General features: G+C 42.8%; 3 protein-coding genes and 3 long non-coding RNA genes across 37 annotated transcripts in view; 2 read left to right on the top strand and 4 right to left on the bottom strand.

The window, feature by feature from the left end:
* Nucleotides 1–47,118, top strand: part of CRIM1 (cysteine rich transmembrane BMP regulator 1) — a 204,024-nt gene extending 156,906 nt beyond the window's left edge. For all 6 annotated transcript variants that reach the window (XM_085019582.1, XM_021087637.2, XM_021087640.2 and 3 more), the window contains 9 exons: nucleotide 1; nucleotides 2,944–3,065; nucleotides 4,137–4,346; nucleotides 8,112–8,327; nucleotides 14,394–14,615; nucleotides 31,935–32,129; nucleotides 39,306–39,428; nucleotides 43,085–43,275; nucleotides 44,641–47,118. The exon at nucleotide 1 is cut by the window's left edge and continues 156 nt beyond it. In XM_085019582.1, coding sequence (XP_084875708.1) covers nucleotide 1; nucleotides 2,944–3,065; nucleotides 4,137–4,346; nucleotides 8,112–8,327; nucleotides 14,394–14,615; nucleotides 31,935–32,129; nucleotides 39,306–39,428; nucleotides 43,085–43,275; nucleotides 44,641–44,817 — 1,457 coding nt within the window. In that variant the 3' untranslated portion in view covers nucleotides 44,818–47,118. The remainder of the gene's footprint in view (nucleotides 2–2,943; nucleotides 3,066–4,136; nucleotides 4,347–8,111; nucleotides 8,328–14,393; nucleotides 14,616–31,934; nucleotides 32,130–39,305; nucleotides 39,429–43,084; nucleotides 43,276–44,640) is intronic.
* On the bottom strand, nucleotides 26,270–31,957 carry LOC146404880 (uncharacterized). The gene is made up of 3 exons (XR_014842276.1): nucleotides 30,610–31,957; nucleotides 26,682–30,452; nucleotides 26,270–26,647 (listed from the first exon to the last, which is right to left on the bottom strand). It is a non-coding gene; the product is annotated as an uncharacterized LOC146404880 (long non-coding RNA).
* Nucleotides 43,985–93,964, bottom strand: FEZ2 (fasciculation and elongation protein zeta 2). 13 transcript variants are annotated; one of them, XR_014842268.1, is made up of 15 exons: nucleotides 93,687–93,964; nucleotides 89,595–89,703; nucleotides 81,694–81,810; nucleotides 77,220–77,361; nucleotides 75,577–75,845; nucleotides 72,762–72,862; nucleotides 71,812–71,870; nucleotides 71,493–71,608; nucleotides 69,042–69,183; nucleotides 58,450–58,565; nucleotides 57,657–58,283; nucleotides 57,219–57,299; nucleotides 54,897–54,972; nucleotides 51,165–51,230; nucleotides 47,538–48,463 (listed from the first exon to the last, which is right to left on the bottom strand). XR_014842268.1 is itself a non-coding variant. In XM_003125247.7 (9 exons), the coding sequence occupies exons 1-9, from the start codon at nucleotides 93,938–93,940 to the stop codon at nucleotides 48,447–48,449; spliced, it is 1,131 nt and encodes a 376-aa protein (XP_003125295.5). In that variant the 5' UTR covers nucleotides 93,941–93,964; the 3' UTR covers nucleotides 47,538–48,446. The 13 variants fall into 13 exon arrangements, 3 of the variants coding, with proteins under 3 accessions (XP_003125295.5, XP_003481295.3, XP_020943302.1); XR_014842271.1 differs by lacking the exon at nucleotides 72,762–72,862 and having other exon boundaries at nucleotides 58,094–58,283; XR_014842272.1 differs by lacking the exons at nucleotides 71,493–71,608; nucleotides 72,762–72,862 and having other exon boundaries at nucleotides 58,094–58,283; nucleotides 69,085–69,183.
* Nucleotides 93,965–94,089: 125 nt separating this feature from the next.
* On the bottom strand, nucleotides 94,090–96,711 carry LOC110260145 (uncharacterized). The gene is made up of 3 exons (XR_002342996.2): nucleotides 96,396–96,711; nucleotides 94,353–94,431; nucleotides 94,090–94,226 (listed from the first exon to the last, which is right to left on the bottom strand). It is a non-coding gene; the product is annotated as an uncharacterized LOC110260145 (long non-coding RNA).
* A 31,955-nt stretch (nucleotides 96,712–128,666) lies between these two features.
* Nucleotides 128,667–277,961, bottom strand: LOC110260034 (uncharacterized). 4 transcript variants are annotated; one of them, XR_014842259.1, is made up of 6 exons: nucleotides 277,744–277,961; nucleotides 271,272–271,433; nucleotides 151,121–151,243; nucleotides 132,655–132,758; nucleotides 130,859–131,711; nucleotides 128,667–130,614 (listed from the first exon to the last, which is right to left on the bottom strand). It is a non-coding gene; the product is annotated as an uncharacterized LOC110260034 (long non-coding RNA). The 4 variants fall into 4 exon arrangements; XR_014842258.1 differs by lacking the exons at nucleotides 128,667–130,614; nucleotides 130,859–131,711; nucleotides 132,655–132,758 and adding an exon at nucleotides 213,849–214,104 and having other exon boundaries at nucleotides 148,904–151,243; XR_014842260.1 differs by lacking the exons at nucleotides 128,667–130,614; nucleotides 130,859–131,711; nucleotides 132,655–132,758; nucleotides 151,121–151,243 and adding exons at nucleotides 204,600–211,609; nucleotides 213,849–214,104.
* On the top strand, nucleotides 164,934–279,483 carry VIT (vitrin). Of its 12 annotated transcripts, none has more exons than XM_021087634.2 (15): nucleotides 164,961–165,217; nucleotides 170,886–170,944; nucleotides 189,082–189,151; nucleotides 195,888–195,953; nucleotides 211,383–211,539; nucleotides 218,268–218,401; nucleotides 223,648–223,725; nucleotides 232,001–232,192; nucleotides 244,297–244,344; nucleotides 245,837–245,899; nucleotides 251,375–251,522; nucleotides 265,517–265,620; nucleotides 271,335–271,561; nucleotides 274,010–274,523; nucleotides 278,888–279,483. In XM_021087634.2, the coding sequence occupies exons 3-15, from the start codon at nucleotides 189,100–189,102 to the stop codon at nucleotides 279,064–279,066; spliced, it is 1,962 nt and encodes a 653-aa protein (XP_020943293.2). In that variant the 5' UTR covers nucleotides 164,961–165,217; nucleotides 170,886–170,944; nucleotides 189,082–189,099; the 3' UTR covers nucleotides 279,067–279,483. The 12 variants fall into 12 exon arrangements, 10 of the variants coding, with proteins under 10 accessions (XP_013851673.3, XP_020943294.2, XP_013851674.2 ...); XM_085019569.1 differs by lacking the exon at nucleotides 164,961–165,217 and adding an exon at nucleotides 169,579–169,676; XM_013996219.3 differs by lacking the exon at nucleotides 170,886–170,944 and having other exon boundaries at nucleotides 164,934–165,217.
* Nucleotides 279,484–284,222: the final 4,739 nt, after the last annotated feature.

Below are 284,222 nucleotides of genomic sequence, written 5' to 3'. Positions count from 1 at the left end.
TGTACGTATTTCTTGAATTCACAAGATCTATTTGTAATTATCTGTGACTTGGCAAAACATCTGTTACCCATTTTGGGTGGCTGTTCTGTGTGTTTGTGAATGAATCCATGACATACTGAGTCCAGAATACCTACGTTTTGTTTAGAGGAATCAGGAAGCAGGGAAGAGAGGTATCTCCAAAGATAAGAATCAGGTTTTACTCTTTCTTGAAGATGGACCAGAGCCTTGTGGTAACAGTGCCCTTTGTGCTTGTTAGGTAAAGCTTCCCTTTAGGTGGGGCCTCTGGACAACCCCCATGGGAGGAGGTGGGGGACCATCATGAGGTCCCCGTGTTGTGCTTCAACTCTGCACAACTGTCCCAGTGTCTATTTTGTGATAACTTATTTAATCCATACTTTTAAGTTCAATCAGCAGCCACCGATTTGCAACCTGGAACGTCCTTACCTACCATGCCTCCCTGTCTTACCTTGATGCTTGTCTATAGTTTATACTGTTCTTTAACAGTAGATTTTATTAGTTTCCTTGGAGATAAGAACCGTGACTGTATTTTCAAATATTCTTTATTGAATCAAACCCATGAAAATCTGAAATATTCTAAGAGGAAAATAGACATTTCACATGTGTTACTCTAGTGTCTGTATTAGCATCTACTTCTGTCTTCAAGTTGATCCCTTAAAAATAACCTTTCAGAATCTTGCTTTATCATTCCTGCCTTGAGTCCTCTCCATTTTAGTCTCTCTGCCTTTCCAATGTGATATGTTTATATAATAGTGCTAGTTATTGTAAGGGACTTAAATCCATCCTCTCTGGCCCATCTTCTTAAAGTCATTGTTTTTATTCTTTCTCTTGGAAATTCTAGTTTAGCAGGGAGCACAGAAGTCTTTTTTTTTTTTTTTTTTTTGCTATTTCTTGGGCCACTCCCGTGGCATACGGAGGTTCCCAGGCTAGAGGCTGAATCGGAGCTGCAGCCACCGGCCTACGCCAGAGCCACAGCAACGCGGGATCCGAGCCGCGTCTGCAACCTACACCACAGCTCACGGCAATGCCGGATCGCTAACCCACTGAGCAAGGGCAGGGACCGAACCCGCAACCTCATGGTTCCTAGTTGGATTCGTTAACCACTGCGCCACGACGGGAACTCCAGGAGTCTTATTTCTAATTTTAATTGGATAATTAAGTTGGGAACATTATTTCTAAAGATTCTTCAGGTAAACATCATTGTTCCTAGGCCTAAAATATGAATATGATACTAGTAAATGTATAGTTATTTCTTAGCTTACCTACTAATGTGGAATAAAGTATTACTGTCATAATAGTACCTGCAACCATTTGCCACAGTGTTATGACACTTCAGAGCCAAGGCTGCATTTAAGTCCAACCTTTATCCTGAAGAGAAATCTCTTAGAGGATTGTAGACTCCACTTTGTATTCCTTTCAGAAAGCACACACAGGGAGGACCGAGTTGACCGTCCTAGGCAAATGAATACTGCTTTGGCTAGAACATGTGTTTCAAGGACAGCCTCTGAAGGAGAAATCTTAGCCAGATACCACACAGGAGTATCAGGATAACACTAGTATACACCCACTGAGTGGATCATTGCTGAATTTGCACATCAGATGTTTACAGAAGGGCAGGGGGAGTGGGTGGGTGAATACATGAATGAACAAGAGAATCTTTGAAAGCCTTGTTAGATCTTGAAAATGGCACAATATGTGACATGAGTACGAGCCATCCATTTAATTCATTGTTCTCATTATAGTGGCATAAATGCATAGAACCTGGTGTTCAGTTCTCATCTCACTCAGTAGATTGTAGTTAGTCACGTGAGCAGATATGTCCAGCCACTTCACTTGAGCAAGCACATCGTTCCCACGTCTAGAGCCTCGTAATTTGTCCAGCGTGAGAAAGAACAGGGTGTATTTTTTTGTGAACACCACTGTGTTGCCAGTTAGGGCTACGTGGGATGAGACCTAAGTCCTCCTTCTCTGCGGCCCAGGAAGCCCACCCAGAGCAAAGCTTGTGGAGGAGCAGCTGAGCCTAAGAGAAGACCCAGAATTGCGGAGAGTGGACAGAAGGCAGAGGCGGGTGGGCGAGCTCCTTTTGTAATAGACGGTGTCATTCTTCTTTTCAAGAATATAAGGAGTTGTTGCTAAGAATTTTTTGGTCCACTTAAACTAGGGAGATGGTTTAAGAAACATATTTATTTAATATCATCTTTCTGATCAACACTAAATTTAGGCATTCTGGCTTATTAAAGGGGAGAAGAAAGGCCATCCAGCCCTTTTCCTTTATCCTCCGGGCTTTGGTCATGGCCCATGGGTGAAGCATTTTTCAGTTGGTATTCTTTTCTGACTAAGGAAGTAATTATTGGATGTTGCCTGCAGGGCTTCTCACATGTTTATTCTTCATCAGCATTTGTGTAGTATTCCCAGGTCTGTGGGTCCTTGAGTTCTCCTTCTGTCTGCCATAAGGTTCCATGGGTATCTTAGTAGAAATTGTAATGTCTGAAAATTCTCAGGAGAACGTGGTCGTGTGAGGAAGCCCGTGGCCCTGAGAAATGAAGGACACTTGCCACTAGGGCCGGCCTCCAACATTGACCAGCAATATATATCCTTCACCTTCCTGTTCACAGAGCTGCATGTTCATCTTTTTGTGCCATAGAACCATTTATTTCTAGTTAAATCAGCAGTCACGTCCTTGGGATTCTGATAGTCACAGCCCAGAAGGACCTACGTGCTTGGACAATTCTAAACCTTGGCATGGGGTGGGTGGTGGTCATGGCCACAGGGAGCTAATTACACTTCACTCTGGGGGCCTTTGAGAGCAGAAAGTCAAGTCCTCTGCTTAATGACAGTATCACTTTGGTGACCCTTGTTCTGAGCACTGGGCATCATTTGAAACTCTTGGATTTTCTGACCTCTGACAAAATTTTAATTACCCAGGAAGAATAAGCATGGCTGTGACATCTGTCGCTGTAAGAAGTGCCCAGAGCTCCCATGCAGTAAGATCTGCCCCTTGGGTTTCCAGCAGGACAGTCATGGCTGTCTTATCTGCAAGTGCAGAGGTGAGTGCCAGCGCGTGACCCTTCCCCACTCAGAGCAACCAGAGGCGCAGAAACAAAGAACAGAAGGGCGTCCTCTCAATGAAACCATTTCAGTGATGGCTCTGTATTCTGACACCACTGTCACTCTCTGGGGGACCTTTCCTTTCCTTTCATCTCAATGGAGTAAGAGCTCAGAAATAGAATTTAAAGTTAACCGGCAAAACCTTGACCAAATTAATCACTTCTTTGTTCTTCAGTTTTACTTGTCTCTGGAACGTTAGCCTTAAAGCTCCTTTATCTTGACCTCCTTAGAGTCTCCCTCTGTCTAACATAGGATTGAGATGATTGATATAGCAAAGATCCTTTTCAAAGCCCTTGAGGGTGGGTGAAATTTCTTGATAACACGGTTTTCCATAAGAACTTAAGACTTGTGCTGCATCGGCATGTCCAAGCTGATGGTTATGTATGGGCCTGAGTCTTGGACAGACCTTTTGCCTGGAATTCCTGCTCCGGGGGTGTTCCTGAAGCTGCGCGAGCACAGCCATGACCACATCTGCCCTTAGCCCAGCTCCAGCCCACTGCCCACCCTGTATGAGCCACAGTGAAAAGTCCTGTGTGTTTTCAGAGTTGATGAGTTACCATCTTAACAGTGCTTTTAAGGGGTCAGAGTAAACAGAGATCAAGTCACTGTTTCACTGGTTCTGTTGAACAAAACTCTGCTAGTTGCTAGGATTTCCCTGTTGGGTGACTTCTAGAGTGACTATTCTACATATATTAAACGTTTAATATTTATAGTGAAATCACTCAGTGCTTATTTATTGTAAATATGAGAACATAGAGTGAAAGGAGTAAAATCCTACCACAAGGAGAGAAAAATATTTGCAGGGTTTTTTTTTTCCTATCTATTTTTTTCTATATTTGAAATTTGGGACATGTTAACTTAAATTCTCTTCATCATCCTCTCCCATGTCACAAACTGTGCTGTGTAGATGGGGGTTTTGGTGGCTGCATAGCATCACCTGTAAGGATACTAAAGGTTGTTTCTCCTGTGTAGTAGCTGCTTCTTTACCAGGCTGCCTTCTGTCTATCCAGAGGTCCCTGCTTCAGCTGGGCCACCCATCCTGTCAGGCACATGTCTGTCCATGGATGGCCATCATCATAAAAATGAGGAAAGCTGGCATGACGGGTGCCGGGAATGCTACTGTCACAATGGACGGGAAATGTGTGCTCTGATCACCTGCCCAGTGCCTACCTGTGGCAACCCCACCATTCATCCGGGACAGTGCTGCCCATCATGTTCAGGTAACAGCTGGCTGCCATCTCGTGTGCCCCCTAAGCAAACGACTTCTGCCTTGGAGGGTCTCATCCATCTGTAACTCTGAGGGGATGCAGGGGACGAGCCCTGAAACACATCTCCACTCTCTGGTTTTTGTCAGCAATAGCCGCGGTGTCCATCATGCACCATAAATGATTAGCCAGAGACCAGAGAGTATTCTAAAGCTCCGAAACCGCCTTCCTTAGTTTTGCATGGTTTACTCAATGATATTGGTCTTTGAACAACATTTGTGTAAAGGTTTATGGACCTACATACTTAAAATTCCTAGTCTCCATTTTACGGATAGTGTGTTAAGGCTGAATGTCTTAGTTAATTGGAGGGGCTTGGTGCTACTTTTATTCCGTGAAAACTTATTATTTATAAAGTAATATTCAAGAGGGAGAGAATTACCAAAGTCTGTGGCTATTGCTTTTTTTGTAAATTAATGGATATGTGGCAGTCTTGCCAGATGGAGAAATTTAAGAGTGACCACACATCCAAAACGTTTAAACTCCTAATAATGGTAATCAGGATAAGTTGGTAGAAAAACAGAACAGATTTATAATTCATAGGGGTTCAAATTATGGTTGTCAGTAACAGTAATTATTAGCATAATACCTCATCTAGTGCCTTTTATCCAAAGAGCTCAGAGCATTTTTATGTTTATTATTTCTTCCACTGAGTAGAGGCCACTGAATTAGGGGAAAACACACTTAGGCAGTTTTTCATTTGGAAAACAGATGCAGAGAGATTAATGCTCTTACCCAAAGTAAAATAGTGCTTCAGCTGGAAGGCCAGGGAGGCGAGAAATTCCTGAAACTTGCATCAGGTTTATTTTGAAGTTGAAATCTACCATCCAAGTTTGGAGTAGTGATTGTATTTCCCATCAGTCCTGGTTCTGTGTCACCACCTGTGCTGGGGGTGTAGCCAGAAATCTGAGGCTTGGGCCTTTGCCATAAGTCAGTCCCGGCCTGGGCAGGAAGGTGTACCACATGCTGGTACCTCAGTCTGCACCTGCTTTGCCTCCAGAGTAGGGGTGAGCAGAGGGCCGCTTGAAGTCCTTTTCGGACCTAAGCTTCTGTGCACCTCAGTAACTGAAGTATCAGAGTAACAGGCAGCCCCATGCCCCTGTGGAGGAGCAGATGACAGGGTTTGTTTTGTTTTTTCCCCCATAGTTAAGCCAGACGTGCTCTGCTCTGTACCAAAACCATTTCCTTTTTCAGGTTTTGCTCATTAAATATAAAAAAACACTAGTGTCCACTGAAACGGAAGATAAATGAACAATTTAATGAGACAGAAGAACCCTGTGTTGACCCTTTGGTGAAGGAAAAGTCGTTTGTTCCAATGAAGACCTCATGCTTTAATTCTCAGCATCAGTGTATAGAGCGTGGCCTGCACCTGGGTCTTTGCTAAACCCTGTACTCAGGAAAGAACTCTGCGTCAGACTAGTGGAAGTGCAGAGGTATTACTAAGAACAGATGATTGGGAGTTCCCATCTTGGCACAGCAGAAAAGAATCCAGCTCCTATCCATGACGTTGTGGGTTCCATCCCTGGCCTCCCTCGGTGGGTTAAGAATCTGACGTTGCCGTGAGCTGTGCTGTAGGTCACAGACCTGGCTCAGATCTGGCGTTGCTGTGACTGTGGTGTAGGTGGCAGCTGCAGCTCTGATTAGACCCCTAGCCTGGGAACTTCCATATACTGCAGGTGTGGCCCTGGAAAAAAAAAAAAAAGAACATGATTGACTTCAGCACTGAAAGTCAGTGAAACCAAGTCTAGCTTGCTCTGTTACAGAGATACGGGAAGTTCTTACACAAACACACAGGATTATTGATGTATTATGGATGTGTGTGAATATCTAGATAGACACATACAAACACATGCATGTATTTTTGATATATATGGATGTGTAGGTATATTTTTTCCAAAAATCTTCAGTGAGTCACCACATATGGATCCTTCTGAACAGAGGGCCACCTCCCCTCCCCCAAGCACTCTTGCCTTCATGGACTCCTACTTTAAAGAATATTTTCTTCCACCTTCCATTCAAGGATCAGCTGTTTTTCTTTCTGGGATAAGTGAGCAGCTCCTGAAATCCTCTGATGGAAGATTCACCAAATGATACCGTTTCTCAGATTTTTTTCCCTTATCTTTCTCACCCTTTACCTTTCAGTTTTTCTATCGCCTCTATCTTTCTAGTCACTTTCATGTTTTGCCTTGAGGCACATAGTATACATAGCAAAGGAATTCACAGGGTGAGACACCTGCAAATACACATCGTTTTTCCTCTGACCACTTCCCTACATGTCAGAGTTTTAAAGAGTAGCAGCTGTCCATCCTTTCCAGGACCTTTCAAAAGGGAGCCTTTCTCCAGCATTAGAGTGCCCATGCCCTTTGCAACATTTTTTTCTTTTTCTGTAAATCATAAGAAATGCACTTTTGTCTCTCCCCAGCTCAGTTTGCACTCTAGTTATCGTCCTCTCTACTTTCCTCATAATCTGGAAAGTATGGCCCATTTGCATGTGAATTTAAGCGTTGGCTAAAGTCAGTTTTCTGTAATGTGTCCACTTGGTCAAAGTTCCAGTCTTTAATAGCTCCCTTGAGATAAAGCTATATTTAAAGTTAGCCTCTTTGCTAGAATGGGGCCGCCACTGTGCTATCTCATCATTGCTATTGACCACCACTCTGAAACCCACATCCTCTGAGCTCTTAGGGGGTTTCAGCTCTGAGACGGGGTGGTTCTTCTGGGGACCCACTTCCCACTGAGCTCCAAGCATGAACAAGCCAGCTTCTCAGCAGGGTTCCATGCTTGTCATATTTGGATGACACGAATGTGGTTGATACCGTCATACTTTTCATTTCCCCAGCACAACTTAAGGGCAACGCCCAGGACCTCTCCAGACATTTTCAACATTAAATTCTATCTCTATCATTATCATCTCACCAAGAGCCCCGAATTGCCTCCCCTCTGGGAAAAGAGCTCAGAGTTGTCATCAGCCCCTGAGCATTTGCCTCTCTTGATCACATCGCCAAACAAATGTTTAGTCTCAGGTGAGGGTTCAGACTGTTGATTCTGAAGGCGCATTCCTGCTCAGTGTGCTAGCAGCTGGTCTGGATTGGGGTGTGTTCTGCTCAACAGCAGGACTTATTTCTAAGAAGTGCTCACAGTCCCAGAGATAATGAAGTGGATAGGATCCAAACCAGTTGGAAGTTGTGTTTTGTCTGAAGGTGTATGCATAGACCTGGGTTCAGATCTCTTGTCTGCCCTTAATACTCAGTTCCTGCATATGTAAAATAGGATAATAGTACCTATTCACAAGGTTGGTGTAAGGAATAAATGAAGTAATACATGTAAAACACTTAGTATGGAAATCGGACCATAGCGAGCATTCAGTCAATGAGAAATCTTTATATTCTAGACAATCCTACACGTTCCCAGACATCCCCTAAGAGGCCCCTGTTGTCTTCGATGGTAGGAATCCCTGTAATTTAATTCTCTCATTGGATTCTCTTATTACTATTGACAAACTCAAAGCACATGAACCTCACTTCCCAGAGCTGGCTCTTCCACTCTTGCCTTATGTTTCTAGGCATGGAATGTGTTCTTCCCTATTCTCTTGGTAGGAACGGAGACAGCTGCCCTAGAGCCAGTTCATCTTCTCTGTCCCTTCAAGCCTACGGCACCAGGTTCTTCAAGAGCTGCTAAGACTGCAGATGCATAACTCTTGTGTTTGGATTTTGTGTCGTTCCCCAGATGACTTTGTGGTGCAGAAGCCAGAACTCAGCACCCCCTCCATTTGCCACGCCCCTGGGGGAGAGTACTTTGTAGAAGGAGAAACGTGGCACATCGACAGCTGTACTCAGTGTACCTGCCACAGTGGGCGGGTGCTGTGTGAAACAGAGGTGTGCCCACCACTGCTCTGCCAGAACCCCACGCGCACCCAGGACTCCTGCTGCCCACAGTGTCCAGGTAACCAGCGCTGCGCCTCGGGATGCGCTGGGCGGGGTGGGGCTGCAGCCCAGGCACTGTCATTCTGCAGAACGAGAAGCCTTGGCTGAGCCCTGCATGGGAGTGCGCCAAACCCAGTCACCGGTAGCCCAGGCAGGAACCCCTGGCAACCTGCTTCCTAGATTCATTCCTTTTTGTGGAAGGCACTGTTTATGCAGTCAGTATGCCTTGCAGCTGAGGTGACTTTGAATCAAAAAGAAAAAAAGGAGATTGCTTCTTTCTACCCTTTTTTCCTTAACCCTACATCTCAGACTAAAGAGACAGTCCTGCTGCACCAGAGTACTCCCAATGTGAAAAATTCCCCTTGTCTTCATGAAACGTAAAGAACAGTTATTGATAAATAATGTAAATAAAATTCTTTGAAATCGGTAAGAGTGGTGAAGATACTTTATAGAGACTGTAAAACAGAGGAATTGCTAAAATATACACACAGCCCACCTTCTCTAATCTATGATGATTAAGAAGTGTTAAGTGACTAGCAGTGCATGTGTACAAAGAGTATTATTATTTTCTTTTTTTAGTCCTCATAATCCGGCCCTAGGTAAATATATGGTCATGAAACAAATATAACGAAATTTTGTCAGACTTTCAAACATAAGGTGCTGATTTTGCAACTTTAAGAAGTAGCACTTCTAATTAATGCTAGAATATATGCCTTTTTTCCAAAAGATACTAATTTGAGTGTGTATGTGTGTGTGTGTGTGTATGTATACATATATGTGTGTGTATATATATATATGAAATTACCAAGTTGACAGCCCACTAGTTTTGTCTTGTTGCTCAGTCTTTTTTCAACTTAATACTCATTTACCTTCAAAATACATATTCCGGGAGTTCCCGTCGTGGCGCAGTGGTTAACGAATCCGACTAGGAACCATGAGGTCGCGGGTTCGGTCCCTGCCCTTGCTCAGTGGGTTAACGATCCGGCGTTGCCGTGAGCTGTGGTGTAGGTTGCAGACGCGGCTCGGATCCCGCGTTGCTGTGGCTCTGGCGTAGGCCGGTGGCTACAGCTCCGATTGGACCCCTAGCCTGGGAACCTCCATATGCCGCGGGGAGCGGCCCAAGAGATAGCAACAACAACAACAACAACAAAAGACAAAAAAAAAAAAAAATACATATTCTTAGGAAATACTTATTTACCTTCAAAATATATATTCTTAGGACATTTCTTCTTAGTAAAACATAAACCATTGTATTTTATTATTTTTTACATTGGATTATCTAGTCAGCTGACCAGAATCTATTGTTCTGTCCTTATATAATATTATGCAGTATTCTGATATTGTTATGTCATTATACATAGTCGGTGTCCAAAATTCTTCACGGGCTCACATTGACCCTATTTTTTAATTGCATCAGATGAAATTGTAGGGATAGCCACATTATTTGCTGTTGTCATCATGCCCTACTGCTCAGGTATCATCATCTTCATTCAGAATCTTTGATGTAATTTGCAGCCATGATAATCTGAAAAGCTTCATTAACGCACCATCTTTTCTAGTAGAAGAAATAGTTCAAACATATTATGTCGTTAGGATATAATCTAGTCTCTCCTGTATTTTTATCATCACTCTTTAACTTAGATGCAAACCCTGCTAATGTTTCTCTGTTAATATGTAACCAGGACTATTCCCATCCTCCTGGTGGAAACTACTTTGAGTAGTCACGTCATTGCTGTTCATGAATTTATGCTCATTTAGTATTCCTTTTACAAGCTCTTATGAAACGCCTGTACTGAGCCTTAGGGACCTGGGGTTAGTGAGAACAGACACAACTCCTGTCCCAGGGAGCAGTAGAGCAATAATCCAAAGAGCTGAATAATCCAATACTCCTCCTTTAAGTAAATCGTAACAACCAGGTGAGAGGAGTACCTGGGAAGGAAAGAATCAAGAGCACATATAACCCAGGACGCTTTACCTAAAGTAACAAGTACCTCTGGTGCCACTTGTCCTCGAATCTGAGGACTAGTACAGGGACTGGTTTAGGGGAAGGGACTTCTCCACGATCAGTGCCCGAATTCATTGGCAGGACACCTGACTGGACCCAGAGGTTCAGCCCAGGCAAAGAACAAGATCTCCCTGAAAATGGGACTCCTGCATGTGCCAAGGAGTGGTTTCTTAGAGCTGGATTGCAAGGCAGGTATGCATCAGCAGAGCAGGGCAGAGTCCTCCCCTCTCAAAATGGAACAAGCCCATTTGTGCCTGGCTTTGCCTTGTCCTTTATAAACTTATCCTGGGTGACTCTTCCGTTCTTTCTTTCTTTCTTTCTTTTTATTTATGTTTTTTTTTTTTTTTGTCTTTACTTGGCAGCATATGGAGGTTCCCAGGCTAGGGGTCGAATCAGAGCTGTGGCCGCCGGCCTACGTCAGAGCCACAGCAACGGGGGATCCGAGTCGCATCTGCAACCTATACCACAGCTCACAGCAACTCTGGATCCTTGACACACTGAGTGAAGTCAGGGATCGAACCTTTGTCCTTATGGATACTAGTCGGGTTCATTAACCGCTGAGCCGTAACAGGAACTCTGACTCTTCCTTTCTTTATAGTTGCTTAAGAGATACTTCAATTATAGCCTTCATCTTAAACGTTGGGACTCTGTTTTCTAGATCAGTATTCCAAAGGTTACACTTATATCTATGAATAAGCATGTATCTGAAATTCACTTATATTTTAAAATCAGTCACCTACCCCATCATTGATTTTTCTGAACTTTACATTTATGGCTGTGTTGCAGTGATAGAAAGATAAAAAGTCTTAAAATTCAGAACATTGATTTCTTCACATCACAGTGTATTTCAACAGCAGTATTGATAACATTGTGTCCTTCACATCTAGAAAAATCCCATCTCTAATCTTAGGATGCTTGTATCCTAAAGTTGGCCTCAGATGATACAGATGTACAACTAGAAGGGTTGCATCCCTTGTGGTGATTGAAGCTCCTAGGATGCCTTGTCATTCCCTCTGTCCTTAACTTTCCCTCTCCCCTGGCCTGATTTACAGTGAGGTCTCAAAATAGAAATGGGCTCAAAAAGAAAGATTGACCACGTCACCCAGGGGAAAAGGGGAGAGAGAATAGAATAACACTTCCTTCCTTTTTCCACACTTGAAAAATTCTCTTTTGGGAGTTCATGGAAGAGTTTACGTGCAGCAGAAATGAATCCGACTAGTATCCGTGGGGATTCGGGTTCGACTCCTGGCCTCGCTCATTGGGTCGGGGTTCTGGCATTGCCGTGAGCTGTGGTTACCGACATGGCTTAGATCCTGTGTTGCTGTGGCCGTGGTGTAGGCCGGCAGCTGTAGCTCTGATTCGACCCCTAGGCGGGGAACTTCCATATGCTGAGGCCCTAAAAAGAAAAAAAAAAAAAAAATTCCCTTTCATTCTTGATTTTTTTAAAGTTGGAAAGAAGCATAACACAGAAGAGAAAAAAGGAACCTGAATAGAAGTAAAAAGAAGAGTTCCCATTGTGGCTCCATGGGTTCAGAACCCAGCTAGTATCCATGAGGATTCGGGTTTGATCCCCGGCTTCATTCAGTGGGTTAAGGATCTTTTGTTGCCGAGAGCTGTGGTTTTGGCCATCAGCTACAGCTCTGATTCTACCCCTGTCCTGGGAACTTCTATATGCCACAGGTGTGGCCCTAAAAAGAAAAAAAGGAGTAAAAGGAATGAACACCAATGACAGAACTGGTGAAAACAAAATAAATGAGTTAATAGTTGGAATCAAAATTAAAGAAGGGTCTCTGTGACAGGAAAGAATGGAAAAAGACACACAAGGAAAGAAGGCACTGTGGCAAGATTCCCAAGTGACATCTTCAGTCAGGGTTCAGGTAGGAGGCTCCTGCCACAGAGGCTGAAGACCTTTGGACACTGCATCTCAGCTGTACCTCTCACCCAGGCACGTTCCTGGGTCCCCTGGGGTCTCTGCCACCCCTCATTCAGAGGCCTCCAGGCTCTAGGATGCTCATTTCAGCTGCTGTTTCATGGTTTCGTTGGTGCTGTCCCTGCTTCCTCCTCTAAATTTTCAGACACCAGATTGGGTGTTACTTGCAAGAGCTAAGCTATCATAACCCTCAGAAACCTTATGGCAATTTGCAGAGCCCGTGTAGACGAGAATCAGGTGCCCTGATTTCCAGCCAAATCAAAAGTTAACATCAGGTAATTTAAAAATAAATTATCCCTAGACATGAGTATCCCAGAAGAGGTCCCTGAGAAAAGGAGGTTTTTCCCATCTTACCACTTTTAACCCATGAGCACATGATCTAGGGAACTTTACCTAAAACTTGACCTGTACCACACTTGGAGCTGGGCATTCACTTGCCGCTGCCTTCAGGACGACTCACAGGAGATACGGTCATGTGCCTCAGGCTCCAAGGGCCCAAAATAAAGCAATGGCCCTGCATCTCAAAGAGACTCCTCGTATCAGATCTGGTCGATCTTGTTAGCTGTAGGGTATAGTCATGAGGTAGATGGAGGGGAAATGTCACACTTAGAGCTGTGTCACTGTCGTAACCATGTGTTTATGAAAGAGCAGAACTCGTGATGTTGATTCTGAAGAACAGGAGATAATTCTTCTGACCCAGTATCCATTGAGAAGATGAGATCCGCTTACAGGTTTGCTGGGTGGGACCATCATGACTATTCAAGGTTAGAAGTGCTCTCTTATCGGTGAAGTTGTTTCTAAACTAGGAAGCTCACTAATTTGCACTTGCCTTTGTTATGTCCCAGTCAGCTCTCTGCTTGAGCTTAACAGTTTTCAACTCGTTTCGGCAAATGCCAAGACCCAAAGAGAGATCTAGGTTTTTTTCTGGTGACATCCTTTTCAGTTTCAAGTTGTAACTGGATCAGGAGACCCTTTAATCCTCAGATAGAGGTAGTGAAAACACGGAAGACCTGCCGATGATTTCTCTCTAGCTGTGTCCTCAGGAATGACTTACGCCCCCCTGTCATTTTTCAGCCGTAACATGAATGCCTGAACCATGGGGTGTTCCATGTTCTGGGAGAGGTACAGTGAAACTGTTTGGGTGTTGATTGGTTAGGACTACACGTGGTTTTCTTCTGCTGCAAGGGGGAGAAACCCCAGCTACAGTTTTTAAACAGCTAGAGGTTTCTTTTATATACATTCTGAGAAGCTTGGAGACAGATGTTGATCACTTTGATTTAGTGCCTTAGTGATGTCAGGCCCTCTCTTACAGGTGTGATGAGGCTATTACAGCAGCAGGCTGACCCTGTCATGGTGGAAGCAGGGAGAACATGGAAAAATGGGAGTAGCTTCACATCTGCCCTTCTTTTAAGAAAGTTCAAGTTTTCCCAGAAGCCCCCTTATCAGCCAGTGCATCCCATTAGCCCCAGCGAGGTGACCCAGCCATCGCTAGTTGTGCAGGTGACTACAAAGGGAGGAAGCAGGATTGTCCTGATCAACACGTTCCTCTTGGGTTTGTTTTCTTTTTATAGCTGCATGTGTGGCATATGGAAGTTCCCAGGCTAGAGGTCGAATCAGAGCTGCAGCTGCCAGCTAATGCCACAGCCACAGCAACACCAGATCTGAGCCACATCTGTGTCGTACACCACAGCTCACGGCAGTGCCGGATCCTTAACCCACTGAGCAAGGCCAGGGATCAAACCCACAACCTCATGCAGACTAGTCAGGTTCATAACCTTCTGAGTCACAACAGGAGCTCCAACATATTCCTCTTGTGATCCAAGTCCTCAACAACCCCACTCCCCACCCACCCACCCCCACATCAGGACTTTATTGGACTAAGGAAGAGAGTAGAGTGGATGTTGTGCATGCAACTGACAGACTCTCTGCAGCAGATCTTTTGTAGCCTTTGTTGTTTTGCCTTCAGACTGCAGACCCTGCCCCAGTCAGACGTGCTGTTTCGTTCCTGGGTCAGTTTTTAGGAGGCACATACACAAAGCCGTGGGGATTGAGGGCACTTTTTCTGAGATGGAGAGGAACTTGCTTTGTTGTGCAGTGGGTGGCCTGCAGCATCTTCTTTTCCCTGCTGACCTTCTATTCCTTTTTTCCAGATGAACCTCCCCAGCCTTCCTCATCCCATAATGACAGCGTGCCTAGTTACTGCAAAAATGACGAAGGGGATATATTCCTGGCCGCTGAGTCCTGGAAGCCTGACGTGTGTACCAGCTGCGTGTGCCTGGATAGTGTGATTAGCTGTTTCTCTGAGTCTTGCCCTTCTGTATCCTGCGAAAGACCTGTTTTGAGAAAAGGCCAGTGTTGTCCCTACTGCATAGGTAAGACCAAGAAAAAAAGCCCTTCCTCTCTCCCATTGCCACGAAATCTGTGTTGACAGCCATTTGCCTAGATCAGTTAATAGTTTTAAAGTCTGTCTTTCTGGTTGACATGCCACACAGACCCAGTGTTGTCACGTCAGGCGGAGGAAAGATGTTGGAAGATGTGTTTCTGAGGTCAAACATGTTACGAGTGCAGAAATGCTCTCTCAGGATGCCGTGATGTTAGAGCACTGTCAGGCTCTATCATGCTCCTCTGCTGTTTCAGGGTTTTCAATGTCGTAACTCTCTCCCTTCACTTTATTAGCAGAAGTGGTCTTTTTGTCCACATGGAAACACCATGTCCCATATTCACACTACACATAGAGCCTAAAGCTGGCCACTGCCTCAAGATCAGCTAAATACCAGATAGTAATTGAATCTCCCAGTTATTCCTCTGTCTGCTAACACTTAATTGATTCTATTTAAACATGCAGTTGTCCAAGTTGGGGACTTAGGGACAGAGTGAGGCCTGAGTAATTGACAGAGCCTTCTCCTTCGAGTGACCACAGGGGTACATCTCGTAAGCTAAGGACGTGTATATTAACCACTGCCATCTATACAAAAACCAGTCCTATGGACACAGGCCAGATGTTGTTCTGGAGTCCAGAAGGCAAGGCTTAGACAGCTGGCAACTCTAACACAGTCCCTGCTCCCGAGGCTCTCACTGTGATTGCTTTTGTCTCAAGTAAAGCTCATAAAGTCAAGTGCAAGACAATGACATATCTCAGTCCAGGAGTGAACCTGTCATCAGAGTTAGCAGGTGCAGAATTAGGCGAGCTGTATTAGTGGCAGGCACCATGCATTTACTGTTGAAGATTTTTGCATGCTTTCTAGATGCAAATCAGTGCCTGTATTTGGGGTGCTGCCTCAGGAGGAGGAGAGATCCTCTGGCCACAGGGCTTTGTAGCAGATCTCATAAGTGAGTCTCTCAATGGCACCCGGGTGCATGTTGGCCACGACTCAAGCTTATCAGGGCAGCTCCCTGTCCTTGACAGTGACCTCCAACCACTGGACTTTGCCACTTCCTCTGAACCCTTATTCCACACATCGGTATACAAGAAATGAGAAGATATTTTTAAAACACAATTTCTGGTCTCAGGAGATTTACAGAGCTTGGTTTTCTCAGTGTAACAGTCAGAGAACGTTAGAAATTATGTGTGAAAGATGGATAGGATGACCTTCTTTTCATAAGATGACCATCCATCCAATTTATTCTTTGAACCACACATTTGTGAGTGAAATGGGGGCTGTTAATAATTATGGAGGGACCATGGCTCTAGACCAGGAGTGTCCCAAGCAAATTGAGACACATGGTTGCCCCGTGTTTTAGTAACTGGGATGTTGGGTGGGTGTGCTGTCATACCTATAAGCTTTGTAGCTCCGAAATGGAGCCAAAACTGTATCAAGGTCTACATCCAGTTCGCTGCTGCATATCTTCTCAAAGAGCTGACAACATTTCTTTGGAAAATGGCACAGCTTTTGGTGAAATCTAAATGAAAGATGTGACCAGGTCACTGTTTCAGGCCGGAGGTTGGTGGCTAGAGGGGGAGATATACAGCCAGGACCACCATATTGAAATATCAAAACTTCAATCCTAAATGATTACATTTGGAAACCAGGGCCCGGGAGGCAGAAAATTCTGTTACCTTCAGAGGAGAAACCCAGCAGCGAATTTCTCGTGCGTTGAAAATTCGTATTTTTTTTTTTTTTTTAGATAAAAAGAAGTTCCTGTCATGTTTTTGCTACTTAATTGGTAAATGTGTGCTTATTAGTACATTACCAACTAGTACGTTTGTTGCCATGTGATAATATAATAGTAAATCATGTCTCTTTCTCACAAGGCCAATTTAACAAATTCAAACTTATAGAAAGAAATTTGCATATCACAGTATTCTGTGATCTTTGTCTTCCCTTTTTTATCTTTTGCCTTCATATTTTCCTATTCCAGTTCTTGCATAATTTGGATATACTTCTTTAGTCGGGGGGAGAGCGGGGAATACCCATTTGACCACAGTTTATGGTTCGGGCTTCAAGTTAGATTGTAAGCACTTTAACTAAAATGTGGTTCATATACCCTCATAATGATAGAGTGGAATTTTTGTCTCTATTGCATCTCCTTCCACAACAGCCTCCCCCCAAGCAATGCAGGTATAAGTGTATCATAGAAACCTGTGATGTATCTTCTGGGGAACATATTGGGGAATCTTCATCTTGGATGAGCCATACTGTGCGCTGTTGTTCTCTTACTCATCTTAATGCTTCATGCGTGTTTTGTTACTGAAATTGTCTTTAGGATCCTCTTTATGCATCATTCTTCTTTGCAAGTAGCCTTGTCAGATTAGCCTCTATCCTTTCTCCCAGCTTAAGTCAAGCATATGAAGTCAGGTTCAGTTCATGACTGTGATGTGGGGATTTACGAACCCTCCAGTTTGCTCTCTTGGTCTCTCCAGACCTTCTCTTGTCACCTTCCGTCAGTGTGGTCCCTCTGTAAGGGCAGCGAGCCTGGGCAGCGTTAGGACGCCTGCAGATGATGACTAGCTGTGCCTCAGTGGCAGAGCCTGCATCCACATCCAGATCCCCCAGCAAAGGGAAAAGGTGGGGAGGCCATCATTCTAGTAGAAAAGCTCCCGATGGCATCTCAGCAGCCACTGAGGACCAGTGGTTTCATCGTCTCAGTTTGAACCCAGCTCCTCGTTAACCCAGATGAACTGCTCCTGGGGTCACGTGAGTCTCCCACAGGCTATGGCACTGACCTCCCCATGGCTACAGGTCTCCTGCCTGGGTGGATGTTTTCCCTAATCAGCCAAATATAGATATCTAAATACCTCAGACCTGCCTTGAACCTGACTTCTTATTTAGTATAAAACCCTTAAATAGGAGTTCCCGTCGTGGCGCAGTGGTGAACGAATCCGACTAGGAACCATGAGGTTGCGGGTTCGGTCCCTGCCCTTGCTCAGTGGGTTAACGATCCGGCGTTGCCGTGAGCTGTGGTGTAGGTTGCAGACGCAGCTCGGATCCCGTGTTGCTATGTGGCTCTGGCGTAGGCCGGTGGCTACAGCTCCGATTCGACCCCTAGCCTGAGAACCTCCACATGCTGTGGGAGCGGCCCAAGAAATAGCAAAAAGACAAAAAACAAAAAACAAAAAAAACCCTTAAATAAAAGCATGCTTGCTTTTACCTTGTAAAATAGATGTTTTTCTTACTGCAAGAGAATTGAAAAGGCTGATCCTACTAAAAGTAGCATAATTATGAGTATTTGTGTTCCTTTCAGATAAATTATCAAGTCACTAAAGTGCAGTGATAATGCTTCTCTTCTGATGTATGAAGGCCTTATATTATGTGTGCTAATTTAATAGAATGTGATACAGACATAATTAATAGGATTGATGATTAATTTTGAAAAGTGAACAGCTTTGTCTAATTACTTATAATACCCATCATTAGGGAATTCATCCTTGTATGAGAAAGAAACTAGGTAGTAATTACCCAATCATTTTAATGGAATATCTTCTGATTCCCTAATTTTTTTTAATATTCCGCTTCCTACACAAATACATACAAACTCAGATTTTATTTTCATAGGCTTTTTAACTGTAATGATGGCTTACAGAATGGGGAACAAGACTCAAAAGATGACTTGAGTATGAATCAGGAGGAGATAAAAGGCCTGGTGGGAATTCTGATGTGATGTCAGATTTGATATGAGGTTCCTTATAAACAGCAGATGCCTTTGCCATGACAAACCTCACCATCAAGATAGCATCTGTAGCCTTAGCACTGACTACATGATACATGCCTTTCTGGAACAAAAATTATTTCAGTCCCTCAAGGAGATCTTTATTCTATCACTCCTAAAGGACAGCAAACAGTGAAGCCTGCAAGCCTTATTCCCCAGGTACTTCCTGTGCCCTGAACCACATCACCCTTGCTCTGATGTTTGTGTGGGTGATGCTTCTGTCAAGGGCCAGTCTCTGGCAGCATCTGTCAGCATCCCAGCAGAATGTCACCAAGTCCAGGGGTTCAGTCTACTACCTGGGAAATTTATATACCTGGGGGTCCCGCCAATACAGTCAGTCTCATTGAATAGGGCTGTTCTGTGTTTTGTTTTGTTTTTAGCAGTAGTAGTTAATAACATTATAATTTTTCCTCCTTTTTAAAAATTGTAGTTGATTTACAATGTCGTGCCAATTTCTGCTGTACAGCAGAGTGACCCAGTTTATATTTACATTATACATTCTTTTTCTTATGTTGTCTTCCATCATGTTATATCCCAAGAGATCAGATATAGTTCCCTGTATATACAACAGGACCCCATTGCTTATCCATTCTGAATGGAATAGTTCACATCTACTAATCCCAAACTCCCAGCCCAATCCCTTTCCCTGCCCCCTTGGCAATCACATGTCTTGAACAGGGCTGTTCTTGAGTAAGCGACTCTGTTTTGGCCAAGTCCTGAGGCTGACTCAGTACATAGAATATTGTTTTGAAACTTTTCATTTGGCAAGTATTTTTATTTATTTGTAATCATATGTTATTTTAAAAAATATTTGAGGTCAGATATTTAGAGTCATATTTGTTGGCTGGAAATCCCTGAGTCAGTGCATCTTTCTTCTCATTGAAGTTTTTGTCAAAGGTTAGTTATTTTTGGATGATGGTTCATGTTTTATGTGTGTATGTATATACACACACGCACATCTATTTATTTCATAATGAGGTGAACAAAGTTATACTCTGATTACATATCTTCAAGTCTTTTAAGTGTCTTTGAGTATCTTATATCTTTAAACATCTGTGAAATGATGTTTAAATGATCTTTAAACATCTGTGATGATTAAAAAAAATGGTTTTCTTGTAGGTCTGATTAGAGGTTAGCTATTTTTATGTATTTATATATATCCTTTATTAATATTTGAGGTGGAGCTTTCACATGGAGCCCAGCTGGCTTGGCACTCAGTTGTAATGATGTAATTATATTTCCTTTCCATCATGATCTTCAACTAGCAAATGATTAATAATATTTCTCTTTAGGAGGGGCAGTGCCTACACTTTATATCAAGTCAGTCTCTCCTGTAGCATTCATTTTTGCTTAGATTTATGTTTATTTGTTTAGCTATCTTCTCTTAGAGATAGATACAAATAGTATCTCTTTGGAACATCTGTGGATTATTGTGTATTCAATTCAGCTGAGGAATCAAACAGTAAATATTTAATTCAGCATCTCTAAAATATACCACTCACAGAACTAAATGTACATTTTTAAGCCATAATGTTATGATACTGGCATCTTCATTGGAACATTTTTCACAGCTGTTTCTCCAGTGTGTTTTCTTAACATTAAAATCTTCTGTGTATTGGAAAGAGAATGTACTTTGGAGCCAAGGCATGATGATCCCATCTCTGGCACGTTCTAGCTCTATGTCTTGGTATAGGATATAACTCTAGCTCAGTTTCCTCATCTGTAAGATGGGAATGATAATATTGTCCTGTGCTTCACTAAAGGGCCATGAAAATTAAGTGACAGGATATGCCTATGTGAAAGCACTTTATAAACATGGAAAAGGATAGGAATACATATTGGCTCATCCAGTTACAGGTCTCCTAACACGAGGTGCGCATGAGCTGAGGAGAAGGCATCAAATGGAATCTGGTGCCTCATTTTACATGCAGAACCTGCCTTTTTGCAAGAGAAGGGCCTGGATGTCACATCCCAGTGACAGGATTTTAAAGGATGAGAATATTTGAGAAAAGGCTTCAGTGGTGCACACTCTTGGCTTCTGGAACCCGTGACCACTTCAGTCACCTCAGTGTGACCCAGGTGAAAGCAGTGTGCAGTCTAAGGCTTTGTAGTGCTGCGGTGTTGGGGCAGTGCCTGGCCCCAGACCTCAGAGCTTCACTGTCCTCTCCTGCCTCTGGACAACGTTGCCATGGGAGAGAGAAGGCACGCTTTTATTTTTCTGTTTGCCGGAAGAGACGAGTCCCATCTGAGGAGTCTGTGTCTGCAGGATTCACCGTGATTCCTGGAAGCAGAGCATGTGGCGTGTGTAGTCAGATTGCCCCCGTCTGGAGGAGACAGCCTGTGCCTCCTGATCTTCAGAGCTCCCCGTTCCTGTGGCCCCTGCACTGCACTCCTGGGGCTCCCACTTCCTGCTGAGCGATTTCAGCGAAAGGGAAGGGAAGCAGGGAAGCGGGGTGCTTTTCTGTGTATTGTTTGGAGGGTGTAAGACGGAAAACATTCTGGTTGTCAGGCCCTGTGCTAACTTGGGAACTGGTCTAAAGTTGTTGCAACAAAAATAAACAGGGTTTGATTTCAGTTTGTTTAGGTCTTGCCCTCCACCCTAGGAAGCATCTCATCTTGCTTATCCCATAAGCAGCTTTCTCTTCTCACTTCAGTATCCTCCCCAGGCCCCCGGCTGTGTAAACAGACATTCAAGTTGTTCTAGTTAAGTTGGGGGAAACCTCTGAATGGCATCGTCTTATCTAGGCTCCAGCCCCATGTTCTTAATTCACAGACGTCTGCTGCACAGAAGGGAGGCCAGCACCCGTGTTTCCAGAGAGATTAGTAGCAGGTGCCTCTCGCCTCTTATTTCTGTCCAGGAAGCCAACTCTGACTGTGTACCATCTCATGAGGGAGAGGAGGACACCCCTCTAGGAGGATTACACTTTGTCCAGGAGATGCAATCAGACTAAAGTCAGTCCGCAGAGCCTGCAGGAGGCTGCTGGTGGAGTCTTCCTGGCAGCACTCGGGCTGCAACAGGGTGAACCACCTCTAGTAGGTGCAGAAACTCCTCTGGTGCAGAAACCAGCCACTCTGGGAAGCCCAGTGACTTCTACCTCACAGTTTTCTTAACAAGACTTTATATTCTGATTCTCACGTACATAGTTTCCTTTAAGTTCTGAAGGAAACTTTGTTTTCCTTCTTAGTCAGCCCTCCTTGACTGTCATGGTTCCTGCCTGCCTTTTAGACTACATTATCTATTTTCAGAATGATTTCTGTGTGTATCATCTCCATGTGCCTGTATGTGCATCTTGGATTGTAAAGCCATACGAGACGAGACCTTTTTTAAAGTTGACAGTAATATGTTTCCTTGAACTTCTATATGTGAAGTGCTTAATCAGCCCATAACAGATGCTTAATACAAGGATTAGCAAGTTCTGTTATTGAGAAACTCTGTCTCCTGGCATGCAGTAGGAGTCAGCCAGAAGTCACCATGTTTACTAGTTCAGTGAGAATTCAGGAACGTTTATACTTTCTCTGTTCACTAGGAACCCTGTGCCATCCATCACCTCTTCTTTCCAGTATGTTGAAGAAACCTGAAAGGCTCTCTTGGCCTTTATAAAGAGACCTCGACTCCCATCCCAAGAAACAGATAGAATAAAATAAAGCAAGAAGGGGACGTCCAAGAAAAGTCTTAAAACTGGGGTCAGATCTGCCTTTGGTTAAATTAAGGCATTATGTGGAGGTAGGAGTCAGCCTACCTGGCAATATTTGCCTCAGGTTTTTCTTTTTATATAAGTGAATTAAGAGCATGTGCTTTATGTATTAGAAGCTAGATGTTACAAGATAAAGTACTCAAGGTTTGAGGTAAATCAATAAATACGTTTTGCATTTTTAGCCAAAAACCTTTCATCGTTTGCTGATGGAATTACTGTGTATTAGAACTCTGCCTCACCAAAAGCGTCTAGGCCACCTGTGTCTGTTTTTCATAAGACTTCAGTTGAGTTCCACTCTTATATTCTTTTAGTCTAGGAAGGTCCAGCAAGCCAGCATATTCAAAATCAGGGAGTTCCCTTCACGGCTCAGGGGGTTAAGGACCCGATGTTGTCTCTGTGAGGATATCAGCTTTGCTGTGACTGTGGTGTAGGCTGGCAGCTGCAGCTCTGACTCAACCCTTAGCTAAGGAAGGTCCATGGCTGTAAAAAGAAAAAAAAAAAAAAAATCCGTCATCGTCTTCTTTGTCCGCAGATCTCTATCCATTTCTTAGTGACCTGCTCATTTATTTGCTCAGAGTTCTTCTTCGTTGTGATTTCTCTTTGTCTCCACTTTATGTTTTAAAAAAATTTGTAAAGTAGAGCTGGTTTCTCAAACAGGAGGCACTCACATTCCATTGATTCTCTAGATGGGGCATTTGTGCCCAACATGTGCCCTGCTTGGGATCTAAAAATTCAAGGATCTCACAGGCCAGCGATTGCAATGTCTTGTCAGTTAAGAGAGAGTAAAATACGAGGTAATAGTAGTATCTCATTCCTTTGTTGGAGTTAGAGAAAGAGTATTTGTAATTCATTGTTATAGTCATAAGCCAGAATTTTAAAAAGTACTTCCTCTATACTTACCTGAGTCAGCTGTGTCAGTGGAAACACTTGGCTGCCTTTTCCACTCAGCGTTTTAAATTCTGCATGACCCATGGTGTACCTGGTACCTTTACCCACCTGCCTAAGCAATTGCACTGAAGTTTTCTTTAAATCCCTCGAGCCTCTAACGTAAGAAACCAATTTGAAGTGTAATGTTATTAGCAGGGCCTGCAGTTGGCACAGTTTTTTCACATCGTTTGGCACATCTTCTTGGACCTAGAATCACACAAAGCTGATGAGACCCTCTTCGAAGGCTGAGACCTCCCGTTGTTGCGCACTGCTGCACCCACAGCGTTTAGAATGTGCTCTCCATAGCGATGTGCAGGGGGAACGGGCACCCACTGCACGGCTCGTTGGTTTCTTTTGCAGTGGGACTTACTCTGAGAGTAAGAGCTGCGTTTAGTTTCCTGGCTGCTAGGATCCCAGAGTAAATTACTTTTCAGGTCTCGAAATAGTACGTTGGAGATTTGCAAGAACTGATGCAGTTTCTAAAGCTGCCTAACTTCCTCCCAGGAAGTTACTCCCACACCAGGACTCTAACTTCATGACCACCACAACCAGATTTAGAACCCGAACGATCTATACAGGGAAGTTGGCTCCTGGCAGAAATATAGGTTCTAGTGGATTTTAATTTTTATAAACTTTCACAGAGGAAAAGGGGGTGGGGAGTCTAGTCTGGCAATGCTTTCTTTTTTTTTTTTTTTTTTTTTTTGCTATTTCTTGGGCCGCTCCTGTGGCATATGGAGGTTCCCAGGCTAGGGGTCTAATTGGAGCTGTGGCCGCCAGCCTACGCCAGAGCCACAGCAACGCAGGATCCGAGCCGCGTCTGCAACCTACACCACAGCTCACGGCAACGCCGGATCGTTAACCCACTGAGCAAGGGCAGGGACCGAACCTGCAACCTCATGGTTCCTAGTCGGATTCGTTAACCACTGCGCCACGACGGGAACTCCATGGCAATGCTTTCTTTTCATCATGGTTAGAGTCAGAGCCAGCTCTGAGCTGCTACCTCAGTGACTCCTGAAATATTGAATTGGATCTTTATAGAGGAAGAAAATGACACAATTCTAGGCCCTAGGTTTTCCCCCAGCTGTTAATTAGCTTTATGGAAGTATTAGTAAAACAGCTCCAGAGCACAAGCAAAGTCCAACTTTAACAGTCTGTTAAGCTTTTTCTTATCTTAAAAAGAAGTAAGATAGTGAGGTTCAGACAGTTGGAGAGGTTACCCTGAAAGGGGTTAACATTTCAAGGCCCTGCCACATCTCCCTCCACCCTTTCATATATCCAGAATCGAAGGAAAGGGGGAAAAGAAAAAGAAAAATCGAGCTGAATTTTCCAAACTCCATCGCTGAAAGAGATCCCATATTTTTATTGTAGCCAAACATGATGCAAGATAATATTGCATCTATTTGAGTCCAAAAAGATAAGACGTAGGTCTGAGAGCTCCCTGAGTTAGGTGGCTGGCAGCTGCAAGCACCAGTACTCCATGCTCCTGACACATGAGGCTGAAGATGCCACAGCCAATCTCCATCCTTCAGCAGGGAGGGACGGAGGCCAAAAGTCACTTCAGGCTGATCTGAAGGATAAGATAGAGGCCAGAGCTGAGGAAACCAAATACCAAAGCTTGATCTAAACCGAGGAGTGGCCATAAAAGAGTAACCGTCTTCCTTGCATGTTTCAAAATCTGGCTCTGGATATCATTCATTGCAAAAGGAAAATTCCAGAGCCAGATGAAGCAAGGGCAGTATCACTGGAGTATGTTTATAGCCCTCAACAGTGCCTACTTTGAAGGGGGGATCACATTAGTTTGGGTATAAAACTCCCGATGCATTTGTTGTTAAAATAAACCTTATTATATTAGTGTCATACCTCATGCTTTCCCTGGCACCTTCTTCTCTAGTCTTCCGAGAGGGAGAGAGAGAGAGGGGGGCAGGGAGAGAGGCGTGGTAAAGAGAAGTTTGCCTGGGAAGAACCCCGAGTCCTCCATAACCGCTTCGTTAATCTCCATTCCCTGATGGGATCGTCTCATGCAATCAATCGGCAAAAGGATAATCTGCCTTTGAAGGCAGAGACTGGAGCCACAAAAAATGTAAAGCGTAGGAAGTCCAAGTGTCCATTCTCCAGAGTCGGTGAGCTGTGACCCCTTCTGTTGGGGCGGCCCAGACACCTGCTCAGGAAGGTGACCCTCACTGAGGTTACCCCACTGGGGACCCAGCAGGCAGAGGGGGCGCAGAGACTGTGCAGGTGCGTGTGGTTCTCCACCTGGCCCTGCCCCTGGCTAGCCACGCATTTGGGACAAGTTGCCTTTGTCCCTGTGCCTTGGTTCTCTGTGAAATTGAAATAACACTCTGTCCCATTGGGCTGTGGAGAACTCGTGGAACTGGCCCATGAAAAATGCTTGACGAGCACCTCACCTGGTACGTAGCAGGCAGTCCGCAAGTGGAAGTTGTGATTAGTGTGAGGGATCGAAGAATAAGACCCATGGCATTGTGAGCAGAAGCAACCAGGTGGAGTGATAAGTACAGCCGTCGAAATGAAATGGCACAGCCCGCTCCATAACCAGGCATCAGCCTCTTGGATTACTTTGAGTTGGAGAGTTCTCGTGTCTCTGTCTGCTTTCCTCTTCGGCTGAAAGCTGAAAGTGCTTTTATGTAGCCTCTCATCAGACTGTGCCATCCCCACCCAAAACTACAGTGACTTTATTATTCATAACTTCAAATTAAGTAGATTAACTGCCATGTCTCTCTGTAAACCAAGTTGTCTCTAGAACTTTCTGACAGAGCTTTCTCAGGTTGACTCAGGTTGGCCCTGGTGGGAAGTGGTACATCTGGGAAAAGAAATGAGCATGTAAGAAATACACGGGGCACCCGGATGCATCAGTCAGCCGAAATTCATCACGTATCTTCAGGCCTCGATTTAGATCTTTGACTTTTCCGTTGAAACTTAGTCAAAAGAAGTTTCCATAAAGCCTCATTAACTAAAATCTAATTAACTAAAATCTATTCTAACCCAGATCACATAGCAGCCACCCCAGAAAGAATTGGTCAAGGCTTTTTCAAAAACAGGAGTCCTCCGTTTATTTCATGTGGTGCCCAACCCATGTCCTAAATATGGCTTTGTTTTGTTTTTTTGTTTTGTTTTGTTTTTTGTGTGTGTGCGTTTTTTTTTTTTTTTTGGTTTTTTGTTTGGTTTTTTTTTTTTTTTTTGGTTTGGTTTGGTTTTGTCTTTTTGCCTTTTTCTGGGGCAGCTCCCGCAGCACATGGAGGTTCCCAGGCTAGGGGTTGCTGCTGGCCTACACCAGAACCACAGCAACTCGGGATTCGAGCTGCATCTGCGACCTACACCACAGCTCACGGCAACACCGGATCCCCAACCCACTGAGTAAGGCCAGGGACCGAACCCGCAACCTCATGGTTCCTAGCAGATTTGTTAACCACTGAGCCACAACGGGAACTCCATGGCTTTGTTTTAAAACCTGTTTGAATAAACCAACTTCACTGTTATGAGGTATTTTGATATCATGGCTCAAACAGATCAGATGTGGAGATATCGTGGAAAGCAGCAGCAGGGGGACGCGTTCCTCTGTTGCCATCCCTGAAATGGGCTTGTCATGGATCGAAGTCCCTGTCCTCAAGCTGATGGCCCTGACATAGAACGTCCACTGCAACCATGGCTCACCCCAGTCAGTGCATACTGGACCTAGCTCGGCCTCCACCTGAAAATGTTAGGTAGCCAAGACATTGTCCACTCTGCCAGAGAGGCCCAGGCACAGTTGAGCCCACGTGAGGAGGGCTCTGTGTGTTCCTAGGAGGGTAAGAAAGGGGGATGTTGGGCAGAACTCAGGGCAAAGAATGAGGGCTTTCCAGTCCGATGGAACCAGGAGTAGATCCCAGCTCCACTGCCTCTTGACTTGGTTACATCAGGTTACTTCCTCTTGCTGAACCTGAGTTTCCCCAAGAGTAAGATAGACAGCCCTACCTCAGAGAGGTGCCTAAGGCTGAGCTGGGCAGGGCTCTTGAGCACAGTGCCTGGGTACCAGGGATGTTCAGCAGATGCTAGTTCTCTGTAGTGCCTGGAACCTTGCTGCTTCGTTCAGAACCATCTCTCTTGTATCTGCCACCTGCCTTCTCTGACCTGCAGATATGAGAGTGTTGGTCCTGAAGGTCGTAGCTCTTGCCCAGCTGAGCTCTGCACACGAGTCTAAAACTGGTTTTAAACTTCTATACAGACCCTGAGGGTCCTCATTCCTGCAGGCAGGTTCCTTTATAAGATCTTTGGAGGCCACTGGTCCCTTTTTCACTCTCCGCCATCTCCAAGGAGAGCCTCACTCTTTCAGCCCATGGCTTCAACCAGCGATCAATCGGCATCTACCTCTGTGCTCTATCCACCCCTCCCCTATCCCCTTGTTTACAGCTAATAAGATAGTGTCCTGGTCCCAAGTCAGAGTTAAGTCCATTGAAAATGACCTGAAGAAGGTGAGATGTTTCCATGGTAATCTGATGAGCAGAGTTTGACTGGAATAGAGATAAATGAGTGGAAGCATAGAAATTAGGTCTGTGGTAGTCAGCCCCCTCCCTGAAGGGGGGGGGAGCTTCACAACGGCCCCCAGAACTTGTGCGGGTTCTCCTGATCAGTCACTGCCTCTGAGCAACTGTGCACAGAGCCTGCTGCAGCACCTCTGGGGGTTGGGGTGGGGGGCCTTCCAGTTTAATGGCTCTCATTCTGCTCCTTGTCATCATATTGCTACTTTGAATTCTTAATCTTCATTGAATTGAGAGAAAGATTTGTTTTTGTAACAAAATCAAATGAGAAACTTTGGTTTCATCTAATATGTAACAGAAAGTTCTTGATTCAACTCCTTGCCTCGAAGGCATCCAGAGTAGTTGCTCTCCTTACATGGTTTTATAAATACTCTTGTAGACAGTGATCTCATGCAGTTACTGAATGAGTAGTTACAGAAACACCGTGTTATGCTGTAGCTCAGCATTCAGCCTTTTGGCATGGCTTCCTCCATGGTTTAATTTTCTCGCAGTCTGTTGAAATTCTTCGAAGTGGGTCAGTGGCATTCACAAAGCACCACACCTTGCAACCAAGTTCTTTAGAGCCCAGCTCAGACCACCCTCTTCCCTTCAGTGTGTGTGTGTGTGTGTCTGTCTGTCTCTCTGTCTGATGGGGATGAGTTGGGGGAGGTTGGTAATGTCTGCCCACATCTGTTTGAGAGAATCATTTTCATATCTCTGCCTCATTATCAAGAGTAACTCATGTTTGAGTTAAGTCGTGGCACAGTGGAAACAAATTTGACTAGGAACCATGATGTTGCAGGTTCGATCCTTGGCCTCGCTCAGTGGATTAAGGATCTGGCGTTGTCGTGAGCTGTGGTGTAGATCACAGACAGGCTCAGATCCTGCGTTGCTGTGGCTGTGGTGTAGGTTGGCAGCTGTAGCTCCAATTCAGCCCCTAACCTGGGAACCTCCACATGCCGAGGGTGCGGCGCTAAAAAGCAAAAAAAAGAAAAAGAGTAACTCATGGTGACTACAAAAAAAAATGTTAAAGATTCACCCTTGATTCTAACAGGTACTGTTAACACTCTCATTTCTTTCTAGACAGTTTTTAAATATTCCCCAAATCAGTTCTATCCCAGAGGCAGCTTTGTTTACATGGAAAGGCTAAGAGTTTGAAGGTCAATCACTGTGGCTCTGATCGACCCACTGGAGTATCTGGTTTGATAAGGCTTGACTAGATCCTTGACAAGATCACCAGCTGTTTCTTAGAAGAGGAAAATGACTCACACTGGAATTACCTATGCCTTGCCTCCCATTACAAGAAGCGGGGTCATCCTTCATGCTGTAGCTCCTTTAATAGCCATATCCTGACAGCTGTTTCTCAAACCTAGCCTTGCCTTCCCATCTTCCTCACCACTGCATTAGTCCAGGCCCATATCACATCCCAGTGACAGTATCCCCATCTTCCTAACCCATTTAGTCCTCCACATTGTCATATTGTCATAGTCCAGAGCTGATAGGGCTGGTCCTTTCCACTGCAGGAATGAATCTAAATCTGTCATCATTGTTCAAGGCCCTTTACAATCTGATCCCAACTTCATCTCCAGCCATCAGACAAGCAGCCCTGACACCTCTCACTGTCCTTCCAACATGACAAGCTGATGGACATAGTCCCTGGTGAAGCCTCTCCCAGTCCTCCCAGCAGACTGAGCGGCTTCAACCCTTGGTGTTGTGTTGTCCAGCTCCACGTTGAATGCACAGTGCGGTGGTTGCTGCAGGGCACCTGGCAAGGAGTTCCAGTCGGCAGCCCGTCTCCTCCAGTTCTGCTCAGTCCTCTGAGTCAAGGTTCAGGTAGTGCCCCTTTTTCCATCGAGGATAAAAGCTTGCAGAGCAAAAGAATCAATGTGTTTATGACATTTAACATATACTTACTATTTTTAGTATCTTAATTTTATAGAGAACTTTAACCTCACAGACATTAGTATCAATTAAATATCTTAAGATATAATGAGTATTTTTGCCTCAATCTGAAGAAAATATAGACCAGTGCTTGGCTTGATCCAAATTTGTTATATTATGAAGTCCTCATCTTTTCTGGGCCTCTCCCTCATCCCCTTCTTCCCTTTGTCTAAGAAGAGAACTGGCAACATGCCTGTAGGAGGAAAAGCACAAGAGAAAGTGCTGGACGAGATGGGATGAGAAGTGTAACTTGCACGGAAATACTTCACTCAGGCTTTATGCAGTGGTACTGGTCCGTCGTGGGAACTGTGACAAGATTTATGTAATGTGTAATCAGTACTGCTGCTTTGTGAGGAAATGATTCCCTTCACAGAGAATCCTCTGCGTAATAGATTCTAGATTTGATGGCAGATCTAATGTCCTCAATGAAACGTTGGCCGGGGGTCAGTATATGACTTGAGTTTAAGTTCATTCAGTGATTCTGCTCAGCATTTGACTTGTACATTTTGGATATCTTAATTAAGTCTCTTCCTCTAAGGGTTTCAGATTAGCAGAATCGTCTGCCGTGCATTTGGTGTGAATGTCTCCAAATGAGTTTTTCATCTAAACAGTCAACACACCAGAACCCTTTCTCTGGAACCCTCACCAATACAGTGACCTACATTTTTAAATTGATATTGAAAAAGAATTCTGCTTACAACTAAAACTGTCTTGTGATTGCTCGATGTCCCTTGCTGAACCTCAGGCCACAGTCATGGGAGAAATAATGAAAAAACATTGGGAGACAGATTGTAGATTTTAACACTGGGCAGAGATTCCTTTCCATGCCTGCTTATAACTCCCCAGTGGGCCAAGACTTAACATCTTTGCAAACACAAAATGTCATAGGACGTTATTAGTGCCATTTAATGAGGGGCATATGCTTGAGTGGTTGGTAAGAAGAGAATGTGGATTCCAAAGACTTCTGCCTGTGACCCTCCTGAAAGCGCTCAATGGGAAGCTCCACACTAGGTCTTCACAGAGACACCCTGCATGTGAGTGCTTCTCGTTGCCCCACAGGCATTGTGGGTTCTGCCCTTTGTGCCTGGACAGTGAACACCACCCCTGCCAGAGCTTCCCACATGCCTTCCAGGGAGAACCTGTGCTCCAGACACCGCTTCTTTCTGAAGGAACGTTCCATCCAGATTCTTTTATAGTTATTCATTTATAGTGACCAGTGGTTAATGGAGCTTCCTATAGAATCTGAGCATAGAATTTCCCCAGATTAGGAGGACTCATCCAGGTATCGGCCCGTCCATTGCCCCACCCCCACCTCACTCCATTGATTGGCCCCATCTCTGCTTTGCTAATCACTCCCTCTGAGCCACCCTTCCTGAGCTCTAATGGGAATGAGATCGCTGGTAAGTTCAGATAAACCAGGAGAAGGTGTTGCATCAAACATAAAGGAATTTTCAAGGAAAGGGCTGAGGAAGGGAGGCTGTGAGGATGGAGGGAGAGTGGAGAGAAAAGGAGAACAATGTATTAAGCTGTAAGTTCTTAAACATACAAATAGTTCTTAAAAATATGTCATTCTTGCCATGGAGTTCCTGCCGTGGTGCAGTGAATTAAGAATCCACCTGCAGTGGCTCGGGTCTCAGGGTGGTGCAGGTTCAATCCCGGGCCCAGCTCAGTGTGGGAAAGGGCCTGGCATTGCTGCAGCTGTGGCTGGGATTCAGTCCCTGACCCAGGAACTTCCATGTGCGGTGGTTGCAGCCATTAAAGAAAAAAAAAAAAAAAAGTTCTCAAAAACCATAGTTTGCTGGGAAAAAATGGATTGAAATGAAATCATTGTTTCTGAGGTAGGACTGTCCCAGTTGATGACATCTAGCATCACTGAAAAATGAAGGGAATGATTATTTCAGTGCTAATTCCCCTCTGGGAGAGCCCAGGACACCTGCCAGTTCCTTGTGATAGCCCATTACCATTCCTTACCTTCCATGCTTCGTTTACATACGGATTAACTAGAGATAGGAATTCCTGGAATTGTTTCCACAGGTCTCCTCAGCGGGACTTTTTATCTCTTCCCATGGAAATGAAACCCCTGAGTGTGTCTCTCTGCCCATTTGTGTTTGAGTTGTGGTTCTTTCGTGTAGTGTGTTCAGCAGCCCTATGATGATTACCCTTGTCTCTTGCGATGAGCGTCTAATGACTCTTAACCAGCGGGTACCCTTCCCAGCTGGTTGTCACGGATACTGCCCTGCGTCAGCCTCAGTGGCCCTTGATCAGGTTCAGGCCACAAGATGAGAGTTCCAAAGCATCCTCTGAGCAGAGGAAAATAACAGTCGAGGATTGGGGAAGCAGAAGTGTCACCTAGTAGAATCCTAGAGCATGTCATGATTGTGCGAAGCTGGTGCCCTCCATGTCTCGGGCATAGGAAAAAATGGTGTCTGTCCCGTCGAGTGACTCCACCATGTACTGTTCTTTTCACTAGAAGACACAATCCCAAAGAAGGTGCTGTGCCACTTCAGTGGGAAGGCCTACGCCGATGAGGAGCGCTGGGACATTGACAGCTGCACACACTGCTACTGCCTGCAGGGCCAGACCCTCTGCTCAACCGTCAGCTGCCCCCCGCTGCCCTGCGTCGAGCCCATCAACGTGGAAGGAAGTTGCTGCCCGATGTGTCCAGGTATCTAAGCCACTGCCTTAGGTGCCATTTTTCTTTATTTTATTTTTATTAGAATATAGTTGATTGATAGTGTTGTGTCTATTTCGGCTATATGGCATAGGGACCCAGTTATACATATATGTATACATTCCTTCTCTCACTAGTGTCCATCATGTTCTTACCTCAAGAGAATGGATGTAGGGAGTTCCCATCATGGCTCAGCAGAAATGAATCTGACTAGTATCCATGAGGACTCAGGTTCCACCCCTGGCTTTGCTCAGTGGGTTAAGGATCCTGCATTGCTGTGAGCTGTAGTATAGGTCACAGACATGGCTCGTATCTGGCATTGCTGTGGCTGTGGCATAGACCGGTGGCTACAGCTCCAATTTGACCCCTAGCCTGGGAACCTCCATATGCCACATGTGCGGCCCTAAAAAGACAAAAATAGAGAGATTGGATATATTTCCCTATGCTGTACAGTTGTAGCTCATTGCTTTCAAGCTATAATATTGATTTAAGAGAAAACTAGAGCAGACTCAGAACCTCCTCCACCAATCTCTGCCCAAAGACATGGCAGATCACTTGAAAGACTGTGACCATCCAGGTGAGTGCCTGATAGTGGTTGCATGCCAGAATTGCTCTGGTTCTTCTGATTCATATCCTCTGAATATTAGTGACAGGCCTTATGGGTATAACAGACCTGGGATGACACCTGCCATATGTGAGTAGCAGTTTTAGGGTAATGTTGGATGAGCCCAGTGGAAAAGGTTCACAGTCAGACACAGCAGGGAATACATTCAACAGTTGTTATAAGGTGGCCGTATATCAGAACCAAGATAGAAGAGCTGCATTCAAAGAATGTGATCTTGGTTGGGTCTTTCTTCAGGCCGTCAGTTCCAGCAGGCCAGCCCATGCAGCCTTCTCCCCAGCCCTCCCATGAACTTTCCCTCTCTTCCCACCTAGACCAGAACCACGGAGGGCACCCCCAGCTGGCTGTTTGCAGAACCACATTCCTGCATATGTCGCCACATCATGTCAGCTCAGGAACCCACCTCCTTGTTTCAACCCTAAGGGCCCCCCCAGATCCTCCACAGGCTTTCTTCTGGTTTCCATGTCTGTGCCTCCTGCCAAAACAGCTCCTTTATCTTCTGCCTCTAGTCCCAACAGTGCAGACCTGAGCCCTCAGCAGGACAGCCTCTGGGCAGTGTTCCAGATCGAAGGCCCTAAACACACAGACAGAACAGACCATGCAGACTGAAGGGAGGGCTCACTGAGAGCCTGCAGAAGCTCTGAGCCAGTCGGGAGCCTCTCCATCTTCACCTCGATTCTGTGTTTTCTTGCAGCATTGTATTAGCTAATAGACTCTTGCTCCGTGCAGTACAGTTACACCAACTTAGAAGTGGTGTAAAAATGGAACCATTAAACCCAAAGAGTTTCAATGAACTCTGCACACCTTTGCCTTTTGTTGAGGAATTATGCAAACTAGTCCTAACTGGGCACTTCTAAAAATGGTCCTGAAAAAGGAGGAGCTGTTCTGCCAGGTCAGAAGGCGAGCCCTTTTCAGATCCCTTGGTTGGGTGCTTTTTGTAGTTTAGTCTCCTTGGCCTTGTTTAAGGTATAGATTGAGAATCAGAAGTTCACTTCCATGATGTTGAATCACATGGGGAAAAATGAAATCCTTAAATGTTTTCCATGAGATGAGGAAGAGCATACATTTTCTCACTGCATTGGGATTGCTTTATCTAGTACATACATGGTGTCAGGGGTTTCATACCAGTTTTCCCGGTAATTTGCTTTTAATAATATAAATGGTGAAACTTGACCATATTTAGTCACCCAAGGTTGATTTTGTGCCTGCTCTGTGCAAGTACCGTTTGAGGCTCTGGGGAGGTAGCAGTGAATCCAGCCAGGTCCCTGTCCATGCAGAGCTGCTGTTTTCTTAGGGAGAAATAGGCAGCAAGCAAGTCAACAGTAATAGCATACAAGGTGAGGACAGCAGCCACAAAGAAATGCACAGTGAGACCAGGGAAGATGGAGGAGACTGGGCAGGAGAGGGAACAGGGTGTTTTCATGATCCAGGACAACCTCACTAATCAGATGACATTTATACAGGAACCCAGAAGAATGGTAGGAATCAAGAGGTAGAGGCAGAATGTTGGGTAGAAGCAGGACAAAATCCTGGGTTGGGAACACTCCATGAACATTCCATGAGGCGGGGAGGTGCTGTGTGGATGGGACCCCATGAGCAGAAAGAGTAACGAGAGGCAAGCAGAGAAGTAGTCATGGGCCTAAACATGAGATCTCCTAGCGATTGTAGGATTTTATTGGGTGAGATAGAAACTCCGGAGGGTTTTGAGCAGAGGAGCGATGAGATGTGACTTGCAAGAGTGGAAGCAGGGAGACCAGTGATCCAAGTGGGAGCCGAGCACAGCTTGGACCAGGGCAGAAGCTATGGAGGTGAGAGAAGTGGCTGGGTTCCCATTTTAGGGAAAGGGAAGAATCCATAGGATGTGGACGCAATGTGAGGAGTGAGTGGAAGAGAGACCCCAAGGATGACGACTAATGCTTTTGACTAAAACATGGGGTTGTGGCTCTGGGGCAGAATCAGTTTGGCCTGGGTCATTTTTAGTTTGACATCTCCATTGGACATCTAAGTGGAGATACTGAATAGGCAGTGAATATCTCTCTGGAGTTCAGGAGAAAGATTGGAAAAGGATTGATAAACTTGAACTTTGTCAGCCCTAGGTGGTTTTTACGCCTTGAGACGGGATGAGGTCACCCAAGGAGTGAGTGGAGATAGAGTAGAAAAGGGAGCCAGGGACTGAGCCCAGTGATCACCCACCTGTGGGAATCCAGGCCGGTGAGGAGGGACCAGCACAGGAAACAGAAGAGGGGGCCCCCTCCACACAGGATGAAACTGCAAGAGCTGTGCCCTGGGAGCCACATGGAGAAAGAAATGCCGATGGGTGATGTCAGATCTGCGCTTAGCATTGTCCTAGTCATCTTGACACGAGTTGTTTCCGTACAGCGACGGCAGCCAAGTCTTCTTGGTGTGGCTTCCGGAGAGAAGGGGAAGAAGTGAATTGGAGATAGTGGTTACAGAACTCAGCCACAGACCATGAATGCTGAGTTCACAAATAGGATTTGCCTGTGGAATGAGAGGTCTTAGAGGCTTTGAAGGACAGATGGGCTCTCTTCATTGGAGAGAAGAGGGTAATCTGATCAAAGACCCAGAGACGGAAAGGTCAAGGCCAGGTGCCCCTGGACTAGAGAGTTCTAGGAGCAAGAGGTCAGGACAGAAAAGAATGGCTTTGTCCAAGAGTTTTAGGGCCTTAAATGTCAGATGAAAAGGTGGACTTTATCCTTTGTGAGGAGGCGCATTTGTGAGCAGATGAAACACATCGTGGAGGTGCTTCAGGGAGACTAATGGTGATCTGCAGGAGGGCCTGAAGCAGGCAGAGACCTGAGGCCGGGATACCTGTGACTTGCATTATAGGTGTCCCAGGTGTGTGATGATAAGGACCCTGATGAGGTGGTGGTGGTAGGAATGGAACTAAAGAGTCACTGTTCTCGGTTATGAGTTTAATAAGGGAAAGGGGGAGGAAAAAAAAAAAAAAAAGAAATTCCCGTTGTGGCGCAGTGGAAACCAATCCGACTAGGAACCATGAGGTTGCGGGTTCAATCCCTGACCTCGCTCAGTGGGTTAAGGATCTGGTGTTGCCGTGAGCTGTGGTGTAGGTCACAGACGCAGCTCAGATCTGGGGTTGCTGTGGCTCTGGCGCAGGCCGGCAGCTGTAGCTCCAATTCGACCCCTGGCCTGGAAACCTCCACATGCTGTGGGTGTGGCCCTAAAAAGACAAAAGCAAAAAAAAAAAAAAAGATTTATCCAGTGACTTCTCAGTCAGCCCTTACTGTTGCATTGAAGTTAATTTCTATTAACTCCTTTCTGTATCTGAGGTATTGTTGATGAATCATGTCTCCATCTTATTTCAGCAAATTTTGCAGTCAGTCGACCTCTGTCACCTTACATTTGACTAAGCACAGCCTATTGAGAAGCCTGGATCCCTGTCCCAGGATCTCTGTGTGATGTTGGTCAAGGCCCTTCACTGAAGCTTCACATTTCCACGTCTCATCTTGATGGCTCAGGCTGCTTGGCTTAGTCCTCTACACACGTCAGCTAACATTCTGAATAGCCTCACCCCTGCAAAGCACTTCCCCCTCTGACATCTTTGGATATGTACACCTGACCTGTGAGCTGATTCGCTGGTTTGTGCTTGTCCCATTTTATAGAAAACTGAGTGTCAGAAAAGTTAATTATCCAAAGCCATGCAGCTAATTAGCAGAAGACTGGGAGTCCCAGTCCTAAGTTGGCGTATGGTTCCAACTCCCCAAAGATGGTGCTGTCACCTTGTAAGCATCCTGCCCCATATTCCAGAAAGGACATTTTAAAGAGAGTGGCTCTTACAATGTGCCAGGTGCCTCTGAATGTGAAACACATTCTCGGCAAGTTGTCTTAGGTTGCTCTGAAGTTCAGATTGAGTCTGACCCCAGGCGTAATTCTTAATTGTGACCAAATGGCCTTGATCTAGGCAGCCTGGCCAGATGAAGTTCTGCGTTACTCCCCTGGCCCTGTCATCCACAGTGTCAGCAGCTGTCAAGGCTCTGGCGGTAAATGCCAGAAGCGTTCTATTTTAGAGTTGGGGTGAATGCAGTGTCTGGCCATGGGAGGCATGGAAATGCAGCAGCACCCACACTTCTTTTTGTTTCTCTAAGCAGTTCTTTGCTGAAAGATTTATCCTTTTTTGGAAAAACTGCTCAAAGGTAGCTTCCCTCTCAAGTTCACATTAAAGGGAAAAAGACCCTCTCCCCTTAGACTTGCGGGCCCTGAACTAGAGCTTTTGAGTATTTGGTGATAAAGGAGGCAGCATTGGGTGGATTTTAATCAGAGCTGAACTGAATTGAGTGGCACAAACTGACCCAGAGGACAGGCTGTGAGCTGGCAGACAGTGAGAAGTTAACTCCTCCTGAGAGGCCCACGAGGGCAGGACTGGTCTTGCTCACAGCTCTATCCCCAGAACTCAGGCCAGTGCTTGCCATGTAGGAAGTACTTGGGAAATACTTACTGAACAATGGTGATTATCACGCAGGAAGATGTCCTCCTCTGTCCTGGGCAGATCCTTCCAACTTTTCCGCTGTTGCCCAGTAGAACCTTGCTACACATCTGTGGGAAGAGGACTCACACTGTCCAGTTTCTGTTGTCTGCGGGCTTTCGCGCTGCAAGCTGCCTGTAGGCTGGTTCGAGGCACAAAAATTTCACAGCCGCTTCTCCTCAATTCTCACCCAGGAAAGACCCTGAGCTGAACTGAATTGATCCCAGCCTCAGGGGCCTCCTCGGAGGTCTTTGCTACTTAGCTGCTGACATTTACAGGTTTTTGGCACAGATCTCACATTCGCCTTTTCTCTCGAGGCCCCAGAAGGCAGTGGCCAGCCAGCCCCGGATGTGATAGGAGGGCTTATTAGTGCTGTGTGCTGGACCAGGCAAGGCAGGATTTCTGGGTACCGTGGTGCTGAAAGATGTACCAAAAACATCAAGGGGGGTTTTCTTCCCAAATTCCTCCAGAAAATTCACATACCGGGGTGTCTCAGTAAGCGAGCTAAACATCCCCCTACACTGTCATCAGAATCAGCCAGCCTGGACCTACCAAAGTCAGGACTGCGAGGGTCATCACATTTTTCTAAGCTCCTTGGGTGATTCAGATATGATGGATAAGTTTGGGGATCCCTGGTCTGTACTCATGGCCCTGCCTCAGTAAATGAAAATGTTTTTGGCAAATTCTCTTTTTAATTCTAAGAGTCCCAGGGGCCCATTGAACCTTTCAAAACTCTTAAGAGTGTATAGTGCTGTGTCTGTGGTCTCATAATTTACGTAAGAAAGTAAAAGCCAAAGTGACTTTATTCTCTGGGGGCAGCGGAAAGACCTGGGCTTTAGAAACACAGAACTGGATTTGAAGCCCAGCTCTCCTGGTTCCTAGATGCATCTTCTCGGGCAATTTGCTTCATTTTTCTGAGTTTATTTCCCCAGCAGGTACTCAGTTAACTCATAGTGGGAGCTTAGCATGTACTCTCTTCTCTATCATGCTTTTCTTCTCTCAGATTTATCTTAAGGTTCAGTTCCTAAAAAGGCTGGTTATTTGGGAAGGACAGTGATCACTCTAAACAGAGAGGATGATTTTATTTTAACTTAAATAACATATTTCATGTATTTTATTTTGGACTAAACGAGGCTGTTTGGCAATACTAAACACTCACTAATAAACAATGTTGGGAAACCTTATTATAAAAATCAGTAAATAATGTGGCAGGACCTGGCCAAGAAGAAGAACACAATTAGTGCAGACTGTTGTCATAGTTTGAAGGTGGAGGTTCTTAAGAATTATTTCTCTAACAATTGACTAGTTTTTGTTAGCTGGATGAAGTAAGGATAGACAATATGTAGGAGCCAAGGAAAGCTTTGGATTTTCTCACAGTCCCTTAAGAACTTAAAACACCAAAAAATCTTTGGTATTTGGGATTAAAGAGTATCATTCTTCTCAGTTTGGTTTCATGTTATAGTAGCTTATTGGCCACAGTGTCAATATGATCAAATTAGATAATCTAAATATATTTACTCAAGATCAATTTCCAGTCTGCATGGTTCCAGGAGTAACACAGCAGACATTTAAGACTTAAGCCAGGCAGCTCCTTACAAGGTCTGCCCACGTCCATCTCCATTGAGGAGAAAACGAATAAAGAATGGAAGATGCTTTAACTTTTTCACTTCCTGTCACATATTTCATATAAATGGATTAAAAAGCAAGTTATTAAAGTATAATATTTAACTGGTGGAAAGTAAAAGAAGTCTTCTGTTTCAACTTGCACAAACCTATAAAGCCAGCACCGTCTGTCATGAAAAGGCATGGAGGAGTAAACCTTTTTCCCCCTTTTAAATGATTAGAGGACATGTTTCCCACCCCTGCCAAGCTAGTGACTCTCTAGCATTAATGATGTCAATGCAGAAACTGGGTCTTTGATGTCCCAGAACATTTTGTATTGTGTTGGATTAAATTGAATGCACCATCCATTTGATTGAGGAAATGAATGTCAACACTGAGTGGCCCCTCCATTGTCTCTTATGAAAAAATAATCCTTTTCTTTCAGAAATGTATGTCCCAGAACCAACCAATATACCCATTGAGAAGACAAATCATCGTGGAGAGATTGACCTGGAAGTCCCCCTGTGGCCCACACCTAGTGAAAATGACATTATCCATCTCCCCAAAGGTAAGTGCCAAGTCAGTTGAGATCTGTCTAGTCTTGTGTATATAGTTTACCTTTTTTTTTTTTTTTCCCCCAGAACTTTTGGGCAATGTTATAAATCGCATGCCCAGGGAAGTTCAGATAACATAACTGCTTAGCTCTAACATATTTAACAACCTAGGATGATGAAATAACTCTGCAGGTAACTGGGTAAAATGCCTCCTTTCTGGCCCCACATGCTCAGACACTTAAGTGTTGATAGAAAGAAATACGTTCTTGGTCCTAAGAGCCTTGGTATCTGGAATTTCTAAGCCATCTCTCAGATGTTATGTAGGTGAATAAACTTTGGTAACAGAGGAATGATAAATTATTCACTTGTCCCCATGGATTCTGTACTAAACATGTATGCATTAGGTTACCCTCTATTTCCAGGTAGTTTTCACTCCATGGGAAGTTTAATTTTTTACTAATGTGTTGATTTTTCCACTCATCAGGTTTATTCCATGCTTTTTTCCCCTTGCTCTGTCCTTTTAGTTGTGTGTAATAGAGATGTTATTCTATCTCTCAGCAGCTAAATGGTAAAGCAAGGCCAAGTTCCTGTCAAGCCTGCCTTTTCTATAAAAGTAGGTCTCTTGATCAAAATAGTATAAGCACACTCTTAACCATGACTCAGTACTGCCTCCTGTCTACTCCAAGGACATTTTCAAAATCATTGCTATATAATTTTTATAGTTCTTTTGGAAGAAGCCAGGTTCATTGCTTGAGAGATTAACGTTCTGTTACTCTAGATATTTTAAGTGCTTTGCTTGGATCAAGCCAGATGACCAGAGAGCCAAATTCCTGGACCTGGTGTTTTGGCTCCTGATTTAATTGCTCTGACTGAATGGTGCTTTAGCATTGTGTTTACAGTCATTCAGTCAATAATTATTGCCACACAGTGTTCTGGATACTGAGCTTGATCATAAGAATAGCCCTATTTTATAATATGTTGAGGACTGTGCATACTTCTCTATTATGAAGATCCAAGAAGAAATTCCTCATGTGTCAGTAGCAAGTAAATACATGCTTCTCCTAAGCAACAGATTTATTTTCATCTTAAAGATCTTGTGAGTTTTATTGATGATGCTTGTTTCCTTTTTTGCTCTGGCTGGTAGGAAGCTCAAAGGTAAATTTTATGGCCTGCTTTTAGCATCAAAACAGAATTTAAGTACTCAGTTTTGTAAATAGGCCTCAGTTGAACTTCATTTTCCTTTCCTTTCCTCAAGATTTTCCTTCCCTTTTTTCAACTTTTTATGGCCTCACCTGTAGCATATGGAAAATCAGAGCTGCATCAGAGGCTAATGCCATAGCCTCAGCAATACCTGATCCAAGCTGCATCTGTGAGCTACGCCACAGCTTGTGGCCATGTCCGATCTTTAACCCACTGAGTGAGGCCGGGGATCAAACCTGCATCCTTATAGAGACAATGTTGGGTCTTTAATCTGCTGAGCCACAAATGAACTACTTTTTAATTTTCTTGATGACACATATTCCAATACTGCTTCCAATATTATTTGGAATGTGGGAAGGTAAAAATTCATTCTTGGAGTTCCCATCATGGCTCAGTGGGAACAAATCTGACTAGCATCCATGAGGATGCATGTTCAATCCCTGGCCTTGCTCAGTGGGTTAAGGATCTAGCATTGCTATGAGCTGTGGTGTAGGTCGCAGACATGGCTTGGATCTGGTGTTGCTGTGGCTGTGGTGTAGGCCAGCAGCTACAGCTCAAATTTGACCCCTAGCCTGGGAATCTCCATACACTGCGACTGCTGCCCTGAAAAGACAAAAAAAAATTCATTCTTCATTCATTGTGTGTTTGAAACTTGAATTCATCGGTAAAATATTACTTTTACCTTTGGCTTTTTTGTTTCTTTTTCTTTTTTTTCTTTTTCTTTTTTTCCTTTTATAGTCACACCTGTGGTGTATGGAAGTTCCCAAGGTAGGGGTTGAATTGGAGCTGCCGCTGAGGTTACACCACAGCCACGGCAACACCAGAACCAAGCCTTCCTCTGTGACCTATGCTGCAGCTTGCACCAAAGCTGGATCCTTAGTGGTAAGCAGGGCCAGGGATCAAAGCAACATCCTCACAGAGACAACATCGGGTTCTTAATCTGCTGAGCCATGGTGGGAACTACTGGCATTTTTCTTGATGCTAACAAATACGTTCCTTTTTTTCCCCTTCCTATAGAGTATCATCATCTACACTGGCTAAAATGACTAGGAAGGTTCTCTTCTTCCAATCCCCCCACGTACACATAGAAACATATTAATAAAAATCTGAGTTTAAATTATAGATCAGTATTAATATCACAAAACTGTGCTACTTCATGAACTGAGTTTGCAGAACAATTTAAAAGCAAGTCCTGGAGTTCCCATTGTGGTTCAGCAGAAACAAATCTAATTAGTATCCATGAGGACACAGGTTCAATCCCTGGCCTGATTCAGTGGGTTAAGGATCTGGCGTTGCCATGAGTTGTGGTGTAGGTCACAGATGCAGCTCGCATCTGGCATTTCTGTGGCCTTGGCCAGCGGCAACCGCTCTGATTCGACCTCTGGCCTGGGAAACTCCATGTGCTGTGAGTGTGGCACTAAAAAGACCAAAAAAAAAAGTTTTTGGTTTTTTTTTTTTTTTAATAAATAAATAAAAGCAAGTCCTTTGGAGTTCCCCAGTGGCCCAGAAGTTAAAGATCTGGTATTGTCACTGTTGTGGCATGCGTTTGATCCCTGGCCTAGAAAACTCCACATGCTGCAGGCATGGCCACAAAAAATTAAAATTTAAAAAAATTTTAAGAAAACCAAGTTCTTCTGATATTGTGTGTCCTGCATCTTTTACTAACCTGGTCTTTGATGCATGTAGACATCCTGACTACAGTGGTTTACTTGAAACTAAATAAAAGAAAAATAACGACATTTCCAGAGAGTTCCCTTGATTGGTGTAAATTTAACTTTGTCATCTCTGTTTGCAGTGCTCATTGCAAGAATGATGATTTAAAGGAACAAAAAGACCTTCGTCTATAAGAGCAAAATTAAATGTCCCTTGTGCAGTATATTAACTCAGGCAGGGAAATGATCTAATAGGTCCAGTGAGTTATCAACAAGTTTATGAAAAGTAAACTATTTTTGCTTAAAGCATAGTGAACCAGAATATCAACCAAGAGACCAAGCTCTTGATTCTGGCTTGATTTTTTTACCAGGACACTACTCCACCAGTAAGTAGAGGCATATACTTTGCCATAGTCTCCTGTTTGCTAGTAAGCAGGGAGCTAAGCCTCATGTTTCTGCTTCGAAATCTTATAAGAGCATATAGGTTAACATTAATCAAAATATTTTTAGCAGTCTAATTTTAGTTATTTTTTAAAGTCTAGGTAAGAATTTTCTTATTTTCTTGAGTAGCTAGAATTAGCATCATCCTGCCTAATTATTAACCTCACCCTAGTATTTCCTTTGCTTACATCCATCCCTAAGAGCTCTGCCTTCTCATAAGAGCTTTTTGAATCCACGTTAAACTTTAATCATGTTTTAGCCTTAAAGTATTGGGCAGCAATAAAAACAAGTTTCTGATCTCTATTTACAGTGTAAATTAAAATATCCTTTAAAATTCTGGTTTGGGTGATAAATGCTTATCATGTTTTGTTTCCTAGACATGGGTCACCTCCAGGTAGATTACAGAGACAACAACAGGCTGCATTCAGGTGAAGATTCTTCGCTGGACTCCATTGCCTCGGTTGTGGTTCCCATAATAATAGGCCTCTCTATTATAATAGCGTTCCTCTTCATCAATCAGAAGAAACAGTGGATACCACTGCTTTGCTGGTATCGAACACCAACTAAGGTATTGTCCTGACAAAGTTTCAACCTCTTGAATGATCAAACTTTCCTCAAGTTTTTGATCAAGACTTTCCAAAGTCTGCATGCTTCTGTTTCCTTAAATTGCTTGATATCTGCTCTATTAGCCAGTGAAATTTTCCTTTGCTCTTCATAGCCTCAAATGCACATTAAGCTGTGGTGATGAGCTATATACCATTTGCCCAGGGCTGGATCAGTCACTGGATGAATTCTCCATTTCCACTGGTTAATGAATCCTGACCTTTCACAGATCCAATTTCCTGGATTTACTTTAGAGTTTTCAAATAAGCAAACACCCCTGAGTCATTGTTGTTTATATTAGAGATTAAAACCTGATCACCTGGTATTTCTCAATTATCTATCCACTCAGAATTGGGAAAGGAAAAAAAAAAATCACAAGCGCAGGGAGGGAACACTCAGGAAAGGACAAGAGGAAAGCTAAAGATCATGAGTGTGTACCAAGTCCAGAGGACAGGGAGATGCATCACAGCCAAGCAGACAGGGCAAAGCTAGCAAAGGATGAAGAGATTGTGTGAAATAATTCCAGACAGGATGGAGAGAGGCAGATTTCATCTTGAGGGAAAAGAGTATGTATCTGTTGTCAATACAAACACAAAGCACTTCAATCTCCCTATTTATAAGGCAGGAAAGAATTCATTTTCATGAAGGGAAATCACAGATCTTGCCAAAACTGATGCTTTTTGCAGTCTGGTTTTTACTAAAGAAAAAGCCATACACCCTTAAGAACTATAAACAGCCAATTTATCATCCAGATAACCCTTTCACATAAAAGTCCTGGCAGATACTTAACCTGCCTCTGATTTTCTTTTGACAAGTATGCACTGGGCATAACCTCTGGGCAGGGCACATGCTGGGTCAGGATACAGAGCATGCAAGACATGGCTCCCCCCTGCAAAGCTGGGCTGGGGCTGCTCATAGTGTGTGTGGATGCCTGGATATGATGGGCTGGACCGACCTGGGATGCTCACTTTGCAGCCTGAGTGATTTACAAGTGTCTGTTTATCTTAACATCTACCTGTCTGGTACCTTCCACTCACCCATCGGCCCTCTTAAGCACTCTTCTGTACTTGAAAGATTTGAAAATAATGATGTCACTTCAATATTGTCTCAGTTCCTTCATCTCCTCCCTGTTTGACATTTCACTTTTAAACAGTGTGTCAGTATCCCTCATACGTATATAGTTGGCGCTCGAACAGGCTGTAAACCCCACATCGTCTGCCCGTCTGTGTGCTGTAAAGCTGTTAGCTCACCCGAATGAGGTCCTACATATGGGTTGATTTGAGTGCGTAAGGCTAATGCTTTGTGGATTTTCCCTCTTCCCATTAAACAGCCTTCTTCCTTAAATAATCACCTGGTATCCGTGGACTGCAAGAAAGGAGCCCGTGTCCAGGTGGACAGCTCCCAGAGGATGCTGAGAATCGCAGAACCGGATGCGAGGCTCAGTGGCTTCTACAGCATGCAAAGACAGAACCACCTACAGGCAGACAACTTCTACCAAACAGTGTGAAGCCAGGCAACTTGGATGAGGTTTTGAAAGACAGAAAAACGACTAAACCTGCTCTTAAAAGTAAACTAGAATTTGTGCACTTGCTTAGTGGATTGTGTTGGATTGTGACTTGATGTACAGCGCTGAGAACTTACTGGGATGGGCTCTGTCTACAGCAGTGTGCAGAACAAGCATTCCCACTCTTCCTCAAGATAACTGACCAAGTGTTTTCTTAGAACCAAAGGTTTTCGAGTTGCTAAGATGTATTTGCTTGTAATATAGCTGTAGAGATACTTGGGGGCGGGGACAGTGAGTTTGGTTGGGGAACATGGGTGGGAGGGAGGTGTTGGGAAGACAAACTGGTCAGCTTGGCTCGGAGAGAAATCCAGTCAAATAAAAGCAGTCCAGTGGCCCAGAGGGTATTTTTCCTGTTGCTTGGAAGACTGCACTGGTTGCTGCAAAGCTCAGGCCTGAGTGAGCAGGAAAACAAAAAAAAAAAAAGCTGCCATAGCCACCTTAGACTACCAGATAAGTGCATCAGAACCTTTCGATAGCCATCCCAGGCCTAAAGCCACAAGCTTCTTTTCTATCCAGTCAGTAGCTGCAGTAGGCGGCGAGGAAGCCAGAGAAATGGGGTAGTGGCATTTCTCTAAAGCAGGTGATTAAGGATATATACAGTTATACTTTTTTGCTGCTTTCTTTTTCTTCCAAGCCAATCAGCCAGTTCCTAGCAAAGTCAGCAAATGAATGAGACCCGAGTCGTTTCTTGATGTGAGCACTGGAGCTTTTCTTACAGCAGCATGGCAGGAAGGAGGAGAGGGTGAAGGATGCCAGGCATTTCCAGGGGCTATACCTCCTTGTTTGTTGTTGCTTCGTTCTGTTCTGTTGTTGGTTGTTCATAGTTTTTGTTGACGCTCTAGCTTAAGAAACTTAAAAAAAAAAAAAAGACTGTTTGGGGATTTTATTTTTCCTTATATACTGATTCTACAAAATAGAAACTACTTCATTTTAATTGTATATTATTCAAGCACCTTTGTTGAAGCTCAAAAAAAAATTATGCCTCTTTAAACTTTAGCAATTATAGGAATATTTATGTAACTATCTTATGCTTCAGAAAAACAAAAGTATTTGTGTGCGTGTGTATATAATATATATATATACATATATATTTATACACATACAATTTATGTTTTCCTGTTGAATGTATTTTTATGAGATTTTAACCAGAACAAAAACAAACAGGCATTCCATATCAATGCTTTGGATCACTTACAAATTTTTGATTAACACAAAAAAATCTCATTCTACCTGCAGTTTAGTTGGAAAGAGATGTGAGTATGTGTGTGTGTGTTTGTATGTGTGTGTGCACATGCCCTGAGCAGTCAGCATCACACCTGCTATGGAGAAGGTATTCCTTTACTAAAAATCTTCCTCATTTGGATTTGCTTCGTTTTTCAATTTGCTTACTGGCCAGAGACATTGACGGCAGTTTATCTGTATCACTAATCAGCTCCTGGATTTTATTTTTTTCAAACAACTGTTTGAAACAACTACTGGAATATTGTCCATAATAAGCTGGAAGTTTGTTGTAGTTTGCCTCAGATATAACTGACTGTATACTATAGTGTTAACTTTTCAAACAGCTCTTAGCACTTTTATACTAATTACCCATTTGTTGCATTGATTTTTCTTTTAAAAATGCTTGTTGTGAAAGACACAGATACCCAGTATGCTTAATGTGAAAAGAAAATGTGTTCTGTTTTGTAAAGGAACTTTCAAGTATTGTTGTAAATACTTGGACAGAGGTTGCTGAACTTTAAAAAAAAATTAATTTATTATTATAATGACCTAATTTATTAATCTGAAGATTAACCATTTCTTTTGTCTTAGAATATCAAAAAAAGGAAAAGAAAAAGGTGTTCTAGCTGTTTGCGTCAAAGAAAAAAGATTTATTATCAAGGGGCAATATTTTTATCTATTTCCAAAATAAATTTGTTAATGATATGTTACCAAAATAGATTTACATCAGCCTGATTAATATAAAATTTTTGTTGACAATTAATCCATTCCTGGCATAAAAAGTATCCAAAAAATTGTAAATGCTTGCTTTTTGTTTTTTTTTTTTTTCCAATCATGGCCATATTATGAAAATACTAACAGGATATAGGACAAGGTGTAAATTTTTTTTATTATTATTTTAAAGATATGATTTATCCTGAGTGCTGTATCTATTACTCTTTTACTTTGGTTCCTGTTGTGCTCTGTAAAAGAAAAATATAATTTCCTGAAAAAATAAAATAGATATATGGCACTTGGAGTGCACCGTAGTTGTACAGTTTGTTTTCTTCAAAAAACAAGGCTGTAAAAGAATTACCTGTACCTTGTTTCTGGGCAGCCAGTAAACACTTCGAATCTACATTATACAGTGTCACTTTCAAAAAAAGATCCTGTGTCTGAGGGGAGGAAGATGAATTGTCCTTTTAAGATTGTCAGCTCCATGAGCCTCCAGCATCACAAGCAGCCCCAGTGCTTCTCTCAAAAGACATGCCTCTCCCAAGGAATACATGTAAAAAAGGTGCACCCCACGTCCCCACCCCAGCCCCCAGGAGGCTAATCAAGATTTCACCAGCTCACACGCTGTAGTGATGGACTGTGTGTGGAATGGTAAGGGGACGAATCCGGCACTGTTAAGGGAGGTGAAAAAAAATCAAAAACTCAAAAATAAAGCTCTCAAGCGTGTATTACCTTTTTTTCCCCAACATTTATTAAATGGGGTTGACTTGATTGGAACTGGCAAAAGTGTTTCATGACTAGTGATGTATCCATGAATGGCTGTTTCTAGAATTAGCACTTTAGGAGAACACACAGGCATGAATAAAATACAACACAGTAAAAGGAAATGGGCTGCGACAGCATACTGTTTCTTAAGCACCTTATCCTTGTAAAGGACACTTCTTCGCAGACAGGTGAAATGAAACATTTAACCCTCTAAAATTAAACAATACAAGATTCTGAATGGCATCCTAATGGTTAAAATTTGAACAATGGTGAAACACACAGCAGCCTCTAAAATCAGTCATCTCCAAGTGTTAGTTACTAAGTATTAAAATAATGCATATTCTGGTTTCCCTTCTTCCAAGAACAACCCAAGTTTCAGTCTCTCTGGACAATACTGGTAGGTAATATTTATACTGACAATTCTCTTATAAAAAAACCAGAGTTGGTTCTTGCCATCACCAAAGAATAGCTATAGTATAAATCTCTCAGTGCTTTAATCTAGTTCTCAAGTGAGTGCAGTTTAGATCTAGAAAGCCATAAAAACTCAGATCGGCGTACTGTCAGCTGATGTAAACTCTAACTGCACATGGACAATTAACATCACTCCCCCTCTATAAAGCTGGAGAAGAGTTCGCAATTGTTAGTATTTAACGAAAAACCATCTCTAGAATTCAAAATAGTGCCATATTTCTCTTCGTTGATAATATAAAGAATTAGGACATGATCTAGTAATACTGAATCACAAACCCAAGTTCAAGTGTCCTGAGTTTCCAATAGCAGGAAGGTAATGGTAGCCAGCTTTCAGAATAATGCTATAGGAAATATAGCTTGTAGTCCACGAAAGATAAAGTTGTTCCTGAAGGGATGCTGTGCTATGTAGGACATAGAACTAGAGGAAGAAAAAAAAAATTTTTAAATAGCAATGTGTATTTTGTATACACTTACACAAGATGTATATATATATTTTATATGTATATAAAGACACCATTCCATAATGAGAACTAAACATTAATGCAAGAATCTATAGTAGCATTTTAAGGTTTTAAAAGGCTATGTACCCACCAATGAAAAGTTTTCTCAAGACACATGTATTAGAATTGCCCAGAAATGAGATACCAAAAGGCCATGTCTCTTAGGGTACCACTTAGAGAGAAGCCCATAATGTTAGCCCTGTACCATGAGGCTTGTAACACAGCAAACGGCCCCCTGGTGAAGCCAAAGATGGGTCCAAGTGTCTGCACATGATTTTCTCCCTGTCTAGGACCAGCACGGCAGCAGCCAGAGCTACAGTGCAGCCTTGGGTACAGCTGTTGAGGGCCGGAATGGGAGCAGGCTGCGGTGGGGTAGCTAAGCAGGTATGAGAAAGGGAAGCCTAAGTAGCCCATACAGCACCCATCCCATCTTTCTCAGGCCAAATAAGGCCATTTTTCTACCTTCTTTCACTTCTCACCTTCACATTAAAATGAAGGTGGTATATTTAAGCAGCCAAACCATAGTCACTGGCATTGACAACAAGGACAAAGTCCCACCAAGAGAGTGGAAGGAGAGTTCTCCCCTGGGAAGCAATACCCCCACCCAAGCAAAATGTTCTACTGGTCACTGAGGAAGAGGAAACCCTAACTGGATGTGGATTTCCAGGATGGGTGGAAAACAGCATTTTAAGTCACATTCCGTCATCTCCTTCCCATGCAGGTGAACTCCTCTGAACGTTACACATCCCTCTTCATTTTCTCAGACTACAGAGTCACTCTTTAGTCTGAACCCCAGCTTATTTTCCACCCAGTCCTCATAAAACAAAGCCAAGACAAAACCACAACACATGCCCACAAGCAGCTCACCAGCAGCAGGTACTGTCTAGCTAGACCTGGGCTGGCAGAGGGAGCCAGGGGCCAAGCACAGGGAGCAGCATTGGAGGCATGCAGGGCAGCGTCAGTTACAGTGCTGGGTTTTCAGGGGAAAAAGTAAATGTCACTTTCCCCTGGAGCCCTCTATTTTCTGGGTCATAAAATCCTCCCATGCAGTCCAATGACAGAATAAGCTTCCGAAGTATTCTCTAGCTATTTTATCTTTGGCCCTCCTGGTGGTGCCCTAGGGACCCACTAAAATTAGAAATCAAGACATGTTCTTTATGTGCATCTCATTCCTGATTCACATCTATAAAAAACAAACCTCAGAACAATCCAGCTTTTCAAACCAATGCTAGCACAACACAAAAGCAAACAAAGATGTCAGGTTTACAAAAAAAAAAAAAAAAAATCAGAATGTAACAGGAAGAAAAAGCCCTCCATCAGAAAAGCAGAGCTTATTAAAAACCAAGCATGCCAATTTCACTTTTTCTACCCTCCTGTTAACCTACTAGTGGCTACCCGCATCAGGTCTCTTACAGGTAATACTTATGTATGCATGTTGTGCTCCCAGCTATCCTGAAGGCTCCCCCTTTGTGAAGCTATGACTGAATAAAAGTCCATCTGAGTTACCTAACATCTCAGAAATCAGCTAGTTGTTCAGCTAGCAACTCTTAATGGAGAAGAGCGAGAACCCAAAGAAGAAAAGTGTTACGAGAGGAGCACTGCTCTCAAAATTGGAGCCAACACTACAAAATGCATTTTATGATGCTTTGGAGATCTGCAACCTTAAAAATCTACCTTTTATAAAATAATGTCTCAGTTCCCATTGTGATGCAGCGGAAACGACTCCAACTAGGAACCATGAGGTTGCAGGTTCAATCCCTGGCCTTGCTCAGTGGGTTAAGGATCCAGCATTGCCACGAGCTATGGTGTAGGTCACAGACGTGGCTCGGATCTGGCGTTGCTGTGGCTGTGGCATAGGCCAGTGGCTACAGATCCGATTTGACCCCTAGCCTGGGAACCTCCATATGCCAAGGGTGCAGCCCTAAAAAGCAAAATAATAATAATTTCATTGAAAAGTCTTAGTTGTGTCTTTAATAAGTTCTTCAGGCCCTCTATCATCCAAATTTGGTTCTTTCCTTAGCAAAATAGGTAAGCTCAGACAAGTCTCAAATGATCTTCCTTTGCCTCATCCCTATGCCCATCCTGTACAAGCCTGATCTTGCTCCTAAGATTTACGGGCTCATTCTTCACTGCTCTGGCTCTATGAACATCTATTCTTTCCCTCTCTCTCTCCCCCTCCCCTCCCTGTCCCTTAGCCCAATGTCTTTCATATTCTCTTTGGGACTGTTAACTGATCTGACTGTTGCCTCTTTCACCCATCCTTATCCTTCTGTTGTCAAGATGGCAGGAGTCACCTTTTTCAAACCCCTCCTGGTGTCAATGCCTGCCACATAATTATGGCCATGTCTCCCTATTTCCTTCATTGCCTTCTTCAATGCCTATAATTTAGCTGTGGAAATTACTTTCAGCCCTGGACCGCAAATAAAAATTAAATTTTACACAACCATACTTTATAATGTGGAGAGCATAAGTCAGTCATGTAAATACCCTCATCCTGCAAAATAAGATTAATATAAGTTGTGCATTTGAAAGTTACTCTTTAAATCTATTAGCAAGACAGTGCATCTACTGACTAATCAAAACTTTCCAACTACTGCACATACACTATCTAAAACTCACCTTTCAGTATATAATCAGTTAACAAGCTCGGAACTTTTTCACTATCCTCTTTCATGGCACGAAGAACTATAAAATAAAGGAGAAAGAAAAGAAAAAGAATTTCAGATTCAGGTAATTTCCATCACTGTAGCCTTCATCTCAATTATACAGTATAACCAACCCATGTAAATTGATTATTTTCTGGATAAGAGAATACAAACACAAATGTTTAATATTTGTTATAGTTTAATAAGTCCTCATTCAGGTAAGAATATTCCAGCTATCTCAGAGCTGTGTCCCTGATTTAAAATTTCTAGACTGTGGAGGCAGAAAAGAGGAACTGGGTTATTTACGTAGAGCCTCGGGTTGTCACCATAAATGCCAGCAAGCGAGTTACTGTAATGTACATTTCTGCAAGCTCTGGGGAACAGAAACTTGGTGTTGTGGATCTCATTAGCTGAAGAACCTCTTAGGTTAATGAAGAGTTAGCTGTACTCTCCAAAGGGCTTATCTGTCAGCCTGCTTGGAAACTTTTAAAGAAGAAACCAAAATGAAGAATAGACTTCCATGAAGCACACACCCTGCCAAGCTGCCTGATCCTTGATACTACAGAGGAATCTGGGGGACTTAGCCTCATCCTAAAGAGAATCTTTGACCATCTGATCTCTAATCAAAGACAAAACAGAAAACACAGCGACTAGTCTAGTGTTTAAAAAAACATCTAGACCCTGGAGTTCCCTTTGTGGTTCAGCAGCAACAAATCCAACTAGGATCCATGAGGATTTAGGGTTCGATACATGGCCTTGCTCAGTGGGTTAAGAATCTGGTGTTACTGTGAGCTGTGGTGTAGGTCACAAACACAGCTCAGATCCCACATTGCTGTAGCTGTGGTGTAGGCCAGCAGCTGCAGCCCTGATTGGACCCCTAGTCTGAGAACTTTCCCTGTGTCATGGGTGCAACCCTAAAAAGAAGAAAAAAAAAAAAAAAGGTCTAGACCACTCAGGTTCAGATAAACCCACATGAATACCGTCCTTTCACCGCGACTGCCCACACAAACTCTCCAGAGCACCCCAGGGAAAGGCCTCACTATTCTCCCCCAGATGTACAAGACAACCCAGCGTAACTGTAATCAGCCTTCCTGGGTTAAACCCTGGCTCTGCCACTTCCTAGCAGTGGGACTCTGAGCAAGTTACTTAACCCCTCAGGGAACACACTTCCTCATCTGTAAAATGAGATTCATCATTAGATTTGTCACAAAGGGCTTGTTCTAATGTGAAGTTACGAATTCAGATGTAAAACCGTGCCTGGCACAAAATTTATGCTATGTCAGCATTACTATCATTATTAACACGACTAATATTCTAATTCTTATTACTATTTTTTTTTTTTTTGTCTTTTTGCCTTTTTTAGGGCCACTCCCGTGGCATATGGAGGTTCCCAGGCTAGGGGTCAAATCGGAGCTATAGCCACCGGCCTACGCCAGAGCCACAGCAACGCGGGATCCGAGCCGCGTCTGCAACCTCCACCACAGCTCACGGCAACGCCGGATTGTTAACCCACTGAGCAATGCCAGAGATCGAACCCGCAACCTCATGGTTCCTAGTCGGATTTGTTAACCACTGAGCCACGACGGGAATTCCATCTTATTACTATTATTATTGCACCTCCAACAGCTTTTACAAGGACGGCTACACATCTAAACACTATTCATGGGGCTTTCCCCGTGGTGGGGGTGGCAGGGGCTCAGATTCTCCCCAGTGTTTTCAGGAGATAATCACTTTTTCAAAACTTTCAGAGTCAAGGTCATCCTTCCATCTACCGTCTCACAATGATCCCATCCTCATAACTACATGAACTTGGACACTCGTTCACACGCCCTACACACGTTCCCTCACCCCCAAGCCCCAAATTGTTGTCAGTCTACAAAGACATTATCTAAAAATCAGCTAGGACATTCTGCCATGGGAATTATGATAACTTTGGTTTGGCCAAGTATATGTTTGTCCTGGATCTGAGAAGATGATGTCCCCTCAGCAATTCCCAGCTTCCAGGCAATACTTATGTTCCCTTCTTAGAGAAATATTTAAACTTGGTATTTCTGCTTCCATTCACATTCTAGATTTCAGTTCTACATAAAAATCACATATCAAAAGCCAATGTTATTAAAAAGTATGGTAGACTGGGAATTAGGAGATGCAGCCCTGTAATTAACCATGCTCCTGTGTGATCGTGGACACTTGTTAACTTCCTAAGTTTTCTGGAAAAGTAGAGGGCTGGCCACCCTTTTAGTCTCTTAATTCTTTATTTTAGACAAGCTGGCATCACAGAAGTATAACATGTTTTGAAAAGTGATGGAGCATGATGATGTGAGAAAAAAGAATCTATATATGTATGAGTAACTGGGTCACCATGCTGTAGAGTAGAAAATTGACAGAACACTGTAAACCAGCTATAACAGAAAAAAAAAAAAAAAAACTATTATATGTTAGAGGGAAAAAAAAAAAAGTGTTTTGCAAAGTACTCATCACCAAAGGAAAGAATAAAAGCTTCAGGTTAGCCGACTGGCAGCTTACACGTAAGATACTCTTTTCTTTTCCTGTGCTGCCCCCACCCATGCCTCTATATTCTCAATTTCCAAGGTCAGTATCATCAACATCCACTCACATGATGCTCTCTAATTAACAATCATCACAAATATTTACAGAGATCCTGTTGTGGCTCAGTGGTAACGAACCCAACTAGCGTCAATGAGGACGTGGCTTTGCTCAGTGGGTTAAGCATCTGGCGTTGCTGTGGCTGCGGTGTAGCCAGGGAACTTCCATATGCCACAGGTGCAGCCCTGAAAAGACAAAAACAGAAAACAACAAAAAACCACAAATATTTATAATCAGAAAGAACCTAATAGATCAGCAAATTCAATCCCTTCAAGAAAAACAAGGCTGAGTGATTGACTTAGGCCAAATCACACATACATTAATTCATTTACCATGAGGTAAGGAGAACAAATATTTTAATCCTCATTTTCCTCTGTGACCAAGAGAAGGTAAATGACTTCCAAGGATATCCCTGTGAATAACAGGGCTAGAACCCGAATTCAGTTCATTTATGGCTATCACAGACATTTGATATAATGTATATTACATCAAAAAATTAATTTAAAATGCAAGCCCCTTGATGGTGGAGTATTATTGTCTGCTTTGTTCACTGAAGTACCCCAAGTGCCCAGAACATGGCCTGGCAGAGTAGCCCCTCATTAAAATATTTGCTGAATGAGAGAATATTCTTAAAATATTACTATCGATTTATTCTACTTATAACTTCTTACCTTGGGTTCTACATTCCCAAGAAAGGAAAGTGTTTTAGGCCACAATTCTCCAGAATCTTTCCCATTGAGTTACTAACAGTCATACTAATAAAAGATCCACGAAGCAATAATTATTTATTAATGACTCTGCTCTTACATATACAAGATGTGACAGAAAATTATCTTTTTCCCCCCCAAAACTTCAGCTTGTAAATATTTTAAAAGGTAATAAAAACAGAAAAAAAAAATACAAATCAACTCTAGATTTAGTGTTGTGTTTGTCGTCACAGCCATTTATGGCTTCATTCTCGAAAGAATACACAGTGATATTCATCATTTACTATCCCAAATTGACAAAACAAAACAATAACAACAAAACCAGCCAATTAAAATCAGTATATATACAATCAGCAAATATAAACAAGGTAACAGATTTTGTCTTGGCTTACTTTTTGTTAGTATTTGAAGATCTTCAACGGATGGTGGTCCGTTCTTTTTCTCATAAGGAATAACTGTTGTCAAGTACTGCCAAGTTAAAAAAAAAAAAAAAAAAGTCACTGAAATCTGAATTACCTTCTCTGCAAAAACTTGATGTAGTTACTAGCAGGTCTGTTTTATAACACGAAACAGAAGCCACTTTAGTAATGAACACATGTATCTTACTATCTCAGCCAGAGCTCATTGTTTTTGCCCACCTCTATTTCATACAAGCTCAATATTTACAGAAGTATCTACTCTTCTGCCTTTCAGTTACTGAAAGTTTCACAGGAGTAGATCGGTCCAATTTGTTCATTTTGAAAGGGAAGTCTTATCTAACCTTCCCCTTAGATTTCAACACATTTTTGAAATGATAACTTAAACTAAAAGCATAACCATTCTGCATAGCAAAATAGCTCCCAATAATCAATTCTGTTTCAGACCATTTTCTTCTAGTTGAACAAAGTAGTCACACGGATAACTTCTGACAACTTTAGGAACACATACCAGCTTTCTCTAGACGCTAACCAGGACACACATACCCAACGAATTTGAGGTGTTGTTACTATTATTACTTTCAATTATTGTGTAAGTAGTTATAAACTATCAAAGATATTAAAGGAAAAGAAAACTGAAAGGAGAGACAGGTCTAATAAATAGTGAAAATTCATGTCTGATGGAAACAAACTGCCTCGTTCATTATTGTGAAGGCTCACAGGTATCGGTTATATCCTCTATAACATGTCCCCTGCAAGCAGAATCTAAAAATTACTATTCAGATTCTATTTTGACCACTCCACCAAAAAAAAAAAAAAAAAAAAATGGACAATGCACTACAGTTTGCATGTACCTGTCTAAGGTCATGGGTGTTTTTCCTTGGAATCTCTCTAGACCCACCCATTATTTGGCCTCTTCCCTGAATCTCAGTTCTGTTCCTAATCCTCTTTGAATGATATTATCCCACTCATAACCCAAAAACAAAACAGAACTGCTTAACAATGACTGGTTCCAATGAATTGTTCAATCTTTAAACAGCTTAATTTCTGCCATCTTTTTGGTGTAGGCATTCCCAAGGTGACACCCAGTTGTATAACCAATTATGTTTCTGTGTAAAGAATATACAAGGAGCCAGAAACATGCCCTCCTGGGGCCTCACTAATAGCATGCATGCTGGGCAACTTGGAGAAGTGTCAGGAAGCCAAATTCTGGCACACACACTATCTGGATACACTTTCTGCCCTTCCTGCCCTACACCCATGTTTTGGGTCAGTTGGAAGTTATCCTGCCATCTTGTGGGTTTGAGAGAGATGAGAGGCAACAGAATAAAAATTAAAACAAACAAACAAACAAAAAAAAACACCTCAACCATCCCTTCATGGAACCCACTTATGAGCTACAAATGTCAGCATGAAAGATTATTTTCATGTTGATTATTTCCCTTCTTGAGGAATTCACAACTAGCTGCAGGAAAAACATAGGTTCAAATGTCTTCCTCTGATAAAACTGCCTCCAATCTGCACTCTGCAGACTTTCTCAGCCTTCACTTAAGAGCTGAATTGAAAAGTTTTCTTTTTGAAGGGAAGGTTTCAATTGTGCGTGAAGGTTTCAACTGAGAAAAGTAATTTTAAGCACACTCCATGTAGATGTGTTTCCCATGCTCATGACATTCCTTAAATCATTATATATTAAAAAAAAAAAAAGTTAACAAAAAGCAACTACTACACATTTGACTATATATTTATACCCATGTATGATTTTGGATCATGTCTTATGCCTCATTCAGCAGACAACTGAATTGGCTGACCACATGATACATCTTAAAAACAGATGAACTGCATTTAAAAGTAGATGGGATACACTCTACAGACATTTTGACCTAGAACTCTAGTCTAAAAGATGCCAACATCTGGCCTTCGATCCCCCCAAAATAAGATGTTGTTTTCTGGGCTTTTAGAATTAAAGCAGCATATTCTAGCTTAGTTATTTTCAGTTATATAGTTTACACATGCAATTCAGTAAGTCAGTACATTAATACCTACTTATTTAAAGGTAAGAATGAAAAATGGAGCTCTAAAACATATATTAAGAAAGCATTTAGTCAATGGTCCAATTTGAAAAAGGCTTTTTCCTAAAGGGAAATGCTATGCCTTATCAAGGCTATAAATATAATGAACTTTTTATTTCTCTCTTTTAAGTAATAGTCTTAGTAAATTAGTAAAACCGCCAGCTTTCAGGACCTTCACTTACACAGAGAGTAAAAAGCAGAGAATGAGGAAAATAAGATAACCAAGCACCTGTTTCTCTCCACCTGAATTTCCAAACGTGTGGCGGAGGCCATTCTGAATGACATTTGAGATGCCTTCCATGCTGAAGCGCTAAAGGCAGCGATATACGGCCAGGAAGAAAAGGACAGAGAAAGAAGTTCAAAGACTATTAGTAAGAGTGTACACGATGACTTATGTGCCAAAGAGGCAAGCAGTTAGAAAATGCCACTACTCATTCAGATAAAGCAGACAAAATCATGCTGTTTTAAAATGCTTTTGCTTCCATTTCTTTGCAAGTCAAATGCAAAAGCAACTACTTTTATGCTACTGTATTCGTGCAGAGATTTCCTGACGTAGTTTACAAATAAATTTGCTCCAATATATAAACACTGTAAACTGTACACATATTTACTTTATGCAAAGTTGACCACATAATTTTAAAGATACCTTTTGATATTGTTTACCTACATTTTTTCACAAGTCTGAAAACTTCACACTAACAGTATGCATATTTTCAGCCTAAGTTTGCATATTTCTACCCTAGGTTTGGAGAACATTAGCATAACATTTGGCAAATGAAAACACTGTTACTCAGAGAGCTGATTATTGCTTCCCACTCGCTCTTCAGGCCACCTGCCACCGCCTTGGTGCAGAAATGTGAACTGGAAGAGCACATACACTTCCTGGAGAGCAGAGTGGATCCCATGTGCCAGCGAGGCCCCCTAAGACTTCAGCAGACTTTTCCATTCTGTTTCTAGGAAACAATTCTCACTTCTTTCTCCCAGCAACCTTCAAGACTTCCTAGAATTCAGCAGACTGAGAGGGGAATATTGTTTTCCTACACTGCTCATCTTGATTTGTAACCAGTCTACAATGTCAGCAGACAGTGAAGAGTCCAGTGGCACCTCTGTGGCTGCTGAGTCAAAGGCCTTGGATGGATCCTCTTACAGCATGACTAATTAAGGGGAAAGGCATTTTTGAGAAGGAAATTCAGTCTTGATTCACCGGATGGTTCCTTCCCCTGGAATTTTACAGGGGTGAGTTGAATCAGTAGATACATTTGAGGAGTCAACATAAAGAATACTTTCCCAGGCCCTAAGGAACAAAAAAAAGGAAACCAAGGCAATGGTCTCTTCCCTCAAGAAATGCAGTTTAGCCCAGTGATTCTCAGAATATGGTCCAGGGACCCCCCACACCCACTCCCACCCTGCTCCCAGGAAGTCTCTGAAACCCACTCTGGGGTCCACGAGCTCAAAATTACTTTCTTAGAAATACTTAGACACAGTTTGTCTTTTCCACTCTCATTCTCCCATGACTTGAGCTGCATTATTTCAGATGACAGACGGGACGCAGAAGCAGATTTGAGAATCGAGCTGTCTGTGATTAAGTCAGAAATTAATGAGATTGACAAAAGTGTCTAGCAATGCCATTTTTCACAATCTTTTACATAGTTATTTCTCATACAAACAATAAACTACTTATATAAGCATTAATGAATTTCTTATCGGTACTTTTAAATGGGTTAATATGTTAAAATTACATTTTAATTTCTAATACTGTAAAATATAATCCATATAAACAAAAGCTCTTTGGAGTCTTTGATAAATTTTAAGAGTATTAAGAAGAACACAAAATAAAAAGCTGAGAAACATCAAAAGGTTTCATCTTTGAAGGAGTTAAATGCCTCTATCACTCACATACACAATGGTGTTACTGAAAATCCAAGTACCAAATTTTACCATTTTGTGGGAGCTTGGACAACTATACCAGTCCTCCTGAACCATCATTCTTCCCCTCCTGGGCCCTCCCAGATCTGCATTCCATTTCTTTCAGCAAGAATCAAATATCTGGTCAATATGCCCCCACTAAACATGCTATACTTTGCTGTAAGTAACTCTCACTTTTGATGAAACATGTTAGTTTTGTTTTGTTTTGGTAATGATTTTTATTTTTTCTATTATAGTTGATTTACAGTGCTCTGTCAATTTTCTAATATATTGCCAGGTGACACAGTCACACATACATATAAACATCTTTTTTCTCACATTATCATGCTCCATCATAAGTGACTAGATATAGTTCCCAGGGCTATACAGAAGGATCTAAAGCAGGTTAGTTTTAAAAGAAAACTTACAGATAACCATGTTTGTAGATTTTTCACATGCTATCATATAATGTGTTCATATAATGTGTTCACATTTTTAAATGGATTATCAAAAGAAATGACTTCTTAGGTTCTAGCATCTGCAATAAAACTTATGGGAAACTTTTCAAATAAACAAGTCAGCTCTTTTTAAAAAGGAAATTATGTTTATCAAATACACTTCCTTTCAAAAGCAACAAAGAGGAAAATAATTTTCTATATTAACTTCACTTATATACAGGCATGTTAAAGCTAGATATAAATTCAGAACATCTCAAGCATGATGAAACATTTTAGAATCCATGTGTTAGAAAACTATGGTAATACTGCATATTTGAATTGTATATTCTAAAAATATATTCTAAAAACCTTTACTTCCCATCCCTTGGGGAAGGGTAGGGCGTAGTTTATGCAGATTTTTTAATTCTTAAGCTATATATATGTAATCTAAATTTCTTTTTCTTTTTTGGCCACACCCATGGCATGCAGAAGTTCCAGGGCCAGGGATCAAACCAGAGCCACAACTGTGACAATGCCAGATCCCTTAGCCTGCTGAGCCACCAGGGAATTCCTAAATTTCTTTATTAAATGTCCTTTTGTGGATATTTCTGAGCCATTTCAACTGCCAATAGCCTATGTGTAAAAGATGGCTTTCAGGCAACCAGGCTTTAGTGGAAACAAATGACCGCATAATCACGTGAAGCCACAGTTACTCAGGAAAATACAAAACTAAAAGTTTTTTTTTGTTTTTGTTTTTGTTTTTTTGTCTTTTTGCCATTTCTTGGGCTGCTCCCGCGGCATATGGAGGTTCCCAGGCTAGGGGTTGAATCGGAGCCATAGCCACCGGCCTACGCCAGAGCCACAGCAACGTGGGATCCAAGCCGCGTCTGCGACTTACACCACAGCTCACGGCAATGCCGGATCCTTAACCCACTGAGAGAGGCCAGGGATCAAACCCGCAACCTCATGGTTCCTAGTCGGATTCTTTAACCACTGAGCCACGACAGGAACTCCAAAACTAAAAGTTGATCCTGGAGAAAGAATAAAAGGAACTCCCTGAAGAACCTTTGCCCTTGCGGCTGATGGTAACTGAGTCAGCAGCCAGGCCCAGCAAGCCCAACTGTGTCCTGATCAGGTAAGCAATGTGGCAGTCAGTAAGGTTCTACTGGGAAAACAACAGAACAAGAAAAAAATCAGAAGATTCATGGGAAATACAAAGAAACCAACTCTAAGATGTGGCTGAGAGCATTGCACCCCCAAGGCTCCAGTTGTCATCAACTCCAACCTCCCCAGGAATCACACAGTAACAATTTTCTCCCTTCACTCCAAGTTCAAAGTCTCCCTCTCTGCTCTTTCCCACATTGCCAGTTTTAAATTCTCAAACCCTCAACCTATCTCTTTCTCCAGGGTTTCCAGAAACAGCTCTTCCTAGCACCGTTTCTTTGGTGCTGAGGTCTGCAGACACTTTTTGGCTCCCTCTGAGACATCCAGTAAGCTCTCCTTCCTGGACCACCTCCCTGGATGCCTAGATGCCATGCTCTCCCAGAACCCCCCGGACTCTTGACTGCTTCTCCTGAGAGGTGCCTCTTCCTTTATTCACCTCTTATATACTGGTGTTTCCCTGAGATTGTGTCCCTATTTTTTTTCTCATGTACACTCTGAATCTTCCCACTCCATCATTTCAACTTCTGCCTCTGTAGATCTCCAGCTCTACTTTACTAAGAGCAGCAAAATGCTATGAACAGAGCTCAGCAAAAAGGAAGGCTCAGGAAACATTAGCTACCTTTAGTATAATGTCCCTCGTGAGCTTCACTTGTATGTATAATGGCCTATTGAACATCTGTACTTAAAACTCATCATATCCAAGACTGAATTCATCTTCCTCTCCCACACCAAAAAAAAATTTTTAATTAAAAGCCTGTTTCTCCTTCAACATTCTATACTTCTCTCCTTCATTTGCTCATTCTTTCAAAAAATATTCTAAGCCACGTATGATTCCAGGGATCAAGGATTCAAAGTGAATACATCAACCAAGGCCCCTCCCCTCCTCGTGACCTGACATTCCAGCCTAGAAGGAGCAGGAAAAGTAAAGCGAGTAAGGGAACTAGATAACTGCAGATAATGCATACCCTGCCCCTAGCCTCAACAATTAAAAACTGCATGCCTACTTTATACCAGGAGGTCAGAAAAAACTTCTCCTAGGAGGCGATAGATAACTGCAGATAATGCATACCCTACCCCTAGCCTCAACAATTAAAAACTGCATGCCTACTTTATACCAGGAAGTCAGAAAAAACTTCTAGGAGGCGATATCTGAGCTGAAACATAGATTATACACCCGCCAAGATGAGCTACAAAGGACAATAGACAAGAGATCCTCTCAGAGCAAAACCAAAAGCAGCCAAACTGGCCAACCAAGGATTTTACTCTATGGCCAGTGTGCAGGGGTTCTGCTTCTCTCCTCCAGAAGGATGTGAAACAGTAGCTACTGAGTATTTCCATTGTCCCCTCCTTCCAATAAGGAGGTTTTATTGCAGCAGCCCTGTTCTCACTCCATCTTTGCGTGCAGGATGTGCCAGAATGGAAGCTAACCCTTTGTACCACAAGGGGCTCCATCATCCAGAGCTGATGGAAAGGACAGGCACCCCCTCAAAGATGCTGTTTGGATGCAGTTACTGTGGAAGAGACTTGCATATCTCCTTTTGAGGAAGGGAGTACGTGGGTTCTACCTATGCTGGCTGGAGGCAGAAATCAGTGACCCAGCCCTGGCTCCTTCCTTCCCTAGGGCCCCAACCAATAGAGTCAATCCCCTTAATATCTCTGAAACTCAACCCTTTTCCCATCGCCATCACTCCTTTCACTTTTTTTTTTTTTCTTTTCACTTTTCTTTTTATGGTTGCTATGGGTCCAATCAGAGCTGTAGCTTCCAGCCTACATCACAACCATGGGACATGGAATCTGAGCCACATCTGTGACCTACACCGCAGCTTGCAGCAATGCCAGATCCTTAACCCACTGAGCCAGGTGAGGGACTGAACTGGCATCCTCAGAGACACTACGTCGGGTTCTTAACCTGCTCAGCCACATTGGCAAGTCCCTCTTGGCTCATTTCTTAGCGATGACAGCAACAGCCTCCAAATCAACTCCTTATCTCTAGCTGTCTCCTTCCAATTAGTTCTCCTTGAAACACTGAAGCTTCCCTTCCAAGAGACAAATCTGAACATGCAACAAGCCACTTAAAACCTCTCCTTGGCTTCCTACAGCCTTTCAAGACCAAATTCCACAGCACAGCACACAAAGCCCTCCATCCTCTGGCTTCCACTTGGCTACTCCACACCCTCTTCTTCTTGACTTACTTCCTCCCTCAACTTCCAGCCATAATGAACAACCTCAAGTTCCTCAGATGTCCCTGTCACCTCCAAGAGGGTGCCTACACTATGCACTCTGCTCCATCTGTCCCCAGGATTCAATTCAGATGCCCTACCCAACCTAGGACTGACAGTAATGTACACACACCTCAACCACAGGACAGCACCAGGCATAGAAAACACTACAAGCATGGCAGCTGTCTTGAATACACCAATTCTCACCCCATCCCTAGGTTTCTCAACCCTGACTCTACCACCATGGGGGTCAGATATGCAGTTCTTTGTTGTGGGGGCAGTCCTGTGAATTGTAGAATGCTGAACAGCATTCTGGGTCTCTGCTCAGCGTGATGCTTGTGACACTGTCCCCCACCCCTCCAATTTGTGACAATGACAAACTCTTCCGGACATTGCCTATTGTCTCCTCGGGGGCACACTGGCCCGGTTGAAAATCACTGCCTGCACACTGGATAGTTTGCCATAGATCCCCAGCCCACAGGCAGCATGCTCCTGGAGACTAGGCTTTACTCTGCATCCTTGACCCCCATGCTGGCTCAAAATGAGAGATCAATATGTGCTTGCCTAAGAGTACCAAATGAAAAGACCCAAGTTTTTCAATTTGCCACATGATGCAAAGTGAAATAAATCAGAGAGAGAACAACAAATACTACATGATCTCACCTCTATGTGGCATCTTTAAAAAATAAAATAAAAACCTAAACTCAAAGAAAAAGAGATCAGACTTGTGGTTACCAGAAGTGGAGGGGGAACTGGAGGAAAGTAGTTAACAGGTATAAACCTACGAGATAAATAAGGTCTAACGATATAACGTAAAACATGGCAACGTACACTGACACATATAAGAATAAATCCTAGGGGTTCTCATCACAGGGAGAACTTTTTTTCCTCTTCTTTTTATTGTATTTACATGAGAAGATAATGTTTGCTGATCCTACTGTGATAATCATTTCACTGTTTATGTAAATCAAATCCTCATGCTGTACACCTTCAACTCACACAAGGATATAGCAATTATCTCTGAAATAAAACTGGAAGAAAAGATATTTTTCAAATGGAAGGCGGGTGGAGTAGAGGCCATGACCTAAAGAAAAACAACACAGGAAGAAAAAACTTGGGTTGAGGTTAATTTTTCATAAATTCAACTCCATCTCAAAATCTTCAGGGAGAAAATTAAGGTCAGATGCCCGTTGTGTCTGCCCACAAAGCACAGCCTATCCTCAGCACGCAGGAGGCACCTGATTGACAGGCACTGGCTTCAACTGTAAAATTCTTCACCAATTACTTCCCCTACCCGTGAAATACTTACAGATTTTTTTTTCATGGAGCCAGAAATGACGCTTTAGCCAAAAGCATTTGGAATCCAGAAAATTGTTCAAAAGTCAACTTACATAGAAAAACGTTGGACTAGAAGTCGGAAATGTGGGTTCTCTCCCAGCTGTACTACTAACTGTGTGACATGATAGCAGTCCCTAATCTCCCAGAGACCTGTTTCCTCACCTGTGAAACAGATGATTAAATGATGTCTTTTTTAAAGGTCTTATTTGTAAATTTTATGCATCTGTAAGTTAACTTGACCAAGAAGATCTGTTATTTTTGTAAAGCGGCAAATCGAAACCATACTTACATATGCACTCGTATGTGCACAAGCACACACACACACACACACACGTGTGTGTGCACATAGAATAGTATAGGACTAAAAGGTCACATAGGCTATGATGTTAAGTGTTCTAGAATAACTGAACTGCCCCGCCAAATGTTACATTCAGAGTTGTCTACTCCCATGGCTCCCTTATTTTTCTGTGGACAGGACTACATTTTGAAGAGACAGACTAGATCTTAGTCTCACCATCCCAGCGACCTGCACAGTGCCCGTGTCACGGCAGGCATTCATACACTTCTCCTAAGCTGACGCTGTAACACACCTAAGACCAGTCTTAGTGTCTGAGATAACCATATCAAGAGCCCTCTCAACTTCTTGCAGGAGAGAAACTTTTTTAAAAGAGCCAAAAGGCAAAAATGATCTGAGGATGAAGAGAAGAAAGATGACATGAAGAGATATAAGGTTATTTCAAAGGAGTAAATGGCAGAGTTCTGGAAGAGTCCACTGAAGAACCTAATCTGGGAAATCAAAATGAGATTTATTATCTTAGGGGAGTAAGCAAAAAGAGTAGCAAAAAGAAGATCAATGAATTAGAGAGGGATCACGGAACAGATAGACTACCAGCTAGACCAGGAAGGAACAGGAAAAGAGTTCTGCAGAGGACACAACAGATTCTGCTTCACAATTGCCCTGTAAATTCCAAAAACAATACCCCCTCTTGGGAGGCAAAATGAATTCGAAAAAGATAAAACCTCAGAGGCAGATTAAATTTACTTTTTAGTCAACGTCACCTCATTTAGAAACACTGCATTTAAATCCTTGAGAGCAGATGCAGTTGTTATGAGGTGCTTATGGTATCTAACTGGGCCAGAGGGAAGACTTTATGCTTAAATTTTGTAAGTAGGGAGAGAGAGCGTAGAGGGATGGAGAGGAGGGAAGGAGAAAGAGAAATGGAAAGAGGGAAGAAGAGAGGCATTTCTTTGTTGACCATTTCTCAAGGTGAAAGTGCCAGAGCCATGTGAAAGCACTGACAGAGGTTAAGTCTCGCGGTAACGAGTCCTCCATGAAATGAAGGACATTCCATAAAGGGCTGCTGCAGTTTAATTAAAACAAACAACTGCAAGACATATGTCACAAAGCCCAATCCTGCCTCCATGTAATGCATCATTTCTAGACTTGAAGGAAAGGATCCAAATGTTTGAATTCAGGGCCAAGAGCTCATGAAGATTCTGTGAGTCTAAAATTATTTGGTAATTTATCCACTGCATCTTTATGAAGCAGTTAACAGCTCCATAAAAAGCCGTTGTCAGAATAGCATTTTTGATGGAGCCCATTTATAAGCAGGAAAATGATTAAGCGTCTTAGTATTCATGTTATTGTTCCCCTCGCCACTGACAAAGTGCCAAAGTAACGTGCAAGGACGGGAGAAGGGGGTTACTGAGTTCAGGGCCTCGGTCCCGTGGTTCGTACTGAGAACACTCATGATCATTTCCTTCCCTGACGTGAGTAGGTATTACAGTCGCAAAATCGGTCACTTTCTGGAATCTTTTCCCAGACAAAACCAGGAGCAACAAAGTGTAAACAAGATATAGAAGATTAAAAGAAAATCTGTAAAAATCTGCAAGAGGCCAGAAATGAGCCAGGACCCCATGCCCATCCACGCACAACGTGGCTACACAGCTCAGAGATGGAGGACTCAGAGCCACGGGCTCCCTGTACCTGCTCTGGACAGCGCTGTACCTCTCCGCTCCAAGGCACACTGGCTCTGTGAACTGAGGCCTCCACTGAGCTTTTGTTTACCCATTAATGAAATGGCAGTAATAATAATATTGACTCTAATGGGGTTGTTGTGAGGATTAAAGGAAATATCCAAGGAAACACTTAGCAAAGTGTTCAGCAAATATACCTGTTCAAAAAAAGTCTGAGCTGTATTCCTTTCAAAAGGCTAGAACATTTGTGACATGACTCCCAAAGAGAAGTAACCATACTTTTCTATTTTTCTCCTGAAGAGTAAACAGTATTTCAAGTTTTCCTCCTAGAAATAAAATGGCAACTGAGCAATAACCGCCTTGATTATAGGCTCTAGTTTAAAAGACTGAAGACAACCCAAAGACAAGACACCACTGTCTGCCACTGAATGTAGAAATCAGCCAGAAGGCTTGAATGGAAAACAAGTAACACTTTCAGGTAATTCAAGGTCTTTCTGAACAATGAAAAGCAAAGAGCTAAAAGACACCATAAACTGAGAAGCAACACAAATCAGATACAGCAGTTGTTGGTTTGTTCATTCTTTTCCAAAGTCCTAATCATACCAACTCATTCTTTGCACAGTAGATTGACTAGATTAACTAATTTCACAGAAAGCAGAATCCAAGGCAGGGAAAAGCCAAAGTAACCCAGAGGTCAGGAAATTCAGAGTATTCTAGCCATCAACTTTTCTTAAGTGAAAGGCAGCTGAGGCCTCATCCAGCACCCAGTCACACAAATCTCTAACTAGCCAGAAAATCTTTTTAAAATATCAAAGCTCAATATCAGAAAGAAAAAAGGTTGGGAAAAGCAATTAGGAAATGCTTTTCATCTACTTCTGACTCTTAGTCTAATCTATGCTCTCTGATTCCATTAATATTCTTTATAATCAAGAGGCCCAAAAGAAAGTGAAATTTAAACATATTGCTCTTTATAATTCACATCATTTCTAATAGTGTGACACTATTTTCCAATATTAATTTATAGAATAGTAGTTATAATTTTTAATTAAAACTCTAAAAGTAATCAAAATACAAAACATGAGAAAAGCACAGAACTGAAAGTAAATTACGTGTAAAAAAGAGTAAAAACATTCAAATTATTAAGCTTTTACTTAAGACTAAAAATTGATCTTGCTTATTTTGACACTTCTTTAAATCAATTAATTTTATAGTGAATTATAAGGCAGTTATAAATGCAAATTTGACCTGAAATATTTTTTAAAAATATCCAAGTCAGAAAATATGAGCTACAAAGATAAATATTTGACATGTATTAAATATTAAACTATTTTATAAGTTCACTCTCAGAGCAGAAAAATGTAATATGATGATTTTCAAAGTTAAGAGTTAAATGGAATAGCATCAGCTTAATTTTTTGTATCTGAAGATCTTTTAAATTTTTAATCTTTTTTTTTTTTTTTTTTTTTTTTTTGTCTCCTTAAGGCCACAGTCTCGGCATATGGAGGTTCCCAGGCTAGAGGGTCAAACTGGAGTTGTAGCGTCTGGCCTACACCACAGCCACAGCAATGCCAGATCCGAGCCACATCTGCCACCTACACCACAGCTCACAGCAACTCCGGGTCCTTGACCCACTGAGCAAGGCCAGGGATCGAACTTGCATGCTCATGGATATTAGTCAGATTCATTTCCGCTGACCCAAGACATGAACTTCTAAATTTTAATCTTAATATGGTTATTAATTATTGGTAAAAATTTTCAAGGCTACTAAAACTACAGTGAAATAATTCACCCTGGCAATTTTACAAATTCTTTCCTGATACTTATGGATACTCTCAGTATATAAGATCACAATTTCCTGGCATATTATGGCTCTTATATGAATTTGTGTTATACTAACAAACAATTAACAAACCTCTTTAAGACATAAAGGAGTCAAGAATAGACTCCTGATTTTTACTATAATAACTGCTAAGGAGTTCCCGTTGTGGCTCAGTAGTCAACGAATCCAACTAGGAACCATGAGGTTGCAGGTTCGATCCCTGCCCTTGCTCAGTGGATCAAGGTTTCGGCGTTGCCGTGAGCTGTGGTGTAGGTTGCGGACATGGCTCGGATCCCGAGTTGCTGTGGCTCTGGTGTAGGCCGGCAGCTACAGCTCCGATTCGACCGCTAGCCTGGGAACCTCCATATGCCGCAGGATCGGCCCAAGAAATGGCAAAAAGACAAAAATAAAAATAAAAAATAAAATAACTGCTAAGTCATGAACACTCACTATTAACAGTCTAACACAAGAAAACCAGTGCAGAAAACAAACAGTAGATAATGATAAAATATTAAAAACTGGTGATAACATATTTCTCTAGGCAATACTACCTTTCATAAAATAAATGTTCTACATCTAAAATAATTCATAGGCATGATTTAACAATATATGACTAAGTTTCTCTCCACCCTACAATGACTTTCCATTTTAGGCCTAACACTAAGTTTTAGGAATGCCTTTTGGAGGCCGGGGGGCTGCACCTGGAGCATATGGAAGTTCCCCTGCTAGGGGTTGAATTGGAGCTGCAGCTGCCAGCCTACACCACAGCCACACCAGATCCAAGCTGCATCCGTGACTTAAGCTCATGGCAACACTGGATCCTTAACCCTCTGAACTGGGTTGGAGATGAAACCCATGTCCTCATGGATACTAGTGGGGTTCATTACACTGAACCACAACAGGAACTCCTGAGGAATTCTCTTTATAATAAAGAAATACAGTCATACTATAAAATATCACCAACAAATTATTGCTGCAAATGTGTTAATATTTACATTTCAGTATGTGTTTAGGGCAGACTTTACATCCTCTCAACTACTACTACTTAGAAAAGGAGAGGAAGCAGCCCCTTTTCCTCTTCTCTACCTTCTTTAAACTACCTTTTATCAGTGTATACAATTACAGTGCAACAGGACTACTGACGTTTTCATTTTTTTTTCATTAGTCCCCCAATCTGGAGACAACTGGTCTACCTGCTGGCTCTCATCACTTAGCTACTGAGAATCTGACACACACAGCACAAAGGTCTGTCGGTAGGCAGGATGCCTGTGGCAAGTCGCTTGGAGATGGATGGCATCACCATCTGCAGGTACAACTCAGGCTGCTGGTGGGGCCCTGAGGAAAGAAATAACTCAACACTCTTAGGAAAAAACAAGGGTATGTTGTATAATAAATTGTAGTCACAATATAATGATCCTTTTATCTACAAAACTCATAATATAATGATCCTTTTATCTATAAAATTCACTTAAATGGGAGTTTACACCTTTTTTCTTCTAACTTTCAATTTTATCAAGTTGTAGTCTACATTGGGGGTTGGCACTTTCCATAAAGGGCTAGAGAGTAAATATTTTAGGTTTGTGGGCCTCACAGTATCTGCCACAACTATTCAACTCTGTCCCAGTAAACTCTGTCCCTATAACCAAAGCAGTTACAGACCACATGTAAATGAAATGACATGGATGTTCTAATAAAACCTTATTTATAAAACCAGCAGAGGGTTGATTAGGCCCTCAAGCAGTAATTTGCCTTGCCAATCCCTGGGCTAAATCAACTGAGCAAATACAAAATTTTAAAATTCCAAATTGAAAAGAAACAACAACAAGAAGCCAGGTCCATGTTATTTTATTTTATTTTATTTTATTTTTTTCTTTTTTTAGGGCCACACCTGCAAGCATATGAAGGTTCCCAGGCTAGGGGTCTAATTGAAGCTACAACTGGCAGCCTATGCCAGAGCCATAGCAGTGTCAGATCCGAGCCACATCTGCGACCTACACCACAGCTCAAAGCAACGCTGGATCCTTAACCCACTGACTGAGGCCAGGGAACGAACCCACAACCTCATGATTCCTAGTCTGATTCGTTTCCACTGCGCCACGACAGGAACTCCAGTCCATGTTATTTTAAAAAGCACCAAATTCAAGTAGTTATGCCAGAACAATTCCTTCTAGGCTTACTGCTAGCATAAATTAGAACAACTTCAGGACAATCTAATAGTAGCTGTCTAAATAAAAATACATTTCTCTTCCCTTACAGTCAGTTTTAGTCAAGATTAAATGAAAAACTACTATTGAGGCATTTTTGCATGTAAAAGGGAAAACAGTTGACTATTAGTCATAATATGAACTCAGTGAGTCATCAAGACAGATGAACCTATGCATCTGTCCAAGAAAAATATATACAAGAAAGACTATCTATTGTTCAAGCCCTAGCTGCCCCCAGTTCTTAAGCAGTTTTCTCTCCAACCACTAAAAGCAAGAAATTAGTATAATATGACTCTCTTTAAAATGGAGTCACTGATTGCTAATATCCCAAACGTTTTCAGAATTAACCTCTTCAGGTTAGATTGAAGCAATTATACTTTTTGCTGGTGGTGACAGCAACACACTAGAACTCTCTCTTGAAAGTTCAGTGTAATACAGCCACCAGAAAAGATACTATAGATTCCCATCTTCTCAATCCTGAACTTCAAATAAGCAAGCTTCCTATATGACTTTTAATTTACAAACATTGGATTCTCAAGGAGGAAGTATGTCCATTTTCATTCTTACAAGCCTACTAACGTATCATATTAGTCAGGTAATTTAATTTAGTAATGGTCGTCATCTGGAGTTATCTGAGGTTGTAAAGACAACCACTACTACATTAAATTACCAATTTAAAGATAGCTGTTCTTGTATTCATGCGAACTGCCACTGAAATTCAATGGCCTGTCGATCTATCTGACATAAACAGAAGACTGCCCCCCCAAAAAAAAATCCCTGATAGAACAATAATTCAAATACCACAAATCCAAATCCTCTGGGATTCCATCTCCTTTACAGTGAAGTTTCAATTCAATAAACATGCATTAAGTGAAAAATTAGGTGAGGTGCTGGGGAAACAACATGAATGAGCCTTTGGGAAGGCTGCACTCTTTCTAAGGAGTGACTTAAGCCAATGATTACAGTAGAGTATGGTACTAGGACATCAAAAGCATGTGCACCTTTATAAATAAATCTCAAATGTGACATAATAGGCAACTCAAAAAAGAATCCAAACAGTCAGTAGATGGAACCACTATTTGCCTATCAGATCAGTATTATGAGAAAGCTAATAACATCCATCATAAATTGGAGGTTTGGAGAAATGGCCACCCATTTATGCTGTTCCTGGGTTACACTTATGTAGGACAATTTGAAAAAAACGGTTGTTTAAAACTGCATATTCTTTGACCTAGAAACTGCACTGGTTTTGGTGAATGAGAGGATTAGTTTCACTAACCAAAAGAAATGTGTTAGAAACAAATTCATCTTTAAGAAAATGGTAACTTTAGCCTGATAAGATAAATTTCAGATACCCACAAGATATTCAGGGAGGAATGTCTAGTAAATAGTTAGGCATACAACTAGCATTTGTTCAGGATAGATGCTAGTCTTACATACATTATTGTGTTTAATCCCTCAAAGGGTATGTAGCTGTGGCAGAATCAGGATTCAAACACAGATCTTAACCCAAAGTTCACCATCAATATGCTGTTCAGCTTCCCTGGGTTTGGCACCTGGCAGAAAGATCCAAAGTAAAAATACAGGTTTGTATATTTATTAGAAATTTATTGAGTACCTAATATGGGACCTAGAAGTACCATGAAAATAAAGTTACATTTTCTATCCTTAGGGAACCATTACAGAAACAGACATGAAAACAAAAATTTGCAATATGGTCTGAGTACTCACAGAAAAAATTAAGAGGAATAATACTAACCCCAGAAGAAGGAGAGAGTTGTCAATTCTGCACTGGAGGAAGAGTCATCGAGAAAAGTTCTAAGAAAGGAATATGATGCTTGATCATGATTTTGAAGAGTTCAAAAAAAAAAAAAAAATCTCCCAAGTGGACAATGGAAATAGGAAAGGAAGGTCACCCCAGAAAGAGACAGTGGCATATACAGATGCACCAAGGCCCAAAACAGCACAATCAGTTCAAATAAATGCATACAGATCACCAATTAACAGACAGTGCCCTGCAACCATTCCAGTCTCTACTCCCCACCCCTCTGTTTCTCTAGATTTGAGTAGGGTAAAGGAGATGTCCATTGAGTCTCATTTCCCAAAAAGAAGATCAACTCTTCCAACCTCCCTTCCAAACAGAATTGGAGGGCAATCAGGAGGGGCAGTGGCAAAGTGACCACCCTACGGAAAGTAGCTCCCTACAGCATCACTATTGGTCACCTTAACCAGCCCTTCATTTTCTTGGTGGCATTTACTACTACTTGACATCACGCTGTCTATTCATTCTTTGGTTTAGTGCCTATCTGCCTTATTAGAGCATAAGCTCCAAGAGGCCACAGGCCTTGTCTGTTGTATTCCCCACTGTATCTGCAACAGTTTCCAGCATGAGAAAGACACTCTGCAAATATTATCCAAATGAATAGTTGTACCTTATCCAACATGGAACACATTACCTTAATAACTGAAACAAATCAAGATGACATTTCACTTTTTTAAGATACTCAGTATTTTAATATTTATAAGAAGCATCCCTAAGCCCACTAATTTTCTCTTCACTACAGCAAATGTTTGAAACAAAACATGTCCCCAAAATGAACACCTAACAGAGTTGAATTCTGCTCTATTCACACTCAAATATTTCATTATCGTATCTCTGGACCAAATAGAACAAGCTAGCAATTATGGATAAAGTGTTCTAACACATACCAATTGATGTTTTGTTTCAGTGAAGCATGCTTAAGGAAAAATGGAAGGAAGCTATTCCGTGCTTAAGGAAAAAGTCCAAGTCCTGCCAATAAAACAGATATCTAAAGTAGAAAGAAAAAAGTGACCAATGTTATTAGAAAACAAGTAATGCATGATATCTGTAAAAAGGGCACCAATTTTTAGAAATTGGTAGTACTGATGATAGCTAACTCTTTGAGATCAGGCTTTCCCAAAACCTCATGTTCTATAAAAGGTCTGGGGAAGGCAGAAACTTGGAATCTGTTTAGGCTAATGGTCATTTCAGTTTAAAGCTCTTTTGAGCTACTAACCACTATTTTCAGAATCATAGGTTTCAGGATCCTTATGTCACAAATGGGATGGTCTTTTGCCATCATTTTAGGCTTCAGAAAGATGGAGGGAACTAGTATCACAAGTCTAGTGATGCCCATTACCAGCCTGATTAAAGGTTTTGACCCAAATTGCAGATCAGGACTTAAGAAGCAACTTCATAAGTCCAAATATTATGAAAGAAAATTTACTGTTCCTATGAATCTATTTCAAGACTAACAAATGTTCAAATAAGACCTAAATGTTGCCTTCTCAAATCCATTTCTCAATATAAATGCCATGTAAAATTACACAATGAATCCACTCTAACCCTCTTTATACGGGAATTACAAAAAGAAGCCTTTCAACGCCTCCAGGGATGTATTTATTTTCCTCAGTGAGGTGTTAACATGAATAAATGGAGGATTTACATGTAATCCCTAAAAGCAGATAGGCAGAAATTACCAACCTTGCCATGACTTTTTAACTAAGCATTTTATTTAATCATACTTGCATAATAGGGCAATTTGAAGGGTGCAATTTTTAAAATATGAGATACAAAATACTGTCCCTAATATTTTATGTAATTTTTATTATTTATTTATTTTGTCTTTTTAGGGCCTCATCCACAGCATATGGAAGTTCCCAGGCTAGGGGTCAAATTGGAGCTACAGCTGCTGGCCTGTGCCACAGCCACAGCAATGCCAGATCCTTAACCCACTGAGCGGAGCCAGGGATCAAAGCCGCGTCCTCATGGATACTAGTCGGGTAATCGGGTTCGTTACAACTGAGCCACGATAGGAAGTCCATTTCCCTAATATTTTAAGGGAAACTTTCCAGGGTTGTATATTCATAAATGTTTTGATTTAGGGAATGTTTGGGTGGGGTATTTTTGTTTGGTGGGAGGTGTTTTTTTCAGGGCAGTCACTAGAAGCGACTCAACACTTTTCCATCAATACTACAATTTCTGAAAAAAATTTTGTTCCACATGTCTGGCAACTTTGGCAAAGTCACTTTATAAACTATATTCTTTCTATGTACAAATCACATTACACTAGGGAAACGTGCATTTACTCATAGGCCAAAAACAGTATAATGAACAGGCTACATGGTAAGATTCTTTTTGTTTGTATTAACTCTCACTGGTGGCTCAGCAACCCAGAACTGCATGCTCTTTCCTGGATTCCATCAGAGTCTGATTAATGAGATTTATGTGATAGGTATTCTTTAGAAAAAAAAAAAAAAAAAAATCAAGATTTAATCAAAGACAGTTTTTACAATTGCAAACCTTAACAGCCAACATGTAGTTATTTGAATTACCATGCTATGAATACCATGAGTTTAAAAGGTATGCTCCCTTTAGGAAAATGAATCCCTTTGTCCAACCATTAAATTATTATTATTATTTTTTTTTTTTAGGGCTGCATTTGTGGCATATGGAAGTTCCCAGGCTAGGGGTCGAATCAGAGCTGCAGCTGCCTGCCTACACCACACCCATGGCAACGCCAGATCCGAGCCACATCTGCAACCTACACCACATCTGCAACCTACACCACAACCTCATGGCAATGCTGGATCCTTAACCCTCTGAGCGAGGCCAGGGATCAAACCCACATCCTCATGGATACTAGTCGGGTTCGTTTCTGCTGCACCACAACGGGAACTCACAACCATTACATTCTAACCAATGCTTCCTCACATACAAACAAGATAAAGGTGAAAATATACAAGGTCTCAACTGATCAAAGAAACATGAAATGACCATAAGACCAATAAGGAAATGCATCTCATACACTTATCAGCTTGTGTTTGAAGTTTCATCAAGTGAACTTAAGAGGACCACTTCAGAAAAATAAGCAAAAAACAAAACACTCCATACCAAGAGTCAAATATTCAAATATCCTTAAATTGCTCTCACCAGCCAGTAATATTCTAGTCTTCCAAATACTAGGCCAAATGGCTGATGTCATGAAACTGCCTCTACCATCCTCATACTCCAACTTCACTGATAAATTAGGAGGAAAACGTTTTATTACAAGTCAACCTATGCTTTTAGGCTCAGTACAGTGGGGCTACCTCTAAAACCCCATTTTGACTATACAACTCACATGAGATAAGCAAAAATAAGAAAATATCATCCATATGCCCACCAGTTAAACATAAACAACCTCTACTAACATTTTGATGTACTGAAATTATCACTTAAAGATTTCTTTAAAACATCCTCTTTTAATGCTCCTCTGTTTCCACTTACTTCCCTTCTAAACATTTCAGTACCTCATTAGCTGGATAATCATTTATACCTTCACCAAGGAAACGCCTTTCTGAAGGAGCAGAGCACAATGCTGTCCTTGCACAGAAGCCCCTTGGCGCTCTGGTAAGAAGCCCCTGCTGCCCCGTCCTACACGTGTAGGCCCCACGGTGCTGGGATAACCACGGGGAAGACGACGGTTCCAGTGTGCGATGCTGCCTGCAAAACATCACTTACTGTGCCAGGCATGTGACTTCTCTCATTCTTGCCATTCTGAGAGCTGCCATTCTTGAGTTTCTTTTTCTTTTTGGCTGTTTCTTTGTGCTCTTTCTGTTTGTTCTGCACTTCAATGAGAACAGAAATAAAGCTGTTCTTCACTTCCTTTTCAAACTCCAGTTCATCTCTCAGGGCCAGCTGTTGCACCAGCTCTTCCGAGTACTCCTTGATGGCCGTCTCAACTTCTTCCAGCAGTTCATTTAATTCAGATACTGACAGCCTTTTCACTCCTATGACCAAAAAGCAAAGCACAGCAGACACTAAGACCAAAATGTGTCAAGGTAACGCAATGCCAAAGAGAAAAAAAAAAAAAAAATTAAATTTTAAAAATCACATTCTAAATAATTAAATTGTTTATGATCTTCTCAGAATCTTCAAACTTCTGGTGGGCAGGTCTGAGTAGAGATAGGTAGACAGTTACTTCTCAAATGGCTGACAAGAAAAGTGTAACAAAATTTTTTACTTGTCTTAAAAAAAAAAAAAAAAAATTCATTCCATTCCATTCCAATCTTTCAGCCAAGACTGAAAAAGCTTGTACAAAAAAAAAAAAAAAAAAAAAAAAAAAAAAGAAGGAACAAGGAGTTCCTGTTGTGGCTCAGCAGTAACATACCTGACTAGTAGCCATGAGGACATAGGTTTGATATCTGGCCCCACTCAGGGGGTTAAGAATCCAGTGTTGCCATAAGCTGCAGTGTAGGTCACAGACAGAGCTTGGATCTGGCACTGCTGTGGCTGTGGTGTAGGCCAGCAGCTGCAGCTCCAATTCGACCCCTAGACTGGGAACTCTCATATGCTACGGGTTCGGCCCTAAAGAGACCAAAAAAAAAAAAAAAAAAAAAAAAAAAAAAACCAACAACAACAACAACAGCAAAAAAAATGTAAAAGCAGAGGGAGAGTACAGAAACTACCTGCTGACAGGAAAACACAAGCAACCTAGCTGGGTTCTGGGACACTTCTGAAGAGAGAAGTCAATTTGAAAGAATTAAGCTAAGTACATATTTAAACACATATGCCCCAACGTGTGCATTTTACTGAGGATTGGGAAAATGAACAATATTCCCTGAAATCCCATTTCAGTTTTCCCTTAGCACTTCCCTTCATTTGAGAGAGAGGGTATCGTTGAATCCTAACCCCATATCTCAGAACATGACAGTATTTGGAGGTAGGGTCTTTAAAGAGATAGTTAATTTAAAATGAAGCCATTAGTGTTTCTGATGCCCTTAAAAATGAGAAGATTAGGATACAGATACACACAGGCAAGTCCATCGGAGGGCAGAGAGAAGAAGCTTCTGAAGAAATCACACCTGCTGACACTCTGATCTCAGACTTCTGGCTTCCAGAACTGTAAGGAATCAGCTTTCTGTGGTTTAAGCCTCCCAGCCTTTGGTACTTTGTTACAACAGCCCGAGTGTACAAATACAGGATTCAAGTGAGTATGCCATAGTCCCTGGGCAACAATCAATACACGCCCCAGGTGCTACTGGAAGGCAGGGGAATAGCATGTAACCTGACCTGTGAGAACCAAAGATTTCTGGACATGGTCACACCTCAGAGCTGAGGTTTACAAAGGCACAAAGAGCACCCACTGAAGGAAGGTTTCTTACTCTCTTCATAACTGCTTGTACTAGACCTCTTAAGAGTCTGAATTTCCTGGGAAAGCATTGACAGCCGATCTGACTGGGTGGGCGTTTCATCATCTTCTGGGTCTGGTGACTCCTGCATCATTTCTTCGATTTCTTCAATCACCTTCCAAAATACACATATCACTGTTAATCAAGGACATCGAGGAAAAATGATCCATCTGTTACATGTCACTCGCCTGAAGCAACCAGAGTGGAAGCACTAAATTCTCCATTAACCAACAGTGTGCAGAAGTGGGTGTTCTGAATAATCTAAATTTTGACTGTAAGAGTATACATGGTTTATTCAATAAGAAAAACAAAAAAAAAGTACAATATACTCAGCACAAAATCAAATAGAATATGATCTAGTATGTCCATCACAATTTAGTATGCCCGATCAGATCTTGTCATGTCTGAGAAATGCTGCTACAAAAAAAACAGATATATTTCACTTCAGACTTGCCACAACCAAATAAGTCATTGTTCAAAGAAAGCAGGTGACAGAAAATTTACCCCATACCACATTCAAGTGCTCAATCTAAAGCTATAGAATAAAACTGACATAAAATTCAGGAAATACAGAGTTCCCATCATGGCGCAGTGGTTAACGAATTTAACTAGGAACCATGAGGTTGCAGGTTTGATCCCTGGCCTTGCTCAGTGGGTTAGGGATCCGGTGTTGCCAGTGAGCTGTGGTGTAGGTCACAGACGCAGCTCGGATCCCACACTGCTGTGGCTCTGGTGTAGGCCGGTGGCTACAGCTCCAATTCGACCCCTAGCCTGGGAACCTCCATATGCCTCAGAAAGCGGCCCTATAAAAGGCAAAAAGAAAAAAGAAATAAAATAAAATTCAGAAAATACAACAGTGTAAAAAAAATATATATATATATAAAGTTTTATGTATATACACACATATATATTATATATACATATATGTATATATGTAAATTTTCTTACTTTACATATTTATATGTGCATGTATATTACATATACATACAAATATGTTACATATACATACATATATATTACTTATACATGTGTGTGTGTATGTAAAACTTCTTACCTTACACACACACACACACAAGTAAAATAAGAAATTACCTCTATGGCAGCAAAATTTTCCTTTAACAGTAGGAAAAGAATTTCATACAGCAGAAAAAGAATTTCAATGGAAGACAAAGGGATATTTAAAAATTACTTTAAATGTAGAAGCTACAAAAAGCTCTAAGAAAGCAGGAAATTTTCAGAAACATATCTGCCTTTGAAGCAATGATCTACTGTCATATGCTGTGCTGCTCAAGTCTTATAGCAGTTTCTTGTCCTGTTCCAGATTCTAAAAGTTAAGGATACAGAACTTGGCAAAAATTGAAGGAAAATTAGAAAAATTACTCAACAGTTTTAAAAAAATGGACCTGTCTCCCAAGGCAATAGAAATGAAAGCATAACAAAAGGGACCTAATGAAACTTGAAAGTTTTGCACAGCAAAGGAAACCATAAACAAAATGAAATGTTGTTTCTCTACAACTGGGAGAAAATATTTTGCAACCAATAAGGGCTTAATTTCCAAAATATACAAACAGCTCATACAACTAACTCAATAACAAAAAAACCCAACCCAACCAAAAACTTAGCATAAGATCTAAATAGACATTTCTCCAAAGAAGACATACAGACAGGCACATGGAAAGATGCTCAACATTGTTAATTATTAGAGAGATGCACATAAAAACTACAATGAGGTATTGCCTCAAGCCAGTAAGAATGGCCTTCATCAAAAAAGTCTGTAAATAATAAATGCTGGGAAGGTATGGAGAAAAGGGAACACTCCTGCACTGTTGGTAGGAATGCAACTTGGTGCAGCCACCATGGAAAATAGTATGCAATTTCCTTAAAAAACTAAAAATAGAGATACTGTATGTCCCACTCCTGGACATATATCCAGAAGACAAAAGCTCTAATCTGAAAAGATACATGCACTCCAATATTCATAGTGGCACTATTTAACCACAGCCAAGCCATGGAAACAACCTAAGTGTCTATCAACTGAAGAATGGATAACGAAGATGTGGCATATATACACCATGGAATATTACTCAGCTATAAAATATGAAATGCCATTTGCAGCAACATGAACAGACCCAGAGATTATCGCACTCCTGAAACAAGACGAAGATACATGATACTATTTATATGTGGAATCTAAAAAATAGTACAAATGAATTTACAAAACAGGCTCACAGACACAGAAAACAAACTTATAGTTACCAAATGGGAAGGAGAAGGATAAGTTAGGAGTAGTGGGACTAACAGGTGCACACTACCATATATAAAATAGATAAACAAGGATTTACTGTATAGCATAGGAAACTGTATTCAATAACATAATCAATTATAATGGAAAAGAATTATATATATAATTATGTATATACACATATACACAACTGAATCATTTTGCCATACACCTAAAAAAAAATATTGTACATCAACTATAGTTCAGTAAAAATAAATTTTTTAAATGGACCTAAGAGTTTTAAAAAATTAGAAAAAAAGAATACAATATGAATCAGTAAGCTTAATGTGTAACACTTGTACGAAGGAGAAACAGAAGTAAAGCTGTAGTGGGGATTATGTTAATCAGTAAGAAAAATTTCCCAAACAGGCACTTTTTTTTTTTTTTTTGCTTTTTAGAGCCGCACCTGTGGCACATGGAAGTTACCAGGCTAGGGGTCAAATCAGAGCTGCAGTTGCCAGCCTAACCTCAGCCACAGCAATGCAGGATCTGAGCTGCCTTTGTGACCTACACCACAGCTCACAGCAACGCTGGGGCCGGATCCCTAACCCACTGAACAAGGCCAGGGATCTAACCTGCATCCTCATGGATACTAGTTGGGTTTGTTACCACTGAGCCACAACAGAATTCCCCAAACAGGCACTTTAAACAGGAAAATGAGACACTGAAAGAGCCTACAGAATCTCTCTATCCATCTTGAAAGCAGTAATGGCTTATGGCTTTCAGGCAGAGACAGTAAGTTCTCAGGGTCACCGCTTTCCCTGGAATATCAAGCTCTACCTCCCTCAGCCCTCTGACTTACGATCTTGCTTTTTAAGCACCATGCTCTTTCTAAGCTTAGTACAATCCATCTGCAAATATGACTAAGGAGCACCAAAATGACGCATTTTAATGTACTCCTCCCAAACTTGCCATAATCTCTCTCGTTACTGAACTTTCCAGCCTAAAAATACAGTGTCGGAGTTCCCATTGTGGCTCAGCAGAAACTGCTCTGACTAGCATCCATGAAGACACGAGTTCAATCCCTGGCCTCGCTCAGAGGCTTAAGGAGCTGGCATTGCTGTGAGCTGTGGTGTAGGTCAGGGACTCTGCTCAGATCCCATGTTGCTGTGGCAGAGGTATAGGCCAGCAGCTGTAGCTCTCATGCAACCCCTAGCCTGGGAACCTCCACATGCCACAAGTACAGCCCTAAAAAGACATATTTAAGTAAAAAAAAAAAAAATTAGGAGTTCCCGTCGTGGCGCAGTGGTTAACGAATCCGACTAGGAACCATGAGGTTGCGGGTTCGGTCCCTGCCCTTGCTCAGTGGGTTAACGATCCAGCGTTGCCGTGAGCTGTGGTGTAGGTTGCAGACGCGGCTCGGATCCCGCGTTGCTGTGGCTCTGGAGTAGGCCGGTGGCTACAGCTCCGATTCAACCCCTAGCCTGGGAACCTCCATATGCCGCAGGAGCAGCCCAAGAAATAGCAACAACAACAACAACAGACAAAAAGACAAAAGACAAAAAAAAAAAAAAAAAATTATATATATATATATATATATATATATATAGTGTTGTTGAACTCACAGTCCCAGCAGCCGTGGAACACCTGAATTCAGGAAGTAGTTCTTGCACCACACTTTGACAATACACCAGAAGTGGAAAGAGTATTCAGAAAATAAGACAGCCGATTCAACTGGTTTTAAATGAATACAGGATTGACACGACTATGCATTCCACAGGAATAATGCTCCCTTCTTCCTGAGATACACAATATGGACTTCTAATAAGTGCTAATGATTTTTATGTAGGTTTTAGAGAAACGAGCTAATTTTTGTACAGACATAGTTTGCCCATATCTGGCTAAATCTGAAGAAAGAAGAAAATTCACAATCTTTTTCCTGATTCCACTGTCAGTGATAACCCTCCTTGAGCAACCCACTGTACTGTTTGAACAACGCTTGTCTTGGAAAATTGCTTATACTGAAAAAAATCTTCCCAACTGACATAAGCCATGTGCTTCAGATTACATACCCTTTCTTCCTTCCTTAGGAGCTGCTAGGCCTAGATTACCAGAAAATATAGGAAAAACAAGTAAATTCCAACAATCCATCACTTATGGCCATGATAATAAGTCATTTTTCAGCATCGGTTCCCTTCCCTTCGTTGAGAGGACTCTCCTTTGTACCTGGTCTGCAGTGAAGAGGGGCTCGTCATTGACGCAGGAGACGATGATCGAATGCATATCCAGCTGCTCTCTCAGCTCCTCATCATCTGAGGTATCAAAGAGCAGGCCATCACTCACCTGAAACCAAAAAGTAAATAAATACACACACCACTGTTAAGAGCTGGGCATTCTGCTCACAACAGAGTTGAAGTGTCTGAGTAAAGGAGGCTGCAGAGGGAAGCATCTGCCAAGAGCTTCAAAAGGGAGACATTATCACAGTTGCTCTGTACTGGGCAGTGTGTAAGGTCCTTTGTTTATTCATCTCAAACAGAAATGAGAGGAATGTGGAATAAATGTGAAGTTGCTAAGGTGTCGCAACTTACCCAACTTTCCCCCACTGCCCAGTATGAAACGCACACTTGGCTGTTAGTTCCACGGGTTAGAGGGTCTAGTAAGTACCAAACTATACGGTATTCATTAGCAAGCTGCAGGAAATTGGGGGGAGGGGCGGACAGGGTTAGCAGCAAATGTTATTGAATTCATGATCTAATAGGAAGATTGGTATGTGTTAAAATTCCACAGAGAACATGAAGTCAGTTACTTGAAAACTAACTGCTACGGAGTAAAGATATGTAACCAACTCCCTGGCAGAAGGAAACTGCCCACCAGGCTCATTCTTAGCCCTTCCAGTTGAATATCTATCTCTTCCTCCAAAAAAGCCTATTTCTAGGTTCCAAAAATATGTTTAAACCTAACTATGCTAGAGATTTTCCCTTTGCTTCACTGACATTTTCCATCCTACCCTGTGCCCCAAGAGGCTGACTTTTATGGACTGCATCAAATAATGCCCTTGACTTCTGGCTTCCAGTTGGGTTACCACTGGTAGACACCAGCAGGAGATTGGAAGGTAGGAGGGTGAGACCTGGGCATTTATTCTGTTGTCTCCCTCCCTACCGTATTTCCAAAGGCTACAGCTCCTGTCAAGCTGACTTTTCCCCCACAGCTACATTCACCAGGTTCTAGTAACTTCTTCTTCTCCTTACCTCTCATCATGCCCAGAGGTGCCAAAGGGCTGCTTGCTGTTGCCGCCACCCTCCCCCCACCTCCCCCAGGGTATCACACCATGTCTACCTCATGTAATGTCCTTTAGCCTGCCCACACCAAGCTAAAAGCCCCTGTAATAAAGATCTAGAGTTTACTGATTATATAAAGGCCTGACCTGTAACACTCAGATCAAAATGGACAAGGGATCATCTGTCCACCATCTCTCCATCATGACACAACCACTCAGATGATGAATAGAACTGAAATTCAAACTCTAGTCTTCAGAAGGAGTGGCCCACCAAGTTCCCAAAGAACAAAAGGGCAACAAGAAACTATGAACTAGAGACTCTCATACTAAGTGAAGTCAGAAAGAGAAAGAAAAATACCATATGATATCACTTATATGTGGAATCTAATATACAGCAGAAATGAACTTTTCCACAGAAAAGAAACTCATGGACTTGGAGAAAAGACTTGTGGTTGCCAAGGGCAGGGGGGAGAGGGAGTGGGATGGACTGGGAATCTGGGGTTAATAGATGCAAATTATTGCCTTTGGAATGGATAAGCAATGAGATTCTGCTGTATCTAGGGATTTGTATCTAGTCATTTGTGATGGAGCATGATGGAGAAAAAGAATGTATATATGTAGGTATGTATGTGTGACTGGGTCACTTTGCTATACAGTAGAAAATTGACAAAACACTGTAAACCAATTATAATGGAAAAAAATTAAAATCATTAAAAAGAAATAAAAAGCAACTCTAAGAGGCAACCATGAAATTCTAGCAGATCATATATAATTTAAAAAATAGTATTTTCCTTGGGAAAAATATTTACCAGTGCAGGGGATACATATAAAATTGAAGATATAACTGGATGGATGGAGGTCCCTACTGCCTCCCTAAGTCCTCACACGTCCCAAGTTTAATGATGAACACACCCACAGAGTAAGAAATTTACAAGTGAGAGGTGCAAAGAAACCACTAGTATGCTGCCTTTCATAATGTTAGGTGGGGAAAAGAGGTACATCAGTTCTATCTACTACCATATACTGCAACGCCATGCTGCACCACAGTGATAAAACACACCTCCTCCTTCCACTCTTCACTGTATCATCAGGCTAGAAAAGGCCTAGACAGGGCCTGTGACATATCATTAAATTTCAGAACAGTGTGGAAAAAAAAAAAAAAAATTAAAGCTTCCGGAGAGAAAAAACCAAGTCATCATTAAAAGGATCAGAAATAAAAATGTCATTTAAATTCTCAACAGCAACAAAGAAAGCTAGAAAAATCAATGTAATTCCCATGTTTCAATAAATTTTTTCACCCTGGAATCCTATAACCAACTAAACCGACAATTTAGAATAAACACATCTTCAGACATTCACGTTCTCAAAGATCTTACCTCTCATACAACCCTTTCTCAGAAAGCTACTGCAGAATATGCTCCATTGAAACCAGGAGGAGGAGTTCCTGTTGTAGATCAGCAGGTTAAGAACTCAACACAGTGTCCATGAGAATTCAGGCATGATCCCTGGCCTCAGTGGGTTAAGGATTCAGCATTGCCACAAGCTGCAGCATAGGTCACAGATGTGGCTCAGATCTGGCATTGTTGTGGCTGTGGTATAGGTCTCAGGTGCAGCTCCAATTTGACCCCTGGCCTGGGAACTTCCATATGCCACAGGTGTGGCCATAGGAAAAAGAAAAAAAAAAAAGGGAGGAAAACCAAAAAGGAAGCAGGATAACATCTAAAAAAGAAAGATGTGAAGGAAATTCTTATAATGATAGTGAAGTAAAGACCCCAGAATGACAGCCGTGAAGCTAAACCAGAGAGTAACCAATTCAGACTAGAATTGTTACACAGGAGGAATTAAGAAAAGCATGAGAAAAAGAGACTGATCACCTAGTGTGTTCTGCTTAATGAAATGAGTTTTATGGCTCTGCTGAGGTTGAATTAGTGAGTTAATATTAATTTAAATCAACCACAAAAGGACAATTAGTATTACCCTAAGGGGAAAAAAAAAAAACAAATAAAATTACAAGAGGAAATGTAACCATAAAATATACTCAAATGTGAACGTTTGAATAGTCTACATAAATGATGAAGATTAATTAAAGCCAATATTTTGACAAAATCATATTGGAAAGATGAGGGAAGTGAAAGTTTTTGTGAAGGTTATGGTGTGGAGGGTTGGAAGGAGGACTATGAGGGTGCTAAACCCTCATCCTCGGGGTAGAAAGTAAATGGATCCAGTCTAAAGTTGAAGAATAAAGTGAAACGAAATGATAGGAGAATGTTAGCTACTGGAAGCTGAAGTAGTTGAAAGTGGTTCCCCCTCTGGTAAGTGGCAATCAAAGATGATGGGGTAAGTGAGGCAGAGCTGCTTTCTCATGTAAAGTCTTATTTTTTAAACTAGACAGCTATCCTGTTACTAAGAGAGGAGAAAGGTTAAGAGGTTTGGCTTTTCTTTTCTTTTCTTTTTTTTTTTTCCTTTTTTTCCTGGCCATGCTTGCGGCATGTGCAAGTTCCAAGGCCAGGGATAGAACCTATGCCATAACAGTGACAACACTGAACACTTAATCTGCTGAGCCTCAGAGGAACTCCAAGGTTTGGCTCTTGATGAGAAAAGATGTTTGATTTCAAGATTGTAGAAATGGGATTTCCCATTGTAACGCAGTGGAAAGGAATCCGACCAGGAACCATGAGGTTGCAGGTTCGATCCCTGGCCTTGCTCAGTGGGTTAAGGATCCTAAGGATCCGGCATTGCCATGAGCTGTAGTATAGGTCCCAGAAACGGTTCCGATCTGGCATTGCTGTGGCTGTGGCACAGGCCAGCAGCTGTAGCTCCAATTAGACCCCTAGCCTGGGAATTTTCATGTGCCAAGGGTACGGCCCTAAAAAAAAGAAAGAAAAAAAGATTGTTGGGAGTTCCCATCATGGCTCAGTGGTTAACAAATCCAACTAGGAACCATGAGGTTGCGGGTTCGGTCCCTGGCCTTGCTCAGTGGGTTAACGATCCCGCATTGCCCTGAGCTGTGGTGTGGGTTGCAGATGTGGCTCGGATCCCGCATTGCTGTGGCTCTGGCGTAGGCCAGTGGCTACAGCTCCGATTCGACCCCTAGCCTGGGAACCTCCATATGCCGCGGGAGCGGCCCTATAAATGGCAAAAAGACAAAAAAGAAAAAAAAAAAAAAAAGATTGTAGAAATGGAGATGAAAAGTGCCACGATAGAATTTTAAGGTTTACTCTATGTCATTGTCCACTCTAACAATTCCATTCACTGACCTAAAATATTTCAACACTTCCCAAATCACAATTCTGAGTTGCAACTTGAAGACCATAGTTTTGTCTTATTTGTGCCCTTATAGACAAGAGAAAGTTTTAATTTCAAAATTACTCCTAAGGAAGATGTTATTATCTCCTTCCTGTTTCTACTCTTGAAGATATAAAGGTACATGAAGCAGAGTCCCTGTCCCCAAAGAAATACTCATGGTAGTAGGAAGAATAGGACACAGGAGATGTCCCTAAAGAAAAATGATTTGGAAGCTTTCTATCAAACAAGCATGATCGAGAATGGCATTGGATTTAGAATAGGCTTATAGCCATTGCCAGAACACATGAGTGATACCAATAAACCATTAGAATAAATTTCCATGACAACAGAAATAATGATCCCAGATCATCTTTCTAGAGGGGAAGCCAAGCTCATTCCCTACAGGGGTGGCATATGCTAAAGGCTGGAATCCCTTTTGGGCTTTGAAAACTAACCTTGGCTGTCATGGGTCTCATTATTCACACTCCCATTCGGCATCAACGTGCCTTCTCTTTGCCAAGCATTCCCATCACTCCTTCCAGTGCCAGGTTTAGATACAGAGCTGTGGTTCTGTTTCCCTCTACGAAACTCAAGCTGCCTCAAATGGAAAAAATGTGCCCATGTAAGAATTTGGAATGTACCAGTTGCCTTACTCTAGAAGAGACCCATCACATTTAGACATGCGCCATCTTAAACAGCAATTGAAAAAAAAAATTAAAAACTGAAATCTAGGGAACTGTGGTTTCCTCAATGTTTTCCTCATCCTAATGCAAAAGGAATTTCTTCTCCCTTTGCCAAGAAAAAAATTTCATTTAGATCCTGTTTTATAATTTGGAATAATCTAAAGAATGCTTCCAAAAGGTAAATTTTGCATAGTTCAGTAGTGAAAAAAGAATACAGCACTCAGTTGTTGGTAGATAACTTCCCTCAAGTGAGGCTGGATGGGGGTGAGGTGGTACCATATAGAATAATATGATTGCTTCTTACTTAGTTCCTTCTGTCCATTTGTTCTTCAGGAACTTAATGTGTGCTACTTATTCCTGAAGACTAGACTTCTCATCTCAGTTGTATTCATCACGTGCATAGTAAGGTCAAGATAGATGTTAGATGATCACTTGTTCACTTTACTCTGCTGAGTTTTCCAGGTAAGTCTTTTACAGTGAATACCAGTACTGAATTCCAAGTCATTACTAATCACCACCGTTGGCTAAACCACTGCTCTGGCATTGAAAACAGTCAAAACGGCAAAAAAGGGGAGTGATGTCCCAAGAGGCAATTGAAGAACAATATTCAGTGTAACTGGATTAGGGTGTCCCATTCATGCAATTAAAGGACTTCCCTTTGAAGCTTATGAAAGGATCTCTTCTCTACAATTTAATATGTCAAACAAAAAAATACTCATTGACTGGCTATTGTCAATTCAGCACTGTGTTAAATAATTTAGAAAACAGGAGTTCCCGTCGTGGCGCAGTGGTTAACGAATCCGACTAGGAACCATGAGGATGCGGGTTCGGTCCCTGCCCTTGCTCAGTGGGTTAACGATCCGGCGTTGCCGTGAACTGTGGTGTAGGTTGCAGACGCGGCTCGGATCCTGCGTTGCTGTGGCTCTGGCGTAGGCCGGTGGCTATAGCTCCGATTGGACCCCTAGCCTGGGAACCTCCATATGCCGAGGGAGCGGCCCAAGAAATAGCAAAAAGACAAAAATAATAATAATTATAATAATAATTTAGAAAACACCTCTCTACCATGGTCTCTGACTTTAGAGCCTCACTGATGAGCTTATTCATTTGTTCACTCAACAAGCACTTGCCTTAGTACTATGTGCCAGGCACAGTGCAAGTGACTGAAGAGATGAACACGAAGACACTACTAGGAAGTCACCATCTAATGACAGACCCAGAAACATAATTAGTGAGGACACAATAATAATTCGAGACATGAACAAAGTGCTTTGAGAACCAGCACCCAGGGGACTAAGGGGCTAAATTCTGTGGGCAGATAAGTCCTTTAAGATTTCCATGCACAAGTGTAACTGATTCCACAGAGAGGAGTGCATTTTCCTTCCACGTGGGGATTTAGGCCATGGCTAAATGACCATCTGTCAGAGATGCTGTAGATGGGGATTCCCCCCAAGTGAGGCTGGATTAAGTGTCCTTTAAAGTCCCTTCCAATTCTAAAATTATATAATTCCATGAGATCAGCAAAGGCTAAACCAGTAATAGGAAGCTTCAGAGAGGAAGGGAAACTTGAACTAAGCCCAGAATGATAGCTATGATCTAAATAAACAGAAGACGGAGCCTAAGATACCTTGTTTTATTCCTTTCTCTCAATGTTTGTCAGGTCAGTCTGAAAAACAGCTTAAGGGGATTAATAATTGGAACAAACAACTGAATTCTATATCCACTATACTGAGAAATATAGTCAGAATCCTGGATTTTACTAGAACCTAGTATGGAGCAAGCTTTTCTAAATCACATACTTAAGAAAATCATTTCACAGAACATTAATACCATTTAAAATACTGACAGCCCCATTGCATTATACTCCCAGTAATTATACAAATATACTTAATGAAATACAGAGCATGCCACAAGACCTGGCATGAGTTCACATTGTTATTTGATGAAGAATTTACGTAGTCAGGCCCTGAAACTTCCACTTGGCTCCGTTTCTCAGCTTTAAACCACACTGTGATTTTCCACTTCAGTAATTCTCCTCCCGTTTCTGTCCCCATTGTTGTCCTGTCACCTGTACTAACACTTCTTCCTCAAGGTCTCCTAAGTGTACTTCACTCTAAAACATACACAGCCCCCTCTTAACTGTTAGCCCAGGACACATTAAAAAGCCAAGAACTGAATGTCTTTTAAAAGGTCCCCCAGATTCACAGGAAAACAGTCTTCAGACAACATGTCATATCCAGCAGGTCATTAAATTCATTAAAAGTTAACTCGAGATATTGCAGCACCCTCCATATATTAAGTCAAAGGCAAGAGTTCTTTTGTTTGTTTTAGGACCGTACCCGAGGCATATGGAAGTTCCGGGCTAGGGTTCAAATCAGAGCTGTAGCCGCTGGCCTACACCACAGCCAGAGCAACACGGGACCTGAGCCGAATCTGCGACCTACATCATAGCTCACGGCAACACCAGATTTTTAACCTACTGAGCGAGGCCACAGATCAAACCCACAGCCTCATGGATACGATTTGGGTTTGTTAACTACTGAGCCACAGTGGGAACTCCAAGGTTAGGGTTCTTACTGAGTGTTCTCAGCACATCAAAATTATGTTGTTGAAGATGGAAAAAAAAGCTAATCGTTGCTATTCATACAGAGGTGATAAAAATTTACCTAAACATAAAAAAGGGAGTGTACACCAGGGAAGAATTAGGGGGAAGTGGTAGCAGTTGCCAGTAGCAGAGCCAAGATGGTAAAAGAGAGCCACTCCAAAGGCCATAAGCTTGGAAAGAAGAAGCAACTCAACGAACTGAGGTTAAACAGAAATGCTGCTTTTTCATTCCATTATCAGAGTCAGTTATACAGAAACTCTTGGTGCAATTCCTAACTTACCCCTTTTTCTGAGAGGTTCAGAGTAAGCAAATGCAAGGTCCTGGTGTGGGATGACTTCCAGTCAACAGGCATGACATTTCCGTAATTATCTGTCAGGGCATTCCAAATCCTTAAAAAGAAGAAAACTGCAATCAATGAAAGTTACCATTCTGTATGCCATTATTAAACAACTATCTACTAGAACAGTGAGAGAACAAAAAGAATCAAAGCAAAAAAAAAAAAAAAAAAAGTCCTGTTGTCTCTCAGAAAAGCATCAAAGTAGAGCCTCCTGAACAAGAAGAAAGGAAAGTTCTAGCACTGGGCTGACAAGAAGTCCTGAGGGAAGAAATGAGGAATAGAAAACTCTCCCAAAGCCAAGAGCTAACAGTTCTGCTGTACTGTGTGCCAGTAAGCAATTTACATATATTCTAAGCCATTTATATACATTAACACATTTAATTCTCAACAACAGTCTTATGAAGAACCGTTATTACCCCTGTTTTACAGTTGAGGAAACTAAAGCACAGGGAGGTTAAAAAAGGTTTCCCAAGCCACTCAGGTAGTAAATATACTCTGCTTTACACTTTTTTTTTTTCCTGTAACTTTCAAACATACAGACTATTTCATAGAGTGGATAATCTCTCTCTAACCAAAGAGAAGTTTCTGGAGAAAAAAAATTCAGTCTCATGTGCCACTGGGATCTAACATCTAATTTATAATATAATAGGCTAGGACCAAAATAAATTGAAAAGGCAAGTGAAGTTCATGATAAAATGCACAGATTATAAAGGCAGTTACCCTTTCTTATTATCAAACAGCAGTTTGGGGAGGCAACAGGGTAAAATGAAAAGGGCACTTGACCAAATTCAGGAAACAGACTCTTGTCTCCATTCTTCCTCAAACAATGGGTCTCTGGCCATGTCCCTTAACTTCTGCAGATACTAGCTGGAATTTTTAAAATGAGAAGCCTGGACAAGAATAACAGATGTTTCTTCTAACTCTATTACGCTATGCATTAATTCAAATGAGTTGTATTGAGGAAAGTCCCAAACCCACACCAGAATAGGGAGAGCAGACTCCAATTTTATGACCAAAATTCAGTTTCAGATCCAAAGCCATAATTAGCATTAAAAAAAAAATGACATTGTATGAAAAAAATGAGTTCAGAAATATGAGATGAAATTTAATCAGGGTAAATAAACCCTAGACATACAAGTACTAATATTTATAACAGGTATCTAATTGTGACTAAAACAATACATAATTGGGTGGGGTTTTTTCTAAGCGTATAAGCCACCAGGACACAAAAACAAGACCACCAGGCGCATAACAATGAGAATGCAAGTTTTAATATAGAGAAACAACATGTTGATTTAATGAAGCGAGATTCGGTGCTAAAGAGAAGAAGCAATGGGACCACAACTGCCAAAAACATAAAATCCCAAAATGACGTTTGGCTTTGGAAAGCACATTAGGCTCAATGAGAATGTGAACCCAAGAAGCTCTAGAAAAGCGGCTTGTTTACCCAGCAAATCTCCCATATGCAAGGTTCATTCCTATTCTCCTCTCGGCTGGAATCATCATCTCCTCTCACACTGATGAGCTCGAATTGGAAAAAACACTTCAAGACTGCTAACCCTGCAAGGTTTCTGGCCCACACCTTCCTGGGTGAAAGATTTTCAAATATTGAATAACTGACCATATACCCAAGGTCAGGAACTTGAAAAGGACATTCTAGAAGGTGAAGTCAGTGCAGAATTTTTGAGGTTTGTTTTGTCTGTTTGTTGGCTCCTTCTTAAACAAGGCTCCAATAAAAGGACAAGTGGAATGGAAGATTTCACGTAAAACCGACTGTGGGTGAATTTGATCTCCCAGGAAAGTGAAGGACAATTCACAGGCTTCTATCTCCACCAAGGACAAAACATTTGTGGTTAGAAGGACATAGGCCTGAGTTAAGCAAAAGATTTCTAGAATTCTCCAGTCAAGACATGAACTGCCTTCATCTTTATCATAAAGTATTACAGCCTGTCATAAACAAGTAGCAGGACCGCTCTTTTCCAAAGGAGGTCAAAGTCCTGGTAACACTGAGTCCCAGACCAGACCTTTCTAAAGTAAAACTACAGCAGATAGATAAGCACAATCTTTATTTAACCCAAACTAAAACTGGGACTCAGAAGTGAAATAAAGTACCCTAAGGCAAGGCACTGAGTGAAAAGCATTCTAAACTCTCTTTAGTGAAAGGAGCAGGAAAGGACTCTATCAACCAATGGAGAGCAGATTCAGCATCAGAAAGGGGACAATGAGGTGGTGACCAGCCCCTATCCAGAAAAAAGAGATTTCTTGTGCATTCCCACCATATACATTCTAATGCCATACTGCCAACATACCACCTACTAAAAAACATTACCAAGAGAAAACTTTAAGTTTTACATCAAGCTAAGATTTAAGCAAAGGCTAAAATACACTACTTTTTTAGACAGTACAGGTGAAGCAAAAACAGAAAATTTAATTTGTGTACAAACCACTAATCCACTTTGAGAAGTTACTCTTGATAAACCCAAATATATAATAAACACACTTTTAAAATCCAGAGTATGTCCCAAGTCTAGTGATTCTGAGTATATAGACCTATGGAATATGTTTAACACTATCTTCTCTTTGAGAATAGATTTTTTTTTCAATGTCCTCTTTTGCCATTGACTGCATGCATATCTGTGTATGTAATAACAACCACAAATTCTTCGCTCTATGCCTCCCTATCCAAAGATATGGTCTCCAAGCATAGCTGGGGGGAACCACTGCTAAGCCATGCTTACAGGCCCCCATTCCCAACCCCCTCTTTCCAGATAAGTCTTCTGATTCACAGGAAAAGAGACCATCAGGTGACAGGCCTCTTCCTATGCCCATGGATCTTTCTCTCCCAAGAATTCTTCCCTAACCTCTAATCTCTCCATTCCATCAATGCTCTGAAAACCCATCTCTGCCCACAACCTCAGTGTTAATTTCACCCTCTACCTCTCCCATGGCTCCTGTCCCCAGACATTATAATACTATCAAATTCCCACACTCTCCTTCCGGTATCTTTTAGAGTAAAACCATGGTATATAATTACAACCCTTATTTAACCAAATTATAACTAGGGTTCTAGAAGTTTAAATAAATTCTGTCCCTCCATCCCCCTAGCTTTCATAAATCCCTGTGAATTTTCTATCATTGTGCTTAGATGATTTCTGTAATAATTACCTGTTTATGCACTGGTCTCCCTGTCAGACTAGAAGATCCTTACGATTAACAACCAGAGCTTTCTGGTTTTGCCTCTGAGGGGACTTGCACACTACCTGGGCTCTCAGATGGAACCAATAAATTCCTGTGGCATAAATGCTGCTTCAATGTTGGTACCTTTGCATGTGCTATATCCCTGAGCTAGAATAGTAAACCTCTCTTCACCTGCCAGGCAAACTACCACTCATCCATCAGGATCCAGTTTTTCACTTTCTCTATAGTCTCTCTCTCTCTCTGTCTCTCTCTTTCACACTCACACTGGCCCTTTTAAATCCCCCATATTTTGCACATATATCCCCTAGAGCGTTTGTCACACCCGTACAAATGTTTGTTTACAAATCTAACTCCCACCCTAGGTTGCGCTCAGCTTGAGAGGGGTAACAGTCAGTCATCTTGGTATTCCCAGTGAGAAGCAGCTTCTGGCACTTAGCAGGCGCTTAATAAATTCGAGTTGAATGAATGAAAGGCTACACAAGTCCCCGAGAAGGTACTCTAGCTAACTACAGCGTTCTATATAAGGAGACTCCCCTCTAAACCGAATAGGTTTGATTTCTAGGAAGGAAGAGAGGTTAAGGGCTGAGGCAGACATGGGAGCAGGGGATTTAAATTGCCAGAGGCTCAGAGGCCGAAAGCCCCAAGGAAGAAGGTGGGAGAACAGGCAGGGGCGGGACTCCAGAGTAGACAGAGGCGGAAGAAGGGCGCTGGGAGGAGCCTTCGGCCGGAGTCCCGCCAAGGCTGCGGACCGAGGGCGGGCTAGGAGCGGGCAGGGCGAGGGGCTGGACGAGGGGCAGTGGGAGCTCCCGCCCGCTCCCGGCCGGCGCCCACACTCACTCGTCCCCCTGCAGGAGGCTGCACTCGGTGATGGGCCGCACCGCCGCCCTCGGGGGCTCGGCGCCAGGACCCAAGGGGCGGAAACACAGGCTCAGTTTCTCCTCCAAGCTGCAGGCCAGCGCCCGGAAGCCATCGCCTCCCCCGTCCGGCCCTGCCCCGGAGTCGGGGCTCGCGTTACAGTTTTCCTGGTCCTGGAGGCTCCGGGCCGGCTCCTGGAACTCATAGAAATCCTGCCAGTCCCCGTCAGCCGCCATCGCCGCCCGGTGCTGTCGCGCGCCCCGCCCCGGCCCCGGCCAGGCCCCTCCCCGCCGTCAGGCCCCGCCCCCGGAGCACCGCCCCCACCCTATGCCCCGCCCCCACCCACCCGCCAGGGCTTGAACTTGTGCTGGGACTCCCAGGTTAGGGGTCTTGCCTTTTCCTGAGTCTTCTAAGTTGATCGAGGTCCCGGTAGAAATGGAAACCTTAACTGCGTTGAGTCATTTCCTATAGTCTATCATTCAAGAATAGCTGCTTCTTTGATTTCCTTAGTGGGAACCTGGCCTAAATGAGGCCGAAATAAAGGACTTCTTTAAACTTGCACCAGGTGTTGGACTATTCCCCAAATCATTCCCCCAGGGCAACCTGCTCCTCCGGTAACTTTCCAACCAGAAGGTCAACCATAATTACTTGGAAATGCTTAAGTAGTAGCCAAATTCATTCCACAAATGTTTTATGTTTCTCACAGCCAAATCATGGGCTAGATCCTCTGTAACACACAAAGATGAATGATTATGAATAGTATTTGCAAAGCCCCTGGAACATTGCCTGACAGTAAGTACCAAATAAGGTTATATAATTAATACATGACTGCTCCCCACAAGGGGCTTACGATGTAGCTAGAGTGATAAAACTAGAAATCAATTCTGTATATCAAATAAAAAAGTATTATTGGAAGTAGAGAAGTACTATTTAGTGTCTATTGAGTTTGTTTTAGCAAGATGAAAGTTCTGGAAATGGGTGGTGCTCAAGATTATGAATGTACTAATACCACTGAACTGTACACTTAAATATGGTTAAGATGGTAATTTTATGTCCATTTTACCATTAAAAAAAATAAGGGAAAAGCTATGATTCTGAGGGAGTGCGAATATGTAGAGGCAATAAATACCTAGAAGTTGACAGGAGCATTATCTTTGGACTGTAATAATCAAATATTTCATTTAGAAATTGGGACAGGAGTTCCTCCTGTGGCTCTTCTGCCTGGTGCCGTGAGTAAAAGGAGCCGGCACTGCCACAGCTGCAGGGTAGTACTGGCCTGAGAACTCCATATGCCCCCAGGGGGGCCAAAAAAAAAAAACAGGAAAAAAAAAAGGAGGGGGAGGACATAATTGGGTCACAAAAGATGAATTACTATTTTGAAAAATAAATATGAAGTTAATAATAGAACTAAGATTTTTCCCAGTTTGATTTATCCATGTCTTGACAACATGGAAACCTATCCTCAAGAATACATGTTAATATAAAAACTTCCTATTTACCTTTCCAATGAATTTTATCTCGTATTTCAATGATTTGTCCCATATTTAATAAGATACTTCTATGAATTGAACCCAAGAAACTGTTGATAATTACTTTAAAGGTAATATCTTTACCTTCTGCTTTCCCTTGAAACCATGAAGGGGCAGGTTGTTTCGTGCTACTTGGCCAAGAGCTAGAACTCATTACTCATTAATAGTTTTGGAGTTGATTAGAAAACATTCTAGCTTAGCTGGCAGTCACCTATCTGAACATTACTGGAAAGACATGTGGGAGTTTCTGTCGTGGCTCAGTGGAAACGAGTCTGACTAGTATCCATGAGGACGCAAGTTCAATCCCCGGCCTTGCTCGGTGGGTTGAGGACCCAGCGTTGCCGTGGGCTGTGGTGTAGGTTGCAGATCCCTAGTTGCTGTGGCTCTGGCGCAGGCCGGCGGCTACAGCTCCGATTTGACCCCTAGCCTGGGAACCTCCATATGCCATGGATGCAGCCCTAAAAAGACAAAAAAAAAAAAAAAAAAAAAAAAAGTGATGTTCTAAAAGTATCAAAGATCTATTTTTCTCTAGGTATTAGGCTACACACACACACAGTTATGAGAAATTGTGGAATTCACTCAGGCTCTCCTAACTATGTACACAACTGAGGCAAAAAAAATTTTTTTCTTGACCTGCACCTCCATTTACCTGTGTGGCATGTGTATCTGTGTTAGTGGAAATTAAAATTCTCTTAGGACTCAAATATAACACCGTCAAATTTTTCATATGCTTGCAAATAAACTGCTATTGGGTTAGCTTTGGTGGTCTCAGAATTTTATTTTAGTCCAATTTTCCACATGGGAAGCTTTATACTTTGCAATGCAAACTACCTGGCATCACCCCCAGACACTCAGAATACCCCTTTGTAAAAACAAGATTTGAACCACTTAATCAGTTTATATTACCACATCTACAGTAATCTTGGCACTCAACACAATCTATAAAAGTGCTCCCCAAAGATGCGCCTAGGAGAAAACTGTGCTCCTTTATGGGGAAAGAGCAATAAAACAAGAAAGAAACTATAGTATGGAATAAAATGTTTTTCTGTAATAACTGTAAACATGAAAGTGTAACAATAGAAAACAGTTTAAATGGTAAGATGGTTTAGAGCCAGGTAAAATTATAAAGTAACAGTATTTCTCTATAGTGCCTTTCACACACCTCTCCTCCCGTGAGGTCTCTCTGGGCTGCAAGTTGCTCCACAGCTTCCAGAACTTCCAGCAGCAGTCTATTCCACCTGGTCATGGCCTCATTTCCTTATGCCTGCTCTTTTCTTGGGTTCCTTTGGTCATCAACTCAAACTCCTTTTTTTTTTTTTTAAAGAGAATTCAACTCCCCAGTTATGTTTGTTACAGAACCAGGCTCATTTTGCCTGAGGAGCAGCAAGTAAAACACTGAGAGGTCGAGGTTTGCAGGAAACAGGGTTTTTCACAAGGCAGCCAGAGTGTAGACCGAACACCAGTCTCAAATCCACCCCTCAAAGGCAAGGGACTCTGGGTATTTATGAGATAAAGACTAAAAGAGCAAGACCGGTGAGAGGCATGGGGAGCGTGATTGAAAAAAAATGTGGTGATTGAGCATGATTGAAAAAAATGTGGTGATTGTCAATCTGTACAGGTGTAACTAAGACACAAGGCCTCTGCATGTTATAAAATGAGGCACTTAGAACAACCTGAGGGTGGAGTTTTCAGCCCTCTCACATCAAAAGGTCACCCAACAGAGTCAGGTTTGCCTAGTTAGAGGGTGGGTGGTCCTATCCAGTCTCAACCAGCTCAGTTCAAACTAGACAGGCCTGACCCCAATTGCTGGAAAACAACTTGAGCAAACATCTTATTGTTTATACTACTTGCAGCTTAGAGGACCTGCAAGTCTTTTTAACAACTATTAAAATGACCTTGATTAGTGAAGGCAGATTAAGGGTGTAAGGGATTTAACTAATGATTACCACAGTTGCACTTCAGCCTAAACCTATTCACTTAATAATTTCCTGACAGGCTGTAGTGTGGGTTTCCATCCCTGGCCCAGGCAACTCTGCAGGCCATGGCATAGCCATAAAATAAGGTAGAGTAGGATAAGAGAAGGTAAAATTCTGAATTTAGTTCCATTCACTACGTAGAGTTTTCAACACGAATATAAGATCAGAAATGAAAATATCATCATTTGACAATACAGTTTGTTATAAATATATATATATATGAAAAAAACTTCCTGACAATGACGCTAGCCCCCCTCCCAGGAATTCTTCTTCCCATCAGCTAAATCCTAGCCCTCTAACATTGCCACAGATCTGGCAAAGCCCAGTCCTCCTGCCTGTCTCACCTGTTTAGATCACGCCGTCAACACCTCAACACTTCCAGTAAAGATGTTCCCTCACTTCATAGTACCTCACATGGCCTAATTTCTACTAAATTTGTCTACCTAAATCTACTTATTTCAGATTTTCATTTTCTAGAGAGCAGATAAAAATGAGCATGTGCAAACATGTTTACTCAGGCCATGTGTTAAGGAAAGTTAGCCTATAGAATTAATTTTCAGCACTTGATTAAAAATTAGATAATATAGGGGAGTTCCCGTCGTGGCACAGTGGTTAACAAATCTGACTAGGAACCATGGGGTTGCGGATTCGGTCCCTGGCCTTGCTCAGTGGGTTAACGATCCGGCGTTGCCGTGAGCTGTGGTGTAGGTTGCAGACGAGGCTCGAATCCTGCGTTGCTGCGGCTCTGGCATAGGCCGGTGGCTACAGCTCCGATTAGACCCCTAGCCTGGGAACCTCCATATGCCGCGGGAGCGGCCCAAGAAATAGCAAAAAGACAAAAAAAAAAAAATTAGATAGTATAAACTTTTAAGGAGAGCTTCATGGCATTTGGGTATTATGCTCAAATTAATCATTTAAAATGCAAAAAGTTCTGTTTGACAACGTATTTAAATTTTGTACATATACGGAGTATATCACAGTGAAATTTTAAGTAACAAAAATGGAAAAGTTATTCCACATACAGACGACTGAAGAGTTTGATTAATCAGAAAAATGTAAGAACTGCAAAATAGGAGTTCCCATCCTGGCTCAGCAGAAAAGAATCTGACTAACATCCTTGCAGACACAGTTTCACTCAGTGGGCTAAGGATCCGGTGTTGCCGTGAGCTGTGGTTTAGGTCGCAAATGCAGCTCGGACTTAGTGTTGCTGTGGCTGTGATATAAGCCAGTGGCTACAGCTCTAGTTTGACCCCTAGCCTGGGAACCTGCATATGCGGCAGGGGTGGCCCTAAAAAGCAAAAAACAAAAACAAAAACAAACAAAAAAAAAACCTGCAAAAGAAAGAAACTAAAATATTTAATGAAGGACCGGAAAACATATGGTTGTTAAAATATCACATACAGCAAATGCTGAAGGCATTAGAAAGTAAGACAATGAGAATGTGTATAAATGAAAATTTCTTGAGAAAAGCTAATGGCTAAGTTTATTCAATAACAAGGTTAAAAAAAAAATCAGAGCTGATGAACAAAAGTAAAAAGAATTGAGAAATCCATAGGTTGACCAAGAATTTAAGTTTGCTTGCTTGCCAAAAAACGGAAAGGGTGGGTTCTTTCCATTTTGTCTCTATTAAAAGAAATTCAAGAAACTTTTAAGTAATCAAAAATCACAAGGTAGGCTTTATCAGTAAAGAACATTTAATTCTAATTATTCAAGTTTGTTAGTAATGAACCTTCAATTTTCATGATCAGATCAAAGTCTTGATTAGGCAGAAACGAATCAAGGGTCTGTGGGAGCAGAGCTAGACCCCCGGGAAAAAGAACCAAGCTGAGTGGCCATGGCCACACCTTTACAAGGTGTCAAAATAACTGAGTAGGAAAGATACCTGTTTGTACCTGATTGTGTTCTGGGTAATCAGATGCTGGTCTCAGAAAAATTAATGCAAAAAACTATTAGCAATGGTTATTTATCAAACATTATGAGCGCTCTAACATTTTAACCTTCAAGGGGTCCTGTTATGGAAAGCACCCAATGCACACACTAAACCACCTTAATTATCTTCTTTGAAATACTCTTAATTTTCTGTTTGAAATTTAGATGAAGAATCGAATAGCCCAGGTTTTATCTTTTGTTGTTGTTCTTGTTGTTTTTGTCTTTTTAACATCTGATCTCCTTCAAATGGATTCAAATGAGATGTTGAAAATTAGTTCATATGCTGCATGGAGTAATTGATGAAGAGGTAACTTGTTACTTATCTCTTCCACTTTAATTTTTTGTTTCAAATTATATTTTACACTGCAACTGTATACACTGACTTCACTAGAAAGTAATGTAAGATGGATAAAATTGACCTTTGTTGTTTGAAGATAAGTTTGAGGGGCTAATTCTGAGGAGAAGGAATTCAGATGGTAAATCTCTCTAGCCGAACACAGGAAAAAAAAATAAAAGAGAAAATGCTGCCAACCTTCAAGAAAACAAAGTCTACCCCCTATTGAATAGGGGCGGGGAGGGGGAGTATAAAAAGTAAAAATCAGAAAGCTCTACTGAACACAATGACAGACTGTCAGAAGGTGACACTGGAAGACTGACAGCACATGCCACTGACCAGGTGGCATCAGTAGAGGCTCTGCCAAGTATACCGAAAGACACAGGTGCAGCCAATTCAGAGCAGTTTGCAATTGAAGAGGATCCAGGAGGCTTGGATCACATTTGGATGAGATAAATGGATTCTGTAAATGATTATACTTTTTGTCTGATCCAGGTCACACATTTTATGTTCATCATGAGCATTATGTTCTATTTTCTGGTACACTTATAAATTTCTTATGAGGGTATTTTCACAGTCTCAAGAGTGTTAGAATGGAGAACCACAGCATCCAGCAATATTCACCAAAAATCAGTTGGAGTCCTCCAAAATTTGACTTATGAAGGTATTATGAGTATTAAAACTGGAGTGTTCTATGCCTTTGGATTTCTATTTTCTCAGGTCTTTGTTTTGCGTGTTTTTTTTTTGTTTTTTTTTTTTTTTCAAAATATTGTTTCCAGGGATATTGACGTTTCTTTTGCTATCTTTAGAGAAGGAAAATTTCATTGTAAGTGGGGTTGGGATGGGGTGAGACTAAAGGTGAGGCTATCTGTTCTATATGTAAGATTACAATTTTTTTTAAGCTGTAAGTTTGTTTTTCTTCTCCTTCAAAGAGTATTCAAAAGGTCTTGACATCTAAGGAACTCCACCAATATTTCTGTGTCAAAATAGCCTTATCAAAATGTTATGGATATAAATAAATAAAACACTTAAGTCCAATAGGACTTGGATCTACAAAAGCAAACAGAAGTGGCCTATTAAGATAATTGTTTATGTAATTTAAGCAAACACACATGTAATTGCTCAGTTTTCTGGTTGATTTGACTATGGTAGACTCAGAAGTGAGCTAATTGTTTCTGACCTGGTATTAGAGGGTCAAGACCAGGTATCTTGGGAATTCCATTTCATTTCTTAAGAAAGAAAGTTTCTTTTTATTCCACGTTGTAGAGAGAGAGTAGCTTTGTAACTGTGAAGGATCAACTTGCCCTTTGGGAGATGGGTGAGTGTCTACCCTAAATGGTCCTGAGTCTCACCAGAATAGGCATTCGAGGACTAGCTCAGTCATCCCTGCCCTATGGCCCGAGACTCCAGGCACTGCTGCCACTAAACTCAGCAGGTAAGTGGTGTTTGAAAGGACAGGCATGCTCAGGACTATATCTACCCAGAGGGGTCAGCTTACCCTAGCCTCAGCCTCCCCCTCCTGTCATGAAATGAATTGTGTCCCCCCCCAGTTCATATGGAAGTCTCAACTCCTAGTACCTCAGAATGTGACTGCACAGAGGGTCCCAACTTACCATGTTTCAACTTATGACTTTTAGACGATGATACAAGAGCAATACGCATTCAGGTGAAACCATACTTTGAATTTTGATCTTTTCCCAGGCAGATGATATGTGGTCTGACTGTTTCTTGTGATGCTGGGCAGTGTAGTGAGCACGGCTCCCAGTCAGCCACATGGTTACAAAGGTAAACAACCAATATACTTAGAATCATTCTGTTTCACTTTCAGTACAGTATTCAATGAATTTAAACAAGATATTCAACACTTTATATTAAATAGGCTTTGTTTCGGAGGACTTGGCCCAACCGTAGGCTAATGTTTAAGTGTTCTGAGCAGGTTGGTAGGTTAGATGAATTAAATGCATTTTTGAATTAGCAATATTTTCTTTTTTCTTTTTTTTTTTTTTTTTTTTGGCCAGACCTGCAGTATGCAAAAGTTCCCTGGCCAGGGATTGAACCCACACCATAGCTGTAACCAGAGCCACAGCAGTGACAATGCTGGATCCTTAACCCACTGAGCCAGAATAAAACTCTGAATAAAATACTTAAAACTTACACAATGATCTTATCAGAATATAACCCCATTGTAAGTCAAGGCAGATCTATATTTGGAGATAAGATATTTAAAGAGGAGTTTAAGTTAAAATGAGGCCTCTAATCCAGTATGACTGTGTCCTTATGGGAAGAGGAAGAGACACCAGGGGGTACACATTAAAAAGCCCATGTGATGACACAGCCAAATCTGCAAGCCAAGGAGAGAGGGCTCAGAAGAAACCATCCTGCCAACACCTTGATCTTGGATTTCTAACCCCCAGAACTGTGAAGAAATAAATTTCTGTTAAGCCACCCAATCTTTGGTATTTTGTTATGGCAGCCCTAGCGAACAAATACACCTCCCCAAGTCATCCCAGAGTTTTCTGGGAGTCCCCGTGGAGTGTCCTACCTGAGCTCAGGACAGATATGATCTGTTTCTTTTGAGTACTGGTCTTTCCTAAAAACAAGAGTAACAGAAGGTTAAATGGGTGATTCACCAATAAAGAGCAGAGCCAGACCTTTCCCTGTATCCCATTACTCATCCATAGGGGAGGAGACTAGAAAGTATCAAGAGGAGGGTCCCTGAGATGCAGAGCTGCCAGCCATATTGCTACGGTTCTCCCCACTCAAGCCAAGGGGGAGGGTACCCAAGAACCAGAGAACAGGCAGAGCTTGTATCCCAAGAACCAGAGAACAGACAGGATAAATGGCATCTTTCTCTCCAGAAGGATGGTTACTGAGATGCAGGACCCAGACCCCTGTGCTCCCATAGGCCCAGAGTGGGGACCCCGGCATTCTTGGAAGAGCCTGATGTATGTCCCCTGGAATTTCCAGGCATATGTGAACTTACAAACTAGAGAGTCCTTTTGCCTGCATAATTCTGTATGTAGGAGGCTGGGGGAACTGCCCACAAGGACAGGGCCAAGAGAGGAGGCAGCAGAGGGAGCAGCCACACGTACACTGTTTGTTGGGCAAGGGTTATGATTTTCCTCGTGTGCAAAGTGAACATCCCAGAAGGTAGCTAGATGCAAGTCACCTTGCAAGATCCCACAAAAAATATCAACAGGGTTAAGGAAACTCCAGCAGGAGACCTCACCTAGGAGGAAGAGGATGCAAAGCAAAAGGGAGGTGATGGAGACCCAGGGAAACAGCAAGCTAAGGCTGCTGGTTCCCAGGTCAGCCCTAGGAGGGGAGGGGAGAAGTTTTAACATGAGTATAAGATGGAAGTGGTTGTTTACATTGTCAGATTTTTCTACCTGACAATGAGACTTCCAATTTAAGAAAGTGACTGGAAAGCCATAGAATCTGACCAAGATGCAAGCCAGCAATGGGGAGGAGAAATTAGAGCATGTTTATTTATTTATTTTGTCTTTTTGCTATTTCTTGGGCCGCTCCCACGGCATATGGAGGTTCCCAGGCTAGGGGTCTAATCAGAGCTGTAGCCACTAGCCTACGCCAGAGCCACAGCAACGCAGGATCTGAGCCGCGTTTGTAGCCTACACCACAGCTCACGGCAACGCCAGATCGTTAACCCACTGAGCAAGGGCAGGGACCGAACCCGCAACCTCATGGTTCCTAGTCAGATTCGTTAACCACTACACCACGACGGGAACTCCTAGAGCATGTTTAAACTGGGCTGGGAAGGGAAAGAGAGACTTTTCCTTATTATACTCTACCAAATTCAACCCAGTCAGTATTTTATACCATGACACTCAACTTTAACTCTAACCACTTTTTTTTTGTTTTTTTTTTTTTTTGGTCTTTTGTCTTTTTAGGGCCACAGCCACAGCATATAGAAGTTCCCAGGCTAGGGGTCTACACTGGCCTACACCACAGCCACAGCAACGCCAGATCCTTCGCCCACTGAGCGAGGCCAGGAATCGAACCTGAGTTCTCATGGATGCTAATTGGATTCGTTAACTCCTGAGCCACGATGGGAAATCCCGCTCTAGCCACTTTGGACAGACATCATGCCAACCCCTCTATTCTTATCTCTTTGAGCTGGTTCCCACTCCCTGTAGCCCATGCACCAAGCCCTCCCATTTTCTTTCAAAAAACAGCCATGTCCCAGTAAGTATCAACTCATACAAATATAAATGCTGAAGGAGTTGCTATCCCAGTACAATTAAAGTCAACCTTGACTGCGATCACTTGGCATCTCTGTATCAGTCATTAATCTACATTTAAACCACCAAATAAAGACAATACCAAGTAAAAACAGGTCTAGAGGATGAAGTACAGGTGAGAACCACCTAAATGAAAAGCCCTCCAAAATTGCAGGCTGCAGTCAGGATGTGGAGCAGTGGCTTAAACGGGTCACAGATCAGGGGGAAATCTACCAAGTCTCTGGTCCCATCATAAAGAATGATAGATGGTAGAAAACTGACAGAACAGTGTAAACCAGCTATAACAGAAAAAAATAAAAATCATTAAAAATAATAATAAAAATTTTAAAAAAGAATGATGGATGGAAGGTATCAACTGGAAATCACAGGGGACCAAAGACACCAATCCTGTAAAACAAAGAAAGTGTGCGAGAAAGGGCAGTTTAGGGGAAAATGACAAGGTTACCTTTTGCGGTGAGATGTTATGATTTGGCTCAGCACATGCATCCATCATCCCCACCTCAAAGTTTAAGGCTTTGGTAGTTGACAAAATAAGGAAACTTTCTCCTTTGCTGAATACCTGGTTTGAGTCTAACATATCATTTTTATTTGTCAAAAATAGTTTTATTATTCATTTCTTCTCCTTGGCTATCTGAGTTTGCTTTGTCACAAGCCTCAAATTCCCAGCCCTTCAAATAGAGACGCTTGTATACACATTCATGGAAAATGTTGGTAGGAATGAAAAAATATGTCAGAAGATTCTAAAGCCTCTTATACCCAATAAGATTTCATTAATTGGGTAGAGATAGTCAAAATTTAAGAAGCAGCAGAAACCTCTCCTTTGTCATTAGCACCTTAAAAAAAATGTTTTGGGTGACAGGAAATTGAAAATAGCTCTCCAATTATCCTAGTAAAATGCATAGAATAACAACAGCATATGGATTGTTTCTTGTATGCAAACAAGGAGACTATGACAAGCTACTATTATTATGGGCAGTGTCCTGGGTAGGAATTTTTTCTATGAATTGCTTGGAAGATTGATGTGTTTCTATGTTTGTCTTAAAACATCATTTAAAAGTGATATCAAAATAGTCTCCCAGAAGCAAAGGGTGACACAGCTAAAGACTTTGCTTTAATACTTCCTAAAGCAGGCATTGATTTTATGTGTTTAATAATAAATGTTAAATGGCCCAGGAAGCAGGGACACATTCCCAATGTCTAATAAAATAAACAATATTTAGTTATTTTAAAATAAATTATTTAATCAAAGTTCAGCTGTAAGGAAATATGGCACTTAACACCTTCCAAAAATGTCAGAAGAGCAAAGAAGGATGACCAAATTACTGTTTTGTCCTACATATTTTATTTGCAAATAATAGTAGTTATACATGCATCAAATTATGTTTGAAAAATGAACTTATTGGTTTCATAGAATCATAATATGTTCATCTATAGCCTTGGAATTTTTAATTAGGCTTTGAATTTTTTTGAATCACAGAAAGTCCTTTCTCATGGTTGGTAATTGTATTATCATATACTTTGTTTTGACAATTTGAAAATAATCTGGTTTTAAAATAAATAGTGGGGGAGTTCCCGTCGTGGCGCAATGGTTAGCGAATCCGACTAGGAACCATGAGGTTGCGGGTTCGGTCCCTGGCCTTGCTCAGTGGGTTAACGATCTGGCGTTGCCGTGAGCTGTGGTGTAGGTTGCAGACGCGGCTCGGATCCTGCGTTGCTGTGGCTCTGGCGTAGGCTGGCGGCCACAGCTCCGATTAGACCCCTAGCCTGGGAACCTCCATATGCCGCAGGAGCGGCCCAAGAAATAGCAAAAAGACAAAAAAAAATAAAATAAAATAAATAGTGGGTAAGACACACCACTAGATCCTGTTGTATGATTTTTAGATTTCTGGGAGTTTCTGCCGTGGCTCAGTGGAAACGAATCCAACTAGTATCCATGAGGATGCAGGTTCGATCCCAGGCCTCGCTCAGTGGGTTAAGGATCAAGCATTGCCATGAGCTGTGGTGTAGGCCTCAGACTCAGCTTGAATCTGCACTGCTGTGGCTGTGGTATAGGCCAGAAGTTCTAGCTCTGATTTAATCCCTAGCCTGGCAACTTCCATATGCCGCAGGTACAGCCCTTAAAAAAAAAAAAAAAAAAAAAAAAAAAAGGCAAAAAAAACCTTTGCATTCACTCATCCAGCTCAAGTACAGACTTCAATTATTATTGCCTACACAACACCCTATAAACATACCTTATTCTGTCCCTCTTCCTTCAAATTTTTCTGTTCCATATGTCCCCTTCCTTATCTACAATTATTTTAAGTACTTTCTACTTTCCCTCTATTTCTCCATTCTTTCATTCTCTTATTTGCTCCTGATGTCTTACTGGGTCTCTGATTCACTGCTTGGAAGAAAACAAAATGTGAACATCCATTTTCGTCTTGAAGTTCATACATAAGTAAACTTTTTATTGTATAGCCACTGGGATTCAGGGGTTAATCTGTTATGGCAGCTAATAATATCTCAACGAATACTGGTTTTGTTAGTAGAAGAATAGTACTTTAAAAAATTATGTTATACATAAATTTAATGAGATCCTATTTGTACATGAAATATGTATATTAATATACATATGTTTTATTGTATGAGCATATGTACATAAATACATCTACAGTCACATTTTCTCTTGTGGGTTCCCTTTTATATTACTAGTTAATAACAAACACTATATGCTTAGCATTTCTGAGATTTGGATATTTTCTAATAGACTTTAAAATCTCAAAGACATTAACCCATCCATCAATGTAATAGATGGTTAAGGATTGTGACTTTCCCTTCATCACCATGTTTAAGCAGAGAGGCTTTTCCAAGGATGCTAGAGAAAGGAGTCTTGCATTGGGATGGAGGTTCCACTAGAGGACATCTACGCTGCTTCTCAACTCTGATTCTTTCTAGGTTCCACACTGTAAGTATAAAGCAAGGTTCCACCAGACTCTCTGGGTCCAATTACATGAATGCTAATAACCCACATTTTATTGCCCTTGCCCTAATGGCTCCTGCTTATCTTAAGCCCACACCATGTCTGCCTTCACCTTCAGCTAGGGCTTGCCTCACATGTGCTTAGAATCAAGTCCTTTCAGTTTCTGCTGCTTCTGGCTAACAAGGTTCTTTCTGAGGACTTCAGCTTCAGACATCGGTACCACATCTACAGGACACAGAGCCATGGCTGGGTACCACAGGGGCTGAATATTGCACAGGCTTCTGGACTCCTGCTTCTTGTATGTCCCCTCATACCTTCTGTGTGCTACCTCTGAGCTGTTGCCCATTCCAATAAGCAGCACCCCCTCTGCCAAACCCTTGCCACTTCCATCAAGAACCATGCCTTCCTGCTGAACACAGCCACTGGTGCATGGCAGTCCACAAACTTTTAAAAGGACAAAGTGGTCTGTGGGGAAATGGGGGGAAAATGCCTTTAAGTCTTTTGTTCTATAATCTACTACACTCTGGTGTCTTAGAAAATTGCTAATACATACGTTTTTAAGTTTTCATTCTTTTTTTTTTTTTTTCCCTAGTCCTTAGACATGCATCTATGGAGCTGTGTCAGGAACACTTTTGAATTACACCTACTTCACGGCTGTCAGAAATATGCCTTCCCTGTTACTCTGGGATTTACATTGCCAAGCTGGTCCTGGCTCCATCTACCCTTAGGATAGATACTCTTCAAAAAACATCTCAGAACATTATGCAGAGAGCCTCTTGGTGGGTGGTCCAAGTTGGCCCAGACATGGTGGAATTCCATGTTAGGCTCAAGCATGGTGAGCTTGAACCAGGTGCCTAAGTGATAAAATTGCTTTAAATATACCTAACCTTCCAAGAGAAGAGACACTTCAGTACCTTTTATGTTTCTCTAAACTTCCCTAATGACACGTTGGGGCAAGTGAAAGACTCTAACATAGTGGATATAAGAAAACTTTCAAAACATGAAATGTTCTCTCAACTGAGGATAAAGTCAATATTTATTTTACTCCATTACTACTATGGGCCATTGTTAAAACTGGGCTTTAGAAGAACAAAGAAAGGAAACGTGGAAGGAAGAGCACAAGTGTGGACAGAAGATGGAATGATCTATTCACTGATTTACTCTCTGAATTACTTAGAGGACTGCTGTATCCAGACGTAATCAGCGACTTCTAAGGCAAGGCCTCTGACCTACTGTATGATTGCTCTCCACTGCCCCACTAGACAAAATGGTACCGCAGTTAAGTAAGCACAGCAATACCCACAGACCTGAAAGACAGTGCACTTGACTCCCCATAGGAAGAGGAACAAGGCATAGATGACTCAGGTCAAAAACTGCCTCCCCTAACAGCAATAACTAACATCCAAAGGAAACAAACATGAGATTCAAACTGACAAGCATTCCCAACTTACACGAAAGTAATGAAAATAGAAGATTCATTAATCATGCCCACCAGAATTCTGCAGCACTAGACTACAGCAGGCATCTCATCCACAGCTTTTTCCTTTTTTTGTAGTAAAGTTTTCTTGGAACACTCTCATTAGTTTATACATTGCCCATGACTGCTTCACCCTACAACGGCAGAACTGAGTAGATTTAACAGAGGTCCTAAGGCCCTCTATGCCTAGAAGATTGACTGTTGGCCTTTTACAGGAAAAGTCTGCCAACCCCCAAGCAAGGCAAATAGAGCTGTGAGGCTATTACTATACCAAGGAAGTGGCAGTATTTGCTGCCAGGAAGTATAAAACAGACACCCTTTCAAGGATCCCCTTTTCTTGTTGGGCCCATAGAACAGTCTCCAGGAGAGAAATGAAGTGAAACAGACTATTGGAAATATATGCTTTTCAAAAAGAAAAAAAAAAAGGCTTCAGAAGAGGGAAAGGAGACAAATATGTTTATTTTTGTGTGTATTAGCTCCTGCTGTTTGCTACAAGATTTTTCTACGCCCCAGCCACTGTTTACTGCTCAGAGTAAAAGTTGTTATCTCCAAGCCAACAGAAAAGATATATCAATAGTTTTCTGATGCTGGAATGGAAAAGTCATTTCTAAACATAAAAGTAAAGAAAAACCAATAGAGTAGAAAAATGACTTATCCTCCAGGGAAAGAGTAAATAGAAATTTTTTTTTTGGCTTTTTGCTATTTCTTGGGCCGCCCCCATGGCATATGGAGGTTCCCAGGCTAGGGGTCGAATCAGAGCTGTAGCCACCGGCCAACACCAGAGCCACAGCAACGCAGGATCCGAGCCACGTCTGCAACCTACACCACAGCTCACGGCAACGCCGGATCGTTAACCCACTGAGCAAGGGCAGGGACCGAACCCGCAACCTCATGGTTCCTAGTCGGATTCGTTAACCACTGCGCCACGACGGGAACTCCTAGAAATTATTTATATATAAAATTTTATGAATTATAGATACATGTTCATCCAACACATAATTTCATCTCTTTAACTCCCTGAAAGAGCAGCAGAGCAAGGCATTAGCTAAAAATGTGGAGCATAATTTAGGGTGGGAGGAGTGCCTGGAGAAGGTCTCTGTATACTGACTAGAAGCCACTTTTTCAGACTGGGGCCCAGAATAGAGATGAAAGTGCTGGCTGCACCGACCCAGAGGAAGATCAGACCGCCTGCTCTGGAGGTCTGACCTTCTGGCCATTACTTCTCATGCCACAACAATACCTACAGGAGAGCAGTTCCACTGGACCACCCACTGGAATTGTGGGTAGGCTCACTGGCCAGCGAGAGTAGAGCTGCTGTGATTCTGTGAAGTGGCTCTGTACCATCATCCTCTTTGCCCTTTGTACATCCCTTTCTTATCCAGATAAGATGAAGTGTAAAGAAGGAGAAATAATACAACCATCTTAAGAAGCCAAAAATCTCTAATTATGTTATCTGTTAGACCCTAACAAATAATTGGTTGAAACTTTATTTTAGGAAAGAAATTTTAAAAACCTTAATTAAGCCTTTAAAACCCAATTGCAAGGCAGAAACCATACAGTAAATAATTAGCAGAACTTACTTAATTTTTTAAAAAGCAATTTCCTATGTTATTAAATACTATAAACAGAACTAAAAAGCAAATGACAAACTGAGATAATATTTGCAACATAAATAAGAGACAGTGAAAATCCTTAACACATATAGAGTTTTTACAAATCAGTTAAAAACAGAGATAGCTATAAAACAGGTAAAGATCATGAATGATCAATTTGTGAAAGAACAATTGGTTAATAAATTAAAAGTTCAGTCTCAATAGTAAACAAATAACAAATTAAAGTGAGATTATTAGTGCATATAATTGGAAAGTAATTTTTATGTGATAATATAAAATGTATTCCATATGGTGAAAGTTAAAGAGGTAATTTCAACAACTTTGGGATAGTATAAATTGGTACAAACTTTCTAGTAGACAACTTGGCATATATACTATAGCAGTCATTGTCCAGTCAGATATCTAAACACAGGAAATTTAATACAGGGGTTGATGAGATAATAGAAGAGTCAGAGAAACCAAAGGGGAAGAAGATGCTACCTGGAGGTCATTAACTCCAGGAAGCTACCTCTACATCTTGGCCTGGCGAAGCAAAAGGGAAAAGGTGGTAGTACCTGGGGTCCCCAAGCACTACCACAAGGCCTGAGCAGACCTATTGGTGTTTCTGGACTTGCTGCAGCTGGAGCCTATAATCACCTGTAGCTGGCTCCCAAGGCTGCAGATGGAGCAAGAAGCAGGAAAAAGATGGTGGCTACCTAGCAGGCAAAGGAGCCTGGGAAATGTAGTTTGCAGACTCCCAGTCCCCTGAACAAAGGGCAGTATTAAAGGGCAAGCATAGGTATGGGTCTGAGAGCCAAAATTTAAAACTCCAGTGCAGGCATCAATTACGATAAAGATGTTTATATTGTCAATTACAACAATCTTCCCCTAAAAGTATTTAAGGAAATAAGTAGCAAAATACAAGAAGATTTATGTACAAGGACATTTGTAGTGATGTCATGCTCAGTAAGATTTGCCACATCTGGTTGTTTCTCCCTTCCTGGACCCCTCGTGGTTGCAACTAGATCTGACCCATGAGTTCAGAAGTGGCATGTTTCACTTCAGGATGCATTTAATCACCCCTGTGAATCTCTCCAGAGTTATCTTTTCCCTCTGGCACAGTGACCAAGGACATTCGAGATGGTGCTGCTGTTAGACTAGGTCCCTACGTGACTATGATATGCAGAGTTCTCTTGCTAACCCCATACATGAGTGAAAAATAAATCTCTGTTATTTTAAGCAGCTGAGATTTGAGGGTTGTTTGTTACAACAACATAGACTAGACAAATTTGACTCAGGTACACGGTATGATTTTTGTGAGCAGAGAATTACAACCAATGTGTTCAATAATATGGGAAAGTGAAATAAATTACTGTATATCCACATCATGGAATATGTTGTTGCCAGTGAAAAGTGCTTCTGGAGAATATTGAATGAGACAGGGAATAGAATAAATGGAAAAAATAGAATATAAAACAATATATATTCAATAAAAGTCATACACGAGATTATATATAAAATGCTTTCTGTGGTGAGTGCTCAATGGTAAGTTATTATTGTATAATCCGAAACATGTAAATGACACAGCACTGGGCTCAGTGGATGGGCCACCCCAGAGTCAGACACATGCTTTACATTCTGGCTGAGGTGGCTCATGTTCCTGTGGGTGTGACGTAAGGCCATGCCACCATCCCTCAAGACGTTTGCAGGCATGCAGCCAGCATCTTACCTGGACTTCCCTCTTGATGCTGGCGCATGAGACTCTGTGGGCTTTGGGATAAATGATGACATGGAACACATCGAGCTCCCGACCCAGGTCTTCAAGGTTGTACATTGTAGGCAGGGATATGGGACATGCCACTGACACAGGCCTACACTCTGGCTTGGCTTGAGGACTGTAGAAAACAGTGCCATCTTGGATCCAGTCACACCAACAGACAGCCGGCAGAGGGACAAGGTGGCGCAACCTGAAAGTGTGGGGGAGTAAAGCCTTCCAGAGCCAACTCTGATCCGTGGACATGGAAGCGGAGGATAATTCTTCCTCCTTACACCCCCAGAACAGACCTGCAACAGCTTCCTGCCAGCGTTCTGAAGATATCTTGCAAGAACGAGCAACCGACAGTGCGTGTCACCCAGCTGTGGCCAGCTTCATCACCCACTCTCCCTCCTCCTTTACTGAGATTGGGCTCCCCAGGAAACTGTTTTAAGGTTTAGCCTCAGGCACTGTTTTCTAGGGACCAGCCCCAGGTATTTACTTATATTTCCCTACATATTTCACAGTTCCAAGTATAAGAGCAATGCTTCCAAAACAGCTAATACGGTCCTGTCCCCATCTGCCTCATAGCAGCACACAGCAATGTCTCCTGCCAACATCACCTTCCAATCTCTTTGAGGAAGAAACAGAGGTGAGGATGAGACGTAAGACATATGATGGAGGCTTTAGTGCCATAATTGCTTGAACCTTACCAAAGCTCGATGAATTTCAGATATTTAATCATTTTAGAAATGCAAAGAAAAGAACACAGCAACATTTCATTTCCCAAGGGACAACAGCAGCTGTGAGGCTTGCTAATATGAGCACATATAGCTTTTCCAATGCTCATAGCATGTTGCAACTATCACAGAAAGTTTACTTCTTCTTTCCTCCTATATTTCACCTAACTTTTTGCTGCCTCATTCACTTATTTGTACCTGGAAGACGTAGACAAAGCTCTTACGTGATTGGCTTCTGACCCACACCAACCTGGAAGCACTCAGAGAGGGCTGTCAGCCAAATCTCTTTGGCTTGGAGGTATACTCTGGTCCCCTTGGGTCCCTGGCTGGCCATCTTCACTTCACGACTTCAGAGCATGCCTTGGCCTGCGCCTTTCTGCGCTTGTGGAGCCAGGCTCCTGGCTTCCTCTGACTCCCAACATTTGGGTGTCCTGTTACCTGTGAGTCATCTTGCTCCTTGATTATTCCTGGCCTGCTTTCACTTCCTGACATAGGAGCTTGTGCTGGTACTGCTCACCTTTCAAGCACTGACCCTTGGCATATGGCAGATGCTCCTGGCCCCAACTTTTTGCTTGACTAGTAATCCCTCACCTCCCAAATCATGTAGCATAAAATGTGATCACTTATTTTTAACTACAACTGTCTCTTGTTCACACTAAATAGTAATAAGTACTTACCAACGGTCTCACTTGATGAAAGAAGAAGCCCAAAGGAGTTATTTAAACATGATCATGAAAGCTAAGAGAGAACTCTTTTATGAAAACAAATTCTTTCTCAAAATGTCAGTAATACTTTGCTGAGCACCTACTAGGTGCCAGGTACTAATGTAGGAGCTTTACAACTTTTAGCTCATCAAATCATCACAACAGCCCTGTGAGGTAAGTACTCTTATTGCCATTTTATAAAAAGTGAAGAGTAACTCTTCCATTTCATTACCTCTGCACATTGTACAATAGTTGACCAGTACCTTGAAATCTCTCAGTATTGTTTCTCTCATAACAAAAATAATGACTTCATAATAGATATTAATTTTAATGTGGCCTCAATATCTCAAATTTCTGTTATTCTCTTATTGGTCGTCTTCCAAGCCAAGCATAATAGCCCCATAGTATAATTTAGCATTAGGTACCAAAATCGAAAATAGCACTTCTTTTCGAACTTTTACTTCTAAAAAAACCATAATAAATTCTCCTGGTAGATAAATAAATGTAAAAGAGTGTTTACCACAGTGCAGTTTATAGTATCAGACTGAGAACAAATTGACTATTCATCAGGAAGAGCTTCATTAACTCAATTAAGGCACATTCATACAATGGCCTGCTATATACTATCAATGCATTGAAAAGAAGATGGTAGATCTATATGAACTAACATGGAAACACATCCAAAATATGATATTAAATGAAAAAAGATAAGATTACTAAGATTACAGGGAGTTGCCTTTGTGGCTCAGCGGTTAACAAACCTGACTAGGATCCACGAGGATGCAGGTTCGATCCCCAGCCTTGCTCAGTAGGTTAATGATCCGGTGTCGCCATGAGCTGTGATGTAGGTCACAGACGCAGCTCGGATCCTGTGTTGCTATGGCTGTGGCATAGGCCAGCAGCTGTAGCTCCAATTTTTTGTTGTTGTTGTTGTTGTTGTTGTTGTTGCTATTTCTTGGGCCGCTCCCGCAGCATATGGAGGTTCCCAGGCTAGGGGTTGAATCGGAGCTGTAGCCACCGGCCTACACCAGAGCCACAGCAACGCAGGATCCGAGCCACGTCTGCAACCTACACCACAGCTCACGGCAACGCCGGATCGTTAACCCACTGAGCAAGGGCAGGGACCGAACCCGCAACCTCATGGTTCCTAGTCGGATTCGTTAACCACTGCGCTACGACGGGAACTCCTGTAGCTCCAATTTGACCCCTAGCCTGAGAACTTCCATCTTCTGTGGGTGCAGCCCTAAAAAGCAAAAACAAAAACAAAAACAAAAACAAAAAAAACCTGTGGAAAAAAAATATTATAATTTATAATATAAAAATATTTATATAATGTCTGAAACACTAAGTTATTAGATTTCACCATGGCATGAAAGCATTTATGGGGGTAGCAGCGGGGACTTTCATTTTCCATTTTATATGCAATTATATTTTTTACATTTTTGAGGCATTGTATGACTTTTATAAGAAGAAACATTATGGAATTCCTGTCATGACTCAGCAGAAACAAATCTGACTAGTATCCATGAAGACACAGTTTTGATCCTTGGCCTCACTCAGTGGGTTAAGGATCCAGCATTGCTATGAGCTGTGGTGTAGGTGGCAGATGTGTCTAGGATCTGGCGCTGCTGTTGCTGTGTCTGTGGCATATGCCTGTGGCTGCAGGTCCAATTCAACCCCTAGCCTGGGAACCTCCATATGCAAGTGTGGCCCTAAAAAGACCAGGGGGAAAAAAAAGGAAGAAGAAGAAGATACATTAAATACATCAATTTTTTTTTTTTAAATGAAAATTTCCATGGAAGGGGGAGTTCCCGTCATGGTGCAGCAGAAACAAATCTGACTAGGAACCTTGAGGTTGTGGGTTCTATTCCTGGCCTTGCTCAGTTGGGTTAAGCTCATGAGCTGTGTTGTAGGTCGCAGATGTGGCTAGGATCCTGTGTTGCTGTGGCTGTCTGTGGTATAGGCCAGCAGCTGTAGCTCCAATTAGATCCCTAGCCTGTAAACTTTATACGTTGCAGGTGCACCCTAAAAAGCAAAAAATAAATAAAAAAAGAAAAAAAAATTTTTGAAAATAAAATAAAATTCCGTGGAAGGTAAAAATTCCACTTAGTTATTTTTTACCTCAGTGAACAGACTGACTGTCTTCATGAAAACTTTAGGTCTTGTTCTCATGTGAAAGGTACAAAAATCCCCTATTCTTATTCTTTGCTCATCAATTGCCAATGAGGTAGTAGATAATAATAATCTTTTTTACACAAGTCAATATTTAAGAATTCCAGCAGATTGTAAGTTGTATGTTTCTATTTTTACTTCTTTCTGATTTATTATATAATTTTATTTTTAAATTAACTTAACTATTTATTTATTTACTTTTGGGCTGCACCCATGGCATGCAAAAGTTCCCTGGGCCAGGGATGGAACTCCAGCCACAGCAGTGACAACACTGGATTCTTTAACCAATAGGCCATCAGGGAACATCTATAATTTTATTTTTAGACCAGAGTGATATGTGTTTGGAAATCACATTGAGATATTCATATGACATAGAGAAGCATATTGAATTCCATGGATTATCTCACGCTAACCTAGTTAGATCAGATGCTAGTGTCTGTGCTTGCCAGGGATTCTTGAAAATCTTTAATGTATTTTGGGGTAATGGATTCCTCATTCCTTATGTACTTCTAATGGACTTGATAAATAAGAAAGGATCAAATGTAGAAAGATTTAAGTGGAGGGGAAATATGCATACCCCATGAATTCAGCTGTGTTATCCAACTTGTAATTACTCAAAGGTTTCCCAAGAATTAGTCATTGAAATTGAATTCATGTCTGGGTCCCAAGTTTATATAAGAAACTAAATTATTTAGGGAGTTTTCATCATGGCTCACTGGAAATGAATCTGACTGGTATCCATGAGGACTCATGTTCAATCCCTGGCCTCGCTCAGTGGGTTAAGGATCCAGCGGTGCCATAAGCTGTGGTGTAGGTCTCAGACGAGGCTCAGATCTGGCTTTGCTGTGGCTGTGGTGTAGGCTGGTGGCCACAGCTCCAATTCAACCTCTAGCCTGGGAACCTCCATATGCCATGGTTTTGGCCCTAAAAAGCAAAAAAGAAAGAAAGAAAAGAAACTAAATTATTTAAACTTTGGGTTATTGACTTAATAAATAACTTATTTATTAAATTATCCCCCGTGTTTCTGGCCTTAGAATTCTAGGCTTTTTTTAGAGAAACCCACTCTACCTTCTTAGATATAAACTTCTCACTATAAAAACAGTAGTGAGTGGTGGTATTATTATTGCACATATCTTCATAGTACTTTAGGCTTATCATGTGCTTTCACACGTATTCACAAATTCAAAACTTGCAGAAACCCAGTTTTATAAAGGAGAAGTCCAGTATGACCATCAGTGCCAAAAACCCCACAGGGCAGCCCTTTGAATGGACCTGAAGACATTATGAAGGTAAGATGGTGATATGTACATCTTCAGAAAACATTCTCAAATAAATGGACCCCTCTCCCGGTTTCCTTATAACTGAAATCTCTTTGGAGAAATAATAAATAGTAGACTATAAATAATATTTAAAACAATAATCAAAGCAAAAATGTATAAACCAAAGACGTCTTATCAATCTCAACTGTGCCTCAAGTACTGAGGCTGGGAGTCAGAGAATATTGTATATGTGCCCCCTTCACTAGGTACCTGCTAGCAGACAAGCTTCACCTGACCAGGGGATAACTAGGAAGTACTAGCAAAGGAGCCGGTGGTGAGCATAAACACATTTAGAAATGGGACTAAAACAAATTCAGAAATGAGTGGAAAAGAATATGCAAACATTATATGCTCTTATATTGTAGAATTAGCACATCTAACAAGATAAGTGAGGAAAAGAGGAGAAAATGGATCATAGAACAAAATGTAAAAGCTAAAATATAAAGCATTAAGAAAATGTCCTAGTGATTTGGGGGCAGGCAAAATCTTCTTAGTCGCTGGAAGCAATAACTATAAATTCTAAAAATCATCAAATGTCATCAAACTAAAAATGTCTGCTTATCAAAAGACACTGTTATAAAAACAAATAAGCAAGCCACAGACAAAGAATAAAATATTCTTAAAGTGTACATCTGGCAAATAACTCGTATCCAATATATGAGAAAAAATAAACAAACCTACAACTCAATATAAAGAGACAAACAACCTAATTTTAATATGGGCCAAAAAGCTTCAATACACATTTTAGAAAATAAAATAAGCAAATAGCAGTAAACAAATGAAGAGTGCTCAACATTGTTAGTCATCAGGAAAATGAAAATTAAAACCATTAAGATACTACTACAAGGAGTTCCCTTATGGATTAGCAGGTTAAGGGTCCAGCATTGTCTCTGCTATGGCTTGGGTTCCATCCCTGGCCTGGGAACTTCCACATGCCACAGGTGTGGCCAAAAAAAAAAAAGAAAAGAAAAGAAAAAAAGATACCACTACACATCCACTACAATGGATACAATTTTCAAAGGTTGAGAACACAAAGTTGGTTAGGAATGTGGACAAACCAGCACATTTAGGCATGTGAGTGTAGCTATAAAATGGTACAAACAGTTGGGAAAGGGTCTCAAAGTTTCTTATAAATTAAATATACACCTATGTCATACCCTATGATCCAGTAATTCTACTCTGCTAGGTACTGACCAAAGAGATTTCAAAATCTCGCAAAAACTGCTGTGCAAAATGTTCACAGAAGTTTTATTCATAACAGCCCCAAACTAGAAACGGTGTGTATTAATAAGAGAATATATAACACATTGCCATACATTCTTACAACAAAATACTGCTGAGCAATAAACAGGACTACATCACTGATACAAGCAATTGGACAAATCTCAAGACATTACGAATGTCTTTGTGTCTGAATGAAATGAAAGTCTGAGTGAAAGAACTCTTACCCAGTGAGAACATACTGTATGGTTCTACTTCTGTGAACCAATGAAGCTAATTTATGATGGAAAAAAATCAGAAATTTGCCTGTGGGAGGTAAGTGGGGATTGACTGGGAGGGAGCATGAGGGAAATTTTCAGGGGTAATTGTAACCTTTTATATCTTGCTAGGGGTTGGGTTACACAGGGGCATGCAATTTTCAAAACTAGCAAAAGTATGCTTAAGATTTGGGGAGTTCCCATCGTGGCTCAATGGAACCAGGAGGACACAGGTTCGATTCCTGGCCTTGCTCAGTGGGTTAAGGACCCAGCGTTGCTGTGAGCCGTGGTGTAGGTCACAGACACAACTCAGATCTGGCACTGCAGTGAGCTGTTGTACAGGTCACAGACATGGCTGGGATCCCACGTTGCTGTGGCTGTAGTGTTGGCGGGTGCTACAGCTCCAATTCAACCCCCAGCCAAGAAACCTCCATACATATGCTGCAGGTGCAGCCCTAAAAAGGCGACCAAAAAAAAAAAAAAAAAAAAAAAAAGATTTGGGTGCTTTGCAGCATACAAATTTTATACCAAAAGAAAAATACTTTAAATAAATATTCAACTTTAGTTAATGTTATGTATGCTGAGATATTTAAGAGTAAATATACTAGTGTCTGAAATTTACTCTGAAGTGCATCAAAAAATGAGGCAGAATGACAGATGGATAAACTGACACATACTGACAAAGCAAATATAGTAACATGTTAAGTATAGCATCTGGGTATTAGGCACATGGGGATTCACTGCAATAACCTTTCAATTTCACTGTGAGTTTGGAAAGTTTCATAACAAAATTTTGGGGGGAAAGGAAAGAGAGAATAGGCGAAGAAGAAGATAATTCTAAATAATAGAATTAATTGCATCATGAGTAGTAAGAGTGGGGTCATAGAATATCATTTGATGCTGACATAGAGAATCGTAGATATCTAGGAGTACAAAGATAAACACTAAGAAAGATAAAATTATTGACTAAAATTGGAAAGCAAATGAGAGAGGAGAGAGGAGGCAAGCTAATTTTATTTTGCTCAGAGTGTGAAACCAGTACATATTAACTATGGAGAGGGAGAACTGTATTTATAATATGGATTTTAAAATGAAAAAAATGAGATCAAACAGAGGTTATATCAATAGAGCTCACTTACCTAGAATAAAAGCAGAATTCAACTCTGCTCTAAACAAGCCTAAAACAAAAGTGCCTAAAACAAAAGTGATCCAGAAAGGTTAGAAATAAATGGTTATACAAAGTTGTGCCAGTCAAATGCAGAGAGAAAGAAAGCAGGAGTCAAGGCTTTGATCACACAAGGCAGAATTCCAGCCAAAAATGTATTAAGCAAGACAGCAAAGATACTATATACCCATGTTGTCCAATTCAGAAGCCCTGAGCCAACACGTAGATATTGGAAATGTGGGTAATGTGACTGAGAAACTAAATCTTAAATTTTAGTTCATTAATTAATTTATATGGTGGAGAAACTATTTCCTTCATCACAGAAAATTCTAATGGTTAGTGCTGCTTCATAATGCTAAAGACTCCAAGTTACAATGAAGATATGACAGTTATAAACACCTGCATACCAAAAACCATAGTGTCTACTTTCATAAAGCAGAAATGATGGAAAGATACAAACCCCCATAAGAAAAGACTTTAAAATAAGATTTCTCCATTCAAGACAAAACTAGTGAAAATATCCAGAGTTTAAGTATTGAAATTGAACTATGCACATTGTAGGAAGACTTAATGAGGTGATCACTCTTTAAGTTCTCAGAATATCTCTAAATACTCTCCTTTCCCAGCAAGAGGTTTGCATTTGCAGCCCTTGAAAATATTTGGTGATTACTCAATAAATTTTCAGGGTTTCTAATGAATATGCGTGGCTATAAAAGGAATTATGGGCACACATATAACTGCCCTAAAATCATATTTGCATCATAAGTGTACTCATCTCCAGAGTTGTGGTAAGAACACAATTAGTGGGAATTTTTGAAGTGTTCTAAATTTGTAGGAAGAAAGTCATTGCATAAGCATTTCTGTTTTGGTCTTTTAACTGAGTACATGGGTCCCCAAGGAAAAACCATCTTTGTCCAGCTTCAACTATTCACCCCAATTAAATCCTTCGATACCCGAGTCCATTTGCGGAACAATGCTCCTGACTCAGCTGACATTTCCTCTGATAATAAGCTATTTGCAAAACATTTCTTGACTTCCTTTCTTAGGCCTACAGCTTGAGGCCCTGTAGAATAATCTAAACCTTTGACATTTTTATTTTATTTTATTTATTTTTTCTTTTTAGGGCCACACTCGCAGCATATGGAGGTTCCCGGGCTAGGGGTCGAATCAGAGCTGCAGCTGCTGACCTATGCCACAGCCACACCAGATCCGAGCCGTGTCTGTGACCTACACCACAGCTCATGGCAATGCCAGATCCTCGCTACTGAGCAAGGCCAGGGATCAAACCCTCATCCTCACATACCCTAGTTGGGTTTGTTAACTACTGAGCCACGAAGGGAACTCTAAAACTTTTGAAACTTTAGTGGAAGCCAGGCAGAAGAAGGAACAGTCATATTGGTCTTGTCTTTAAATTAAAAACCCATCAGTGGCCTATGCATTTCAGCTTTCCGACAAACACAGGGCAGAATGGTTCACCAGAGAAACAGGCATAGAACTGAATGGAATCATACCAAAGCTACAAAAACCACCTCTGCTTTCTTCTCTGATGATGACCATGTTCTTCACAAATATTGACCCAACACTCTAAGGCCACTGACCAGTTTTCTTCCATCAATAGGTATTATGGTAACATAGGATTGTCTATACTTATTACAATGGCTTTTAGGGCTGCACAGGGTCAAGGATTACTTATAGGAGAACCCTTCTCCCATCCTTATAACTTTTCTAGGGGTCATAAATTAAGATACTTGGTCTGCCAAAGTGGAATTATGGGTTACCCACATAGCAACAAGTAGAGTTTGGCCATCAGAAGACCTGGTCAAGTATGTGCATGGAGTAGCCTGTGTTGTAGATGCTATTTGTTTCTCATTTCAATTACTTACCATAATTTTTTCTTCTAATGCCTGTATCTTATTGTTGATCACATGACAGCATAAAGATAGGAACAATTAGGGCTGAAGCAGAAGGCATTGAAAAAGTCCCCATGGGGAGTTCCCATCGTGGCACAGCGGAAATGAATCCAACTAGTATCCATGAAGATGTGGGTTTGATCCTTGGCCTCGCTCAGTGGGTCAAGGGATCTGGTGTTGCTGTGAGCTGTGTTGTAGGTCACAGATGCCGCTCGGATCTGGTATTGCTGTGGCTGTGGCATAAGCCAGCAGCTGTAGCTCCAATTCAACCCCTAGCCTGGGACCTCCATGTGTCATGAGTGTGGCCCTAAAAAGCAAAAGAAAAAGCAAAAAGAAAAAAAGTCCCCATGGCTTTCAATGTCCAGAGGACATTGAAAAAGTACCCCCTGTGTGTGACCAATGTGGACGGTGTCAGCTTGCAGATGGTCAGTTTTCTGATCTTGACCAGCCCATTGCTATAGCTGGTGATGACAAGGTAGCTCTTGCTGGATGAGAAATAAAAATGCAACATCCACTCAGATGCTTCATCATAAACAATGCCGACATCTAAGGGACCTTATAACTTGATCCTCTTCCTGTGGCATATATCAGAGGAGACAGTGACACTTAGCCTATCACCGGCCTGTCCCTGCAAGTGGTAGGAAATATCAGAAGTGATGGGTGTTGGGGGCCTGGGAGGGCAAACATACTAGGTGGGAAGGTGACTGCACAAGTGGAGTCAGTGTGAACTCACAGGCCCCACTCCTGTGAGTTCTATAAAACCCTACAGACAACATCTGGCAGTCCGGAGATGTGGCAGTTCTGTTTAAGGCAGCCTTTGGAGAAGGCTTTCTGTTCATAAGCATAGGCTACTGACTGAAGGTCTGCTTCACCAGGAAGGCTGAAACTGTTTTGCTTAAAGAAATGAAGCAAAAGCCTAGGGATGTTTCGTTATCCAACTCTTTGCGGCAGCAATGATGAAGTGGTCTGTTTATGCTGGTGAGGTAAGCTTCAGATGAACATCAAGGACAAGTTCAGCCTAAAGGAAACAACACACATTGAGTGTGAAGTGAGTTAACCTCAATAACGGTGGATTGGATGAACCCACTGGAGCGAGGCTGTGCTTGGAGTCACCGTATTTATATAAATGGGCATTTGGGTCTATTCTTTCTCCCAAAGGAGCTACTGCATGGACCTCATTCATGAAGCATCAATAGATTTCTCACAACACAATACACAGGGTTTGGAGGCTTCCTATTTATATTTCTGAAATACAGAAGTCCAATATTTTAGAGTCTTATCTACTTTCTTGTCAGTCTTAGGCGGAACAAAGACTGTGCTTAGCAGGTTGTATCCTGGAATGCAGGGTGCAGTCCAAAGCTAGGCTCCTTCTACCCAAGATTGCAGAGCCCGACACCAGCCAACATCTAGTAGAAGTCTCAAAATCAGAGCCCATGAGTTCCCAGCAGGTTAAGAACCTGACATGGTGACTGTGATGATGCAAGTTCAAACCCTGGCCTTGTTCAGTGGGTTAAGGATCCAGTGTTGCCACAAGCTGCAGCATAGGTTGCAGATGTGGCTCAGATTGGCATGGCTGTGGTATAGGCCCCAGCTGTAGCTCCAACTCGACCCCTAGCCTAGGAACTTCCATCACAAAAAAAAAAAAAAAAAAAAAAAAAAATTAAAATCAGAGCCCAGATACATTCGCTAGTCCAAATGACTAGATGGAGCAATCCAAAGAATCAATTTTTTTTTGTTCATTCATTTAACAAGTAGTCATTGATAGTCAAATAAATGCCAAGCACTTGTTCAAGAAGTAAGGGATTTGTTTATGAACAGCAGCAAAAATACATATACTCCTCCTTTAGGCATCTTACATTTAGCAGAGAGGAGGACATGATGAAGGAACACTGAGGTGTCCTGGGACCAGGGACGGTTCCAGCAGCAGGCTGACATACCAGCCTGCATGGGCATGAGGGGTGTATTTATGGAGCCTGAAGCTGGGCAATGAAGCCAGTCAACCAAGAGCCTCTCTTCATTCCTACTTTTTCCCATTTGTAAAACTGAGATAATGATGCTTTGAATTCTAGGTGTGAAAAATGATTCTTGATGTGAATGCAAAGTTATTCTTACTCCAGCATGAAAGTTCTCTGGGCTTTTCAATCTTGTCATATTCTGAAAGCTGTGTGCTCTATAGAATGGTCTCTGGGTTCCAACCAGGGCCCCTGTGTTGCAGTCCAGCTCTGCCATCAGGAAATGTGTAACCGAAGGCAAGGTGCTTAATCTCTTAGAATCCCAGTCTCTTCACCTGTAAAATGACTGTGTTGGGCCAAGTGATTTGTAAGCTCAAAACTTTTCTGATCTCTGATACACTACAAAGAAACGTAATCTCCTCAACCAGTCTTACCAGCACAAATACTGCTCATGATGGGAAAATTCCCTTGTTGTGGCTTATGGCCTGAACTAATTTTTGTTCATTTAATGTAACAATCTTATCCTTGTTGCTTCATTGACTAAAATTATATATTTTTCCTACTTTTTTGCTTCTTTCCAAAGTATTTAATTTGCAAAGTTTCAAGTTCCCTTCCAATAGTTCTATTACCATCTTTAGCTTTTTGGTTGCTTTTAGGAGTTTTTCCTTTTTTTTCTTACGTTAACTGTTTTTGTTGTTACTTACACAACCCTAGCATATTAGTAATATATAGTAGCTAACATTTATCAAGTACTTACTACAGGTCAGGCACAAAACATCTCACGAGATCATCACAGCCACGCTGAGAGATATACTTTTATCTTTGCTTTATAAGAGGAGAAACAATGCATTGAAGGGGTAAGAGGTTTCCCAGAGTCACACAGCTAGTGAGAGCCCAGCTGGGATTGTCTGATTCTAGAGTTCCAGCTCTAGACATGGAATCATTGGTAGCTAAAGAGAGGGGGAAAGAAAAGAAAGATGAAAGAGAGAAAGAGAGAGAAAGAGAGAAAGAAGGAAAGAAAGAAAGAAAGAAAGAAAGACAGACAGACAGAAAAGGAAAAGAAAGAAAAACAAAAAATATTAAATTCAGTGAAACTAATTTAAAATGCTTACACTATTTTTTCATTCTAAATAAAAATAGTATTTAGTTGCATGGAAAATTATAATATTACAGTTCCGATTATCTGCTGTATTGAAAACTAGAGCACCCATGAGAAAAATAAGCCTTCTTATTTTAGCCATTATGGTGGTGTTATCTGGGTCTATTTAGGAGGCAGCAAAATGGAGGCAGCATTCCAGTCCTTGACACTGAAATTAGATCCTGGGGCCTACGGCAAGGGTAGGGCAGGCAGCATGTGGCCCAAGGTCAAAGACTGCCCAAGACTAACCCAAAAGTTCATGCCCGGATAGTGGTAAAAATGAATTCACAAATTCCATAGCAGTAAATAGTGACTCTTCTGAGCATCTGAATAACCCATTCTATTTTCACCCAAGGTCAACTTAGGAAGCTGAGGTTAGAACAACTAAGGGCCAATAATATCCTTGGCTGGAAAGCCTGCCCTTCATCAACAATTGCATGCCTGCAATGCCCTCTGGCTTATCTACATTCATGACTGTTTGGGGAAAGGTGTGATCTCGATAAAGCCTCGGCTTTGCTCCTAAAGTTCTGGTTGCAAGCAGCGATTCCCACCCACAGGGATAGCATTATGTTCTGCGGGGCAGGGCCTTTAGCCCCAGCACAGCTGTTGTCAAGAGGTCCTTACACTCCATCACATCTACTGACACCCTACAACCAGCTAGGTCATGGACTTAATGCTCCACTACAGTTATTTATGAGTCACTGTAACTTCAGAGGTTTTTGTTTCATGCAAAGACCAGAAATACAAAAATAGATTCATTTAATCAGAGAGCTAGAGAGCTAGTGTCTTGTACTTATAAATTCTTAATCTCTATAAACCAGCAATCACTCCTCACTGCCTTTTCAAAATTATATATATAATTTTATTCAATTTCAAGGATCTTATTTTCCCTCAAACCAAAGTAACAAAGGAGCAGAGAAGCCTATGTGAGCAAATACATTTACGTTCTACAAAAGCTTATAAAACATGTAAATCTAATAAAGATCAATTCACTTTGTATTTCCTTAAGCCATGTTTGCCTGAAACCAGAGAGGAATATTTTTCAATCAAAGCTATAATGTTTTTTTAAAAAATAGTATCTTTTTTTTTTACCATCTTAACCATTTTAAATGTATGGTGCAGTAGTGTAAACTAAATGCACATTGTTTTGCAAATTAGTCGTATTGCAAAACTGAGACCCTATATCCATTTGAGAACAATTTGACTTCCCCCACCCCCAATTCCCACCCCTGTCAGCCTCTGCCAACCACCATTCTACTTTCTGTCTCTGTGATTTTGACTATGTCTAAGTACCTCATGTAAAGTAGAAGCATGCTTTGTCCTTTTGTGACTGATTTATTTCATTTAGCATAATGTCCTCCAGGTTGTAGCTTTTGACAGGATGTCCTTTTTTAGGGCTGAATAATATTTCATCATATGTATACACAACATTTTCTTGATTCATTGTATCTGTTCAAGAACATTTTTGGTTGCTTTCACCTCTTGGCTATTATAAATAATGCTGCAATTAACATGAGTATGTAAATATCTCTTTGAAATCATACTTTCAGTACTTTAGGGTATATGTCCAGAAGTGGGATTGCTGGATCATATGGTAGTCCCATTTTTAATTTTTGGAAGAATCTACACAGTGTTTTCTATGGAAGTTACACCATTTTACATTCCTACCAGCAGTACACAAAGGTTCCAACTTCTCCACATCCTTGCCAATACTTGTTACTTTCTGGGTTTTTTGATAGTGGCCATCCTAACAGGTCTAAAGCGATATTTCACTGTGGTTCCTCACTGTCTTTTATAAAAAGAAAAATAAAAACCAAACAATTCCAAGTAGCTCAATTAAATATTCTATCAAATTCTTTGCATATGATCTTCAAATGCTATTATCTCTCTGGCCACTAATCTGTTCTGTATCCAGTAATAAAAAGCACTGTCTGGTGCAAAAAGTAGTCAGCATACAGAGACCCTCTGATTCAGTGTTCCACCCCTAGATACAGAGTCAACTTAAGCGAGTACGCATGTCCACTATCAGAGAAGTATAAGAATGTTCATAGCAGCATTATTCATAATAGCTCAAAGACAGAGATGGCCAAAGTCCATCAATAGTACAATGGAAAAATAAACTGTGGTATAGTGACATAATGGCATAACAGCAGTTAAAAAAAGAAAAAAAAAAAGGAACTTCTGCCACATGTGACACCTTGGATATATTTCACATATATAATATTGAGTAAAAGAAACCAGATTCAAAAGAGTCCTATATGATTTCATTTGTATGAAGTTCAAAAAAAGGCAAAACATAGAGCTAGAAGGCAAAATACCATTTTTCACTGGCGGATTACTGACTAGCAGGGTACATTGGAGTTATTTGGGATTTTGTAAATATGCTATATCTAAATTTGGGTCGTAGTTATATGAGTGTATACATATATGAACATTTGTTAAGCTGTATAGTTTATTTAAACCTGTATGCTTTCCTTCATATAAGCTTTAACTGACAAAAAAACTAAAAGAAGGAAGATGAACTTTAGCAAGAGGACCAGTTGGCCATGATAAGATAATCCCCTTTTGTGATTTTTTTTTTTAAAGAAGCTATTACTCAAAAATCATCTAGTAAACAAGTTGGGTGATGCTGGAAAGGAAAAAAATGCCAAACTTAGCATTAACGTGAACTTGGAGAAATGAAAGACAGAGATGAAATAATAAGCCTCATTCACTTTGCACCTAAGCCATTCCCTGGCAGTAAATTAGAAAAAATAAATTAATTTAGAGGGTATTCATGGTCCTCTAATTTATGATAGTGTCCTCAGCACTTGAATGTGATGATTTTTAAAGGCTAAAATCCATCACTCAGTTGCCATTCACAACTAATTGAGAATCCACTGTGAGCTTAACTTTGTTTATATGCAGTTGTTGCCTTGCATTGTTAGGCATAGAGTTACATTTGTTTGTGTTCATTCCGTATTGCAACAAAGCAACCCAATGATGGAAATAGAGGGTTGAAAATCAAGCCATCTCTGAAAGCTTAGTGCTCTACATAACTCAGCTCTAAATAGAGTTCCATCAACTCTTCAATATTAAAGGAAGCACTGCCTCATGAAGTCATCCTAATTTATAGCTAGTACTCTTTATTAGTAATAATAGCATGGCAACATCTAAATTTTGAGATATAAAAGTAAACCATATAATAAATCCTTGTTTAATTAGTCTGTGTTTTCCATTCAAAGAGGCCTTGGCTAGCAACCTCTATTCTGGGACAATTTCGTGGTACTGAATCCCTCCAGGATTAGAAATATATATAATTCAAGACAAATTTACTCCTCGTGTGCTGAGCCATAAGAAAACAGCTATAGTTCCTACCACCAGCCAGGGCAACCACTGTCATGCCTCACCTGCACAATTATAACAGCATCCTACCCAGAGCCCCTGCTTCTACTCTGCCCTCGGTCTCTTTTCTATACAGAAACTGGAGTGGTCCTTTCAAAACCCAAGTCAGATTGAACCCCTAGTTTGCTCAAAATCCTCTAAAGAGGACAGGCTTGTGGCTGCCAAGGGGGAGGGGGAGGGAGGGGGATGGACTGAGAGTCTGGGGTTAGCAGACGCAAACTATTACATTTAGAACAGATAAACTATGAAGTTCCCTTTGTGGCGGCAGTGGAAACGAATCCGACTGGTAGTATCTATGAGGCCTTGCTCAGTGGGTTAAGGATCTGGTGTTGCCATGCCCTGTGGTGTAGGTTGCAGATGTGATTCAGATCCCGTGTTGCGGTGGCTGTGGTGTAGGGCGGCAGATGTAGCTTCAGTTCAACCCCTAGCCTGGGAACTTCCATATACTGCGGGTGTGGCCCTAAAAAGCAAAAAAAAAAAAAAAAAAAAAAAAAAAAGAATGGATAAACAACAAAGTCCTACTATATAGCACAGGGAGCTATATCCAGTATCTTGTGATAGAACGCGATGGAAGATAATATGAGGAAAAGAATCCATATACATGTATGACTAGGTCACTTTGTTGTACAACAGAAGATGATACAACATTGTAAATCAACTATACTTTAATTTAAAAAAAATTTTTTTTTAACTCTCTAAAGGCTTCCCAATCTACTCAAAATAAAATCCAAGGTCCTCACAATGAATTACATGCTTCTACACCATCTGGCTTCTTTAGCGCTCTGACCTCTTTACAACACCCTCCCCTTTCATTCTCTGCAGTGCAGCCAACTAGCCCTTTCCTGACCATGACTGCTCCTGAACGAAAGCCTTCGCATTTGTTTCCTAGATCCCTGCAGAACTTGCTCTCTGGTTGCTTTCTCGACTTAGGTCTACTCTCACCTCATTTTAGTGATTCCTGACCACTCTAGGATAGCTCCTTCAAACAATATCTATCTCCTTACTCTGTTTTATTTTTCTACATAGTACTTGTCAGCACCATGTGTTTTCACTGTATGTGCTTATGTGTTTATTGCCAGGGCCCCTCTTCTAGAATGTGAGCTCCCCCTGCTGGAGAGTTTGTTCACTGTTAAGTTCCTGGAATCTAGCACACTGCCTGGTATATGATAGGTGTTCAATAAATACCTGCTGATTAATTGTAAAATGAATGATTTAATGCATATTCAGAGAGAATTAAATCTATAGGTATTTTAAAATTAGGAAGTAGAAAACCATTTTTAGCTATATATTGTCTAAGTTATTAGGGCACATCGCCATTCTTCTAGCAAAGGTTGTTTATAACATTTAAAAAGGCACTGATATATATGACAGATTGCACCTTTCATCCTGATGACATGATACAAATAGAGCACAAAGCATTATGATACTGACTAGATCATAATTTTTGGCCATCAGACTCAGAGTTACAGAAAGCAAGATGTTCCTTGTAGTTCCTTGATATACACCATCTGGGGCAGGAATACTGTAATTTCACTCCCTCATTGGTCAAGAGAAATCCACAGGCATGCATTACCACTCATCGCTCTACAACAGGAGTAAGCCAGCTGTAGCATGTGTACCAAATGCAGTCCAGCATGTATAGTCTGAAAGCTAACAATAATTTTTACATGTTAAAGACCGCTGTTTAAAAAAATACGCAACAGAGAACTTATGTGGCCAACGAAGCCTAAAATATTTGCATCCTGGCCCTTTATAAGTAAAGTTCACTGACCCAATGTCTGCAAAATCAGGTTATTAGACACAATTTGGGGAGAGGAAAAATGGTCTTGAAAACAAATACCTGAAATATAGATGGTGCTAAAACATCTGGTTTGGCTTATTGAACCAGTCCTTGTTACAAAGGCAATGCATTTTCTAACCAGAAAGGAGTGAATAAATTTTTGCAAAGACAGGGAAAGTGACACTGGCAAGAAAAGCGTAAACCTCCCTGTGAACTTTGAATCCTGAGTTTCAGAAAATCCTGAACTTTCAGATAAAACTGAATTTACTAAGATAAAGCAAAACATGAGGAAAAAGAAACAATAAGCTCAGTGGCAATGGGGCCAACTTCCTCTTTGGACTCCAAGATGTCTAGCAATAATCATTCTCCTCTCTTTTATTAAGGGAACTTCTAAATTTTTTTTTCTTTTCAGGGCCACCCTTGTGGCACATGGAGGTTCCCAGGCTAGGGGCTGAATCAGACCTATAGCCACTGGCCTACACCACAGCCACAGCAACTCAGAATCCGAGCTGCGTCTGCGACCTACACCACAGCTCACGGCAATGCCACATCCTTAAACCACTGAGCAAGGCCAGGGATCAAACCTGCATCCTCATGGATGCTAGTCAGATTCATTTCCACTGATCCATGAAGGGAACTCTGGGAACCTCTAAAATTGAGCTTGGAGGAAGTCTGTCCAACTAAAAACTGTATTTCCCAGCCTCCCTTGCAGATAGGCATGGCCATGTTCTGGTGTGTGGAACACAAGCAAAACAGATGCATGCCATGTCCTTGTGACTAGCTTCAAGGTCTTCCACAGAATGAAATGACCTGTGTTTTCCTTTATTCTTCCTCCTTCCCATTGGCTGGGAGACGGAAGATGCAGGTTGAAGTTGCAGAGTCACTCCACCAACCTTAAACTCCTTAGCTAGGTCAAGTTTTTTTAAGAGTTAAAATCTCCCTATTTTGTTTAAGCCTTTGCCTTTGGCATGGTCTGTTACAGCAGCTTGCATAGAAAGATAGGGGACAATGATGTTGCTAATGGCATTAGGTTTTTACATACACCGATGGAAAAAAAAATATTTTCAACATAAGATAGAGCAATTTTAGGTTTTAACATAAGATGGAAGCAATTTTGCCAAGATCTTATAGAATCATATTCATGTGTTAGCTCACAAAATATCTAAAAACATTCACTTGTGGAGTTCCCACTGTGGCTCAACAGGTTATGAACCCAACTAATAGCCGTAAGGATACAGGTTCAATCCCTGGCCTCACTCAGTGGGTTAAGGATCTGGCATTGCTGTGAGCTGTGGCTTAGGTCGCAGATGCAGCTTGAATCTTGCATTGCTGTGGCTTTAGTGTAGGCCAGTAGCTACAGCTCCAATTTGACCCCTAGCCTGGGAACTTCCAGATGCCACAGGTGTGGCCCTAAAAAGCAAACAAAACAAAACAACTTATTTGTATTTTCTTTACAAAACTTTATGGTTTTGCAATTTAAATTTTTTAACCATCTTTTTTTTTTTTTTCTTTTTGCCATTTCTTGGGCCACTCCTGCGGCATATGGAGGTTCCCAGGCTAGGGGTTGAATCGGAGCTGTAGCCACCGGCCTATGCCAGAGCCACAGCAACGCGGGATCCGAGCCGCATCTGCGGCCTACACCACAGCTCACGGCAACGCTGGATCGTTAACCCACTGAGCAAGGGCAGGGATCGAACCCGCAACCTCATGGTTCCTAGTCGGATTCGTTAACCACTGCGCCACAACAGGAACTCCTTTTAACCATCTTTTTAACTGAAGTATAGTTGACTTACAATGTTGTGTTAGTTTCAGGTGTGCAGCAGAGCAATTTGGTTATATAGGTTTTTTTACTTTTTCAGATTATTTTCCCTTATATACAATTTAAATTTAAAACTTTGACCAACCTTAGATGTATTTTTGCATAAGAAGATAAAGCGTTAATGCTATTTTTCATTGTTCTAAAGAGTTATCCTTTTGTCCCAACATTATTTCAATAACTCCACTGAGCTAAAAGTCTAGGTGTACTATTTATGTATATATGCATGCCTTCTTTCACTCAGCAGACATCAGTTGAATGCCTTCTCAGGGCAGCCTCCTCTTACAGACTGTTTGAAGGAAGTCCCAGTGAATTTAAGCTGGAGCTCAAAGCACAGATTGAGCCAGGTTCACAAAGAGCCAGGGGACAAGCACACCATGCAGAGGGAGCAGTGCACGCCAGGGCTCCAAGGAAAAAGAATTCAGTTCTTTGGCAGAAAAAACAATCAGCCAGTATGGCTGAGACATGCTGTGAGATTAGCTTAGCAGGACTAGTGGATCCAGGTATTCAGGTAGGAATATGGATTTCATTTCAATTGCATGGAAAAGCATCAGAAGCTTTTTAGTCAGAGGTTTATGTAACTCCATTATGTTTTTAGGTGATAACTCTGGATGTTTTGAGGAGAAAGACCGCAAAGAGGCCTATAAAAGAAGATTGGGAAATGATTGCAGTAAGTTTGGGGAAAAAAAAAATCCCTGTAACTTGGGGTCTATTTCAGATCTTAACTCTGTTCCATTAAATCCCACACCAGCAGCACATTGCAAACATTTCAATATCTTCATAAATTATATTATATGATATAAATATAGTGGTAGAGCAAGTTTTCTCATCCTTTCCAACTCAGAATTTCTTAAATTTTCCAGTGTGTTTATTCTTCCATTTGGTCTTGGAGATCATACTATCAAATTTCATAACTAATCATGATGGGATTTTTAGTAGGACTGCATGAACTTTACAAATTAATTTAGAGAGAATTAACATCTTTGTAATATTGTCTGCCTGCCATCCAATAGCAAGGCATGAGTCTACATTCATTCTTTTTTGTCTGACCCTCAGTAGTTATTTGTAGAATAATTTTCTTTATGTTAGTTAGTCCTGTGTCTTTCTTTTGAAGTTAATTTCTTTTTTTTTTTTAATAATTTTTTTTATTTTCCCACTGTACAGCAAGGGGGTCAGGTTATCCTTACATGTATACATTACAATTACATTTTTCCCCCACCCTTTCTTCTGTTGCAACATGAGTATCTAGACAAAGTTCTCAATGCTATTCAGCAGGATCTCCTTGTAAATCTATTCTAAGTTGTGTCTGATAAGCCCAAGCTCCCGATCCCTCCCACTCCCTCCCCCTCCCATCAGGCAGCCACAAGTCTCTTCTCCAAGTCCATGATTTTCTTTTCTGAGGAGTGAAGTTAATTTCTTGAAAATTTTTTGTTATTGTTGCTGATACCACTGGGATCTTTCTTTCATTATCGTTCCCAACACAACTTTTGTCATATGTCCTCATATTTATAGCGGAGAAAGGAAAAGATACTGGGGAGGGTTGAGGTGATCACTTATTTTTTCCCTGATCCCTCAGTCTCATACCTGGATTATAGTTTGTGAAATTAAAAGTTTAGAATTTACAGCCTTTGTTATCTGGTTCCATCATGACAGCCTCCCATGAAGCAAAGTAGCTCCTGTCTCCTGAACTATTTGGGGAAAAGCAACAAGAGTAAAAAGAAGTATAGGGAAAAATTAATCAATTAATACTTCAAAATATCATCCTAATATAGTATATGTATATTATATATATTTATATGAAAACAGAATATTATATGGGTTATGTGACTTCATATTCTGCAAGCCCTATAGACAGAGACAATGGAGAAGCATATTCTCAGGACTTACACATGCACACATACACACACATGCAAAACAGAATCCTCTGAGGGATGCAAATACAATTTTTTTTTTTGTCAGAACTCATGTATTTTCCAAATACTTGCTAATGAGCCAATTTTACTTTTATAATGGAAAAAAGTTGTTTGGAACCTAAGAAGATTTCAAGTAAGTCAGAGAAAAGAGAGGGAAGATTCAATGCTTAGGTATTCTCCAAGAGTATGTGGCTTGAAAGTAATTTGCATCTAAAAACTGAAATTTGACCATGAGATCCTCAGTAATTTCAAAAGGACTGGTGGACAGAAGTGAGGGAAGAGAGAAAAGCAGACAAAACGAGAAGAAACAGAAAAACTCTGAGACCTCTGAGAGCTTGGAGAAGGGAGGTCTATCAAGCTGTGTGTGGTTGCTTATTATTCAGGTAAGCAAATTCTTTTTCGTAATGGAAAACACGCCCTCAACAGGCAGAAGGAGGTAATGCGCCAAATGAATTGCTCTCAGGCGCAAATGACCAGAATGCAGAAGAAATCCATCAAAGTCACAGCAAAGTCACTTCAGCTAAGTGCTACGAGATCACAGACATTGGGAGGAATGTTTCAGACCACAAACAAAGAGACAGCCTGAACTTCAAAGAGGAGAACAAAAGGTTGTACAGAAGCAACAGTCAGATGAACTTTATAGTAATTCCAGAAAAAGTCTAGATTATTATTTTCTTTTGGATTATTAAAAATTGGTCCTAATCTTTTAAAAGTGCTAATACTTCAGCTTTTAAACCCCTGAAAGAAAGAACACTGGCTCTCTTTCTACTCATTAAATTAGCTCTATTCGGTACATGCATGCGATGGTCTTTAAGGACCAGCTCCACTTTGATAGGGTGAGAGTAGTGACATAGCAATGATGGAGAGGCTGGAATCAGAAGCCATTCCAGTCCCCAGATATCTTAATGCAGCAACCAACATTTCTTCAATAGGTATTATTTTCCAGACATCGTGCTGGAGATAAGATAATGACTAAAGCACATTCCTGTCTTCCAGGCAGTCACATTTTGAAGGAGAGATAGATAGTGAGTGCTATGGCGGCCATGATGGCACTCAGAGATCCACCTGAATATCTGTAACAACATAAAAATGACATATAACTTTTTGAGGCCAAAAGGACAAGACCATTGAGACTTTGCTGTTTGAAGTAGTTGCCTTGACAGGCAAAGAATTGTCTTTCCCGGTGTGGAGGCAAGCAGGAGGCAAATAGTTTTCCTTCTGGGATACTTTAGGTCCCCTGGCTGCAAGTATGAATTGAATGTCCTCTGAAACACTTCATGTCTCTAAATACCATACTTCTGTAAGTTCAGTAAGGACTGGAGGAAAACATGTTTTGCACAACACTTTCACTTTTCTCCTTTCTTTTCAAAATTGCTCTTTTATGCAAGAGCTCTTTCTTCCAAAAGGAAACAAAAACATCATTAAGAAAAATACACACCTGAATATATTCATTAATAATGACAAAAGCACAATTTTAAAAGAAGATAGAACCCAAAATGAATCATTCAATCTACTTACACAGTGCCGGACAATCAGTTTGCTCTCTTCACCAAATTACCTGAACCCAATGAATGTGTATATCACATTATCTCAACATAAAATTGATACACAGCCTTCTATTTGGAAAGACTCAAATATGATGAGGTTCTAGGGGCTTTGGAATACTCAGAAATAATCTAATAACTGAAATAATTCACAAAGCAAAGCCTAGAAGATTTTTTTTTTCCTCTAACGCATCACTTGCATGTTTTTATGGCTACACCTGCAGCATATGGAAGTTCCCAGGCCAGGGATCGAACCTGAGACACAGCAGTGACTCGACGAGCCATAGGAGTGACAAGGCCAGATCCTTAACCCACTGCACCACAGAAGAACTTCATCAGACCACTTGCTTTCTGTAAACTTGTTCACATCTCCAAAGAATTCTGGCCCAATTGATACCATTTAATAGAAGACTGGCACTTTTGAAGTGAGGTTATACAAATATATACTCAGCTCTTTGATGAGGACTTGTTATAGCCACTTAAGAAAAATACATAATACATAATTCATTTATAAGAAACCAAAGCATCACCATTTAGGTGATCCTTAATATCAAGGTTCTTGTTCTGCCCCTGAAAGGGCAACTTGCAAAACTCAATAGTGCCCCATTGTGGAACTATGGGACAACTGACATCTGATCAGACTTTTGCTCTTTTCCTTTCTGCTTTGTTTTGCTTTCTTATAAGGATTTCTCATTCCAAGAGAAACTTTCTCTAGTTTAGAAACTGGATTTCTTAGCAGTTGACAAAAGCAAAGAACTCATCATATCTGTGTGTACTAATATATATATTATAAATGAATTTATGTTTCCTAGGAACAAAATATCCTGTTTTCTAATTTATATACTTCAATGTCTAATCCAGAGAGTAAAGAGAAAATAAAAGCCACTTATTCAAAGTATTGTCTTATTTTTCTACACACAAAGTCCCAAAGGGAAGGACATTTAAGCCATAAAAAGAACCTTAGAAACGGCATAGAAAATCTTCTTTGCCTAAAGGTAAGAGACAAAAGTGGACATAAAATATAATGACACCCTATTTCCAAGCTTTATCTCACAATTAAATCAATTAAATTTTAAGAGAATGGTGTATATAATTCACCCACTTATTTTTTTCTTCCTATTGTGGAATGTATATCATGCAGATCTAAAAAAAGAGCAAGGTTTTGGTCTGTGCTTGAAGACGGAGACTGATCCTTCAAACTCCACTGACAAAAGCACCTCATCTGCAATGATGCATCTGATCATGAAATGGTTCTGATGAACACTTTTGTTGTGGTTTGTTTTATTTTAATCCCACAACTGCAGCATATAGAAGTTCCCAGGCTAGGGGTCTAATTGGAGCTACAGCTGCCAGCCTACACCACAGCCATAGCAACATCAGATCTGAGCTGCGTCTGGGACCTACACTACAGCTCATGGCAACGTCGGATCCTTAACCCACTGAGCAAGGCCAGGGATCAAACCCACATCCTCATGGATACTAGTCGAGTTCTTAACCTGTTGAGCCATAACGGGATTGATGAACATTTTCTTCTGCATATTACAGCTAGGACTTCTTCCTTGATTATTCTCCCTCTCCCTTATCCAGATATTTGGGTACAGTCTTCCCGGCTTTCCCGCCTTCTCAGGTTTTCAGATGGACCATCTCCAGGACATAAACACTCTCTCAAAAGACATCATCTCCCAGCTTCTCTCTCCCCTCGTTGCCATCTGGGGGACCACTATTGTAGAGGACATCGCCTCCAAACTTGAACTGCAACTTAAAAGTAAAATAGCCAAAAGAAAAACAGCAAGACTATCCAGCCAGTTTCTAAAGCAATGAATAAGTCTTCCAAAAAAACTGAGTTTCTGTTAAAATGTTACACTGTCTTGAAGAAGCACAAGTCAGCAGAAACCTAGAGCAGACAATTATCAAAATAGTGGTAGTCTTATCACGACAGTAATAACAAAAATGCATTTTTCACAAGTCAGGAATGAAATGTACTAACCCCTTTTTTAAAAATAAATAATGATGGTTAAAGCAGGATGTGCTATGATACCTGAAGAAGGTGCATTTGGAAACACTAAAGAGAAATGGAAAGCATAGACAGAGCTGGTAAAAAGTTAGGCTGCAAAGAATTCCAGATAACTGATGGGCAATTACAAACCCAAACTGCTAGCAATTAATCAAATAAATGATGACAGTTCAAAGAAGCTGACAAAAAAATAGGAGGACCTTACAACACAGGGAATATAGCCAATACTTTATAATAACTATAAACGGAGTATAACCTTTAAAAATTGTGAATCACTATATTGTTCACCTGTAACCTATATGATATCAACCATATTTCAATTAAAAAAAAAGTAGGAGGACTTACAGCCACAAATAATGGGGTAAACACAAAATGCCAACCATGAAGACAACATAGGAAGCAAAATTTAGAAAACAAAACAAAAATGTTCCCTAATCTGAAGGATTATTTTGACAGTGTTATTATTTGGCAAATGAAAGGAGTCCCTTAATTCCACTCAGAAATCCTCAGTGACATATACTTGTCGTGATTTTACATGTTAACCAAGGCAAGAGTTCCCGGCTGCCAGAAACAGGAAGAAACATTTAACGATGAAAGTGATAAGCATAAATTTAGATCTACTTTTCTGATTTTGGAGAAATGAAGAAGCTTGTAGAAAAACATCTGTGGAAGTGGAAGAAATGACCTTTAATTGTGGTTCATGTGCTGCTCTTCCTTGAACTTGATCTGTTGGTGACCTGTGCCCTCTGCATTGGAGGCATGTGTTCCCAGGGCAGACTTCGATTTTCTTCTGAACCTAAGGACACAGCGTAAGGCTTTTGAAAAACATTTCCTACCCTGGCCTCCTTTTGAACTCAAATAGTATAATTTGGGACACAAACCCACAAGAGTTACAGGTCCATGATTATAAATTTTCAAAATAAACTTATTTTTTCTACCCAAAACTATCTAAAATGACATTGTCCCATGTCGCTTCTGCTGCAGAGTAGGATTTTGCCTGAATCCACTTCCTGCTTGAGGCTATAGTCCTTCAAGGCATCTGGCTTTATGCTGGGCAGTCAGGTACCCTTAGTAGACCCTAGCCCTTTTTTCCTGCCCTATATGAATGTTAAAACCTAAATCCCTAGATTACTACAACCAACAGTCCCTCCCTGATTCTTTCTTCTGTCCTGCTACAGTACCAGCTCACCTGTTTACACTCTGGTTTTCACTGCCCCTTTTCCTGGCCCCTAGAGATTTCTCATACTTTCTTCATGAATTATATACATATTAAGATAAATACATTTGTAAATCATTTTCAATAAATGTATAATTATTATATGGATGTATGGTCATTTATTTACCTACTTATTGAACTGTTTGCTTTTTCCCTATTAGAAATAACACTTGGGTACACACCCATGCACCTAAACTTTTGTGGAGATTATGTAGTTATTTCCCCAGCATAGATTTCTAGTAGTGGATTGCTGAGTCAAACAGGAAACCCGCTCTGAAGGTTTTTTCTTCTCCTATAAATAGCTCTTTAGTACTTGTCTTATGATATTTACTTAATTTTTCCTATTTTTATACTTATTGATGGACTTGTTTTCTCTATAAGATATCAAGCCTGATGGTCAGTAAGTCCACTGGTTTGAACATAAATACCTTGAAAGCACTTACTCAAAGTCTATTAGCTTGAATTAAATTAAAACTAGTAATTTTAATGGTTCAGAATCAATAGTAATGAATTTGTCCTTAGCTTTCCTTGAAAGACAACTTCAACACAGAACATGGCTTCTCAATGTGGGTCCTGCTTAGCCAGGTTTTATGCTAGATTTTCAGAGAGGAGAGAATGGAAGTTTGGGGAATAATGAATGAATGTGTGATGGCAAGAGAGACAGGAAAAATGGCTAACAGGTACATGAGAAGATGCTCAACTTCATTAGTCATTACAGAAATGTCAGTCAAAATGACAATGAGGCATTACTTAATACCCAATAGGGAGGCCGTAATCAAAAAACAGACAATGACAAGAGTTAATGAGGATGCAGGAGAAACTGGAACTCTTATGCCTCGCTGGTGGCAGTGTAAAATAGCACAATCACATTGGAAAATAGTTTGACAGTTCCTCAAAATCTTAAGCAGAGAGTAACCATGTGACCTAGCAATTTCATTCCTGGGCATCTATCTGGAAGAAACGAAAAAGTTTGTCCACATAAAAATTTGTGCATAAATGTTCATAGTAGCATGATTCAAACCCATAATAGCCCTGAAGTGAAAACAGCCCAAATGTCCGTCAACTGATAACAGGATAAATAAGATGTGGTATATCCATAAAATGGAATATTATTTAGCCATAAAAGGAATGAAGCACTGATACATGCTACAATATGAGTGACCCTTGTAAATATTATGCCTGGTGAAAGAAGTCAGCCATAAAAGACTAAAAAAGTACATGATTTCATTTGCAGGAACTGCCTAGAACATGCAGATACATAGAGAGCAAAAGAAGATGCATTGTTGCCAGGAGCTGAGGGAAGGAGAGAATGGGAGCGACCACTAATCAGTACTGAGGTTTCTTTGGGGGATGATAAAAATGTTCTAAAATTAGATTATGGTGATGGTTGCACAACTCCATAAAAATTGTTGAATTGTACGCTTTAAATGAGTATGTTATATGGTATGTAAATTACATCTTAATAAAGCTGTGTAAAAAAGAGAAGCATGAAAGGAAAAGAGATCTGGACTCCAACTTACTTGCCTCACCCTTTTATAAAAGACTCTGTGTTCTAGTGATCACCATAAGCACAGCCATTTTTCTCTTTGCCTCAATAACGCCTGACATCTTCCCTCAAAGGACCAGAGCTTTTAAAGAGTGTTCAGTGCACCCTAACTTTCCTCCCCACTTTTTTCTTTTTTTTTTTACCCCCCCCCCCCACTGCTATTGACTTCAGTGTTGATTTACCCATTCTAGATCTTATTCATTACCCTATTTTCTGGTCATAGATTATTTGCTCTGCAGAGGAATTTATTACCTGTGTCCTTTAGACTTCCATCATTTAATGACTTCTTTCTTTATGCCACCTGCCTCTTTGAAAAAGTCTTTGAGAGCAAGGAGAGGGAGGTTTTTATGCTTATATAATGTATTGATGTACCTTTGCATAGAGCTCAAAGATTACAACCTCACAGATTGTGGCTGCAACATACAAAACTTGAATGATAAATTGATGTGATCGGTTGTTTCCGAGACAATGAAACATCCTCGCCTTCCCGTGTTTACCCTAAACCCTCCTCTTCAATTGGGAAATAGACATAATGGAGACATTTTCCAGAATATGGCATAAAAACCAGAGTTTGTTTTTTTTTTTTTTGTCTTTTTTTGTTGTTGTTGTTGTTGTTGCTATTTCTTGGGCCGCTCCCGCAGCATATGGAGGTTCCCAGGCTAGGGGTCGAATCGGAGCTATAGCCACCGGCCTACGCCAGAGCCACAGCAACGCGGGATCCGAGCCGCGTCTGCAACCTACACCACAGCTCACGGCAACGCCGGATCGTTAACCCACTGAGCAAGGGCAGGGACCGAACCCACAACCTCATGGTTCCTAGTTGGATTCGTTAACCACTGCGCCACGACGGGAACTCCAAAACCAGAGTTTTTAAAAAGGTATGTCAGCTCCTTCCCTGTTTCTCCTCCCATAACCTTCTAGTATCCGCAGTGATTCATAATTATAGCTCTTTTAAACTTTGTAGCTTCTGTGTACAGGCACTGCAGGAATTTCCAGAGTATTATCTGGACATTTGGGCAGATGTGGTGAAGGACGGGGAGAATATTTCCTTTGCTTGGGGGGACAGAGTGGCAGCTGTAAGCAGTGAATGAAGGGAGATTTGCTAAAGAAATAAGTCCTCTAGACAAGAGGACTGAACTAAGGGTTAGACCAATTGTCCAAAGACAAAAACTGTCATTAGCAACCTGAATTCTGCAGAGACTGGAAAGCTTGATGGAGAAAGCCCATTTTTTAGTTCTTACTGATTTATTCTTAGAGATGCTAAAAATTCATCTTGGCATGAGAACTAAATAGACCAGTTTACTTTTTTTTTTTTTTTTAGTAAGTTCTCACACAGCCCTCTCTTCTATTTTTATGATTTTATGCATATGCTTTTATATTTTTCTACTTCTTTTTTCCATTTTTCTCTCAAGAACACAAAGTGTAACGACAGGAAACATACATTCATTCAAGATAGCATAAGAAGTGGTTTACATTTTTCCTTCCCTTTGCCCAAAGGAGAGTTATTTTTCCTTTTAAGGTGTTCCCAGCTATAAAATTAGGGAAAGAAGGAGGGCAGGCCACACACAGAGAATCTGCACCCTGGTTGACTTGAGCTCACTTTTAAATTTAGAGCCAGGAAGCTTGAAACTAAAACAAACTGCGATGCATTTGGCTATGTGTGGTAGGAAATGAGCTTCCTTATGCTGAAATCATAAAATAATTTACCAAAAGAAATGTTTTTTTAATGATACATAGTAATCGTCTCAAATCATAAATGTTTTTTGTCTCAAGTCAGATCTTAATTTGCTAACCAGGCAGAATAGCTGTTGTTGTGGCTGGCAAATCTACCAGCCTCTCTGACACCGGCATCTGAAGTCCAGTGCTTGGGGGTTAAAGACCCTTATGTGCATAGGGTGAAAGGTTATTAGCATATGGGTGATGGGAGAGGCATGGGCATCAATGGGTCACCTAGGAGGAGAGTAAAATAGAAGAAAGGGTCCAGGCCTGAGCCCTGGGGACACCAACAAATAGAGGGGAAGCAAAGGAGGACATGCCAGCCAAGGAGGTGGAGAAGGACTAGTCAGTGAGGTGGGAGAAAACCAGAGGGGGTGCTGTCATGCCATCTAGGTGGCCACAAGAAGAGAGAGCGTCAAGAAAGAGGACATGCCAAATGCACTGAAAAGTCAAGAAAGAGGTGAAGAGAAAAGTGGGTGTTGCATTTGACTTTGTGCATTTGACTTTAAGGGTGACCCGGGCAGGAGCAGATTCAGAGGAGAATTGAGGACCAAATCCCATTAGAAAAGGTGAGGGAGAGAATAAGAAAGTGGGAATACAAACAACTTTCAAGGAGTCTGTGTGTGAAGGGAAGTGAAAATTTGAGGCAATACCTAGACGGGAATATGTAGTCATGGGAAAAAGATTTTTTTTTTTTTGTCTGTTTTTCAATATGGGAGATTTAGAGCATGTTAGAATGTTCTAGAAGAGACGGAGAAATTGCTATTGCAAGGCAAAGAAGGTATAGTTCCAAGAATGGAGTGAGCAGGGGATGGTACAGGGCTAGATAAAATATCTGAAACAGAAAGGGTGAGGCTAGACCTGCAGATATTTTGTAGATTTGGTTGTGGAAAGATTATAGAGTATTGCTGCTGGATGGGTTCTTTTTTTCTATGGAAAGTATGAAGAAATATCAAGAGGTGTTAGTGGAAGATGTGGGGGATGGATTGACATCAATGGTTAGAAGACAGAGGGACAGGTGTTGAGATTATCTTCTTTTTTTTTTTTTTCATAGCAGCACTATTTATCATAGCCAAAAAGTGAAAACAACCCAAAGTCCATTAACTAATGAATGGGTAAATAAAATAAGATACACCCATACAATGGGATACTATTCAATCACAAAAATTAGAATGTAGAACTGCTACATGCTACTCCAAGGATGAAAAATTATGAAAATACTGTAAGTCAAGCCAGTCAGAAACAACATATTATATGATTCCTATTATAGGAATGTCCAGAATATGCAACTCTGCAGAGACAGAAAGTAAATTAGTTGTTACTGAGGGCCGGGAGGGTTGCGAGTAAAGAGGGAGGGAAGAACATGGAGTTTCTTCTGAAGGTGGTGAAAATGTCCTAAAGTTGATTATGGTGATAGCTGTACCACTCTGTGAATATTCCAAATACCGAGGTAGGTTGGATGCATGTAAACTATATCTCAATGAATATTATTCATTGCTATTAAAATAATAAGGCACCCAGAGTTCCCCGGTGACTCGGCAGGTTAAGGATCCAGTGTTGTCACTGCTGTGGCACAGGTTCAATCCCTGGCCTGGGAAACTTGCACATGCCGCAGGTGTGGCCAAAAATAAATAAATGAACAAAAATAAACATTTAGACAAAAAGACTTTAAATAAAGTCGCAAGAGGGAAAGAGTAAACACAAGAGGGCAGAATGAAGCAGCAGGTGGTGTTGACTGCCTCTGAGATCTCATGAGACACAGGTCAGAATGTTATACGTTCTTCTCAGGCAGCCTTCGGCAGGTCAGGTGCAGGTGAGGATGGGGTGGGTTGGATTTAGCCATGGCTGGAATTCAGCCAGATGACTTATGAGGGGAGGAAGAATTGAGTTTAGGATGTATGACCCTAGAACCCACTTTGGGTAAGGATAGAAATGCAAACATGAGGGTGGTGGGAAATGAAAAAAAGCTAGGGTCATTGAGATTGGAAACCTCAGTCATTCCTTAAAAATTGTTGGAGCAGAACGCAAGATGGAAGGATAGGAAAAGTAATCAGAGAATGAAATTGAAGTTGATACTCTGGAAATCGTACTGAGTATGGTGAGATTAAGTTCAAGAATGAGCTTAGAAATGGATCTCTGAGGTTTGCTTGATTTTGCCCCAAATTGCTCCCCTTCCCTGTCTTACCTTAGGGCCACTGTGCCTGATTTCTTCTGGCCATTCAGATCTCAGTTCAAGGACTAAATTAGCCCCCCAATCCCCACGGAGCCTGCCACTGTCCACCACATCACCTTTTTTTATTTTCATTCCTCCTCTTATTATCCACCTTACAGTATTTGTTTCCTGTCTACGCCTCTGATGAAAATACAAACTCAACAAGGAGAGAAATATGCTTTTCTACTTTGCCATGGTATTCAGCAACTAGGACAGTGTCTGGTACATAGCAGATCCTCAATACATTTTTGCTGTGTGACTGAATAAAAGAGTCAAGCGAGAATTCAGCAGAAAATGTGCCATATCTCCAACACTAATTCCTGAAAATCATGGTTCAAATGTCATCCCTTCAGATCAGAGCTTCTGTCTCTGTTAAAATGCAACTGCCATGTGATACCCAAAAAGGGACACAATGTCATCTACACATGCAGTGCTCCAGCTGAGAGTGAATAACCCAAATCTAGTCAGAAGGCAAAATCGGGCAGACATAAAATGAGGAATTTTCTATTAAAATAAAAATGGACTGTATTCTTCAAAAATGTCAATGTCATAAAAGACAATGACCTAGCAATGTTCCAAATTAAAGAAGGCTAAAGAGACAGGATAATTAAATGCAGCATCTGACCCTAGATGGAATCCTGCATGGAAGGGGAGTAAAATGCTTTAAAGGACATTATATATGGAGAGTAGACTAGATTAAAAAACTGTATCAATGTAAACTTATGAAGTTGATAACTGTAATGTGGTTATGTAAGAACATATCCCTATTCCTAGGAAACACATACTAAAGTATGTAAGAATAAAGGACCATGACGTGTATATAACCTATCCTCAAACAGCACAGAAAAAAATCCATGTAAATAAATATAGTTATAGCTATATATAGATGACAAAAATAACAAAGCAAAAGGTACATTTAGATAAAAGGAGGGTAGGTGGGTGCTTGTGCTACATTTATTTCTACAATTTTTTGTAGGTTTGGTATTACTTTCAAATAAAAAGTTAATCAAAAATTAGGACATCTGGGAATGGCTTAATCGCATAATTATAGTCTTTGAGAACAGAAGGGTCTTTACAGATCAAATAAGCTGAATCCTTCCTTTAACAGATAAGAAGACTGAGGCCAGAAAAGTGTCATGGGTTTTAAGCGGGAAATCAGATTAGGAATCAATTACAGTTTGTGACAGTAGACATACACCTACCCTGTGACCTAGCAGTTCCACTCTTGGATATTTACAAATACAAATTTAAAACGCTACATCCAGAGTTTCTGTTGTGGCGCAGTGGAAACAAATCCAACTAGGAATCATGAGATTGTGGGTTCGATCCCTGGCCTTGCTCAGTGGGTTAAGGATCTGGTGTTGCTGTGGCTCTGGTGTAGGCCGGTGGCTACAGCTCCGATTAGACCCCTAGCCTGGGAACCTCCATATGCTGCGGGTGTGGCCCTAAAAAGGACAAAAGACAAAAAAAAAAAAAAGAAAGAAAGAAAGAAAGAAAAGAAAACCCTACGTCCACACAACACTTGTGTAAGAATGGTCATAGTAGCTTTAAATCATTGTAAATCATGGAATGATAAAGATTGAAGTACGAGTATACATCACAACATAGATGGATCTCCAAAACACTGGGGAGGGATCCCTCTTTCTCTAAGTGTATAAGTTTGTGTAATATCGGTATCATTTCTTTCTTGAAGGTTTTATAGAATTCACCAGTAAAAACATCTGTGCCTGGGAGTTTACTTTATGAAAAGGATTTTTTATTGTAGTCTGAACACTGCTGATGATACATTTTGGAAACTCTGGATTCTGCTATCTTCCTTTAAAGGCATTACTTTTTGTTCTAGTGGTTAAATTAGGAATGGATCACCTATCTGTTGAAGGCCTAGTTTAAGGTTTGTTTAGGTCATCCATGCAGGTTTTTTTTTAATTTATTTATTTTTTATTGTACGATCTTTATTTTTTCATTATAGCTGATTTACAGTGTTCTGTCCATGTCTACTGCACAGCAAAGTGACCCAGTCATAGGTAATTTTCTCACATTATCCTCCATCATGTTCCATCACCAGTGACTGGATATAGTTCCCAGTGCTATACAGCAGGATCTCATTGCTTATCCACTCCAGATGCAATAGTTTGCATCTATTAATCCCAGACTCCTAGTCCACCCCACTCCCTCCCCTTTCCCCTTGGCAAACACAAGTCTGATCTCCAAGTCCATGAGTTTCTTTTCTATGGAAAGGTTTATTTGTGCTGTACATTAGATCCCAGATATAAGTGATATCATAAGTATTTGTCTTTCTCTTTCTGACTTACTTTACTTAGTGTGAGAGCCTCTAGTTCCATCCATGTTGCTGTAAATGGCATTATTTTGTTCTTTTTTATGGCTGAGTAGTATTCCATTGTGTATATACCATACAGGTTTTGCCATTAATCTTAGGGTGGGTTTCTTAATCCTTGGATGTGGTCTTTACTCCCAAGGCAGAACCCTTCTATGATTCAATGGATAGCTTGAGGTATTTACCAAGCCCAACTAACTCAGCAGGACAGGAACTCCAAATTCCTGTCTCCCATCTGTGGGCATCTGCAGAAGTGTCTAGTCAATTTTTTCAGCCCTTTTTGAATGATGGTTTTTCCCCAGGATTTCTTGAAAGTCTCATCATGCATGCACAGTTCCATACTTGCCAAGAATTTGAGGGGTATTTTCATTTTTTTTTTTTTTTTCTTTTTAGAGCTGCACCCATGGCACATGGAAGTTCCCAGCTAGGGGTCAAATCAGAGCTACAGCTGCCAGCCACAGCCACAGCAACACAGAATCCAAGCTGCATCGGCGACCTATACCACAGCTTGCAGCAATGCCAGATCCCCGACCCACCAAGCGAAGCCAGGGATCGAACATGCATCCTCATGTATACTAGTCAGATTTGTTCCCACTGCGCCATGATGGGAACTCCCTCTTACTCTTTTATACCATTTCCCTTTTCAATACCAGCTGCTCTGACATTCACAGACTCCACCTCTGACTTCTTAGGTCCATGAGACAGCCACCTCCAGTCTGAGTTCTGTCCCTCCAGGGTTGCACAGGCCAGAGAGTGCTCTCAGGGCAAAAGCTAGATAAGTATGGCTCTCATACAGTGTAGTTTTCTTTCAAAGGACATATCCTTCCACTGTCTCCCATCTCTGGGTCACTCTCCAGTGCCTTCAAAGAGTAAATTAAAAAAAAAAAAAAAGACTCTAACATTTAGAGCAATTTTAGGTTATAAGCAAAATGGAACAGAAAGTACAAAGCTGGAGTTCCCATTGTGGCGCAGTGGTTAACAAATCCCACTGGGAACCATGAGGTTGCGGGTTCGATCCCTGGCCTTGCTCAGTGGATTAAGGACCCAGCATTGCCGTGAGCTGTGGTGAAGGTTGCAGATGCGGCTCAGATCCTGCGTTGCTGTGGCTCTGGCGTAGGCTGGTGGCTACGGCTCTGATTCGACCTCTAGCCTGGGAACCTCCATATGCCGTGGAAGTGGCCCTAGAAAAGGCAAAAAGACAAAAAAAAAAAAAGTACAAAGCACCCGCATGTACTTCCCACCCCTACATATGCACAGCTCTCTCACTATGCACATCCCACACCAGAGTGGCACAGTTACTACAACTGATGAGTCCACCTGATGCAGCATCACCACCATAGTTTTTTGTTTGTTTTATGGCCGCACCTGTAGCATATGGAAGTTCCCAAGCTAGAGGCTGAAGCGGAGCTGCAGCTGCTGGCCTACGCCACAGCCACATTAACAGCAACATGGGATCTAAGCCACATCTGCAACCTACACCTCAGCTTGCAGCCACACCAGATCCTTAACACAATGAGGGAAGCCAGGGATCAAATCGCATCCTCATGAAGACCGTGTCAGGTTATTAACCTGCTGAAACTCAACAGGAACTCCAGCCACAACAGGAACTCCTATCACCATTTATATTAGGGTTTACTCTTGGTATTCAATGGGTTTTAACAAATATACATGTATCCACTATTATAGTATTATCCAGAATAGTTTCACTGTTTTAAAAATCCCGCTATGTTCTGCCTGTTCATCCACCTTACCCTCTAAATCCTGGAAACTACTGATCTTTTTACTGTCTCCATAGCTCTGCCTTTTCTAGCATGTCATATGGTTGAAACCATACATCATGTGTCTGTTTCTGATTAGTTTTTTTTCACTTAATAATATGCATTTAAGTTTCCTCCATATCTTTTCCTGGCTTGATAGCTCACTTTATTTAGAACTGGATAATATTTCATTGTCTGGATGTATCACATTTTATTTATCCATTCACCTACCATAGGACACCTTGGTTGCTTCCTAGTCTTGGCAGTTATGAATCAGGCTTCTATAAACATATGTGTGGATATTTTTATGTGGATATACGTTTTCAACTAGATTGGGTAAATACCAAAGAGTATGATTACTGAATCATATGGTAAGAGTATGTTTAATTTTGTAGGAAACTGTCAAACTGTCTTCTAAAGTGGCTGTACTGCATCCAGTCTCTTGGGATAGACCATGATGGAAGATAATATATGACAGGGTCATTTTGTGTTATAGCAGAAATTGGCACAGCACTGTAAATCAACTATACGTTAAAAAAATTAAAAACTAAAAAGAAATAAACTGGCTATACCATTTTTTCATTCCCACCAGCACTGCATGAGAGTTCTTGTTCTAAATCCTCACCAGCATCTGTTGTCAGTGTTCTGGATTTTAGCCATTTTAACAGGTGTGTAGGATTCTCTCATTGTTGCTTTAATGTGCAATTCCCTTATGACATGATATGGAACATCTTTTCATATGTTTACTTCATGTCTGTATATCCTACTCAGTGAAGTTTCTGTTCAGGTCTTTCACTTATTCTTCCATTAGGTTGTTTATTTCCTTATTGCTAAGTTTTAAGTGTTCTTCGTATATCTTGCATAACAGGCCTTTACCAGGTATTTCTTTTGCAAATATTTTCCCCCAGGTTGTGCCTTCTCTTCTCATTTTCTCGAGAGTGTCTTTTAAGAGCAGGAATTTTTAATTTTTTTTTCCTAGGGCCACATCTGTGGCATATGGAAGTTCCCAGGCTAGGGGTCAAATCAAAGCTTCAGCTACCAGCCTGCACCACAGCCACAGCAACAAGAGGTCTGAGCCATATCTGCAATCTATACCACAGCTCTCGGCAAAACCAGATCCTTAACCCACTGAGCAAGGCCAGGGATCAAACCCACATCCTCCTGGATACTAGTCAAGTTTGTAACTGCTGAGCCACGATAGGAACTCCCAGGAATTTTTCATTTTAATGAAGTTCAGTGTATCAATTATTTTTTCATGTGTTGTTCCTTAGTGTTGTATTTTAAAAGTCATTGCCATGCCCCAGATCATCTAAAATTTCTTTTATGTTATCTTCCAGGAGTTTATTAGGTTTCATTTTACATTTAGGTCTATGATCACTTTTAATTTTTTTTTTAATTTTGTAAAGTCTGTCTGGATTCATTTTTTGCATGTGGATGTCGAATTGTTCCAGCACCATTTGTTGAAAAGACTCTCTTTTCTCCATTGTATTTCTGCTGCTCCTTTTTTAAAGATCTGTCGACTATCCTTATGTGAGTCTGACTCAGGGCTCCCTACTCTGTTCCATTGATCTATTTACCTCTTTTTTTTTTTGCCAACACCGCCCTGTCTTGATGACTGTAGCTTACTAGCAAGTCCTGCACTCAGACAGGGTCAGTCCTCTGACCCTGTTTTTCTCCTTTAATGCTGTGACAGCTCCTCTGGATCTTTTGCCTCCCCAGATAAATTTTAGAATCAGCTTGTCAATAGCTACAAAATAACTTGCTGGGATTTTGATTGGGACAAAGAGTAATTTCTGAGAGTTTATCATTGTGATCAGTAGGAATGCTCGTCCAAAACGAGTATTAAAGGCTTTCCTAGCACTGACTGAGTTTGCTAGACTGCTAGAAAATGAAAAGTCTAAATACCCAGGCCCTGCTTCCAGTATTCTTAAAATCCAGTTGGAAAGAGAAGATTACCATGGGAAACAACTAGAGAACAAAAAGACTTCAAAAAGTAATGATGTCGAAAACATAGGCCAAACACTCTCTGACATAAACGACAGCAACATCTTCTCAGATCCACCTCTTAGAGTATTGACAATAAAAACAAAAATAAACAAATGGGACCTAATCAAACTGAAAAGTTTCTGCACAGCAAAGGAAACCCTAAACGACACGAAAAGACAACCCACAGAATGGGAGAAAATCTTTGCAAATGAATCAACTGACAAGGGATTGATCTCCAAAATTTACAATCAACTTCTGCAGCTCCACACCAAAAAAACAAACAACCCCATCCAAAAATGGGCAGAAGATCTAAACAGACAACTCTCCAAAGAAGACATACGGATGGCTGAGAAACACATGAAAAGATGTTCAACATCACTCATTATTAGAGAGATGCAAATCAAAACCACGATAAGGTACCACCTAACACCAGCCAGAATGGCCATCATCAAAAAGTCTACAAACAATAAGTGCTGGAGAGGGTGTGGAGAAAAAGGAACCCTAGTACACTGTTGGTGGGATTGTAAATTGGTGCAACCACTGTGGAAAGCAGTATGAGATTCCTCAGAAAACTAAAAATAGAGCTACCATTTGATCCAGCAATCCCTCTCCTGGGCATCTACCCAGAGAAAACCATGACTTGCAAAGACATATGTACTGTGATGTTCACTGCAGCACTATTTACAATAGCCAAGACATGGAAACAACCTAAATGTCCATCAACAGAGGAGTGGATCAAGAAGAAGTGTTACATATACACAATGGAATATTACTCAGCCACTAAAAAGAACGAAATACCGGCATTCTTAGCCACATGGATGGACCTAGAAACTATCATGCTAAGTGAAGTCAGCCATACAGTGAGACACCAACATCAAATGCTTTCACTGACATGTGGAATCTGAAAAAAGGACAGACTGAACTTCTTTGCAGAACAGATGCTGACTCACAGACATTGAAAAACTTATGGTCTTCGGAGGAGACAGTTTGGGGGGTGGGGAGATGTGCTTGGGCTGTGGGATGGAAATCCTGTGAGATCAGATTGTTATGATCATTATACAACTAAAAAAAAAAAAGTAATGATGTCATGTTACCTGGGTAATAAAATCAATCAAGGCATTAAGAGTTCAGAGAAGAAAAAATTCATTCAAATATATTTTACCCCCCTACCCACCAAGTGGAGTTCTCCTGTGGTACAGTGGGTTAAGGATCTGGCACTGTCACCGTGGCCTCTTGGGTCACTACTATTCCATCCCTGGCCACAGCACTTCCACCTGCCAAGGGTGTGGCCAACATTTTTTTAATATGCAAATATCCAGGTTCTCTGCATCACCAAACTTTCCCTGAAAATTCTGTTTGGCGTAGAGTATGTGCAAGGCCACATTTTTCAGAATTTGAGTGTCACTGCTATTTCTCAGGTGCCAGAGGTCTAGGATTTTGACATGGCCTAATGGTACCTTGTCATTAGCCAGGACACTGGAAACAAAGTTCTTTATAGAAATTCATTATCCTTCTTTCTGCTTATGAGCATTCAATTTCCACAGATTCTCCCTGGATTGTCCTGGGGAGTGGGGCTGACAGACATTTGCTGTGCTTTACTAATCAGAATTTGAATTCTAAGAGTCCAACTCACTAATACAAGTGATTTTTCAACAAGAAAAGGAGAAAGGCAGAAAGGATAAGAGAAAAAAATATTTGGGTAACTTACCCATCTTGATTTTCACTAAGCCTTGATGTTTGAGAATGAGGCTTCACTTAGACTTCCTCTGTGCCATGGCACATAAAGGCTGTACTCTGCCTTTGAATATTACTCACCTTGTGAACCCATTTGCCAAGTCAATTAACTTTTACAATTCCATCTCCAGTTGAAGGATGATCAGGCATGTGCTTAGCAGAGTCTGGCAGGAGGGACATTCTTGGCAGAGGAGCTGCACCTGCAAAGACCAGAAAGGGTCACTTCACACAGAGCAGAAGTAGGTGGTCCCCTCTGGCCATGCCTAGGGTACAGGAGGAAAAGAATGGAAAAGAAGCTGGGTAGTTAGTGCCATGCTCAGGAGTTTAGACTTCCTCCTGAAAGAAGCCAGGAGCCACCAAAAGATTTTAAGTGGGTTGTAATCAGTCTTGTGCTTACAGATTCTTCTGGAAACAGCACAGAGACTGGACTGGAGGGGATAAGACTGGAAGCAAAGAAACAAGAACTTACACAACTGCCCATTCAAGAAACAGTGAGCACTGTGGAATATTATTTACCCATAAAAAATAAAATGCTAGCATATGCTTCAACATGGATGAACCTCAAAACATGCTACATGACAGGAGCTAATCACAAAACACTATATACTACAGATTTCCAGACATATGAACTATCCAGCCTTGGGAAATCTATAGAGGAATAAAGGAGATTAGGTCACCAAAGGCTGAGAGGAGGAGGGAGGGATTGGGAGAATGGCTAAGGGGTGCTCTCTGTGGAGTGATACAAATGTCCTAGAATTGATTGTGCTAATAGATGCACAACTCTGTGACTTACTAAATACCACTGAATTGTACACTCCAAAATGGTAAATTTTGGAATTCTCTGGTGGCTTAGTAGTTAAGGATTTGGCGTCACTGCTGTGGCTCAGGTTCAATCCCTGGTCTGAGAACTTCCAAATGCTGTGGGCAGAGCCCCCAAAAAAAGGGCATTTTATGACATATGAATTACATATCAATAAAAAAAATTTTTTTAACAGAAAAACAATGAGGTGGGAACCAGAGCAGTGACAATTCTCTGATTCCGACTGGCTAAATTGGGTGAATGGGGTACCACAAATCAGGACAGGGGATTTAGAAGGATGACAAGCTCCTTTATGACATTTTGGTTTGAAGTGTCTGTGAAGTTTTAAGGTGGTGATGAATAATGGCCAGAGGAACTTATGAGAGAGAGTCCAGGAGGAAATTTTTGAAATAATTCAGCACATGCTTTTTCTATGGAAGTGAATACAACAAACTCAGGAGGGCACGTGGGGTGAAAAGAGGCCAGGGCAAGACCACTAAGGAATGTCATATTTAAGGAACAGACAGAAGAGTTTCCTTCAAAAGAGAGGAAGAAGAAGTTATTGACGTGCAGAGGTAAGTAAATACCCTCACATGTCACTAACTCAGGGTTTCAAAATACTTGGAGCATCTCCAAATATGATTTGGTTTCCTCAGGGATTCTGGTGGTCAAGGCCGTCCATCCCAGACTCCATAGGACTGACATTGCCGGTGATGAGACCACTAGCTGGACACCAACCACCAGATTTCTGTGCTGTGGTGAAACCTAGCATACCTACCTGCTTTTGCTCATCTGTCACGTGGTTGGGAACATCCTGCCGTTTTCATTTCCCCTGTTCTGCTAATGAAGTGGTTATGTTCAGCTTTCATCATAATTAGCATTCGTTTAGTTCAAGTGCTTTGTAATTATGCTAATTAATTTTTATACATTAACACATGGCAAAATGTTGCAAAAGCAAAACATTTTTTTTTTATATTTTATTTTATTTTCCCATGGTACAGCAAGGGGATCAAGTTATCCTTACATGTATACATTACAATTACATTTTTTCCCCCACCCTTTCTTCTGTTGCAACATGAGTATCTAGACAAAGTCCTCAATGCTACTCAGCAGGATCTCCTTGTAAATCTATTCAAAGTTGTGTCTGATAAGCCCAAGCTCCCCATCCCTCCCACTCCCTCCTGGCAAAACATTTTTCTTACTTGCAAAGTAAATGAAGCCTCCTTGGACTGAAAGCCTACCTAAAAGCAGGGTAAAAGGAAATGGAACTCCCAAACGGAGGAAAACCTCCATTTGCTGAAAAACTATGAAAAAATGCGCTGAAAAAATTTTGCCTTCAGAAAATTAGAAAAATAAGTTCACCCAAACCATACCTCTTCCATTTTTCTCAGCCAGTCATCCCTTCTCAATGAGCTCAAGGTTTAAAAAAACAACAACAGGAGTTCCCATTGTGGAGCAGCAGAAACAAATCTGACTAGGAACCGTGAGGTTGTGGGTTCGATCCCTGGCCTTGCTCCGTGGGTTAAGGATCCAGCGTTGCCATGAGCTGTGGTAGGTTGCAGACGGGGCTCAGATCTCACATTGCTGTGGCTGTGGCGTAGGCCAGCAGCAACAGCTCCAATTAGACCCCTAGCCTGGGAACCTCATATGCCATGGGTGCAGCCCTAAAAGACAAAAACAAAAAACAAACAACAACAACAACAGATTTTTCAATACTTGTTTTTATTCTTTATTTAAATTTTAAATATGGAATTATCAGCCAATGCTGCCAAGATAGGTGCTTCAGATTACATTCTTTATTATTACCTTCCAAGCAATAAGTAGGCTTTACTTGTGTAAGCCCTGCATTATGATTTTGAACAATCTCCTTCACATATTTTTTTGTCTTGACCCTCACAGCAGCCTGGGGTGGAGCCAGCAAGGTCAGGAGAGGCTGCCAACTCCGTTTCCCTATCCATGTGGCCCTAGGCGTGTCACTCTCTGTCTCGTTTTCTCATTTCTAAAATGAGTGCTACTCATTGCGGTTGCCTGAAGATTAAATGAGTTCATATATACAAAGTGCTTAGGACTGTGCCTGACATAGAATAAATGAGCAATAAATATTACAGGTGACACTTGAACAGTGTGGGGGTGGGGGCAGTTTAGGGACAACAATAACCCTTCCACTCCTGCAGTCAGAAATCTGCAAGGAACTTCTGATCTTAAAAAACTTACGGGAATGTGTGTGTGTGTGTGTGTGTGTGTGTATGACTGTCACTTTGCTATACAGCAGAAATTGGCCCAGCACTGTTAATCAATTATACCTTAATTTTAAAAAAGAAAGTAAAAAAAAAAATCTTCCTAAATAGCTCATTGTTGAGCAGAAGCCTTCCAATAATATAAACAGTTAATATACACATTTTGCCTGCTATATATATTTCTACATATATTTTATGCACTTATAACTTTTGCTTAGCTTTTTCAATATTTCTAGGGTACAAATTTCATCTGCAAGTTTTTTCAAATTATCACAAATCTCAAAAAAAGGTTTAAACTATTTATTAAAAAAAAATCTGCTTATAAGTGGACCCATGCAGTTCCCACTTGTGCTGTTCAAGAGTCAACTGCATTAATATCATAGTTCCCTTCCTTACCAATGTTTCCTGAGATCAGAGGAATAGAAAGACAAAGCTATTCAAATAACAGCAGAGCTCCCGTTCATATCTACAAGTTCAGATGCTTTTTCCTCAGCCACTGGACCAATAACAATTGGGGCTTTGGGGCACAGCCCAGTACCTTAGGGAACACCCCAAGACGATGCTGGGTGATCCTGAACCTAGCAGGCCCTGGGGATCAGAGTGTTGGAAAGGCCCACCCACCCACCTACCACGCCCTGGGCTGGGTAACCTCCAGCTCAGGGTTGCAGCATAGACTATGCTGAATATTGGTCTTGCATCTACATGCAACCCAACGCATCTCTGGCGTTCCCTTTAGGATAGATTCCTTGGAGAGGAATTACTGGGTCAAAGGTGATTATTTATTTATTTATTTATTTATTTATTTATTTATTTTTGTCTCATGGTACAGCTTACCAAATTGTTTTCCGAAATCAGTACAACAAATTTGGTTGTACCAACTTCTACCACTTGCTGTGGGCAGGACATTAAAACGCTGGTCTTGGAAGTTCCCGTTGTGGCTCCGCAGTAACAAGCCTGACTAGTATCCATGAGGATGAGGGTTTGATCCCTAGCCTTGCTCAGTAGGTTAAGGATCCAGCATTTCCGTGAGCTGTGGTGTAGGCCATACCTGCAGCTCTGATTCTACCCCTAGCCAGGGAACTTCCACATGCCCCAGGTTCGGCCCTAGAAAGCAAAACAAAAAACAAACAAACAAACAAACCACTGGTCTTCACCTTTACTAATGCTGAATATTTTAAGAAACCTGTGTCAAATTGACAGGCTGTAAATAGTGTTTCAGTGTCAGTTTAATTTGTGTTTATTGAAGGTACAGATAGGTTAAATGTCCTTTTCCACATGTTTATTCCCTCTTTACTGTGGGGGGGCAGTAAGTGTGTATTATTTATGTCACTGGTCTGCTTTTTCCATTTGGTGGGTTCTTTTGAGGTTTTCCTACTAATTTTAAGTATTTTTCTACTTTGTGAATATTAACTGTTTGTCATGTTTATTGCATATATGTTCTCCCATATGGTCTTCTTATTTTAATTCCTTCATATTGTATGTGTGGCTTTTTAAAAAACTGTGTAGTAGTTTTACTGGCAAGGCTGTTAAACCTGTTGATTTCTTCCTTGTGATTTCTTCCATGGCTTTTATGCCATTTTCAGTCCCATCCTGTCTCAGACTGGGCCCTTTCAAATAGAAGCTCTACTCATTGTACGGCTGATGGAAACTCTCAGACCCACCTTCCCAGAGCAAAACTGCCACCTCTCCAGCCACCTCCATCCAGATGGGGGTCATCTATACACACATTTCTGAATGGTGATCTGCCATTTTTTCTTACATTAAGACCCAAACATCATGACAAACACGTTTATCTGTGTGACCACGGCTTTGTGCACACATTCTTGAGGTCTCTTCCACAAGGAAATCCAGGTCCTTCAACCATATCTTTTAAAGAGTTCTCTGAGCCCTTCCTTTATGCATATGGCAGGATTTGGGTTTATCTGCAGATACATCACCTTGCCTTTCTCCTCATCAAGGCCTGGCTTCCATTTGCTTCCATTCTCAGGGATTTAAAAGCCAACACAATACGGTGCCATAGGAAAACATCAAAATTTCCTCTGTATCTCTCCATAGCCACTCTCAATATTAAGAAAAGGACCTGATTCCTGAATAATCTTATCTGGAACATATAATAATTATCATTAATAACAATTTGTACAGCAATTTATAGATTACAGTCAACTTTACCTCAGTTGATACCAAAATGATCAGGAAAATTATTTTCCTCATTTTACAAATAAAGAATCTGAATGTTCAAGTGCCTTATTTGAGATTAAAGAGCCAAAAGACATGAATATGTTTTCCTGATACAAACTTGATGTTATTGCTACTAAAACCTGTTACCTCTTTCTAGGTATGAATGATATTCTAGGTATAAATTTTCCATCTGTTATGTCATCTTTTTTCCTTTTTTTAAATCAGTTTTTATAATGAAATAATTTCAGACTTACAAAAATGTTGTAAAAATAGTACAATGAATTTACATATATGGTCAGCCCTCTGTATCCATGGGTTCTGCATCCACAAATCCAACCAACTGCAGATAGAAAATATTTGAGAAAAAAATTCCAGATAGAAAGTTCCAAAAAGCAAAACTTGAAATTGCCAAGCGCCAGCAACTATTTATATAGCATTTACATTGTATTAGATACTATGAGTAATCTGGAGATGTTTTAAAGTATACAAGAGGATGTGCATAGGTTATATGCAAATACTACACCATTGTATATAAAGGATTTGAGCATTCTTGGATTTTGGTACGAGTAGGGTTTCCAGATATTGAGGGATGATGATACTCTTCACCCAGTTTCCCCAAATACAAACATTTCACAGAACTATAACACAATCATCAAAATCATGAAATTAGCATTGTTATAACATCATTATCTAAAATTTAGACTTCATTTAAATTTCACACATTTTCTCATTAACATCCTATTTATAGTCCAATATATAATCTAAGATCATACGTTGCATCAATTGTCATATCTCCTTAATCTTTTATAATCTCTAACAGTTCCCCAGGCTTTGTCTCTCATGACTTTGGAAAAGTACTAGCCAGTTCATTTGTAGATTTTCTTCTACTTGGGTGGGGGTGATATGTCCTCATAATTAAAGTCTGCTGTGCATTTTTGGAAAAAGTGCCATAGAAGTGATGTTGTATTCTTAGTACATCATATTAGGAGGCACATGAAGTCAATTAGTCTAATTAATGATAATGTAAATTGTGCACAAGGTTAAGTGGCGTCTTCTAGGTTTCTCCAATGTAAGGATATTTCCACCTATTTAATTAATAAATACCTCCTGGGGAGATATTTTGAGATGACATAAGTATCCTGTTTCTTGTCATCTTTTCACCCACTACTGTGTTATTTGCTGAATGGTAATTTTCTATTTTCATCATTCTTTCTTCATTTATTAGTTGGAATTCTTTTCTAAAGAAAAGCTGTTCCTCTTTCCCACTTATTTATGTACAAACCCAAATATTATTCCTTTATTGTATGTGTTTTAATTCATTAATATCATTATTTGATTTGTTGTTCAATTTGCTCAGATTCAGCCATTGAGAGCTCCTTCAAGTTGGCTCCTTATTCTTTTGACACATCACCATAATTTTTCTCACTAGCTCTAAAATATTCCACATACATCTTGAATTTTCCCATTCCCAGTCCTAAAATCAGGTATTTTCTAAGGATATCTGATTTTATTTATTGAAGAATGACATTTAGAAACCAAACTTTTTTTCTACAGATACTCATTAGTCATGGGCCTTCATTGCTTTTAGGCATTCTCAGTAAGCAGAGCTAAGAGATATATCAAACACCCCCATATCTATATCAATTTCCATATTAGTAAATAGAGATAGTGTTACTCTGTCTTCTTATAATAGATTTTTTCTTGTTGAATTGCATTGAGGCTAATATCTCTAGTACAATACTGAGGCTAATATCTCTAGTACAATACTGAATAGTAGTAGAGATAGTAGCTATCCTTGCTGAGTTTTTGATCTTAGTGGAAATCCCTCTAGAGTTTCCCTTTTAAGTAAGATGGTGGATTTTAGATAGATAGATGGATAGATAGATTGATAGATAAAAGTTCCTATAAATTACTTATTTTCTTGAATATTTTTATCAGCAAGAAAAAGAAATCTGAATCTAGACAGAGGTATGAGATGAAAGACATAATGGCAAACATGGACACCCATAAAATATGCCGTTGTATTAACAATAAAAAATTTCAGTCTTCATTCACACCATTGTCATGGCCTATTTATAGGCAGTCTCATTCCCTGCCCCTGGACTTTGGGATTAGTCATGAACTTGTTTTGGTCAACGGCATAGCCAAAAAAAATGAAAGTCTGCCAGTTCTAATACTAAACCTTAAGAGGCCACACATATTTCCTCTTGCCCACTTATGATTTTGCCATTGCCATGAGAAGATGCTCTTCCCTTGTATAGCTGATGCCTTGCAGAATGGACACCAAAATAAATATACATAGAACAGAAGTTCCCTAGCCAACCACAAACCTATACTGAGAAGCAGAGCTGTATAGCACAGTACAATACCACTTAGATCAGCACAGCCCCAGCTGAGAGTGTTCAGTGAACCAATCCTTTATTTTAGATTCCATTTGCTTACTTGGCATAAAAGGGATATATAAGGCCTATAATCTCTTGCCAACCATTTTGAGCCCTTGTTTTGAATAAGGTACTTTTGTATTTTGCTAATCTGCCAGAACAGCAGCCTTTTTTAATGCTAGGATCTACGTTATAGCCTCTAATTCCCAATATCATTCTTTAGGTCTTTGACTCTCTCTCATGCTATTGCACTCACAGTGATTTATTTGCATTATTTTTTTGTCAGTTTGGCCTAGAATATTGAGGGTGTGTATTTGATACAGCGGTTCCAGCTCATTTCTTTCAGGGAAGCATTTGGGGGTAGTAATCTTCCTAACATCCTTTTTTTTAATAGCCTGAAGAAGAAGAAGAATTCTATTGGTCCACTGTCACAATTGCACCACTAAGTTAAAGTTCTGAATCACAATCAATAACTCCTACCTAATCTCTAATCAATTTTCCTTCTAATATATTAAGAACTCTTCGCTCTGGCTTTTAAGGCTCTTTCACCTTCCTTAGGAAAATCTCTTTTGACTACTTATAGCCCACCATTTGCAAGTTATTTATGCTCCCATTTGGCTCGAATTTTCCTTGTAATAACCTCTTCACTTCTGACGGACAGTAATAACATAAATTTAACAAAAGTTAATCATGTTAGCCAATGTTCCATTCACATTAACAGTACACAAAATATATATACTAAACAGTAATATTCAACAATGTTCAGGCAACTGAAAGAACACCTGGTCATTGCAGTAAGCTTCTACCAAAATATAGGGAGAAAAAGTCTCCAAATTGCTGTAAAGGAGTTCAAGGCAAATCATATTTCTATGAAAAATTGATGTACCATCAAACATGATATAGACTTAGACATTTCAGTGAGCTCATGTTATGAAAGGTGTAACTCTTGTGTTTTATACCTACACACAGTAAAAGTATCAGAAGTGTCTGAAAAGGCTGTCTCATTACGTAGACCCTTAAATTGCCATCCTGCATTTTTAAAACTCACATAAAAGAATGGATTTGTGATATGAAGAGTACATTGATTTCTCTGAGTTCTATCTCTGGAGTGAAAAAAAAATTGAGGCAGTAGTTTAAAGAGCCTTCAAATTCAATGTTCATGCCAATAATAAAAACTTTCAACAGAGAATGTTCAAAAAGAAATTTGAGTTTTTATACTTAGATACAGTATAAGACTGGGATACTAAGTTTATATAGTGACAAATAGTTATTTAGAAAGAACTGATGCTTTCAAGCAACCATAGGTGGTCTACAAGCAAAACAGAATCTCAAGTACTAATGAAGGAAAAACTGACCACCACAATTTCTGCTGTCAACTAGAAATAATCTAGAAATTCAGTTTACACCAAGCAGCAAGCTCAAGGCCACTTACAAAGAAACTATGATCTTTCAAAGAAGCTCAAAGATTTCACTGAAGTATCAACTTGACTATTTTGTAACTATTGTGTTGCCACCAGCCTTGAGCACAGAGGGTTGAGTTAATTCTCAGCAGTAGCATCACAGTCCATACAAGGATCCACGACTTTTGCTTTAATGTCTTTTTTATTCCATTCCATCCCAGTTACTCTTCACTCTCATTCCCTTTCTTCATAGGCAAGCATTCTCAAATATTTGTAATCATTCATTTAGTTAACACTTTTTATATGAATCCCTATTATGTGTCAGTTCAAAGGGCTAGGAATACATCAGTGGAAAAACACAATAAAAAAAAAATACCCACAATAGAAAAAACAAAAAACAAAAAACAAAAAAAAAATACTGCCTTCTGGGAGGCTACATTCTAGCAAGGGATGCATAATGCAAAGTTAAGTAGTAAATATTATTAAAGAGTGATAAGTACTATGGGAAAATAAAGAAGAGGAAGAGGAAATGCTGGGGCCTAGGGCTATTATAAACAAGGTAGCCAGTGGATGTTCCCTTGTGGCACAGGTCACAACTGCAGCAAGGTTTCGATCCCTGGCCTGGGGAACTTCCACATGCCATGAGCACAGCCAAACAAAACAAAACAAAACATAAGGTGGCCAAGTAAGGTCTGACTTAAGAGGTGACATCTGAACAAAGACATGAAGAAGATGAGCATGTAAGCCATGCAGATATCCCAGGAAAGCCCTTAGGAACAGCAAGTACAAGGCTCTGAAGTACGATGGGTCTGGTATACATTCATGCATATATATTCTTGCAAAATGTACATTGTTGTTTTATGTGTTTATATGTCAATTTTCACAATTCTATTTGCAATAATCTGGGTTCTCCGGAGAAATAGAAGCAATAGGAGGTATACATAGAGAATTAAAAAATAGAGCTAATAGAGAGTTAAAACTAGATATAGATAGGGACATGGATATAGATACACTGTAAGAAACTGGCTAACGGAGTTCCTGTTGTGGCTCAGTGGTTAACAAATCCAACTAGGAACCACGAGGTTGTAGGCTTGATCTCTGCCTCGCTCAGTGGGTTAAGGATCCAGCATTGCTGTGAGCTGTGGTGTAGCCTGGTCCCACGTTGCTCTAGCTCTGGTGTAGGCCAGAGTCTATAGCTCCGATTAGACCCCTGGCCTGGGAACCTCCATATGCCACGGGTGCGGCCCTAGAAAAGACAAAAAAAAAAAAAAAAAAAGAGAGAGATAGAGAGATTGGCTAACATGGTTATGAAGGCTGAGAAGTCCAAGATCTGCAGTCAGCAACCTGGATCCTGGAGAGCTGATGGTATAGTCTACTCCAAGTTCAAGTCCAAAGGCAAAAGAAAACCAATGTCCCAACTTGAAGACAGAGAGGCAAAGAAAGAATTCTTTCTTACTCAGGCTTTTATTCTATTCAGTCCTTTAATAGACTGGAAGAGGGCCACCCATGGGTGGTGGTGGTGGGGTAATCTGGTTTACTAGGAAAGTCTCCTGATTCAGATGCTAATCTCATCCAGAAGCATCCTTATAGACACACCCAGAAATAATGTTTAACCTAATATCTGGGTACCTGGTGGACCCATCAAGTTGACACATAAAATTAACCATCCCAGTATTGTATTATGCTTCTCATTCTGTTTCTCACTTTCCCTCAGTACAATGTTTTGAAGATCAATAGTAGAGGCAGATAGAATTCTGAGATGGCCTCCATGATCTCTGCCCTGGGGCATGATGTTGTCATGTTATGTGGCAAAGCAATATTGCAGATATAATTACAGTGACTAATCAGTTGACATTAAGACAAGACGATCAGCAGAAACGAATCTGACTAGGATTCATGAGGATGTGGGTACAATCCCTGGCCTCCCTCAGTAGGTTAAGGATCCAGCATTGCCATGAACTGTGGTATAGGTTGCAGATGCAGCTCAGATCTAGTGTGGCTGTGGCTGTGCTGTAGGTCAGGGTTTTAGCTGCAATTTGACCCCTAGCCTGAGAAGCTCCATATGCCTCAGGTGCAGCCCTACAAAGACAAAAAAGGAAAAAAAAAAAAAAAAGACAAGATGAGGATCCCAGTGGGCCTAATCTAATCACATGAGCCCTTTAAAAGTAGTTTTCCCTGGCTTCTTACAAAAGAGAAAGTCAGAGAGATCTCAAGCATGAAAACCATCCCACACATCATGACTGGTTTAAAGAGGACGGAGCCATGTACTGAGGAGTCAGGTGACCCCTACTAGTTAAGAGCAGCCCCCTGAATGACAGCCAGCAAGAAAAAAGGAACCTCAGTTCTAGGACTCACAAGGAACTGAATTCTGCCAACAACCTGATTTAGTGGATTCTTTCCCAAAGCATCTAGATAAGAACCCAGTCCTGGTGACACTTTGATTTCAGCCTTGTGAGACCCTGAGCAGAGAACCTAGTCACACCAGGCCTGAACTTCTCAACTACAGAAATGCAAGATAATAAATGGTGCTGTTTTAAGAAACCAAATTTGTGGTAATTTGTTACACAGCAATAGAATCAATACAGGAGTGTTGATGTACATTTTATTTGTTTAAAAAAACACACATAAGAGTTCTGCTGTGGTGCAGTAGGTTAAGAATCTGACTGCAGCAGCTCAGGTTGCTGCAGAAGTGTGGGTTCTATTCCCGGCCTGGCGAAGTGGGTTAAAAGGATCCAGCATTGCCACAGCTGTGATATAGGTCAAAGCTGTGGCTTAGATTCAATCCCTGGCCCAGAAACTTCCATATGCCAAGGGTGCAGCCATAAAATTAAAACAAACAAACAAAAAAGCCTCACCTGGTGGTCACTTCACACAAAGGAAGATTCCAAGAACTTTACAGGTATGAATTTCTTTCATTGTCCTAACTAGGAGATATAGGTTTTACTATTTTTTCCAGATTTTACAGATGAAGAAACTAAGAAAGAGAGAAATTAGGTTACTTGCCAAATGGCAGGTGCCAAAACCAACAGTCAAACCTAGGTGATCTGGCGTGGGGATGGATGTTCAAACCCCACATCTGGTTCTTTGCTTCCAGCTGCATGGTATTTCTTCCTGTGCATCTGCCACACTTTACTCTTAATTCTCTAGGGATGGAGTTCTCGTGGCCCTTGCAAGAAGCTTATCAAAGAATATCCTACGAGGCCCTTCACTGGCTCTAGGGTACACATAGAGTGTGACTGAATACTTCTGGAGGGCTCTAGAATAACCGCATCTGTTTACACCACCAGCAGCCCATTAGGGCCACCATATGGCCACCGTAGGCATCTCCCAGCTTTCCAATTCTGGCCAATCTGATGAAAAGTGATATTTCACTGTTTATTTTAAAGGAGAATGTCTCTCTCTTTCTCTCTCTCTTCTTTTTTTAATACTATTTTTAAAAATTGTGGTGAACATGTATAACAAGAATTTTGCCATTTTAACCATTTTAAAGTTAATTCATTAGCATTAATTACATCCATAATGGGGTGCAATCATAATTATGTATTTCCAAAATCTTTCATCACCGCAAACATCGCTGCTTTTCAATCTGCACTTCACTTTAAGTATCTCTTCACAAGCTTTCAGTACATTTACATTTGACTCTGCCCTATTTACCATTAGAAGACAAGTTAAACTAATGAATCAAAAGAAGCTCTACATCCTAACAGCACATTTTGTCAGAGTCAGACAGCCTTGATTGAATTTGAGGCTTATATCTAGCATGGAAGTAATAGTACTGACCCCTCTAGGTCCTTCTAAGTGTTAAATGAGTTGATAGATGTGGAGGGGCTTATCACCATTTCCAGCGTAAGTATCACAAAAATGGCAATTAGTGTTGTTATTATTGACCTTAATAGTACTATTATTAATTATGCTTGGGCTAGCATTTCATTCAAACCTCCCCTGACTCAAAGGGTGGGACAGGCCATCCTCCCTATGGCAGCACCACCCTGACCACTAATGGATCTCGGCTCAGGATTTTGTGGAGAAAAAAACCAGGACTGAGAAATAATTTAAATGCAGAACCAAATGGAAGGGGGAAAAGATTCAAACATAATCTTAAGTAAGGAGCAGTCCCCAGGCTGCTTGCTAGTGGGGAAGCTTCTCTTCCTTGGGTGGGGCTGGGTGAGCCCAGAGCCCACAGGCAGAGGATGGGCCCTGTGCTCCCCCTAGCCCTGCTGGAAGGAAGCAGCTCTGTCATACCGATAAACATCTGAATCTCAAGGACTGCCAGATGTACTTTTTTTATGGTCTGTTTTTAAGATGCTGTGATACGCTAATGTATGTTTTAGGTCTGAATCCCTTCAATTTAATTGATGACACTAATATGTAAATCACTAAATCCAGCAGATTTCACTTATAATGTGAGCTATCCATCATTAGTGTTTTGAAACAGGAGCCAGGTTTTGCTTCCCACTGTTATTATCTTGTGTCCTGTTCCCGGCAGCATAGTCGAGAGTCATTCCATTCTTGCCAAAATGCAGAAAGGACCGAAGTGAACTAAACCCAAAAAATAGCTTTACTGTGGAGGAAAAGTATTTTTACTCCAAAAGTGAGAGTCCAGTAGAATCAGCTCGGTAGTGTTTACACAGTTTTCTTTCTTTATGCAGTTTAATCCAGCTGTCTGCTAGCATTTGAAAAAGAAAGAGAAAATTTAACTACTCTGCTTAGGGCAATTTTAAAGTGTATTTTTAATCTTCCATATTATCTATGTGCTTCTTTATTACGTTTAAGAATTCCTAATTGTAGAATTTGCTTACTGAAATTGTGTACTTTGGGCTAGAAAAGAATATTTAGAAATCCTTAAAAAAAAAAAAAAAAAAAGGCAAGTGGGAGTGGAAATTTGAAAGAGGACCGCCTAATTCAGCACTAAAAACCAGTGTGAGAAGCAGTGTGTGTGAGTGTGTGTGTGTGTGTGTGTGTGCGTGTGCGTGGTGTAAATGTGCTTTTCAAAGTGCTGAGAGGTTGATGGGAATGTTTGATTAGCTTCTCTCAGAAGAGAAAAGGTGCTTGGACTTCTTGTTTCTTCTTTAGAATAATTTGGATGGGATTTGTGATGCAGAACAGCTTAAGGAAAAAAGAATATCCATTCAGTGTGGTGGAAAATTTTTGAAAAAAAAATTTGCTGTCTTCAAACAAGGTATGTCTAATGAATTACTAACCTATATAGTTTGCTTTCCGCTCCTTGTTATGAATACATGAAAATGTATTTATCATTTAGAAACTAGAATACATCCCTTGACCAAGTAATGAGTCTGTACAAAATTTTGGTCTCAGGAGAATTGAGATCAGATTGGGTGGTAATTGACATCCTTGAAAACTAATATATATCTATATATATATATCAACTATAAATAAGTAGTGCTGAGACAAGATTAGAACAAGATTTTTGCTGTAGCTTTAAAGCAACTTAAATGTGGTTAAATAAGCTGAAAGGTATTACATTTGTGCAGAACTTTAAAGTACATTTAAGTCTATTACCTTGTTCTTGTTTATCACTTACTTCCTACATGGAATGCAACAGCAACATAACAAACTGTTTATTGCAATGTATGAAAAGCAGAAATGGGCACTTGTATGTGAAATTAAAACAGAAATGATTTAGTATAGATCTTTACTTCTCTCTATTCAGACAGATCTCAGAGGAATGTGGCTAGATGTGCATTTCTGTATCTTGTTTACACTGGAAGTGTTTTCTTAGTCTGAATGCTTCTTTAACTGATAAGCCCAAGTAAGGGCTGGCATTGTTAAGTCTACTATTGTAGCCCAAATTTGCACAGGGAAACAGGATACCAAATCTCTTTTAATCATGATTTGTGTTAAACCAGTATAAACATGAAATAAATGCCTTGAGCTCAGGTTAAACAGAGAGGATAAAATTGAATAATTAGACTCAATGATTTGCTCCTAACAACCCATGGCATCTTTGCCATCCCCAAATCGAGAGTGGAATTCAAGATTTTCTTTGGATTTATTGTAAATATAAAACCAGGCATTCTTGGCCATGGTGGTTATTCCAAAATGGGAGCACTAAGAAAATAGCATTTTGCCATTACGTTGTGTTGCAATAAATTTGGAAGTTTCGGTGGTAAAGTTCTGAGGTGGTTTTTCCCTCCGTCTCTTGAAAGATGAAAACAGCCTGCAGCAAGGCAAGATCAAATACTATTTGTTTGTGTATTTTCTCTGTTGTATGTGTGAGCTTCAAGCAGCAGCTACTCCGCCCATAGGAAAGCTGGAAGTGTCTGTCTTTTATTTATTGAATTAAAATACCCTCTTTTGTAAAAGGGCTTTCGACAAAGAATTGCAAGACGACAAGGGCTGCATTTTTAATTGCAATATGCTAGTTTCCCAGAGTAAGCTTCATTTAAATATATCTTACACCTCCCCACTGAAAGGAAATACGTTAGGAACTTTGGAAATGCTTAATATCTATCCTGACATAGCGTTTACTTTATGAATAGCGTTTAGAAGATCTAATTATCTTTTTTGCCAAGTTGCTGATCACATGAAGAATAGTTTCTTTCAGAGAAAATACACTGGGTTTGAGAATGGTTTATGAATAGCATCAAGAGAACAAAAATGCTTGTGCTGTTCTACTCTATAATTCCTCTAAGACATACTGTATATGGGAAAGCAGTGCCGTCCAGGCTCAGGTCCCAAGCCAAGAGTCCTAAATTGCAGTAACAGCTCAGCCCACTACCTAGCCATGCTACCTCAGAAAAGGTGTGTAACAGCTTTTGACTTGTGTTTCCTCATCTGAAAAACAGAAAGAGCAATGCCTGTGTACACCCCTTCCCAGGATGATCTTGAGGTTCAATAGTGATTCTCGGTTTTAAAAGGGTTTTGAAATGTAAAAAATTCTAAAGAAATAGAATCATTTTTCCCACATATTCCTAAAAAAAAAAAGATGCATGGGAAGGAATGACTGGTTGTAAAATAAATGTTTCGTGGCCTCCAGGATGTCCCCATTATCCATGCCCATGTGTGTCACTTCTCTTCTCTTTGCTAAATTGGAGGCATGAGCCAGGTATCAAGAGCAGTGGGTACACAACAGAGCACACAGGCCAATCTGTCAGTGGAAGGGCTTTCTAGCTGTGTGACCTTGGGGAGGTTACTCAACATCTCTGTTTCTCCATTTCTTCACAAATGAAATGAAGAAGTTGGATAAGAGAGTTTCTAAGTTTTCCCTCTAATCTTATGATTCTATGCTCTCAACAGACCAATGTCACTGGTAAGACTCTCCATAAACTACAAAATCAAAACAGGGTCATGGAACCTATGATATGCTTAAAATGTTTATGTGTACCTAAGACTGTAAATATGTACAAAATTGAAAAGTAACAATTTTTACATTAACGTAAAAATAGTTGTGTGTATATACATATATATGTGTGTATGCATATTTATACATATCTATCATATCTATTTATATATTTTTTATATATTTATATATTTTTATATATCTATATATCTATATATATATCTATTTATACATATATATATACATATCTATTTATACGTATTTATCCATAGTATACTGAGAACAGTGTGATTCAAGTGGTAAGACAGACTTCCTTCAGTTCTATGGTATATCTCTATGCCTCTATAACCTCAAGTGGAGATAATGTCAAATATCCAAATTTAAGGCAAGGCCAAGGCTAAGTAGCCTTCCTAGGCCATGGATCCTGTAGGCAGGCAGGAGGCTCTGCCACTTTTTAAATGTGTTAACTTTGGCAGTTTTGTAAACCCTCTGGGCCTCAGGTTTCTCATCTGTAAAAAGGGTCTTTCATTAGTGGTTACCTCACAGAGTTGTGGCAAAAAGCTTCAAGTGGTGCCTGGTACAACTGTCAGTACCCAAATGTTAGCAAGTAATTTTTTATCGTATGGGACTGGAATGAAGGAATCAGGTCAGCTGTGAAACATTATTTGCAATCCTCTTCAAACTTTTAAACATTAATATGTTGGATGTAGGAAACAAATACATATGTGGAACTATGGGATATGAATGTAATTATTAGAAATTCATTGCCATCTCTTTATCCAGAGAATCTGAGCTAATCAATCCATCAGTGAGAGAGCAACTTCTGTGATGTTTGTATTTTGAGACACCCCAAATGTCCCCCTCTGGCTGCCTAAACACGTGTCTGCCCGTGGTTTGCAGAAGGCGGTAAAATTCCTGGCCCTGAACACACATATGGTGAGAGAGAGAAGTGCAAAGGGAACTTGCTGGCTTTTATGGGCATGAAATTCTCTCGTGCAAGTGGCAGTGAGCAGCTTCAGCTCCTGCAGAGAATGGAGTAAGAAGGGAGTGATAGACCAGAGTGATAGAGCAGGGCAAATCTAGGCTACCCATCAGAAATGTCTTTTTGATAGCGCCTGTTCTTACATTTGAATTAAGGCATAGGAATGCACACAGACAGCCAGAGCCCTGACTCCTACACTGGCCTACACTGCCAGGCTCCCTTGCAATTAGCCCTCCAGCTGTGCACCTGCACCCCGCCAACCCAACTCCCACTGCCAGACTCTACTGCTGTGTGCAACCTGTGGTGAGACCCTGCAGCCACAGGAGTGCATGCTGACAGCCGGGGGCCCCACAGCTGCTAGGGCACCCAAAGTTAGTCCCAGCCCTTAATGCTGACCCTGGCGCTCACCCCTACATGTATGTCTGCAACTGGTCCCACAGTGGAACGGTTACCGCCAGCTCCAGTCACCACTTCTACCTGACCTGAAGGCACCACTGAGGACCCCAACAGCCTTTGCAGCTACTGTGGATCTGACACAGTTCTCTCCAGGGACCACAATGTTGACACTGTGACTTAAGATGTCAAACTATCACACCTCTTTGGACCTGAAGCTAACACAAGCCACCATCCTTGACCCTACAGCACTTGACCTGGGTCACAGCACGTTCCAGTGTGCCCCCTCCCGCTGGGGAAGATCTTTCCTCACAGACGTCAGTCCCTGATGTCTGAGAGAGGTGATTGCTTCTTCAAACGAGTATGCATCACACAAAGCTATGTAGCATCAGAGAAACAGGATGCCACCAAGAAAAATACAGTAAAACTTCAGTAACTGACCCCAAAGAAATGGAGACACATGAACGGCTTGACAAAGAATTCAAAATAATTCTAAAGATGTTCAGAGCGCCACAAGAGAACACAGGTAAATATCCTAACCAAGTCAGGAGAAGAAAAATCAGTCCAACGAAGAGATTAAAAAAAAAAAAAAAAGGAAACATTAAAAAGAACCAATTGGAAGTTTCAATTAAAGAAAGATACACACACACAAACAAATTTAAGTCAGTCTAAGATCATCTAGGTGAATTCCTGTTTATAGACCAGGAGGTAAAGGGCCAACATCGTCTTCACAGTAGGGCAAAGACAACTTAAGCTTTGTTGATCACATTTTCCTATGGTTACCTCATCCCCAAAACAGTTGTGGATACTGGGTTCAGAATTTGTTTTTAATCAACTCGAAAACGTTTCCGCTTCAACAGACGGCAAACCTTAAAGAAACCCTGAGAGACTGCCCCTCGGAAGGAAAGGCTCTCGCTGCCTGGGAAGAGCACAGAGCAGGCCCCAGGCAGGCGACGCTCTGAGGTGAGGCCCATAAAGGCTGCACATCGTGCTGCAACCTGCAAAAGGCAAATCCTGCCCAGGGCAGATGTTGTGACTGGGCTGGAATCCAGGTCTCATTCCTCCAGTGCTTACACCCTGCGGGAGAAGGGTGAACTGGGATGACAGATGCCAAAATCCTTCCTCAGTCAAATCCACAAGCCAGGGTCTTGAAACAACCGCCCCCCACCCCCCCAAAAAAAATGCATTTGGTTTACATTCAAGGTGTTTGATTCTGGTCTTAGCATTTTAAATAATATTTAAGCTTACTTCTGCTTCATTATCACTTCGTGAGATCCTTTTTTCAATTCTTAAGAATGCTAGGTATCATTCCTTAGCCATTCGATGGGGCCAGTGGTCCTGCAGTCGTCTAGGAAGTTTTCATGAGAATGGGCTAATGATCCCTACAAATCTCTGAGCAAAGAAGGAACAAAACTACAGAACTGTTCCCCTTCAGGGGCCATAGAAAAATTTAGCCCAAGGCTAGTCATAAAGTCATGGTTCCTTCACCAAGAACCCTAAAATCAAGTTATGGCTAATCCTAGCATAATCTTACTGAGAGAGATTTAACTGGTTGCTTCACCGCTATTAAAGTCCTAAAGTCTTAATGGGTCATGTTTTGCAAGAGGATGGTTATAAGAATGATGATGATGATATTGTTATCATGATAAATCACCACTCCAACAATAATAATAATAATTATTGCCAAAACTTACAAAGTTAGTTTTAGGTACCAGGCACTGTTCTAAGCCCTTTTCATATATTAACTCATTTAATCCTAAGAGCTACTACAGCAGATGAGTTGTTATGATTCCCATTACACAGATAAGAAAACTGAGACACAGAGAAGGAAGTTGTCCAGGCTCACCCAGCCACTAAATGATGGAGCTCAACTTCAAACCCAAGCAGGATATTTTCAGAGATGACGTTCTTAACCCACCAGGCAACAATTACACATGCTCCTGGTTTTTCTATCACTGCACAAAATCAACCTTTGCCATCCCTGAAAATATCATTTTCAAGCCCAGTCATATTTCTAAAAAAAAAAATCACTCCTCCTTGAGGTATAGCCTCCCCAGGAATACCGATGGAAGGGAGTAGAGACAAGGAAGTCACAGGAGAAGGCTGTCAGGAAGGGAGGTTTTTATTTCTGTCATTCTTGAATAATTGCCTGACTTAAGAATCACTTTTCAGGTGTGTTGCGAAGACCTGACTCTGAGGGGGAAGGCCAAGGAGCTGACCTCATTATCAAGGTCTGTGAGTAGCCAACCCCCGAAAGGTGTTCTTTAACTTCCCGCTAGGGTTAGGTTGGCAGCGAGTCACAGAAAGACTCGTACTGCCTTAAGCTTCAGACTACTTCAGAAAATCACTTTCCTTGATAAGGGTCTCCACATGGACAAGACTCTAGTAAAAATTTCTCAAATTCTTTCCCTTAGCAAGAAAAAAGCTAAAGTTTTGTGTGGACATGTGGGGAAAATTCATAAAAATCACCCTTAAGGCTATAGAGAGAAGGAATTCTGAGCCTGCATTCTTTCTTCTCAGAAAAAAAAATGAAAAGAAAATCGATTCCTTTGGGGGAACCCAATGGATCGTTTCCAAGGGATCAGGTCAATGGCATCTCAATGCAAAGGGCATTCCTTCCTCTGGGCTCCTTTGTACCCCAGAGAGAAAACATGCTTTGGACATAAAGGTACAAGCTAGCTTGCCAGGGCTGGATTCACTTTTATTATACTGTGAGTAGATCCGAACGGTTAAAGGAATCTGGGAAAGCAGAGATACTCAATGACAGCAAAGCAAGTATGCATTGGGCCACCGCCCCATGCCACCCACCATTCTATGTGCTTGGGAAGAATCATGAACAGAATAGTCTCCATTCTCCTAGAGGTGCCAGTTTGGAACCACACAACCAACAAACACACATATGAGATCTGGCGGTGAAATGGGCTGCGAAAAACTTAAGTAGGATAAGGGGGCTGGACAGAGCAGTGATAGTTTGCATTGGGTGAGTAGATAAATGTCTGAGTAAGGGACATTTAAATGGAGGGAGAGATGACGGAAGCCAGGGAGCAATCCGTGTGGATACCTGGGGGAAGAGCGAGTGCAAAGGCCCTGAGGTAGGACCATGCCTGGGAGGCCGAGTGAGGAAGAAAAGAGGTGAGATCTGGGGTATGCTTTGGAAAGCAGAGACAGAGGGCACCATCCTAACACTCCTCTGGATTTCCCCTAGACGCCCCCAGTGTTCACTCACACGCTATCTGTGGACAGTTTCAGCCTCTGCCAGGGACGAAATCTGAGTAGGTCCTTTAGTATTGCAGACCACACTCAGAGTTTTTTAAGAGCTTGCTCAGAGTTCCCTGGTGGCACAGAGGGTTAAGGATCTGGCATGGTCACTACTGTGGCTCTGGTTACAGCTATGGCGCAGGTTTGATCCCTAGCCCAGGAACTCCCAAATGCTAGGGCTGTCGCCAAAAACAAAAAGAGCATGCTCACGTTACACCCCCAAATAAGCTCAGTTTAGTCATTAATATGGAGGTAAGACCCAGGTAATACTTAAAAACTTAAAAAGAGCATCCACAGTTTCACTGCCCACCCCAGGCTTGCTTTCTGCCATGGGGAAGGGGCATGACTGTATTCTGTCCTTCTCTGCTTTGCACCTTTACCTCTCTTCCCCTTGGCTGCTAATGGCAGTCTCTTCCTGCCCAGAACTGAAGAGGACACAGAGAGGAAAGAAAAAGGTAACTGGTTGTTATTGTTCCCTTGGGCTTGGCAGGCATGTACAGGGGTTTCTTGTCCCCATGGAAGCATTGCCATGGGTTCTTCAGAGATGCCCCCCACTTTGCTGGGGACCCCTCACCTGCAGTTCTCAGGTGTCATTACATATGAATCTGCTCTGGCTGGGGATTTACAGTTCCTCCCTCAGCCTCTGAGCAACTGGCGGCTGACCTCCAGCTGCTGAGCCCTCCCAGTACCAGGCTTGGGCAGGACCTAAAGCAACTGCGGGCTGACTCTCACTCAGGGAGTCTTATTTCCACGAGCTATTCACTGTCCCATCTTAATCAGGAGTCGAACATCAGTCCTCTGTGCCCTCTTGCCTGAGGCTCAGAACCAATCAGTCATTTTAACCGGGGTCACAGGGCGTCCAAGCTGGACTTCTCAAGGAAGTAACCAAGAACCGGGACCTCCAGCTGTTTGCCTCCGTCCAGACAACACAAGTGGTTGTAGAAACTGAGCAAATCGTTGGAGGAAAAGTTGTTGGCATTCTCCCCCCTCCTCTCCCTCCCCAGATGCAGAAGGGGAGTCGGTGGTGTCCCCACTCCCACCCACGTCAGGCAATGGTGAGAGAAGCCTCAAGAACTTCGGAGCACGGAAGGAGTTGGCACTTCATTCAGCTGAAACTAAGACAAAGGATCATCCTATTTTAACATCCCGTTACACAGCCAATTACAATACTCTCAAATGTTTATTTAGATGGGTGTGTTATGCCTGGTTAAACTTAAAAATATGCCTGGTGCATCACTTTACCCTAAATAACATTTGGGAGAGAGGAAGCTGCGTATGAGTTTAAGCCCAAGTATGACTCAAAAAAAAAAAAAAAAAAAAAAAAAAACTTTAAAAAAACTAAGACAATTTTATCACACAATTGTATGTATTTCACAGCGTGCATCTTAACTATTATCAACAGAGTTTTTCCAAAGAGCTTTGGATAGACTGTCAAGACAAAAAGGAAGCTGAAACCATCTTACAGAGTGGCAGAGTGGTAAAACGGGAGAGTGGTAAAAACGTTGGAGACCTGGAATGGAATTCTGGTTCTGCTACATATTCTCTCTATGACTTATAGCTTACTAGAATTGGACCGCTTACTCAAGTTCTGAGCCTCAATTTCCTACCCTGGAAAATGGGCACAAAAATACTTACATGATAGGATCACCACTTTAAATAAAACCACACGAGTGCCGTGTGTAGCAGTTGAGCTTTCAACAAATGATAGCTGTTACTGTTGGAAGGGACTCTAAACTTCGAAGACTTTCCTCGAAGAGGAACAAAGGACCAATCCCACCTCATGCAACAGGCCACTAGACAGCTCAGCTGCAACGAGCAGGAGGGACTTGGAGGGGTTCGAAGGCTTCACCCAAGCTGGGAGCTGCCCGAGAGGCCTCTAGAGCCCGAGGCTACACGGCTCCCTTTGGAGAGCTGGGTCTCCTGCTTCTAAAGGACTCCCTTTCTGCTGGCCCCCGCCAATTTCTGGGGCTTAATCCTCCACAGCCCTGGACAGCTGGGCGGCAGTCACCGCCCTCCTCCACACCCTCGTCTTCCCTGGCCTGCGGTTGCTGGGATTGAGGAATGCACTCTGACCCGCAGCCCACGCCGGCCTCTCCACCTCGGGGCGAGAGCTGAGATGAACCCCCTCTTTACCGAGAGGCCGATGGGCAGACCCTGTGGGTCTTGCAGACACACCCTCATCTTCCTTCCTACCTCAGCGGGAAGGCTGTGCCAGACTCGAAAATGTTTTTCTGGGCCTCAGAATTGAAGGCAGCCCAAAAAGCACAGAGCGTCCAGGCCAGCTGAGGCTCTGGGGATCACAGCTGGACTGAACCAAGTACCCAGCTCCAGACTCACAGTGGCCGGCCCCTTGGCAACCACAAACTTCAGAGCCCGAGTCCCTGGGAGGAGGCAGGGCTGATCCACGGTGTCAAACACATTAGGTAAAGAGGCTTCTGATGAGAGAAACGCATCTCCCAAAGCTTCCAGGAGAATCTTTTAAACCAAGAACGGTTTCCAGAGTAACTAAGAGGGGCAGTCAGGGTCCACCTGGTTTTGAGATCCTCTCCCCTCCCCCAGACTTACGGCTCCTCACCCTCCCTTCCATTACGGAGGATAAATAACTCTTGGAAGGAGTTCTTTAGAGCTCATTTGGGGGCAGGCCTGCAAACTAGTATTTTTTGCCACTGGCAATATAAGATCTAAACTACCACTTCAGAAACGTAATTACTGTTTGCAGTCTCACTAGAAATCACTATTGGTCGAAGCCTTTGTGGATGTGGTAAGCATTACCATATGTCAGGTTCTTAATGAGGTACAAAAGGAGGGTCTGAAACACATGCCCCAGAAAGGCTTTCTCTCCTGGCTTTTGTGACATGTCAGAACAGGCCACATGGATCAATGAACCTAATGGCACAGGCGTATATCCCTCATCAAACACATGCACCAGCTCTTTTTAATCTACTCCCCTGCCCAGCAATGAATAGCTTTGCCTAAGGATTTGCCCTGACTGATGCCATGATCAACAGTCATCCTGGAGAAAGGGATCCTGAGTAGTTCACCCTTGAGTCCTCCAAAAAAATTACCTATAACATCTATGGAAAAGTTCCTAGATTGGAACATCAATAAGCATAAGATGCTAATACATACACTGAAAAAAAAAATATTCTTATAAATCAGAGTTTCTCAACCTTGACACTATCAGGATGTCGGGCCAGATAATTCTTTGTTGTGGGGACTGTCCCATGTGCACAGAAGGTTCAGCAGCATCCCTGTCCTCTACCCACTAGATGTCATAGTATCTCCCATCCCAAGTTATAACAACCAAAAGTGTTTTCAAACATCGATGAGTCCTTCCCGGGGGGAGGGGGGGCAAAATCACCTCGGCTTGTGAACCATGGTCCTAAGTACATGCGGAACTCCACAGGGACATTCTGACGGCGGCAGGACCGAAAGGTCTCCCTCTCCCATTTTGTCCTGCCAGCGCATCCCAGGCACACAGGCTGGTTTCCCTTTCTCAGGGGCTGGCCCAGGTCATGGGATTCTTTGCCATGTTTCTTCCCAGAGCCTGGCTCTAGAGTTGGATAAGGCTTCTCTAGAGTTGCCTGCTTCAAGCCTACTACAAGGCGAGCACAGGTGGCCTTGTCATTTTACCTGTCATTTCCCTCCCAATCATTCCAGGGAAACAGGACACAACTAAACAATAAGCATGAAAAACATTTTGATCAAAGACTCAGGGACAGAAACCAGCTCAAACTGGCTGGAATAAAAGGACCCAGAAACATCTATGTCTTGTACCTAAGGCCAGGCCCAGCTGGGCCTCCTTCAGCCTGGAAATGGGACCTGGGAAAGTGGCCAGGAGCTAAAGCATCTGCCCACCCCGGTTCTCCCATGGCCACACAATTTCTTTCCTCCATCTCTTCCCTGCCTTCAGCTTAGCTCCCAGTTTTCAAGGACCTGATTTCCAAAGTCCCAAGAAAGATCTTGATTGGCATTTTTTTTAATTTATTTATTTTGCTTTTTAGGGCCACACCCATGGCATATGGAAATTCCTGGGCTAGAAATCAAATCAGAGCTGCAGCTGCCAGGCTACACCATAGCCACGGCAACGTGAGATACGAGCCGTGAGATCTGCAACATATATCACAGCTCACGGCAATTCCAGATCCTTAAGCCACTGAGCGAGGCCAGGGATCAAACACTCATCCTCATGGGTACTAGTCAGATTCATTTCCACTGCACTATAATGGGAACTCCTAAGTTTTTTTGTTTGTTTGTTTTTGCCAGATCATAAGCTTCTGACTATGGGTCCCTTACTTTTAGCAAGTGTTAGCATCTGAGCCACTTACTTCAAGGGTTTTGTGAAATTATAGATGTAACCAGTCTTTTAAAAGTGAAAGACATATATAAATGAGTAAAATAATGTTATAATAATAATTATATTAATAATTTTATAATATTATATAATAAATTATAGAATAGCTTGGAATTTATAGAAACAGTCACATGAGGAACTTGATATAGTAAAAAGAGCACAAGACTAAAATAGAGCAGATCTGAGCTGTGTGCCCTTAGGCAAGTCACTTCACTGCTCTGAATTATGGGAATAACAATGTCCATCTACTGCCTCAAGAGGTTCTTAGGTGGTTTGGATGAGAGAATTATTGAGAAAACATGCTGCAGATTCTGATGTAAACCTATATGATTACAGACTACCCTAGTTGAATCCACTATATGGACAGGCACTGTGAGTTAGAAAGCAGTCAGGAATAATCTTTCAGGGGCAAGCCCAAATGAAAGGGAATTTATTTTCTCACATAATAGGTGGTCCATAGGAGGGCCCAGCCTTAAGCACAAGACAGAGCTCCAGCTCCATTTCTCCATGATTCACTCCTTTTTGTGCTGGCTTTTTCCTCACACTAACTTGCCTCATGGTCACAACATGGCTGCCAGCATATCTGAAACATCCTGCTCTCTTGTTCATTTCCTCCAAAAGAGGCAACCTTGCCCTGAAAAACATAAGATTAAATGTTTTCTTTTCTGTCTATCCTCAGGACACAGCCCTATATACCTATATACCTTAGAACACAGCCCACCCTCGACCACATGATCCATCGGAGAGGGCCCTATGTGGACAGGGTCAAGGCTGTGGTCCCAAAGTGGTCACAAGTAAGGTGAAATAAATATATATATGTTCTTGGTATAGACTTGGAACCAGGAGCTAGGGATAGACCAGCTTCCTCTGAGCCCCCGGCTATATTTATTCCCTTCGCCAACTTGGGTTGTGTTATGAAGGAGGAAGTGGGGAAGTGGGTGCTCTGCTTAGGCAACCAACAGTCCAGAGAGCTTGGCTCAGGACACATCTTCAAGGAGCCTGGTGCATCCTTAGGAGCCAGCATATCAATAAAAGGCAAAAATTCCCTTGCCTTCCTAGCCTATTTGGCCTGCACTTTTCTTTTGCAATTTCTTATAGATAAAAGAAGGGAAGAATTGGAAAGAGAAGAAAAAAAGAGAAACCACAGTCCTCTCCAGCTCACTCTCTCTCTCCTTCTCAGAATCCTGGGGATTATCATAGTTACCACTGGTGTCATGGCAACAGGAAATGCAGTGTCATGGGCCTAGCCCAGAGGAATAGGATCTGTAGAAAGTTTTATATGCAGGTTGGGGCCACCTCCACGTTGTAAAGGCCCCTCTTAGTGACAGCCTTCCTTTTTCCATCTTCACCAGATCAACCCACAGCCACTGACAAATGGCCAAGGCTTTATATCAGGCAGAGATGAAGAAAGTAAGGCTGCAGATGTGGCCTCTCCCCATTCAGAGATGTCTGTCCTCAAGGGATTTCTGGCATTTTAAAAACACAGCACAAGCCTCTCATAAGTATTAAATGTTCCCAAATGAACACTGGCTCTTCCTGCCTTGTGGACAAAGTGTATGTTAGATGCTCCCCCATGTAGCATTGTGGATCAGACAAACACTGGCATTACATAAATCCTACACATCAGCTAGGGCAGATTTGCTCCAACTGAGTGGCTCATGTAAGCCTCTGGGGGGCTTATTAAAAATGATGAATGCAAAAATAATTTTTAAGTCTTCCATGTCTCCCTATTGCCTAAAGAATCAGTTCCACATTCTTTAGGCATGACACGCAAGGCTGACATGGCCTCTTCTTTCCTCTCTAATAGTCTGATTCCTCACCCAGCCTGGCCCAGCAGTCCCCAGTTCCTGAAGCTCCTCTGTCCCCATGAGGATGACTGAGTGGACTGTGAAGAAGTCCACTGTCCTTCCCTCACCATTCATTGTTTTCCAACTTGCCAGTTAAACGAATTTAAGCCCCTTCCAATCCTCATGCCCTAGGCCTACTTAATCATCTACCCCTTCGCCATTGCCATATCCTTGACAGCAGAGGTTCTCGATTCTGGCTGCACGGGGAGTATTTTAAACCTGGGGAGCTTTAAAATAATATTGATTCCAACTCAGACCAAGTAAATCATGACGCAGATGAGGGAAGTGCACTTGCTCATTAGGAAACATCTATGGTAAATAGTGATGTGAAATGCAAGGAGGCCTCTGCATTCAGAATGCCTGGTTTGAATTCCAGCTCCTCTTCTTTCCTGCCTTGTGACCTTTGGGTGAAGTGCTTAACCTCTGTGTGCCTCCAATTCCTTACCTTTCAAATGAAGGCAGAAATAGCCCCTACTTCTTTGGGTTCTTGTGAAGATTAAATGCGTTAATATATTACTGACACTTACTATGTGCTTGATGTTAGTTATGATAAGTATGCATTGGTTTCTTTCTAGAAGATCAAAGCAACTTGATGATAGGACCTGCACCTTCTTCCTCTCTGCCTAGCACAGGGTTCACACCCCAAATTTTTTTGCATGATTAAATGCATGCATGAATGAAGATGAACTTTGACCTTAGGAAATCAGGGAGAGTTAACATAGAATTGGCCCACGAGCGAACCTTAAGATGGAAACGTTTGTAAGAGGCAGATGAGGGGTGGTAACATATTCTAAATAAAACATTAGTAAGATCATGAGCCAAGGCACTGACATCCAGGGTGCAAAGGAAAGACCAAAAGTCTAGGGTCAAAGGAGAGGATTATAGAAAAGAATTGTAGTGAGATGGTTTAAAAGGTAAATTGGGCCATTTCAGACCTAATATTGTTAAGATATCAATACTATCTTAAGTAATCTATAGATTAAATGCAACATCAAAACATCAATGACATTTTTTTTCAGCAGAAACAGAAAAAAACATAAAACATTTATATGGAATCTCAACACGCTTAAGGAATTTGGGCTTTACTCTTCACAGAATGAGTGGACTATGAAGAAGAATTCTAAGAGAGTGAATGCAAAGACCTATGCTTTAGGAAGCTGGTCCTTTCCAACCAGAGCGAACAGTGACCTGGACCAAGAAAAGCAAGTACCAGGACTTCTGGCTGTGGTGCAGTGGGTTAAGAATCCGACTGCAGCAGCTCAGGTGCCTGTGGAGGTGTGGGTTCAATCCCTGGCCCACTTCAGTGGGTTAAAGGATACTGTGACTCAGACTCAATTCCCAGCCCAGCAACTTCCATATGCTGCAGGTGTGGCCATTAGAAAAAAAGAGAGAGAAGCAAGGAGCAAGTAGAGGGTTAGGAGATTGCTATAGCTTCTCATTGTTATCAGCACTATCTGTATATGTTGTCTTCTCAACAGATCATTTTATTAATTTCTGATTTACTAATATACACACACAGAGTAAATATTTAAATAGAACAAAACTGCATAACTCACTCCCAGCTCTGATGACCACTCACCCAGTTCTCTTTTCCCAGAGCAACCGCTGTTGTTGAAATAAAAAAATTAAAAGAGAGTACTATGAATAATTGTACACCAAAAAAATTGGACAATCTAGATGAAATGGACAAAGTCTTAGAAACATAAAACCTACCAAGATTAAATTATGAAGGAATAGAAAATCTGAATAGACCAATAACTAGTAAGGAGAATGAATCAGTAATCAAAAATCTTGCAACAAGAAAAAGCCCTGGACCTGATGACTTCACTGGTGAATTCTATTAAACATTTAAAAAAAAAAAAAAAACCTAACACCAATCCTTCTCAAACTTTTCCTAGGAATTGAAAATGAGAGGGACGGAGTTCTCGTCGTGGCGCAGTGGTTAACGAATCCGACTAGGAACCATGAGGTTGCGGGTTCGGTCCCTGCCCTTGCTCAGTGGGTTAACGATCTGGCGTTGCTGTGAGCTGTGGTGTAGGTTGCAGACGCGGCTTGGATCCCGCGTTGCTGTGGCTCTGGCGTAGGTCAGTGGCTACAGCTCCGATTTGACCCCTAGCCTGGGAACCTCCATATGCCGCAGGAGCGGCCCAAGAAATAGCAACAACAACAACAACAACAAAAAGACAAAAGACAAAAAAATAAAAAAAGAAAAAAAAAGAAAACGAGAGGGACACTTTTTAGGTTATTCTATGAGGCCAGCATTATCCGGATACCAAACTAAAAACACTATAAGAAAAGAAAACAAGTTTCCCATATCAGTACAATATCCCTTATGAACATTGACGCAAAAAATCCTCAACAAAATATTAGCAAAATGAATTCACCAGCATATTAAGACAATTAAATACCATGACCAAGTGGGATTTATTCCTATAATGTAAGTAAGGATGGTCAAACACACAAAAATCAATTAATGTAATATGCCATGTGATTAGAATGAAGGGGGAAAAATCACGATTATTTCAATTGATGCCGAAAAAGTAACTGATAAAATTCAACACCATTTCATGGTGAAAAAAAAGAAAACTCAACAGGAAGTTCCCATGTGGAACAGTGGGTTAAGGATCTGGCATTGCCACATCTGTGGTGCAGGCTGCAACTGTGGTGCAGGTTCAATCCCTGGCCTGGGAATGTTCACATGACATTGTTGTGGCCAAAAAAGAAAAAAAGGAAAAAGAAAAAAAAAAAACCCAGAAACTCAACTAAGAGTAGAAGAAAACTACCTCAGAGTAATAGAAGCCACATATAAAAAATTCACAGTAAATCTCATACTCAATGGTAAAAGACTGAAAGCTTTTCCTCTACGATCAGGAAAAGGCAAGGACACCTGCTTTAATCACTTCAATTCAACATAGTACTGGATGCTCAAGTCAGAGCAGTTAGACAAGAAAAAGAAATAAAAGATATCCAAACTAGAAAGGAAGAAATAAAATGACCTCTGTTTTCAGACAACATGACCTTATATAGAGAGAATTTTAAAGATTCCACAACAAAATTGTTAGAACTAGTAAATGAATTCAGCAAAGTAGCAGGATACAAAGTCATACACAAAGTCAGTTGCATTTATATACTAACAATGAGCAAGCTGAAAAAGAAGAAAACATTTCCATTTACAGCAGCATTGAAAAGAATAAAATACTTAGGAATGAACTTAGCCAAGGAGGTGAAAGACTTGTACAATGAAAACTAAAAAATATTACTGAAATGGAGTTCCCATTGTGGCTCAGTGGTTAACGAATCCGACTAGGAACCACGAGGTTGCAGGTTCGATCCCTGGCCTCGCTCAGTGGGTTACGGATCTGGCGTTGCCGTGAGCTGTGGTGTGGGTCGCAGAGGCGGCTCAGATCCCACATTGCTGTGGCTCTGGCCTAGGCCGGCAGCTACAGCTCCGATTAGACTGGGAACCTCCACATGCCGCAGGAGTGGCCCTAGAAATGGCAAAAAGACAAAAAAAAAAAAAAAAAAAAAAAAAATTACTGAAAGAAACTAAAGGCAGCATAAATAAGTAGAAACAGGAATTCTCTTGTGGTGCAGTGGGTTAAGGATCTGGTGCTGTCTCTGTAGCAGCTTGGGTCACTGCTATGACACAGGTTTGACCCCCTGGCCCGGGAACTTCCACATGCTGTAGGCACAGCCAAAAAATAATAATAATAAATTACATAAATAAATAAGTAGAAACATACCCCAGATTCGTGGATTAGATGACCTAATACTGTTAAGATATCAATCTACAGATTCAATACAATATTAAAATCCCAATGACATTTTTTGCAGAAATAGAAAATAAAAATAAAAATTTTATATGGAATCTCAAAAGACCCCAAATAGCCAAAATAATCTTGAAAAAAAGAGAGAGAGAGAGAGAAAGAGCTGGAGGACTCAGTTTCTGATCTAAAAAACTTATTAAGCTATATGGTAATCAAAACAGTGTGATACTAGCATAGATAAAAACATACTTACCAATGGAGCAGAATAGAGGACCTAAAAATTAATCCTACATATATAGCCAAATGATTTTTTTCTAAGACCATTCAAAAGGCAGTCTCTTTAACAAACAGCACCAGGAAAAATTGATATCCACATGTAAAAGAAAGAAGTTGGATCCTTACCTAACACCACACACAAAAATTAACTCAAATGTATCAAAAATCTAAATGTAAGACCTAAAACTATAAAACTCTTAGAAGAAAACATAGTACAAAAGCTTTACAACATTGGATTTGGCAGCAGTTTCTTGGATATGACACCCAAAGGTATAAACAACAAAAGAAAAAATAGACAGACAAATGGGATTTCAGGAAAACTTAAAAATTTTGTACACCAGGAGTTCCCGTTGTGGTTCAGTGGTAACAAACCCAACTAGTATCCATGAGGATGCAGGTTCAATCCCTGGCCCCACTCAGTGGGTTAAGGATCCACCCTTGCCCGGAGCTGTGGTGTAGGTCATAGATGTGGCTCGGATCCCATGTTGCTATGACTGTGGTGTGGGCCGGCAGCTTCAGCTCCAATTTGACCCCTAGCCCGGGAAATTCCATATGCTGTGGGTATGGCCATAAAAATTAATTAATTAATTAATTAAAATTTTGTGCACCAAAAGATACTATGAACAGAGTAAAAAGGCAATGCATAAAATGGGAGAAAATATTTGCAAATTATATATCTGATAAGGGATTAATATCTAGAATACATAATAATCTAATATTCAACAACAATTTTTTAAAACTGATTAAAAATTGGACAAAGGACTCAAATAGGAAATTTCTTCATCTTTAGAAATATACAAAGGGCCAAGAAGCATTTGAAAAGATGCTCAATATCACTATGCATTAGGGAAATGCAAATCAAAACTACAATGAGATGCCATCTCATACCCATTAGGATGACTCATCGGAAAATAACAACTGTTAGGGAGGATATAGAAACGTGCAATTAAGCTAGTAAGGATGTAAAACGGTACAGCCACTCAAAAACAGCATGGCGCTTCTTCAAGACAAATTAAGAATAGAATTACCATATAATCTAGCAATTACGTTTCCAGATACACACACAAAAGAATTGAAAGTAGGGTCTCAAATATTTGTACACCCATGTACATAGCAGCATTATTCACAAAAACTAAGACACAAAAGCAACCCATGTGTCCATGAGCAGATAAATAGATGAGGAAAATGTGGCATATACATACAATGGAATATTATTCAGCCTAAAAAAGGAACAATTCTGACATATGCTACAATCTGAAAGAACCTTAAGAACATTATGCTATTTGAAATCCGCCAAGCACAAAAAGAAAATGCTGTATGATTCCATTTATATGAGGTACATAGAGGAGTCAAAGTCATAGAGACAGAAGGTGAATGGTGGTTGCCAAGGGCCAGGGAAAGGGGAGAATGCAGAGGTGTCGTTTAATGGGCAAAGAGCTTCAATTTTACAAGACAGAGTTCTCAAGATGGATATTGGTGATGATAGCATATAATAAATATATTGAATCCTGCTGAATTGTACACTTAAAAATGGTTAAGAGCTAATTTTATGTTTTTGGGTTTTACCGTAATTTTTTAAGTTGGAGGAAAAAACACTGTGAAGAATCACAAATATATGTGGTGGTATTATTATTTATTATTATCAATAAATAATCGGCTTCTTTTCTAACTCTAGGCAACAAGACATCTAATTAAATTGCCTGGCAACTCCACTAATAATTATATATATTTTTATTTCACAATCAGCCTTCATCTGCTTCACCAGAACTTCATATTCAGGACTCTTTATATTACATCTCAGAGCACAATCCATACATTTATGAATCAGTAATACAGTTTTGGAAATCCCTATTGTTCAATTTTTGTTAGAACCCTGGTGAGAACATGAGATATTAAGGTTCCAACATTACTAGGAACCCACAGCTCCTTGACATTGAACTGCCTGTAGAAACTAACAGTGCTAGTGGTCAGCCTCATGCCCAGTTTCTGGAATGACAGAGAGGGTTTGAATTTTTTTTTTTCACACACTTCAAAAGGCCCATTTACATTTTAAATGTAGTAAGTAAATGAACCAAGCAAGGAAAGAAACTGAAGTGGTTTAAAAGAAAAAAAAAAAAAAAAGCCTCAAAATACTCTGATTCCAAGAGACCAGTGATTCTGGTTGAGTTCCATTACTGATGAGTCAGCACTTAGTCAATATTTCCTCTGGGGTTAGAATATTTCCTGGAATCCTTTCTTTTTTTTTTTTTTTTAATCCATCCCTGTGTGTAAAGGTCAGGTCTGTTGCGTCTTCTAAATTTGTAGGACAGGTTTTCGAATGCTTCTCTCTGCAATTCCATCCTCTCTTTTGGTTTCTTGGTTAACTATTAACAATGCTTATTGAAATGTAATCCATCTACCATAAACTACACCTTTGAGAGTGTACAATTCAGTAGTTTTTAAGTATTCACAGGTTGTCTTCCTTTTGTGTTGTTTCCTTTATTTCCTAGAGAAAGGAAAGAACCCTAACTACTCACTTGTTGATTCAATATATATTCAATTATCAAGCACATAAAATCACATAAATGTCCCTGCCCTCACGAAGCTTGCACTCCAGTGGAGAACACAAACAATAAACAAATACAATAAACAACATATAGAGTATGTCAGATAAGTGACTGGGGGAAAAAATTGTAGGGAAAGCACAGGGCGTTCGAATTGATGGTGGAAGGGAGGGGATTATAATTTTAAATTGGGTGATTGGGGAAACTCTCAAGAGAGGATAGCATTTAAGCAAAGACTTGAAAGAAACAAGGGAGTAAATCATGTTCTGCTCTGGGAGAAGGGCAAGAAGGTAGAGTTAAGAATAAGTGCAGGAGTTCCCGTCATGGCGCAGTGGTTAACGAATTCGACTAGGAACCATGAGGTCGCGGGTTCGGTCCCTGCCCTTGCTCAGTGGGTTAATGATCCAGCGTTGCCGTGAGCTGTGGTGTAGGTCGCAGACACGGCTCGGATCTGGCGTTGCTGTGGCTCTGGCGTAGGCCGGTGGCTACACTCCGATTCAACCCCTAGCCTGGGAACCTCCATATGCCGCAGAAACAGCCCAAAGAAATACATCTTAATGCAATTAGACTCCTAACTAGGCTTTTTCCTTCCCCCGCAAGGAAGGGGGAAGGAAAAAAAAGGAATAAGTGCAGAGAAAAAAAAAAAAAAAGGAATAAGTGCAGAGGCAGAGAAAACCATGACTCAAAAAGATACATGTACTCCAATGTTCATTGCAGCACTATATACAATAGCCAAGACATGGACATAACTTAAATGTCCATTGACAGAGGAGTGGATAAAGAACATGCGGTACATATACACAATGGAATAATACTCAGCCATTAAAAGGAATGAAATACCGGCATTTGCAGCAACATGGATGGACACAGAAATTGTCATGCTAAGTGAAGTCAGTCTGACAGTGAGACACCAACATCAAATGCTATCACTGACATTTGAAATCTAAAAAAAGGACACAATGAACTTCTTTGCAGAACAGATACTGACTCAGACTTTGAAAAACTTAATGGTTTCCAGATGAGACTGGTTGGGGGGTGGGGGGGTGCACTGGGGGTTTGGGATGGAAATGCTATAAAATTTGGTTGTAATGATCCTTGTATAACTATAAATGTAAAAAAATTCATTGAGTAATAAAAAAAAAAAAAGTGCAGAGGTGTGTTCTAGAAACAGCCTCAAAGCTGGTTGTGCCTGGAGCTTAGTAAGTGAGGAGGAGACTAGAAGGAAATGAGGTTAGAGGGGCCGACGGTGGCCAAATCTCGAGGGGTCCTGAGCCACATGCCAAGATTCTGCCTCTTATTCTAAATAAAGTAGAGAACCACGGAAGTTCTGATCTGAGGAATGCCATGAACCGACTTATTGTGACCAAGATCACGCTGGATGCTGCATGGCCTTCGGATTGCGGGGGAAGGAAAAAGCCTAGTTAGGAGTCTAATTGCATTAAGCCAGGTGAAAGATGGCACAGCCTGGACCAAATGGCAATGGTTAAGGTGACGAGAAGTGGTCAGAGTCGGGATATATTATGAATGCAGTTCCAACAGGCTTGACTGACGGAAGAGGTGTGGAGTATGAGAGAAAGAGGAATCTAGAATGACTCCTGGACAAAATGTCCAATGCTGGATGGTAACAGCCAATTGGTGGAGCTAGATAGATGGGTCCGGGAGGGTAGCTTGATATACTGTATCTATCCCAACAAGAGAGTTAACTTTTTAGGCCTAAAAACATGTGAGTTGATCTGCAGCTTCTCAAATTAATAAAAGACCAAAAAAATGACTCGTCATCACACTATTTACAAAATATGACCTAGTTATTTAAATAACAAAGTGCTGATCATGTAAATGACTATTTCTGTTTTGAAGATAAAGACCATTATTTGTCTATTACTTAGCCAGTGGTCAACTACCTTAATTGGGGGAAAAAAAAAATTTTTTTTAAAGGACACTCCCATGGCATATGGAAGTTCCCGGGCCAGGGACTGAATCCAGGCCACAGCTGTGACCTACACGGTAGCTACAGCAATGTGGGATTCTTTAACCCACTGCACCAGGCCGAGGATCAAACCCCACCTCCACTGCGACCTGAGCCAATGCAGTTGGATTCTTAACCCACTGTGCCACAGTGGGAACTCTTTAATTGGGAAATTTAACACATTACAATTGTTGCTAGAATTGAGCAAAGGGATCAGTTCTGTCTAGGGTTACTTTTGCTGACTAATTTAATCGTTTGCAATAAAGTCTTTCATTTACCAATTTTATTTACGTTAATTGCATCAAGTTCTTGTAATACTATCCCAACAATAATCTAATGACTGCTTTTTGTTAATAAGTTCTGTGAATCTAGATATTTTTTTTTTTGTCTTTTTTTGTTGTTGTTGTTATTGTTGTTGTTGTTGTTGTTGCTATTTCTTGGGCCGCTCCCCGCGGCATATGGAGGTTCCCAGGCTAGGGGTTGAATCGGAGCTGTAGCCACTGGCCTACGCCAGAGCCACAGCAACGCGGGATCCAAGCCGCGTCTGCAACCTACACCACAGCTCACGGCAACGCCAGATCGTTAACCCACTGAGCAAGGGCAGGGACCGAACCCGCAACCTCATGGTTCCTAGTCGGATTCGTCAACCACTGCGCCACGACGGGAACTCCTGAATCTAGATATTAAATATAAGTTTGCTAGGCCTAGCTAGTACCAGATTGTGTTCATCTCTTTCCAAATCTCCATGCAATGACATTACATTGGTGGCTTCAAAATCAGCCATGGTAGGAGGATTTATGCCACAGAAATTAACAGACACTCTCTAAATCAGGGCTCTTTTTTAAGACAACAGGTTTCCCAGCACACCACTGGGCACAGCAGAGGATAGGTTTACAAATGCTTGCTAAAACCTAAAGGCCGCACAGCAGTGGCACTGGGGGGAAGGGATGTTGTGGGAGCCATCTGCCCCAAAGAGGAGTGCTTTATCATCGACGGTGCTTACAATTGCTAGTTTATAAGGATAATTTAGAGCAGACCAACTTTGAACCTTGATGTTTTCTACAACGTTCTTCCTTATGGCCTAAGCTCAGAGCAGATTCGTCTACCTACTCCTACCTCCATGCGAATCCTATGCACTGCCTGGTCACCAGGGGTACAACACTTTACCTTTCTAAGCCTATTTTCCTCGTCTGCTCAGTAGGAATCATAACCTGCCATGATGCTTACTGTGCAGATTCTAGACCATATGGAGTGCAAGTGTATGTTCAACTAATGGTGCTATGAGGAAACCTTCTAGGGTCTCCTTGTAGCTTTAAGAGAAGGGGAAACCCCTTATAGACCAACTGCACCTTCGTATCCACTGTGATTTTCAACCTCTGAGCCTCTGTTGATGCTGTTCCCCCCAACTCCAACCCACTGCATCTCCTATTTTCGTCAGAGTTAACCCAATTGCTGCCCCCTCTATAAGCTTTTCTCTCCTTTCTCTAAAATTCCCTGACCTCTGGGAGATGCTCTGGCACTATCCCAGACTTACTGGACTAGAATCTGCAGATTAACACGATCCCCAGGTAATTCATATGCACGTTAAGATATTGGAAGACTTGCTCCAAACCACTAGTTCTCAAATTTGGCTGCACCTTGGAATTCCCTGGGGAGTTTTGAAAAAGTTGAATGCTGAGACCACACGCCCAAGAGACCCTGATTCAACTGGTCTGAGATGCGGCCTGGGCTTCAGGGCCTTTCAAAACCCCCAGTTGGTATTAATATGCCACAGAGTTTGAGACCCACCAGTCCATAGAATCCCCTTATTGTCTGTTACGGGACCTGCACCCTTCCTAATGTTATAGTTATTTGTGTCCATGTATGTTTTCTCATGAGTACTATGAGCCTTTTAAGAGCAAGAACTGTTTTTCATTCAATTTTTATACTCATTCCTAGACGTAGAAGTTTAATAAATATTTATTGACTAAAGAGTGAATGGATTGTTTTTGTAGTCTAAAACAATTTGTAATCTAAAAATGTTCTCTAAATACTGCAAGTGCGGCTTTTGTCCTAATTTGAAGATTGGCTGAACATAGTCTGGAAATTGTGGAATTTCTTCCTCTTCAATTCTAAGACCAAGTCTCTGAAGAACAGGAGGCTGGTGGCTAGAACAAGTTTTCTAACAGAGTAGCCTCTCCGGGCACCTGCATAGCTGGCCACCGCCCTCTCCCCAAGCTGTTTATGGAAAGCTGCAGTTGGAAATCCTAAGGCTCCAGAGGGCAATGCAAAATGAAGCAGCCCCTCCCTACACTCTGTGTGTCTAATTCAGAACTGTTGGCTGAAATATGATGATGTTCATGTTTCTTCCTCTCTAGGGTGCTGTTTTGATATTCATGGGGATTGTTGTCCTCACTATGAAGGCATCTGTTATTGAAATGTTCCTTGGTAAGTACTTTTATATGTGTATCTGGATACGCTTTTAACGTTCTCCTAATGGCCAAAGAATCGCTTGCCAAGAAAAGGTTTAAACCAAGACAGAACATATAAACAGTTCAGTGTGTCTTTTTATGATAAACATTTTGGAGAGATGTTTAACTGAGAATGTTAAGTGTAGATCAAATTCAGAATGTGTGTCTATATATTTTTTATATAAAGCAAATATATGTATTACATATGTATGTCTCTACAGATCACATATTATGCACATGTATATACACACGTATTTGTGTGTGTGTTATTCAGCAACTAGCAGATATTTCAGATAAAGCATATTTACAGATTCTGAATTTAGGGACCTTCTTATTTCTTAATTTCTCAGCAACAAAAAAATTCTTATCATTGACACGGCCTTACTTGCACCACTCGCAACTCATACTTTTAGAGATGAAACCCTTTAAATGTATCCATTATCACCAGAAAACACAATTTGGGGTAGACCCTTAAGGAGCAGCAGGTCAACCAGAAGAAAGAAAAGTGATGATGGGTTTAGCTGGATAAAGAGACACTCAGGACAAGTAGCAAAGGAGCAAAGGAGCTTCTATCCCATGGAATTTGGGCAAAGGAGCAAGGAGCAAAGGAGCTTCTATCCCATGGAATTTGGGCCTGATGAAATGGCACGTAGAAGAGCTCTGGTTCTTCAACCTGGAAGCTCTTTGAACCCCTCCTTTTGGGTTTTTATGGATGCTTCATTACATAGGCATGATTGATTAGCTCACTGGTCACTGGTGATTGATTCAACCTCCAGCCCCTCTTTCCTCCTGGGAAATCAGGAAATGGGACTGAAAAGTCCAATCCTCTGTTCAGGGTTGGTTCCCCTGGCAACCAGCTCCCTCATATTTAGGGGATGCCCAAAAGCTACCTTATTACCATAAACTGAGTTGTGATTGAAAGAGGCTTATTATGAATAACTAGACACCAATTTCACCTTTATGGCTCTGACTTCAGGAACTGAGGACAAGAGACCAAGCATTATAACAAAAGATATTCCCATTGCTCTTATCACTCAGGATTTTCCAAGGGTTTGGGGGACTGTTAGCCAGGAACTGTGGCCAGAAGACCAAAATATATACTTATCATAAATCACAATATCACACGGAACTATCCAATGATCCTCCAAAAGCCCTCTAAATTAATGTTAAGTGTTTCGTTAATATAAATCAGAGCTAGCGTGTTTGCTCTAGAGATGTAGAAATTTATGATGTAGCAGAGTTTTACATTGCCCACTGTCACTGTGGCACCACATATAATCAACGACTGCACTTGGGAGAGAAAGTAGCATAAAGAGCTAAGGCTGCACTAGCAAACCTGACCCTGGTTCCAATGCCTGCACCCCCTCTCCCAAAACTGCAGTTTTAGCCAAAGTGTCAACTTTGACCTTGGTTTCTTTTCTATAAAATAAGGAGATGCCCTCCAAAACTCCTCCCAGCTTTAATATTCTATGATCTGAAGCATAATTTTGTGATTTATGTGATTATAGAGACTACATGGTCCTGTCTCTGCTATGAAGCTCTGATATACGTGATGTTAGATGTTTCATTGAGTATGTAACTCCAAATCAAAGCATAAAGGCAATCTGAGGTGATTTAAAATGATCTGCTTTATAAATCAGTTTTCAAGAAGACACTATGGACACTGTTAAGGAGAACCGGAGCTGGATAGTATTTAAGTCAGTAAAAACAGATTTTAATCAAGAACCGTTGCAATAGAGGAAAAAAGACTTCAGTATTATACTGAGCTCAGTTTCAAATACAACAGGAAAAGGGGGGATTTAGAGCCAAGCAGCATGTTGCAGGGGTCGGGGGATGGAAATTACTAAGAAGAAATATCAAGGGAATAGGGGGATTCTTGCTGAACCAACGGGACAGAATTCTTGCTAAAGGCAGACCTGGGTGATTGGATATCAAGAGCAGAGCCTTTTCTCCAAACAAGATTCTTGCTAAAAACTGAGTGATATTGGCCCAAAAGGACAGACACAGAAGCCCAAGGTCAAAGCCTCGTTGGGAAGAGGGCTGAGAGGAGTCTGACTAAAGTTTGTTCGAGGAGAGTCCTCCTCAATACCTGAGCTAGTACCTGCAAGGCACTAAGAATCAAGCAAGAAGTTTCTGGGCTGGAAGGAGGCACTCCTAGACAAGTTCTAGACACATAATGAGTATTTAGTAAGCACTTACTGATCTGATTATTGGTTAGATGTTCATGTCTTTTCTTGAAAGTACATGGATTCTGATTAGAATTTATTACTGACAGGACTACTGGAACACAAGTGCCTATTAACCATGCCAATTATTGCAGAAAGCACTTTTCATTATTATAAGCCTATACAATTTCAAAAGGACCAAATTAAAAAAACAATTGTCTTTTTCTAATTAGAAGAGAAACATCCTGCGTAAAATATAGACTATACATAAGAAGTATCCTAGGAAATGAGAAAAATACAGAAAGTATAAAATAGGAATTAGACTTCCACCATTATTAACATTTTGATATATTTACTCCAGGTATTTCTCTCTGTGTATATGCTAACATTGTCAGAATTATTCTTATTTATTTATTTATTTATTCTTTTTGCCTTTTCTAGGGCCACTCCCGCAGCATATGGAGTTCCCAGGCTAGGGGTCCAATCGGAGCTGTAGCCACTGGCCTACACCAGAGCCACAGCAACACTGGATCCGAGCCGCATCTGCAGCCTGCACCACAGCTCACAGCAACGCCGGATCCTTAACCCGCTGAGCAAGGCCAGGGATCAAACCTGCAACCTCATGGTTCCTAGTCGGATTCGTTAACCACTGCACCATGACGGGAACTCCCAGAATTATTCTTAAGGTTAGAGCTGAGCACTTCCCAGGTCATTTAATGTTCTGCTACGCATCATTTGTAATAAGTGCTTAGGATTCCCCTATTGTTGGGACATTTCCAACATTTCGTTATTTCCAGATTGCTTTAGAAATAAAGCTGTAATGAATATCTTTTATCAAAAACTATCTCTCTGATTATAACGTGGGATATATTACTAGGTACATATTTTCTCGGACAAAGAATATAAATGTTTTTAAGGCTATTGAAATATATTACTAAGTGGCTTTCCAGAATGATTCCACCTTCTCAGAATTTACCAGCAGTGTTCTGGACTGCCCTAATCCCAAATCCATGCCAGGACTGAGTATAATCTTGTGTTCAAAATTCAATTACTCTATGGGAAAATATCCTGTCATTTGTTTTAGTTTTTTTTTTTATCATTAGTGAGATTGAACATTGTTTCCAACTAATCCATATATATTTTCTTTATAAATTATCTGGATGATAATTGATTTAAATGGAATTTCAAAACAACTGCCCTTCAAGTATCGTAACTGTACTGACGGCCACACCAGAGAGGAAGGGAAAGAAAAGCAGGGGGGCAATTTTTTATTTGAAAAAAGAACTTCAGTATTTAATTTGTTTGAAATTTCAAGCATGCCTAGCTTGAATTTGAAAGGTGAGAACTTTTCATGTTATTCAAAACTGGAACAGTGACTCTTTAAGGACTGAGAAGTATTGCTGCAGTTGGTAACTCATGAATACCTTGGAACTTTGGACTGTGGACTTGATTTCATCAAGGCTTCTGGACTCTAATGGCCTCAGTGGTCAGATAACTAACTACTCCCGTGGAAAGAGGTGACTTTCAGACACATGTTCTGCTTTGCACTTTGAAGTGAGTGTCTGTCATCCCTCTCAGGGCTCTGCCTGGCTTCCTAAGGAGAGAAACACAAGACCAATTTTTTCTCTCACCCACATTCCGCAGGCAGTTCACCATTTCCAAGGTAGCCAGAGAGGTCTTGCTGATGAGGAATGAAGCCTTGCTTTGGGGCACATGTGCCGCCTTACTGACCAGCCCTCCCCTTAAGGAGTGGTTTCTGGGGAGCTTTAATTAATAAGCATCAAAGCCAATGGGAGGGCCTCTGTGTACCATTGAAAATAATAACTTTATTAACCACTGCTGCAAAACTGAACCCAGCTCTGCATGTTTTCAGCCTAGAGGGTCTTGGGTGAGCAAAAGCAGGTGATGGGGTGATCTTACTGAAATATTTATAGTCCTCGTGATACCAAGACTTATAAACCACTTGCCACAGACACACAGCCCCAGAAAGACAGTATTTGGTTTTCCACCAAGAATTGATACCTAAATGAATTACTATTCCACTTACTCCCTCTACATAACTTGCATAATTTTTTCTATATATTTATGCCATATTTATTTTTTAAAAATAGTCTAGGATTCTAGTTGTTTATTTTTGTGTATAAAATGAAGATGCGGTCTTTGGACAGAGTCAACTGACACAGAGACTACTATAAAAAATCAGACCTCCAGGACACTCACACCCACCCAAACCCCAGAAGTAAATAACACCTAAAAAATGTCTGCCTTCATTCTACTTGGCCAGACTTTTGGTTCTTGCTCTGTTCTCTTTCATGGTCCTGTTCTCGCACAACACCGTGTGTCAACTGTCCAGGCCTCAGCTAACGCTAACCGTCGAAGTGGGGGATGATTCGGGAGCCACCTCACTGGCAAGGCTTAGCTAGATAATCATAAAATAAACAAAACATTTTCTTAGCCAACACTTGGTGACATGGCCACTTTTCCCTTCAAAGACAGTGGCCAATTCAAGAATTCCTAAGTCCTGATTTATGCCTTAATTGAGCATCTGTGTTCTGTCAAAAAAAAAAAAATGCATAAACTAAGAAGTAAAATGCCTCTTTTGATTATTCTACTGCCTCACGTTCACCTCTAGAATTCCAACTCCACCCAGAAAGTGGGTTTCTCCAAAAAGCGGCCAGAATGGAAGTGAGTTAGAGCAGTACCATCTTTGGGTGGGTAAGATAGAAGAGTGCCTGGAGGAAAAGGAAGACTAGAGATTGACCAGCCTTTTCAAAGGAAAAACATGCTCTTCTGTCTACAGGTACAATTAGTGTAGGTACAGAGAAGTTAATCTTTTTCTTTTTTTTTTTTTTTTTTTCTGTTCTATTTTTTGCCCCATAGGTGGCATGAGGAAGTTCCTGGGCCAGGGATCAAACTTGTGCCACAGCAGTGACAACGCCAGATCCTTAACCTGCTAGGCTACCAGGGTACCCCATTTTCAGACATTACTAATAAAAAAATTGCTATGAAAAAATTTCACAATATATATAAAAATTTTAAGTGAGGGGTGTCTTTCAGATAAGAAATTGTATTCAGAATTTTATTTTAAGGAAACAGGGTAGAGACGTTAAATCGGGAGTTGGCTAAATTATGATACACCCATACATTGCAATATTTTGCAGGCAGTTAAAGCTATTATGAGAGAAACATTAAATGACAAGAAAAAATGATTCTATGTATCCTTCAGTAGAAATAAGTTCATAACACATTGTAAACAGTATAAGCATTATCACATAATGACGAGAAAAAATGATTCTATGTATCCTTCAGTAGAAATAAGTTCATAACACATTGTAAACAGTATAAGCATTATCACATTTGTTTAAAAGTACCCATATGAGTACATACAAACATACAGAAACAGCTTGAAAATATTGTACTTTTCTGTCCATCCATATTTCCTATAGTACTGTTTTTGTGTGTTTTTTACATTGTCTACAAGGAACATGTATTATTTTGGCAATAAGAAAAAAATCAGTGTTATATCTTAAAAACGCAAAGATTTAAACTGGTCATGTGGTTTTAAATTTAAAAGGATAAAGAGTTCCCCTTTCTTCCCCTATTGTTCTGCTTCCTGAAGGAGAGCAGTATCCAGATGCTGTTTGAGTTTCTGCTCCTGTTTCTGAGAAGGAAACTCATCCACCTGCAGCTGGCTTCTGGGGGGGTACCACAGCACCAGGTGCTGCTGGAGGGACCACCAGGGGACAGTCAGGTCGCACCACACCTTATGAGAGGTCTCTCTCTTCTCCCCAGCCCCCCGCCTCCTTGTCTTCCAATTCCTTGTCCCCTCCTCTGAGGTCTTTTACAGATCCCGTCCACCCCGCCACCTCTATGTCACAGTCACATGCACAAGCGCACACACACACTCAGTTCTCTGGCCATTTGGGAATTTGCCCTTTGAAAACTCAGTGTGGAACAGAAGAAAGAGCATAGGAAGGGCCTGGGTGCTCATTCTACCTCTATCATTTATTCCTGGGACCAAGCAAGTCAGTGGACTTCTCCAGACCCATGTTCCCACTTTTGGAAAGTGGAGATGGCAGAGTTGGCATGGTGAAATTTAAAGACAGCAAAACAAGGGACAGGTATCTAAGAGGTATTTTTGGAAGACCCCCTTGGCAGAGGCTAAGAAAACCACAAAGCATTTATCGCATTTCCCCAACCATAGAATAAGGGAAAATTAGTTCAACTAATGAGAACTCTTTAACATACGATTAAAGCAAATATAAAAGTCAAAAGAGGAGTTCCTACGTGGCTCAGTGGGGTTAAGAATCCTACTGCAGCAGCTTGGGTCTCTGCGGAGGTGCAACCCAGCCTGGTGCAGTGGGTTAAAGGATCCAGCGTTGCTGTAGCTGTGGCTCGGATTCAGTCCCTGGCCCAGGAACTTCCATGTACCACAGGTGTGGCCATTAAATAAATAAATAAGTAGACAGATAAATAAATGTAAGTATTTAGGTGAAATAATATTGATCAGGTTTTTTTTTGTTTGTTTTTTGCATTTTCTTTATGTAGTTTTGCTGGTGACTGGAATACAGTCAAATAAAGAAATGACAAAGAAGATTAAAAGGCCCAAATTCAGTAAGTAAAATTGCAATTCCTCATGGTATAAGGCTTGTGTCTTCCATGTGGAGGACTGTTACAATTGCTTCAGATAATTTGGAAGGTTTCGGGTTTTTTTATTTTTTGTTTCGTCTTATCTCAATTACTTTGCACTCAGACTAGTTAGTAACAATTCTTATTTGTCATTTACTTCATTCCAAAAAGCATTTGAAATAGGAGTTCTGATTTAAGGTAAAAACATATGGTTCCACTATATTAGAAAAATTCAAATGCACATACAGAGACCAGGCAACACCATGGCTAAGCTGGAATAGGTATGTTTCTGCCATTGAAATGTTGTCTCAATTCCCCATGCCAGAAAATTCAGTCTGGCTAATTTTGGCTTGCACAAGTCTGGCAAGCCTGACTACCTTCCAGCATATGCCCTTGCATCAGTATCTCACAGAAAAGTTTCACACCCAGTCAGTGGAAAGAGGAATAATTAATTTCATTTTTGGACGATGTGTTAAGATTAGATGACAGAAAATCCAAAATAACTGTCACTTAAATACAACTGAAGTTTCTTTCTCTCTCTTATAAACATAGTCCGGCTTTTTATGGAAGCTTCACAATATTTAGGGACCCAGGTTCCTTCTATATTTTCATTCTGCTTTTCTCAACATGGCTCTCAATTCATTGTTCAAAGTGGCTGTCCCAGCTCCATCCATCATGTCCACATTCCAGTCAGTAGGAAGGGATGAAGAAGGGCACATACTCACTGCCTTTAAAGACAAGCCCAGGAAGTCAAATACACTACTTCTATTTAAATATCATTGACCAGCATGCAAGGAAAATGGGAAATGCCTTGATTTCAAGTATCTACATGCCTACCTAAAAGTAAGGAGTTCTATTACCAGGAAAGAAGAGAGAACGGACATTGGGAAATAACTAGCAAAACAGAACACAAGTGGAAACTCTCACACCCAGACTTCCTGTCGTGGCTCAGTGGTTAACGAATCTGATTAGCATCCATGAGGATGCAGGTTCGATTCCTGGCCTTGCTCAGTGGGTTGAGGATCCAGTGTTACTGTGAGCTGTGGTATAGGTGGCAGTCACAGCTCAGATCCTGCATTGCTGTGGCTGCGGGTAAGCCAGCAGCTACAGCTCCAATTTGACCCCTAGCCTGGGAACCTCCATATTCCACAGGTACAGCCCTAAAAAGCAGAAAGAAAAAGGAAGGAAGGAAGGGAGGGAGGGAGGGAGGGAGGAAGGAAGAAAGGAAGAAAGAAAGAAAGAGAAAGGAAGAAAGAAAGAGAAACTTCCACACTGAGCTATCTGGATGTAAATTTGTAGACTTGATGGAGGCTTGAATTAGGGTATATTTATGAGGGATCATTGAAAAAAGGCTTTAGACATACTGAATGCTCTGTGCTCTCCACAACAGAAACTTCTGTATAGGTATTAGATTTAGGTGCCTCAAAATCAGCAACATTAATAATTTGAAATAAAAGAAGAGATGTGTTTCATGCAGCTTTTTTTTTCTCCTGCTCCTTTAAACCTTTTGTGCGGGATTTCCTGTTGAATTGAGACCAAAAGGGCAGCCATCCACAGCCTCCTAGCCTGAAATACTAAAAAGGAATCAGTTGTTTATTTATTCCTGTCAGGAACCAAGAGCCAAGAGAACAGGCCCAGGGCCAGATGTGTGTTCAAAACAGTGACTGGGTTAATATGGAGACAAATGCACACCCAAGTATAAATTCCTTTGGGCTGTTTCCAGTGTCTTCATTAACTCATACACAAAAATCATGCAAGGTTCCATGATTACCATGACAACAGTTTTCAGTGACTATGAAAGTCTGCACTAAATGACCCAAGGGCAAGCCTCTTTGAGAGATCTCAAATGGATTGAATTTCTGGTATGCTAAATTCTAACCTTACTCTCAAAATCTCCCTAGTGATACAGCATGCTTGAATCAATAAAAGCATGAGGCCTTTTCTCTAATTAGAAACTCTATCACCATCATTCAATAAGGGGGGGGGGAGAGATAGATACAATGAAGGTAATAGGATATTCCCAAACCATGGCAATATCTGATTCTTTATCTCAGGAGTACTTCCAAATTGTAGTCTATAGCTTAAGGCCAAAGTAATTTTCATTTTTTATGTTCAACGTTGTCAGTCTGCCACTAGGGCAGGTAACTGACAGCAGCAAGGCACATCATTCATTCGTTTGACAAGTATTTATTGTGTGCTAGCCAAGTGACAGGTACTGCTAGATACCCAGATTCAACAGTGACTAAGATTCAGTCTTTGCCCTCACAGAGCTCAAAATCTAGATAGGAAGAAAGACAAGTCACCAGTATGCTGTGCTGTACTCCAAGAACATGGTGGGAAAAAAAATTGATGTACTTGGGAGGACTTCCTGGAGGAAGTGACACATATCTAAAGGCCAAATAGGGACTGACCAGGCAAAGATGAGAGAAGAGTGTTACAAGCAGAAAGAAAAAAGCACGCCCAAGGCCTGAAGAGCAGAAAGAGCTAAAAAGTAATTCAATATGAAGGAGATATAGAGTAGGAGGCAAATGTGTGGAGATAAGAGAGGGAGGGTAACAGGGGCCGGATGGTGAAAAGCCTTGTTACTGGGTCCAGGGATCTGAACTTCATCTTGAAAGCAATGGGGAGCAGCTCAGGGCAAGTTATTTATGTGCAATTAGTAGAAATTCCTGGCCAATTTGCTCAAGCAGAAAGGAGGTTTTGGCAGGACCTGAGGTAGCTCATGGAACATGAGGTAGCTTGTAGAACCCAAGGAGGGGAGGGCAGACAGAACTCACTGGGACTGTACCCCCTCGTGGAAAGACCTCAAGAACTGGTGCCTCAGCTTCTCTGTGCCTGTCTGCCTCGCTGTCCACCCCCGCCCCACCGATGTAGATCATGTCTCTGTCCTGATCCCAAATTCTTGGAAGAGAAACTCTAATGGCATCAGCCTAAGCTGGGAGAGGGGTTTTCAGAAAAGAGTAGAGTGACTAGGATTGTGTCAGGGAAATAAAGCAATCCCGCCAACAACGACGGAAAAATAAATAAATAAATAAATAAATAAAAGTCCCTTCGTAGTAACATATGAAAAGAGAGAACACAATAAATTATTGAATAAGTGTAGGCTGACACACATGTACAGGTAGGATGGACATAAATACCAAGTCTGGGCAGAATCTCACCCAGACTTATGCAGTAAAGTGGAAGACACAGCAGTAACAGTTTCTCTTCGCTCCTGGAAAGATAAATGCACACATCTCTTGAGTGCCTTTTGTACACCTGGAGAGCCCTGAGCGCCTCCTGGGGCTAAGTATTTACAGAGCTAAGGGTCGGGAGTCTGGAGACCTCGCACACTCCAGCTGTTTCCAACTTTTGGTAAAATCTGAGAACCGGGGACTAGAGCTACCCAAGATCAGAGCTGTGTAGACATTTGAATATGAAATCATGGGTTCTCTTCAGTGCCCTCTGACCTCTCTCCTAGCCAGCCCTCAGCTCACACCAGTGTTTGTTCAGAACCAAGAGTCTTCATCACAGGTGAAATAACAAGGATGAGGTCATTGGAGAGTTTTCTCAGTGGACAGTTTACTGACACCTACTACACCTGTAGGACTACTTTTGGCTCTTGAGGATCTAGTGCCCAAGACATGGTGCCACGAGCTGGCAGAGCCAGACTGGGAACTCGGGGCTTTGTGGGACTTGACCGCAGTTGCTTTCCCCATGCCTTGCCCCACACTAGCTAGGATTAGCTAGGATTTAAAAATAAAGTACCTGTTGCCCAGAGGTAGCTGAGGTGTTAAGATGATCAAGTTGACGAGTAGGAAATAAAGTAGAAGAGATGAGGGGGGGGGGGGGAAATAGGAAGAGGAATAAACAGCATGAGATCTCTCTTCCGTTGGCTTGACCTGAGACCATATGCCACAGCAGAGTGTCTATTCTGTCTACACAAAGGGTGACTGTTACCTGTCACTTTCTCTCTTCCCTACTTCCTCTTCTTTTTCATTTCTGTTTCTTCTCATTTCTTTTTCCTTCTTTCCATTTCTTCCATGGCCCCCAAAGACCCTTAAGGACACCACTCAGTTCCCCTGGAGGTCCTTTGGACCAAGAAGGTGGTACATGTTGAAAATATTCTGGCATGGGGTTTTTACAAAAAGGAAAGCAAAGATTGAAAAAAAGAGAGAGAGAGAGAGAGAGAGAGAGAGAGAGATGGGACTCGTTCTTATGGCTCTATTCCTCCTACCCATACATGACCATTCATTCCAAGCCAATATTTTTCTCTCACATACACAGTTGAATTGGGGACAATTTTATTCTGCCTCCTGCCTTATTCCATCATCTTATTTTCTAAATCGAATCAAGCCTGGCTCCAAACTGCCAGTTGCCAAGGGCTGAGAAATTAAAATTCCATCATTACAGGGGCTTCCTCCCTTCCTACCCCTGGCCTTGGAAGCCACGTGTAGTCTACAACACTCAGGGAGAGCCTCTGCCCTTCTCAACGTCCAAGCCTATGTAACTCCTGGGAGTGGAGCAGCTCCACTGTTTCCTGAGTGGTGGGATTCTGGCAATGGTGGGGAAACCCCACGCCTGAGATTCCACCCGGAGGATCACCACACCAGGTACTGCTCCAGAGTGATGCTCATCAAGGCACTTGCTAGGGTACAGGGTTGTTTCCCTTACTGGGACCCACCCACTCACTCTCACGTCCCCAGTCCTGGAACATCATTTTCTCTCCTCGGGCTGACCAACCCCAACCCCCTCAAACACGGAAGATGCACAGACTAATTCCCAAAGCCTTGAGGGAGAGTTGCCAGGCAACTCTCTCGCAACCTTGAACTCCAAAGACAGGAGAATACAAAAGTCTGACTACTTTCTTAGAAGAGTAAGGCGGAAAATACAATGACAATAAGCGTAAGTAAATGTCTTAGTAAATGAACCTGCTGTATGGTGGAGCATAAAAGTTTACCATAATGGGGAGTTCCCGTCGTGGCGCAGTGGTTAACGAATCCGACTAGAAACCATGAGGTTGCGGGTTCGGTCCCTGCCCTTGCTCAGTGGATTAACGATCCGGCGTTGCTGTGAGCTGTGGTGTAGGTTGCAGACGCGGCTCGGATCCCGCGTTGCTGTGGCTCTGGCGTAGGCTGGTGGCTACAGCTCCGATTCGACCCCTAGCCTGGGAACCTCCATATGCCGCGGGAGCGGCCCAAGAAATAGCAACAACAAGAAGACAAAAGACAAAAGACAAAAAAAAAAAGTTTACCATAATGGACAAAATGAGAGTTTTACCAAGTTTATTTACAGAGGTGACTTTTTCCAGGCTCTCATTTTCCTACGATGTTGTAGAGCCATAGACCCAACCTTACCTACAGGCACCTCATTGGTCTATTTAGTTAGCATAAACCTACTCAAGCAGTTTCTAACAAATGACCAAGATATGGCTGCATTTTTGTTGATTGTTGAAGGCTACAAATAACAGTTGAAGGGTTTAGGTGTATTCATAAAACTCTTCTTCTATGGCAGGCAAGATACTTTATGAATTTTAGAGATTAGTTTGGTTTTGGGTTTTTTGTTTTTTTTTTTTTGTCTTTTAGTCTTTTTAGGGCCACACCCTATGCATATGGAGGTTCCAGGCTAGGGGTTGAATCAGAGCTGTAGCTGCTGGCCTATGCCACAGCAACACTGGATCCTTAACCCACTGAGAGAGGCCAGGGATCAAACCCGCATCCTCACGGATGCTCGTCGGGTTCGTTAATCGCTGAACCATGATGGGAGCCACCCAGTTACCTTTCTTCACGTGTAGATTCCACATTCACAAAAGGCCTACTCTTCAACTCTAGAAACTATCAGCCTATACTGCAATAAACACATCATACGTTTTCCCATAAATTATGTCCACCAACAACTCTAGAACAATCCTTGCCTGGCAGAGGATTCTAGAGACAGAAAAGCTTTTAAGATGTAAAATCTCAATAGCTTTTCTTCATGTAAAGACGTCCCAGAAAAGCCCCAGAAGCAACGGGCTTGGTCTAAAGTGGGGGAGTGTTGCACAGAGGAGATAGTGTTACAGAGATGAGAGCCATCGTGGTTAACTCTGACACGTTATCGGCTGTCCATCCTGCAAGGTCTGACTTCAGTGAGCACCTGATCTCATATATGATAAAGTTATGCAAAGGAAAGCCTTCCTGGACCCAACTCCCATTGCCAATACACAAAGAACTAGTGAAGACGGCTCCTGTGTACACTACACTTCCTCTGCTATGGATGTACTTACTGCACATTATTATGAGGGGTCTTTTTTTTTTTGGTCTTTTTGTCTTTTTTAGGGCTGAATCCGCAGCATATGGAGGTTCCAAGGCTAGGGGTCTAATCAGAGTTATAACCGCTAGTCTACACCACAGCCACAGCAATGCAGGATCTGAGCCACATCTGCAACCTACACCAAGCTCAAGGCAATGCCAGGTCCTTAACCCACTGAATGAGGCCAGGCATCGAACCCAAAAACTCATGGTTATTAGTCAGGTTCTTTAACCACTGAGCCACGATGGGAACTCCCATTATGAGTGTTTTATACAGTCTGTCCTCTCAACTAGACCACAATATCATGAAGACATAATTAGTGTTCTTTAGGTATTTGTTGGATGGATGGACAGACTAATGAACACCAACAATAAAAATTTGATAAAAATTCTACTTAAGAATAGCGGGACAAAAGACAAAAAATAAATAAATAAATAAAAATTTTAAAAAGGAGTTCCCTTCGTGGCGCAGCAGAAACGAATCCAACTGGGAACCATGAGGCTGAGGGTTTGATCCCTGGCCTCACTCAGTGGGTTAAGGATCTGGCGGTGCCATGAGCTGTGGTGTAGGTCACAGATGCAGCTTGGATCTGATGTTGCTGTGGTTCTGGTATAGACCAGTGGCTACAGCTCCAATTTGACTCCTAGCCTGGAAACCTCCATATGCTGTAGATGCAGTCCTAAAAAAAAAAAAGACCAAAAAAAAAAAAAAAAAAGAGTAACAAGGGGTAATCCTAAAATAGGATTCCTACTAGTTTTCTGAAAGAGTATTCATGGTAGGGCATGAACAATAAGTAGAATTTTACAGGCAGAGGTAGGTGGGAGGCTTTCTAGGTGGACTTAGCCCAAATAACACAGGGAAGGTGGGGTCGGGAAACAGTGAGCGGTGTGATGGGGTTTAAGTCTTGGGGAGTCATGGGAGAAGCAGCTGGAAGATGGGTTAGGACCAAGCAGTGCCAGTCTGAGAAGCTTTGTTCTTTGCTTTTCTTTAGAGGGTGGGGACCGCTAAAAGTTTACTGAGCAGGAAATCTACATGATGAAGACAACAATCAGCAAGATTATACAACAGTAAGATATTCCCCACAGGCAGTGAAGCCACATCCTGAAATATTTTCATTACCGTGGAGTCTGTTGGAATAGTCTTAACTTGGGGTGAAATATACAACCTTTAATTCACATAGTTCTCTCAAGTTAACCTTAATACCTCATAAGGCATGGAAAGATTTTTGCAATCAACCTTGAAAGGGTGGATAATTCCCAGAAGTACTGGCTCAGCATGAAGAGGTAATTGTTCTGGGACTTGCTTAGTTAGTGCATTGGACACTGATGAAGATATATGGCTCTGTGACTGTGAGGTTTGGGTATAATACACACACAGCGTCCTCAGTGGGCTCACACATGGTTAGGTGTAGCAGTTTGTAAGTAACCCCCATTGTTTGCATGCTCCGTAGACACTTCATACCAACACTTGGTTCTGCACACAGACTGGTGTGGGTGCCCTTTCTCAGACCACGAAAAAGGAAGAAGATTAACCTTCTAGACCTCCTTCTGGTATGTGGGTCAGAAGGGAGGCAGACTCTATACTCCAGACTTTCAGTTGAATAAACTCTACCATGGCAATTCTCAGAAACAATAGGCAAACGATGCAAGGAAGATTCTACTAGAAAAGTTGTCTTGCTGGTGTTTGGGATAAAGGCACGGGTGTGTACAGACACCGCACACAAACATACCCAGACACACAACCTACTGCAAGACATAGCCTTTTTATTTGGGGGCAGGGGGGCAAGACAGCTACCCACTGGTAGTTGTCAGTGATCTTCAAGTTCAGAAGAGCCTGGCAGAATTAGAGTACAGAGACAGCAATTTAATTCCTCTTCAGTAATGGAAGAAGCAACCAGGCGGAGCTCACAAAGCTTTGAGTCTAGAGACAATTCAGTTCCCGGCTCTGCCACTGACTTGGTACCAAAGCTCGAACAAGGAAACTTATCTCTCTGGAAAATGAGGATAATATGACTCTTAGGGGTTTGTAAGAGTCAAGTGAAAAGGCGTGTATTAGAATCCTTTGTAAATTTAAAGAAGGTTATTTTTAAATACGCAAACTTCTACAGCTGCCAAAAGTTGTGTTGCCACAGGTATATTAATCCCTGTTACCCAACCATACTTCCACTGTGTATGGATAAGGGTGGCAAAAAGCCTTATAAGCTTTTCGATGTGCTTAGAGCTGGAGCTTGAAGTTATTTGTTGAGGCAAGTGTCCTTTACTAGATTTGCCTTTATAAACTTTTCATCACATGCCCTAGGTTTCCCTCACTTGTTGCTAGATATAGTCTTCCTGAGAAATCTTTTAGGACCAAGGGAAATTATTTTTTATCTTTAAGTTGTTTTCTTAATTTATTTGGGAAAGTATTGCGATATTTCTTCAACCCCCAGTATTGCACATCTTTTTGGCAAAACTGGGCTCAGGGGAGAATGTGGCATCGTGTTGAAATCAGACATACCTGTGTGCAAATTCAGCCCCACCACTGACTACAGCTATAGTTTCATCATCTAGAGTGATGTCATACAAGTGTTAGCTTGGTCACCATGGCTCCACAGATGTCATACTAAACCTGTGTAAATACCAATCCTACAAGCTTTGCAAAGGTCTGGAGCTCTCCTTGTGATTTCTGGAGAACCTACCTCGTGCTTCCTCATGATCTTCTCCACCCATCCACTCCTGTGTTCCCAGAGCCTTCCTGTCCCACTCTGCTTTTTGACTCAGCTCCTTTACTAGGTCTTCCCAGAAACTTCCTTGCATCTGTTATTTTATTAGATTTCAGAAATTTTACTGCAGATTTTCAAGGATCAACAGGAGAGGTCACCTTGTGCAGCACACGATCTTCTTCCACCAGCACCTCCTTCCACCTTCACCCTCACTCCCCTACTGTGTCATGCCCCATCCTCACTCTTCCAGATCACAAGCCCTATATACAGGTAGATGCTGCCTCTCTGAACATTTCAGCCCATACACAGGCCCTTGGAAGCTCAGCCTCCATCCTAAGTAGGCTTGTCAAGAGATTTCTTCTACTTTTACAGGTGGAAGGAGACAGGACAAGGAAATTGTTCTAACAAAGAGCAGATTGTTTTAGGCAAGGCCACCTTCCTTTGAGGGATGGCAGTGGTCTCTCAGGTGGATTACCTCACCAGGGCTGACCAGGAAATTCCAGATTGATTTAAGATTACATTCCCTGGACAAGTTTAAACTGCTGTTAGGTTAGGTATTGTCTCAGTTTGATGACATGAGCTTGGCACAAGTGACTCCATGTAGGGCTCTCTCTCTTTTTTTTTTTTTGGCCAAGCCCATGGCAATGAGGAAGTTCCAGGGCCAGGGATCCAACCCACACCACAGCTGTAACCAGAGCCCCAGCAATGACAATACCAAGTCCTTAACCCACTGAGCCATGAGGGAACACCCTGTTGTCTCTCTTTTGACACCACTAACGGGGTTTCTTTGTGAGGTGATGAAAATATTGTGGAATTAGATGATCATGGTTGCATAAACTTGTGAATATACCATAAATCACTGATTGTACACTTAAAAGGGCCAATTTTACGGTATCTGAATGGTACCCCAATTTTTTTGTCTTTTTTTTTAGGGCCACACCAGTGGCAGCATATGAAGGTTCCCAGGCTAGGGGTCCAGTCAGAGCTGTAGCCACAAGCCTACACAAGAGCCACAGCAATGCAGGATCAATTTTTAAAAATGAAATTTTCCAAAGAGAAGTTTCTTCTGCAAATAATATTGTGTAGTCCTGAAAAGAGTTCTAGCAAAAACAATTGTTGACACCTTGGTCACAGTGGGACTATTAATTCACTTAGTCCCCGTGTGATGTGACTCATGCCAACTTCCCACACCTCATCGTGGCCCTCCCTCTACCTCACTCACTGTGCTTACGCACCTTGGCCTTCTGTATGTTCTTCAGGCTGCCAGGCCATTCCCACATCAAGGTTTTTGCCCTGGTTCTTCTTTCTGCCTAGAAGGTCCTCCTTCTAGACCTTTGCTGGCTGGCACCTTCTCATCATTCAAGTAGCACAGGGAACTAGATCCAATCACTTGTGATAGAACATGATGGAAGATAATATGAGAAAAGGGTGTGTGTATATATATGGCTGGGTCACTTTGCTGTACAGCAGAAATAGACAGAACACTGTAAATCAACTATAATGATAGTATTTAAAAAGCAGCAGTGGTAGGAGAGTAAATGGAGAGGAATACAGGAATCAGATCATTTTGGGCCTCACGGACCATCTTCAGGCGATTGGACATTTGGGCAGTAGGAAGCCAATGAGGGGTTTTAAGCAGGAGAATGCTGAAATGTGATTAGATCCTTAAAGTATCCCATTGGCTGTCCAATGGAGAAAGGATTGAGGCAAAAGTGTGGGCAACACGGAAGGAAGAAGACAAGACAGGAGACCACTGTGTTAATAGTTCAGACACGAGTCAGTGAACTGGTCCAAGGTGGAAGGAGAGAGAAATTGCAGACTTAGAAATAAAACTAACAGGAATTGCTAATGGATGGGTTCCACTTAACCTTTCATTCATTCAGCAACATTCTATTGATCAGCAGTGAACAAAACAGATGAAAATTCCTCCCTCCTGGAGTTTATCATCTAGGAGATGAAAGAAGATGTAACGGAGTTCTCTTGTGGCACAGTGGGTTGAAGTATCCAGTGCTGTCACTGCTGTGGCTCGGGTCACTGCTGTGACACAAGTTCAATCCTGGGACCAGGAAATTCCACATGCCACTGGCATGGCCAAAGAAAGAAAGATGTAACAAACTGGGACCTTGAAAAAGTAGTAGCATTTAAACCAATGAAAGGAAAAAGGATTCCAGGTATGAGAAATGATACAAGCCAAGTTTACAAGATAACATGCACTTGAAATACCAGGGACAGTACTAGCAAGCCCAAAAATTCCTGTGGAAAGGTCTTAAAGATTTTGCAATTTTTCCTCATGGCAGCAGGAAGGTATTGATAGCTTTTGACCAAAGATCCATTGTGGTCAAAGATTGTTTAGGAAAAATGGAAAGGAATGCTTTGCAAAAGAATTCACAAGGGGAGCATTAATACGATCTAATCACAGTGTTGGGATCAAGGAGAAAGTAGCATTCGTCTTTAAATTTTATTTAATGGCCGTTATGTTTCATTAAATTAACACTTTGGCTTAATTTTCTTAAAAATAGGATTTCGCTCCAGTTGAATATCATAGTCCAACAAAATTAAGTGTTATATCACAACTGTTTATGCATAAGTGCTTTTATGTTATAATAATGCTTTCTCATTAACAGTCAGGAGGCAAGCCTGGTTTAATTGATGAGGAAATTTGTTTTCCTGATGCACTGTGGTCAGCCTGGGATCACTGAAAAGATGAACGGAAAATAAGAAGCAGAGTATGTAGATTGATTTGGCCTGCTTCATCATTGGCTTATTGTATGTGACATCCCCAATAATCACTCTGTTATTAGATTAAGCAGGAGACCCAACAAGAGCAGAAACATTTGTGGTTCTGCCTCTAAGAGTCCAATGTTGCAAGAAAACAGTGGCTTCGGCAGTACTAGTTTTGCCCAGGAACCCTCTAAGATCAGCACAACAGACACATCACCTCAGGGAGTAGCATCTAAAGGTTATCCTTTAGTTCTAACTCGCTGGGTTGCAAATTGTTCTCTTTGCCCTGTGGCTGGTGCCAAGGGCCTCTGGGAAGGAATTCTTGGCAGATTCTGTGACGCCCTAATGTGAGCTCTGTCAAGAAAATGATAATGGCCAAGAGAAGGCAAAGTAACTTTAAGGAATTATATGGGGGGAAGCAGAGCAGATGGTCAAGGAACAGGTCTCTGTGCAAAGTGTCTACTCAAGCACTTCTGGGCTGTCCCAGGCTCTCTGTGACTTTAGCCCAGGGTTGCCTCACTTCCACCAACAAAGGTCCACTTAGGAAGGAATGGAAAAGTCTCTCTTTTTGCTTTCTCCAGATGTTCCTGGGAGTAAACCTTTTTATGACTTCTAAATTACAAGTTCTCCCTGAGATTAGCAGGGGGGATGCCCCGTTCCCATCCCCCAACTCTCTGTTTTTAGCATTTGCCAAATAGATGTCTTCCTGTTCCCTTCAGACCTGAAATTGACACTCCTTGAACTGTCTTAATTTTGACTTGTTCTCTTAAGGAAGTCTGATTTCTGCACTTTTGAGATGAAACCCAGAGAGATATGAAAATGAACCTAAACATCAGAACAGAAAGAAAGAGAAAAGAAAACGTAAGCTGGAAGCTGGAACAGTCAAAAGCGTTCAGAGGAAATGCAAAGATAAATTATTTCATTTGGGCTTTAAGTAGATGGATGGAAGATTGCTGGAAGGCTTCAAGAAAGCACACTACTTCACAAACAACTGGGAAAATACTGTAAAGAAAGAAACCCTGGTTTCCATATATTCAAAGGCGAGCAGCCGAAAAGATGCAAATGGCTGCTTCTTGCCAGCTGGATTTAGGCTTTACACTTTCCAATGATTTGGGCAATTATTCTGAAATTTTAATTAGCTCACTCTCTCCAGCTTACTTTTCTGTACAAATTGAACAAATATTTGACCTTTAGCCACACTTTGTCATTGCACCCAGTTCCTCTAAAGTTACATGAGCATATGTACCTGATTTCATTTTACCCCCCCTGTGGCAGAAGATTCACCAATTTTTTCTAATCCAATTGGGTGCAGACAAAGCAGCAGATCTTATTTAAGGGACTGCCTAGGCCTTTGAAAAATATGACAAAACAAACAGACAACAAAAAACAAATGACCACTAAAAGAAAGGAAGGGTGATTGGTTAGCAGGAGGCAAAATCTTCCCATGTGACATTTTCCCTTGGTCTTTTTAAACCAACAATTTCCTGGGACATGCTACTGTGTGTGCACCTGTCTTACAATAGGTTCCATCACTGTATGATACTCATACAACAAATAAGCTTCTAGATTGAGCTCCATTTACAGCTCCAAAAGAGTGGGGTTGACCTACCAGCAGATCCAACTGCTCAGAGTGCCAAAGTCACATCCAAATTGAACCGCAGGTCACAGAGCTTGTCACTTCCTATGTCATATAACTAAGAGCTGAGAAGGAATGCTTTCATTTTCTTTACATCTGCAGGAAGAGATGCACTCGGGAGCAGGGCAGTGGCCCGTGGAAGGGAGGAGAGCTGAACACAATCAGTTACACCCAGTAATCCAACGGTTCACTAATTTCAGGAAAGACTATGGCATCTTCAGGCCCAGAATTGCCTTTTTAACGCATAACTCTTAAGACTCAAAGTAGTCAATGCAGCCTTGAGTGTCAGGGTTTAAAAGAATGAAAGATAAAAAGAAAATAACTTTGGAGAGGAAGTAGCCTGTGGTGGGGAGAATGAAACCACACAACTGTTTTAAGCACAGCGCTCCCCTTCCTAATGCAGACCGCAAATTGTTTTCGCCTGTGATCACGCTGGGCCCCCAGGCTCCCAGGAGAAGGAAGGACTTCCATTCTGGCCCAGCCCTCGTGGCCAAGATTGTCTGGGAGGGGCGTTTAGGAAAAAAGCAGGCGTTTTAATGTCAGTTCTCTCTCCAGACTGAATGAAACGCACCTCTGCTCCATTCAGATACACAAGAGTTAAAAAAAAAAAAAACCACGAGGCGAGGATGCGTTTCTGGATACAGCTGGAAACCATTAACAACTGAGACCATCTCAGTAACCCAGTCAGAGAATGGGTGGCCTGGCAGAGATCCTGAACCCGTGTTTGCAATCACAGACTCTTACCACCGGGCGGGGCTTTCCTTCTACTTCCCACCGGGTGGAGAAATCCCCTCTTCAGCGGTTCAGTCCCTGCTTACACACTTCCAGCTCCTTCCTTCAAGGGCAACTTCAATTACTAGAAAATTCTTCTTGGCCAAACTTGCCTCCCTTTCATTCTAGCGCAGTCCTCTGATGTCACAGCACGCACGGTCCTACTTTTGAAGACAGCTACCCCTCGCCTCCAAATTCTCACCTTCTTATGGCCAAACACCCCATTTCTGCCAGGCAGCCGTCTTGTCTGGTGGTTTCCAGACCCCTCCTGAGCCTGCTTACTCTTTGAATGGTGCTCATGTTTCAGAGTCCCTTCTAAAGAATACTTTCCTAGCTCCCAAGCACCAGTATAGGATTGTCTAGGAGAACTTTTCCTTCAGGAGTTTTTGAGGGAAAGAGCAGCCGCAGCCCTCTTTAAATACTGCCACTAGGGTGTCTACACCTTCTCATCCCTAAGCAAGCTTTGGGCTCCACAGCCTGGCCTACTGGATGGTGACAGCCTGGCAATGGCACCACAAAGCCAAAGGAGGATGGAGGACAGACGGAATGAAAGAGCTTCCCCTGGATGCTCAGCAGGGCAGGTCCCAGCTTTCCACCGGGTGTTGGGGCAGATGAGACAAGATTACTCCCATCTTGACCCTGGATCTAGAACCCAGCCTCTAGGAGTGAGACTAAAGATGGCTTTCACTGTTTGTCTCCCCTGTCCCCAAACCTCCCATCGAGTCCGGCCTCCTGCACAGAACACAAGCACCCACGCCTCCTTCACCTGGCCCCGCCCTTCGCAGACTGTGCTGCCAGCCAGCTGCAGGGGGAGGGGGGGCCCACCTATACCCAGCCAGTCCCCACCCCAAGGCCCATGTTCTCTCATTTGCCCTCCCCAGAATACCTTTCCCTTCTCCGGTAAGGTTTTCTGAGAGTTTCTTCTTTTCCTGGGCCAGCTCCAGAGCATCTGAAACACAAGTATTCTCTAGTCATAGATTCAGGCTGACATTTCTGGCCACTGGAGGTGGATCCTCTCCCAGCATTCGCGTCTTTTCCCAGCATTCTCTTCTTCAATTAATTAATTGTTTGAATCAGCACATGAATCGGCCTCTTCTTGCTCTCAGCAGGTTAAAGGCGGTGGATGGTGATTGTTCTTTTGGTCTGAGGAATGCCCTAATTACCTCTTTGCTTTCATTATACGGAGGGGATCCAGGGTCAGCCCAGTCTCTGGCTTTTAGAAATTAAGTCAATGAACAGTTGTGACCTAACAGAATCACCCCATACATAAGCCGATACCACAAGGTCTAAGTTTGACCTCACTTTGCATTCCCAGCTGTGCCTCAGATCAACTGCGATGTGAAAGCTGGAAAGATAATGAATCCTGAGTTCTTGGTGAAGTGCCCAGCAGGATGCCAGGACCCTAGGTACCATGTCTATGGCACTGATGTCTATGCATCCTACTCCAGCGTGTGCGGTGCTGCAGTTCACAGGTGGGTAGCACTGAGCTGCTTAAGAACAAGCCATCAGGGTGCGGGCAGAGAGCCCCCAGTGCAGGGTTGCCTGATTAGCAAGCAAAATCAACAAATTTAACTGAGCATCCTATTCCACGGGATAGCCCAGATCCAGATCCATGTGGTCCTGGATCTCCTTTCAGAACTCTCTGGAAAAGAAGACTAACTTCTCTTTACACCTTAATGAGAGGGCAGAAGAATCTGATTCTTTTGTATTCCTGACAAGGGAGCCAAAGTTCTTGATGATTTAAAGCATTTTAGGAAAAAAATGAATCAACACCTGTCTTTCCTGAGCAGGGAAATAATAGCAAGGTGATTAAGGAAGGCCCAGAAGTTTAGAGGAAAAATGTCACAGCTCTGGCTGATGGTCTGGAGACAGATGGGGATGGGAAAAGTAAGAGGGTGACAGGTGGTCCTGCCTGGTCAGCCGTTGGTTTGGGATCCAGAAAGAAGGACAAGAAGCATGACATGGTTGGACTATGTCACTGCCTAAATGAGGAGAGGCAAGAATGGCCTTCCCAGAATCCTCACACCTCTTTTGCTTTAGGCAAACAATGGGGAAATGCAGGTTTACTTAATATCTTCAATAATAAGGCTAGTGGGTATGTGTCAAGCAGTTCACCAGTGCTATCTAGTTCAGCCTCACAGTTCCCCCATGAGGTATCTACCACCATTATGCACCTTTAAAGGTAAAAAGAGGTTGAACAGCCTTTCTAAAGCCACGCCATTAAAAAGTGTCAGAGTGGGGATGTGAACCCAAGTCCAGACCCACCCACTGCTTTGAGGGGTATCTCAAAGCCAATGCTTGGCTGCCAGATACTGGATGAAGTTTCTCAATTATTCGGGCTTCTGGTGTCTTTCTCCCTTTCTCTACTTGGCATGCTGGCTACTCAATTGTTCACCTGTATCTCTGCCAAAGGAAAGGAAGATGTAAAATTCATTCCCTGTCAAGGTGTCTGGTCAGTAGCATCTCTGAAATTTGGGGAAGCAGTTTAAAAAAAAATCTATGCCTAGGAATTCCTACTGTGATGCAGTGGGTTAAGAATCCAATTACAGTGGCTCCTGTTGCTGCAGAGGTTTGGGTTTAATCCCCAGTCTTGCACAGTTCAATCCCCAGCTGTAACATAGATTGCAGCTGTGACTCTGAGTCAATCACCCAGCCGGCAGGTGTGGCCATTTAAAAAAAAAAAAAAAAAAAACTCTGCCTAAAATAAGATGTAAGACTTACTAATAAATTTTGTTGGCCATACTATTTTCTCCATCAGCACAGAGAGATGATGAGCTACCTGGTTTTCAATAGGAATGAGAATATGAAGGCTCTACTAAGGATAAATAGAAGAACATTAAAGGAAAAAAAAACCCACCAAACTCTGTTTCTTTCTCTTTTTTTGGCCACACCCACAGCATGTGGAAATTCCTGGGCCAGGATTGAACCTGTGCCACAGCAGTGACCTGAATCACAGCAGTGACAATGCCAGGCCCTCAATCCACTGAGCCACCAGGGACCTCCCAAATGCTGTTTCTTTTCTTTTCTTCTTCTTATTATTTTTTTTAAGGGCCGCATTTGTGGCATATGGAAATTCCCAGGCTAGGGGTCAAATCAAATCAGAGCTGCAGTTGCCAGCCTACGCCACAGCCAGCCACTCCAGATCTAAGTCATGTCTGTGACCTACACCATAGCCCATGGCCAAGCCGGATACTTAACCCACCGAGCAAGACCAGGGATCGAACCTGTGTCCTCATGGATATTAGTTGGATTCTTAACCCGCTGGGCCACAACAGGAACTCCCCCAAAAGCTGTTTCTTTTTTTTTTTTTTTTTTTTTTTTTTTTGTCTTTTTGTCTTTTGTTGTTGTTGTTGTTGCTATTTCTTGGGCCGCTCCCGCGGCACATGGAAGTTCCCAGGCTAGGGGTTGAATCGGAGCTGTAGCCACCGGCCTACGCCAGAGCCACAGCAACGCAGGATCCGAGCCGCGTCTGCAACCTACACCACATTTTTTTTTTTTTTTTGTCTCCAAAAACTGTTTCTTAATTCTAGATCATGGAATAAAAATACTTTGCTTTCACTATGAAATCAATTTTGTGCAACAAGGTGACATCCAAATCTACACATGAACATGTGCACAAAAATGTGCACAAACATGAGCATGCTCCCACATAATCACTTGCATGCACTGCACGCCTCCCGCATATGCTTGAATACACACATGCATGCTCACATACATCCTGACACACAAGTGTGTGTGTCCACCAACACCATTAGCACACTCTGTCCATGTAGACACTGACCTGTGCTGCAGCGGTGGAGCCCATCTTAAGGCTGCCTGTATTTTTCCAACTATGATCCAAGATGGTTGAGATGGTTGGCACTTGCTCCCTCTGGCATTGGCTGGCTCTCTCTTGCCTTTCCGTGTTCTTACACAGTACAAAGCCGCATGAGTTGATGTGATCTCACCAAGATGTCATCTTAATGACAGCAATCCCTTGCACTGAGACCTCCTTCTAGAATCATCTTAGCCCTGTGAGGCTGCTGTTAGTATCCTCACTAATTAGAAGAGAGATGGAGGCATAGGGAAGTTAATTAAACTGCTAGTTAGTGGCACAGCCAGGATTAGAGCTAGTGTCCTCTGAAGTCCAGCCCAGGGTCCAGGTGATTCCCTTTACGTAAGAGCTAAGGGGTCCCGGCTCCACTTAATGTACCACGTGAGGACATGGGGAGGGGTTGTAGACTTTGGAGCGGTCAGAGTTGGGAAAGGCTTTGTGATGGATGGATGTACCTCTAGGGAGAAAATAAGAAGGGCACTGACAAGGACCAGGACTCAGCAATCCCAGCCTCTGAGTTGGAGCATAGCTGCTTGCTGTAAAGAATATAGATGAGGGTAGAAGGACAGAGGAGAAGACTGACTGTTTCAATAAACTAAATTTGGGGTTCCCACTGTGGTTAAGAACCATAGTGTCAGTGAAAGTGCAGGTTCAATCCCTGGCCTTGCTCAGTGGGTTAAGGATCCAGTGTTGCTTCAAGCTGCAGCATGGGTTGCAGATGCAGCTTGGATCCGGTACTGCTCTGGCTGTAGTGGAGGCCGGCAGCTGCAGCATTGATTCAATCCTTGGCCTGGGAACATCCATATGCCACAGGTGCAGCCGTAAAAAGAAAAAAAAAAATTGCTGCTGGAGCATCTGAAAGCCTTGTAGCTTCCTGGACCAGTTACCAATATAGTAGGAAACGGGAAATAAGGAAGCACTATCCATGAAGAGGATGTATAGAGGTCTTAAGGGGAAACGGAGAGGAATTTCGGATAATACCAGTTACAAACGAGTCTGTTTTCAGCAGGCAGGATTTAAGAGAAAATATGAGTATGCTAGGGATCTCCCATCACTGTCCTGCCAGGTCCCTCACAGTCAGAAACTGGAGAGAGCATACTTTGGTTCATTTAGAAATTCAGATTTAGCTTAAAGGATTTGTTTTCATACAATGTATGATCACCAGATGCCTTATTATGAGTGATCTCCTTGATTCTTTCAAACCAAAGGGATAATGAACATATTTGAGGCATTGTATTTTGGCTGTCTTGTCCTGAATTAACTTCTGTATTTTAAGTGGGAGGAGGCCTGGGGAGAGGAGGGAGTTCTCTGAGATGAGGCAGCAAAGCGGCCATCTCCATGCAGAGGCAGAGCACTCTTCACACTGACCAGATGCCCCCTCGAGAGTGGCAGCCACTTTCCTCTGTGCCTCAAAGCTGACCCTGAGCTTTTCCCAGTGCCCTGGTACCAGGGTCAGGCCATGTTCAGCATCTCGCAGGGTATCTGAGGAATGCAAGGAAGTGGAATTGGTTTTGCTCTTTCAAAGAATGTACAGGGGAGTTCCGGTTGTGGCACAGTGGAAACAATCCGACTAGTATCCACGAGGACATGGTTTGATCCCTGGCCTTGCTCAGTGGGTCGGGGATCCGGCATTGCCAAGAGCTATGGTGTAGGTCACAGATGTGGCTCAGATCTGGGGTGGCTGTGGCTGTGGCATAGGCAGGGAGCTGGATTGGACCCCTAGCCTGGGAACTTCCATGTGCCGAAGGTGGGGCCCTAAAAAGCAAAAAAAAAAAAAAAAAGAGAGAGAGAGAGAGAATATATAGGAAGTGCAAGTGCCTCGACCTGAATGAGAATAGACATGAGGTCACATTAACATAAATTCTCCAAACTACCATGGCTCTGAGCCCCCCTCTGCTTCATCAGTTCAACTACATCTTTCAGGCTCTCTCCTTCCTCCGGTATCTGTGGCAGTCAAGTGTCCCGTGCGTTCCTCCTCTGGAACTGCTGTCACCTCCTGGAGCTGAAAGACCACAGAGCTCCTGGGCTTCTCCTCCAGGAGGGTGTCTGGGAATGTGCTTGTCCTCAGTGAAGTCCACTCACAAGACAAGCGGCCACTCTCCTAGGCAACGGCAAAATCTCACAAGAAGAGCTCGGTATCCAGATCTTTCCCCCAGTCTGGGTTTTTGGTCTTATATAATCATCACAAGGGATCTCGGCCTCCTCTCTAGCCTCCTAGTCTAGCCTCCTAGTCTAGTCTGGGCGACCCCTCCTCCCTTTAAACAGCCAAAGGAAGCTCAGTTCAGCCCCACTTCCTCACTCTGAGTGACAGCTGCAGCGCTTCTGACTCTTAAGAATGAGTGCGTTTCCTCAGTACAGTGGAATATAAATCCAGGGGCAAAATAATTTCTCTGGGGGGAAATTGAAAAGTAAGAGCTATGTCTATTTCCTCCTCTGATTATAAGTAAGGGACCATGGGATAACTGGAATAATTTTTTTTAAATAATTTAAATTGCCAGCCTACACCAGTGGTGTGGTGGTAAATGTTTAACAACCAATCTTCCGAAGAGGATGTGGGGGGTGCTGAATTATCAACATCTGAGGTGTTAATGTCCACCCCCCCACCCTCCCCCACTGCCCCCCCCCCCGCCCCATAGCTGATTTCAAGCTCCCACTGTAAAAAGAGCCAGCACAATCCTAAAGCTTCACAAGTGGCTTTCACAAGCCTGCAACACCGACAGGCCTTCTAATGCAGAAGCATAAAACATCGTCCCTTCCATAAGAAAACTTCCAATCTAATTGGGAGACAAAGTTAAATCAAGGAATTTCTAGGAAATAGCCCCAAACCAAATAAAATCAGAGTCTCTGTGGCAAGACAAGGCATTGTTAGGAAGGGCTGTAGCAAAGCCTCGGCAGAACGTCTGTAGAGCAGCTGGTGGGGAGGCCGCACGGGCCTTGTCAGCCAAAGCAGGAACCAGGTTATCCAGAGCGAAATAGCAACATGAACAGAGACGTGGGTGTGGGCATCGTGTGCTCCATCAAGGGAGCTGGGACCGGCCTGGCTGCAGCTGGGAGAGGTCAGGGACCCTGACTGAGAGCTCCCTGGAGAAGGACGGGCAGGAGGCAAAGACGGGAGGGAGGGGCAAGGACTTGGGGTTGGGAGATGCCCGTGGCGTTTGACCCCTGAGACTGTGACCAAGAGCGGGGCGGGGGCGGGCGCAAAACCCACAATTCCAGGTCACTTAGACCTGGGTTCAAATCCCTACCTTGCAATTTTGAAGTTATGAAACCTGGCGTGAGGCACTTGACCTGTCTCAGCCTGTCCCTGTGAAGTGGGAAGAATAGCATTCCCTCCGCCACACCGTAGGTTTGCTGGGAGAACCCAGTGAGATACCGTCAGTGGGAATGACTTTAAGGTGATCAGGTGCCGTACATGTCAAGTCTTACTATCACTTTCTTCCCTTCTGAGTTGTTAGGAAATTGAGTGTTGAAAGTTATTGATGCAACATGAAGGCGGGAGGGCAGGAAATGGCAACTGTCACTCCAGTAGAGAAGGAAGGGTGTTGATGGGAACAAATCTGAGGACGTTTTTAGCTCCCTCATGCTCTAAATTACAGGCACCCAAGGAGCCAGCTGTTAGGCTCTGAGGCAAGGAAGGGACCGACTGGAGCCCCTGCTTCAATAGAAGCAAAGAGGGAGATATGTCAGTGACTGTCACATCAGGATCTAAACCCTTCAAGTCCTAGAAACTAAGGACACAATTTCCAGCCTTTGAGGACTCTTTGAAATGAGTTTAATTTAGCTACACACCTTCCTTCCCTGGACCAAAACAAAAGGAATAATTTGCTTTTAAAAATGTCATAGCACCCTTCGAAAAAACTGGAGTCATTCTGTGATGGCACAAAACCAAATTGGACATTGTCAGGAAAGAGGCTTTACTTCAGAGAACTAGTGGGAATGAAGAAACAGAAAGAAAGAAGAAAGGAGAGAAAGAGGAAGAAAGAGAAAAGGAAGGAAAAGTAATTTGAGGCATGATCAGGTCCTATAATACAAAAGAGGAGGACAGGTGACTTGGGAGGTCAGATGCCAGGCCAGTGATGGAGGTACCATTCTTAGGGATTGGGCTGCAGGCCAAGGTGAAGGTTTTGTTACTCCTGCTATTTTGCTATTTCTAAATAAAGCTGGTGGTTGGTTTCATAGTCTATTGATATGTCAAACAATATTTTTCTGTTCTTGTTTCCAAAAATTTTTTTCTCTTGGAGTTCTTGCTGTAGTGCATCAGGTTATTTAAAGATATGGTGTTATCTCTGCAGCAGCTTGGGTTCAGTCCCTGGCCTGGGAACTTCCATATGCCAGAGGTGCAGCCAAAAAAACAAAAAAAAATTTTTTTTTTTCTTCTCTTCACAGTGGTGTGCTTGATAACTCAGGAGGGAAAATACTTGTTCGGAAAGTTGCTGGACAGTCTGGCTACCACGGGAGTTATTCCAATGGAGTCTGGTCATTATCCCTTCCACGATGGAGAGAATCATTTGTGGTCTCAGGTATGCCCACGCCCTGGAGAAATGTTGCCCTACAACTTGAACTTGGGTTAAGTGACCTTGCGGGACGAAATGTGCTCGTTTCTGTGTGCCGTTGGCTTTGGTTTATGGCCTGCCTCATTTCATAAAAATCAGAAGCATTAGTTCTTCTGATAATTGGGATGATGAAACAATGAATTATAATTACAGTGATAAATCACTACAAAGCCCAGAAATGTTAAAAGGCTCCATTTGTTCATTTTAAACACACGGCAGTTATCAGTAAGTCCAATTAAACTTTTAATTAAGTGAATTACATCTAATAACTCGGGTTTTTGAACTACTCCTTTAGTGATGTCAAATGCGCCTCATATCTGGAGGCTTATTCCTTGAGAATTCTGGTAGATGAATAGGTAGGGACAGGCTGTTAGAGAACTGAGCGACAATTTCATTTGAGATTCCTTTTTTTCAATTAATTGTTTCACTGCTCAGTCAGTTCTCACTATTTGGCTCCAAGGATTTTAGAGATGATCTTTCTCACTTTTTTTTTTTTTTTTTTTTTTTTTTTTGTCCTCTTCCAAAGAGGGTAATGTCAGTGAGCTCATGACTGGTGTGATTCACAGCAGAAAGGTAACCAAGCCTCTTCGCACTATCATGACCTGTCTGCTCCCCTCTTTTTATTTTTGTGAATTTCCCCAGCCTAACCTTTTCTTTTGAAAACTTTTAAATTTATAGAAAAATGCAAAGAACAGTACAAGGGATATCCATACTCGCTTCCCCCAGATTCACCAGCTGTTAATACGTTCCTACATTTGCCTTATCTACCTATCTATCTATTTTTCATCTGAATTGTGTGAAAAAAAGCCATGGGCATGACAACACTTTATTCCTCAATACCTCAGTCTACATCTGGTAAGAATAAAAACATTTTCCTAAATAACCACAGTACTGATACCACACCTTAAAAATGAACACTGATACAATAATATTAATAAAGAGTAATAACTAAGAAATATTCTTATTCAATTCTATCCATCTATCCCTCAAATATTCTTCGCAGTCATTTCTTCTTCTCTTTGGAGGAGAGGTGGGGAATCTACAATCCCATCAAAGTCCACCCACTGCAGTTTTTAAAAAATTTTTATTGAAAAGCAAAGTGACTCAGTCATATATATATATATATACACACACACATTCCCATCATGGTCTATCCCAAGAGACTGGATATAGCTCCCTGGGCTGTACAGCAGGACCTCATTGCTTATGCGTGGCATTTAGCTGTCCTGCCTATCTAGTCTCCTTTCATCTAAAACTGTCTGCCACCACATTTCCCTTTTTTGGTCATGAATAGCGATGACATTTTTGAAGTCCCAATCAGTTGTCTAGTACTATGGCCCACAATCTGGACTACAAACAGGTCCAGCTATTTCCTCTTGGTTGGATTCAGGTGAAATATTTTGACAAAGATATTACCAAGGTAGTATCATAGCATATCCACTGTGTAGTATCACAAATGGCCATATCAGGAGACACATAATGTCATTCTGTCCATTTGCTGTTGATGCTAAGTTTGATTAATGGATGTGCCACAGCCACAGCAACATAGGATCCGAGCTGCATCTTCAACCCACATCACAGCTCACGGCAACACTGGATCCTTAACCCACTGAGCAAGACCAGGGATCGAACCCGCATCCTCATGGATATTATTCATGTTCATTACCACTGAGCCACATGGGGCACTCTTGATTACTTGGATACTGTAATAATATCTCTCCATGGTAAAGATACTTTGTAATTAATAGCAATCTGTAGGGTGATACCACAATACAGCATGAGTAGCTTGTTCCCTCAAACGGTCACCCAGTGCTTTTAACAACCATTGATGATCCTTGTTATATCAAGAATTATGTCAGCGGAGTTCCCGTCGTGGCGCAGTGGTTAACGAATCCGACTAGGAACCATGAGGTCGCGGGTTCGGTCCCTGCCCTTGCTCAGTGGGTTAACGATCCGGCGTTGCCGTGAGCTGTGGTGTAGGTTGCAGATGCGGCTCGGATCCCGCGTTGCTGTGGCTCTGGTGTAGGCCGGTGGCTACAGCTCCGATTCAACCCCTAGCCTGGGAACCTTCATATGCCGCGGGAGCGGCCCAAGAAATAGCAACAACAACAACAACAACAACAACAAAAAAAAAAAAAAGAAAGACAAAAGACAAAAAAAAAAAAAAAAAAAAAAGAATTCTGTCAGAAATTGAAAAATCAGCATTGTTCTAATTCTGTCATTTCTACCACATTTATTAGTGTTCTTATATAAAGAAGAGGGCTCTCCCCCCCCCTCCACATCTACTTTTTCAAGTGCCACATGGACTTATGGATTTTTTTTTAGTGCAATATGTTATAGTCTATTATTGTCATTATTCTTTTTTGGTGCTCAAATTTTCCAAGTTTGGCCAGTGGGAGCCCTTCAAGCTTTTGACACACCCCCTTAAGTGTTTGAGCACAACAGTGTTCCGCCCTCAGCTTAAGCTTACTCTACACTGGACCTTGAATCTCCCATTTTTTCCCAAGAGACTCCATAGGATTTAAAAGTACATTCTAGCAAACCTTTCTGGCACCCCCACCAAATCAAGAGCCATGTGACTCTCCTGAGAAGGAACCACCAATGGAAACCCAGCTATAAACCAAGGAAGGCAGAGTTGTCTCATAACATAGCAGGCCTTCCAGTCTGAGTGGGTGTTTTGCACATTTAGACACCCCATACCCCAACCTCAACTATCCATTGATCAGAGTTTTAACAGGACTACAATCAGATCTTTTAAGTTTCTTTTCAACCTGAGCACTCCCTATTTCCTTTCACCTGTGGAATTCCTCACATCCAGCCTTCATATTACACTGGTTTCTATGTCAGCTAGGGGGAGGTTATCAACCACAGCACTGTGAAGTTTGCCTTGGAACAAAAGCATTCAAAATAGGGGCCATATTTTCATGCTATTGTCTAGAGTACAAATGTGCCAGTCATAGAAATATAATCTCTACCTGGGCATTTACCAGGTAGCTCCTGGCTAAATAAGAGGGTTTCAAGCTTCAGTGCTTAGCCTGCAATCCAACAGAGGTTTAAAAGAAAAATTAATTCCAGGAAACCAGAGAGGGTTTGGATTTTTTAAATGAAAATCAATCTGCTGTGATTATTCCCTATAAATCTCAACTTCCATGTCCTCTCATTCCACCTGGTGACATTTAACCAGAAACACTTTTTGCCAACGACAGTAAACACACGCACTTCTGCAGTGGCCAGGAGTCCCAGTGGATGAGTGAGGAGAGCTCAGGGTCGCGTTAAGGTCTCAGCTGACCACGGCCAGGGTGCACCCTCCATGCTCCAGAGGCTCACGGTTAACAAGTTTCGCTGGACCATGTCAGAGTCTTCCTCTGAAGGTTTAGATGCCCCCATGACCTTGCTCTAGGCTTGTATTCCCAGTTTTCATCTGTTGATATGTGTCTTTAATTATGCCCTCTGGCGAGCTGGGAGGGGGCGGGGGAGAGGATGCACATTTCTGGTCAGCACCTTCTGTCCACAGTTCAGCGATGGGAAGGTCAGAGAGGGACCTCCTAATGCTGCCTGCTTGCTCTCAGATCCACATTTCAGAAAACTGAGCTCAGGCTCCTTTTCCTTCTGAATAGAAACAGAAAGAACCAGAGGATTTTAGGGTTGGGAAGAATAGGAAATGGAGGGAGCTGATGTCTGTGCAGCACTCTCTGTGGATAAAATGAGGCTTGAGACCAAGGTGGCCTCCTTGGGTCTGAAATAAGCCCAATCACCATCCTTCTGGAGCAGGTCCTCACCAGAACAGAGGACCTAGGGGTGCCGAGCCCGGCTCCCAGGTGGCTCTCACGAGATGAAGTAACTCACCTAAACCCAAACATCTGCCACCTCCCCACCCTGAGTGACATTTATAGGTAATACCAGAATGACTCCTTTGCATCTCTAAGGCTGTGTGTGGTTCCAAAGCATCTTAACTGGTTTTTTTCCCCTTTAGATCCCCGCAACTTTGTATAGTAAGTTGGTCTGTATCATATTTTCTGAATTTAAAGAAAAAAACCCAATAATCTCAGAGATTGAGGCAGTTAATGATAAAATCGAAACAGAAACCTAGATTTTCTTGCTCCCAAGCCCAGCTCCCTTGCTCAGGGCCTTCCTGAAACTGCTTCAGGACTCCACAGTGCCTTGTTGCAACAGGACCTTTGGCTGTTCTGCTCCCCAGCTCTGCATGTGACACGATGCACCATCTCCTCCCCAGGCCTGTCCTATAAAAATATTCCCCAGGCTGAGAGATAAAAATGCTTTCATGATCAGCTTGTAAATATCAGATAACAGGCGAGACCCTTCCCAAGGGTATTTAAATTTTAACAAAGATCTAAGCGCCAAGATAATTCCTCAGTTACACTTATCGGGCATCTACTACATGCCAGACACCGCTCCAGGCCCTGGGGACTCAACAGCCACCAAGTGAGACAAATTACTGCCTCAAGGCTTCTACACCACAGTGACACTTCCCATTTCACCACGCTCCCTGGTGGAATTTCAAGCTGCACTTCCCAGCAGAGGAAGATGTGTTCAGGCCCATCAGGCTTGGGACTTGCCTGCCCAGCCTGGATCATTTTTCTTCTTTATGCCTCCATCATTTCCCTGATACACATTGTATTCTTCTCCTCCTCGCCTGGCATCTAAACTTCCTCTCCCTGGGTGGGCAACAAATGGGCATTTTCAAGGCCAATTTCTATTTACCTCCTTTCAAGTTTCTCTAGTGCCATGGAATTCAAATGGGTCCCCCAGGGCTCATGCACAGCCAGCTGGAGTGCAGAGCTCTCAGCGTCCAAGGGGAGCCTGTGGGGAAGCGTTTCCATTTGTCTACTGCCCTCATTCAATGTTCACAAAGTCTCGTGTATGAAACCTTCGCTTCCATGTCACATCTTCATGGGCAAAATAAGGGTGGCTAATGCTAACTCTGAGTCATAGGGAGTTTATTGCTTCCTTTCTCATATTAATAAAACACAGACAACTCCAGAAAACAATATGCCACTAGACTTTCTTATTGTAATCAACAATTCAGCCAGGGAGGGGGTGGTGGAGACGGATGGATTTCACTGAACTCAAAAGAAACAAATCGGAAGGAGGGAATTGACTTAATAGAATGCATCTAAAACCTCTAGCTCTAGAAAGAAATCATTTTTTTTCCTTTCTCTCTCTTTTTTTTTTTTTTTTTTTTTTTTTTGCAGAAGGTAAACCCCAAAAGGGTGTAACCTACCCATCGGCTCTTACATATTCATCATCTAAAAGCCCAGCTGCCAAAGCAGGCAAGTGTCCACATGTGATTTCATCTAAATCTTCTGGTTCTGTAAACAGGCAGTATTGTGTCTTAGGAGATAGTGCGGAAATTAGCATCTTCACCCAGTCAAGCCCCACTGACTCCAGTAATATTTTAACAGATGCCAGGAACATGGGCACAGAAATCAATGGGCTGCAGAGTGAGGTTTTATTTTTTGTTTTTGCAGCACTGAGATTATCTACGTTTGTGTCTTTTTCATTCAAAATGACTGTTGCCTTGAATTTTATTGTATTGTTACTTTAGAAGATGACATGACAGTCCATGGGGAAATGTTCCCTGGCAGCCAAAAGGGAAAAGACTGTTTCTACTTAGAAATGAAATGGAAGGACGCAAAGAGGATGATGTGGTTTATGTGATAACAGCAAGGAGCTCACCTCCACAGCCCAGGCCAAAAATACACTGTCTGAGGTTGTGCCGACCCAGGTTCCTAGGAATCACTGGGGCGGGGCCCGGGGGGGCGGGAAACACACATAGAACTCAGGCCAGGAAAATACCTTTTCTAGGTTTCTGTGTGAATGCAAGAACTGTGCAGTGCCTTCTTGTCTTTTGGGAGGGAAAGCGTACTTTGATTTCTCATGCAAAGAGAAGCTGTGAGTTGTTTTATGATGGGCTTTAACCTTGCTTCCAGAAACCGGATGGCCTAGCTGATTTTATTCATGCAGTTAAGTTGAACACAGCTTAGGAGTTCCCATTGTGGCGCAGCGGAAACGAATACAACTAGGAACCCTGAGGTTGCAGGTTCGATCCCTGGCCTCGCTCAGTGGGTTAAGGATCTGACATTGTCATGAGTTGTGGTGTGGGTCCCAGACGCGGCTAGGATCCCACATTGCTGTGGCTCTGGCGTAGGCCGGCAGCTGTAGCTCCGATTTGACCCCTAGCCTGGGAACCTCCATATGCTGCAGGTGCAGCCCTAAAAAGACAAACAAACAAAAAAACAAAAGTTGAATGCGGTTTAAGAATACACAATAAAGGCTGGCATTTATTAAGCTTGTCCTGTGTGCCAGGCACTATACCAAGAGATTTACTCGATTATTATAGTTAAGCACCCCACACCACCATGGATATGTACTATTTTTAGCCCTAATTTACCATGTGAGGAAAAGGCAGCCCCAGAGAAGTTTAGTAGCTTGCCCTTTGCCACACAGCAAGTAAGTAGCAGAGCTAAGCATCAAATCCAGGGGGTGTGACAGTCTGGCTCCAGAAACCCCTCTCTATACCACTGTCCTATAGGTCCATATGCTAAGTAGACTATATATAAAGAATCTTGATTTGAGGCACCTTAGCATTCAAACAGGGAGTATTTTTCACCCTCCCCCCCCCAGCCCAGGTACTGCTCCAACTGTGTTTTAATGACTTCTTAATTATTCCAGTGATCTAAACCAGGTTTTGTTTGTTTTATTGCAAGGAATCCACTGTTCCTTAACTCCTCTCACAAACTGGCAGATCGTGGTGCCTCAGGGACCATTTCTGAGATGTCACCTGTCCTCTTCTGTGGTGGGCCCAGGGAAGGGGCCTAGGTGACAGAGGTCTCCTTCCGTGGCAGGCCTGTCAGTGGAGGGAGCATGTCCCTGGCCTGTCATCCCACCCAGATGCTCAGTGATTTCCACAGAGGTTCTATGTGCGGCCATCTGGGGCTGGGGGCAGCTTTCTCCTGGCCCCATCCCTTACTCTGAGCTAGGTGCCCCAGCCCTTGGCAGCAGCCCCCTGGGCAGCCCCTTGGCACAGAGTCCTGGGAACAGCAAGGGTTCTCCTCTTGGCTTCTGGGGCTTGAGGAGAACTAGGGTGGGAGGAGGTCACCTTTCTTGTCCCATCTCACCTCATCTTCGGCCTCCTGAGCTCCTCTTTGGACACAGACCCTCTGTTCTAGGAAGCCCTCCAACTTCAGGGACCACCTGTCAAGCACACCCTATTTTTTTTTTCCTTTTTTTTTTTTAATTTTTCCCCACTGTACAGCATGGGGATCAAGTTAGTCTTACATGTATACATTTTCCCCCCACCCTTTGTTCTGTTGCAATATGAGTATCTAGACATAGTTCTCAATGCTACTCAGCAAGATCTCCTTGTAAATCTATTCTAAATTGCATCTGATAACCCCAAGCTCCTGATCCCTCCCACTCCCTCCCTCTCCTGTCCTTGGGCAGCCACACCCTATTTTTACCTTGAAAGGGAGAGTACTTCTAACTCCCAGGATACACCCTGTGGCTGCAAGAACAGCAGGAAATGAGGGCCCCTCCCTGAAGCCCTGCGGTTCTCTTGAAGCCCCTGGATCTGGCCTGGGAGGATGAAGCAGGAAGGAACCCTGAACACGGCTTTCCCCCAGAGCCGACCTCGGACCCCTCCCATCTTCTGGTCCTGTCCTTCTGCTGATGGGCCCCAGTCAGGTGGAGCGGCTGACTGTGCCGCTTCTGTGGGGACAGCCCTACCTGAGGGACATTCCGTGGTACTTCCCCTCATTCAGAAAGTGGGGACTGGGGCCTTCTGACTTCAGTGTTGGGCTGAAGCCAGAATCTGGGCAACAGGACAAGTCCCACACCACCGCCTATGACTATAGCCATCAATTATCAAGCACCTTCCCTGTGCCAGACACCTGTCCTGCACAATGACCCCGAGGCAAGCACCGGGTCGCCCCCACTTCAGACAAGGGAGCTGAGCCTGGGAGAGGTCAGCCCCTGGCCCAAGGGCACTGCCCCGACTGGCCCTATAGCACTCAAACTCCCACAAAGCAGGTCAAGTGGAGGGTGAGAGGTGGAGGGGAGAGAAAGCAACCACAGCCAAGAGACGACTGGGATTAGAAAACTCATTGGTTTCTCCGTCCTCTGCAGCAGAGATCATTTCCAAAACTTCTATCCACCCAGGCACTGTGGCCCCCCTTAGCTCCTCAGGCCCTTGACTCCCTGACGGCCAGGAGGAGTGTGCAAGCCGGGCACCTTCTCAAGCGTTGCTGCTGCATAAATTTAAAATAAACAAAAGCCGAAGTTAGACCCTCAAGTGTTGCTCCATCACCTATGCCCTCTGCCAAACCATCTCCACCATCAGCAGGTGTCACCCTTAACCTCCCCGCACAAGTTCATTGTTGTGTCAGCGTCTGAAAAACTAAGTTCATTCATTCATTCACTCATTCGTTCAACAACTATGTACAGAGCACCTTCTGCAGCAGACTGAGCTCAGCTACAAGGGTTCCAACATAGAAAGGGATCCCTGGGGTCTCCTCCAGCCTCAAGAGAGAGGAGCCTCTCTTGCCAGTGACAGTCCCGCCATGGGGTGAGTTTCCCCAGTTTGGGCGGCCCCTCTGTTGCTCCTCTTCCTTCGGTGATAAAAGTCCTTTGGAAATGGAAGGAAGCTGAAGAAACAGCGATGTGCGGGCCAGCAGCTCAGGTCCCAGCTCGCCCCCACCCGGCGCTTTTCCTCATCTCTCCAGGAATGTGAGTGAGCAGGTAAATCAGGTCAGGACAGCCCCCAGCACAGCATCCCTCTTGCATGGGAAATTATCTCACTCACAAACTGGAAAGCCTCTGGTCTGCCTGCCGCGTGCAGCTCCTGCTGCGGACACACATTCCTGAGGTTTAAACGCTGTTCCCCAGGCAGTTTGCAACCATTAAACAGGCAGCTGGTATTTGGCGGGAGCCTCAAGCTGCTCGGAGCTAAAGAGAAATAGGCAGTGTCAGCTTGTAGACGTCCCCTCAGCGCGAGGAAGGCACATCACTGGCGCCACAGCAAGAGAAGGGAAAGTAAATCTTCACTCTTGCTGAGCAGAGTGTCAGGAACCCCCCCACCTCCCAACTCCCCAGAAGTCAGGGGGCCTTCCTTTGCCCCAGAAGAAAACCGAGCCCAAGTTTACTGTAATAAGCTTGTTCAGGTTCCTTCTGCCTTCACTGCCTCCCCCCTCTGAGGCTGCCCCTCACCCTGTCTTGGGGGTGAGACTGTTTCCACCAGAGCTCTGGAGACCTTCCTCTGAGGGGAAGTGAATCTGAGGGAATCTTGAAGTGACTCGTGGCTTAGCTTCTGCTTTGTTCCGCTCTTGCGGAGAAAAGTATGGGATTTGGAATCACACACTAATCCTGCCTCTGTTACCTAAGGTCTGTGCAACTTAAGACACACAGACCTCTTGGAGAATCTGTCCCTTATCCTTTTTTTTTTTTTTTTTTAATGTTCCCAATATATTAACATTTTAGTTGAATTTTTAACTATGGTGTGCCAATTTTTGCTGTACAGCAAAGTGACCCAGTCATACACACACACGCACACACACACACACACACACACACACACACACATATATGTACCTTCCCTTTCTTATATTATTTTCCATCGTGGTCTATCCCAAGAGGCTGGATATAGTTCCCAGTGCTGTACAGCAGGACCCCATTGCGTATCCATTCTAAATGGAATAGTTTGCATCTACCAACCCCAAACTCCCAGTCCATCCCACTCCCTCCCCTTCCCGTTCCTTATCTTTGAAACAGGAATTCAGGAATTCAGGGGAGTTCCCATGGCTCAGCGGAAATGAATCTGACTAGCATCTGTGAGGATACAGGTTCACTCCCTGACCTTACTCAGTGGGTTAAGGATCCAGCGTTACCGTGAGCCGTGGTGCAGGTCACAGGTGTGGCTCAGATCTAGTGTGGCTGTGGCTATGGTATAGGTTGGCAGCTATAGCTCCAATTCAACCCCTAGTCTGGGAACCTCCATATGCCACGGGTGTTGCCCCAAAAAGACAAAAATAATAATAAAGTGGGAATTCAGGATTGAGATTAACATCCCATGGGAATGCATAGGTAAACAAGGCACTTGGTAGATACTCAGCGAATGTCAGGTTTCCTGCACTCATAGAGAACCCTGAGGCTGGTTATGCAAAGTCAAATCCTTCCCTGTCGCTCTGACCCCCAGGCCTTGCTGCTAGACTGGCTTCAGTCTCCTTTAGTCACCTCACATCTGACATCTGCTGAAAGCACTGTTTTTCACGGGTTGGGGGAGAGGGAGGCATGTCATGGGGATAAATGTCAGTGACTGTCATTTACAGAAGGCCTGCCATGTGCCAAGCACCTTGCAGCCCCCCCCCTTACAGACATGATCTCTGACTGTGACAACAGCCCCCTCCAGTAGGTATGACTGTCCTCATTTATAGCCAAGGGGGCCAGGCTCGGAAAGCAGAAGAAAGCCTAGTAGCCAGGCTGCTGAGGGCTGGAGTCAAGAGTCCAGGCTGGTGCTGCCTGGGCTTCTCACATCAGATTCCTAAGGCTCACCCCAGACACAGTGCGTGAGAATTCGGTGAATAGGGCCCTGGAACGTGCAGGTGATTACACCTCCACTGTGATCTGCATGATGTAGGTGCCAGGAGCTAGGAGCTTGCTGCCTTTGATAAGGTGGTTCTGGAGCTGTTCATGACCTTGCTCAAGGAGGAATATGCTAGGAGTCTAAGGCAAGTTTTGAAACGTTTTCCCATGAAAATCTCTGAAAAAAGACCAAACTTCCATGTATCAGAGGCGGTACAAAGAAACTATTTTACTGGTTCTATTTCAAAGTGCTTAAAAGGAACCTGGTTGCGTGAAGAATTCACTTTGGATGACATCTGGCATTATGTTCAGTAAGGAACTGGAAGCATGTGGGGTCGAGTGTTTTCCATTTTAAAGACCGTTCGATTCCGTGAAGGAGAGCAGGCAAAAGCGACTAGGTCTTCTGCGGAAGGTCATGGGAGGCTGTGGGAGATGGTGGTGTTGGTTGAATTTATGACATGCTTGAGAATATCTGTGTGCTGAACAAGTAACTGCCCTCAGGATATTTAATCTGCCCTCTAGAAAATCAGTATCAGCAAAGGCAGACTAGGGTGTTCAGAAACTTCAGAATTAGCCAATAGCATGAGGAAAAAATACTTCAGATCTCCAATATCCAATCAATTTTAAGTGGCAAAAATAGTCACTATTTCCAAGTAGAAGTTGTATTTTTAATTTAATTAATTGAGGTTTAATTGATAATTTGTGAGTAAAATGTATGGTCAGTTTATTTATTTATGTCTCTCCAAACTGGTAATTACATCCTATTTCATAAAATATCCCAGTGATTCTATTGCATGGCTTTTCCCTGTAGGAAGCCGGGTCTGTGTCTCCCTAAAGAGGCATTAATGCCTGGTAGCATTTACCGGAGGGTATAACAGAAGAGCACTTCAGAGAAATTAGAAACTTCCCTAGGACTTGTTATGAAAGCTCAATCCCTTTAGAGTAATGGAAACATCATAAATCACGCAGGTTTAGTTTTGCCCAAGGATGGCGTGAAGACTGGCTGAGCCCCCGAGGCAGCTTCCAGCTCTTTAGCAGTGTATCTGGCACGGTCTCCAGGTGGATTTAAAGGCGACCTACTGTTAGTGAGAATCACGGTAAAGGAGGGATCTGCTTCCTGCCTAGATGGGCGAATGCCTTCAAGAGCACACAGGATGGCTGAACTCCAACTCAATTCCAGGGTGCCAGGTGCTGACTTGCTCTCCCAGCTCGATGCTGTGACTCCCCCAGGAGGTGACAGTGTCTAGGTGGGGACAAGCAGGTGCCAGTGCTGGGCAGAGGGTCTGAACACCCTACCCCATCTCACGTTTGTCTGCACGGCTGCACACGGCTGTGGTCTGACACTGCCCAGCATGCTGTACACTGTCAAAGAGGAGATGGGACGGCTCCCACAAAGAGAGCAGCTCCATCCATCTCGGGTGTCCCCCCCCCCCCCCCCATGGGCCTGCTGCTCTGTGCACAAAGATGCATCACTCCTAAGTAGAGTTAAGGCTAGAGCTGGGATGCTGTCCCTGGAACCTGTGTTTTCTTACTTGGCAAAAAAAAAAAAAAAGAGAGAGAGAGAGGGTGGGGAGTTGTGGTGGAGGAAGCAGAGAGGCTTTGCTGAGGGGATTAAGGATCTTTAGATGGGGAAGCTGAATCCCATCACATGTAGCCTTATAAGAGGAGGCAGAGGGAGGCTGGACCCACACAGAGAGGGCCACACAAAGATGAAGCAGGGGGAGAACTGAGGGTGCTGGCCTTGAAGACTGGAAGGGTGTGGCCGCAAGCCAAGGAATGCCAGCAGCTGCCAGAAAACGGAAGAGGCAGGAAGCAGCAGATTCCACATTAGAGCCTCTGGGGGGAACCCAGCCCAGTGATACTGACTCCCAGCTCCTGTCCTCTAGAACTGGGAGAGGATAAGTTTCTGTTGTTTGAAGCCACTGAGTTTGTGGTTATTTGTTACAGCATCCATTGGTAACTAATACTTACCATGGGATCCAGCAGGCGCAGGGGACAGTGGCTATTGTTCCCTCCCAGGACTAGGGCCCTGCTCACTTTGGGGATCATTTTGTTTCGCCTTCTGTCACAGACTCATGGTCCTCAACACAACCCCCAAGACCCAGCGAGTAGCCACTTGCCCCTGTGCCCTCAACCTAGCAAGCTGAGATTCATTCAAAATTATGGAAATAATCTAAATCCTTATGTGTGGATAAAGAACATAATTTAGAGGCAGAATCTGGATGGTCCTAACCATCCAATGAATTCTGTGACCCCGTTTTACAGACAACAATGCTGAAGCCCAGAGGAGTTAGTTGGCTAGTCATGAACCTACCTAAACTCAAACATCTAAGACACTCTCTCTAGGAGTTCCTGTCATGGCTCAGCGGTAACGAATCTGACTAGGATCCATAAGGATGTGGGTTTGATCCCTGGCCTCGCTCAGTGGGTTAAGGACCCAGCGTTGCCGTGAACTGTGGTATAGGTCACAGATGCCACTCGGATCTTGCATTGCTGTGCCTGTGGCTGTAGCTCCAATTTGACCTCTAACTTGGGAGCTTCCATATGCTATGAGTGTGGCCCTAAAAAGCAAAAAAAAATAATAAAATAAAATATTAAAAATAAATAAGTAAATAAAATGAACTCTCTAAAAACAGCAAAAAGCCCTAGGCCAACAGAACCAGCAAGATATACATTCACAAACCATTGCTTCTAGTGTGAGGCAGATTAATCTGACAGTTGATCATGTTTGGCCTTGTCTGTGCTGCTGTCATTTTGAGTTGCCTTTCAACTATTTTATTGTTATGTAATCTTTGGTTCATTTACTGGCTTATTCCTCCATCCAGATTGTATAGTCCTTTAGGGCAGGTGGATTTCATCCTCCACAGGACTTTGCTCATAGCTGGTGTTCAATAAACATTTATTTTATGTCTGTCCCAAAGAGCCTACTGGCTCTTTTGTGTGCCCCGGTGTAATTCCATTTTCTTACAGGTGAGACCACAAAAGCCTATCAGAGCCCATCAGTTCCAGGGACAACCGCACAGCCAGTCACCCTGATGCAGGTACCGGGGACCACTGCAGTCGAAGCCACCCACACTGCCTTGCCAAAGCCATCCCCATCTGCAGGCTTTACCACCAGCAGCCTCAGACTACAGCCTGTGGGCCAGAGAAGCCGGGAGCTGGGTCAGTAGGTAGACTCTGTGTTGCCATGTGCTGGCAAAGAGGGGGGGATGGGTTTTTGGAGTGAGCAGCTCTGTCTGGGTGCCTCTGTATAGAGCCCATATCAAGCTGGATGAGGGGAGAGCTCCAGAGCCCTGGGTCAGGGGTATGCGTCATGTCCTCCCAGATTCAGGGGGTCCACTCGAGCCAACTAATCATTCAGGACCAAATGAAAAGCTAAGCAAACTGTGAGGAGCGGGCTTAATAGAGGTTTGAAAATAGGACTGCTGCTAATCACACTTTGGAAGGTAGGATATTATGCGAAATTTTCTCCCTGCAAATTTTCTCAAAAAGCTGGGTGAGAGGGATAATAGATTGCTATGTAAACATAGAAATTTGTTTTGTTTTAAAGGACACATTGGATGCTCCTGGAAGTCTTCAAACACTAGAACCAAACCAAACAAAAAGAATCTCTTTAGGAAAAGCCAGATAACTAAAGTTTTTATTCCCTTTCTGATTGCTTTTTGTCTTACCCCATGTACTCGTTTCTTAGATCATATTTTAGGTTTCACCAAAGCCCGGTTTATGGAATTGATCTGGAATTTGATCAGTTTTACATTTAGGAGCCCATGTGATAATCCAAACACTGGTTTTACACAGGCTTCTATGTCAGGCATCCTGGACAGGGAGCACCCATCTCATCTCCAAAGATCTTCTGGAAAAGGGGTGGGAAACTCTGCAGCTGGGGTGTTGCTGTTGGCTCTGCCCTTTTTTCTAAGTATTTCCCCCCTGGAGCCACTCTTCCTTCTAAGAGGAAGTGCCCAGGACCCTTTCAGCCTCACCTCCAGCTTCCAAACATCACTGCCACGTTGCCTGGCCCTTGCCTCCTTCCCTGTCAGAGCCCAGCTCTCTCGTCATCTTTTTAGTCAATAAATCCAAACACTTTCGATGTGCTAGACTGTCCTCTAAGCCCCTGACAAGTGTTAGCCGATGACGTGCTCAGAACAACCCTATACAGTGGATGCATGACTTCTCATTGGACTAATTCCTTGTATGGAGAGGAAACCAAGGAGCAGGTCGGTGAGGAAACCGGCCCCCAGTCACACAGCTGGGAAGGAACCACCTTCCCAGGATGCAAGCCCAGCAGCCTGTTCTCCAGTGACTCCCCTTTAGGGCAGGAGGCATCCCTGGCGAAAACAAACATCTCAGAGACCTTGACAGGGATGGGGCAGTGAGATTAGAGGGTCTGAGGCACAGCCAAGCCCTGTTGTGATTGGGAATAAATAATAACAGGACACACAGCCCATTCTCTGTGTCGGGCACCCTGCCTGCATTATTTTATTTAACCTTCCCAACAACGCTATGAAATAGGGAGTATTACTAATCCACCCAAAGAATGACTCATGGAAGAGGCTATAATATAAAGCCCCCAAATAAGAATGCCATAAAAATAATTTCTGAAATGCATCAGACATTATCTAGATTCTTTCAAAGACATCTGAGTAGCTGAATGAGTTGTTTGCTCCCCATGTCTCCTTAGAGGACGTCAATTTTACATAACACATCTAATTAAGCCTGGGGCAGATGGTTTTGGCTGTACTGGGAGCTTGGAAATCCTGTTTCAAGTTGGGCCTGTGCTTATGGAAAACCGCAAGCAACTTGAAGCGGTGGCTCCCAGCCTGGCCAAGCTTCCTTGCTCCTGGCCTGGGGACAGGAGCTCTGGGCAGCCGCCTTGCAGCCCATCAGTGTGGGCTCTTCATCCTGGGCCAGCACCCTCGTCCATGCTGCCCCACAGACAGCTAGACAAATATTCAGAGCCCTTTGCTCTGTGCAGCCAGTGCCGTAATTGCTAAGAAAGGAGCCAAACTGAGGAAGGCGGGAGAAGGAGAGGACTTTTGAAAATGTGTATGGCCTACTCAAAGGATTTTCTGTAGCAAAGAGGCGGAGTGCAGATTGATGCCTGAATGCCCAGGTCTTTTTTTGTTTGTTTGTTTGTTTTAATAACAGGCTTATTGAGATACTTTTCACCTACTGCACAATTCAGCCACTTAAAGTGTACAGTTCAGTGGTTTTCAGGGTACTCAGAATTGTGCGACCATCACCACAGTCAGTTCTAGAACATTTTCATCACCCCCCGAAAAAACCCACACCCACTAACTGTCATCCACTGCTTCCCCCTAACCCCCTCGCCTCCAGCCCTGGATAAGCACCAGTCTGCTTTCATGAATGTCTATCTTAATACATGGCTATAGATATTTGCGGTGATATTTCAGCCCAACTACATTAAATAATGCCTAATATATAGAGAACTTATTTCTTAAAATAGTTGAAAATATTCTGTTAATTATAAGAGAGCAACTCTCCTCCTGCTGATGGACAAGTTGCTGTTGTTGCATTTATTTTTTTTTCTTTCATATATATGACTGTAGTCAAAAGATTCTAGAAGTGGTTCTAGATGAGGTGTTCAAGCAAAACCAAAATCACTTATTCCTTCAAAAACACCTCTTAGACTTCCTGCAGTGGCACTGCAGGATCAGTGGCATCTCTGGATCACTGGGACGGAGGTTTGATCCCTTGCGGGTACAGTGGGTTAAGTATTCAGTGTTGCTACACTGTGGCAGAGGGTGCAGATGTGGCTCAAGTCTGATCCCTGGCCTGGGAAAACAAAAACAAACAAAAACATTTCTTGAGCGCCCACTGCGTGTCAGGCCAGCAAGACCCCTGAGAAGCATGAGCCAGAACAGGAGCAGCCTGCATTTGAGGGTCCACGAGTCAACTTTGAGGTAAAGAGCTGCCTTTCAGCCAGGACACAGGAAATTGGAAGAGTCTAGGAGAGAGGAGAACCTTTGTAGCAGGAAAAGATGGGGGCTCTCCCAGCCCATGAGGAGGAGCTGATGCAGGTGGCAGGAGTCCAAGGAAGATGGGGCCAGACACCAAGGCCACATCATGGCCCCTTAACTGACCCACGATTGTGCAAACCTCACAAGACGAGAGGAGCAAGGCTAGGGCTCAGGGAGCCAGGAGCCTACCCAAGGCGCAGGAGAAAAGCTGTTCTTCACAGCCAAGAAAGACGTTGGCATCCAATGGAGCCACGTGGTCACTGTGCTGCATCTTAGGGCCAGAGGAGGCAGCCTGGAGGACCAAAGGCATAGATGGGCTGAGGAAAGAGCTCTGGAAAAGATGGAGAATGCCTCAGGCCCAGCTGCAGGGCCAGCTGAATCTACCACAGGTTTGGAAGGTGGAGTGTGGCTTCATGCAGCATTGTTTGCCTGGTCAGGTTCATCTCAAGACAGCACCATGGTTGCCTCAGCAGATCTCATCTATCTTCCAGTATATCCACAACAAAGGGTAAACTAGCGAGGGGAGCAGAGCACCACCTGGTGGCAGGGCATGGTGATGCACCTTTTGCTCCCCTCCATCCTCTACATAAGGGTGGCTGAGGAGCAAAGGGTGCTACCTGGGACAGGAAGGAACCGGCATCTGTAACTAACTGCCCATCCCTACCTGCCACATGCAACCTCCCTTCTCACCAACATGCATCTCATCTCTGAAAATTTATCTTCCTTAAGGTGTCAGGAGACGGCTTTTCTTAAAATCCAGTCTTAAAAAATAGTAAGACAAATATTCCAAAAGAAAAATGGGTGAAGGCCATGAGCAAGCAGGTCACAGAGGAAAAACTATAAACAGCCAGTAAATACAACAAAAGGTGTCTGACTTCACTAGGAACCTAATAAATGCACAGTAAACAATAAGATGTCATTTTTCTACCAATTCATATCAGAAAGGGATAAAACACAGGTTTGGCAAGAGTATGGAGAAATGCACTTAACAGAAATATACCCCTAGGTAATTACCAGCCACAATCAAAAGAGGCCTGGATAGCAATGTTGTTCGTGATAGAAAAATAGAGAAGGTCTAATTGTCTGTTGTCAGAGCAGTTAAAGAAGTTACTATCCAGCTATTCAAATACGTGCAGTTAACTGACAGAGGATCGGTCTGTTACAGGTTAAGTCAAAGAAGCAGGCTACAAAACAGCACGGGTGCTGATCTCGTTTTTTGTAATTTGTTTTGTACAGGAGAACATGTGCGTAGAAAAAGGGATCCAATGCTATATACCCAAACTGTAAATCAGTCACTGCTGGATATGGGGATTACAGCTGACTCCTAACTATCCATAGCATATATCGTGACAGTGAGCATGTGTTCACGTTATAGAATTAGAGAGAAAACAAAGCTGTTTTTTGAGGTTGTGTCCAAATAATTGGAACAAGGACCAAGAAAGACAATGAAACGTTATGGTGGATAGATTTGGTCCTAAGAAAAACTGATATTTTCCCATGACCGCTCGTCGCTTCCTTTCCATGAAACTTGGGTCTTTCCCTGGGCTGGTTTTTTCCTGGCCCTCCTGCCACCCAAACGGCTTTGCATCGCTCTTTACAGATTCTCCCTCCTCCCTTTTAAAGCCTTGCTTCAGAAAAATTGCCCAATGCATAATGAATGCTGAAGTGTATTTGATTCTCCCACAGAGTAATTAAGGATAACCCATTGTGTGCCCTTAAAAATGACTGAACGCTAATGCTATTTGCATCAATACCATGTTAATGCAGTTTAAGCAAACTGCTAAATGTTAAGTGACATTGCTATTGAGGAATTACTTTAACCCCCTCTGGAGTGGCACAGTTGAAGAGAATTATTGGAAGAATAATGAAGTACAGAGAAATATGGCATGTTAGTACAAGACACTTTCTTTGACAATTGTGAAGTACGAAGGTTACTGTTACTTGGAATTTTCAGTCAGTGTTTTGAGTTAAAGCCCCTTCCCCCCCCCTTTTTTTCCATTTCAATCCCTCCTCCAGGGCAGGTTCAGACCACCCCAGGACAGAGCTCTACCTTCGTTCTGACCTCGGTAATGTCATCTTAGGATGGATGCTGGAAAGAATGAGAACAGTTAGGCTAAAATTCATGCTCTGACCAGTCAAATGTTATTACAGATCTCTGGTGCACCACCACCTACACTAACAGCCAAAATAGCCCCCAAGCTAATCCAGGTGAGAACCTGAACTCACCTTTCCAGCTACTGACGACAGTTAAGCTTGTTTACATGGGGTTTGTCTTCCCAAATCTTTGTCATTTGACTCAGATTTGGGCAGAAAAGCTTTAAACCAGATATACCCACAAAAGATACTGCTCAAGGGCCCAACTTGTAAGGAAAGTAAGGGAGCCATTCAATAAGCAAAGCTTTTACAATGGTCATTCCCTCGAGGCAATTTTGTGGAGGTTGTGATAGAAATTCCTAAAGATTCAGTAACTAAGCTCTTAGAAACCTGAAAAGAGATACTCTCTGGGGTGTATACTTGAGGAACTAGGGTAAAAGAAAGAGAAATTTTTATCATTTCCGGGGAAAAGGCAGAGCCAGTTTTTCTGTGACACGGGGAAGAGAAATAATTCTCTCTCCTCCAGTTCTCCCACGGATTGCGGCGCTCCCTGGCTTCCCTTCCTTCACTTGGGGGGTTAGTGTATCCCTTTGGGGTTTGGCCCAGGAACTGGGAATGCAGAGATGAAACAAGTTCTCCAGGACGCTGTGGAGGCCTACGGGGATGAGAAAGGAAAACCTAGCACAGTGAGATGCTTTCTGCAAACTGCTCAGGCTACAAACTGACATGTGGGAGAGACAATTTCCTTTGCAGCCTCGGGGTGCTAGAAAGGAGAAAAGCTCAGGTCCTTCTACCTGTCTGTCCTCCATATGGTACAGGATCCCTAGAGGCTGCAGCTTCTGTTTTGCTTTGATGCCAGATGGGCCCATGGGGTCCCCTGGGCTAAGAGTCTCTGTGGCTTCACAACTGCACCATTGCCACACACACTCAGTGGTTCAGGACAAAGGGCTTAAGAATCAGATCGCTGGGCCAAAGATGCAAGGCTGTTTGGGGCCTTGACAGGCCTGTGGGACCGTTCAGGCAGCCAAGTGCAAGGCACTCCTTCCTCTGGGGCCCTTGGCCAGGATCTGAGCCTCCTTGGCAAGCCCCCAAAGTAGAGCCAACCACAGAGAGCTCGGCCAACTTCCAAGGAAAATCTGAGCTGGGGGCACTTTCATCAGGGGACAAGATAAGAGAAGAAAGCAGATTGCTGGTTGTTACTCAGCTGACCCTGTGTAATCCCCCAGGGTACCCAAAGGCCGGATTCTCTGGAGCTGCTTTCCAGGACCCTGGCTTCCTCCCCTCTGCTTAGTGGCCCTGCTCTGCTGCACCTGCAGGCACCTTCTCCCCACACACTGCAGGCCTCTGCCGCTCAACTCCGGGCGTGCCAAGTTGTTTTAACCTCTAGTGAACGTCTCTTCACTCTGTTCTCAGTGTGTTCAAAGAATGCTTCTGCCCATCCAGACAGCAAAAGGCTCTCAGGGGTTTGGGTCTGCGGGAGAGTCCCCCCGACCCCTTGTGCATCCTAGGCCAGGGCCACCTTGCCATCCCAGGACCGCCTCTGGGATAAAAGCGCAAATACCCAGACACACCACTTGGGGGGGCGATGGCAGCAAGGCACTGGCCAGACCTCCAGCTCCTGTTTTTTCCTGCCCAACAACCCAGGGCTGTTCTTAGCATCTGATCCCACTGCCTTTCTATAACCTTTTGTAGCCTTACTGCCTCAGGTCTCTAGCTGAGTCTCCCTTTCTTCTCCACTGTCTTCTCACTGCCAGTAATTAAAGCTCTATCTGGATGACCATACAGTTGCTCCCAGCTCCCTTCTCACCCTCCAATCTTACCCCTTTCTGTTGCTCCTCCCCCTCCGCCAGCACCCCTGCAGCTTTGCACTGAGCACCTCAGACCCCCCCCACCCATCGACCCTGGAGTGCTTCCACCTGGGAACCTCTCCGTCCCCAGGCAAAGCCCGAAGAGGTCTCACTCAAGTGAGACAGCTCTCACTTCGACCAGCTCTTACTTCCAACATAATCATGCCTATCAGACAAGTCACCCAGTTCCTCAGCTAGAAAATCATCCAATCACAGAATTAGAAGGAATTATATAAAATGCATCTGGTGTGATTCCCTACCAAAAAAAGTGAATCCTTTATGGTGTCCCGGACAGGGGCCTCTGGCCCATACAGAATAACTTCATGAGTGGTCCAGAGTTTCCCAGCCCCTTTGTTAGAAATACTATATCTAGAACGTAAGCCAGTTGCTCTTAATTTGTCTCAACCAGGACTTCTCAAAGTGTGTTCCAAGGACCCTGCTTTCAGAGATTCTGTGAGGTCCTCCCTACTCTGCCTACGTAACCGTGTGAGGCCAGATTTTCTTCACACACATCAACCAAAACAACATTTCACCACAGACTGACTGAAGGGACAGCCATCAGATCTGAGCTGTCTTCTATGACATCAGACACTGAAGAAATTTGCCACTCTCCTCATTGAATCCTTTTGTTTTAGAAAAGTTATTTTTCATCCAAAAAAAAAAAAAAAGTTAAAATAGAACAGGCCTCTTGCTATTTTTAAGCCAATGAAGAGTGAAACAGATCACATGGTGAACAGAATATGTTCTGTTCCAGGTAAGAGGATGCACAGTTTTAATTTCTAATACGGGAAAACTCAGAAGATACAACCAACATAAACAAAGGCTCTTTGGGGTCCTTAGTATTTGCTACGAGCAGAAATTGGAGAGCCTTTCAAATACATGAAGGTAGCCTTCAGGTCCTCTTTTATGTCTCATCTTTTCTGGGATAAATTTGTCTGAGTCCTTCAACAGGTACATGACCAGACAGTACACCCTCTAGCAATGCCCCAGTCTGCTGGTGTCTCAGAACAGGGCACTGAGAGCAGAACAGCACCTCGAGGTTCATGCCAGGGAATTGTCTCTCTCGCCCTAGACACTCTGGTTCCATGAGAACATCCCAAGTTCCATTTGGGGGAGGCTCTGTCTCCCCATCAGCGCATCTCCAGCTGAACTGGAAATCACTCAGGTTCCCAGGGATTTTCCTCAGGTATTTCTTTTTTTGCAGGGGGTGGGGGGCTGCACCCACGGCATAGGAAATTCCCAGGCTAGGGGTCCGATCGGAGCTACAGCTGCCAGCCTACACCAACAGTCACAGCAACGTCAGATCTGAGCTGCATCTGCGACCTCATGGCAATGCCAGATCCTTAACCCACTGAGCAAGGCCAGGGATCAAACCCACAACCTCATGGTTCCTCGTCAGATTCATTTCCATGGCACCATGATGGGAACTCCATCCTCAGCTATTTCTGCAGAAGCAGGTCACCCCAATCCTGCCCTGGTACGACTGTGGTTTTGAACCCAACTTAGAACGTCACACTTACCTCCATGAAATCCTCCCTTAGTCCACTGCAGTCTTCCTGAATCTTAACTCTGTCATTGATTGTGTTAACTATCCTTCCGATGTCTCTGTCATCCACTAAATTGATTAACATACCACCTGTCTCCTTTCCAGTCACTGATAAAATCATGCCACATGGGACAGACTCTCATGAGCCCCACTAGATAACCCATCTGTGTTTAGGGCAGCCCATCAGCAGAGACAAGCTGCTATGTACGGACTACAGATGCTGCTGTTGGCCTCCACACTTCACCCTCTCCTCCACAGGACACTGAAATTTGATCCACGAGTGATTCCTGCTTCCTCCACCCACTATGCCTTCTGCCCATGGATATAACTTGACAGCTCCCCAATTTAAGCCACCATCTTCACGGCAGGGGCACTGCTCTTTAAGCAAAAAAAAAAAAAAAAAAAAGATTACTGAACATACTATACATCGGACATTGTGCTATGTGTTAGAACCAGAGAGATGACTCCGATATTTTCAGATACTAGGATTTTGCTGCTGATACTACTGCCTTCGTGGGTACCACGTTTTCCGCTTCCAGAATGATCAGCGATGCCCCTGCCTTGTCTGGCACCCCTGGCCAGACCCCTGCCCCTGCTATCAGGACCCTCTGGGTCAGGACAGGGGCAACTCATGCTGGCCTGGTCTCTCCTGCTGTGTCCCGGGGGAGGGAGGGTGCTAGGCTCCAGGTGATTTAGGTTAGAACTCGGTGACTTTTCCACAAAACCATCATTTTGCTGCCTGGCTTCAGGGTACCATAAGCTCTGATCAAATCAGCTTCGCTGGCCTGGAAACCTCACCATGGCGTTCCTGTAGTTTCCATGGGAAGAGGCGGCCAGGTCCCAAACAAAAGCCCAAAACAGAGCTTTGGAGGGTAAACCGTCTATGAACCCCAGACTGCCCATGCTCCACTGGCGTGACAGCCCGTGCCCAGGACCTCTGACTGTCCTCAGCTCCCCTGACAGCCCTCTGAGTGCCCGTCTCACTGCAGAGAGAGAGAACACTCTCCAAGGGAAATGTGCAGCCCTCAGGGCATGCAGCCAGGCCCCGGGAAGGGTGGTGGGCACAGCGCCCCTGCTCCAGGGGCTGCAGCCTCTTGGATGGATACTTCCTTCTAAAAACCACACTGGAAGTCCCTGGGGAGAAGCCAGGAGGCTGAAGGGCCACCTGTGCTGCCCCATGGAACTGGAGAGCCCTCAGCGACACGTGTCACGGCTCCTGCATGGGCCCTGGGCTGGCAACTTCTGGCTGTGCAGAGAGAAGGTGCTGTAACTAGGGCAGAGGTGGGGCGGGGCTTAGTACAGTGATGGGCTGGGCCCCACACTTAGTATGCGCTGCGGGGAATGTTCCAGGCCTAGCTGTTCCATGGCCTCACCTGAGATGCTGAAGCAACAACGCCACCTCCCATGTGATGATGGGGTGGTGGCTGTGTGCAGGCTCTGGAGCCTGGCTGCTTAGACCTGACATTCTGCCCTGCGCTCCATGAGCCTCGTTATCCTCACCTGCCACATGGGCTCATATCACAAAAATAATTAGCTGGGTTTTATGGCGTCTTTTATATTTTTTAGAGTGATTTTCAACATATTTACCTTCATGTGAGGCAAGGCAGGACAAGTCCTTATGACCTCAGGTTTATACAGGAGAAAACTAGAAATCAAAGGAGGCAGACAAGCCCCCCACCCCTAGGCCTACAGCTAGTGTTTGGTTAGACTCTGGAGGGGTCTTCTTTCTTCTTTTTCCCCACATCACGCCTCTCTCCTCGACACCAGAATACAAATGTTTCCGCAAATCTACTTCCCATTACCACCAAACCTCAAAACACCAAGTCCGAGCTGTCCAAATATTTTTCAGCCTTTGGCTTTTGAATGAAAGTCATTTGGTTCAAACTTGTGCCAAATAAATAAAAGTGGCAGGAACAGAAGGACAGGCCTCCAGGACAGAAGTGAGGCTTGGAAATCCCTCATATCAGAGAACTTGTGTCCTACTAAACAAGTTTAGTAGTTTAGAGTTTAGAAGTATCCAAACTCGTGTCAGAGAACTAGTGTCCTACTAAACTAGTGTCCTACTAAAGCAATAGAGCACCCAGCATTCTAATCCTTCTTCACACTCTAGGGCCCTGAAAGCCTTGGGCAAAAACTGAGATGTCACCAGCATGGTTTTTTTGTGTGTTTGTTTGTTTGTTTGTGTGTTTGTTTGTTTTAGGAAAAAGGGCACAGTGCACATTTTTACCAGTAGGTGGAGACAGAGTTACGAGGCTGAAGAAGCTGAATGTTTAAATACATAAATCGTAAATATTCTGAACTTAGAGACCATCGCCACCCAAACTGCTGATGTTACTCAAAAAGAAATTAGGATTCAAGGAGAGCGCGTGACTTGCTCAAGGTCCTGCCCCTGGTTAATGGCTGAGCCAAACTGAACTCAGTTCTCACCGTTAAACTAGAAAGTGCAAGAGCACAGACTGCATTTTGAAATAGCCTGTTATCTTTTCATCATGCAAAGAAAAATATCACTTTTGAGTGTGTTAATCATTGAAGCATGCAGGAAAGCTGCTGGCCTTGAAGAAATGCAAACAGTTGGTTATGCTCTTGGCCTTGTGAGGTAAAGGCGAAGGGGCGGGGGAGAAAAACAGCCACTTTGGTGTCTTTATGAGGCTCCCTAACATGTCTGTGCTGCCTCTGAGCCCCTCCAGACAGAATCCCCCCAAGGAGATCAGGGACTATTGATAAGAATTTCCCCTTTCCACCACTCCCTCTATTTCACCAGCGCCAGTTTGGGGTAGGGGGCATTAAATAAATAGGATGCCAGGTGCCACCCTACTCTAGCCTGCTTGAGGCACACAGTGAGAAGCAGAGCCTCAGGAAACGAGTGGACTGTCTGCTCCCTCTGAAGAGGTCAGATTTGTTCTATGTGCTTTCTAAGGAAAGAAACACAAACAGATGGGTGAAATAAATGTACCCAGAATGATACTGGGCACATTCTGGGCACTTATTTTTGTTTCGTTTTGTTTTTGTCTTTTTAGAGCCGCATCCTTGGCATATGAAGTTCCCAGGCTAGGGGCTGAATCAGAGCTGCAGCTGCTGGCCTACATCACAGCCACAGCAACACAGGATCCAAGCTGTGTCTGTGACCTACACCACAGCCCACGGCAATGCTGGATCCTTAACCCACTGAGTGAGGCCAGGGATCATACCTGCATCCTCATGGATACTGGTTATATTCGTTTCCGCTGACCCACGATGGGAACTCCCTGGGTGCTTATGAAGTGTGATGGATGGAAGGAAGGAAGGAAGAAGGAAGGGAAGCAGGGAGGAAGGAAGGTTGGATGGATAAAGATTTCAGATCAATACAGTGAAAAGTTTTCTCACAGTCTAAACAGTCCAAGAATAAATGCACTGTTTTTGTTGGGAATGTAGGAGGTGTAGTGAGTCCCTTGGCTCTGGAGGTATTCAAGTACTAGCCAGCCACTCACTTGTAGGACTGTTATAGAAACAAGCTAGGCTGTTGGTTCAGATTGCATGAGGTTTCAATTCCCCTTAAATATTAGGATTCCCATTATCCCATCATTCTCAGGGCATAATGAAGGGAAGAAAAAAGTTAAAGATGTTTTGTCTTCAGTTTTAAGAAATTTGAATGAGAAAATCCCAAAGATTTCAGGTTGTTTCATCCCAAAGTCTGGTCTCATGCTCCTTTACTGAACTGTCAGCCACAATTAGAACACCCTTATCATCCTAGCAGTTCACATGAGAGCTTCTGCTGGTTTCATCGAAGTAACGAGTTTATTTCTTTTTAATTTTGAAAATCAGGGGAGGAACCTGACTTATGGAAACCTGGATCAGTCCTTCTAGATGCAGGTAATTATGCAGCCCAACTTCCTGGCCGTGGCTAGATCAAGATTCACAGGATTTCAGCTAGTGGCATAGAGCCCAAGCTCGGCTAGAGAAGCCTTTCCAACAGGGTCACCTGGGACGTTAGGGTCTGGTGACCACGCGAAGGGCCCACTGAAACGCCCGCGGTGAGGCCTGAGGTAAGGGACAATGATGGCTCACAAAGGAGGAAGGAAGTGTGAAGATAGAAAGGTGGAAGGGAGTGAGTTCCAGGTCCTCAAAGTGGGTTAGACCCTCACTCCATCTGGAGCACACTTGACTTCCTTCTCTTTCTTCTTCCTTCTTTGCAAATAGGACTCAGGTTTTCCCTTCATGGAAACCAGTGTTCCCTGTTTGCTGCATTGAGTGTTTTTTAAACTCCAACAGCAAGTGCGGCCTTCCAACTCTTGGTCCGAGGGCAGATTTTGCTGGTGGGTGGGTGGGGGGAGGTAGAGGAGAGGCCTCTGCGCATGTACTTCTTCCCCCCCCGGGGGCTCCTGGCTGAGAAATGCCATGAGCGAATCTTTTAAATGATGTGAGGAAGTGGGAGGAGCAAAGTGACCTTTAATGGGAAGATGAAATCATGTGCTTTGCAAATCGGAAAAACTAACAAGCTAGGAAAAAGCCCATGGACCGCAGCCAGAAAGGACCAGAGCCCCCAGCACCTTCCTCCACTGGGGGAGACTCTCGGGGCGCTGCCCAGCATCCCGGAAACGGGGTGGGGCGGGGACTCACTTGCAGTGCTGCAAGTTTCACTCATTGGCTTTACCTAGAAAGACTCCTATTGTCTTTGCTTCCTATGTGATTTATCTGTGTACTTGGCTCCCAGGTAAACAGTTCTAAAGAAAACCCCTGAGGCTGAAATTCAACTCACACACACACACACACACACACACACACACACAGCCTCTTGAAAGCCTTTGGCATCTGTACTCTGCTCTCAGACTACTAGAGGCCAAGGGCTGGATTTTAGACCCTCTGGTGTGTGACGTGCTTGTATCTCATCTCATCCCCTCCAGTCTACTCCCAGCCCCCATCAGACGGTCCCCACTCTTACTCATCTTGATCCATCAACTCAGTCACTGAATGTTGACTGAGGACTCCCATGTGGGGACAAGAAACGTTTATGTGATGAGACACATGCCCTGCCCTGAGATTCTCAGAATTTTACAGAGGGATAATTTACACTTGCAAAGTGCTTAATGCTCTCAGATAAGGAAACTAGGCTCAGATAAAACAAGTGAATGGGCAGGAGGGGACAGATCTCAAGCCTGACTTCACAGGACTGTAAGCACCTGCTGTCTGCAAATATTCATTCATTTTTATCTCTTAAGCGGGGGCGGAGTGGAGAGGAGCACAGCGAGCAGGAAGCCAAGCCCCCTAAGCTGAGTGTGAATATTCATTTTTGTCCCCATCCCTGGGGTGAGGCCAGATGCTTCCTGTTCTTGTAAGTCACCAAAAGTTTTACTGCTCTTTCCAGGATTTGTTCCAAAAGAAGAATTAAGCACACAGTCTTTGGAGCCAGTATCCCAGGGAGATCCAAGTAAGTTAACTGACAAGAGAAATCCAGAGTGATGGCTTTGACATCTGATCTGCTCTCTCTCCCTCTACCCACTCACGCCCACCCGACCCCATCTCTCTCCTACCCTGGATCTATTTATCTCCTCTCTTCTGTCACTTTGTTCTAAGGGGGAAAGGGAAGCTTTTGAAGGATTTAAACTCTCCATGTGCAAGAGGGGGAGAGGATCAGATGGTTAAAACGTCACTATGGCAACAGGGTAGGGTGGAGTTGGGGAAAAGAGAAGCAGGGAAAGGAGGAGACTGGCTGGACAGCAAGAACGGTGGACAGTGGACGTGATGGTAGACAGAGCTCAGAGTAGGAAGCATAAATGGGGAGAGAAAAGCACATTCAAGGGCTAGAAAAGGAAGAATCTAGAGGGGTGGAGGTGGAGGTGCAGGAGAGGGAGCAGTTTGGAGTTCCCATCGTGGTGCCGCAGAAACGAATCCAACTAGGAACCATGAGGTTGCGGGTTCAATCTCTGGCCTCGCTCAGTGGGTTAAGGATCTGGCATTGCCGTGAGCTGTGGTGTAGGTCACAGACACGGCTTGGATCCCACGTTGCTTGCTGTGGTGTAGGTCAGCAGCTACAGCCCCGATTCGACCCCTAGCCTGGAAACCTCCATGTGCCATGGGTGTGGCCCTAAAAAAAAAAAAAGAGGGAGAGAGAGAGAGGAAGCAGTTTGAGATGGTTTGAACAACTAGGGTAAATGCTGCTGGATGAAGACCCCTGGAAAGAGCAGCTTGGAGCCGAGAGAGTAGGGAAGACGTCTGGTCTAGCAGAGAGTTGACTGCCCAGGTCTGACATTCAGAAGGAACAGCCAAGCCGGAAATTTAGAGTTGGAAGGTGATGAGCCGAAGTTCAGAACCAAGGCTATGAAAACAGGAAATGTGACCTAAGGAGACAGGCTAGAGTAGAAAGAAACAGAGGACTTAGCGCCTGAAGAACTTTGAGACTAACTGGGTGGAAGAGAGGCCACCCGAAGATAGCAGAAAGAAGGGACCAGAGAAAAGAGGAAAACCAGGAGGGAGCTGTGTGTTTTGAGCCAACGAGAGCATCTGCAAATTCCCCCAGAAAGTTGTGACAAGTGACGAACAAGCTGAGTCTCAATTTACGTGTGAGAATCACCTGAAGACATTTTTTTCCTTTTTAGGGCTGTACCCATAGCATATGTAAGTTCCCAAGCTAGGGGTCAAATCGGAGCTGTAGCTGAGGCCTACAGGGCAGCCATGGCAACGTCAGACCCGAGCCGCATCTGCAACTTATGCCATAGCTGGCGGCAAGGCTGAATCCTCAACCCACTGAGCAAGGCCGGGGATCGAACCCTCATCCTCACAGACACTATGCCAGGTTCTTAAGCCACTGAGCCACAGTGGGAAGTCCAACTGCAGACATTTTTTAAAATGAAACTTGCCAATCCCTGCCTCATAACTACTGACTCGGACCCTCCCCCCATCTTGCCACACGAAGTGTGGTCTGAGGACCAGCAGCAGTGGCATCACCTGGGAGCTTGTTAGAAATGCAGCCTGTCAGGCTCCACCCCAGACCTACTCAATTAGGTGATTCCTCTGCCTACTAACCCTCGAGAAGCACCACCTGGAATGATTCCCTGGCATCTTTATTTGTTGAAGCTTCATAAGCAATCCTGATACTTATCCAGGGTTAAGAAACACTGGCCTAATATATTGGCCAACACAAGGCATTAATCAATAAATTGTACCACGTTGAAGAAAACTAAAGCAATTAATAAAATTGGGGAGTTCCCGTTATGGCGCAGTGGTTAATGAATCCAACTAGGAACCATGAAGTTGAGGGTTCGGGTCCCTGGCTTTGCTCAGTGGGTTGAGGATCCGGCATTGCCGTGAGCTGCGGAGTAAGTCGCAGACGCGGCTCGGATCCCGCGTTGCTGTGGCTCTGGCATAGGCCGGTGGCTACAGCTCTGATTGAACCCCTGGCCTGGGAACCTCCACATGCCGCAGAAGTGGCCCTAGAAAAGGCAAAAAGACAAAAATAAATAAATAAATAATAAAATAAAATAAAGTAAAATTGGTAGATTGATTCCTATAGATACTCTGTCTTTTCTTTCTCCTCCTCCAGCCTCAGTGACCATAACAAATTGCTCACTCTGAACATGTCCTAAGCCAGTTCTGTCCTTTTGTATTGATGCTGTCATCGTCACATCAGCATGTTTTCATCTCAATGTGAGAAAGCCACTGGAGTCTCAGTGAGCTCATACCCTGAGCCAGAGCCACTGTCATTAAAACCTTATTGGGAAGAAGGAGCAAAGATGGCCCAAACATCAGCCATCAAGCTAATGAGTGAAGAGAAGGAAGCAAATAAAGAGACACCTCACCTTCTTAAAACCTATGAAATGACCAGTCAATCCTGAACACATTTTAAGATACAAGAAGTAAAAAGAAAAAATGGTCTAGGAAGAACCAAAATAGATGCTACAAAATCCATGTTAAAATTAATTTAAAAAGAAAATTCTCTAAGGCCCTCACTCTAATTAACAGTTATTCCCCCCCCAAAAAAAAGTTTTCACATTAAAAGGCATAGTCAATGCATCTGCTGACATCTGGAAGGGAAACCACTCTTCAAGAATGCTTCCTAAACCGTCATGTGAGTACAGATCCCCTGGGAGTCTTGCTAAACCGCAGCTCTGATTTCAGTAGGTCAGGTGGAGCCTGGGAATCGTCATTTCCAGCAAACTGTTAAGTGCCAGTAGTCTGCAAGCGCTGAAGAGCACCACTGCCACCTGCTGGCAGAAACTCACATCGCAAGCCCAGATATAGGAAAGACTGGTTTGCCCTGTTAAGGGAACATGCCGAGCCATAGAGCAGTTCTTTGGCTTTTTTTCTTTTTTCTTTTTTTTCTTGCCTTCTTAGGGCTGTACTTGCAGCATATGGCAGTTCCCAGACTAGGGGTCAATTCGGAGCTGTAGCTGCCAGCCTACCCCACAGCCACAGCAACTCAGGATCCAACCCACATCTGCTCACGGCAATGCTGGATCCCTAACCCCCTGATGAAGTCCAGGGATCGAACTAGCATCCTCATGGATACTGGTCAGATTCATTTCTGCTGAGCCATGACACGAACTCCAGTTCTTTCACTTTATCCTGGGCCTAGTGTCATCTTTAAACTCCACTTCTTGATTTTTTTGTTTTTTCCAATCTTCATCTCAAAGATCATGCTTGGGCATAGGCGGTTTGGGGGCAGCAAATGACAGGGGAAGCCAGCAGAAAAGGAAGCGGTGACAGGCCCTGAAGCTCCAGGCAGACAAGGAATGACTAAAAGCTTGCGAGGTAGTGAGCCAAGGCATGGATTCCAGATAGAGCAGCGTCATCCAGGCCCAGAGAGGTCTCTGCCATCGCCTACTTCTCTGGTTTGGATTGCGATGTGTCACAAGAGAATAAAGCACCTTCTCAGATAGAACTTTTCCCCTTAATCTGCCAGTTCTGAGAATCACCCTTTGCTAGGTGTTTTTCATCAGTTCTGCTTAAAACTGTGTCAACTCATGTCTACTTCTTGCTTTCATTTTTTTTAAATATCCACCCCTGGAGTTCCCGTTGTGGCTCAGTGGGTTAAGGACCCAATGTTGTCTCTGTGAGGATACGGGTTGGATCCCTGGCCTCGCTCACTGGATTAAAGATCCAGTGTTACCTCAAGCTGCAGCATAGGTCACAGATGTGGCTCAGATCTGGTGTGGCTGTGGCTGTGCCCAACAGCTGCAGCTCCAATTCACCCCTAGCCTAACTTTTTTTTTTTTGTCTTTTTTCTTTTCACGGCCACACGCATGGCACATGGAAGTTCCCAGGCTAGGGGTCTAATCGGAGCTACAGCTACTGGCCTATGCCACAGCCACAGCAACACCACATCCAAGCCGAGTCTGTGATCTACGCCACAGCTCACAGCGACGCCAGATCCTCAATCCACTGAGCAAGGCCAGGGATCGAACCCACAACCTCACGGTTCCCAGTTGGACTCGTCTCCACTGCACCATGATGGGAACTCCCTGGGAACTACTATATTTGGCCATTAAAGGAAAAAAATATATATCAATCCCTGTCGTGGACCTTCTGAGGAATGGGAGGGACTCCAATCCCATGGAAGCAACACAATAGGCAATAGAGAACAGAAGCTGAGAGCAGAGCAGCCTCATGGGCTATCATCCGGCAGCTTAGAGAGATCCAGGCTGGTCTGGACAGCTGCACCCTCTCCCATAGAGGGAGCACTGCCCCCGTGCCCTCCTGGATACTCCAGCCCAGAAGTTTCTAACTTTAATGTCTCTCATCTTTCCCCCTATGGAACTCTGTTCTTGTTTGTTTTTAGGGCCGCACCCGTGGCATATGGAGGTTCCCGGGCTAGGGGTCCAATTGGAGCTGCAGCTGCCAGCCTACACCACAGCCACAGCAACGTCAGATCTGAGCTGCATCTGCGACCTCATGGCAACGCCAGATCCTTAACCCAGTGAGAGAAGCCAGGGATCGAACCCACAACCTCATGGCTCCTAGTCAGATTCATTTCTGCTGCACCACAATGGGAACTCCTGGAACTCTGCTTTGAAATGTTTTGTCTCCCAAATTGCAGTTGTTAGAGAATTCACTCCTCATGTTTTATTAATTAATGGGATATACCCCTCCCAATAAGAACTTGTGATCAGCCTTGAATAATCAGTGTTGTCAGGCTGAAATGATATAATTTCAGTCCAGAGCAAAGAAGACACTAACTTCTATTCACTTATGTCATAAAGGAATCTGAAAGGTTGGAATCACTTGCAGCTCCACCATCCCCCTATCTCCATCATAACCTTCCTCTATTTGCAGCGTCCCCCAGATCCTAACCAGAACTGTCCTAGTCTCCATCACAACTAAAAGAAAGGGACAAAAGTCTCAGACAGCTACAAAGAAGTACGGAGATCTGTTGACATGGGGGAATAATTTCTAGGTTGCCCCGCCTAGGCACGTGAAGGATAGGCTTGGTATCAACAATTGTTCATTCTGCAGTTCCTGCCCTGCCCTGGGCACAGGCCCTGCAGAGCCTTTCCCAATTTATAAAGAGCCAGAGTTCAAGACCACAGCCCCAGAGACTGGGCTGAGAGAATGCCCACCTCTGGGGCGGGGTGGGGGTGGGATCTGCACAAACACGGTCTGAGTCTAGGAGAGGCCCTTCTTGCACTTGACCGGGAGCCCAGAGCTTCTTAAGCCTCCAAGGATGGCTAATAAGAGCATCCCAAAACTGTCATGGAAATACGTACAAGCCCAAGTGTCTAGGACCTTGGTGCGGGGTGAAAATCTGTTATGGAATAAATAAACGACTATACCTTCCGTCTTGCTGCTCTGCTTTTTAACTTCTTTTCGGTGGACTCTCGGGGGGGGGGCTCTGGTGTGGGAAGAGGGGAGTGAGTGGTGCATGCAGCGGGAGAGAAGCGGAGTAACAGAGGCCTTTTCCCTGCCTCAGGCTGCAAAGTCGACCTGTCGTTTTTGATCGATGGGAGCTCAAGCATCGGCAAACGGCGATTCCGAATCCAGAAGCAGTTCCTGGCCGACGTTGCCCAAGCTCTCGACATCGGCCCTGCTGGTCCACTGATGGGCGTTGTTCAGTACGGGTAAGGGCCCTGCTGAATGCAGAGACCGAGGGAGGTCCTATGCTTAATTTTGTGCCAGAAAAAATACCCACACATCCTGGAGCAGACTCATTCTCTGCCCCGATACAAACGTAAATGAAAGCAACGGAAGCCATTCAGATGCCAAGTAAGAAATCTGAGCCTTCCAGAAGCCAGGGGCAGGTTCATCCGTATCTGTACCTTAATGGTATTTGCAATCCTGTTTGGTAGGGAGAATATTTGGGAGTGAAGAGAGCAGGGTTCAAGTTTACACTCAGCCACTAACCAGCTGCATGGCCTTGGGCGGGGCCTTCACCTCTGTCACCCACAGTCTCCTCATCTGTAGAACGAGGAAGTGATCCCCCCCCCCCCCGCCCCGACCCGTTCAGCTCCAACTAGTAGAGTATTTGTTTGAGGTGCTCCAGTGCTGCATCTGTAAGTGAGATGCCCAGAAAATATGCTTGCTCTAGGTTGAACTTTCTGGATAAACTGAGGCCTCTGCACTGGTACAGGAAAGGCCCACCCAGTAATGGGGAGGACTGAGCCGGGAGAGGACTGGCCTCATCAGTTGGCCAGGCACCCACGTGACCGTCCCCAGTCTATTTTACTATCCTACGTAGGGTAGAAATTGAGAGTTCCTACTGGCTTCCCATCTCAACCTCTTATCTTGCTGCAGATAAAATAAGTCAATCTTATTTCAGTTATAAATAGACTTTTCTCTAAGACAGATCTGCAGATATTGGCAGAAAATAAACAATCAAAAGAGTGAGCAAGCAAGCATGAGTCTCAAATAATAGGTAGACCTTTGATCAAGAACCATGAAGGGCAGAATAACTGTCTCACTTTCCACAGAGGGTCTCAGACACAACCCTCCTTCCCCAGGTCTGGGCAGCCTCGGGCTGTGGCTCTGCTGTGTGACCTTCAGCTAATGTAGGCCTAGGTGACTCTCGCCCAGAAGCCACCGTCACAGCTGCTTTGTCCTCCTGGAAAGTCAAAAACACACACCTGACAATATCTAGGGTATCTCTGGACCCTTCGGACATCTCCCAGGAACCTCCTAGAGCAGCATTTTAACCAAGGTTGTTACGTAAAGACACAAGAATACCGAGTTTTGAGCTCACCAAAGAAATAAACAAAAATGCTTTCTTTTCATAGAAGCTATGATGTTTACATCTTTATAATTAAATTCAATGCCCTATTTAGCACTATCTTCTATTCCTGTGAAGAAAAATGAATAGCTGAGTGGCCCTTGTATACCGTCAGACTTGAATATGTGAAAATGCTACAAATGCTCATTCTCAATGTCAACTGTTCTGGAGGATTTTAACTTGAAATAGGAAAAGATGTGCTTTTGGTCATTGTCTTCTTATTTTCAACACATCAACCTATTTTCATTCCTGTGTTACTTTTTAAAGATAGCAAATGATAGCAAGCTTCTCTAGGGAGGAAATGTAATCGTTTTAGTGCCAGATGTCCCCAGTCAGTTTTATTGGGGGGTTCAAAGCTTGGTGTGTCATCTTGCATTAAAAATAGCTGCTTTAAAAGCTATGTATACCAAGGTTTATAGGATAATATGAAAATAAGGTGATAAATATGTCAAGGAAAAGAAAAATAGCAGGAGACTAGTGTTGTGTGCCGATGGGAATGTGGATTAGAGAACAAATGTAGCAGGAAAGGAAAAACAATTGGGTAGAGACTCCTTTCCCTCCAAAAAAAAAAAACCATTTTCTCTCATGTTTCCCTAATGTGATCATCATTTGCAAGGAAGAGTTTACCTTCATACTTTCCAGGGTCAAGTTTCTCAAAATGCCTTTGCTATTTGTTTTTCCATCCAGGGTTCTTATTAATTTAAAGCCCTCAAGGCAAATGTGTCCGTTTTCCTTCCCTTTATGCTCAAATCAATCATCCTCACCCTCCCTCAGCCTCAGGGCAGAGAGGGGAGCTCAATGAACTGGTGACGTGACATCTTGAATTCTGGCCTTCGCTCTGCTGTGTGACCTTAAGCAAGTCACTTAACCTCTGCATGTAAGGGCTGCCATCTGGAAAGCACACAGCAAGCGGACCAGATGATTTATTAGGGCTCTGCCAGCCCTGACGTTCTGTAACCCAGGGACTGGCTCTGTGCTTGGAACACATCCAGTCAGTGAATGCTGGGCTGACACCCTGGGTGAGCCTCCTCTCCCTTCCAGCCTCGGGTTCCGATTACGTGGGGTGAAGGGTCAGCAATGAAATGATGGCTGCACAGAGCTTATACCTCTGCCAGTGGAAGGAGGGGAGCAAAGGCAACTGGAGAGAGGCATTAGGAGGGTGCAATGAGGCTGGAGGGGGAACCCACGCAGCCACCTGGGCGGCTCCTGCCCATCCTTTCTTTAGCACAAGGTCTTAGTGCCTAGAGAGGGAGGGGATGGGGCAGGAAAGGCTAAGGGGCTTAGGTGGATGCAGATATGGGGCCAGTAGTTATGGAAAAGGGCTTTCCAGTGCTTGCCTGGCTTGGAGACTGATTCCTCTAGTGATGTTTTGGGTTCTCACTGGATTCCAGTGCCGGATACATGCTCACAGGGAATCAGCCCTGCTCTCTTGGAATCTCAGAGCAACGGGGCCTTAGAAAGCTCCTGGTTCTGCCTCCTCATGTTGCAGTGAGGACACAGGCTCTAAAAGGAATGACGGCCCCTGCAAGAACCATCACTCCAAGTGGCCAAAGCAGGAGGACGCCTGAGCTCAGAACTCCTCCTTCTCCCAGGCCTCTCACTTCCATCACTGCTGCCACTGGTCCATATGGAAGATCCCCCCAGAAAATTCCTTCCCTCAGTTTTCCTTAGGAGAACTGAGGCAGAACTCAGGCTTTTAAATTCAGAATTCAAATGACTTATATTAACTATTACTGGGAAACAAAAGACAAATAAGAAACAAAAGGTAAGTAAGAAATTAGGAGTTTCTGTTGCGGCTCAGCAGGTTAAGAACCCAACGTTGTCTCTGTGAGGATGCGGGTTTGACTCCTGGCCTCTCTCAGTGGGTTAAGGAGCTGGCATTACTGTGGCTGTGGCATAGGCCTCAGCTGCAGCTCCCTAGCCTGGGAGCTTCCATATGCTGCACATGTGGCTGTAAAAAGAAAAAAAAAAACTGTAAACCAGCTATAATGGAAAAAAATACAAATCATTACACTCAAAAAAGAAATTATGCAGTAGAGAAAGTATAAAAAATGGTGTGATATGCAAAATTCAGCACTCACTGTACTTATCTTTTGGGTACAAGAGATAGAAACCCAACCCAGACAGGCAGGGGAAGGGAGCTTGAAACCGCAGGACTGGCAAGTGGGTGGTCATTCCCTCCCTCCTCTCCCTGCATCTCCTCGTCTCTCTGCTTGTCCACTCTGTTCTCCCTCAGCTGACCAGAGTCATCCCCTGCCTGCCTAGGGTTCCTACTTCTGGTTCAGACAGGGGTGGGAGGGGGCGAGGGGGGAGCACCATGGCTGCAACGGTATCAGCAAGCTCCTCTCCAACATCCCCTCTCTGCACATGCAGAGGCCAGGAACCCAGCGTTCTTTCCACAGTCATCCCGTACCTCCAGTAAGAGAGGCGGCGTTAGATACAGACTCAGAGAGGTTGATTGACTTTCCTAAGAACACACAGCTACATGCATGAGCACTGGGGAGAGGACAGATATTCAATCTTAGGTTGTTAATCCCTAAAATGTCAAACAAAATTGACTTCAAAGCAAAGATTTTGCTTCTCTGCCAAGAAAGCTCCTGATAATTGAAGCTTTCCGCCAAACTGAAGACTGAGACACTGTAGCAGAAAAGGCCAAAGATCAAGGCCTCTCTTGCACACATGTTCTATTTTAGAATTGAACCGCCAGCAGCCTCATGATTGCAGGAACACTGAGAGGCCAGGTGAAAGAACAGCCAGAGCATCGCTAGTAGGTGAACTCTAACGAACAGAATAATGAAGCCAAGCAGCTTGCGTGTTAGCTGCCGCCTGGATCCACAGGTGCTAAGTGCCCTTGGACCTTCCATATGGATTTGTTTTGGTCCCCAATTCAGCAAAAATGGAACAGAATTGCACATGTTCTTTTGAACTTTGTAATCAACCCTAGGATACCAACATGGGAAAACAGGTACAGAATAAAGCCAAATGTTGGTTTTTCTTCGCTTCAAAATGAAATATACTTTTCTTTGCTCTCGGTTCTCTGACAGGTGCCTTGTGTTTTAGCTCTGAGCTGGGCTGCATCTCCTTACTCTTTTTCTTCTCAGCCCGCCCATCTCAGCCCCACACTGAACACTCCCAGGTCACACTCAGAAGCCTCCCTTCCTGCATCCAAAGCTTCACAATGAGCCAATGAGTGTGAGGCAAACAGAGTGGGGGGAGTGGGGAGAGAAGGGAGGTGTCAGGTCAGGTGGGATGGGCAGAATGATGGCCTCCATGCTGTCCCTGTCTGAATCCCTGGAACCTGAGGGCTGTCACCTCACCCAGCAGGAGGGGCTCTGTCCCTGTGATAAAGTTAAGGACCCTGAGATGGGGAGCTTGTCCTGGATTATCTGATGCCCCAGTCTAATGACTTGAGTACTTAAAAGCAGGGAACTTTTCCCAGCTATTATTAGTTGGAGGGAGATGTGACTGAAGAGTGGCTAGAAGGATGTCACAGCTGGCTGTGAAGTTGAGGAGGGGACCCTGAGCATGAAATGCAGGCTGGAAAAGACAAAGCCATGACTCTGAGAGCTTTGGAAATCAGCAAGCCCCTGCCGTAGAGACCCACGTCAGACTTCTGACCTCCAGAACTGTAAGCTAACGAGATGCTATTAAGCCACCAAGTTTACCACAGAAATAGGTGATGGATACACCTGGCAAGGAGGACATCCTGTCGAATTTTCTTGAGTCCACAGCATGGGGAAGAATAGGAGGGGCTGGCACACAAGCCCCAGCGGAAGGGGGCCCAGAGATGGGAGACTCAGCACCACAGGACCCTAGAGCAGAGGGGGACTGCCTGGGCCCTGACTCGCCTTGTGATCACCAGGGGAGCTTTGAGAAATGCTGATGCCTGGGTCCCAACCGAGACCAGTTAAACCAGAATCTGGCAAATACCCCGAAGCTGGAATTTTAATCTGTGATTCCAGTCTGTAGCCCAGGTTGAAAATCACCAGTTCCCTAAGAGAGGAAGGGGCAGCTTGGCCTCCCAGGGGAGAGTGCCAGAGCACAGGTCTCTCCAGCTGCTGCCTCATCCCTTCTCCTGCCCTCTGTCTACACTGCCTTTACAGAAAGGAGCAGGATCCCTCAACAGCTGCCCGTCTGCCTGGGAGGCCTCTCTGGGGCCTAATGGCATTTGAAAAGACACCCCCACCCCTGAACACTTCTCTCCTGAGAGACAGGCAGGGGAACCCCCGAGCCACAAGCCTCAGGGACACGGTCTCTAGGCAGAGAGCGCTGGGAATTCAGGTCACACAAGAATCTTACTCTTGGAGTTCCCGTCGTGGCTCAGTGGCTCACGAATCCGACTAGGAACCATGAGGTTGCGGGTTCAATCCCTGGTCTTGCTCAGTGGGTTAAGGATCCGGCATTGCCGTGAGCTGTGGTGTAGGTTGCAGATCTGGTGTTGCTGTGGCTATGGTGCAGGCCGGCAGCTATAACTCCAATTAGACCTCTCGCCTGGGAACCTCCACATGCCTCGGGTGCAGACCTAAAAATACAAAAAAAAAAAAAAAGAATCTTACTCTTTTCCTGCTCTCTACCCCGTGGTTCTCCTGGAGGGACAAAGGAAAGGAGGACTGGACCACTTCTACTCCACGGTTCCCCTTGATCTCCCATCGCATGTTGACTGGGCTTATCCCAGGCACCCGCCCCGAGATCAGGCTCCCAAGATCCCTGCATCATTCTGCTAGAGAAGCAGACGGCCACCCCATGCACACTAGAAATACTTGGGGAGCTTTTGGAAATCCCATGTCCAGACCAGACCTCAGAGTGATTAAATCAGAATTTCTGAGTATAAGACCCAAGTGCCATTCATTTTTTTAGAGTTCCCAGGTGATTCTGTTGCGCAACTAGAGAGAGAAGACACAAATATTCTCGTGGGGCTGTGCTGCCATCTGTGTCCCCGGCCCCTTTCTCTCTCCCAGGTTGCCAGCCCAGGCCTGCAAGAGCTCCATCCTCCTCCCTCTTCTCAGCCCCTCTGGCATCTTCTCGAACCTTCTTACTTATCCTCCTCACTTCCCCTCATCACTGGCAGCCCTGCCCCTGCTTTTCTTGATTCTTATAGCATCCTCTAAGATGTTGCCACTCAAATATGATCCACAGCATCATCTGGGAGGTTGTTAGAAAGGCAGAACCTGGGGAGTTCCCTTCGTGGCTCAGTGGTTAATGAATCTGACTAGGAACCATGAGGTTGCAGGTTCGATCCCTGGCCTTGCTCAGTGGGTTAAGGATCCAGCATTGCAGTGAGCTGTGGTGTAGGTCACAGATGCAGCTTGGATCCCGCATTGCTGTGGCTGTGGCATAGGCTGGCCGCTACAGCTCCGATTAGATCCCTAGCCAGGGAACCTCCATATGCCATGGGAGCGGCCCTAGAAAAGGCGAAAAGACAAAAAAAAAAGAGAGAGAGAGAGAGAGAGAAAGGCAGAACCTGGGACCTCACACCCAACCTGCAGAATTAAGATCTACATTTTAACAAAATCTCAGGTGACCAGATACATGGCTGAGTTTGCGAAGCAGCAGACACTGCGTCTGTTCCAAGACGTCCCATGTCCCTGCACTTACCAAGCCCTGTGACGTTTTGCTAACAGACAGCAGGCCTGAGAGCCCCTGGCCTCAGAGTGATTCTCAGATCAGCAGGTTACAGTCCACCTTCCCTTCAGCAGGAAGAGGTTTGCAGGTTCATTTTCTATTTGTTGGTGGAGGGGTAGAACTATTGTTGCTAAAAATAGTAAAAACTATTGCGCCCAAAAAAACCAAAATAACCCCCCTCCCAAACACAAAACACTCCTCTAAAAACAAAATTTAGAATGTATATATGTCTGTGTGACTGGGTCACCCTGCTGTATAGTATAAAATTGGCAGAACACTGTAAACTAGCTATAGTGGAAAAAAGCTAAAAGTCATTAAAAACAAAATTTGATTGTATAAGACTCCGCTCCCCACCTCTGATCCTAGGAAATGTGAGAAAGGCCAGGGTCCTTTCAGAAGATGCTAGTTCTGCTGAGTCCCTGAGCAGACTGGCGCAGGCCACCGGGTTGGCCACAGATGCTCAGTCCTTCGAGGGACTGGGGGCAGAACCATTTTCATTCTGAGCCAGGTAATGCCCTCCAGGGACACAGCTGCCACCCAACCTGCTGCCACCAGCATGTCCTTAGACATCAGGGTCCCCTTCTACATCTTCCTGAGGTCACAGCATGGTTCGTCTCAATGACTAAGTCTGTAAATCATCACATTTTAGCCTTAAGAAAATTGGAAGTGTAAGTATGGTCAGGCTATTTGATTGCAGCCTTACGGAGATTCCTTATTGGAGGAAACAGTGTGGGAAGGGTCCTGCTTTAGGGATTAGGATTAATGTATCTTGACTGACATAAAAATTCATCTGAGAGGTTCACTCCGTGTGACTGAAAGTGTTATGGGGTGAACCAACAGCCTCTGGGACTTCAACCAAATGGGAGCCTTGAGACCGAAAGTACCTCAGAAGTCCTTTAAAATCCAGGGCTTCCCAAACTTTCCTTTGGATGAAATTCACCTGGATCCTTGTTGAAAAAAAAAATCTCCATCCCCAGCTCAGACCTACAGAACTGGGTTCCTTCTGGGAGGAGACCTGGCAACCTGTGCCATTGGACAGGGCACCTCAGATGGGTCTTGTCACTGGAGAGGTCTGGTGACACTATTGTGTGTCCAGGTCCCTGCCCCCAGGTCCCCAGCCTTCCTAGGAATCACCCACACCCATCTCTGACAGGTGTTCTTTCCTCTCACACACTTGCAGGAAAGCTCCTTCCTACTGCATAAATTATCCCTTTCTATGCATAGTCAAATGCTGGCTCCCTGTAATTTCTCTTCATTAGTCTTAGCTCTCTTCCAAACCTTGACTAATTTGATATTTTCTCCTTGAGCTCGAAACCTCTTTGTTTATTTTCTTCTCTTAGTTTCCAAGGCAATCTTTGATGTCACTGAGGGAAATATATTTTCCTTTAATGAGATCTTCTAATAACATTACAAATTAAAAAGCTGCTTACATAAAAATATAGTAGCATATCTCTTCGAACTTTTCGAATAATCTTCACCTCTGAAAAAGGAGACAGGCTAGGGTGTCAAGCCACCAGCCCATATATCCAAAAAATATACATATAGTGGCATACTTCTTTGAATTTTTTTTGGCTGCACCCACGATGTGAAAGTTCCCAGGCCAGGGATCAAACCTGCACCCAGAGCAGCAACAAGGAGCCATAGTAGCACCACCACCAGATCCTTAACCTGCTGAGCCATGAGGGAGTACCTCTTTGAACTTTTAATAATCTTTCTCTCTGAAAAAGGAACCAGGTTAGGCTGTCAGGCCACCAGCCCATATATCCTAAAAAAAGGACACAGACACCCATGTACTCTGGTACTAAGAGCTGCCACACTCTGCAGGGTAAACATTCATCGTTCATTCCTATAATTTAATTACATTACATTTTAATAAAGATTTATTGAGTGTTTACCATGCTCTGCGCACTGTGCCATTTGCAGGGGATACGAATGTAAAATTCATCCAAGTGGTTTGACTCCGTTTGCCTGTTCAGTCCCTTGGTGGATGAGCTCCTTGGCTTTGGCCCTAATGGTAATTGTAGCAATTGGAAAGCGCTTCAGAGATCCTCTGATCCAACCTTTCAATTCATTAAAAATAAATAAATAACTGTGATAGAGATTCTGTTCTTTAGGCCTTCGCCAGCTGGTGAGGAGGCAATATTTTTAAAAGAAATAACATTAAATAAAATTAAAAGCATCTATTCATTGGGCGTATGAATAGCTCATCTGTCTGCTTCTGCAGATGGATTCATCTACCTCTATGATGTCACGATGAGTGCCGAGCTCAGAGGGGAGTGTTTGGCTCCAGTGGGGATGATACAAGCGAGGAAGGGACATCTGACCTCCCTCCCTTCCTGCCATGATTCTCTATGACCCCCTGTATACTAAGCATGAAGGATAGGAAATACTGGGACGTAGCGCCTGTTCTCAAGTAGCTTACAGTCAACCTTCAGGATTTGAGGATTCCATATTTGCAAATTCACCCGTTCACTAAAATGTCCTTGTAACTCCAAAGTCACTGCTCACGGCACTTGCACGTGACACGTACAGAGAGGGAAAGAGACACAACATTTCCTGCTGAGGTCAAACAAGGCCACGCTCTGCCTCCTTATTTCAGCTCCTACTACAAACAAGTGTCCTTCTCAGTCTATTTAGCACCACGTGTTTCACATTTTTCTGCTTTTCACTGATTTCTCCATTTTTAATGACTCCAAGTGTTGCGCTGAAGTGCTGTCTGGTGTTCTAAGCACATGAAGGCAGCAACATGCTTAATGGAGAAACTGGAAGTGTTAGATAAATTTTCTTCAGGCAACTTATCGTGCTGTTGGTCATGAGTTCAATGTTAATGAAGTGATGATTTGGTACATTTAGGAAAAAAAAAGGAAATTCATTGATCTGTGAGTCTGCTCCAGAAAGTATTACAGTAATTAATATCTATAATGCATGATGAAGTTCTGGAAGACAGAAAGTGGCTGAACTTAGGAATTCATGAAATGACAGATTTTTTTTTTTTTTTAAGCATAGTAGATAGCATTGTGAGGCAGAAAGCCAAAAGAAAATTTACAGTAGCCTTCCCCAGGGTCAGGAAAATGTCAAAAACCCTTCTCAGCTCATGTTTCATTATACAGAAAGTTTGCATTTAATTATTTGTAAGACACTTATATATTAAGTAGGGTGTCTTGAAAAAGAAACATACATAGAACAAGTTTCTATATTGATCTATTGATGAAAATCTTGTACCCAGAGGAACCTAACCCAGTATTTTCTCCAGGAGCAATGGCTTAGAATCTGCTAATCTGCTCTTTGCAACAACTTCATAGAACATAACTACTGTGAAGAACAAGGCTTAACAACACATATAATATGGGAAAGAGGTGATCAATCTTTCTTACTGCAAAGTGATCAACAGTAAGACAGGAATGCTATAGATATGAGTAGGTGACTAGGTTCCACATTCAAATATTTTATTCCTGTAAAAACTTTTGAAAGAAAATTTTATAATTTTGCTTTTGAAATTACATGTCTATGAGAAACACAATTTGTGATCAGCTAGGATTTCTTCACAACTGTCAGACACACTCAGGAAATCTTGCAAAGTGAGAAAATCTAGCCCACAAATCATTTTCAAGGGTAACTAAGGTTTTAGGAGTTAAAAATTTTACAGTTAATGAAGCGTACGTAGCATTAGGTTTGGTAGACAATCCCTTGTTTGTTGTCGTCAATCTCCACTGTGCAATTTTCTATTTTGTAGCTAATAATATTTTTGTTGTTTCAACTCATTCTTTTCAGGCCCCAAAAAGTTTATATTCCTTTGTCACCAAGGGTTGATCCAGACTTTGGGAACCCTTTTAAGACAAAGAACACAAAACGACAAAAAATAAAATAAGGTCCCTTGAAAGAGGTCCCATTAGCGCCCAGGTTAATCCACCTCTGAGAGGCACTCGGCGCCTACTGGATGAATCACCCTCTGCAGAGGTCACCGTGGTACATGAAGACCAGGTAGGAAGCTGTAGCAATAGGTCAGAAAAGAAAACTTGAGGATGGAAAGGATGAGAGACACAAGATGTATTCAAGAGGCTGGGCTGACAAGACATAGCCTTTGATGAGGACGGCGTCAGAGGGTGGCAGGAATGCATACTGCTGGGCTGCCTCAATGCATCAGCAGAGGAACTGAGGAAGGAATGGGTGGTTGAGTGGAGCAGGTATGGAAGATAAAGGACTTCAGTTTTGGAGATATCTGACCTAAGGAGCCTATGGACCACACCTGCGTACCATAGGGCATATTCCAGATGGAGATGTATGGAAGCCTTTTTATCTATTCTGAGGTCCAAGAGAAAGGACCATTCAGTGTACACTGGAAAGCTGTTGGCATGCGAATGGTCAGTGAACCCTGGTGGATGAAGCTGATGAGACTTTCCCAGGGATGTGAGTCACGTGAGAAGGGATGCATGAGGGAGACTTCACCTCGGGGAACACCAGCATTTAGAGGTTGAGATGCACAGAAGAAGAAAGAAGAAATATATATCTCTTTAATACTGTTAATTGAGTTCCTGAAGGTGCCACATACTGCGTGAGGTGTCATGGGTTAGAGGAAGCTGAGTCAGGCTCAGTGATGGTCAGCTGAGGCCGGGGGCCAGGGAGACAGGTAGCTGGACTTGGAGGGTGGGCATGGTTAGGGTCTCCCTGATGAGGAAATTGATGAGCAAAGGCCCAGAGCTAGAAAACCAGGAAACAGCGAGTAACTCATTCCACATAGAATATAGGTGAGCGTGAGAACGGTATGAGCCTGGTAGGTTGCAATGAATTCTGGATGGACTTTGAAAGCCAAAATAGGAAGCTTAACAATGAGAGCCTCTGATGATTTTTGAGCAGAGGAATTTTGCAGTCAGCTGAACATGGAAAGAGTTCTCTGGTAGAAAGACATATTAACCAGTATTACAAAGGCTGACACAGTGATACATAAGAACCAGCCAGACGTTAAGGGGGTCTGACCTCAGATCTGCACAGAAACACAGAGGTAGGGATAAAAGTAAGACTGATGGGTCCAGGTTTCGGGCCTAGATGGCCAGTAGGGGGCAGTATTTCATGAAATTGATCTGTAAGAATAGAAACCCGCAAGCCCTGGAGCTCTGAGGTTAGATGACTAAGCTGATAGCACTCTACTCCCTTCCCGAGGACCTGCCTTTGGGGTGTGTCAAGCAGCCTCGGTCCACAGGCTTCACACCGTGGGTAGATAGTGAGGTCCAGCTCAGCCAGAACACCCACATTTCTCCATTCTGTGGTTTGCTTTATTGCTGTTGTCTGTTGGTGTTTAATCCTAAACTAGCACCTGGCTTTCATCTGGTGGCTTTTCCTCTGGTTGGATTTTTCCCCCAACAGCCACTTTGGTTGAGCTTATCTCAAACATTTCCTTGTCTTCCCAGGCTCACATCACCAATCCTTCACCAATCCTTTCTTTTCCTTTCTTTTCCCTTTTTGGCCACACCTGTGGCATTCGAAAATTCCAGGGCCAGGGATTGAACTCTCACCACAGCACTGACAACACCCGATCCTTGACCTAACTCCAACATCACCTCCCTTTAGAGAAGCAGCCTCTGGGCAGTTTGCTTTGGTTTTGTCTAAAAACCAGCCGATGTCCCTTGTTCACTACGAGATGGAGGACAGAGGGGCATCCTTCCAACCATTTTCCAAACTCTCCTCCAACATGGATGGCAAAGAGGATCGGAAAATAGGGTCGGAGCAAGGAGGGCACCAGGGGATGCCTCCCCTCAGGTGCTGGGGAACTGGCTTCCTGGAATTTCCGGGTTCCCCAGAGGACTGCCTGAGAAGCCACCTCAGGGCCTCAGAATTCCACCCCAAACTGCTGAAACCTGCTTCTTCCTGGATCTCTTCCAGGTGTTTGTGGAAAGACTGCTTTTAAAAGTCTCCTTCTCCCTCTCCTTGAAGGCTGAGTAATCTGCAGTCAGGACAATTCGCATGGACCCATTTTCCACAATTATTAGCAATTTCAAGACAGCAGCGTCAAAGCACTGAAGCAAGTGCAGGCTCTTCTGGAGTTCGGGGCGCCAGGTGACCTTGGAGGGAACTGGCGTGAAGCTCTGCCTGTGGCTGAGTGTCAGTGCTTCACGAGATGTGGTTCCACCACAACCCACTTCATCCTGGCTGTGACCACACACATCCACCGCCAGAGCCCTCATCCCTCCCGACACACCTCCCTCGTGTCATGAAAGGTCATGGAAGGCGTACCACACCCCCGCTCAGCTGCTCCCCAGCCTGTTACCCAAGGAGACTCCCCTCTAGAGAAGGCGTCTCATCCTGTTTCTCCACTGAAGTTGCTCCAAATCCTCTCCAGCTAACCTTCTTCAGGCTTCAATAAAATAGACACTGGCCTTCCAGTAAGACTTGAGTATTCTCACCTAGTCACAGGAGCCACAGAATGGAAAAGAGGAAGGGATTCTTTGTGACACCACTGTTAAGATGCAGTCCCAGGGCTGGGGTAACCCGGCAGTGGGGCGGGGGTGGCTATCAGCTGAGACTCCCTTCCTGGAGAGGAGGGTCTGGGGACATCTTGACATTTGCAAAATCCCGCTTGACAACAGTCCTGCTTTTTAGCAATATGAATGTCATGTTCTTTACTTTTATCTGGATGAGGAAATAGGCCCAGAGAAGTTAGATGACTTCTCAAGGTCACACAGCTAGGAAATAGCACAGTCAAAACCAGAACCCACACCTGAGTCCTGAAACAGCCTTATTTTCTCTACACACACTGCTGAGGACCCAGTCCTCCCATCTCACTCTTCATTCTGCACCCCGTGGGGCGGTGGGGGGAGGCATTTTATAAATACCAGCTTAAAGCTTCGAAGCAACTTCCATTCCATTCATATATAAAACAATCAACTCTGGCTTTTTTTTTCTTTTTTCTTTTTTCTTTTTTAAGGCTGTACCTTTGGCATATGGAAGCTCCCAGGCTAGGGATTGAATTGGAGCTACAGCTGCCGGCCTACACCACAGCCACAGCAACGCACGATCTGAACCGCATCTGTGACCTACAGCAGAGCTCACAGCAATGCTGAATCCTTCACCCACTGAGAGAGGCCAAGGATCAAACCTGCATCCTCATGGATACTAGTCCAGGTTCCTAACCCGCTGAGCCACGACGGGAACTCCAATCAACTCTGATTTCTGCTTTCCTCCAAAGTGTAATAACTGTCCAGCTAATTTTTATTTCTTGTTCTGAATCTTCAGAGACAACCCTGCTACCCAATTTAATCTCAAGACTCACATGAATTCCCGGGATCTGAAGACGGCCATAGAAAAAATCACCCAGAGAGGAGGGCTTTCTAATGTAGGTATGTGATCCCGAGTCAGACCATCCTGCTACCACGGCGCTCTTTCTATGTGGTTGCCGGTTAACATTCTAGGCAGGAAGAGGAGGAAATCAAAATAATCCATCAAGAAATGACTCACCTAGTATCTGTATCTTTTCTAAAGTATTAGCATAGGTTCAGGGGGCAAAAACCATTATCAAACACAGGCTGGAGAGTATTGGCGTGCCTGTTTCCTCAGGATGGCAGCTTTCCCCAGGACAAGCAGGATTATGACTCTTCTCTGACTGGTCTGTAAGTCAACTATTTTTCTCTACATATTGTTAAAAATAATTTAATAATAAATAAAGTTCGTAAGCAGTTCCATTCAGGAAGCTCTGCAGTGCCCTTGGGAATCTTCTTCCAATGAGATTCCTGCTATAGTGATAATTGTGCCATGAGAGACATGGTCTTTGTTTCAAGTAGAGTCTCCTCTGATGCCTGAGCCTGGGTGGTGGTGACATGGGGGAGGTACCAGAATTCCAAGGTCAAGGTCTAGTCCTCAGTGGCACAGGTCCAGAAGCTCCATTTTATCAGTTGCCCAGAGGTGACCAGGTATTAGGAAGTGGTTTCACACTAACCAAGCTCAAAGGCTGCCAATGAACCCATGCCAATATGCCAATTTATAAATGGTATTCTGGCTTTGGGGCCCTGAGAGGGCTGTCCACTTCTCAGGGAACCTGTCACAATCCAGGTAAATGGAGAAACGAGCCACTATTCCTTGGCGAGGAGTTCACATAGGGAATAGATCCATCTTTGCAGGAGCATCTTTGGAATTACAGTAAATCTGATTATTTCCCTCCCCTGCCGTATATCTCTGTATATTAGCATCTAGCAAATGAAGAGCCTTTGATCTCTGAACAATTCTAAGTAAACACTGGCCAAGTCACTGCTATCCAGGACACCAAATCAGTATTGCCTCATCACAAACCAGATAGGATTGAAGTGAGATTTGTTTTCAGTTTAATACTTAGATCAGTGAAATTCCAGTAAAACTTTAGGAGGAAAACTTCAGAAGACATTCCATTTCCTTGATGGGATTAGAGAGGTATCTTAATAAAATCAGCGGACTTTTTTACAGTGGACGCCATGTCTTATCTCTGCCCTGTACTGATCAGAGTTTGGGTTTAGAAAACAGAATCCATTCCAGAAGTTCCCATTGTGACTCAGTGATAATGAATCCAACTAGCATCCATGAAGATGCAGGTTTGATCCCTGGCCCTGCTCAGTGGGTTAAGGATTCGGGGTTGCTGTGAGCTGTGGTGTAGGTCGCAGATGCAGCTCATATCACACAATGCTGTGGCTGTGGTGTAGGACAGCAGCTGTAGCTCTGATTAGACCCCTAGCCTTGGAACTTCCATACACCACAGATGCAGCCCTAAGAAAACCACACACACACACACACACAAAATCCATTCCAGCTGGTTTAGGCAGAAAGAGATTTATCTCAGGATATTAAATGGCTTTGAGAATTACTGAAGAATTGGACTCTAGGCTGAGCTTTCAGAGATAACTTCCCAAGGCTTTCTGCAGAACTAGGACCTCCAAAGAGCTATGCCTCTTCCAAGATCAGGAAATTGCATTCTCTGTTCTGCCACCACATCCTCTTCAGGAATCTGCTTCAGACAAGAAGGCGCCATGACCATGAAGCTTCTGCCAGCTCCCAAACCAGACCTTGCCTGCTCCATGCACAGCCACAGAGTGAATGCTACCTCAACATCAAGATAGCTCATGGAGTTCCCATTGTGGTGCAGCAGAAACAAATCCAACTAGGAATCATGAGGTTGCAGGTTCGATCCCTGGCCTTGCTCAGTGGGTTAGGGATCCGGTGTTGCCGTGAGCTGTGGTATAGGTCGCAGACACAGCTCGAATCTGGCATTTCTGTGGCTCTGGCGTAGGCCAGCAGCAATAGCTCTGATTAGACCCCTAGTCTGGGAACCTCCATATGCCTAAGGGGTGGCCCTGAAAAGACAAAAGACGACAAAAAAAAAAAAAAAAAAAAAAAAAGAGAGAGATAGCTCATGACCAGAAGTTCCCGCTGTGGATGAGTATATCTACCCACAGCAGGATGGATGTACTCCCATGAGGATATGGGTTCAATCCCTGGCTTCGCTCAGTGGGTCAGGGATCTGGCATTGCCGTGAACTGTGGCATAGGTTGCAGACATGGCTCGGATCCCAAGTTGCTGTGGCTGTGGTATAGGCCAGCAGCCATAGCTCTGATTTGACCCCTAGCCTGGAAATTTCCATATCCTGCAGGTATGTCCTTAAATGCAAAAAAAAAAAAAAAAAAAAAAAGATAGCTCATGACCAAATATAGACACCTCTGCTACCACCACCCCCAGAGAAGTCAAACACTCTACAGACTTGTCAGCAGAAATAGCAGAATTAAAGCACAGTCTCTGCCTCACTTTTAGTTTCTAAATATCATGTGTATATATCATTTTATGAAACTAAAACAAATCCAGAACTATAGCTGCAAGGGAGTCTCAACAACATAGTTTCCAGATTTCCAGCTTCTGCTTTCAAGACATGCTGGAAGGTGGATGGAATATATGTTGAACCTGAATGAACCATGGCCTCCAAATTGAAAACTGGGGGAAGTCAAGTGACCTTCTGATATTTCCCTGTGCTCCGTCTACAGGCAGCTAACATTAAACACAAGGGACTGCTGAATGCCTCTAGCCTTGAGGTGAATTAGCCTTTAGCTATGCAAGCAGTTCTCAGCAGTCGGCATTTCCCTTAGCAACTATGATCTATGCAACTTAACATGGGTTCCCCAAGACATTTCCCCAGCAACTAAATATGTAACCATTTGATCCTTTCATGTAACAGATAAGATTATACCAGCCAATGGAGCCAGAATGCTGGCCAAAACCAGAGAAGCATCAAGTATAATGACATTAACGCTAACGTCTTTAGAAGGTAGCTCTTAACTTTCATTTAGGTTGAGGACCTCTTTGAAAGCTTTGGCTCTCGTGCCCAAATAAGTACTTATACGCACAAAGTACTATGTATAAATTCAGGGGATTTGTGGGTACTCACCCCCAGTGCCCCAGGAATCCACAGTGCCTAGGTTAAGAGCCCTGCTTTTCTGTACACGGCTATGCTGACTCCAGGATGACCAGTCATCCCAATTTGCCCAGGGCCACATGCAGATTTCAGTGCTAAAACTGGGACAGTTGGTCACCCTCCTTGATTTCAAAAATTTCCTGAGGCCCCAGGCAGAGTGAAGTGTGTGCTTAAGAAAGGCATGTTGGGAGACTATGTTATCCCTCACAAGTGTTGCTCTCAGCTGAGGCAGGCTGTTTTCAGGGAGACCTAGGCCCAGAGGCTTTGAGTGATGTAGCAAAGTCCACATGGCCAGGTAGGCAGCACAGCCAGGCTAGAACAGATCTCCAAGTTCTTAGTGTGGGCAGTGCCTCCTGGGCCAGCCAGACCTATGCCCCTGGTGGAACTGGACACAGATTCCACTGAACCCAGAAAAGAGCCTTCCATACCCAGCAGCTCGTGGAGCACCAAGCACACCCCAAGTTGCCAGATCCCAGGGAGAGGCTTCCGTTACTTCAGGTCAACTCAACCTACCCCACACTTTCAGAAACAGCATGGGGTTGGCTTACAGGCTTAGGTGGGTTCCAGCACCCAGGCAGAGAATGGACACTTTTGTTCCCATGAAAGTTTCTCACCTGCTTGCTGGTCCCTAAAAGTTTTATTATTATTATTACTTTTTTTTTGTCTTTTTGTCTTTTCTACGGCCGCACCCACAGCATGTGGAGGTTCCCAGGCCAGGGGTCCAATCAGAGCCATAGCTGCCAGTCTATGCCAGAGCCACAGCAACGCGGGATCCGAGCCACATCTGTGACCCACACCACAGCCCAATGCCGGATTCTCAACCCACGGAGCAAAACCAGGGATCAAACCCGCAAGCCCATGGTTCCCAGTGGGATTCGCTAGCCACTGAGCCACGAAGGGAACTCCAAAAAAGTTTTATTATTTAAAAAATTTTTTTTTGTCTTTTTAGGGCCACACCCTCACTATATGGAGGCTCCCAAGTTAGGGGTCGAATCAGAGCCATATCTGCCAGCCTATACCACAGCCACAGCAACGCCAGATCCGAGCCACATCCGTGACCTACACTGCAGCTGGTGGCAACACTGGCTCCTTTAACACACTGAGCAAGGCCAGCAATCAAATCTGCATCCTCATGGCTGCTAGCCAGGTTCTTAACCTGCTAAGCCACAATGGAAACACATATTTTTTTTATTTTTAAAATTGATATATAGTTGATTTATAACATTGTGTTAATTTCAGGTGTGAATTTCAGTAAAGTGATTTAGTTATAGATATTTTTCCAATTATTTTCCATTATGGGTTATTACAAGATACTGAATATTTCCCTGTGTTTTAAAGTAAATCCTTGTTATCTATTTTATGTCTAGTAGTTTGCATCTGTTAATCCCATACTCCTAATTTATCCCTCCCTTCCCCTTTGGTAACCATAAGTTTGTTTTCTGTCTGTAAATCTGTTTATTTTGTACATAGATTTAATTTGTATTATTTTTTAGATTCCATAAAAAGGTGACATCATACAGTATTTGTCCTTCTCTGACTTACTTCACTTAGTATGGTACCCTCTAGGTCCATTCATATTGCTGCAAATGGTATAAAACATTTTTTTTAAGGAAGAGAGATTTCCATGATTTAAAAAATTAATGAAACTCTCAGCAAATTAGAAAGAGAAGGCATTTCTCAATGTGATAAAGAACATTTATGAAAAACCTATAGCAAACATCATAGTAAGAAGTCAGCCATCTGCAAGCCAAGAAGCTAGCTAGCCCTCATCAGAACTTGAATCCTGGGGGGTGGGGGGATGTGCTTGGGCTGTGGGATGGAAACCCTGTGAAATCAGATTGTTATGATCATTATACAAGTACAGATGTGATAAGTTCATTTGAGTAATAAAAAAAATTTTTTTTAATTAAAAAAAAAAGAACTTGAATCCTGCTGGACCTTGATCTTGGACTTCCAGCCTCCAGAAGTGGAAGAAAATAAATTTCTATTGTTTAAGCCACATAGTTCGTAGTACTGTTAGGGAAGTCTGAGCAGACTAAGACAAACTCTGAGGAAAGACTAGCCTTTACAACAAATGCTGCCCAAGCAACCTATATCTGTGTAGCAAAAAAAAGGAACCATGACCCTTACCTTACACCGTGCAAAACATTCAACAAACTAATGTAAAATCTAAAACAACAAAACCTCTAGAAGAAAATACAAGAGAAAATTCTTTAAGGTCTTGAGTTAGACAATAAAATGGAAGACTAATCCAGTGGGAAACTGAATAGAAAAATAAAAGGAGTTCAATGACCTCAGGGAGCAAAGCAGTCCTGTCAATACTGGACTCACAGTGGAGAGAGAGAGAAAATTTATGTTTAAGCCACCAAAAAAAAAAAGAGAGAAAAAAAATGAAAAGTTAAAGGCGTAAAATGAAACTGGGAGCGGGGTGGGAAATGGCTAGCGGTGATGGTTCCACAATACTGAGAATGTACTTACTATCATTGAATGGTACATCCAAAACTAGTTAATGTGATTTAAAAAGGAAACAAGCCAGCAAGGGAGGGAATGAGCTTTTTTCTGTACCTCTTTATGCTGCTGTGATCTGTTCCCTGATCACGCCAAGCATGAGCATTCTTTTTCTTCCAGGCCGGGCCATCTCCTTTGTGACCAAGAACTTCTTTTCCAAATCCAATGGAAACAGAGGCGGTGCTCCCAACGTGGCCGTGGTGATGGTGGACGGCTGGCCTACGGACAAGGTGGAGGAGGCATCAAGGCTTGCAAGAGAGTCAGGAATCAATATTTTCTTCATCACCATTGAAGGTGCGGTGGAAAATGAGAAGCAATATGTGCTGGAGCCCAACTTTGCAAACAAGGTATGTGAGTGCCTGGAGACTCACCAACATAAGAATTCCCTGCACTTTGCAGAGCTGTAACAGCCATCTAGGCCATGTCGTTTGTTCCTTCAAGTGGGGTTAAGCTCACTTCTAGGAAGAGGGCCTCCAGTGAGACTAGTAAGTCTGGAACCTGGAATCACCCTCTCAAACTCCTCCTTCCCCACATGCACCTGGTGAACTGAGGCCAGCCTCAGCCCCTTGCGGGGAGCAGGGTGCCCAAGGCCTCACATAAAAGCTCCTCCAGGCTCCTCCCACAGCCCAAAGGGACCTCGACTGGACAGACCAGCGTCACTGGAGCACATACACAGGTACACATGTGCACGTAAGTACTGCAAATTAGCCACTCTGATAAACAAGAAAAAGTCAGAGAGAGAAGTTTTCAAACTCAGCTGCCCCTGGTTCTGACCCAGGGCCCAATGGGTCAGAACCCAAGGATAGTTTGTACCTAATGCCCCAAAGCAGTTGTTTTTGTATATTTTGTACAGTGGGACCCCCTGGAAACCTTCCTCCAAAGACAGGACCCTAGGTTTAAAGAGGAAAGGAGAGCAGGGGGCTGTTCTCCAGCTTTAGTGTTCTCCATCTCCAGATCTTGTAGGGCTCAGCCCACTGCAAAAATCCTGTCCTTTGTCTTCCTTGAAAGTCCTGTCTCCCTTAATCTCTAGGACTGAGCATGGCTCTCACTTCATCTGCTCTCTCCTCTTTTCCATCTTGTATCCTAAATGTAGACTTCCTCAGGGCTCAGTTCGTGGCCCTCTTCTCTGCTCCCACTAGGTTTTCTCCCTCCAGAATCTCTTCCAGGGCCACAGCTTCAGCATCCCTCACAAGCAATGATACCCTCACATGTCTCCCCTCCTGGTCTGCCTGGAGCTCAACAGCCATCTGTTTCCAGCTAATTGACTATTCACCTGATGTCCTTAAATCTCACATGTAAAATTCCAAGAGCATCATCTTTCCCACCCAAATTCCTCCTTCCTCTGGGCTGTGCACGAATGGCCCCACAGCTGTCCCAGACTCCCAGATTTACCCCAGGACACCTCGTCAGCTCCCATGTCACATGTTTCATATCTGTCCACTCTCCCCCATGCCCAATGCCAACTCCTTAGTTCAAGCTAGTACTTAACATCTATTCTTTCTCCATCCTGGGTCTCCCCAGTTTAGTTTTCACAATGAACTTCACCTTTATGAAGCGCTTTTTCAATCCTATGGGGTCCTTGCTCCAAATCTTTCCTTATTCACTATTACTCGTGAGGTCTTCTGGATCACTGTCCTCACCCACCTTCCTAGGCCATCTCCTGTGATGCACACGGGCCCTGTGCCCCAGCCCTCGGGCTTCCGCCCACACCCAGTGCCATGCTCTCTCCTGTCGTGACCTATTCAGACTGCCTGGTGGGAATCCCTCTTCTCCATCCATTTGCTAGGATTCAGCTCAGCCTCAGCACTCCTCTTGCATGCCACCTAGTCCATGGAAAGTTTCGTGAACCCCATTTAGGTGTTTACAGACCCATTAAAAATATTTCCAGGGATATTTTAAAGTCAGTTCTGGTTTTAAAATAATTATACACTTTTATCCATAGCCATCAGGTCTGTGACTTTCTCTGTGACCCTGAGGGAGGCCACAGGAAGGGGGAAACGGTCACTTCCAGGAGCACACCAACCAGGTTGCTCAATGTTTATTTGCAGGCGCTTTGAGTTTTTTCTGGAATGAGCCTGGGCACAAGTAAATAAATACTCATTTGCCTGGAGGCAGGGTTGTCCAGAGGACAGATCTTAGGTTCTGAAGGCAGACAGATTTGCTTTCCATCCTCAAGGACTCAGGGATGTCACTTCACAGCTGTCCCTCAGCTCATTCCTTCATGATAAGGGGGTTTGTTTTAACTCCACCCTGTAGGGTTAATTTGGGGGGTCAGTGAGATGATCTAAGACCTCTAGTGAGGGGCCTGACACATGTGTGGGAACCCTTCTTGCAAATGGATGCAGCACTTCTCCGGAAGCAATTCTTGAGCTATTTCTCCTGTGTGCTTTTTGTTTTCCCAATCAGAACCCGTTTTCTTGAATCCTCTCAAGGGCTGGTGCCCATCAATGCCAATCTTATGGCTGCCGATGCAATGAACCTAGGGGTCTGAAGAGGCAAAACTAGGAAGCTGAAATCAGGGATTCCCTCCTCCCTGTGGGTGGACTGATGCCTCTCCAGGAAAGCGGAGAGCTTGCTGAGGGAATGGGAGTACATCCAGAGAGAACCACAGGGGCCTCTGCCCGGTGAGCACCTGACCTGGTGAACCAGATTGAGAGAGCAGGTCAGGAGGCCTGATGCAGAAAACAAGTCCCGGAGCTCCCTCCCCCGACCTTGGGGAGGAGGGGGCGGGGGTGATGGAGGCAGGTTGGAGGATGAGACCCCTGACCTGGCGAGCCCCTCCCTCTGTCTTCCAGGCTGTGTGCAGAACCAACGGCTTCTACTCACTCAATGTGCAGAACTGGTACGGCCTCCACAAGAGCGTGCAGCCCCTGGTGAAGCGGGTCTGTGACACCGACCGGCTGGCCTGCAGCAAGACCTGCCTGAACTCAGCCGACATCGGCTTCGTCATCGACGGCTCCAGCAGCGTGGGGACAGGCAACTTCCGCACTGTCCTCCAGTTTGTGGCCAACCTCAGCAAGGAGTTTGACATTTCTGACACGGACACGCGGGTCGGGGCCGTGCAATACACCTACGAGCAGCGGCTAGAGTTTGGATTTGACCAGTACACCACCAAGCCCGACGTCCTCAACGCCATCAAGAGGGTGGGGTATTGGAGCGGTGGGACCAGCACCGGGGCTGCCATCAACTATGCCCTAGAACAGCTCTTCAAGAAGTCCAAGCCCAACAAGAGGAAGTTAATGATTCTCATCACGGACGGGAGGTCCTACGACGACGTCCGGATACCAGCCATGGTTGCACATCACAAGGGTGAGTGGGCAGGTCCTGCTGCGCAGCCTGGCGCCGGGCGTCTGCCTGGGGTTTGGTGGGGGCTTGGACCACTGCATAAAGTGTTCAGATCCCTAGGGAAGGCATTAGGGGTGTAAACACTGCAGGCACCACTGGGCAGTGGAGAAGGGTCAGGCAGGGAGCCCCAAGGTGGTTCCCACAGTGTCACAGCAAACCCCGATCCTGCGGGAGACTGGGGGCACTAACCCTCTCCTTTAGGTCCCATGCTCTGATGCGTTCCTCACGAACATGTGAGATATTAAAAAGGAATCTAACTCCTTACTTTAATCTCCATTGAAGACCACCAAATTGTGTAGGGAATTTAAAGAAAATGGATGTTTTGAAAGAGAAGTACTATCTTTTTGTTGTTGTTGTTTGTTTTTTAGGGCTGCACCTGTGCCATATGTAAGTTCCCAGGCTAGGAGTCGAATTTGAGCTATAGCTGCCCCTACACCACAGCCACAGCAACTCTAAATCTGAGCCATGTTTGCGACCTACACCACATCTCATGGCAAGGCAGGATCCTTAACCCACTGAGGGAGGCATGGGATGGAACTCAAATCCTCATGGATCCTAGTTGGCTTCCTTACTGCTGAGCCACCACCGGAACTCCTGAGAAGTACTGTCTTTGTAATCACTGGCTAACCAGATACTGGAGGTTTGGGGGGAGACCTCAAATTTGCATTTGAATTTTTTTTTTTTTTTGACTGTGTCTGCAGTATGTGGAAGTTCCTGGGCTGGGGATTGAACCTATGTGACAGCATCAGCGCTAGATCCTTAACTCACTGCATCATAGGGAAATTCCTCAAAGTATTTAAAGAGATACGTCCCTAGGAAAATTTGGAAGATGGCAACAGAAGTTTAAAACCATGAAAAAAATGATAAAAATATCTTTTTTTGTAGATGTTTAGAAAACCAATCCTTTTTAAAGCCTTTTTCACAGACTCTATGGGTAATCACTGCTTTGAAAAGTGCCATAAAATACCTGGAAAATGCAAACAACCTGGTGAAAACCCCAAGTGATAGTAATAATAGTAATGATAAAAGTAAATCAAGCAGTCAGTGAACACCAAAAACCTGTAGGTAAGTACTAGAGAACAGGCTCACTCATCGTGGGGGCAGTTTTCTTCTTTGCCTACATTTAATTTGGGTTCTTTTTTTTTTTTTTTTTTTTTCCTCTTTTTAGGACTGCACCCGCAGCATATGGAGGTTCCCAGACTAGGGATTGAGTCAGGGCTACAGCTGCTGGCCTACACCACAGCCACAGCAACGCCAGAGTGGAGCCCCATCTGTGACCAATGCCACAGCTTATGGCAACACCAGATCCTTAACCCACTGAGCAAGGTCAGGGATTGAACCTGTGTCCTCATGGATACTAGCCAGATTTGTTTCCACTGAGCCATGATGGGAACTCCTAATTTGGGTTCTTTTGCGGGAGTTTCCCTATTTTTTTTTTTTTTTTTTTTTTTTTTTTTTGGCTCTCTAGGACCACACCCTCGGCATATGGAGGTTCCCAGGCTAGGGGTCAAATTAGAGCTGTAGCCGCTGGCCTACACCACAGCCACAGCAACGTGGGATCTGAGCCACATCTGCAACCTATACCACAGCTCATGGCAACGCCAGATCCTTAACCCACTGAGCAAGGCCAGGGATCGAATCCACAACCTCATGGTTCCTAGTCAGATTCATTTCCACTGCGCCACAACGAGAACTCCATTTTCCATATTCTTTAAAGCTGCTTTTAATCATTCTCGAAACAATGGTATAAAATAAACAAGCTGTTAGGAATGAGCAGTCCTGGCTTCTGGAAACCCAAAACCAGACACCAGGTTCAAACAGTCGTCCCAGTGATTTACCCTCTGGAGCCCATGGGGGGTACTCCTGATGGCAGGACAGCAGAAGGCCAGGGCACCAGCAGTCACCAGGCCTCTTGGACTCATATCAGCAGAGAGAAAATGGTCTAAGGTTTAAAAGCAACTTGCCCAATGTTCCAAAGTGAGCAGGAGAAGCCAGGTGGGGCAGCTTTTGAAAAACCCAGGGCTCTCTTGCTTTCTCCAAACATCTGTCCCCAGCTCCGTTCAGCTCCACACTTATTTTTCTAGATGGCCATCCTTTGGGCCTCATCCAGAGGGTATCCTTGGCCTACTCATCACAAGAAGTGAAGATCAAGGGAGATGGTCTGAGCAGCTTTAAAGAATGAGGACCAATAGATGCAAAGGACATGGAGGCCATGAGTACTGTGTCCCTGGGAGTGTCCAAGTCAAGGCTGGGTGACTGTCAGAATCGCCAGTAGAGAGTTCTCTATGACAGGAGTGGACTCAAGGATCTGAAAAGCCAGATCGCTAATACTGTTATCTTAATGGGGGGCACCCCTTCCATCCTTGAGCAGAAACACTTGGCAACATTTTAAGCCAAGCCAAAGCTTGGCAGCGCTAGCTTTTCCCAGTGTAGACCAATGTTCAGAGAAAAGACACTGGAGAGGTCAGAGAAGGAACTGGCAGCCTAAATGAGTTTAAATGCAGCTGAATGAGCCACAGTAGAAGAGCAGCTTAGACCAGAACCGTGGGAGGTACGGATGGCTCTCCAGTCAGCAGGACAGGGCACCAGGGAGGTGCTGGAGATACTGACATGGGTGGCTGGCTGGGCCCAAGGAGCCTGGGCAGAAGCCCCACGCAGGCTCTGCCCTCCGTCTCACAGCCGTCTTGCTCACCTCACTCTGGCCAGCCTGGAGGGGGCCGGGCATGGGTCACGGACCTGCTCACCATCTGTACCCCATCAAGAACCACATGCCAGGCATCCTGTTTTCCCACTGAGAACAGAGGCCTGGTCTCTGAATTCCTCTCCCTGCTGAGGCATCCTGCTCCCTGTTACAGTTGGAGCCCTTTAATCCTACTATCTACTCTTTCCCATTTGCCTCTAGACTAGCTCTAGTCCCTCACTTCCTAAAAAGAGAGACAATTCTCTCTGACCGCAGGTTCTGCTGGAGTCACCACCTGCCTCTTCCAGCCACACTGAAAAGATCAGCTCTACATGCTGCCCCACATCTTCATTTCTTTTTCACGCTCAACCCACAGCAATTCACTTAGTTTCTTTGGCATCTCCTCTCCTGAAACGTCTCTCTCCAAGCGACCAGCTTTTTCGTTTTCGCTTTCATCTTCCACAACCTCCTTGCATCAGTCAACACTGTCAGCCACTTCCTTACCTCTAAACACTTCTCTGCGGTGATGAAGCAGATGCTGGGTCACCAGCTCTCTGGGTCTTTTGCAACGGTTCGTTCCTGCGCCAGGATTGAGGTTGGATTCTACAGCTCATAAAGTCATCCTCAAGCCTAAAGTGATTCAATTCCACCACTCACACAGAAGTTTATAGCAGAGTTTATTTGCAAAGCAGACAAGAGAACCCCTCTCAAAACCTCCTCCCCAGAAGCAAGGGGCTCAAGGGTATTTATAAGATAACAAATAAAGGAGTCGGGCAGTCTGAGGCGGGAGGGGGGTGGGGAAGGGGGGGCAGAGAGCGTGATTAGAAAAAGGCGCAGGAATAGTCCTTCTGCGCAGGCGTAACTAAGCACAGGCCTCTGCACGCCCTAAAGGTCACCAAGCGGGCGCCGGCGCATGCCCAGTTGGAGGGTCAGTGGTCCCAGCCTGTCTTAACCAGCTCAGCTGAACTGACGCTCAGCTCCCAGCTGACTCCAAGTTTCTGGAGAACAATTAAGGCAAACATCTTGTTTAGGCTACGTGCCACTTGGAGGACATGCAGGTCTTGAAATGACCTTGATGAGTGAAGGCAGGTGAAATGGATTTGACTACCGTTTCATTTTCGATTAAAAGATCTTGGGAGTTCTCTGGTGCCTCAGAAGGTTCAGGGTCCAGTGGCTCTGGTGACAGCTGTGGCACTAGTTGAATCTCTGGATCCTTCACACACCATGTGTGTGGCAAAATATAAAAAAATAAAAAGATTTTGAACTGGATTTTGGTGCGAGATTCTGAATTGTGTGTGGCTCTAAACACAGAGCAAGTGTGTGTCATGTGGTACAATTTGCACGGCACCACAGTTTCTTTTGTCCCCAAATGTCATCCCCTTGCTGCTCTTGGGCATGGAATTCTTACCATGCATTGACTCCATTTTTCTGGGTTTTTTTCCTCCAAAATATTGTAAACTCCTAGGAGATAGCAGCTATATCAATTTTACTGCTGCTGGCATGCAGCAGACGTTAATGCCTTGGGCACCTCTGTGATTGTGGATTTGGTTGTGTTCAAACACAACAGCCAACAGCAGCAGGAAGGTAAGGATTCATTTCAGTCCCTTTCCTTGGGGACATCTGCTTCATCAACGCTTTGTCCCCACAGGTGTGATCACCTACGCAATAGGCGTGGCATGGGCTGCACAGGAGGAGCTGGAAATCATCGCCACTCACCCTGCCAGGGACCATGCCTTCTTTGTGGACGAGTTTGACAACCTCTACAAATCCGTGCCCAAGATCATCCAGAACATTTGTACAGAGTTCAACTCACAGCCTCGGAACTGAATTCAGAGCAGGCAAAGCACCAGCAAGAGCTGCCTTCCCGACCAGCTCTGGGACAACCCCCAACGCTTTATGGGACGCACGTGGGGCAGCAAGGCACGCAGGGCTTGGAAAGGATGTCTTGTTATTATTCTTTGCCAGTGTGGTTTTTCAGACTTCAAGACTTGGAGTTAGAAAGATGATCATAAATGTGTAGAATGAGCCAAAATGATAGGTCATTTTGGGAGTGCTGGGGATTTTAATTTTGAGAATTGTTTTTAAAGTAAGTATTGAGACTAGAATGCAGCACTTATGACAGGCTTAAGTAGAGTTTTTGTGAGATTTTTCACATTTTTATTTCCCCTTGGAATTCTGTAACTCTCCACAAGTTCATTTTTGTCATGACAGTAGAGAAGTCGATTAATTAAATGTTTGAAAGGATTTTGTGCAATTGCTCTGACCATGTCATGGGTAGTGTGACCAGGGTTTGTGGCTGGGCCACCCCCTCTGCTCTCCTGCCCCAGTGACAGCACACCTGAAGGGGTGCAGGCAGCAGCACGGCCCTCTTCTCCGTTATCTAAATCACTGTGTTTCTGTACCATCGCGGGCTGCTAGGGAGCAGCCCAGGAGGACCACACAGATCTAGCCTTAACAGTGGTGCATCGGGCTGGTGCAGACACTTTCAACCTAAGTTGCATGTTAGAGTTACTTGAGAGTGAAATGGTCATTCCCAGACCCCATCCCAATCCCCAGGACTGCTTAGTCTCCTCCAGGAAGGGAGCCTGAACATTGGCAGGTTTGGAGAGCCCTCTGGTGGTATCGATGATAGGTTGCCAGGATTGAGAACCACAGAGCTGCCTCTGAGGGGTCAAAGCTACAGCTGTTTCCTGGGAGAATCCCTGTTTATACCTGTTGTTCTGAGTCCCATTTAGTTTAGCATTTATCTTGGATTTTCTGTTTGTTAACTAGATATTATTACTAATAGTTGCATTAGCATAAGCCAGGATGGGTTGGTGGAACTCCACTTTTTACTTCTGGCTTCTACCAAGGACTCATCTATTAGGACGTTAAGTTGCATACACCATAGGGAAACACTCAATAGAGTCCTAATAGAGATGACTTACCTGACAAGTTATGCTCTGTAAAAATGTGTATTGGAGAACGCTACTCCAAGTGGAGGCCAAAAGATAGTTCCTCTGTCAGTATTTTAGGACTTTTTTTTTTTTTAGGGCTGCACCCACAGCATATGGAAGTTCCCAGGCTAGGGGTCAGATCTGAGCTATAGCTGCTGGCCTACGCCACAGCCACAGCAACGTCAGATCCGAGCTGAGTCTGCGACCTATGGCCACAGCTCAAGGCAATGCCAGATCCTTAACCCACGGAGTGAGGCTGGGGATCGAACCCACATCCTCATAGATGCTAGTCAGGTTTGTTACTGCTGAGCCACAATGGTAAATCCCTAGGGCAAAATATTTACATACGAAATTTTGAAAATAAATAAAAATAATTTTAAAAAAAAGAAACTTTGAGTTAAAAATTGCATGAACTTAGCAGACTTTGCATAGAGCTTACCAAATCTCTCATACCTGAGGAGTTATCATCAATTAAAAATGTCATGGTCTACAGAGAAAGTGTCAGCAATTTCAAGTTTAATAACTGTAAATTTTACTTCGAAAGCAATTGCAAACAGATTTGTTTGGAAACTTCAAAATACTAAAACTAGCTTCAAAAAGGAAATTCTTTGTAAACATACCAGTGACACATTACTAGTGACAGAATTAGCTGAGAAACTAAAGAACTCAAGTACTAGGAACAACTCTTCTTCTTATGATTTTGAATGTGCAGATAATTGATATAAAGGAGTTTTTTTTTCCCAGTGTCACTTCAATGTACACATGAGTTAATTTTTTGAAGAAAAAATTTTATTTTGGAAAATAGTTTTGGAATATACTTATTGTACTAGGGCCCTAATATAAAAACCAATTTGTTATCAATAAGTATTTCCAAAAATAATATAATTGAAATGATTTTGGTGTTCTTCATTCGCACTTTGGAAAATAATCACTCTAGTTATAGGCATTTTAATTTTGAAGATAAATGAAGCCTCTTCAAATGTACCCATTGTTGACGTGCTGTCAACACATATTTGAGGGTATGCTGTGTTAGAAAGGACCATCAGAAGTGTTTAGGCCCCAGAGGTGTCATCAGATTGTCCATGTGCATGTTCAAGTTGCCAGAGATGATGATGGGAGTCAGGATGGAGAGAGAAACAGTGAGCCAAGTTCATGTATGCTCAGCAAATGACAGAGGGAGGTTGGGAGAGGACAGCAGTGACAGAGATGGGGGCCTGAGGCCAGATCTTCAAGGGAGCTGGGAGCAGACCTGTCCCGTTTCCAGGCCTGCAGGGTGTGACAGCACAAACAGCCTCCATGCAGGAGGTGGAGGAAGACTGCCAGGCCTCAGGTAAAAGCAGCAAGGAGAGGGTGAGACCTCTGGGGGCTTGGAGGTGGCGGTGGCGGCGGCAGCAGAGAGGTGTGGGAAGCCTGCAGTGGGAGTGGGGCCGGGTCAGGTCAGGGTCTGCACAGAGCAGGGTGGAGACAAGGGCCCTGGGGGTAATGGGTGCCATGAGAGACTTGTGTATAAATGCCACATTGCTCAACCTAAATTGTGCCCCACATTGCTGGGCAGGCACTGAAATCTTAACACCAGAGACAGAACTTCGGAGCAATCTACTTCAAATTCTCCAACGGCAGAAAAGGAACCCCAGGCCTTAAGAAGGTTGTGCAGATGTGAAGGGACAGAACTAGAATTCAGATCTCCTGTCTTCCAATCTCCCGACTCATCTGACTGCCTTCTTAGAGGGTCAGAACCCCCCATCCCCATCCCCACACACACACCTGCTTCTGTGCCCTCAAGGGCTCTGGTTCAGCCTTTGCGGAGCTCTCTGGGTCCTGCAGTCTCGAAGCCAATCTCCTAAGGAAATTCCATCTTTCATTCCATGGACTCAGCTGAAAACCTCCTCTGTGCTCTTTCTCATCCAAGTCAACCAAAATGAACAGACAAGGAACATCAGGCCAGCTTCTCTGGATGCAGGTGATGTCTCAACTCTACTCAAGTGCCCCACCTCTTAGGAGTAAAGAACCTTTCAAAGAGCTTTCTTGGCTATAAGTTTTGCAGCTAAAGCTCTGCTAAAAAATTCCAGCCGAAATGACAGGGTTCAGATATTTCTTGTTTCTCTGGGCTCTTTAAACTCTTTAAACAGGACAAAACCTCCACAAGGCAAGTTTTCCGGCGGCAGTGTCAGGGGGCCGGCATGGTTTTATAAAGAAGACAATGCTTCCATTACCAAGGATTTTCCAGCCTCAAAGAGGAGTTTCCAAATAATAATGTTATTTTCCAGTCATGATCCTAAGAAAAGTTCTCCCCTTGGGTTACCAATATATAAATGTAGTAAGTAGGAAATGGAGTAAGCTTGAATGCATGAATTCAATTACTTTGGAAAGAGATATGTATTTAACTAATGGCTTTGAGGAATTCACAGTCCAGTGAGAAACCAGACATAAATGAACAATTAAAATTGTATAATTAATATCATGGGAGTACGCTCAGAGTGCATGCCTGGCGACTGCAAGCAACTTCATGAGAAAAGTAACTGTGAAGTGCCTGATAATTAGTGTTTGCTGCATGCTGGGCACTGTCCTAAGGGCTTCACACGTATTAACTAACTTATCTTATTCCTATGATTTGCTGCGAGAGGTACTACTATTATTCCCACTTTATAGATGATGCAACCGAGGCATGAAGATATCAAATAACTTGCCCAAAGTCAGGGGGCTAGTAGAGGCAGATCTTGGAATTAAGCCCAAGCAATCTGACTCTAGGGTCTGTTTATTTAGCCCTTTGCTTCTTATGATAGTCGCTACAAAATAACCAAAGTGGCTGCATAGGGGGTTCTCTAGTAAGCTTGATGATTTAAAATATATGTATAATTCTGCTAAATGTATGCCCAGGGTCTATTAAATGTGCAAAGTGAGAAGTCTGTTAAACATCCAATGCAAATTGCACTTCACCCCATCCCTCCGCCAGCTTCTCTTGACAGCCTCCTGCCCTCACTTAACATGGGTGATTTTAATCTGCAGCCCATAGTCCCTGAAGCTCCCTAAACACACTGGGCTTCCCATCCTCTTGTTAAACTCCTAATCATCCTTCAAGTCTCAGTCCAAATGCCACCTCCTCTTCAGAGCCTTCTCTGATTTGCTCAGATAGACTTAGGCTCTCTGGATACAGAATCCCGACCCACCTATTTTCCAGCATCTCCTTTGACCCTTCTCATTAGGGAACACAATCCACACACATGGTCAAGGACATGGAATACAGGGAATGAGAATTCTGAAATCTAAGTCACCTGACAGTTCTGACTCCTAATAATGGCCCTTTTTAGAATGGGAGGCAGAGATATTTCAGGAAGACAGAAATAGGAAATGACGGCAAGAAAGAAACAATCTACTTCCATGCAGACTGCACCACTCTTTTGAACACTTCTCAGGTTCATTACTGTTATAATCACTATTTTCCTAGGGCCAGAATCTCTTCAGGTATCTATCCACAGGGAAACTCTGTTCCTTACCTTCCGCTCTCACTTTTCCTGCAGAAATGAAAATCCTATTTTCTGTTTACCTCCCTTAGTTTCACTCAACAAACATGTTTTAAGCATCTGTTATGCACCAGGCACTGTGACAGGCAGTGAGGTAGGAAGATAAATAATACCTGCCCAAGGAGCTTAGGGAGGCAAGGAGGCTTGAAACAGTGTGACACACATAGAGTGGCAGGTGAAACTTGAGCTTGAGGCTCAGGAAAAGAAGCTGAGGAAAGAGGCAGGAGCCAGGCCATGGAAGGTTGTGTTGGTTAAAGTTAGTTTTCTCAGCTGCAAGTAACAGAATCTCAACTCACAGTGGCTCATGCAAAGGGGAAATTTTTGGAAGGAAACTGGAGGAGAGCACAAACCCCAAGGTCAGGGAGACAGCAGTGTCTCGGAAAGGAGAAGAGCAGGACAGGAGAACTGGGAAGCCCTCTCACTCTCTTCTCCTCCAGAATGAGCTCCATCTGCACATAGTTGAACAACCCTACAGAGAGGGAACAGAGTGAAACTTCCCACCCATTTAGGATTGACCTCCCAGTGC

The sequence above is a fragment of the Sus scrofa genome, chromosome 3, assembly GCF_054392235.1.
Source record: "Sus scrofa isolate SSC_HxYL_T2T_F1_AM1 chromosome 3, Sscrofa_HxYL_maternal_Yorkshire_Landrace_v2.0, whole genome shotgun sequence".
NCBI classification, from domain to species: Eukaryota; Metazoa; Chordata; class Mammalia; order Artiodactyla; family Suidae; genus Sus; species Sus scrofa.
The sequence above is the reverse complement of the archived record's forward strand: the minus strand, read 5'-3'. Positions and strand labels throughout refer to the sequence as shown.

Bases quoted from the DNA above. Each gene is read 5' to 3' on its own strand.
- VIT (XM_013996219.3), top strand. From the start codon at position 189,100: ATGGGGATTGTTGTCCTCACTATGAAGGCATCTGTTATTGAAATGTTC. The intron at 244,345-245,836 runs GTAATTATGCAG...TGCTCTTTCCAG, and splicing joins ATCAGTCCTTCTAGATGCAG to GATTTGTTCCAAAAGAAGAA. The intron at 265,621-271,334 runs GTATGTGATCCC...TTTTTCTTCCAG, and splicing joins AGGAGGGCTTTCTAATGTAG to GCCGGGCCATCTCCTTTGTG.
- FEZ2 (XM_003125247.7), bottom strand. From the start codon at position 93,940: ATGGCGGCTGACGGGGACTGGCAGGATTTCTATGAGTTCCAGGAGCCG. The intron at 81,811-89,594 runs GTAAGTTAGGAA...TTTTGGTTTCAG, and splicing joins TGAACCTCTCAGAAAAAGGG to GTGAGTGATGGCCTGCTCTT. The intron at 57,300-75,576 runs GTAAGTGATGTT...CGCTGCCTTTAG, and splicing joins GAAGTCACATGCCTGGCACA to CGCTTCAGCATGGAAGGCAT.